Source organism: Heptranchias perlo, chromosome 5 (assembly GCF_035084215.1).
Source record: "Heptranchias perlo isolate sHepPer1 chromosome 5, sHepPer1.hap1, whole genome shotgun sequence".
Taxonomy (NCBI): domain Eukaryota; kingdom Metazoa; phylum Chordata; class Chondrichthyes; order Hexanchiformes; family Hexanchidae; genus Heptranchias; species Heptranchias perlo.
The window spans coordinates 116,469,287-116,757,644 of record NC_090329.1 but is presented as its reverse complement, the minus strand read 5'-3'; the positions used below and the strand labels follow the sequence as shown (position 1 = coordinate 116,757,644).

Here is a 288,358-nt window from a genome sequence, read left to right as displayed (position 1 = left end):
AATGAGAGGTTATGCCTATCAGGAGAGATTGAGTAGGCTGGGGCTCTTTTCTCTAGAAAAGAGAAGACTGAGGGGTGACCTGATAGAGGTCTTTAAGATTATGAAAGGGTTTGATAGGGTAGACATAGAGAAGATGTTTACACTTGTGGGGGAGTCCAAAACTAGAGGCTATAAATATAAAATAGTCACTGATAAATCCAATAGGGAATTCAGGAGAAACATCTTCAACCAGAGAATGGTAAGAATGTGGAACACGCTACCACAAAGAGTAGTTGAGGCGATTAGCATACTTGCATTTAAGGGGAATCTAGATAAACACATGAGAGAGAAGGGAATAGAAGGATATATTGATAGGGTTAGATGAAGAAGGGTGGGAGGAGGCTCACATGGAGCATAAACACTGGCATGGACCTGTTGAGCCGAATGGTCTGTTTCTGTGCTGTACATTCTTTGTAATATCTGGTGCACTGAGAAGTTATAGCGGGTTATTCTGGATGGATGAACTAAGGTGGGCTGAATGGCCCTTTTCACCCATTATTATCCTGTGATTTTCTGAAACAGAACTTTTAAAAACAATGAGATGTTTTAGAAATGGTGAAAGTCGCTCAAATAGACAGGCTTGAAGCCGTTTTTACCGAAAACAGAAGAGGCCAATTGATGACAGCAAGAATGTGTGCTACGGTCTGCAGGTAGGCCAAGCTAAGTGGTAGTGTCCTTTTAACTGCACGACAGACAAAATACCAGTAGATAGTGTCCCTTTAAATACCTGTATTATTACAAATACACAGAAAAGGGCCTGAGTTTCTCAGCACTCACGTCATTTTCTTAACTGCCTGTAATCAATAATAAAATTCCTGCAAATAGGTGTTTTTACTCATAAATACTAAAATGCTTGCTGCACAACACAGGGATTTTTTAAATCTGTTCAAGCGCAGAACAAAAGTGTTTCTTCATAAACTAAAAAAAAATCACTTTGATTTTCCAAAAATAAAAGAAATACAAGAACACTGGTGTTCCCAACCCCCTTACTTGCTAGGTTATGGAACCATCGTCACTCAAGTCATCTAGCCCCTTTTAATGCTCCACATTGGTCGGTACCTTATGTCAATCAATACACGCACAAAAATTATGCCTGGTCAGTTTTATCCTAGGGTTAATAACCCTCCAGGATTGTGCTGGAATCTCCAGGAATTAAACATTAATCTCCAGGACAGCCTGGAAAAGGGGATACAAAGTCCTCATTTAACAAGTCTCCATTTCCTTATTAAACATTATAGTATCACCAGCATCTGTCTTTAATGGGTCCACATTCCTCTCATCATACTCTCTCTCAATATATTTATAAAAAACTTTTGCTCCTAGCTTTGATATATCTTGCAAGTTTCTGTTCATACTCCCTTTTCTGCAGCTTTTATTACTTTCTTTGTATCTCTTTGTTGCTTTTTATAGCTCTCCAAGTCCATTGGATTTCCACTTTTCCTTGCGCCTGTATAAACTTTTTCTTTTAGCTTGATACCGTCTCTTACCTCATTTATTGACCATAGCTGCTTAACTGCACAATTGGAGCCTTTGCCTTTTAGGGGCATGTACTGGTTTTGTATTGTACTAAATACTTATTTGAATACTTCCCACTGTTTGTCTGTTGGTTAAACCTGTTAACAACTCAGCCCAGTTGACTGTGGTCAATTTATTTCTCATCCCTTTAAGGTTTGCCTTACTTAAATTTAAAACCTTGGTTTTTAACTCTTGCTTCTCCCTCTCAAACCCAAAATCAAATTCAATCATATTATGGTCACTATTCACAAGATGTTCCCTTACAGTCAGATTGTTGCCTTATTCTAGTTTGTTACTCATCGCTAAATCTAGGCTGGTCTTATCCCTTGTCAGTTTGAAAACATGTTATTGTTTCAGAAACCTGTCCTGAATACATTCCAGAAATTCATGGCCTTTACTACTTGAGCTATTCTGCTTCTCCCAGTCTATGTGAAAATTAAAATTAACTATTTTTTCTACTATTATTTCTATCCGAACCCTGTTGCTCCCCCTCATTGCTTTCAAGATCTTTCTGAAGCTCAATTTATCTTTACCATATCCATAACTTAACTATATGCTGATGGTGCATTTCTCACAGTTTTTGACATCACACTTTTGGTTGGTGATATAGGGAATTTAATATGTTTTTATTTTACATCACTTCTGTTTTATTTTTAACAAATATTTTTTTATCACTTTCTATATTTCCAGAATATTTATATTATCTTAATCTCCTTTTATACTTTGAACTTTGTTCTTAGCTACTCAGTTTTTTATCTTTAGGTTTTGTTTTCCACCTGGACCCCCACCCCTTTATTGATTTAAAGTCCTTTTTACAGCCCTATTTATCCTTTCCATAGAACCTTGGTCCCAGCCCACTTCAGGTGCAGCCCATCCCAACAGTACAGCTCCTTCCTGTCCGAGTAGTGGTGCCAAGGTCCCATGAAATGGAACTTCTCCTTCTCACACCAATCTTTTAGCCACGCATTTACTTTCCTGATCTGTTTGTCCCTATGCCAATTAGCATGTGGTTTGGGTAGTAATCTGGAGATTTCCACCCGCGAGGTCCTGCTTTTTAACTTAGCTCCAAGCTCCTGGCACTTCCTCAGCAGGACTTTCCAATGTTGTTGGTTCTAACATGGATCACAACAACTGGTTCTTCCACTGACTTCCAAACATCTCTTACTCCGGCCTAAATGTGGAGCCTCCACCAGTACATGCGCTGAGAGTCTCCAAAAATCCCGCTCAGGTACTTTTAACCATTCTTACATTCTGTCCACCTTTTTCAAAGTCTGTGTGCACACCAGCATATTATTGAATTTAGATGACCTGAAGCAAAGTCGAGTGTGAGAATATAAGGAACTGTGCACATGGATGCCTTCACCTTTAGCACTATAATCTGGCTGTGGTTTAATTTTAAATGAAATATATCACATAATGGTATCACTAGATATCTATTTAAACCAAGATCTGGATATTTCAGGTGAGGGAGCTCCCTCTTTGACATATTTTATATTTTCTCCCCTTTCGCTCTCCCTGTGCCACACACAAGTCCCAGACTAGACTACCCCTAAACTTCAGCATTTGGTGTTTACACAAGGTATTCATTATTTAACCACCACACTGGTCAAAGTCGGTCAAGGTGCAGTGGAATCTGTCAGTTCTGTTGAATTCCCCTCTAGCCTGTAGTGATACTGTCCCACCCTCATTTCAGTCATGTCTGCAATTCCTCAGTAAAATGATCTGTACTTGAAATGTCTGTAGGTTGGTGATGGTGCAGCTGCACAGCTACGGCTTCCACTTACAGCACCAACGCAGTCACTACCAGTCTCTGCCCACCTTCAGTGTGTTACATCGCTTTCCAAAATACTTGGAAAAGATACTCCTGAAGAAATGATCTCTGTCTTTGAACAGATCAATGACTACGGAAGAGCAGATTGACTTTGATTGTTTTCCAAGTCCAATTCTGTTACCCTCCCCTCAGGAGGCCGGCAGGGAGCAATCGATTCTGGAGGTGACAAAGGCATTTTGCAGCAGTGGGGGAGGGCAGCAGTGGGGAGGGGTGGGGGGACGGGTAGGGGCGGAGGTAGGGGTAGAGGTAAGCAATGTTATAGAGGTCGAACTTAGCACTTTTGGTGGTGGCAAGGGTGAGGTTTGAAGTTCAGCTCAGTGTCGAAAAGGACACCGAGGTTCAGCCTGAGTGAGAGGAATAGAGTCATGGGTTAAGGGGAGGAGTTTTTGGTTGGGAGCCAAACAGTACGGCTTTGACCTGGACGTTGAGTTGAAGAAAGTTCTTGCTCATCCAGAATTTAGTGTTGGGCAAGTAGTTCGACAACACTTGGTGGTAGTCAAGGAGATAAGGGTGTTGGCAGATAGTGTGGTTTTCATCAAGAAAAATATATGTAAGCAGCACCTATACCAATGAATGATGTCGCCAAAGGGCAGCTGTCGACAGCAACAACAACAACTTGTATTTTTATATAGGGCTCCTCACCTGTAGAAAAACACCTCAGAATGCTTTACAACAAAGGAGGAAAGTGCAGGAGTGGCATTTGCCTTGAGGGGGCCCCATGCAAAGGTTCGGTTTGGGGCCCCTCCATTTTACTTACAGTTTTTTTAAGAGCTGAATTTCGTCTTCTGCTTCTCCCACCCCAGCCATGACTGTGGGAGGGTGAGTGGGGTGGGTGAGAAGGTCAACGCTGAGGTCGGATCCCGCTGCAGGGTGCTGTGTGTCCCCACTCATTTTATGAGAGCTGCAAATCGTCCACTTGGTGTCGCCGTCCACTCGCCCCTGGGAATGGGATACAGTGAACAGTGAGCACGGGGAAAGGGAAGAGGCCAGGATTGGGAACCAAAGGCGCAGTTGAAGAGAATGATTTTGAGGAGGTTTTGAAAGTACAGAGCGAGATGGCAAGGAAAAAAGGACAAGGAAAAGGAAGGAATAAAAACAGAACCTTGGACACACTCCAGGTGGAATCAGAAGCCATTCCAGGAGATGGGCTGGCTTCGGTGGGACTGATGGAGTGGAGCCACATTGGGGCAGTGTCAAATGCCGTGGAGAGGTCAAGGACCAGGAGGGAGAATGCACTGTGGTTGCAGTCCCAGAGCAGTCTTATCAGTGATGGGAGAACTGGCATGGGGCTTGGGTGTTTTAGTCTGTGTTGGAGAAGGAGGGATCCTGTGGTGAAATTACTGAATTTTGTAGGGGACCCAGAACAGATCCATACACACGTTCAAAGGGGATCCAGAACAGATCCTTATACAATGCCATGAGGGGATCCAGAATAGATCCTTATACAATGCCATGAGGGGATCCAGAACAGATCCTTATACAATGCCATGAGGGGATCCAGAACAGATCCTTATACAATGCCATGAGGGGATCCAGAACAGATCCTTATACAATGCCATGAGGGGATCCAGAACAGATCCTTATACAATGCCATGAGGGGATCCAGAACAGATCCTTATACAATGCCATGAGGGGATCCAGAACAGATCCTTATACAATGCCATGAGGGGACCCAGAACAGATCCTTATACAATGTCATGAGGGGATCCAGAACAGATCCTTATACAATGTCATGAGGGGATCCAGAACAGATCCTTATACAATGTCATGAGGGGATCCAGAACAGATCCTTATACAATGCCATGAGGGGACCCAGAACAGATCCTTATACAATGCCATGAGGGGACCCAGAACAGATCCTTACACACATCTACGAGGGGATCCAGAACAGATCCTTATACACATCCATGAGGGGGATCCAGAACAGATCCTTATACAATGCCATGAGGGGATCCGGAACAGATCCTTATACAATGCCATGAGGGGATCCAGAACAGATCCTTATAATAATGCCATGAGGGGATCCAGAACAGATCCTTACACACATCTATGAGGGGGATCCAAAACAGATCCTTACACACATCTATGAGGGGATCCAGAACAGATCCTTATACAATGCCATGAGGGGATCCAGAACAGATCCTTATACAATGCCATGAGGGGATCCAGAACAGATCCTTATACAATGCCATGAGGGGACCCAGAACAGATCCTTACACATATCTATGAGGGGATCCAGAACAGATCCTTATACAATGCCATGAGGGGGATCCAGAACAGATCCTTACACACATCTATGAGGAGATCCAGAACAGATCCTTATACAATGCCATGAGGGAATCCAGAACAGATCCTTATACAATGCCATGAGGGGATCCAGAACAGATCCTTATACACATCTATGAGGGGATCCAAAACAGATCCTTACACACATATATGAGGGGATCCAAAACAGATCCTTACACACATCTATGAGGGGATCCAGAACAGATCCTTATACAATGCCATGAGGGGATCCAGAACAGATCCTTATACAATGCCATGAGGGGATCCAGAACAGATCCTTATACAATGCCATGAGGGGATCCAGAACAGATCCGTACACACATCTATGAGGGGATCCAGAACAGATCCTTATACAATGCCTTGAGGGGATCAAGAACAGATCCTTATACAATGCCATGGGGAGATCCAGAACAGATCCTTATACAATGCCATGAGGGGATGCAGAACAGATCCTTATACAATGCCATGAGGTGATGCAGAACAGATCCTATACAATGCCATGAGGGGATCCAGAACAGATCCTTATACAATGCCATGAGGAGATCCAGAACAGATCCTTACACACATCCATGAGGGGATGCCGAACAAATCCTTATACAATGCCATGAGGAGATCCAGAACAGATCCTTATACAATGCCATGAGGAGATACAGAACAGATCCTTACGCACATCCATGAGGGGGATCCAGAACAGATCCTTATACAATGCCATGAGGAGATCCAGAACAGATCCTTATACAATGCCATGAGGAGATCCAGAACAGATCCTTACACATATCCATGAGGGGGATCCAGAACAGTTCCCTGCTAAACTGCATGAGTTCCTCGCCCCATGAGAGCAGTTTCCATGTATTTTATATTTTACTTTCTATTCATAAAACAATTTTCAATCCAGCGGGTAAAATTCCTTCTGTTGATAACTACAACAAAAACATTGTTGTACTCTGAGATTTCCTGTTTGGTGCTTATGCGATTTTGCCATTAAAATTTATTGACAGGAGGAATTTCAGCCCACTTCCCCCTCCTCCCCATTAGCCAACTAGCCAATAATTCCATACTCCCCTTTAGAAGCCTCATATGTGGAAATTTATCAGATGCCTACTGTAAATGCAAATTCATTAGGGCTAATTTTCCGAATGCCCATTACCAGCAGGGAGCCTTGTTCACTGGCTGCACATATCAGGAATGGATACTATCCTTCACACTCCAGAACGGGAAGGGTATAGCACATCCTTGCAGTTCCCCTCCCCAGTGTTGTGGGGGTTCTCAGCTGAGGTCATCTCTCTTTCTTAGTACTTTTCTAAGATAATCCTGGACACCTCAGCTGGGTTAGGCAATCAAGGTGGAATGACCCATACTCCCGAAGTACCAGGGCACAATAGGGTTTGCCATATTTATACCCATAAATAAACAACTCCTAACAGACTTCCATTTACACCAGTGAATTACATGAAGCCCCACTCATCTATACTCTCAAGGTTGTGTTCCTAGCATTGGAACAAGTCTCCATAAAAGAGGGTGAGATTGTTCTTAGGGATATCACATTATCCTTGGCATGAATTAGATAGTGGTCCGTTACAAAGCACCCTTACCCTTGTTTTTCTGATTTGGTGTCATAGTTCCTCTTAAGAAAGAAAGAACTTGCATTTATGTGGGGCCTTTGATGCCCTCAGGATGATCCAAGGTGATTTACAGCCAATGAATTACTTGAAGTGTAATCACTGTTGTTTTGTAGGCAAATTCTCCATTTGCATTAGTGTTTAGTGCATTACAGGGGACATGTCCTAGCCATCTGTGTCAAAATGATGCTAATTTATTGTAATAACAGGAGCCATATTGCATTACAGAATATTTAACTTTGCTAGTAGTATATTAATTATCATAGCAAGGCTGAGGAGCCCATTATCAGTAGCTGTAATGAAGCACTATTTTTAGTTTGGCTCCATCCCAGTGAAAACGTGTGCTACCCAGGTGATCAGGATAATGTGCCCAAGTAATGTTTTATTCTGTGTCACTCAACTATAGGGAGAAAAATAAAGGAGAAAAAACATATTTCTGTTATACATTTCCATGTGACAAACAATCCTTGCTCAAATAAAGGTGGGGTGAGCATTATAGAAATAAATGGCAAGTGGGGACTATACCTACCAATGATTTGAAGCCTGTGTATTCACAATGTAGACTAGATAGAGTTTATAATATAACATATGATTGAAATAGTGTAAGAACTAACATAATCAACAGAAGGTAAACTAGTTTAGGGACAGTGGAAAAGTACTAAGAAAGAGAGATGAGCTCAGCTGAACAATACTAGGAACACAAACTTGAGAGTATAGATGAGTGGGGCTTCATATAATTCACTGGTGTAAATGGAAGGAGTTGTTTACTTATGGGTATAAATATGGCAAACCCTATTGTGCCCTGGTACTTCGGGAGTATGGGTCATTCCACCTTGATTGCCTAACCCAGCTGAGGTGTCCCGGATTATCAGTGTGGTTACGAGTAGGTTGTATATCTTCAACATCTAGCTGTATATATGGCACTTACCTGCAGCTTATGCGGACTTTGGACTTACACGTAAAGCTATTATGCGTTGAGATTCCTTGACCACATCGGGTGAACACGTGCACCCAGGCCAACAGCCACCGTCATACCTGTCTTCTGCCGGTAATCAGGAAGCACTAATCTCAGGAGGCAAGGGTTGCGAAACATCCAATGGAAGCAGTCTTTGTGGCTGTAAAAAAAAAACATCTGGCCACACCTGGTGAAGGAGACCTGCCTTCATTCCAGATTTTCTCGAGTTTGAACATAGACCGATTGGACTGACAATAAACAGTGATCTTTCAGCCCTGACGATACCTGCGGTGTGTTTTGTATTAGGGCACTGTATGAATCAACACTGTTTATTGTCAGTCTAATCCGGTCTGTGTTCAAACTGTAGAAAACCTGTAATGAAGCCTGGACTCCTTCACCAGATCAGTGGCAGTCAGGTTTTTCTTTTTCTGTCCTGGTTCACCGGACTGCTCTGGTTGGATACTTCTCAGCACTTGTCTCCTCAGAGTGGTGCTTCCTGGTCACTGGACGAGCAGGGCCACAGTATTCATCTCCACAAACCTTCTGAGCTCTCACCCGGTAAAGGTGAATTTGGCTTTTACAATCAGATGTGCACACAACCTCAAATGTCTAGTCATTTGGTCAACCAGCTTGTGAAGTTGCTCACCGAGACTCTTCAGACATTCGAGGTACCTAGACACAGGCCACCATTTGCTGGCCATGCTCCCTGCACGGAGAATCTCACAATCCATGAGGTTCAGTAAGCACCACAGGAGCCCTGGGACACCAGCTGATAAACTGGAGACTCCCAATGAGCATCAAAGGGCAGCTCTCAGTAGTTTGCTTCGAAGATTCTTAAACGTGATGCTGGATTTCCACACGTCGAAGACCTCCTCACAGTCTGATACTCCACCTCTCACAAGCTTAACAGCTAATAATGGCATTGGTTAGGTGAGCCGATGGCCTCCTTCTGTGCTGTACTTTCTATGATTCTCTGTTCCCTATTTTTATCCAGTCCATGGATGCTCATGGTAGTTAGTTTTATTAGTAATCTCTCATTTGGGACCTGATCAGAAGTGCTTTGTAAGTCCATATTAACTATAGCATAGAGAGTTCTGTTATCTATTTTATTTGGAACGACTTCAAAGAAGTCAGAGTTCCATTTATTATATCAGATTCACCTTGGTATAATGTCGGGTTTACAAGAACTGTAAAAATAGTTCATAAAGTTTCACTCTGAGTGTACATTCCACACTCCCACCCTTAGCTATAAACCTGATAGTAAGCACTAGAATGAGTAAATGTGGGACAAAATACTTTCTGGAGAAAACTGGGCGTAGGTGCCTGCAAGGGGCTTGTGGTGATGCAATAATGATGCTTTAGCAATCTGTGTGGTACAATAGGTGAGCACACTGCCACTCCTTTTGCTTTTAGGGCCTGGGATCCAGCTAAATTATAGAATCATAGAATCATAGAAGTTTACAACATGGAAACAGGCCCTTCGGCCCAACATGTCCATGTCGCCCAGTTTATACCACTAAGCTAGTCCCAATTGCCTGCACTTGGCCCATATCCCTCTATACCCATCTTACCCATGTAACTGTCCAAATGCTTTTTAAAAGACAAAATTGTACCCGCCTCTACTACTGCCTCTGGCAGCTCGTTCCAGACACTCACCACCCTTTGAGTGAAAAAATTGCCCCTCTGGACCCTTTTGTATCTCTCCCCTCTCACCTTAAATCTATGCCCCCTCATTATAGACTCCCCTACCTTTGGGAAAAGATTTTGACTATCTACCTTATCTATGCCCCTCATTATTTTATAGACTTCTATAAGATCACCCCTAAACCTCCTACTCTCCAGGGAAAAAAGTCTCAGTCTATCCAACCTCTCCCTATGAGTCAAACCATCAAGTCCCGGTAGCATCCTAGTAAATCTTTTCTGCACTCTTTCTAGTTTAATAATATCCTTTCTATAATAGGGTGACCAGAACTGTACACAGTATGGGATGAAAGTTACTTTGTTAGCTTTAAGGGTCTTACGGAAAGTACTTCGGGCAGTCGTAACCCAGCTTTTAGTGAACAGCGGCCCACATCACAATCTGCCCATAATTTGGTGTAAATTGGCAATCACATTCATAGATAAGGATGGCCAGTGTGGGGAAATGAAAATTCACACTAGTACAATAGGAGGTGCTCTTCTGAGGCTGGAGCGAAGGCAGAATGTTGGGACAAAGTACATCATCTGTGTCATGGAAGAGCTTCAGGCATTCACTGGGCACCTAAAGTGAAAAAAGTCCCCAACATTGGTGTCCCTCACCTCAATGATCACAAATACAAATCACCAAAAATATTAAATAAAAGTGTAAATTGAAAATCAGTCCGTTTATTTTCAAGTGCTGTGTATTTTGTATTCTAAATAGAAGCAGTGGGCTGATCAAACTCTAGTTGAGTGCTTCAGGCTGGGTTGGTGATCCCAAAATAAACCACCTAAAGTAAAGTTATTGAAGGTAAGGGAAAGATAGACCAAGTGAGAGCCTGTTTAATCCAAATAAGACAAATCTACAACTCCTGCCTGTTTCTGTTGATTTGGAAACGTCGGGAACAACTGAACTTGGATTGACTTCGCTCTTAGGTCTGATTATTTCCCTCACGTTTTTTTTTTATACACACTGCCCTAAAAATTCACAGGCCGGCGTGACCGCAGGGAACAATCCCTGCGCTTAAACGGGTAAGTCCAGGGCACACCCAATATTGGGCCTCAGGCCTCATTTAAATGAGACTGGCGAGCTGTGGACACCTGCTGATGTTCCAGACAGCTCGCCGGTGGAGGGGCCTTTAATTACAGGCTGCTGCGTCACCAGCAGCAGCCCTCAAGCAGATCGTTAAAGGGGTAGGGGAGGCGGTTGGGAGAGGGTGACCAGGAAAAGGAGGGCGATTGGGAGGTGGGCGACTGGGAGGGGGGAGGATGAACCGAGAGAGAGTTGAGTGGGGCATTAGGGAGGGGGCGCGAGGTAGCGGTCGGGGAGTGGGGTGGGGGGGGGTGGCCGGCAGCAGCCCACGGTTTTAATGTGGGGTCAGGAGAAGCACCTCTGCTTCTTCCAGCTCCACATTCAGGTCAGTATTTTTGACAAACTTACCTTTCTCGTGGAGGCCTGCAGTGGTCCCTTTAAGGACCGCCTGTTGGGTCTCGTGTAGACCTGGTTTTCCTGAACACAGCCGGCCCGGCGTCTGCTGCATTCAGTGCAACCTAATTTTTGCACACGGGGCCTCAAACTAGCGCGAGGCTAGTTTTCACCATTTCACTAGTTTAATGTGAAATCCTCTGTTTCAGGCACAGGTGATTCTACATTTTTGCCTGTATAAAGGTGGCAGACTAGCATTTTCGGCTCGCTATGAGCGTGTGATTCCTTCCTGCCATATTGGATGATGTGGAGATGCCGGTGATGGACTGGGGTTGACAATTGTAAACAATTTTACAACACCAAGTTATAGTCCAGCAATTTTATTTTAAATTCACAAGCTTTCGGAGGCTTCCACCTGACGAAGGGGGAAGCCTCCGAAAGCTTGTGAATTTAAAATAAAATTGCTGGGCCATATTGGAGGCAGAGCTGCCCATTTAGCGCCCCAAAAATAGGTGGGTTGCCATTGAATTTCTAGACTACTGTCTCCAATCCAGCCTTAATGGTGAACATCCCTCTTAATTGCAGAGGAACAGCTACAAATAAAGCTTGGGGAGGGGAGGAAATCAGAGGCAATTCTAGGATTCGGAGTGAGGGGGGGGCGTGGTCATAACAAAATGTCCCCCAAAATGTCCCTCTCGTTGATTGTGTTCTGCTATTAAAGTTTACAAGGGAATAAAAAACGAAAGAGTTAATAACATTGTTCACTTTAGGCCCACAGAGAAACAGGCTTCAAAAAAAGCACCGAGAATTAAATAATTCAAAGTAAATATTGTTTGTCTATAGTGTTGGAAACATTTCAGCAATATGTCGCCAGCTGTGATATCTTCCCATTGAATAAATGACTCTCGAGCCAATCCCTCACTTGTGTCTATTTCATGGGATCACTTTTCTCCTTGCCAACAATGGAAATATTGCCTTCAAGTAAAAGATATTAAGCCAAGTTGGAATTTATCCAGTGAGACAATATACCTTAATAATAAATACACAGCTACCTTTTCACCAACGGAATGCAATTGTTTGCCCGCAGTCTCAAGAGTCTCAGTAACATACATATACAATGGTCATGTTGCCTAACAAATAAATTACTGTCAATCAAGCTAACAAAGGCAGCACTTTATTTAATGGCTGTCTGAACAAATGCAGCTTTATTGCCCCCAGACCTCTGCTGATTTGTATACCTCTTTGCTCACTGTCAGATACTCAGAAATCTGATTATACACAAATAAATATTTGAATCACACGTCTGAGGAAACTGGCTTACTTATTTAGTGCACAATTGGGTTACTTATACACATAAAGGGGTAGATTTTGGTCTGGGCCTGTTTTCGGGCCTCAGGCCTCACCAGCATACTCGGCAAAATCGTGCCTCCATAGGCAGCTTGCTCGAGTGACGATATCAATATGGGGCCACATGCCCCGCCGGCAGCGATCCTTAGGTAAATCTGGGGGTCACCACTGACCAGAAACTTAACTGGATTAGTCACATAAATAGTGTTGCTACAAGAGCAGGTCAGAGGCTGGGTATTCTGTGGCGAGTGACTCACCTCCTGACTCCCCAAAGCCTTTCCACAAGGTACAAGTCAGGAGTGTGATGGAATACTCTCCACTTGCCTGGATGAGTGCAGTTCCAACAACACTCAAGAAGCTCGACACCATCCAGGTCAAAGCAGCCCGCTTGATTGGCACCCCATCCACCACCTTAAACATTCACTCCCTCCACCACTGGTGCACCATGGCTGCAGTGTGTACCATCCACAGGATGCACTGCAGCAACTCGCCAAGGCTTCTTCGACAGCACCTCTCAAACCCGCGACCTCTACCACCTAGAAGGACAAGAGCAGCAGGCATATGGGAACAACACCAACTGCACGTTCCCCTCCAAGTCACACAACATCCCGACTTGGAAATATATCGCCGTTCCTTCATCGTCGCTGGGTCAAAATCCTGGAACTCCCTTCCTAACAGCACTGTGGGAGAACCTTCACCACACGGACTGCAGCGGTTCAAGAAGACGGCTCACCACCACCTTCTCAAGGGCAATTAGGGATGGGCAATAAATGCCGGCCTTGCCAGTGATGCCCACATCCCATGAACAAATAAAAAAACAATCCAGGCAGGGTGGATTGGAGTGAGCTACGGGGGGAGGGCCCGATCTTACCTCTCGTTAGCCCCGCTCATTGGTAATTAATTTCACCAAGGGGTCCTTCAGCAGATGTTAGGTGCCTAATTTACATAGTTAAGGCGCCTAACGCCTGGGATGCCCAATAAAAGGCCCCCACACATTTAGCAGTGGGATCAACGCCTGCGCAGATTGGGCACAGGCTGAACTGTTATTCCTTGCCACTGTTCTCGACTTCTCTGATATTTTTTCTGTGGTGTGGAGTGTGTGGGGGCACTTTTACACTGGCCTCACTCTTTTTGTTTGCCCTCTTCAATTTTCTTCCCTGCTCTCTGAAGATGCTGACTCCTTGCTGAGGTCGGGGTTCCCGAAGAGCTGACAGCCCTCTTCCACATGCCCGTCGTTCATGTTTGAGTTTGGACAGGAAGTTCACTTTGATTGCGGTGGTGAGGGGGTGGCGGGTGAATCACTGTTAAGCCTTATTCAGGGCTCATCCTACATCAGTGTGGACATACAATCGAGCAGGAATCGCTAGATAGTGATAAGGAGTAGGAGCTCAGGCTGATTTTATCATGTCTCTACCCAAGGGGCATTGATGTTATTTGTAGCGGTTCCAGCTGACACCCTGGTTAAGATCAGCTAACCCAGCTCAGACCAGGGACCAATCTAGGGATCTTTCTGTTCCATATCACTCACTACCATACTGGGCAGTGCATTTACCCAGATTAGCTATTGGTTTATTTTTATATTGTTTGAGGGATTTTCTACGAATATTTTCACATTAATTTCACTTCAGTGATTGCACTGATTTTTAAAATTTTGGCAGTAGTTTCATGGTGCATAGAGATAGTCAGAGAGCTCCATACAGCTGACACAGGATAAAGTCAACAGTGAAGGATTAATGATAAAGATGCAACCACTGAAAGCCTGTTGAGTAAAAAATCTATAATTGTTTACCAGAAAATAATACAAGATTATAAGACACTATCTAATAACTGACATATCAGTGCAGATCATTCAGGGCTTGATACAAAAGGTCAATATTTATAATCTACAGCTTTAATACTGCATATTATGGGAATACAACTCCCACCTTTTATAGTTGGAGTGTTGTTGCTAACACGATTGGCCAATATACATGTCGGACAGTTTACCTGAATCTCTGTCTATGGCCTTGTAAAATACTACAGATGAATCCTTTCCTCACTTCTGCTTTTTATGTCACCTAATAAAACTGAACACTAAGCTAAGTAGTCTTACAAAATACTTACTTATTGTATGCGAAACTTGGCATGTTGCTTTCTGTGTGAGTAAATGAGGGAAACTGAAGGACTAGCTTCTGCCGCCAATAGATAAACTCTCGACATAGAATTATTTAAATCAGGAAGTACCGAACGTGAACATAGTTTTCGGATATCATGTGATATCCTATATTAGCAACTAATTAAACAAATCTAACCGAGGCTTGAAATCTGCCCCTGTTCACGCATTTGTTAATGACTGTGTTCACAATTTCTTCAACACCGTCAGTATCACCATTTAGAAGTGATTCAGTATAATAATTAATTGCATCTTAATGAGGTGTGAACTACTCACTGAACACCTGTTTCAGCCCGAAATATCCGGTGCGGTTATCATGCTGTAAGCGGGAGACTTTGTAATTTACAATAATGGCAATGGCAAATGGGTTTGCGCTATTTGCCCCATTTAAACGTGGGCAGTCTTCAAGTGTTGGGGACTGCACAAGTTACGTACTACCTACTGATATAAAAAGACAAACCTGCAGATGCTGGAAGTCTGAAATAAAATAGAAAATGAGGGAAATCGCAGAATCCATAAAGAGAAAAGATGGGTTAATGCTTCGACTAACGATGCTTCAGCAGAATTCTCTCATCGCCAGTTTTATTCAATTGGCTAGTGTTTAAGTTTACTTTATTATTTTTTTTATTCGTTCATGGGATGTGGGCATCGCTGGCGAGGCCGGCATTTATTGCCCATCCTTAATTGCCCTTGAGAAGGTGGTGGTGAGCCGCCTTCTTGAACCGCTGCAGTCCGTGTGGTGAAGGTTCTCCCACAGTGCTATTAGGAAGGGAGTTCCAGGATTTTGACCCAGCGACGATGAAGGAATGGCGATATATTTCCAAGTCGGGATGGTGTGTGACTTGGAGGGGAACGTGCAGGTGCTGTTGTTCCCATGTGCCTGCTGCTCTTGTCCTTCTAGGTGGTAGAGGTCGCGGGTTTGGGAGGTGCTGTCGAAGAAGCCTTGGCGAGATGCTGCAGTGCATCCTGTGGATGGTGCACACTGCAGCCACTGTGCGCCGGTGGTGAAGGGAGTGAATGTTTAGGGTGGTGGATGGGGTGCCAATCAAGCGGGCTGCTTTATCTTGGATGGTGTCGAGCTTCTTGAGTGTTGTTGGAGCTGCACTCATCCAAGCAAGTGGAGAGTATTCCATCACACTCCTGACTTGTGCCTTGTAGATGGTGGAAAGGCTTTGGGGAGTCAGGAGGTGAGTCACTCGCCGCAGAATACCCAGCCTCTGACCTGCTCTCGTAGCCACAGTATTTATATGGCTGGTCCAATTAAGTTTCTGGTCAATGGTGACCCCCAGGATGTTGATGGTGGGGGATTCGGCAATGGTAATGCCGTTGAATGTCAAGGGGAGGTGGTTAGACTCTCTCTTGTTGGAGATGGTCATTGCCTGGCACTTGTCTGGCGCGAATGTTAATTGCCACTTATGAGCCCAAGCCTGGATGTTGTCCAGGTCTTGCTGCATGCGGGCTCGGACTGCTTCACTATTTGAGTGATTGTGAATAGAACTGAACACTATGCAATCATCAGCGAGCATACCCATTTCTGACCTTATGATGGAGGGAAGGTCATTGATGAAGGAGCTGAAGATGGTTGGGCCTAGGACACTGCCCTGAGGAACTCCTGCAGCAATGTCCTGGGGCTGAGATGATTGGCCTCCAACAACCACTACCATCTTCCTTTGTGCTAGGTATGACTCCAGCCACTGGAGAGTTTTCCCCCTGATTCCCATTAACTTCAATTTTACTAGGGCTCCTTGGTGCTACACTCGGTCAAATGCTGCCTTGATGTCAAGGGCAATCACTCTCACCTCACCTCTGGAATTCAGCTCTTTTGTCCATGTTTGGACCAAGGCTGTAATGAGGTCTGGAGCAGAGTGGTCCTGGCGGAACCCAAACTGAGCATCGGTGAGCAGGTTATTGGTGAGTAAGTGCCGCTTGATAGCACTGTCGACGACACCTTCCATCACTTTGCTGATGATTGAGAGTAGACTGATGGGGCTGTAATTGGCCGGATTGGATTTGTCCTGCTTTTTGTGGACAGGACATACCTGGGCAATTTTCCACATTGTCGGGTAGATGCCAGTGTTGTAGCTGTACTGGAACAGCTTGGCTAGAGGCGCAGGTAGTTCTGGAGCACAAGTCTTCAGCACGACAGCTGGGATGTTGTCGGGGCCCATAGCCTTTGCTGTATCCAGTGCACTCAGCCGTTTCTTGATATCACGTGGAGTGAATCGAATTGGCTGAAGACTGGCTTCTGTGATGGTGGGGATATCGGGAGGAGGCCGAGATGGATCATCCACTCGGTACTTCTGGCTGAAGATGATTGCAAACGCTTCAGACTTGTCTTTTGCACTCACGTGCTGGACTCTGCCATCATTGAGGATGGGGATGTTTGCAGAGCCTCCTCTTCCCGTAAGTTGTTTAATTGTCAACCACCATTCATGACTGGATGTGGCAGGACTGCAGAGCTTTGATCTGATCCGTTGGTTGTGGAATCGCTTAGCTCTGTCTATAGCATGTTGCTTCCGCTGTTTAGCATGCATGTAGTCCTGAGTTGTAGCTTCACCAGGTTGGCACCTCATTTTTAGGTACGCCTGGTGCTGCTCCTGGCATGCTCTTCTACACTCCTCATTGAACCAGGGTTGATCCCCTGGCTTGTTGGTAATGGTAGAGTGAGGAATATGCCGGGCCATGACGTTACAGATTGTGCTGGAATACAATTCTGCTGCTGCTGATGGCCCACAGCGCCTCATGGATGCCCAGTTTTGAGCTGCTTTATCTGTTCTGAATCTATCCCATTTAGCACGGTGGTAGTGCCACACAACACGTTGAATGGTGTCCTCAGTGCGAAGACGGGACTTCGTCTCCACAAGGACTATGCGGTGGTCACTCCTACCAATACTGTCATGGACAGATGCATTTGCGACAGGTAGATTGGTGAGGACGAGGTCAAGTAAGTTTTTCCCTCGTGTTGGTTCGCTCACCACCTGCCACAGGCCCAGTCTGGCAGCTATGTCCTTCCGGACTCGGCCAGCTCGGTCAGTAGTGGTGCCACTGAGCCACTCTTGGTGATGGACATTGAAGTCCCCCACCCAGAGTACATTTTGTGCCCTTTCTACCCTCAGTGCTTCCTCCAAGTGGTGTTCAACATGGAGGAGGACTGATTCATCAGCTGAGGGAGGACAGTAGGTGGTAATCAGCAGGAGGTTTCCTTGCCCATGTTTGACCTGATGCCATGAGATTTCATGGGGTCCAGAGTCAATGTTGAGGACTCCCAGGGCTACTCCCTCTTGACTGTATATTACTGTACCGCCACCTCTGGTCGGCCTGTCCTGCCGGTGGGACAGGACATAACCAGGGATGGTGATGGAAGAGTCTGGGACGTTGGCTGAAAGGGTATGATTCTGTGAGTATGGCTATGTCAGGCTGTTGCTTGACTAGTCTGTGGGACAGCTCTCCCAATTTTGGCAGAAGTCCCCAGATGTTAGTGAGGAGGACTTTGCAGGGTCGACTGGCTTGGTTTGTCTTTGTCGTGTCCTGGTGCCTAGTGGTCCGTCCGGTTTTATTCTTATTATGACTTTTCGTAGCGAGATTTTACAACTGAGTGGCTTGCTAGGCCATTTCAGAGAGCAATTAAGAATCAACCACATTGCTGTAGGTCTGGAGTCACACATAGGCCAGACCGGGTAAGGACGGCAGGTTTCCTTCCCTAAAGGACATTAGTGAACCAGATGGGTTTTTACGACAATCCGGTAGTTTCATGGCCACCAATACCGATACTAGTATTTTAATTCCAGATTTTAATTTAATTAATTGAATTTAAATTCGCCAGCTGCCGTGGTGGGATTTGAACTCATGACTCCGGATTTTTAGTCCAGGCCTCTGGATTACTAGTCCAGTAACATAACCACTATGCTACCATACCCATTATAGAGGAATTTAAATAGTGAATCTCAGGCTTGGGGGCACAATGCCCTGGGGCATCTGCCTGGTACATCATGGGATGCGAGTTTCTGATGATCCACCTCACCACCAGTTATTGAAGTCAGCTGAACTTAGGCCAGACACTTTTCTGCAGGGAGGGAGGAAACACTCCTCGTGGGAGCCATCCTGAGCTGCTCTTTGGCAACTCCCTGTGACTGGTTTCAGAGTACCTTTTACAGAGGTTTGGGTGGAGAGTGCACGCCCATATTTTTGGTCTAGGATGGTGCATGGCACAATTAGCTTACGGAATCGCTCCCTTTACAGCTGGCGAACTTATACAGTAAATAGATGAGCCGTTCAGAGCAGGAAGGTTTATGGTCCAATCTCTGCTTTGTGCTGAGTTAACTGATGTCAGTTGGGATGGCTGCAAAAGTACTGCAGTGGGCCTCAACGTTCCTGAAAACTGGCTGTGGTACTTGGTCTTGATCGTTCTCCAGTGACCCCCTACTGGAAGTATAGGCACACGTGTATATATAATGTGTGCGTGTGTATGCGTGCATCTCTACGTTCTTGTGTGCGCGCGCGTGTATGTGGCGCGTGCATGTGTGTGTGAATATTAGGTGAGGACAGGATCAGGCACAACTGCAATGACTTCCATGATCAACGAGCCTACCAGCAGTCACCGTTAAAGTACACGTGGAACTGTACACCAATGAGGTGCTAACACCTTTGGGAAAAAGGTGAGAAAATGAGTGAGGAATAAAAAAAATGAGCACTTGGTAAAAGAAAAGAAAAACACCTTCAATAAACCTCTCACTCAGAACCTAACCCTGGCCAGGAGCCAAATATAGACATAAGAAATAAAGGAAAGGCCACAGGTACAGCATTGTACCTCAGTCCTTGTGGGCTCACTAATTGGCTGCTTGAGAATTACTGCCTGAAAAAAGATCAGACCCAAATATTTAGTACCCTGAGAGAAAGGAATTGCAGAGGGGTTTTACTGGACTAGTTTTTTTTTCTGTTGACCTCTGAGCACTGTCAACCCTCATTTGTGTTTGTCATCGAGTGCCAGCCTGCAGGGTTTCAGGGTGAAATGCAGACACCTGCAGGATGGCTCCCACTAGGAGTGTTTCCTCCCTCCTTGCAGGGAAGTGTGTGGCCTAAGTTCAGCTGACTTCAGTAACTGGTGGTGAGGTGCCTGAAATAGCTGGTGTGGTTAACACGCTGTGAGCGGGGACTTTGTAATTGACAATAACAAATTGGTTTGTGCTATTTGCCCGATTTTAAAATGGGCAGTTTAAGTGGTGGGGACTGTACAAGCTAAGTACTATGTATTCATACATAAAAGAAAAACCTGCAGATACTGGAAGTCTGAAATAAAACAGAAAGTGATGGAAATCACAGCAGGTCAGTCAGCATCTATAAAGAGAAAAGACGGGTGATTGTTTTGACTAACGACGCTTCGTGGATCGAACAGCAGGATTGTCGAATCATATTTTCACAGGTCTGATACAAATATCAGTTCTCAGAAATTTGGGTCACTCAGAGTCATAGAGATTACGGAAGGAGACCATTCAGCCCATTGGGCATGTGCTGGTTCTAGCACTTCAATTGGAGCTAACAAAAAGTAGAACTTTATAGCACTGAAGTAGGCCATTTGGCCTATCATGTCTGTGCCAGCTCTTTGTTAGAGCAAAACTAATCCCATTGGGCCATTATTCCCCTGTATCTTCATCTACTTTAAATATTTATCTATTTTCCTTAAAAGATGCACAGGTTTCTACCTCAAACACCCCCTGTGGCAAAGCATTCAATGTTCTCTGCATAAAGCCTATTTCTCCTAATCTCGCTCCTCACTCTCAGGCACAATTTTAATTTGAGCCCTTGTCACTGATTTCCCAACCAGAGGAAATAATCTTTCCCTATTCTCTGAATCAAAAGATCTTCATACTTTTATTAAAAAATCTCTTTTAAATCTCCTCTTAGTCTCTCTGCTCCAGTGAGATACTCCCAGCATCTCAAATCTCCCCTCTTAACTGTAGATTCCTATCCCTGGCATTCTCCTGGTGGATCTATGCTGTCCAAGACTTCAATACATTGGGGTACCTAAAACATTACACATTACGGTATCTGTGGCCCAACGCTTAGTACAAATTTACTTCTTTACTCTTGTTAAAAATGCTGTAGGCTTTTTTCTAGCTTTATCTACCTGCATTCACACTTTCAGGGAATTATGTATTTGAACATCTAGGTCTCTTCATTCATCAACACCCTTCAGCATCTTCCCATTCCTTGTTTTACCACCGAAAATGTATTACACCTCACACTCCTCCACATGAAATTGCATTTTCCACCTGTCTGCCCATTCCGCTAACCTGTCTGTCTCGCTGAGTCTTCCTCACTATTTGCGGAACCTCCTATTTTTGTGTTTTCAGCAAATTTTGAGATTGTCTTCCCTATGCCCAAGTCCAAATCATCTATATATGTTGAGAACAAAAGTGGACCCAGCACTGACCCCTGGGATACACCACTTCCAAGTCTCCTCCAATCCAATAAACACCCATTGACCCATTTACCCATACTTCTTGTTTCCTTTCCATCAACCAACTTTCTGTTCATGCTGCTACATTTCCTCTTATACACGTGCGTTTTTCTAACAGGCCTCTTGTGAGACAGTTTATTGAACACCTTCTAAAAATCCATATACACTACATTTACTACATTCCCTTTATCTATCCAATTGGTCACCTCTTCAAAAAACTCTATTACAACAATTGCATTTAAATAGTGTACTTAAATTAGAAAACTGTCCTGAGGCACTTCACAGAGGCATAACCAGCCAAAAATAGACCCCAAGGCAAAGAATGAGATATTCGGAGGGGTGGCCAACACCTTGGTAAAAGAGTTGGGTTTTAAGGAGGGTCTTAAAGGAGGAGAGAGAGAGGTGGACAGTGGAGGGGTTTAGGGAGAGAATTACCAGAGCATACGACCTAGGAGGCTGAAGGCATGGCGGCCAATGGTGGGACAAAAGGGGGGGAGGGATGTACAAGCAGCCAGAGTCGGAGGAAAGGAGAGATCTGGCTGGGGGAGTGAGTGGGTGGGTGTGTGGGTGGGAGGGAGGTTGTTGTAGAGCTGGAGAAAGTTACAGAGACAGGGAGCGGCGAGGCCTTTAAAGGATTTAATAATGATGTCAAGAATTTTACATTGCAAGTGTTGGGGAACCAGGAGAAAATGTAGGTCAGCAAGGGGTAATAGGTGAATGGAACATTGTGCGGAGTAGGATACAAGAGCAGGGTTTTGGATGAGCTGAAGTTTACACAGTGGGGGATGGCAGGAGAGTATTGGAATAGTCAAGTGCGGAGGTGACAAAGGCTCGACTAGATGATTTATCTACTCGAGTCCCATTTCTCTTCTGTTTCTTTGCAGGTTTTTATATTCTTCCTTTTTCAGTATTCCCTTTTAAATGATGTTGTTCTCTCTATCTCAATAACGAATTGTTTCAAAGCATTCCGTGTCCCAATAACCTGTGTGAAAGCATTTCTTCTAACTTTGATCGCTGTTTGAACTTTGAGTGATAATCCTCAGTCTATGCCCCTTTTATTACCAATCTGCCAACCAGTGGGAACAATCTCTCACTATCTACCCTCTCAAAGCCATCCATACATCCAAGTGCAGCTGATGGTGGGAGAACTGTGGGCCTACAGCTAGCCACACTCCCCTAAAATTTCAGGGACCCTGCAGTTTTTGCAGTGAGTGGTGATATAGTTCTGTCAGAGAAATAACTTCCCCTATAAGTCTGTACACTTTGCTATCCTGACTATGTTCTTATTGTGGCAGATTATGAGGTCTGGCAATCTTACTTGGTCAGTTCAGCTTTAAGTTAACAAATACCGGAACTCTGCTCCAACTGGGCATCCTCACATATTTCACCATTCGTTTACCGGCAGCACAGCGGATGGTTGCTAAACAGGTTGCCATAGTAACGAAGGTAATTGTTTTTATATATATGACCGATGGATTAGTGGGAGGGGGGGAATGGTACTAGATTATTAATAACCTAGAATGAGCAAGGAGCTGAATAGAAATTGCTAATAATTCAAATTAATAATTACATACCAAATTCATAGTGCTTCTAATTGAAAAGGCCGTGGATGCGAGGAACAAAGACTGGCAGTGTTATGGAGAGGATTCAGAGTGCAGAGGAAAGACCATCGGGTGAATTGTTAAATCACATGAGAAAGGGTTCAGGGGCATAGCAGGCTGAGTGGTAGCATTGTTGGGGTTGAAACCATAACAAAGCCTGGCAATCTGTATTGTGGGAGAAACAGCGTCTTTTGCAATTTGTGTGGTTATATAGCGGGCAGCGTAGTAACTAGCTGACTAGATTGTTCTTTGGGCTGGGGGTGGCAGGCCGGGAGGGTAGGAGGTCCGGCTATAGTTTCTAATAGTTAATTGGTGGATACGTGTGTAAGTGGGGTGTAAAGTATGCAAAGGTGAAGAGAAAAGAAAGAGTAGGGAGTAGGGATTAAAATGATTAGTTGAAAGGTTAAATGCAAAATGTTACTAAACAGTGACAAATACAAAGCCCCACCCACACCTGGGGGAAATGTGATGTTACCACTGAAATCTGGAACAACAGGACTAGCTGAGGAGACAGAAAAACAAATTAAAATAAAGAATGTATTCCCTCCCCCTCCCCCACTCACCTCAGTGAGTTTATCCAGTAAATTTTTTTTTTATTCGTTCACGGGATGTGGGCATCGCTGGCGAGGCCAGCATTTATTGCCCATCCCTAATTGCCCTTGAGAAGGTGGTGATGAGCCGCCTTCTTGAACCGCTGCAGTCCGTGTGGTGACGGTTCTCCCACAGTGCTGTTAGGGAGTTCCAGGATTTTGACCCAGCGACAATGAAGGAACGGCGATATATTTCCAAGTCGGGATGGTGTGTGACTTGGAGGGGAACGTGCAGGTGGTGTTGCTCCCATGTGCCTGCTGCTCTTGTCCTTCTAGGTGGTAGAGGTCGCGGGTTTGGGAGGTGCTGTCGAAGAAGCCTTGGCGAGTTGCTGCAGTGCATCTTGTGGATGGTACACACTGCAGCCACGGTGCACCGGTGGTGAAGGGAGTGAATGTTTAGGGTGGTGCCAATCAAGCGGGCTGCTTTATCTTGGATGGTGTCAAGCTTCTTGAGTGTTGTTGGAGCTGCACTCATCCAAGCAAGTGGAGAATATTCCATCACACTCCTGACTTGTGCCTTGTAGATGGTGGAAAGGCTTTGGGGAGTCAGGAGGTGAGTCACTCGCCGCAGAATACCCAGCCTCAGACCTGCTCTCATAGCCACAGTATTTATGTGGCTGGTCCAGTTAAGTTTCTGGCCAATTGCTAAGCCATATGGATCAGGACGGTCCCACCTTCCATCCCTGGTCTGTGCTGAGTTAGTTGATTTCAGCTGGTGCGATGATAGGGCCATTAAAAGCGGTCTCAGTGACCTTGGGTTTGGGAAGGGGAAATTGGGCTGATTCCTCCCTCTTCATTGCCGTTCAGCAACTCCTGCTAAAAGTCCTGTGTGTGCAAGTCAGGTGATAAGAATAGGATGCGGATTGGCTATAATTTCCAACCCCCCCACCAAAATAAATAGCCCGCACACACACACTACAAACACTCACAAATGAATAATGACCAGCAAGGAATCAGCATCTTTAGGAGAGAAGTGGATTGTTTGCTGGAATGGTATCATATGTGAATGCCTTTATGGTGTACTTTAACTGTGTGTTAATGATAAAAGGCTTATTAAGTACCTCTTACAGGACCTGACGAAGGAGAAAGCCTCCGAAAGCTTGTGATTTTCAAATAAAACTGTTGGACTATAATCTGGTGTTGTAAGATTCCTTACACTTTTACAGGAAGACAGCGACCTTTAATTGAACACTCCTGACAGTGTTGCAAGCATGACACACCTATAGCTAAATAAAACTGAAAGTATACCAATGCAGCTTGGAATTCATTTCTCACAAATTTACAACCCTTTGACCTCTCCTCCCCAAAGACAGGGATCTGTGCTGCAGTATCTCCCATGCTTATCTTGAGCTAATTACTTGGCGAGCAATCTAGTGACAATCATAGCACTCTTCTTAACCTTTGACCTTACCATACAGCTTATAGGTCAGAATCTGAAGCATGTTACAGTGAGGTACACAGGTCACGAAGATTCTTCATCACAATTGCTTGGGTAAACACTTCAAAACCTCTAACTCTGACCTGTTATCCTTAAAAATAATGATTTATATTGAGTTACATTTAACTCCAAGAAGTGAAAATACTAAGTTTTCGGAGCGGGACCACATTCCGGCTCCAACGCGCCCACTTCTGGGTTTGACCCACGTTAGGATGTGCGTGCAACAAACACCCAGAAGTCCCGCCGGCACTTAAAGCCGTCTTCTGTAGTTTCTGAAACATGCCAAAGAAACTAAGGCGAGTTGCAGTCAAAGCTCATTTGGCCTTTGAAGTGAGTGATTGAATAAAAGGTGAGTGTTTGGAGTTCTCTCAGACGAAGGTCAGGCTGGGAATTATTTGTGTTCAGACAGAGGTTTCTTTGTTGAGACTGAGAATTCTTGTGTTCAGACAAATTTACCTACATTTTGGACCCTCTCAAACTGTCGAGGTCAGGACGGGGGGACGCAATGGATTTATTCCAAAGTACATCTGAGGAGGTGGCACATCACCATCTGCGGCAGGCATGGAGTGCAGTTCTGGGATCTGCAGGTGCACAAGACAGAGGTGCGCCACAAGGACCTGGAGAAGAACAGAGAGGGGACCAATGGAGGGGCCGAGGTCACAGGAGGCATTACCCACGTGAGAGGGTCTACAGGCGGAGGCTGAGCTTCCTGGACCTCCATGAGGAGCAGTGACGACGCAGGTTCAGATTAAGTCGGCAGGTGGTCGTAGACATCTGCAGCCTCCTTCATGCAGAACTGCTCCCGGCTGGGCACTTTAACTGCAATGCATTGCCCGTCGCAGTTAAAGTCACCACTGCCCTCAATTTCTTCACCTCTGGATCCCTTTCAGAGCACCACCGGTGATGTCTCGGTATCTCAGTCGTCTGCACATAAGTATATACGACAGGCGATGGATGGCTTGTTTGCCAGGGCATCCAACTACGTCAGCTTCCCCCATGACAACATCAGCCAGACTGAGAGGGCAGTGGGTTTCCACTCTCTGGCTGGCTTCCCATGGGTGCAGGGCGCAATTGATTGCACACACGTAGCAATCCGAGGACCTCCACATGAGCCAGAACTGTTCATAAACCGAGAGGGATATCAGTCCATCAATGCACAGCTGGTTTGCGGCCACCAGTGGGGGTTTCTGCAGATGTGTGCCAGATTCCCTGGCAGCTGCCATGATTCCTTCACGAGTCCAACATCTCGGACCTCTTCCAGACATAAGACAGGCTTAAGGGCTGGCTCCTTGGAGACAAGGGATACCCCCTGCAGACGTGGCTCATGACACCTGTGAGAAACCCCACCAACGAGGCACAGCAGTGGTACAACGACAGTCGCATCACCACCAGGCCTGTCATTGAACAAGCCATAGGAATGATCAAGATGTGTTTCAGGTGCCTGGATCGATCTGAAGAAGCCCTTCAGTACTCACCAACGAGGGTGAGCAGAATAATACTCGTGTGCAGCGTCCTGCACAACATCGCTCAGCAGAGAGGGTTACAGGTGGAGGAGGTCAAATGTGCTCCTGAAGCATCCTCATCTGCCGGCAACATTGAAGAAGACAATGAGGATGAGGAGGGGGAGGAGAAGAAGGAGGACGAGGATGAGGACAATGAGGATGGGGAACCCATCGCCAGAGCAGCCGCCCAAATGGCTGCCCGGGATGTCAGGGATTCACTCATATCTAACAGGTTCTCATAATGAGAGCTGCAAATTGAAGAATGTGAACTACTCAGACCGCCTGGAACAGCCACCCTCTCCCACCCACCCGCATTTACACAAAACAGTCCTTCAACCAAGCATACACCCATTGCACACGTGCCCAGTGGGTGGCATCATGTTTTGGCATTAATTAGCACATGAAAGGGCGATTTCACAAAAGGGACTCAAGAATGGGCAAGACGTGGCAGTGATGGTGAGAGTTTTAACATTTAATGTGGAATGAACAGAAAACAAATATAAATTAACAACATGACAAACCGTCAAACATCCTTGGTGAATTACAAAACCTTCACCTTCCTCTTCCTGGTGCTTCTACGTGGTGCATCCCCTGTGGCTTCAGCAGAGGTAATGGCAGGTTCCTCAGATTCATGCCTGATGAGATGCTCTCGGCCTACAACCTCTGGGTGTTGGAGCCTGTGAGGACCCTGCCAAAGACTGCTCCACCTGCACCTGTGCAGGGGCAAACTCGGACATCGGGAGAGGAGGCAGCATTGCGGGTACTGGTTGAGAGGGGGGCAACGGGTCAAATGTGGGAGGGCTTTGAGTGGAGTACCCACTTCCATGTCCCCTTTCACCATCATCCCTCTCCCTGGCCAGCAGCATCACTCCCACCACTCTGCTGGACAGCAGGCTAGTGAGGAGATGTGTTCTAAGGCCACGGATGAAGTTTCTGTCTGTTTAAGGTAGCAGACATATTGGCTTCCAGAGTCCGCTCGGCCGCTGTCATGGCCTTCATGGACTCATTTGAGAGCCGTGCTTGGAACTCAATGGAGGCTGCCACTCTCTCCATTGAAGACATTCCCGCACTTACTTGTGCCACCAATCCACTAGTGATGGAGGTGGATTCCTCCATTCTATCCGCTATTGTGGAGACTGAGTGTGACACCTTTTCCATTACCTCGCAAAGGTGGATCATTCTCAATCTCAGTGATGCTGCCCGGGGTTCAGCATCTATGTCCAGCTGAGCAGAGCTTGGAGAGGAGTGTGCCACCGATGCGGACTCTCCACAGCTGCCCCTGGCACCAGTGTCCACTCCTGCACACTTGTGAGTGTTGAATCACCAGGTGGCGTCCCAACTATCTGCCTAACAGGACCCACCGAAGTGCGAGTATCTGTGTTGGTACATGGATGGATATCACGTGACGGTGTGCCTTCAGAGGAAATGAGCTCCTCTGAGGAATCGCCTTCCTCCAAGGCATCTGCCTCTTCATCAATCCGTGAAGGCTTTAAATACTCCAGTTCCTCGGGTGCGCAGTGTACCCGCTGCGCAGCTTGGAGACGCAAAACCCGAAGTCACATTAACGGCCTTTAATCGAGTAGTGATCGCTTGAGACAACGCACGCCAAATTTTTCCAGGGTTCCCATGAACATATTGACCCCTCCCGCCCCACACTGAGGAGGCCATTCAGCCCGTTGTGCGTGTGGTGGCTCTTTGAAAGAACTATCCAATTAGTCCCATTCCCCTGCTCTTTCCCCATAGCCCTGCAAATCTTTTCCTTTCAAATATTTATCCAATTCCCTTTTGAAAGTTACCATTGAATCTGCTTCCACCGCCCTTTCAGGCAGTGCATACGCAACTCGCTGCGTAAAGAAATGTTTCCTCATGTCGCCTCTGGCTCTTTTGCTGATCACTTTAAATCTGTGTCTTTTGGTTACTGACCCTTCTGCCACTGGAAACAGTTTCTCTTTATTTACTCTATCAAAAACGTTCATGATTTTGAACACCTCTATCAAATCTCCCCTTAACCTTCTCTGTTCTAAAAAGAACAATCCCAGCTTCTCCAGTCTCTCCACATAACTGAAGTCCCTCATCCCTGGTACCATTTTAGTAAATCTCTTCTGCACTCTCTCTAAAGCTTTTAGATCCTTCCTAAAGTGCAGTGCCCAGTATTGGACACAATACTCCAGCTGCGGCCTAACCAGCGTTTAGCATAATTTCCTTTCTTTTATACACCATGCCTCTATTAGTAAAGCCCAGGATCCCATATGCTTTTTCAACAGCCTTCTCAATTTGTCCTGCCACCTTCAAAGATTTGTGTACATACACCCCCAGGTCTCTCTGTTACTTCACTCTCTTTAAAATTGGACCCTTTAGTTTATATTGCCTCTCCTCATTCTTCCTACCAAAATGTATCACTTCACACTTCTCTGCGTTAAATTTCACCTGCCATGTGTCTGCCCATTTCACCAGTCTGTCTGTGTCGTCCTGAAGTCTGTTACTATCCTCCACATTGTTTACTACATTTTCGAGTTTCGTGTCATCTGCAATCTTTGAAATTATACCCTCTATACTCAATTCCAGGTCATTAATAAATCAAAAAGAGCAGTGGTCCTAATACTGATTCCTGGGGAACACCACTGTATACTTCCCTCCAGTCTGAAAAACATCCATTCACCACTACTCTCTGCTTTCTGTCCCTTAGCCAATTTTGTATCACTCTGCCACTGTCCCTTTAATCCCTTGGGCTTTAATTTTACTTAGACGTTTATCATGTGGTACTTTATCAATTAACTTGTGAAAGTCCATATACACATCAGCTGCACTACCCTCATCAACCCTCTCCGTTACTTCATTAAAGATCTCAATCAAGTTAGTCAAACACAATTTTACTTTAACAAATCCATGCTGACTTTCATTTATTAGCCCATACTTTTCTAATTGCCAATTAATTTTGTCCTGGATTATTGTCTCTAAAAGTTTCCCACCACCGATGTTAGGCTGACTGGCCTGTAATTGTCGGGTTTATCCCTCTCCCCTTTTTTTGAACAAAGGTGTAACATTTGCAATCCTCCAGTTCTCTGGCACTGTCCCCATATCTAAGGAGGATTGGAAGTTTGTGACCAGAGCCTCTGCAAATTCCACCCTTACTTCCCTCAGTAACCTAAGATGCATTCCACCTGCCAATCTTTTGGAGTCAAGGATCTATTTTTGGCCCCCTCCTCTTCCTCATCTACATGTTGCTCCTTGGTGAGTTCATTTGAAGATATCGTGGCACATGTATGCTGACAACACCCAACTATACGTCTCCAAGACCTCTCTCGACCCTTCCATTGCCTCTGTGTTGTCAGACTGCTTATCCGACATTCAATCTTGGATGAGCCACAGTTTCCTCCAGTTAAACATTCGGAAGATCAAAGTCTTTGGCTGGGCCACAAAGTCGTACCCTTGCCACAGATTCCATCCCACACACCAGTCACTGTCTCAGGTTGAAGCAGACTGTTGGCCAGCATGGCATCTTATTCGACCCAGAACTAAGCTTCCAATGCCATATCCTCTCCATCACAAAGACCACCTACTTTCACCTCCGTAACATTGCCTGTCTTCACTCCTGCTCTAGCCCATCTGCTGCTGAAACCCTCATCCACGCCTTTGTCTCCTCCAGATTCAACAATTCTAATGCTCTCCAGGCCAGCATCCAATCATCCACACTCTGTAATCTTCAGCGCATCCAAAACTCAGCTGCCCATATTCTATCTTGCACCAAGTCCCTCTTACCTTTCACTCCTGCGCTCACTGACCTGTTTCTGGTCTCCCGACACCTGCAATTTAAAATTTCCATCTTCATGTTTAAATCCCTTCATGACCTCACCCATTCCTATCTGTAACCTCCTCCAGCCCTACAACCCTGCCCAGAACTCTGGCCTCTTGTGCACCCCTCCCTCTTTTTTCCCCACCATAGTGCCTTCGGCTGACTAGGTCCTATGCTCTGGAATTTCCTCCCTAAATGGAATTTCCTCCGCCTCTCCATATCCCTTTCCTCCTTTAAGACTCTTTCAAATCCACCTCATTTGGTCCCCTCTCCTAATATCTTCTTCTTTAGCTCAGCATCCATTTTTGTCTGATTAGGCCTCAGTGAAGCCCCTTGGGATGTTTTTCTACATTAAAGGTGATATATAAATGTATGTTGTTATTCTAGTCACTTCTTCTAATCTTCCTTTCTAATCTTTCTCAGTCTGACACTGTACCGTGGAATGCCATGGGATGTTAAAGGTGCTGTATAATGCAAGGTTTTTTTTCATTCTTGGGATACGGGCTTTGCTGGCGAGGCCAGCATTTATTGCCCATCCCTATTTGCCCTTGAGAAGGTGGTGGTGAGCCGCCTTCTTGAACCGCTGCAGTCCGTGTGGTGAAGGTTCTCCCACAGTGCTGTTAGGAAGGGAGTTCCAGGATTTTGACCCAGTGACAATGAAGGAACGGCGATATATTTCCAAGTCAGGATGGTGTGAGACTTAGAGGAGAACGTGCAGGTGGTGGTGTTCCCATGCGCCTGCTGCTCTTGTCCTTCTAGGTACTGGAGGTCGTGGGTTTGGGAGGTATTGCCAAAGACGTCTAAGCGAGTTGCTGCAGTACATCCTGTGGATGGTGCACACTGCAGCCTCGGTGCGCCGGTGGTGAAGGGAGTGGATGTTTAAGGTGGGGGATGGGCTGCCGATCAAGCGGGTTGCTTTGTCCTGGATTGTGTCATGCTTCTTGAGCTGCACCAATTGAAACACGTGGAGAGTATTCCATCGCTCTCCTGAATTATACCTTGTAGGTGGTGGAGAGGCTTTGGGGAATCAGGCAGTGAGCCACTCACCACAAAATACCCAGCCTCTGAACTGTTTTAGTAGCCATGGTATTTATGTGGCTGGTCCAGTTGAGTTTCTGGTCAATGATGACCCCCAGGATGTTGAAGGTTGGGGATTCAGCAATGGTAATGCCACTGACTGTTACGGGATGGTGGTTAGATTCTCTCTCACTGGAGACGGTCATTGCCTGGCACTTTTGTGGCATGAATGTTACTTGCCACATATCAGCCTAAGCCTGGATGTTGTCCCAGTCTTGCTGCACGCGGGCACGGACTGCTTCATTATCTGAGGAATTGCCAATGGAACTGAACACAATCATCATCAAACTTTTATGGCATTCAGATGGAGGGGACTCCTGCAGCAGTGCTCTGGGGTTGGGATGATTAGCCTCCAACAATTGTTGCAATCGTCGTTGTTACTATGAGATACAGCTCATTTACAAGGCGTGACTGAACACAGCCAAAAGAAAGAAGTCAAAGCTCCTAAACAATCAGTTGCATGTTTGCTCATGATATTCCAACAGCTGCTTGTATTTACTTACTCTATTATTACCACGCGTTTCTAACTACCTCTGTAACCAGCAACTGCACGACAGGAGTGGCTGCCTAATGTCCGAATGTCCCCAGCCATACAGCACTTTTTTTTATATTCGTTCATGGGATGTGGGCATCTCTGGCGAGGCCGGCATTTATTGCCCATCCCTAATTGCCCTTGAGAAGGTGGTGGTGAGCCGCCTTCTTGAACCGCTGCAGTCCGTGTGGTGAAGGTTCTCCCACAGTGCTGTTAGGAAGGGAGTTCCAGGATTTTGACCCAGCGACGATGAAGGAACGGCGATATATTTCCAAGTCGGGATGGTGTGTGACTGGGAGGGGAACGTGCAGGTGGTGTTGTTCCCATGTGCCTGCTGCTCTTGTCCTTCTAGGTGGTAGAGGTCGCGGGTTTGGGAGGTGCTGTCGAAGAAGCCTTGGCGAGTTGCTGCAGTGCATCCTGTGCATGGTACACACTGCAGCCACAGTGCGCCGGTGGTGAAGGGAGTGAATGTTTAGGGTGGTGGATGGGGTGCCAATCAAGCGGGCTGCTTTGTCCTGGATGGTGTCGAGCTTCTTGAGTGTTGTTGGAGCTGCACTCATCCAGGCAAGTGGAGAGTATTCCATCACACTCCTGACTTGTGCCTTGTAGATGATGGAAAGGCTTTGGGGAGTCAGGAGGTGAGTCACTCGCCGCAGAATACCCAGCCTCTGACCTGCTCTCGTAGCCACAGTATTTATATGGCTGGTCCAGTTAAGTTTCTGGTCAATGGTGACCCCCAGGATGTTGATGGTGGGGGATTCGGCAATGGTAATGCCGTTGAATGTCAAGGGGAGGTGGTTAAACTCTCTCTTGTTGGAGATGGTCATTGCCTGGCACTTGTCTGGCGCGAATGTTACTTGCCACTTATCAGCCCAAGCCTGGATGTTGTCCAGGTCTTGCTGCATGCGGGCTCAGACTGCTTCATTATTTGAGGGGTTGCGAATGGAACTGAACACTGTGCAATCATCAGAGAACATCCCCATTTCTGACCTAATAATGGAGGGAAGGTCATTGATGAAGCAGCTGAAGATGGTTGAGCCTAGGACACTGCCCTGAGGAACTCCTGCAGCAATGCTCTGGGGCTGAGATGATTGGCCTCCAACAACCTATACCATCTTCCTTTGTGCTAGGTATGACTCCAGCCACTGGAGAGTTTTCCCCCTGATTCCCATTGACTTCAATTTTACTAGAGCTCCTTGGTGCCACACTCGGTCAAATGCTGCCTTGATGTCAAGGGCAGTCACTCTCAACACACCTCTGGAATTCAGCTCTTTTGTCCATGTTTGGACCAAGGCTGTAATGAGGTCTGGAGTCGAGCGATCCTGGCGGAACCCAGACTGAGCATCGGTGAGCAGGTTATTGGTGAGTAAGTGCCGCTTGATAGCACTGTCGACGACACCTTCCATCACTTTGCTGATGATTGAGAGTAGACTGATGGGGCGGTAATTGGCCGGATTGGATTTGTCCTGCTTTTTGTGGACAGGACATACCTGGGCAATTTTCCACATTGTCGGGTAGATGCCAGTGTTGTAGCTGTTCTGGAACAGCTTGGCTAGAGGCGCAGCTAGTTCTGGAGCACAAGACTTCAACACTATAGCTGAGATGGCTGTTCTTTTAATTTCCCACCAATTTTCAGGGTACTGATCTGTACAGACTGGTATTCACACTCTCCCAGTGGCTCAGTGAATTTAACCAGTGAATAGTAGACCAGATAACACTCCAAGTTTGATCCCTGGCCTGTGCCGAGTTGGTTATTTCAGCTGGGTGATTACAATTAGTCTCAACACCCCTGAAGTTGGATGGGGGATAATTGGCTGGGGTCCTGCTTCTGATCACAATACAGTGACCCATGTATAAAGTGTGTGTGTTTATGTGTGGGTGGAGCCATTGATTAACGATGCCATCAGGCTCAGCTGTGATGCTCTCCCCCACAAAGTCAAATAGCCAGCTCATGAAAGTTCACACAAGAAAAACAGTTTGAGTCGTTTAGCTTGGTTTTTTTTACAGCAGCCACTGAAACCCAGAACACTAACAGTTATAGCTCACATTGTGTCACTATACATTGTATTGTACACAGCTGTCAGGCTGAAAAATGTGAAAATATTTGTAGTCATGCCACAATACTATACCCTTTTGATACTACTGTATCTCATCTTTGTACCACCACACATGATATGGTCAGATTTCACCTCTTTAATTTACTTAAAGAATATTGTAAATTACAAAACATTCTATGATCTCAGCCATTTTTGTGATGAATTTTTGTGTCATCAAACTCAGTGCCGAGGTCACAGCCTCCGTCCTTGTCACTTACCTGTAAACATCGATGAACTGACTGGTTCCCACACTCACCTTAAATGTCTCTTAGAATGATCGTTCTTGAACTCTTCCTCACTAGAAAATCCAAAATGATAAAAGAAGTGTCTTTACTTTCATTTATGGGGTTAAAACCAGGCCTGCAATAGTAATAATAGTGAATTCATCAACACATTCTTCTGAAAGGTGCCCCCTTAAGGGATTAATGTCTACATTAGATCCCCTAGTTAGACTTCTGACAGCTTGGACAAATCCCCATAGATTCAGGTGCTTGAGAATATGTGTCTGAAAGAGAATAATGACTTCATTTTAATTTGTAAGGGAACCTAACGTAATTCCGTGAGAATATGGAAATCCTACTCAAACAGCTACTGAGACTCCTCTCCAATGAAACGCAAAGGAATATCACCACGAGAGATGAACAATTTTTCCTCCAAATTTTCACCCTCAATGAATATTATTTAATATCATGTGTGAAAATAGTGCTGATTGGGTTTTGTGTTCTTTTGTTTAATTCCCGGTGTAAAACAGTGCTGACTGTGAAAAAGTGCCACACATGGTTAGATACAAACTCCAGAAATGAAATCAAATGAAGCAACTTCTTTAGTTCAACATCAGCAAGACCGAAGCCAGCCTGTTTGGCTCCCTCAGAAACCTTGCTGATTCCTTGTCTCTCCCTACTTGCTCACTCAGACTCAACCAGATGGTGTGAATCGTCAGTATTCTGATGGACCTGGACTGAGCTTCGAACCCCACATGCAGTTCATCACCGAAACTGCATACTCCCACCTTCACAACATATGCCCCTACCTTGCCCTAATGCTACTATTAGCTAGAATTAGATAGAATTTCAACACAGAAACAGGCCATTTGGCCCAACTGGTCTATACCAATATTCACGCACCACATGAGCCTCCTCCCACCTACTTCATCTAACCCTATCAGCATATCCTTCTATTCCTTTCTCCCTCATGTGTTTATTTAGCTTCCCCTCAAATGCATCTATGCTATTTGCTTCAGCTACTCCATGTTGTAATGAGTTCCACATTCTAAACACTCTCTGGGTAAAGAGGTTTCTCCTGAATTCCCCATTGGATTTATTAGTGACTATCTTATATTTATGGCACCTAGTTTTGGACTCCTCAACAAGTGGAAACATCTTCTCTCTGTCTATCCTATCAAACCCCTTCATAATTTTAAAGACCTCTATTAGGTCACCCCTCATTCTTCTCTTTTCTAAAAAGAGCCCCTGCCTGTTCATTCTTTCCTGATAGTTATAACTTTTCAGTTCTGGTATCATCCTTGTAAATCATGAGACCCACCTCCTGCTCCCTTGACCCAATTCCCACCAAACTGCTGACCGCCCAACTTCCCTTCCTGGCCCCCATGTTAGTTGATATGGTTAATGGTTCCCTCTCCTCAGGTACTGTCCATCTCCCCTTCAAATATGCTGTCATCGCTCCCCTCCTCATAAAACCTACCCTTGATCATTCTGTCCTTGCAAACTACCGCCCCACCTCCACCCTCGCTTTCCTCTCTAAAGTCCTTGAACATATTGTTGCCTCCCAAATCCGTGTCCATCTTTCCCACAACTCCATGTTTGAACCCCTCCAATCAGGTTTCTACCCCTGCCACAGCATTGAAAAGGCCCTTATCAAAGTCACAAATTACATCCTATGTGACTGTGACCATGGTAAACGATCCCTCCTCATCCTTCTCGACCTGTCTGCAGCCTTTGACATAGTTGACCACACCATCCTCCTCCAATGCCTCTCCTCCGTCGTCCAGCTGGGTGGGACGGCCCATGCCTGGTTCCATTTCTATCTATCCAGTCGTAGTCAGAGAATCACCTGCAATGGCTTCTCTTCCTGTTCCCGCACCATTACCTCTGGAGTCCCCCAAGAATCTATCTTTGGCCCCCTCCTATTTCTCATCTACATGCTGCCCCTTGGCGACATCATTCGAAAACACGTCAGGTTCCACATGTATGCTCTACCTCACCACCACCTCTCTCGCCCCCTCCACTGCCTCTGATTTATCACGCTGCTTGTCCACTGGATGAGCAGAAATTTCCTCCAACTAGATATTGGGAAGACGGAAGCCATTATCTTTGGTCCCCGCCACAAACTCCGTTCCCTAGCCACTGACTCCATCCCTCTCCCTGGCCACTTTCTGAGGCTGAATCAGTCCATTCGCAACCTTGGCGCCCTATTTGACCCTGAGATGAGCTTCCGTCCCCATATCCGCTCCATCACCAAGACTGCTTACTTCCACCTCCGTAGTATCGCCCGTCTCCGCCCCTGCCTCAGCTCATCTGCTGCTGAAACCCTCATCTGTGCTTTTGTCACTGCTAGACTTGACTATTCCAATGCTCTCCTAGCTGGCCTCCCATCTTCCACCCTCCCCTTCAAAATAAACTTGAATTCATCCAAAACTCTGCTGTCTGTATCCTGATTCACACCAAGTCCCATTCTCCCATCACCTCTGTGCGCGCTGACCTACATTGGCTCCCGGTCTGGCAATGCCTCGATTTTAAAATTATCATCCTTGTTTTCAAATCCCTCCATGGCCTCGGCCCTCGCTATCTCTGTAACCTCCTTTAGCCCTGCAAACCTCCAAGATCTCTGCGCTCCTCCAATTCTGGCCTCGTGCACATCCCTGATTTTAATCTCTGCACCACTGGCGATTGTGCCTTCAGCTGCCTAGGTTCTAAGCTCTGGAATTCCCTTCCTAAACCTCTCCACCTCTCTATCCTTCTTTAAGACACTCCTTAAAGCCTACCTCTTTGACCAAGCTTTTGGTCCCCTATCCTATTATCTCCTTACTTGGCTTGGTGTCACAGTTTGTTTGATAATGCTCCTGTGAAGCACCTTAGGGTGTTTTACTACAAGTTGTTGTTGTTGTGTTTGCAAATGCAACTTGACTTTCACCGACAGCAGCCTGAAGCCTTAACACTGCCACTTCCTCTACTGTGTGAAATGTTTACTTCTCATTTCATAGGCCTTGACATTAATTGAACCACCAACTGGTCAGCAACAATTTGGTGTAAGTCTGCATCCCTCATCAGACTTTGCAACAACACACACGGGATTAATTATGTTGGTTTTGGGTTGACAGTCATACAGGCCCTGAGTTTTCTTGTATTAGCCGTTAGGGTCTTTAAAGGATAGATTACATGTATGAACCCACAAGAAGACTGCAGGTGTCTCTGAGTAATAATCCTTGCTGTTCTTGAAGTCCAGTATGCAGAGTTGCAATTAGCACTATTTGGAACCTCAATAAGCAGTAAATGAGCCTCTTACCTCCGATAAGAAACCCATTGTGCCGATCAAAAACTTCACAGCAATAGTGCAGAAATTGTTTCAATACTGAGGTATGAATTGCTCTGGAAGAGCTACTAGTCAGGAGGGCAACAGTGTTCAGGTACACTCCCCGCCCCTATCCACCTGCCCGAAGGCAAATCTGGGAGGTGTCACTAACAGGTTCAATGCCGTATCCACCATCTTTAGGGCCTGGTTGGAGGACTCAAGGTATTTCAGTGATGCATTAAAAACAATATATTAAAAACCTGACCGTCAACTCCTAGGCATGCATGGCCATGGGTCAAAGTGTTGACGCCAGCAGAAGAGTCTATGGTGGAACTGTTTGTCATGGATAGTCTGGAGGAAGCAACTGAGGCTGACAGGTCCAGATCTGCCAGTGAATTAAGTAAATGTCCTCCATTCAATGTCACGTTGTACATTGATTAGAAGCGTAGCCTGCAGCAAGAGGCCATCGCTTATGATTGCCTGTCTTATGGACATTATCTACCTTGAGCAATATTTGACCAACTCAATAGTACCCTCTACACAATGTTGTCTCCACCGTGTGACCTTGGACTACTTGGGTTAGAGGACTCTGCTGCATTACAGAGGACATTCATATTTCTACCACTAATGTACCAGGCACCAGAACAAATATGGGGGCCGATTGGGTGGGCATTGGGCAGGCAGGGGGGTACAGCGCGCTCGCCGCCCACCTGATGTCACTGGCAAGAGGCCCGACCAATTTTCACTGTTGGGCCTCATTAACATGTCATTGGTGAGCTGCTCGTGCGATTGGTGCAGAAAATCCGGCAGCTTCTCTGTGGAGCTGAGCCGGCCAAATTCCGGCAATGGCAGGGGGAACGTGGGGCGTGGGTGTGGGACAGGGGTAGGGGCATGGATGCTCCTCCTGGTCCTCCAAAGATCATTCAAGAAAATTTACCTTTCCCGTTTGGGAGTACCTTCCAGCAGTCCCTTTAAGTACCACAGGTTAGGTTGCTCTATGTTCCACTGAGAGCAGCGCACGCTCGGCCCAGTGGAGGCCCGAAGTTGCATCAGGGTCCTATGTATGTCATAGGACCCCAATTTGCATGGTCTATTGAGGTGCCTGCCTAGTTTTGGTGGGAGCCTGGGCCACCCATATGAAAGACCACATCAAAATGGCAGCAGCCCCGATGCTACTGTAAGTAAGCACCTAGTAAGTGTGGCACCGCGATTTTCAGCATGCTACTGCCTCACTCTTACCCGTAAACAGGGAAGAAACAGGCCCCATAGAGCCACCAGCAGAGCTAGTGGTCGGCATCTAGGGCAGTGGGCATGTTTTTAAATTGAGATATTAGAGCAAGAACAAGATATCCAAAACATTGTGGTATTAGCCAAATCATAGAATCATAGAAAATTTATGGTACAGAAGGGGGCCATTCGGCCCATCGTGTCCGTGCCGGCTAATCCCACTTTCCTGCATTTGATCCGTAGCCCTACAGGTCACGGCTCTTCTGGTGCACATCTAGGTATTTTTTAAATGAGTTGAAGATTTCTGCCCTTACCACCCTTTCAGGCAATGAGTTCCAGACCCCCACCACCCTCTGGGTAAAAACATTTTTCCTCAGCTCCCCTCTAATCCTTCTACCAATCACTTTAAATCTATGCCCCCTGGTTATTGACCCCTCCGCTAAGAGAAATAGGTCCTTCCTATCCACTCTATCTAGGCCCCTCATAATTTTGTACACCCCAATTAAATCACCCCTCAGCCTCCTCTGTTCCGAAGAGAACAACCCCAGCCTATCCAATCTTTCCTCATCGCTAAAATTCTCCAGTCCTGGCAACATCCTCATAAATCTCCTCTGCACCCTCTCCAGTGCAATTACATCCTTCCTGTAATGTGGTGACCAGAACTGTACGCAGTACTCAAGCTGTGGCCTAACTAGTGTTTTATACAGTTCCAGGATAACCTCCCTGCTTTTATATTCTATGCCAAATGATGTATACCATATCTCTAAATATAATTTGGGTTCAGGCCTGTTGAATCAGACATGACTTCACATGTATATTTTTAAAAATCAATTTAATCTTCATTTAATCTTCATTTATGATCGATTTCAAGTATTAGCACAGCAGCAACATGCCCGTAGCAATAAGACGACACCGTGCTACGTTCACGTTATGGGCAACCTTCTCAACAGGACACAGTGATTATCTCTGTCCCCGGGAACTACCCCCACCGTGGTCTTCTTTCTCCTGTAGACGATTCACCCTGTCTAGGTCCCTTTATATCTTTTCTTATCACTGCTGTGTGACAGATCTGCAGCAACTCACTTTTGTTTCTCAGCTTCAATGTGAGCTTTATTACACTTGTCCAGGCAGATGGCTCCCCTCTGCTGCTGATGTCCTTGCAATCAGCACTGATAAACATCAACTACCTTTCACCCAGCGTATTCTTTCCCTTTCTCATGGCGATTTGACTCATCTAACCTACATGTCCACAGACCCCTTTCATACATCCAACCTCAGCATTTCCCAAGAGCATTTTCTCAAATGTTCCAGACATTGATTAACTACTTGAAAAAGTCCTGGTTTAAAACTACATAATTATTTTTTTTTAAACGATAAGCTAACCTTTCACAAAGTTACAATAAAGAAAACAAAGCATAGCAATACTACGCTAACAAGACTCTTTGGAGAATCAATGCTGCTGCAGTAACCCTGATTTATCCTTTCCATCCTGGTCTCTGGCATTCACCCAAAACAATTATCCAACAGTTCACATTTTGATAGATAGTGCACATATGAGGGGGTTAGTCAAGCTTGGAGACGGACTGCAGCCCACCCATAAATGAAGGCTCCTCTGATCAAATGTAGTTGAGGGGTCTGTCTGCAAGTGTGGTCTCTTTGGGGTTGAGTCTGTTCAAAGATGGGGAGTTTGAACCAAGTCAATCCCTTGTCAGTATCAGAATCCAATACCTAAGCTGGGCAGGTGTGCAATACTGGAACCCAAGGATCTGTTGATGAACGACTATCCAACCTGGTTTGCTGATGGAGCCTGGAGAGGTGGATCTGTCACTATAAACTTGGATTCTTCCATATACCCTGTAAGCCAATCCCTTAATGGACAGGGCATTCCAAGCTGGACAAGCAGTGTGAGGCTTGCCACTGCTCTGTGCTGGTATCCCGCATGATTTCAGCTACTTAAACAGTATTCCTTCAAACACTCGGGAATCCCAAAGTACTTGCCAACCTTCACATAAGTTCTCTGGTCTTAGGTTAGTGGAGTGTGATCCTACAGGTAGAGTATCAGGCAAAAAGAAACTTTAATTTCAAGATTAGTTTAGTTTGAAGACTGTTAAGATGTATTTTCTTGTATGTCACTCAGCTAGTTGATTAAAAAGTGTGACAAGCTGAGCGGTGGGAAGGATGGTAAGAGTTCTCTCCGAGATAAATAACTTCACCTCTGACATCCATAATGTACTGGACTGACCATTGGTTTCTGTGGAAGGAATGGCAACCAATAGGGCAGCTGTAATAGAAACCTCAGTAACCCAGGGACTAATTAGCATAAAGGCATTGATACAAAATACTCTGTCGTACTCAGAGTGCTATGAAAAAGGCTGGACAGGCTTGGAGTGAGGTTGCAGCAAAATATGAGATAAGGTTTCTCTGACCTTACGTGGATAGTGGGGTCTGTCTGACTCGTCCTTTTTTTCTCTGTGTTATAATCGGTCTCAGCACCTCGCTGACATTATACCCTCTATTCTCTCAGTCTCCATTTTACTCTGATTTACACCACTGCCCATCATCCCACTGACAGCTTAAAAGAAAATTTGTTACATTAGTTGTCCACACAACTGAGTGGTTTCCTGCGGCACCTCAGAGGACATTGTGTGGGACTGGAGTCACATGTTGTAGGTTCCCTTCCCTGAAGGACATTAGTGACCAGTTCAATTTTTACAATAAACAGCGGGGTTTACTAGCCCACAATTTATTGCACTCAGTTTCACAGCTTAACATGGTGCGATTTTAACCCATGACCTTTACTGCACTAGTGACATAATCACTATACTGCACTACAGTACCTAGGTGTTTAAAAGTATCTCATTCTCACTCAGTGTGGGTCAAACATTTTATTAGACAAACAAAACAGTGAAGCAGCAGTTTCAGTTATGGTGCCATTTTAGTACCATGAGTACCCCACTGAGGTTGTTTGGAGGGCTCCTGCTTTAAGAGTAAGTGCTTGTCTTTGTTCTTACCTGATTCCTTTTCACACTGAATGAATAATCAGTTCCTAGTCCTTCTTTGGTGGTTGACCAACCACAGTAATTGGAGTAAACTGGAGTAAAAAGCAGACAGGTTTATTTGTGGCTTCCTCTCCCTAGTACACCAGTCAGTTTTATTTGAATAGCTTTGCCAGGACATTAGCTTTTCAGTGTGAAAATAAATCAAACACATTTAACTGTTACAGACTCAGGTATAATCTCCCCTAACAGCTGTTCCAACACAATGGCTGCATTATGTATCGCACTAATAAGAATTCTTAGGAACCTTTTCAGAGAGGGTGGAATCAAATTTTTTAATACTGCAAACATAAAGATTTTCAAGCAATCACTATTCTTAAATGGTGCACAACTTACTCCTAGATCTGGCCTGAGAGCGACCTTTTCACCTCCATGATTCCACAATTATTGCAGATGATTAAATGATTGAACTCTGCACAAGTTTTTTTTAGCAAGTTGTATTGGCTTCAGGTCGTAGGGCAGTATTCTCCCTCTCTACATACACCCACTCCTCCTCTCCAACATAAACGTAGAGATGTTTCCACTTGCAGGGGAGACCAGAACTAAGAGCCATAAATATTGGCGGGAGTAACTATGATTCTCTTGCTTCTGGTTTCCCAAGAGAGTCATAGATTTGTAGCTGCGACCCTCTTGTAAGTTCGCGGGTGCCTCCTTGTGATCCCACCGAGCACCAATATACAAACGTTGGCCAAATGGGCTGTTCAGAGAACTTACATGTAGGTGATCTGTAGAGATCACCCCCCACAGGAGGGAAGCAAAAAGAAAAACATATTGAGCGTCCTCAATTCCGGATTGGACGTACCGGGCAAAAAAAATCTCCCCGTCTGTGAACATCAGCAACCCAGGCGAAAAATGTAGAGCTGAAACACCGGACCATCTCCTGCGGTTCCTGCACCACTGCCTCTTTTAAGGTCCTAGAGGGTGACAGTACAACAAGATCTTATTTGCCCAGAAGGACTCCAACCAGGGAAGACATACGCGAGAATATTTTGTTATCTGGGGACCCTACGAGGAAGTCAATCTGGAGATGTTTATGAAAACTTCCATCTACAACATCTCTGGAGGTTCTGCCTACGTTTTAACCTCCTCGATACTGGACAATTGACTTAAAGACTCCACATTTGACTTTTTATTGTTATACCATATTGGCTAATATGGTTCGAACATTTACTCAATTGATTGTTGTACGTGTATTTACTGATTTTAACCTATGATGTTATTTCGTAAAATGCTCAACTGTGATTTTAAATTTTAATTCAATGTATGTTATCTACCATTACTATTCAATCTATAGAGTCCATACATGTGTAGTTTTCGAGTGTAAGTTGTTTTATCATGTTGTACTATTTCATTTGTCAATCTCGATATTCTCACAGTGTATTATTGTGGTTATTTACCGCATTATGTTTGTTTTTTGGTTTTAATTACAGTTTTAGAATATTTTTCATTAAATTGCTTGTTTTTTTTCTGTTATCCCCTGAGGGCCTCAACACTCGGTGAATTATGCCTATCAATGACTGTTCTTAACATCTCGGGCCCCTTTCGTCCTTCCAATCCTGTAGTTTATCGCTGAATATGACAACAAGTAGACGACCTACTTAAAAGTTCGAAATGCACACTTATTTAATGGACCATAATTTGATCCACGAGTGTATTTAAAATAGTCACTAATAAATCCAATAGGGAATTCAGGAGAAACTTCCTTAGCCAGAGAGTGGTTAGAATGTGGAATATATTACCACAAGGAGTATTGAGGTGACTAGCATAGATGCATTTAAGGGGAAGCTAGATAAACACATGAGGGAGAAAGGAATAGAAGTATATGCTGATAGGGTTAGATGAAGTAGGGAGGGAGGAGGCTCGTGTGGATTATAAACATTGGCACGGACCTGTTTTTGTGCTGTATTATCTATGTAATTCTATGTAAACGGATCCACTCCTGTGTTTTGAACCTTACCCAGTGAGAGGGATCAGACCTTCATCAGAAATGGGGCAGGGAGCATGACTGGGCCCAAGCTTCAGGGAAGAACTGGACTCCCTAATGCCTTGGACAACTTCCAAATGCAGTCTAACTGCTGATATTCAAACTGAACCAGGCTGGGTTGGAAGCAAAGATTGGAACTCAGTAGACAGTGATAGAAGATCAGGATGGGGCAGGAGCTGAGACTGGGACTGGGGTTATGGCAGGATTTGGAATGGGGACTGGGGTTGGGGTTGGGGAAAGAGCTGGAACTGGAGCTGGGGCTAGCATTGGGCAGCAACATACTACACACGTACAGATAGCACTGAGTTACACACCAAAGGACTGGAGCATGCTCAGATCACACAGTTGAGTCTTTTAACAGGCATTGCAAGAATTGAACAGCTGATTTTAAAAAAGATTGAACTCACCAGGCTCCTGTTAACCAGAGGAACTCAACCAACTGAAATTGTCTGAGGAGCTGGAAATTACACCGGATCGTTCCAGCCCACTTTCCTTACCTAAGAAAGGATAGACTTGCCATAGAGGGAGTGCAACGAAGGTTCACCAGACTGATTCCTGGGATGGGATTGGAAAGATTGAGTACACTAGGCCTGTATTCACTAGAGTTTAGAAGAATGAGAGGTGATCTCATTGAAACATACAAAATTCTTACAGGGCTCGACAGGGTAGATGCAGGGAGGATGTTTCCCCTGGCTGGGGAGTCTAGAACCAGGGGTCACAGTCTCAAAATAAGGGGTAGGCCATTTAGGACTGAGATGAGGAGAAATTTCTTCACTCAGAGGGTGGTGAATCTTTGGCCTGTGGAGGCTCAGTCATTGAGTACATTCAAAATAGAAATCAATAGATTTCTAGATATTAAAGACATCAAGGGATATGGGATGGTGTGCAGGAAAATGGTGCTGAGGTAGAAGATCAGCCATGATCTTATTGAATGGTGGAGCAGGCTCAAGGGGCCAGATGGCCTACTCCTGCTCCTATTCCTTATGTTCTTAACCACCAAAGCTCACACATGAATAATGGTCATTTGGGCTGGGTGCCATGGAACTACATCCGAGTGAGAGCCAATGCCTTCAGGAGAGGAGAGGAGAAAATGGGTGGTGGAGGGGGGTAAAACTCTTTCAGCCTGCAGTGACCCAAGCCATGGCTCAGTGTGTTAGGTATTGCAACACCAATTGATGGTACCAGATTGACAGGGCATGAGTTCCATTCCCTACTGATCTCAACTATAGTGCATTGGCAGGAGGCAAGGCACCTCTCCATGTGAGCAGGGGAAAAGATGGATGGAAGCAGTCCCTGGGCTGCTCTTGCAAACCCTCTTGCATCGTCTCAACCACCGGAGGAATGTGGGGGGTGGAGTACGAAGCTGAAAGGGGAGCTGGAGAGAAAACAGAGGGACCTCATCCCCTCAAGACAAACAAAACTAAGATGATTACTCTTTGTGTGACCTGGCCTGAGGGTAGGAGGGAGGAGGGGGGGGGCCCAGTTTTTAGCATTTCTAGATGACGACAGGTCCTCGCTGTCGCTGGCTAAAACACTTGGGAAACTAGGAGTTGTGTGCATCAAAACTTTGTGCTAGTGCGTTTCTTTCAGCAGGAGTCATTAATATTCAGAAAATACTTCTTCTATTTAACCACTGTTAAAAAAAAAGGATAGCTTTTTAGGTAATGTCCCACCAAGCCTTCTCTGTTGATGTTTTTTTCCCATGAATTTTAACCAGCACTGGCTGACATCATCATCTGATTTATGTGTTAAGTGTATAATATGGAGACTGGAGTTTTTCTTCAAGGGTCACCCTTCATGAAATTCATCTGAAATTGCTCTCTACAATTTTAAAAGAGATGCTAGCTAACTTGTTTAATAAATAGTGGATAGAGAAATTCTATTTGTCTACCAATATCGGCAAAAGTAATTTCCAGATTTTAGAGTCTTCTGTTTGGAAAGGATCCAAATAAAACTGTGGGGAAAACAGAATGAAACACATAAAAGGGAAAGGTTTGTCCGTTCAGGATTGTGGTTGATTTTTAATTGTCGTGAATGTAGGTTAGCTCGACGTGATCTAATTCAAAGTGCCAAATGTCAATCAAACTCAATGTCAGAAGCAGAGGCTAGCTCCTGCCATCGTGAAGCACTATCACTATTTAGAGAGAGCTACATCTTCAAGTCCCTACACACAAAAGCCTGTCAGATCTAACATACACGTGCAGACATAACACCAACCCATGAATGTTATCTTGCTTTGATCCAGCTATAAGAACAACTGGGTTTCAATATCCCAACAAATATATGCCAAGGAATGAGACCAATCTTTAATCCCTTTCGCCTTCACTCCTCACTAAGGAACCGCCTGGGGTTTATCTCCCAGCTTAGGTCTAGGAGTGAATGATGCCTAAGTTTGGCTCGCAGGAGTTCTGATCGAATTTGAGAATACCTTACTGACCCTCAATTCGGATACCCACAAGCCACTGAGTGGTTGAATTAATCCTTTCTTGCTAAATCATCAGGGAAGAAGTCAGACAACAAGTCGTGCACTAACAACAATTTATTGACTACAAGATTGCGATCGAGTTGATGAGCCCCTTCGATGGCGGGGTTATCTGTTCACTTGGATCCTCTGTTCTGGCTGAACGCACCTGATGCACAAGTAACTGTATTTGAACTGGCTGGCTTAACTCTCTCCTTTTTTGATCTCAGACAACTTGTACAGTCAAGTGACCCACTTATCTCTGCCTCTAACTGGCTGGTATAACCATACATTCTAACTGATACAACCTCTTACTCTCTGTCCTGAGTATACTTGGCACTTGTAAAAGGGGCCTTTCTACATCTGCAAGGTAAAGACTACTATAGAAGAAAATTAGAGAAGTCTACGTCTAATAAAGACAAAGAGGGTATGAAAGAATCCAAGAGATTCTCCAGGAATCTATCGAGAGGTATTCCAGGCACATTCATATCCCTTAAATTCAAAGAAACCAGCCCCCACCCCACCCCCATTGTTTTTATTCATTCTCTGGATACGAGTATTGTTGGCAAGGCCGGCATATATTGCCTCTCCCTTGTAGCCTTTGAGAAGATGGTGGTGGGCCTTCTTCTTGAACTGCTGCAGTTCTTTGTAGTGGTTTGATACAACTGAGCAGTTGCTAGGCAACTTCAGAGGGCAGGCGAGTCAACCACATGGGTGTGGGACTGGAGTCACATATAGGCCAGACCGGGTAAGGACGGCAGGTTTCCTTCCCTAAAGGACATTGGTAAACCAGTTGGGTTTTTGATGATATTCTGACAGCTTCATGGTCACCTCTCCTGGTACCAGCTTTTTATTTCCAGATTTTTATTTTAAACTGAATTCAAATTCTCAAAATGCCATGACGGGATTATTAGTCCAGGTCTCTGAATTACTCCTCCAATAACATAACCAAATGCCAATCTGGGTGACATATGTGGCAAGAGGGTTCCTCTTTCTGGTGTCAATTACTTCTGACAGTCAGTTAAGTGTCGAGTTAGTGAAGCATGGATAGCCAGACAGGCCCAGCTCACTTTAATTACTGCTCAGTCGCTTCTTCAACAGAGGATCCCACACAGGACCAGATATGGCATTATGTATTTATGTCACCCTTAGGAGCTATCTCTGGTCCTGTGCCTTCCAAATGGGTTTTCTATCCCTAGTAAGGCATGTTTTGTTTATATACACAAGCCTTTTTAGCTTAATTGTTTTAGAAACATTTCCCAGCATTCAGTTTAACTACTGACTCCATTTTGAATGCACACCTTTAAACTAAAACTCCATTTTGAGAACATTTCCAGGCAATTTATAGGGCATTTTCCTGCAGAGTAAAGATGTCTTACTGCAATTATACAGGGCGTTGGTGAGACCGCACCTGGAGTATTGTGTACAATTTTGGTCTCCTTACCTAAGAAAGGATATACTCACCATAGAGGGAGTGCAACAAAGGTTCACCAGACTGATTCCTGGGATGGCGGGATTGTTGTATAAGGAGAGATTGAGTAGACTAGGCCTGTATTCACTAGAGTTTAGAAGAATGAGAGGTAATCTCATTGAAACATACAAAATTCTTACAGGTCTTGACAGGGTAGATGCAGGGAGGCTGTTTCCCCTGGCTGGGAATCTAGAACCAGGGGTCACAGTCTCAGAATAAAGGATAGGCCATTTAGGACTGAGATGAGGAGAAATTTCTTCAGTCAGAGGGTGGTGAATCTTTGGAATTCTCTCCCCCAGAGGCCTGTGGAGGCTCAGTCATTGAGTACATTCAAAACAGAGATTGATAGATTTCGAGATATTAAAGGCATCAAGGGATATGGGGATGGTGCAGGAAAATGGCGCTGAGGTAGACGATCAGCAGACTCGAGGGGCCGGATGGCCCACTCCTGCTCCTATTTCTTATGTTCTTCTGTTATGTTCTTATGTTGCTCCTGTAAAGTCAACTAAGTTTAAGGTTAGATAAAATCCACAGATCCACAGGAAGTCAGCTATTTTACAATGAGGGCCGTGCTCTGCCATGTAATACACAACGTATTATTCTGATTAGGGTTGCCAACTCTCACTGGATGTACTCCTGGAGATTTGTTAACATGATATTGGATCATGAGACATCTGATCAGATGATGTTTGATCACATGACACTCGCCCACATTTTGCAAATGTTATCATAAAGGTTGAATGAGTTTGCTCATGGTTTCGTGCGAGATGTTCTGAGAACCAGAAGGCTGCCTGTGAGCAGTCAAAGAAAGTGCGCAGCTGCCAACCACAGGCATGAAGCTCCAAAGTAAGGAGGTCCTGGGCAAGATATAGTTAGAGTGGGAGACGTGGAGACAAGGCTTGTTTTCAACACAGGCAGGAGGAAGAGCATGTAAATGTATCTGGAATTCAGAAGGAACAAGAAAGTTGATACGACCATGACATTATTGATGCAATTGGAAGACAGGAAAGGACGTAATGGAGAATGGGAGGTCAGAGGTAAGATGGCGACCTTTTTGTTGGATCCAGTGTGGGAGTGTGTTAGAGGTATTGGTATTGGTACAGTCGAGAAATGTTGAGGGGAAAAGAATTGTTTGGTAAGAAGGGAAATGCCGAGTTCGAGGTGGGAGGGGGTGGTGGGTGAGGCAGCTTCAGCAACGTAGACGTCGTGGGTGATGTGCGAATGGTGGTTTATGAGTTTTGGACCATTCGGAGTTTGCCGTTGGACAAGGAGGGTGCTAAAAATAACCCTACTTCCTGGTTTTCAGTCAGAGAGAACGTTTTCATCGTGTTTTAACTGTGAGTACTGTTTCATCCCACATCCATCTGAACTTCCTCCCTGTCGCTGAAGCGCTTTCTAATACCAAAAACAGCGAGGCTCCAATGGTGGCGCCAGATAGCCACAATGCCCTGCACCGCTGAAACCGCTCTTGTGTGTGAGCAGATACACGTGCTGGCTGTGGGAGCAGATACACGTGCTGGCTGTGGGAGCAGATACACGTGCTGGCTGTGGGAGCAGCTGCACTGAGTCGGGAAGGAGCCAAGAAAGAACAAATTGCCTCATTCCATATACAGCAGCGGTGGTCATCAGGCGAGCTTCCAAATGTTTATGAGCTGCCATAAAAGATCAGGCAGAGTCAACACGGTTTTATGAAAGGGAAATCGTGATTGACAAATCTATTAGAGTTTTTTGAGAATGTAACCAGCAGGATAGATAAAGGGAAACCAGTGGATGTAGTAATAATTTTGGATCTTCAAAAGGCATTCATTAAGGTGCCACACATGAGGTTGTTACACAAGATTAGGGCTCATGAGATTGGGGGTAATATATTATGGATTAAGGATTGGTTAATAGACAGAAAACAGAGAGTAGGAATAAACGGGTCATTTTTGGGTTGGCAGGTTGTAACTAGTGGGTTGCCACAAGGATCAGTGCTTGGGCCTCAGCTGTTTACAATATATATCAATGACTGAGACGAGGGGGCCGAATGCAACGTATCCAAGTTTGCTGACGATACAAAGCTAGGTGGGAAAGTAAGCTGTGAGGAGGATGCAAGTAGGCTGCAAGGGGATAGAGACAGGTTAAGTGAGTGGGCGAGAAGGTGGCAGATGGAGTATAATGTGGGGAAATGTGAAATTATCCACTTTGGTAGGAAGAATAGAAAAGCAGAATATTTTTTAAAAGGTGAGAGACTAAGAAATGTTGGCAGTCAGAGGCATTTGGGTGTCCTTGTACACAAATCACAGAAAGTTAACATGCAGGTACAGCAAGCAATTAGGAAGGCAAATGGTATGTTAGCCTTTCTTGCAAGGGGGTTGGAGTATAAGAGTGAGGAGGTCTTGCTGCAATTATCTAGGGCTCTGGTGAGATCACACCTGCAGCAAAGAATCCTCCGACGATTGGAAAGGTTGTGCAGCCTAAAGCGTAGGATGAGCATAAATGGTTTTGATGCTGGTTTCTCCCCTTTCTTTTGCTATATTTGTAAGGGTACAGTACAATCACTGTGGGGCCTTTATACCACACTTTGTGAGCTGATGTTAAGCTGTATACCAGCCTAGGCTATGCTGCTGACTGTTTCCATTTCTTGCGGTTCCGTTTGGAGTAAATGAAATATTATTAACAAAACTCAAGTTACAGATCAGTGTGCTGGGACTATTGATAGCTGCTACATTGGGGAGAGATGATATATTGCACCTGAAGACCAGAAAAGATTGTAAATTGTACATTTATGGGTAAAATTGAAGGCAGGTGAATCGAAAATGAAAAACGTGGCTAAGGCAACCGGGAAATCCATTGCAAAGGTGAGTGTAGTTAATAATTTCAATGGACATGTTGCAGGGATGGGGCAATCTCCATAGTATTAGGTCTCACCCATGACAGCTTAATGTAAATCTTTAATTAGAGGCAAATAAAATAGAGCCGATCTGTAAACACTCTCATATAATCTAGTTGCCATGGCATCAAAGAATCATTGTGTAACCAAAGGGGTCCTTGTGGTCAGTCAGTGTAGGAGGTTAAAGGTTGTTCCTCTTACCAACCTATTTCTTCTACAATGGCTACTTGGTTAACAGCAAGTTTGACCTGTTACCTAGTCCTTGACAGTTCCTCCCTTTAACATTACATTTTGTTAAAACGTCATAAGTTGGCAATGTTGTGGAGGTGGAAATAAGCAGTCTTGGTGATGGAAAGGACATGGGGGTTGAAACTCAGCTCAGGGTTGAATACGATGCCAAGGTTTATTTACAGTGATTGTTTCAGCCTGAATGAGTGACTGGGGAGGTGGATGGAGTCAATGGTAAGGGAGCAGAGTTTATGGAGAGAATAAAGTTAGCTACAGTCTTCCCGAATGTACATTGGAGGAAGTTATGACTTAGCCACGACTTAACGTCAGCATGGAGGTGGTTGTGGGGTCAAGAGAAGTAGTAGAGAGGTAGAGTTGGGTGTTGTCAGCATACCTGATTCTGAACCCATAGCTGAAGACACTGAGGGTCAATATGGAGACGAGCATGAGGAGCAGAGCCAGACAACAGAGGAGAGGTGATAGAGGAGGATGTGTGGGCAATCTTATCAAACACTGTTGAGAGGTCAAAAGCACAAGGAGGATAATGTACCATAATTTTAATGTCCTAGGCCCAACCATCTTCAGCTCTTCATCAATGACCTTCCCTCCATCATAAGGTCAGAAATGGGGATGTTCGCTGATGATTGCACAGTGTTCAGTTCCATTCACAACCCCTCAGATAATGAAGCAGTCCGTGCCCACATGCAGCAAGACCTGGACAACATCCAGGCTTGGGCTGATAAGTGGCAAGTAACATTCGCGCCAGACAAGTGCCAGGGGATGACCATCTCCAACAAGAGAGTGTCTAACCACCTCCCCTTGACATTCAATGGCATTACCATCACCGAATCCCCCACCATCAACATCCTGGGGGTCACCATTGACCAGAAACTTAACTGGACCAGCCTCATAAATACTGTGGCTACAAGAGCAGATCAGAGGCTGGGTATTATGCGGCGAGTAACTCACCTCCTGACTCCCCAAAGCCTTTCCACCATCTACAAGGCACAAGTCAGGAGTGTGATAGAATACTCTCCACTTGCCTGGATGAGTGCAGCTCCAACAACACTCAAGAAGCTCGACACCATCCAGGACAAAGCAGCTCGCTTGATTGGCACCCCATCCACCACCCTAAACATTCACTCCCTTCACCACCGGCGCACAGTGGCTGCAGTGTGTACCATCTACAGGATGCACTGGAACAGCTCGCCAAGGCTTCTTCGACAGCACCTCCCAAACCCGCGATCTCTACCACCTAGAAGGACAAGGGCAGCAGGCACATGGGTTCAACACCACCTGCACATTCCCCTCCAAGTCACACACCACCCTGACTTGGAAATATATCGCTGTTCCTTCATCGTCGCTGAGTCAAAATCCTGGAACTCCCTTCCTAATAGCACTGTGGGAGAACCGTCACCACACGGACTGCAGTAGTTCAAGAAGGCGGCTCACCACCACCTTCTCAAGGGCAATTAGGGATGGGCAATAAATGCTGGCCTTGCCAGCGATGCCCAGATCCCATGAACAAATAATGAAAAAAAATTCAAAGAGGCAATTTTGAGAGAGAAGCTGGAAGGCAATAATATGTTTGACCAGCTTAGAGAGGGAAGGGAGGTTGGAGATGAAACAGTAGTTGGACAATAGAGATGAGTTTTGAGGAAGGGGGTACGAGGCAAGTTTTGCAGGGGAGAGGGACAGTGCCTGAGGAGTTGACTAGGGACGGGATCAAGAAAGGAGGATGTGGGTCTCGAGAAAGAAATTAGCATGGATATGGCTTTGGGGAAGATGTGGGGGGGGGGGAAATGCCGAGTGACGGGGGATCAAATGGGAGGGTGACGGGGAATGGGGGGGTGGTTGGGGGGGGGGGGTGAGAAAAAGGTAAGGAAGCAGCAGAGGCGACTTTAGAGATGTGCTCAATATCAGAGATAAAGAAATTCACACAGTCTCCAGACTTAATATTGTGGTATAAAATTGAAGGAATGAGGAAATGGAGCAGTTAGTCACGGCGGTTAGTCCTTAACATTTAAAAAAAATGAAGTCAAACTAACAAACAAAAGGAACTGTACAGTCATTCACAAATGCTTTCATAATGTAATATTTGACTATCATCCAATCTGTGGTGGCCCCTTTGGAAACATTTCTTGAACTGAAGTGGGAACTGAGCCCACAGTACCTTTAGGAGTGAATATATTAAATTAGATCAGGATGTAAAATACATTTGAAAACCCGATCATTGCTGCTTTCTCTTTGATATTGCACAATATAATATGCTCACTTGACTATGTCTGGGATGTGGGTAGTTCTGCATTTTTTCTTCTGTTTGTTAACCCTCTTGGGACTCAGCTTTAAATGCACTGTGAGACAACTCCCCAGTATGTATAATGAAGTGCCATTTGAGATATATATGGCTATTAGATGAAAATAACAGATTGGTAGCTTCTGTTTAAAATTAGTGTGGAAAGGATAAGGCAAATCATCCAAACCGACAAGGCTAAGTGCCATGGGCATGCAGAATGTAAATATGATGCAGGTCACTACTCTCTGTATTTCTATGCCACCTGCAGTTACACCTGATGAACTGCAAAATACTACATTGTCTTATTATGCTGGTGATTCATATTAGGTGGAAGAGCAACAGTTTATAGCCTGAGGCAATTGTAACAACAATAGCTGCCTCAGGAAATGATGCTGGTTTATGAGAGTACTGAAAGATTTTAGAATTGGAATACCAATGAGCAAGTTACAGATTTTCCCACCTTGATGCATTCTCCAAAAATCTGAGTCTAGCAAGTCTTAGCAACAATAATTACAGCAATATAAGCCAACAAATGCTTGATGTGTGACATTCCTCTGCCATTGTAAGGGAGGTGGTAGTCTGTTAATTTCACTAAAATAGCAGAGAGGAATATCATACGAACTCATTAAGTGTTCTTATGCTAATATCAGCAACAGTAATTTCTAAACTAACGTGTTTTAATCTCAGCATTCAGTGGATAGATTTCCAAGTGATGACACTGTAAAGGAGAGAGTTCTACACAGTGAAGTCAATACAGACCTGTCAGTTAACATCATTTGTGGGAAAGTTACTGGAATCTATTATTTGTGACAGTGACTGAGCACTTGGACAAGTATGAGCTGATCAAAGAGAGTCAGCATGAATTTGAGATGGGTAGGTCATGTCTCACTAGTCTAGTTGAATTTTTTGAGGAGGTCACTAGCATGGTGTCTATGGATGTAGACACATGGACTTCCAGAAGGTATTTGATAAGGTTTCGTACAAGAGATTATTGGCAGAAATGAAAGCACACGGAATTGGAGATAACCTTATGACATGGGTTGATAATTGGGAGTTAGGAGACAGAGAGTAGGGATAAAGGGATAATTTCCTGCCAAATCTCTCTAACTGCTGGCAACGGATTGTCCTATGTCTAATTCTCCCTCTCCTGGTGTCCTCGTCATGACGAGGGAGAGTGACGGCCTCCACCTTCTTCCTCTTTGCCTTCTGAGGTCCAATCCCGCTCTAATTGCAAATGGTGCAATATGCAGCACGCCTCTATAATTCTTGATAACATTGTTGGGCTGTATTGTAGGGATCCCCTTGAACTCTCTGGGTAAGGGAAGCCACAGTTCAGAATCCCAATAGTCTGTTCAATAATGTGTGTCGCACACAAGGCTTCATTGAACCCCTTGTCGCCTTTGGTACTTGGATGATGGAGTCATGTCATCAGCAATGGTTAAAGTAGATATCTCTGGTCTCCGAGCAACCATCCTAACACATTGCTCTGGCTGAACAATGCAGGTATCTTTGATTGTCAGAGAACAAAAGAGCCATGGCAGATTCTAGGCTACTAAGCATTCACATGCAGAGTGATGTGGTTGGCGTCATTCACAAACTGTAGCCTTCTCACACAGCCATTGGAAGAAATCCATACGTGACCTCCTTGGTCTGTAGACCCTCTTGCGTGGGTACCTATATTTTGGGTGGTGCCTACGTACATAATGTTGGATTCTCCAAGCTTCTCTCCTCTCCCTGTCCTCATCATTCTCTTTCTCTTCAATGGCGAGAAATCGGAAGAAAACCCACGGAAATTTCAAGCGATTTTTGTTTAATTTTTGACCTGTAAAACCATGGTGTAGAATTTCCACAGGAGTTCTCCTGATCTCCCACGTAACTTAGGTAGAAACTCTGTGGAAACCTCATAGAGATGGCATAAATGGTGGTCAACACTGTTTCTCTGAGGTTTCCGCCAATCTTCTGATGAAGTTATGGTAGGAGATCGGGAGAACTCTCGCAGAAGTTGCTGGCACATGAATTTTCGCCTCCGTGCCATTCATATTTGTTCACATATGATTTTACCCGAGTTTTTTTGACTGGTATTCAGAAAAAAATAAGACTGAAAATCAGAAGGCCAACTCATTAACAACACTCAGGGATTCATAGGGGAGGGCAAGGTCTATGATACGGTAGATGGTACATTGTGCAAGGAATGGACCTGATGGGTCTAATGGCCTTATTCCTGTGCACAAGACAACACAATACCGAATTATTAAGTCACAATGCTATCTTATTAAAATGAATTATTTTTAAGACTACATAAATTACAAGCAGGAAGTATATCCCTGTGAGATAAGGGAGAGAAACAGTAAGACTAAGGCTAGAGTTGCTAAATTAGAAGATTAGAAATAACCTAAAGGCTAAGGAAAAATACAGAAGAGCTTCTTACCCAAGTTGGCATCTTAAACTTTTACTACAGCTAATTGAGCCTTAAGGTAATGAAGCAAAAAGGCCCAAATATATGTGAATAAATTACCTTTAAGGCACTGACAGCTAGTGGAAGAGGTAGAATATTACCATAGAATACCAACATTATACATGTTCACATTCATTAAACTCAAATGACCCCATATTAGATTGAGACACAAATGTTCTATTGAAGAATCAAGTATGTTATTCAGAACTGCTCATACATTAGCCGCACACTCCGAACAAAAACATCAGCTTTTTTTTCTGGAAAGCATGAATAATAAGAGCGCAGTGCATTCTTCACAAAGTGCAGATGTGATTGACTATCACAGTAGTATTCAGCACTTGGCTGCACAATGAGACTTTAAAAAAGCATTTCCTTTCTAGACTTGAGATTCTACTGATCTGACAGGTCCACTGTTATAAAAGACAGAACCGTCATCCTGTGTCCCTATTGCAGTCACATGTTGTTACATCAGATTCTGTTGCCCTGCACTCGCCCTCTGCTTGAATCAATCACCTTGCCTTCAGGAGGGCTTTTTCTTTTAAGGAATAAAGCAAAATTGTAGCAACAGTTTTTAAAAATAATTCATGCAGAACTTGGAAAGATAATTGTGCACCATATAAAAGCAGACTGTGCACCATATAAAAACAGATTTTTTTTTTAAAAGTTAGATTTACAGGAAAAATACCCACTTCAGATCGAACTGCCAAATGACCCACATGACACAGATTCTGTGAGGAAAAACCATTTCCTCCTCCTCCTTCTGCTCTCCTCTTCTGAAGGTGCTTATTTGCGGATGGGGTAGAGATGCATGTTAATTACCTCACCAAAGTGACTAATCTTCAAGTGTGATCTCTGACAGAGTGTGAGCAGGGTATTTGATGGTCCAATCCTGTCCTGACCTAATGCCCACGCTCAGTTATTTGATAGTGATCAAGAAATGGAGATCTGGTTGATTTTTTTCCACCTCCCCAACACATGGATTCTGATTGGCAGAGATGAGCTAACGTAGCTAAAGTATGAAGCTCAACGGAAGTTCGAGGAACAGCACCTCATCTTTCGTTTAGGCACATTACAACCTTCTGGTCACAACACTGATTTCAATAACTTCAGATCATAACTGCTGCTCCCATTTTTTCGGTCAGCTAGTGCTGGTAATGGTTCTGCTACCGCCATATACAACTACTCCTGATCAATCTTTTGTTTCTCAACCTGTCCCATTACCGCCCTCCTTACCTTGCACCCCATCATCCCCTTTGTCATTTAATCACTCGTGCCCTATCACAGACCTTCCCTTTTGTTCTTTCCTCCCCTCCCCTCCCACCCCCCCCTTTCCCTGGCTCCGTACTTGCTTAAAAACTTTAACTCTTTTAACATCTTCCAGTTCTGACCAAAGGTCTTCCACCTGAAACGTTAGCTCTGTTACTTTCTCCACAGATGCTGCCTCACTCCAGCATTTTCTGTTTTTATTTTATAAGCTAGCTCAGTGCAGACTGAGGGTATCAAACAGATTTTCTACGGTGGGCCTGATCTGATATCCTGGCACTTGGCTTGGGTCACATTCAGCAAAAGTTATTAAAATAGAAATAGATGAAGATAAACCACATTGGTACATACTTACATTTAGATTTTATTTACTGCTACTGCTACTGCTGCCTGATACCTGGCGTCTCTTAGCTTGAACCATTGCATCAACATTTGGAGTAAATGACTGGGCTGAGGCCTGTCTTGGATTAAAAACATAAAGACCCACTTATCACTACAGAACTTTGTGCCCTAACCACGAACCCGAGAAGTGAATTCCACAGCCTCATAACTCTTTGTGTGAAGAAGTTTCTCCTGCCCTCTGTTCTAAATCTCTTACATTTAATCTTGTATCTTTGGCTCCTCGTCTTGACCTCCTCAACCACTGGAAACAGCCTGATTCTATCTACCCCAATCCATCTTTCATAATTTTAAACATCTCTGTCATATCACCCTTGAATATGTGTTGGATATGAGAAGAATGAGCCCGAACAGAAAGGGCACAAAGTCAGAATGGGCCTGAAACTGAGCCACCTGGTCAGGGATGCACCTGTCTTCATAGTATCATAGTATCACAGTAGGTACAGTAAAGGATTTTTCCCTTCAAGTATTTATCCAATTCCCTTTTGAAAGTTACTATTGAATCTGCTTCCACCGCCCTTTCAGGCAGTGCATTCCAGATCATTACAACTCACTGTGTAAAAAAATGTTTCCTCATGTCGCCTCTGGATCTTTTGTCGATCACCGTAAATCTGTGTCCTCTGGTTACCCTTCTGCCGCTGAAAACAGTTTCTCCTTATTTACTCTATCAAAACCATACATGATTTTGAACACCTCTATCAAATCTCTCCATAACCGTCTCTGTTCTAAGGAGAACAACCACAGCTTCTCCAGTCTCTCCACCACATAACTGAACTCCCTCATACCTGGTACCATTCTAGTAAATCTCTTCTGCACCCTCTCCAAGGCCTTGACATCCTTCCTAAAGTGTGGTGCTCAGAATTGAATACAATACCCTAGCTCAGGCCTAACCAGTGTTTTATAAAGGTTTGGCATAACTTCCTCGCTCTTGTACTCTGCTTCTGTTAATAAAGCCCATGATCCCATATGCTTTTTTAACAGCCTTCTCAACTTGTCCTGCCACCTTCAAAGATTTGTGTATGTGCACCCCCAGGTCTCGCTGTTCCTGCACCCCCTTTAAAATTGTACCATTTAGTTTATATTGCCTCCCCTCGTTCTTCCGTCCAAAATGTATCACTTCACACTTCTCTGTGTTAAATTTCATCTGCCATGTGTCTGCCCATTTCACCAGTCTGTCTATGTCCTCCTGAAGTCTGTTACTATCCTCCACATTGTTTTCTACATTTCCAAGTTTTGTATCATCTGCAGACTTTGAAATTATACCCTCTATACCCAAGTCCAGGTCATTAATATATATCAAAAAGAGCAATGGTCCTGATACTGATCCCTGGGGAACACCACAGTATATTTCCCGCCAGTCTGAAAAACAACCATTCACCACTACTCTCTGCTTTCAGTCCCTTAGCCAATTTCATATCCACATTGCCACTGTCCCTTTAATCCATGGGCTTTAATTTTGCTAACAAGACTATTATGTTGTCTTGTTTGACTTTTTGAACTCCTAATCTGTTATACCATCACAACTGGCTGCCTTAATAATTATTAGCTATAACCCACAAGCACACACCTTGTAAGCATTATCTCTCCACAGTGGGGAGGAAAACTGCAAGAAGAGGGGAAAAGAGAAGCCCTTCCTTCCCATAGTTACTCTGTAACCTTTTACTGTTCAATTAAAGTAACTCCCGTCTGGCTTTTCTTCAAGGTTTCTTTGATTGACCTTCTGCCTTTCTCCCCCGTTCGGAGAGACTATTGACAATGTGGCCAACCTGCATTATTGGCAACATCACAATGACTATTAGCAAAGCACGGCCCTGCATCGCGCTATTGAAACCACACAATTTAGGGTTAGTGGGTGGGGCTAGTGGTTAGGATTAGGGTTAGGGTTAGTAATTGGTGCTAGTGGTTAGGGTGTTAGGCTTAGGGGTTAGGATTAGGGTCAGTGGTCAGGGTTAGGATTAAGGGTAGTGGTTAGCGTTAGGATTAGGGTTAGTAGTTAGGAGTTAGGATTAGAGTTAGTGGTCAGGATTAGTGTTAGGATTAGTGTTAGGTTAGGGTTATTGACACCATTGTGACTAGACGTGTCTGTTTTCATTTCATGTATTTTTTTACCTCATGCAGGTGAGTCACAAAACAGGCTTACAAATTGTTCATTCAAGGAGCCTTCTTTCTGGCTTGAGTCCGATTTCCCCCCCTGCTTTCACATCTCTACATTTCCCATAGAAAAAGACATTAGGGACCTTAGATATTGGCACAAGACAGGTGGATCCAGGTGTTGTGCTGGTTTCATCCAATCATTGGCCTGCCTGCAAAGGGCTTCTGACAAGAACATATCACCAGGCCCACCAGTCGGCAACGGATTCCACCATGGTGTCTTCATCCATTACCTGCCTTTCACCTTCACCAGAGCTGGTTTCACCACCATGACCTTTCCCCATATTGAGGCACTCTGATTCACATTTTATAGTCTTTTTTTTTATTCGTTCATGGGATGGGGGCGTCGCTGGCAAGGCCGGCGTTTATTGCCCATCCCTAATTGCCCTTGAGAAGGTGGTGGTGAGCCGCCTTCTTGAACCGCTGCAGTCCGTGTGGTGAAGGTTCTCCCATAGTGCTGTTAGGAAGGGAGTTCCAGGATTTTGACCCAGCGACGATGAAGGAACAGCGATATATTTCCAAATTGGGATGGTGTGTGACTTGGAGGGGAACGTGCAGGCGGTGTTGTTCCTATGTGCCTGCTGCCCTTGTCCTTCTAGGTGGTAGAGGTCGCAGGTATGGGAGGTGCTGTCGAAGAAGCCTGGGCGATTTGCTGCAGTGCATCCTATGGATGGTGCACACTGCAGCCACGGTGCACCGGTGGTGAAGGGAGTGAATGTTTAGGGTGGTGGATGGGGTGCCAATCAAGCAGGCTGCTTTATCCTGGATGGTGTCGAGCTTCTTGAGCTTTGTTGCTGTCCATTTATAAATGGAGATATGTTCTGTAGCTAGGTTTAAGTCTGTAATCCTCATCTTTTACTGCTCCCTTTGCCATTGACCATTATTCCAGTAGGTGACTAGAAAAGAATTTGATGTGAATAGAAAACCTCCAGCAGCCTGTGATTTTTTATTGGGGTTGTCAGATGTCACATTGTAGAGATGGAGGTGCCCATGGTGCTTGTTTTTTTGGTGGTTTTTACTATAGTAACAGCATCTTTCGAAATGTGGGCTTCCCAGTAAATGTCTTTATGATATATTGATATTAATAGAATTTTTAAAACCACTTTTTGAACATGAAATTTACACGGCAAATGTGGTTTACACTATCGAACCTAGTAACACACAAACTGTAGGCTCTCAATGCTTCTATTTGTGTTCACTCCCAATGCACCTTAACTCAGATCCTTCTTGTTATGTATTTAACAGCATTCAGCTGTAATGAATTGCTCTAATCTACTTCCTGATAGCCCTGACTTCTAAATCAGTCACTCTACCACTGCTTGACTCATTTTAAATTACTCACATTGACTTCAGACTGACTGGGTAATCACTGGAAATGGGAGAGTTTCATCTTACAGGGAGTGATTTATGTCAGTGGTTCTGTATAGTCAATGAGCACATGAGTGACTAGTCACAGGATGTCTTCCCTGGATGTTAGAATCAATCTGAGATAAGCAACTGGTGGCATGGTCTTGACTTTATGTCAATCAGTCAGTTCTGCAGATTTCACAATGAAAACTTGCTGATCGTGTGTGTTAATAGTAATCCATGGTGGGGGGGGGGAAGATAATTGTTCTGGTTACTTTTTGTAGCAACATTATAAATGCATTCAAAAAGAATGTGTTTGTGAAACATAGCAACCAATTCAGCCCCTCCCTTGTAGGTAGTACATGATGTGAAAGTTTGGTGGTAATATGTTTTGTCTTTCTGAATGAAAACACATTGATGCTGGTTTACTGTGGGGATCTGGATTCAAATCCAGCCCAAACCCATGGGTCTGCTGTTGTTAATGAGAACTGGAGTGGGGAGGGTTGTCCTATGTGAGATGTGTCACAACCTAGTGGGTATGAGCCCATAATAGTAAACTGTTAATCTCATGCAAAGAGGCCTGAATTCGAAGACAGATTCCTGAGATGAAAGGACAGTTGGGGTAATTCCGCAGTCCTGTGGAGAGCATCGAAGTAGTGATGTTGCAGCCCTGCCTCTGACTTGTGTGCCCTGTGAGTGTGGCTCATTGCTGGAAGCATGGAATTGCCTGTGAGCTGATGTAGGAAGTCGGAAAATTCAAACTAGATTGTGGAGGGTGCTCTTCAGAATTATGTCGCTTTCTTGGAGGGGAAGTAGAGGGAGCTTTATTCTGCAGCCAGCTCTGCTTTAACTGAATTTTTTTAAGTATCACGCTGATTCAGTATTGCTGTACTATTTGGAGTCTGTATATCATTTAACCTGTAAATAAATCTAACTAATAGTTTTAGCCTGTACGTGTTAGTCTGTGGTTCTGGTATTATCTACCTTTTCGGAAAGACAGAAGAATATGGTAACATCTCATGTGCTCACCAGTGAAGTATACAAACTGCAACTGGAGGTTAATTGTTAATCTTAAGCATACTATCCTATACATGGCAGATATAAGCGCACTGATTTTGGATTGTAGGAGGCTGCTCATTGAAACCACCTCTTTGCCATAAACACAAAAGTGATTTGCATTCCTAAAATTAGGCCACTGCTTAATATTCTAAGTAGCTTGCTTATATGTGAAAATTAATATAAATCAAATTAGCATAATTCTTTGACACGTTATTCATAATAAAGTAATTATTTTGTTATAGATGGGGAAATCTTTTCACGACTCTTTTTTGTAACATTTATTCTCCGTTCCTCTCCTGAAGGCATTGATTTATGTTGGTGCACAGGTCTGATGGTGCCAGGCATCCTTTGATACCTTGCCCAAATGCTCATCATTCATGTGTGAGCCTAGACGGCAAGAGTTAGTATTCAACAGCAACACCTTGCATTTAAATGGTGCCCGTAACATTTTAAATGTCCCAAGTGCTTCACAGAGGAAAAATAGAAGCTTAACAGTAATAATGGAGATGACTGGAAGCATAGCTGAAGAGATAGTTTTTGATGTTTTGAGGAGGCTTTTAATGGAGAGAAATGTAGTAAGATAGAGGCTATCAGGGCTCACCATTATTTCTGTGCAAATGGTAGAGCAACTTCCGGAAACCACACAAATGCGCAGTTAAACCCGGAAATCCGGAAATTGCTGTACCAGATGAGACCCCTGTCCGTAAACTGCGCGAGAAGGACATCTCTCCGGCTGGTTCTCCGTTCAAATGAATGGAACGACATGAAGTTCCTGCACTGATCTAATGGATACGAACTAATCTCGACAAAAAAAGGTACGTCAAGTCATTTTATGTCTAAGCCCCGTGTTAACGGTGTGGTAAGTCTTAATGACTGCCAAACAACCTCTCTGGCACTGAAAATAAACCTTTACAAGTGTGGATTCTCATTCCTTCAGATTTTAATTGTTGGACATTTTTAAAAAAAGGTTCTTTTTAAAAAATGTTTCTTTCTGTCTCTTTTATCTCTGTCTTTTAATTCAATCTTTCTTACCCTCCCTTTATTTCACTTTCTGTACCTGATTTGACATTGAATTCACTCTAACTTACCCTTCCTGGTTCAGTCTCTGCGTGACTGATTAACATGTTTCAATCTGATTGGTTAAGGGGATACACAGTTGCTTGCCCCCTTCACATAGCTCCCAGATGCCCTGTAGAGGGCGCCGCGTTGGATGGAGCGCCCGATGAGAGGAAAAGCCCATGAAAAGTCTATGGGAAAGTGTAAGTCTAACAAAGGCCATTCATTCGCCGCTCACTGGAAATTCCAGCCCATCGACTCACTGATCTCTCATACAGGCCAGTCCCAGCAGCAAAGCGAGTCAGGACAGTCTGAGCACAGAAACGCTCAACGGACTGGAACCACTGACACGGGCGAGTCCGACTGCAATAGTGCGCGTGCGGAGATCAAATCCAGTGTTTCAAATAGAAAGTCGAACTTTTGCTTTCATATGGTATTGCTTTGAAATCTTGGTTAAATTAAAGCACTATTATCGTAAATTCCCAATTGAAATCGTCGTCTTAAAATCACAACATTTCTTAGTATGCTTATTCACTGCGGAGGGTTTAAACTATGCACAGTAACACTTTCAGAGAGATTTAACCTAAAAATATTTTTTTTGTTATTAAAATAAAGTGGAACATTTGCCAATGACACTTCAGTAGTGAATGGGGGTACAGTAGTTTTTTTTTTATTCGTTCACGGGATGTGGGCGTCGCTGGCAAGGCCGGCATTTTATTGCCCATCCCTAATTGCCCTTGAGAAGGTGGTGGTGAGCCGCCGCCTTGAACCGCTGCAGTCCGTGTGGTGACGGTTCTCCCACAGTGCTGTTAGGAAGGGAGTTCCAGGATTTTGACCCAGCGACAATGAAGGAACGGCGATATATTTCCAAGTCGGGATGGTGTGTGACTTGGAGGGGAACGTGCAGGTGGTGTTGTTCCCATGCGCCTGCTGCCCTTGTCCTTCTAGGTGGTAGAGGTCGCGGGTTTGGGAGGTGCTGTCGAAGAAGCCTTGGCGAGTTGCTGCAGTGCATCCTGTGGATGGTACACACTGCAGCCACAGTGCGCCGGTGGTGAAGGGAGTGAATGTTTAGGGTGGTGGATGGGGTGCCAATCAAGCGGGCTGCTTTATCTTGGATGCTGTCGAGCTTCTTGAGTGTTGTTGGAGCTGCACTCATCCAGGCAAGTGGAGAGTATTCCATCACACTCCTGACTTGTGCCTTGTAGATGGTGGAAAGGCTTTGGGGAGTCAGGAGGTGAGTCACTCGCCGCAGAATACCCAGCCTCTGACCTGCTCTCGTAGCCACAGTATTTATATGGCTGGTCCAGTTAAGTTTCTGGTCAATGGTGACCCCCAGGATGTTGATGGTGGGGGATTCGGCGATGGTAATGCCGTTGAATGTCAAGGGGAGGTGGTTGGACTCTCTCTTGTTGGAGATGGTCATTGCCTGGCACTTATCTGGCGCGAATGTTACTTGCCACTTATCAGCCCAAGCCTGGATGTTGCCCAGGTCTTGCTGCATGCGGGCTCGGACTGCTTCATTATCTGAGGGGTTGCGAATGGAACTGAACACTGTGCAGTCATCAGCGAACATCCCCATTTCTGACCTTATGATGGAGGGAAGGTCATTGATGAAGCAGCTGAAGATGGTTGGGCCTAGGACACTGCCCTGAGGAACTCCTGCAGCAATGAATGGGGGTACAATAGTGAATGGGAGTATGTTGAATAATAATACTGTAAACAAATTTGTAAGAAGCTTAGGACAAACGACAGGTTGTGTGTGTGCCCTACTTGCGTTCCATCTTTAAAAACTATTCAGGGAAGCATGACCAAATAAACAGCATTATTTTGCAAGAAAAGCTATTCGTCTGCCTCCAAAAATTCTTAAAATAAAACTTTATTGGACCCCAGGACCCCCACCGGAACCCTGGGGTGGGCCCTCGAAAGGTTTTGGAGAGGCTTAAATATTGGTATCTCTGGATAATGTGTAATTAAAACAAAAATAAACCTCTGGAATGTCTTTACTTTCAGAAGAGTTTGATTAAATGTGTAATGCATAAGAAGCTGAAAATCTCCCATTTAAATTACACTAATTAGTAGTCATGCAGTGCAGCTGTCCTGCTTTAATTATGAAACATTCATTACAAATATATAACAGTACTCTGCTACACATCCACTCAATGGGCTTTTGCTGCTTCAGCACTCATTAGCAAAACACATGGGTGTTGACACAAACAATTAACTTTGTAAAATGTATTGAACGCTTCACAAAACTACAAGCTACAGTTCCTACCAGAGACTTTTTTTTGTTCCTTTTTGCTCCCCCTTTCTGCTTTTCCTTACTGAAGCTGGTGAACTCATGCTTTTTTTAAATTTGTTCATGGGATGTGGGCGTCGCTGGCGAGGCTGGCATTTATTGCCCATCCCTAATTGCCCTTGAGAAGCTGGTGGTGAGTCGCCTTCTTGAACCGCTGCAGTCCGTGTGGTGAAGGTTCTCCCACAGTGCTGTTAGATAGGGAGTTCCAGGATTTTGACCCAGTGATGATGAAGGAACGGCGATATATTTCCAAGTCAGGATGGTGTGTGACTTGGAGGGGGTGTTGTTCCCATGTGCCTGCTGCGTTTGTCCTTCTAGGTGGTAGAGGTCGCAGGTTTGGGAGGTGCTGTCGAAGAAGCCTTGGCGAGTTGCTGCAGTGCATCCTGTGGATGGTACACACTGCAGCCACGGTGCGCCGGTGGTGAAGGGAGTGAATGTTTAGGGTGGTGGATGGGGTGCCAATCAAGTGGGCTGCTTTGTCCTGGAATATGTTGAGCTTCTTGAGTGTTGTTGGAGTTGCACTCATCCAGGCAAGTGGAGAGTATTCCTTCACTCTTCTGACTTGTGCCTTATAGATGGTGGAAAGGCTTTGGGGAGTCAGGAGGTGAGTCACTTGCCGCAGAATACCCAGCCTCTGACCGGCTTTTCTAGCCACAGTATTTATGTGGTGACTCCCAGGATGTTGATGGTGTGGGATTTGGTGATGGTAATGCCGTTGAATGTCAAGGGGAGGTGGTTAGACTCTCTCTTGTTGGAGATGGTCATTGCCTGGCACTTGTCTGGAGCGAATGTTACTTGCCACTTATCAGCCCAAGCCTGAATGTTGTCCAGGTCTTGCTGCATGCGGGCTCAGACTGCTTCATTATCTGAGGGGTTGCAAATGGAACTGAACACTGTGCAATCATCAGCAAACATCCCCTTGATTTTCCCCTGATTCCCATTGACTTCAATTTTACTAGGATTCCTTGGTGCCACACTCTGTCAAATGCTGCCTTGATGTCAAGTGCAGTTACTCTCACCTCACCTGTTGGGGTATGGTTCATGGTCACCAGCTGTGCACTGTGGTATCTTGCCCAAATGACTATCATACATGTGAGAGCCTAGATACCAAATGCTGGCAGCCTATTGAACCAGTGATAATAGGGTCTAAAAGAGTTCCTGAGCCAGACTCACTGCACACTTATTTCTAATCAATTGATATGACAGGTGGACTGATCTATAATACATTCTCCTCCTGTAACCAACACGTGAGGTCCAGGGCTCCCACCTAGTTGATGTCGACTGGTAGGAAGGGGATGTGCTGAATATGGGTTTGGTTTTTTTTGGCGGGATGGGGGTTGGTGTGAAAGGATGCCAGGTTTGCCTCTCCTTGAATCCTTCTCTCTAGATGGAATCAATGGATGTCTCAGAGGGAGGTACTCCTAATGATAATGGTGTGAATGGGAACAGGTAGAGATGGGTTCATAGAATCATAGAGGAGGCCATTCAGTCCATCGTGTCCGCGCCGGCTGAGAAATGAGCCACCCAGCCTAATCCCACTTTCCCGCATTTGGTCCGTAGCCCTGCAGGTCACGGCTCTTCAGGTGCACATCCAGATATTTTTTTAATGAGTTGAGGGTTTCTGCCTCTACCACCCTCTCAGGCAGTGAGTTCCAGACCCCCACCACCCTCTGGGTGAAAAATGTTTTCCTCATTTCTGCTCTAATCCTTCTACCAATCTCTTTAAATCTATGCCCCCTGGTTATTGACCTCTCTGCAAAGGGAAATAGGTCCTTCCTATCCACTCTATCTAGGCCCCTCATAATCAAATCACTCCTCAGCCTCCTCTGTTCCAAGGAAAACCCCAGCCTATCCAATCTTTCCTCATAGCTAAAATTCTCCAGTCCTGGCAACATCCTCGTAAATCTCCTCTGTACCCTCTTTAGTGTAACTACATCCTTCCTGTAATGTGGTGACCAGAACTGTACACAGTACTCAAGCTGTGGCCTAACCACTGTTTTATACAGTTCCAGCATAACATCCCTGCTTTTATATTCTATGCCTCGGCTAATAAAGGTAAACATTCCATGTGCCTTTTTAACGACCTTATCTACCTGTCCTGCTACTTTCAGGGATCTGTGGACATGCACTCCAAGGTCCCTCACTTTCTCTACACCTCTCAGTATTCTCCCATTTATTGTGTATTCCCTTGCCTTGTTTGCTCTCCCCAAATGCATTACCTCACACTTCTCCAGACTGAGCTCCATTTGCCACTTTTCTGCCCATCTGACCAGTCCATTGATATCTTCCTGCGGTCTACAGCTTTCCTCCTCACTATCAACCACACGGCCAATTTTTGTGTCATCCACAAATTTCTTAATCATGTCCCCTACATTTAAGTCCAAATCGTTAATGTATACCACAAAAAGCAAAGGGCGCAGTACCGAGCCCTGAGGCAACTCACTGGAAACAGCCTTCAAGTCGCAAAAACACCTGTCGACCTTTACCCTTTGCTTCCTGCCACTGAACCAATTTTGGATCCAATTTGCCACATTCCCTTGGATCCCATGGGCCTTTACTTTTTTGACCAATCTGCCATGTGGGACCTTGTCAAAAGCCTTGCTAAAATCCATGTAGACTACATCAATTATGCTACCCTTATTGATCCTCCTTGTCACCTCGAAAAATTCAATCGAGTTAATCAGACACAACCTCCCCTTAACAAATCCGTGCTGACTGTCCTTGATTAGTCCGTGCCTTTCTAAGTGACGGTTTATCCTGTCCCTCAGAATTGATTCCAATAATTTGCCCACCACCGAGGTTAGGCTGACTGGCCTGTAATTACTCCGTCTATCCTTCACTCCCTTTTTAAACAACAGTACAACGTTAGCAGTCCTCCAATCCTCCGGCACTACGCCTGTATCCAGTGAAGTTTGGAAAATGATTGTTAAAGCCTCCGCTATTTCCTCCCTGGCTTCTTTTAACAGCCTGGGATATATTTCATCCGGCCCTGGTGATTTATCCACTTTCAAAGATGCTAATCCCCTTAATACTTCCTCTCTCACTATGTTTAACCCATCCAATATTTCACACTCCTCCTCCTTAACTTCAATCCCTGTATCATCCCTCTCCTTTGTGAAGATGGGTTACCCATCTGCTATTGTGGTCATGGAGGTGGGGGTTACCAAATTAGAAAAAGCTTCTTGAGTTTCGGTTTGGGAGGCATCCCAATATGTCTCGAGGGAAACGGTCACTGTTTGCTTCGACTAAATCTAAGAGGGTACAAGGCAATATTTAACCTCCTTGGAAAGGTCAGGTGTAATCTGCTCTCGGTTTAGACAGAATTTTATACAACTTGGTGCCATCGTTCTCTCGGTACCAAGAGGTAAAAAGGGGTCCTCATCACTTTTAGTGCGGGTGTTATCTCAGTGTGGTAAATCTCAGTGTGGTAAAGTGACTGATGTCATTGAGTCCTCATTCCTGTGCTGACGTGTGTTCAGTTACCCCGCCTGAACGTGGCTGGTTTTCTTACTCTGCATGTCCGTCTTGCCTTGAACAATATGGGAAACAAGGTGCCGCCGTTCTTTATGGGTGAAATTCGTGAGCTGGAGGTAAATTTGGCAGATTGTGGCATCACGTTTGAGAGAAGAGCATTTTATACGATGATTGTGAGTGCCACTTATGGTTGTAACCATATTGGAAGGTGCATCATCAGCGGATGGTTTCCCCAGAAACAATCGAGCCAAAGTACATTGCTACAATTTGAGGAGATGCAGAATGAAGAAGTATTTGTCCTCTGTGAATAAAGTAACCTGCCCTAAAAAGGTTGTTTTATGTTATGTCAGTGAGCTGTCTCTTGCACATTGTTCCTTAAGGAGGGCGTTGGCTTTGACCCTTCTCCTGAGTGGTTGACATTCTTGTGCTGAATATAGCCCTGATTGCAGATTTACACATTCCAATCATTTTAAACTCAGCCCCACACATAGGAACACTTCCTGAGACTGATCATAATCCATCCTTTATCTGAGTTTCTCCCCTCTCCATCTCTTCCCCCCCCAATTTATCTATCTTGGGAGTGCTTTCCTGATATTTTATTCAAATTATTATGAATTTTTAATGGATTTTCTCAGGATATTTGCCCTTTCTTTTCTCTAAGTATCCACCAAATATTATCTTTCCACTTTAGCTCTTATTGTCTAAATTAGAATAGGTGCTGGGATGGGTAGGGTGGTATTCTGTACTTTTAGAAATACTGTGAAAAAGCTCTTTAATGTGCTGTTAGTTACCTCAATGTCACTCAGTGAGCTACAATATCAGATTAATTCGAGCATTGTTGCGGTCTCCTCCCTCAACGGTATTTCATTCAGTGACTAATGATGTGGACAGACCTTTTATCATTTCCTTATCAGCTCTGTGGACTCTTCACCTCGCTGCTTTATCTTCTGCTTATTCGACATTTCAAAGTGTTTCGAGATGAGAAAGAATTCCTTACATCCATTTCAGCTCCACCACATTAAACTGAATCCCGTCTGGCATTTTTTTTTGAATACAGAGACAGTGCGGGTTAAATTGGGCTGCGTAGCGCCCGTTTTTTTAGGCGCTACTTGGACACCTAAATGGGGTCCGAGATGCGTGCGCACACTTGCGACGTGAAGTGCGCAGGACGCCATCTTGGCAAAGGGGTTTGCATGCACGCGCCTAACGACTGCCGACAGCATGCAGACTAGGGGGTTATAACACGAATCAGTGTGTAAGGCTGATTTGAAGCCACTGCTGTCGCTTTGAAACTCCACATTCCAGCCAGCACGGCTGAACACGACGTCAAATGGCATGAAGGACCCCCCCACCAGTGTTATTTAAAGGGATCATGAACTACTTACTGGTTAGTTGCTGGATTATTTCTTCTGGCTGCTGGTGCAATTGTACATGTTTTTGGTGGTTTCCTTTACTTGGCTAAAGTTTAAGTGAGTGCTCTACAGGGAGTGGTCTGGCTGGTCTTGCAGTACTTTTTTGTGTCATTTAAAACATCGTGCTGAAAAAAGCTGCATCCAGACATGGGTGGCCTGGTAGGGCTTCCTCTGGGAATTGAACATGACCGGGAGAATGAAGAGCAGGACAAGATGCTAGAAGGGAGGAGGAGGAGGAGGAGCAGGGCACTCAGCAGAAGGCCATATCCGCAGAGGGACTTCAGGGACCAATTCTCTTACCTCAACTTCAGCGACGACCAGTGCATCAGACAACTTCGGTTTACAAAAGAGGTCGTGACTGAAATTTGTCAATTGCTGCAGCCACAACTGCAGCCTCAAGGCACGGCATGGACAGCATTGCCTTTGGCTGTCAAGGTAACCATGGCTCTTAATTTTTATGCCCCTGGCTCCTTTCAGGCTGCTGCTTGAGATATAACCAACATCTCACAGTTCACAGTGCATTGCATTTTAAGGGAGGTCACTGAGGCTCTCCTTACAATGAGAAGCACATCACCTCATTCCCTCTTGCCAGAGACAAGCAGGAGGAGTGAGCACAAGGTTTTTCTCACATTGCAGGCTTCCCCATGGGTGCAGGGTGCCATTGACTGCAGGCACATTGCCTTGGGTGCTCATCATCTGAACTTGGACATATTCATGAACAGAAAGGGATTCCACTCCCTCAGTGTGCTGCTGGTTTGTGACCACAGGCAGTGCATCATACAGGTCAATGACCGTATCCTGGCAGCAGTCATGATTCGTTCATTCTATGGCAGTCCTCTGTTCCAACTGTATTTAAACCAGCACAGCAAATTAAAGGCTGGCTACTGGGCGACAAGGGTTATCCCCTCATGACATGGCTCATGACTCCGGTCAGGAAGCCACGCACATATGCACAGCAGGCCTATAAGGAACATTAAAGAGCACACCAAAGCCATCCTCAAGCAACGCTTCTGCTGCCTGGACCACTCTGGAGGAGTCCTGCAGTACTCAGCTGAGTGGGTATCAGGATTTGTGGTAGTATGTTGCATGCTGCACAACCTGGCCGTTATGAGGGAACCGCCCTTGCCATTGCCTATCAGACAAGAATCTGAGGAGCATGAGCAAGAGAAGGAGGAAGTGCAAGAGGGAGAGGAGGAAGAGGAAGGGGGGGCTACACCGTAGACTGGCCCTTTCTGCCAGGGCTATGCGTGATCAGGTTGTCAATGAGCAATACCAGTAACCTCAACTACACCTCCCCATTCACCAACAGTCCCACACTCCTTACCTTTCATTTCTCAATGACCATCACATCATCCTCTTTATGATTACACATTGGTTCCTCCCTCAGCTCACCGCAGGAATAAAAACCACCACCAAATGCAAATTTAAATCCACATATATAAATTCACTCATTGAAATGAAACTATTCACCCTTGTGCATTCCCTTAGTGCCTGTCGTTGGTGTGCCTTTACCTATCCTAGTGCTCCTATGAGGTGCTTCCCCAGTGGCTGGAGCATGGGTGGTGGAAGGCTGCTGGCCTTCTATTGAGGAGGCTGCAGATGACCTTCTATTGAGGACGACCTTGAGCAACTCTGGGCCTAGAAGGCCCGGCTTCAGACTGCACCATCTCAACCTGAGCTGCAGCAGTCTGGGCCGGCTGGCTAACAGGCAACATCAAGGGCACTGGTGGAGTGGCAGGGGTAGGAGCAGGAATGCTGTCATCCTGAGAGAGGACAACAGGTTCCTCTTCCATGGAGCCACTGCCACTCTCCTGGAGCGAAGCCTCAGCAATCCTGGTGATCTGTTGGAGAACAGATTGCTGGACTGGGTTGTAGTGAGGGGAGAGCAGAAAGTAAGAAGTGTGTTCTTACATCATCTGCAGCTTGTGAGTCTGAAACGATTGTGGGATGAGGGAGAAGTGTGAAGAGAGAAGGAGGATTAGGTATACAAGAGACCCTCATCATCGATCACTCCAGCACCGCCAGTGGCCATGGCCTCAGCAATGCCCCTTCCCATGATGGCCAGCACTGTCTCCTCCACGGGGGTTAAAAGGTGTAGGCGCACTTGTCCTCCTCCAGATGTTTGATGCTGTCTCCTGTTATGCGCCACCTTCTTTTGCAAGAAAGAAGTGTGTCAGTGAGTGTCCTGCAAGATGTTTGGGTGACGTGGCTGTCATGGTTGAATAGCTGCCAGTGTTTGTGGCAGCAGTGAGTTGTGGGTGTGAGGCTTGTGAGGGTGAGGTAAAGTGTATAAATTAAAGGGCTGAGTACTGATTGATAGAGATTGTTGGTAGGTGGGTGATGGGGGTGTAGTGAATTGAGCAGTGGATGAGGCTTCAATATATTACAGCACAGATTCATTTCACAATTGACTTACACTACTTCTTCCAGCCACAATGCACCTCCCCTTTAAGAGGTGCTGGCTGCCTTTAAGTAGCGTTAGCCACTCGCGGTGTCGGGACCCCTGCTCATGTGCGCAGCCAATCAACAGCGCAAGTAGCACTGGCTGCACATGGAAATCATTTAAGGCAGGAGGCATTAACATGCTAAGTGTGTGAGGGTGAGGTAAGGCATATAAATTAAAGGGCTGAGTACTGATTGATAGGGATTGTTGGTAGGTGGGTGATGGGGGGTGTAGTGAATTGAGCAGTGGATGAGGCTAGTGGTGCAGTTGGTAGGATTTGCCATTTGAAGCTTGAACTCATTCACCTTGACAACTTGTGTTAATTTAACATGCTGCCTGCATCGCTATGAACAAGCATGGGTTAATCACATGCCACGATCCCCGGGCTCAGGGGTTATCCAGTTTAACCCCCAGTGTATTTCCCCCCACCAAATACATACATAATGATTATAAACGTCAATCCCATATATTCATAGTATATTTATGTAATTCACTGCTCTTTTACTCATCCAATACCCACTGACCTGCATTCTTGCTTCAGTTTATCTGCAAGAGACCAGCGTCGACAGCGGCGGAGGAGGAGCCTTTCTTTCTCTCTCCCACAGAGCGGTCGGCAGCGGGGAAGGAGGAGCGGACCTGGTTGGAGCGGCGGGAGCGGCGGCGAGTCGATAAAGGGAGCAGCGGAGGCCTGAGGTGAGTAATTAAACTCACCTACGTGAGTCTTTTTCCCCAGCGGGGAAGGAGCTTCGCGGGCTTTTTCAAAGGCAGGGGGCGGGGCCAATTCATTGGTACCCGTATATCGGTGGAGCGGTTGCTGAACCCGAGACACTACACTAGTAGTGACTCCCACCCTCCCGCCTCCTCTAACCTTTTGGGGGGTAGAGGGAATTTAAAGGGTAGGTTCGATTTTATATTTTGTTTTCAGGGACTTAACTCCTGGACCTAAGATAAATAAGAAGCAAAAAGTAATCCAAGTGGGACGTCACCAAGGAAGAGGTAAGTGATTGGTTGGTGAGTATTTTCCTGCTGAATTTGTCTAAGGTTAGAGTTTGTGGATTCTCGGGTCTCTGTTGTGTAGTGGGGGACTGCTGTTCAGCAAGGGCCCTTGTGTATACCTTTTAATTGAAGTGAAATTGGTGGGATTCATTTAATTTGAATTAATTAGTTAAAGGGTAAGTCATGTCAGGACAGCCCAGCCCCGTGTAATGCTCTTCCTGCTCTATGTGGGAAATCAGGGACCCTTCTGGTGTCCCTGACGACCATGTGTGCGGGAAATGTATCCAGTTGCAGCTACTGACAAACCGCATTGCGGCACTGGAGCTGCGGATGGATTCATTATGGAGCATTCGCGATGCTGAGAACGTCGTGGATAGCACGTTTAGTGAGGTGGTCACACCGCAGGTAAAGGTTGTACAGGCAGGAAGTAATTGGGTGACCACCAGGCAGAGTAAGAGGAGCAGGCAGGCAGTGCAGGGGTCCCCTGTGGCCGTCCCCCTCTCAAACAAATATACCGCTTTGGATATTGTTGAGGGGGATGACTTATCAGGGGAAGGCAGCAGCAGCCAACTTCCTGGCACCAGGGGTAGCTCTGCTGCACAGGCTGGGAGGAAAAAGAGTGGAAGAGCTATAGTGGTAGGGGATTCTATCGTAAGGGGAACAGACAGGCGTTTCTGTGGCCGTAAACGTGACTCCAGGATGGTTTGTTGCCTCCCTAGTGCCAGGGTCATGGATGTCACTGAGCGGCTACAGGGCATTCTCAAGGGGGAGGGTGAGCAGGCAGAGGTCGTGGTCCACATTGGGACCAACGACATAGGTAGGAAGGGAGATGAGGTCCTGCATCAAGAATTTAGGGAGCTAGGTAGCAGATTAAAGAGCAGGACCTCAAAGGTTGTAATCTCTGGATTACTCCCAGTGCCACAGGCTAGTGAGTATAGAAATAGGAGGATAGAACAGATGAATGCGTGGCTAAAGAGTTGGTGCAGGAGGGAGGGTTTCAGTTTCCTGGATCACTGGGCCTGCTTCTGGGGAAGGTGGGACTTGTACAAGTCGGACGGGTTGCACCTGAACCAGAGCGGGACAAATATCCTTGCGGGGAGGTTTGCTAGCACTGTTGGGGGGGGTTTAAACTAACTTGGCAGGGGGATGGGATACAGAGTGGAGCTACAATAGGGGGTGATGTGCAGCCAAATATAGAGAAAAAAACAAGTCAGCTTGGAAGACAGGGCAAATATGTAAGGGCAAGGCTGGATGGCATCTATTTTAATGCAAGGAGTCTTGCGAATAAGGTGGATGAACTGAAGGTGTTGATAAACACATGGGAGTATGATATTGTTGCTGTCACAGAGACATGGTTGAGGGAGGGGCAAGACTGGCAGCTCAATATTCCGGGGTACAGAATCTTCAGGCGAGACAGAGGGGGAGGTATAAGAGGAGGGGGGGTCGCAATATTAATTAAAGAATCAATTACTGCCATAAGGAGGGATGATATATTAGTAGGTTCCTCTAATGAGGCCATATGGGGAGAGCTTAAAAACAAAAAGGGGGCAAGCACTTTGATGGGAGTGTACTATAGGCCCCCAAACAGTCAGGGGGAGATAGAGGAACAGATATGTAGGCAAATCTCAGAAAATTGTGCAAATAATAGGGTAATAATAGTGGGGGATTTCAACTTCCCCAATATTAACTGGGATACTCAGAGTGTAAAAGATTTACCTGACGAAGGAGGAAGCCTCCGAAAGCTTGTGAATTTAAAATAAAATTGCTGGACTATAACTTGGTGTTGTAAAATTGTTTACAAGAGTGTAAAAGGCTTAGAGGGTACAAAATTCTTAACGTGCATCCAGGAGAGCTTTTTGAGCCAGCATGTAGAAAGTCCTACAAGAGAGGGGGCGGTACTGGACCTAATTCTAGGGAATGTGGCCGGCCAAGTGGAAGAAGTGCTAGTAGGTGAGCACTTTGGTGACAGTGACCATAATTCGGTGAGATTTAAGGTGGTCATGGAAAAGGATAGGGAGGGGCCGGAAATAAAGGTTCTAAATTGGGGGAAGGCCGATTTTAATAGGATAAGGCAGGATCTGGCCAAAATGGACTGGGATCAACTGCTTGTAGGAAAATCCGCATCGGAGCAATGGGAGTCTTTCAGAAGGGAGATTGAGACCATACAATGGCAACATGTTCCCGTAAAGGTCAAGGGTGGTTCCAAGAACTCCAGGGAACCTTGGATGTCAGGGGATATACGAGAATGGATCAGGAAAAAAAGGAGGGCTTTTGGCAGATACAAAAGGCTAAAGACGGAGGAAGCCCGAGAGGAGTACAAAAAGTGCAGGGGGATACTTAAAAAAGAAATTAGGAGATCAAGGAGGGGCCATGAAATAACACTGGCGAGCAAAATAAAGGAAAATCCTAAGATGTTTTATAAGTATATTAAGGGTAAGAGGATAACTAGGGAAAAAATAGGGCCCATTAGGGACAAAAATGGCAATCTGTGTGTGGAGCCGGCAGATGTAGGAGGGGTTCTAAATGAATTTTTTGCATCTGTTTTCACTATGGAGAAGGACGATGTAGACATAGAAATACGGCAGGGGGACTGTGATATACTCGAACATATTAACATCGAGCGGGAGGAGGTATTGGCGGTTTTAGCAGGCCTAAAAATGGATAAATCCCCAGGCCCGGACGAAATGTATCCCAGGCTACTGTGTGAGGCAAAGGAGGAGATTGCGGGGGCTCTAACACATATATTCAGAACCTCTCTGGCCACAGGGGATGTGCCAGAGGACTGGAGAACCGCTAATGTAGTACCATTATTCAAGAAGGGGAGTAGGGAAAAAACGGGGAACTACAGGCCAGTGAGCCTAACATCAGTGGTAGGAAAATTATTGGAAAAAATTCTGAAGGACAAAATTAGTCTCCACTTGGAGAAGCAAGGATTAATCAGGGATAGTCAACATGGCTTTGTCAAGGGAAGATCATGTCTGACTAATTTGATTGAATTTTTTGAGGGGGTGACTAGGCGTGTGGATGAGGGTAACGCAGTGGATGTGGTATACATGGATTTCAGTAAGGCCTTCGATAAAGTCCCCCACAGGAGACTGGTCAAGAAGGTACGAGCCCATGGAATCCAGGGTGCCTTGGCACTTTGGATACAAAACTGGCTTAGTGGCAGAAGGCAGAGGGTGATGGTCGAAGGTTGTTTTTGTGACTGGAAGCCTGTGGCCAGTGGGGTACCACAGGGATCGGTGCTGGGTCCCTTGCTGTTTGTGGTCTACATTAACGACTTGGATATGAATGTAAAAGGTATGATCAGCAAGTTCGCTGATGATACAAAAATTGGAAGGGTGGTAAATAGCGAGGAGGATAGCCTCAGTCTGCAGGACGATATAGATGGGTTGGTCAGATGGGCGGAACAGTGGCAAATGGAATTTAACCCGGAAAAGTGCGAGGTGATGCACTTTGGAGGGACTAACAAGGCAAGGGAATACACAATGAATGGGAGGACCCTAGGCAAGACAGAGGGTCAGAGGGATCTTGGTGTGCAAGTTCACAGATCCCTGAAGGCGGCGGAACAGGTAGATAAGGTGGTAAAGAAGGCATATGGGATACTTGCCTTTATTAGCCGAGGCATAGAATATAAGAGCAAGGAGGTTATGATGGAGCTGTATAAAACACTGGTTAGGCCACAGCTGGAGTACTGTGTGCAGTTCTGGTCGCCACACTACAGGAAGGATGTGATCGCTTTGGAGAGGGTGCAGAGTAGATTCACCAGGCTGTTACCAGGGCTGGAGCGCTTCAGCTATGAAGAGAGACTGGGAAGATTGGGTTTGTTTTCCTTGGAGCAGAGGAGGCTGAGGGGGGACCTGATTGAGGTGTACAAAATTATGAGGGGCACAGATAGGATGGATACTAAGGAGCTTTTTCCCTTCGTTGAGGGTTCTATAACAAGGGGACATAGATTCAAGATAAAAGGCGGGAGGTTTAGAGGGGATTCGAGAAAGAACTTTTTCACCCAGAGGGTGGTTGGAGTCTGGAACTCACTGCCTGAAAGGGTTGTGGAGGCAGGAACCCTCACAACATTCAAGAAGCATTTGGATGAGCACTTGAAATGCCATAGCATACAAGGCTACGGACCAAATGCTGGAATATGGGATTAGAGTAGACAGGGCTGATGGCCGGCGTGGACACGATGGGCCGAAGGGCCTCTATCCGTGCTGTATAACTCTATGACTCTATATTTTCTATCAACCATTTCCCTGCCTCACTGAATCCCTAGCCATACACTCACACATACCATTCTTATCATACCTGTAGGCTTTCACACGATAAGCATCTAAGAACAGAGAGCATAAATCGAACACATCAGATAACTGCGGCACTGCTGTCTCACAGCACCGTCACTGGACACATTCAGTATTGCAGTACTAAAGGCAACAGAAATCGGCATGATGTGGAGATGCCGGTGATGGACTGGGGTTGACAATTGTAAACAATTTTACAACACCAAGTTATAGTCCAGCAATTTTATTTTAAATTCACAAGCTTTCGGAGGCTTCCTCCTTCCTCGTTCACCTGAGGAAGGAGGAAGCCTCCGAAAGCTTGTGAATTTAAAATAAAATTGCTGGACTATAACTTGGTGTTGTAAAGTTGTTTACAACAGAAATAGGTACAGCATGCACTATCCATACCCAGTGGTCCCATGCACATCAGTGTGCCCAACGTACGACTGAGACCATTTACTTGGTAGATCATGCAATCATGCTTCCGCTAAGCATACATCACAGGCCTGTCAGCAACAATGTGCAATAAAAGGGGCCCACATTGTGAGGGAGCCATTAAGTGAACCTCCTCTGACTGGGGCATTTTCCAAAGCATACAAATCCAGACTACACATACTGGGAGCATTGTCTGCCACAACGACATAGGTAGAAAGAGGGATGAGGTCCTGCAGACAGATTTTAAGGAGTTGGGAAAGAGGTTGAGAAGCAGGACCTCAAAAGGTAGTAATCTCCGGATTACTCCCGGTGCCCCGCGCTAGTGAGTATAGAAATAGGAGGATAGAGCAGATGAATGTGTGGCTGGAGAGATGATGCAGGAGGGAGGGCTTTAGATTCCTGGGGTATTGGGACCGGTTCTGGGGAAGGTGGGACCTGTACAGGCCAGACGGGTTGCACCTGAACGGAGCTGGGACCAATGTCCTCGCGGGGAGGTTCGCTAGTGTTGTGGTGCGGGGGGGAGGGGGTTTAAACTAATTTTGCAGGGGGATGGGCACCAGGACGTAGCATTGGAAAGGAGAAACAAAGGGGCACAAAGTATTGGGAGAGAAAGATAACACTAGAGCAAGTAATAGTACAGTATTAGGTGGGGTCAGACTAAGAGAGAGTACAAGAAAGTCTAAGACTGGTTTGCAGTGCATGTGTGTAAATGCACGAAGCGTGGTAAACAAGGTTGGTGAGCTGCAGGCGCAAATAGCCAAATGGGAATAAGATATTGTGGCGATAACAGAGACCTGGCCCAAAAAAGGGCAGGATTGGGTACAAAATATTCCTGGATACAAGGTGGTCAGGAAAGATAGAGAAGGAAAGAGGGGGGGGGGGGAGGGGGGTTAGCAGCATTGATTAAGAAGAAAATTGAAGTACTGGAGAGAGAGGATGTCATGGAGGGGTTAAGGACAGAATCTATTTGGTTAGAAGTTAAGAAACAATAGAGGTGCCATTACACTACTGGGTGTATTCTATAGGCCACCAACTAGTGGGAAGGATATAGAGGAGCAAATTTGCAGGGAAATTACAGAGAGGTGCAAAAGCTATAGAGTAGTGATAACTGGGGACTTCAACTATCCTAATATAGACAGGGATAACAATAATAATAAGGGGCACAGAGGGGGAGGAATTTTAGAAATGTGGTCAGGATAACTTTCTTAACCAGTACGTTTCCGGCCCAACGAGGAAGGAGGCATTTTTGCTGCACTTGGCCCGAGGCAATGAGGCGGGCCAAATGCAGCAAGTGTCAGTGGGGGAGCATTTAGGGAGCAGCGAACATAGGTTTAGAACAGCTATGGAAAAGGACAAGGACCACTCTAAAGTAAAAATACTCAAGTGGAGGAGGGCCAATTTCAATGGGATGTGCACAGATCTGGCCCAGGTAAATTAGAATCAAAGATTGGCAAGCAAAACTGTTATTGAATAGTAGCAGCCTTTAAGGAGGAGATGGTTCGGGTACAGTGCTCCAGAACTAGCCGCGCCTCTAGCCAAATTGTTCCAGTACAGCTACAACACTGGCATCTACCCGACAATGTGGAAAATTGTCCACAAAAAGCAGGACAAATCCAATCCGGCCAATTACCGCCCCATCAGTCTACTCTCGATCATCAGCAAAGTGATGGAAGGTGTCGTCGACAGTGCTATCAAGCGGAACTTACTCACCAATAACCTGCTCAACGATGCTCAGTTTGGGTTCCGCCAGGACCACTCGGCTCCAGACTTCATTACAGCCTTAGTCCAAACATGGACAAAAGAGCTGAATTCCAGAGGTGAGGTGAGAGTGACTGCCCTTGAAATCAAGGCAGCATTTGACCGAGTGTGGCACCAAGGAGCCCTCGTAAAATTGAAGTCAATGTGAATCAGGGGGAAAACTCTCCAGTGGCTAGAGTCATACCTAGCACAAAGGAAGATGGTAGTGATTGTTGGAGGCCAATCATCTCAGCCCCAGGGCATTGTTGCAGGAGTTCCTCAGGGCAGTGTCCTAGGCCCAACCATCTTCAGCTGCTTCATCAATGACCTTCCCTCCATTATAAGGTCAGAAATGGGGATGTTCGCTGATGATTGCACAGTGTTCAGTTCCATTCACAACCCCTCTAATAATGAAGCAGTCCGAGCCCGCATGCAGCAAGACCTGGACAACATCCAAGCTTGGGCTGATAAGTGGCAAGTAACATTCGCACCAGACAAGTGCCAGGCAATGACCATCTCCAACAAGAGTCTAACCACCTCCCCTTGACATTCAACGGCATTACCATCGCCGAATCCCCCACCATCAACATCCTGGGGGTCACCATTGACCAGAAACTTAACTGGACCAGCCATATAAATACTGTGGCTACAAGAACAGGTCAGAGGCTGGGTATTCTGTGGCCAATGAATCACCTCCTGACTCCCCAAAGCCTCTCCACCATCTACAAGGCACAAGTCAGGAGTGTGATGGAATACTCTCCACTTGCCCGGATGAGTGCAGCTCCAACAACTCTCAAGAAGCTCGACACCATCCAGGACAAAGCAGCCCACTTGATTGGCACCCCATCCACCACCCTAAACATTCACTCCCTTCACCACCGGTGCACTGTGGCTGCAGTGTGTACCATCCACAGGATGCACTGCAGCAACTCGCCAAGGCTTCTTCGACAGCACCTCCCAAACCCGCGACCTCTACCACCTAGAAGGACAAGAGCAGCAGGCATATGGGAACAACACCACCTGCACGTTCCCCTCCAAGTCACACACCATCCTGACTTGGAAATATATCGCCGTTCCTTCATCGTCCATCCCATGAACGAGACAGAAAGGTAGGGCAACTAAAGCCAGAGCTCCCTGGATGACAAAAGAGATAGTGATAGTGAGTAAGATGAAACGGAAAAAAGGGGCATATGACAGATATCAGGTTGATAACACAAGTGAGAACCAGACAGAATATAGAAAGTTCAGAGGGGAAGTGAAAAAGGAAATGAGAGTAGGAGAATAGACAGGCGGCCAACATAAAAGGGAATCCAAAAGTCTTCTATAGGCATATAAATAGTAAACGGGTAGTAAGAGATGGGTTGGGGCTGATTCGGGACCATAAAGGAGATCTACTCATTGAGGCAGAAGGGAGGGCCATGGTACTAAATAAGTACTTTACCAAGTCTTTACCAAGGAAGATGCTGCCAGGGTCTCTGTAAAGGAAGATATAGTTAAGATACTGGATGGGCTAAAAATTGACAAAGAAGAGGTACTAGAAAGGCTAGCTGTACTTAAAGTAGATAAGTCATCCAGTCCTGATGGGATGCATCTTATGTTGCTGAGGGAAGTAAGGATGGAAATTGCGGAGTACTGGCCATAATCTTCTAAACATCCTTAGATAGTGCCAGAGGACTGGAGAATTGCAAATGTTACACCCTTGTTCAAAAAAGGATGTAAGAATAAACCCAACAACTATTGGCCAGTCAGTTTAACCTCAGTGGTGGGGAAACTTTTAGAAACAATAATCCAGGACAGGACGAGGGTGGATTGATTAGGGAAGCCAGCACGGATTTGTTAAAGGCAAATTGTATATAACTAACCTGATAAGAGTTTTTTGATGAGGTAACAGAGAAGGTAGCTGAGGGCAATGCAGTTGATGTATATATGGACTTTCAAAAGGCGTTTGATAAAGTGCTTCATGGTAGGCTTTCATCAAGATTGCGGCCCATGGACTAAAGGGGGCATTAGCAACATGGATATAGAACTGGCTAAGGGACAGGAAACAGAGAGTAGTGGTGAACGGTTGTTTTTCGGACTGGAGGGAGGTGTACAGTGGTGTTCCCCAGGGGTCGGTACTGGGACCACTGCTTTTCTTGATATATATTAATGACTTGGACTTGAGTGTACAGGGCACAATTTCCAAATTTGCAGATGACACAAAACTTGGAAATGTAGTGAAAAGTGAGGAGGATAGTGATAGACTTCAAGAGGATTTAGACAGGCTGGTGCATGGGTGGACACGTGGCAGATGAAATTTAACGCAGAAAAATGTGAAGTGTTACATTTCGGTAGGAAGAACGAGGAGAGGCAATATAAACTGGAGGGCACAATTCTAAAAGGGGTACATGAACAGAGAGATCTGGGGGTATATGTGCACAAATGGTTGAAGGTGGCAGGGCAGGTTGAGAAAGTGGTTAAAAAAGCATGCGGGGTCCTGGGCTTTATAAATAGAGGCATAGTGTACAAAAGTATGGAAGTCATGATGAACCTTTATAAAACACTGGTTCGGCCACAACTGGAGTATTGTGTTCAGTTCTGGGCACCGCACTTTAGGAAAGGTGTGAAGGCCTTAGAGAGGGTGCAGAAGAGATTTACTAGAATGATTCCAGGGATGAGGGAATTTAGTTACGTGGATAGACTGGAGAAGTTGGGGTTGTTCTCCTTGGTACAGAGACGGTTGTGAGGAGATTTGATAGAGGTATTCAAAATCATGAAGGGTCTAGACAGAGTAGATAGAGAGAAACTGATCATGGGATCCAAGGTGAGGTAGCCAATTGGATACAAATTTGGCTTGACGACAGAAGACAGAGGGTGGTTGTAGAGGGTTGTTTTTCAAACTGGATGCCTGTGTCCAGCGGTGTGCCTCAGGGATCGGTGCTGGGTCCGCTGTTATTTGTTATTTATATTAATGATTTGGATGAGAATTTAGGAGGCATGGTTAGTAAGTTTGCAGATGACACCAAGATTGGTGGCATTGTGGACAGTGAAGAAGGTTATCTGGGATTGCAACGGGATCTTGATAAATTGGGCCAGTGGGCCGATGAATGGCAGATGGAGTTTAATTTAGATAAATGTGAGGTGATGCATTTTGGTAGATCGAATCGGGCCAGGACCTACTCCGTTAATGGTAGGGCGTTGGGGAGAGTTATAGAACAAAGAGATCTAGGAGTACAGATTCATAGCTCCTTGAAAGTGGAGTCACAGGTGGATAGGGTGGTGAAGAAGGCATTCGGCATGCTTGGTTTCATTGGTCAGAACATTGAATGCAGGAGTTGGGATGTCTTGTTGAAGTTGTACAGGGCATTGGTGAGGCCACACTTGGAGTACTGTGTACAGTTCTGGTCACCCTATTATAGAAAGGATATTATTAAACTAGAAAGAGTGCAGAAAAGATTTACTAGGATGCTACCGGGACTTGATGGTTTGACTTACAGGGAGAGGTTAGACAGACTGGGACTTTTTTCCCTGGAGAGTAGGAGGTTAAGGGGTGATCTTATAGAAGTCTATAAAATAATGAGGGGCATAGATAAGGTAGATAGTCAAAATCTTTTCCCAAAGGTAGGGGAGTCTATAACGAGGGGGCATAGATTTAAGGTGAGAGGGGAGAGATACAAAAGGCTCCAGAGGGGCAATTTTTTCACTCAAAGGGTGGTGAGTGTCTGGAACGAGCTGCCAGAGGCAGTAGTAGAGGCGGGTACAATTTTGTCTTTTAAAAAGCATTTGGACAGTTACATGGGTAAGATGGGTATAGAGGGATATGGGCCAAGTGCAGGAAATTGGGACTAGCTTAGTGGTATAAACTGGGCGACATGGACATGTTGGGCCGAAGGGCCTGTTTCCATGTTGTAACTTCTATGATTCTATGATTCTATTGGCGGAAGGGTCAAGAACCAGAGGACATGGATTTAAAGTGACTGGCAAAAGAACCAAAGGTGACATGAGGAAAACTTTTTTTTTACACAGCGAGTGGTTAGGATCTGGAATGCACTGCCCCAGGGGGTGGTGGAGGCAGATTCAATCATGGTCTTCAAAAAGGAACTGGATAAGTACTTGAAAGGAAAAAAACTTGCAGGGCTACGGGGATAGGGCAGGGGAGTGGGACTAGCTGGATTGCTCTTACATAGAGCCGGCGTGGACTCGATGGGCCAAATGGCCTCCTTCCGTGCTGTAACCTTTCTATGATTCTAACACAAGCGACTCCTTACCAAATACTGGATAGGAGCTCAAAATCACATTGGTCTTTATTTTCAAGAGATGCATTTCCTGGGTTAATCCGAAATATCTACCAAGAGGGGGCTGAGTAGTGAAATTGGTTAGCATGCTGTCCTTTCACCTCTGACACCCAAGTTTGAACTCAACCCACACTGAAGCAATGAAAGTCAGCTATGTTTGATGAGTATGAAGATCATTAGTGAAGTTAGTTTGGTCAACTTCTGGTAAATAAAGGTTTGTAACACAAAACTGCTCATAATTTGGCATCAATTAACAGTCTGACTCAGAGAAACTGTAAGAATATGAGAGTTAGGGATGAGTAAATGTCATTTGTCCATCAAAGCTCATCCTCTAGTCAAGTGCATTAACTCTCTCATTGTGACATCTATTCTTTTTAGAGTAACCCCAATGTTTTGGCCTCCATCACCTTGCATGCCTTTGTTACCTCTAGACTCGACTACTTCAATGCTCTCCTGGCTGGCCTCCCATCTTGCACCCTCTGTAAACTTGAGCTCATCCAAAACTCTGCTGCTCGTATCCTATCTCACACGCTTGACGTGGTGCTGGCGTATTGAGTCACTGGGGGTCATGTTATTTTTGTCACTTGCAGTTTGCTAACAGGGAATAGAAAAGATTCACAAAATGGCAGGCAATAATTGTAAATTAAGGCTGTACAATACCCCAAAAAAGATCTATGTAAATTCAAGTTGTTGTTGTTAATCTAATCATTATCACATTTGTGTGTGTGGGAGCTTGCTACGTGCAAATTGTCTGCCACGTTTCCTCCATCACAACAGTGACTACTCTTCAAAAGTATTTAATTGACTGTAAAGCATTCGGGATGTCCTGGGGTCATGAAAGGTGCTATATAAATGCAAGTTCTATATTTTAAATGAAGCACAGATTTTCATTTTCAATTATTCAGTCTGTTAAATTGTTTTTAACAGTTATGCATTATTTATTTCTGTATTTTGATCAGAATCAGGAAGGAATGTTCTTTTAATGAACAATTTACCTTTAGGGGCCTAAGGGCTGTTTTAGGTGGCCGCCCCGGATGCCTAAAAATGGCCTGACTCAATTTCGGATTTTTCCTTGTAAAATGGGTGCAACGAGAACTAATTTCTACCCCTTTGTTTTGTTGAGGTTAGGGGCCTTACCTGAAATTAAACGTACAACTTGTGAAAAGAACTGCAATCCTGAAAACTCTCAGAGCAATCTGAATTTGAACTTTTTAAGAGATTGGTTCAGCACACAGGCTGGTAGTAAACCCTCTACAAATTGGAGGGCAGGTATCCATTGATCTGTGAGGTGCATTCCACTGCTCCTCACGAATGAAACAATAGAAAATGAAGGTGAAGAATTTTCACCAGAAGCTGGTAATACATTTTGCTGTAAAAGGAGCGTCAATTCCTGGTTGTCCTACATTTTGCAGACTGGAACTGCTATGATTTAGCCAAAGTCTAGTCTCCAATATTTAAAAGATTCTTTTCAAAGTGGCCAAGGTGGGTTGGGGGTGCCTTACTGCACTATAATTGCAAGATGGCTTGGGTTTCAGATCACACATCCCACAATGTATAATGCAAGAAGTTGCTTAATGCCATAATTTTGCCGAACTCTGCAATTTGAGGCAATCCATGTATGCTGCCTACACCTGACGAAGGAGAAAGCCTCCGAAAGCTTGTGATTTTCAAATAAAACAGTTGGACTATAACCTGGTGTTGTAAGATTCCTTACATTTGTCAACCCCAGTCCATCACCGGCATCTCCACATCATACATTTTTTTTGTAGGATCTGAATAACAGGCCTGAATTACAAAATCTGATTTCAATGCTATTTGGATCAGAGAACGACCTGGATTCTGGCAGGTGGGTCAGTAACCAGAGGATACAGATTTGAGGTAATTGGCAAAAGAACCAGAACAGCACTGTGGGAGAACAGTCACCACACGGACTGCTGCGGTTCAAGAAGGCGGCTCACCACCACCTTCTGAAGGGCAATTAGGGGTGGGCAATAAATGCCGGCCTTGCCAGCGACGCCCACATCCCATGAACGAATATAAAAAAAAAGATGAGAATTTATTTTACGCTGTGAATTGTTATGATCTGGAATGCACTGCCTGAAAGGGTGGTGGAAGCAGATTCAATAGTAACTTTTAAAAGAGAATTGGATGTGGAGAGGAAACATTTGCAAGGATGCGGGGGAGTGGGAGTAATTGGATAGCTCTTATAAAGAGCCGGCACAGGCACGATGGGCCGAATGACCTCCTTCTGTGCTGTAAGGTTCTATGGTCACCAGAAGTCTTTGATTATTAATTACACAGTAAGTGAATTGCAGCAACAAGATTTATTTCATTCTAATGGAGATTTACTGCAAGGAGGCTGTATTTGATAAAGTGAGTTTTTGTTTTTTAACTTTATGCTACTTGTAGGGTAATTACAGCTTTAAATGCAAACTGAAGGCAGTTAATCTTTTTAACAAACACTTTATACAAATGTATTTCTTTAGTGTTTTAATTAAAACAATCACAACATTCCATTTAGCACTGGGTAACCTTCGATTCACCCACCACACTCAACACACATCATTCACTCCTTAATGTTTACACACTGCTGAAGAGTTGGTTATAGAAGAATTGTCAGTCATTTCAGATTCTGCTAAAAAGCACACGCTGCACAAAATTTATAAAAAATGAATAAAATGCACCAGTGGCTCCTGAACAGGGCAATTATGAGCTACACATAATGGATCTCCACAGACCAGCATGTAAGCACTCTTAAAATAGAATCTGGCATTAGTCAGCAAGTGGCAGTTAAAATGTTGGCACTGCAGAATCATATCTATTCTGTCTCAAGGCTATCCTTTTGCTACTTTCTCCTATATTACCTACAGCCAAAATGAGGTTCAGCATTAAGCGCCATTTTGTGTGAACTAAGATTTCTCCCTTTCTCTCTGTACACAAACTTTGTTCTTTGGAAGTGGACTCGGTGAAGTATAATTTTGATGATATTCGGAATGCTGGTGCAAATGTGTAACTCCCCACTCCCACGACAGCTGTATCAGATACCACAAAATTAACTTTGCATTAATATTCACAAAGTCAGCATTCTATGAAATTAAATACAATGAATTTTATTTGCTTTATGGTGAAAGACAGCATAGTGTGTAACATACATTTGCAATGCTCCACTCTTCCAGATAAAGAAACCATGACACAATGGAAAATTAATTTAATTAGTAAATCTTTTCACCCATAAACTACAATCAGAGCTGATGACATTAAACATTGGTCAACTTTCTGTTGTGCCAAGATCTGCAGAAAGCTTTTGTGTTCTCAGCTGGGATTTCCAGCTTTCCTTGCAAATTCAGTAAGTAAAACTGCCTCACCAGCATCTCATCGACAAGTACCAGCTGGTCACCATATTGTACGCTTGACATTTGCCCAGACGGACCGTTTCATACCCTGTGCTGCTTTCACTTCACTCCAATCCAACTTGGTATCGGGAATTTCATCTTTGGGTTCAGGCACCTTCCTGACCGCTCCATGTGGGGAGGCAACAACCAGGGGCAAAAGCCCATGTTCACTTCGAAACTCTACTACATGTAACCCCTTCTTGTCAGCTAAGTCTTTGTGAGTCTCCTATGAGATTGTAGCAAGAAAAAACAAACAGCATGAAATATTTTGATCATACAATCTACCGTAAGTTTTTAGCCAAGTTATAGTAGCTAACGATTTTGTTGTAATTTCTTTACCTCAAAGATACAGGAATAATGAATAGTGTACATCTTAATACATATTTATATATAACAATTATTAGCAAAGGGATAATAGGGTCACCGTCGCTCATTTCATTCAAAGGCTGTTAAAGGGTTTATTTGGAAGTACTGAAACATTTCCATTTCCCAAATGGTGGAATCTTGTGTTTTGTTTTTTTGCTGAGACCAAACATTCAGACCACCACTTGAGACTGAACAGAGAATGCCTCGAGGAATACTGATGATGCCAATATTGTGCCATGATAAGCAAAAAGTGCTCTTTTCCAATATCTATGAGTCGACACGTCACTAAAATTAGACTGCTAGGCAACTCTTCAAATTTTCAGTACTGATGAAAACGGATTCTGGACTTACTGCTCCACAGCATCTCAGTCTTTCCTTCCTCCTACAATCTTTACTTTTTTGAAACCCAAACCCAGAGTTGTCCAATTCCCAGATTTACCTTGTCTTCTTTTTTTACTTTTTTCAATCTTGCTCCTGTCCTGCACTATGGACCTTAGCTCTTCATCTTGAATGAATTCAATTAATTTTTGATTGGTTTTACACTGTTGACGATCTCTGTAATTGTGGGTTCAGTACCTGTCCTTTGGTATCTTTCCAAGTTTGATGTTTTAATTGGTTGATGAAACACACTTGATTGGCAGGTAGAAGGATAAATGGACTACTGATTTCTTCACTGCTGCTTGCTGACACAAAGCAGGTCAATGGCCTGCTCCACTCTACTCAGCACTAACATTTATATAAGCAGACCTTTCACTGGTAGCTGGAGAATTTCCCTGCCTCCTTCCTTGTGAATCAGATGGTCACTCCTTGGCTAGTTTGAATGGTTCAGATTTCAAAAAAATGGTGTTCCACACCGTCTCCCCTGTTATGTCTGTCCAATCTCCTCCTACTTTAAAAACAGTACGCCATTTATAGGAGCCAGTGCAACCTGACTGAAAGCATTTAGTATCACAAAAAAAATAATTTTACAATGCGATTTGGCAGCAGGGAAAAATAATCATAATTTAATTATTTCATCTCCCCATAGTAACCCTGCAATCTTCGCACCATCATGGAGTGTGGAAGTGCAAGCTCTTGATTTTTGATACTGTTTATCGGACAAGCTTGCATGGACTGAAATAGATCACGTGTCATGTAGGAGTAAAAGGGTCCTTTTCAGGTTGGCAGACTGTGTCTAGTGGGGTACCACAGGGATCTGTGCTTTGGCCCCAGCTATTCACAATATATATCAATGATTTGGATGAGGGAACCAAATGTAATATTTCCAAGTTTGCTGATGACACAAAACTAGGTGGGAATGTGAGTTGTGAGGAGGATGCAAAGAGGCTTCAAGGGGATATAGACTGGCTAAGTGAGTGGGCAAGAACATGGCAGATGGAATATAATGTGGAAAAATGTGAAGTTATCCAATTTGGTAGGAAAAACAGAAATGCAGAGTATTTTTTAAATGGTGAGAGATTGGGAAATGTTGATGTTCAAAGAGACCTGGGTGTCCTTGTACATGAGTCACTGAAAGTTAACATGCAGGTGCAGTAAGCAATTAGGAAGGCAAATAGTATGTTGGCCTTTATTACAAGGGGATTTGAGTACAGGAGTAAAGACGTCTTACTGCAATTATATAGGGCCTTGGTGAGACCACAGCTGGAGTATTGTGTACAATTTTGGTCTCCTTACCTAAGAAAGGATATACTTGTCATAGAGGGAGTGCAATAAAGATTCACCAGACTGATCCCTGGGATAGCGGGATTGTCGTATGAGGAGAGATTGAGTAGACTAAGCCTGTATTCTCTAGAGTTTAGAAGAATGAGAGGTGATCTCATTGAAACATACAAAATTCTTACAGGGCTCGACAGGGTAGATGCAAGGAGGATGTTTCCCCTGGCTGGGGAGTTTATAACCAGGGGTCACAGTCTCAGAATAAGGGGTAGGCCATTTAGAACTGAGATGAGGAGAAATTTCTTCACTCAGAGGGTGGTGAATCTTTGGAATTCTCTACCCCAGAGGGCTGTGAGGCTCAGTCATTGAGTACATTCAAAACAGAGATCGATAGATTTTTAGATATTAAAAGACATCAAGGGATATGGGGATGGTGCGCAGGAAAATGGCATTGAGGTAGAAGATCAGCCATGATCTTGTTGAAAGGCGGAGCAGGCTCAGGGGCCGGATGGCCTCCTCCTGCTCCTATTTCTTATGTTCTTATGTTCACCCTGTCCCTGATCAGGTTAACGGAAGGTGCACAGATTACAGCAACAAATTGGCTAGTGTATCATTTTGAGATCAGCACACAGATGGAGGAGATTTTTTGTTTACTCAAGAGACACTTCTGTTATCCACAATAGTGTTGGGTGATAACCCATTCCGTCCAAGATTTTATGAACTCAAAATGGTACAGCCAGAATATGAATTCCTTGTGTCTTCTTGGTCATGAATGGAGAATATGACTTGGCTGAAAACTGACCAACTGCGCATCATCCCTGCTATTGAGTTGTACAGTGAAGCAAGTAGCTCAGCTGCTTCACCACTCAGCTGCTCTTGGAGTTATAACACCTAGGGCCTTTCTTCTTTCTGCTTTTATTACACTAACAGAACTTTTCAATTTTATTCTAGGGGTGTTGACAAAAATTGAAATATCAAATGGTAAAAGAGCATTTCATACAGCCTGAAAGGATGGTGGAAGTAGATTCAATAGTAACTTTCAAAAGGGAATTGGATATATACTTGAAAAGGAAAAATTTGTAAAGCTATAGATAAAGAACGGGGGAGTGGGACTAATTGGATAGCTCTTTCAAAGAGTCAGCACAGACACGATGGGTCGAATGACCTCCTTCTGTGCTGTATAGAATCATAGAAGGTTACAACATGGAAACAGGCCCTTCGGCCCAACATGTCCATGTCGCCCAGTTTATACCACTAAGCTAGTCCCAATTGCCTGCACTTGGCCCATATCCCTCTATACCCATCCTACCCATGTAACTGTCCAAATGCTTTTTAAAAGACAAAATTGTACCCGCCTCTACTACTGCCTCTGGCAGCTCGTTCCAGACACTCACCACCCTTTGAGTGAAAAAACTGCCCCTCTGGACCCTTTTGTATCTCTCCCCTCTCACCTTAAATCTATGCCCCCTCGTTATAGACTCCCCTTCTATGTTATAACAGAAACTCTGAAATGCATTTAATTTACAGAAGAAAAGCAGTAGAAATCATTTCTTCTAATGAAGATACACAGCACATACCGTGGCTAAGGAAGCCAACCTAAGCAGGAAAATCACAGTCACTCCTGCTGCTCAATACAAAGTGCGGAGGAGTCCTTCCATGTCTCATTTCCCTCTTAATCAGAGAGAAATTCCCCCCTCAACTTTATTCATAGCAAACATACCAAAATATATTTTAATTAAGGAAAATAAACTGCTTTCATAAATAAAACAGTACAGCCAGTAAAATTACCCTCTAAGGAAAGATGGAAGGATATACGAGACCTGGAAAAGACATCCTTCATAGAGTAAGCACCACATCTATAGATAAGTAGCTGACCGCTCTTCACTCGATTTATACCACATACCACAGAGAGCTTTCCTGCAGGAGGTAATCATGGGGGGCTGGGCCAGGCTACAGCAGAGCGAAGCACAGATCTGACAGACTGCATGCTTCTTTTAGCAGTGCAAGCAATGCAGCAGGGCTTGGTAAATGTGTGCATTGCTTTGTGAATTAGTTGATGTCAAGGTAATAATGACCGAGTGTTGAAGCAGTTTCAGTGAAGTGCTATTCTATTTTTAAACAAATTTATTTACGGTATAGAATTTATAAATGTAATATTTGATTGCTAATAGCAGCATAATTATTAGCAAGATAATAATTATCCTTGATCAACTCTTTCCCTTTGACTTTTAACGCATGATTCTATTAAATTCTGACAAGTGCATGTTGCCTATATTCTGTCTCCTAATAAAGTGCCTCCTAGACTATGAATGTATCCCTAATAGATATCAGTTCCACAGCAGCCGGTAAATGCTGCATAGAATCTTAGAATGATACAGCACAGAAGGAATCTCATGTGCAGTGCTAAAATACTTGGTCAATTCTCTATATTAGTTTCCAGCACTAGGAACTAATATTGTAAATTTACTTAAACTTTTTTTTTAAAAAAATGTCTTTTCCACTTTGGAAAATGGGCTAATTACAGTTTAGCTATCTCAAAACCAGACCAGCTAGTTAAAAACCTTTAGGTGGTCACCCTAACTGTATGAGCTGTGCTGACTTTTGTATGGGGTGGGGGAAGGTTGCAGATGAAAGGAACAGGAAGAAGTAGATTAAAGAGCTGGCCTAGATTAATTAAACTCTTCAAGGATCAATCCTGTACTCAAGTCTGCCCAGTAGGTGTCTCAAAACATTTTGAAACAAGTATCCAGGGACACCTGAAATGAGATCCCTGCAAAGCCCTGTCGTGATGAAGCACGGAGAATGCCCAATCTTGTATCTACTTTCCTGTGAGGTTCTAACGTGACTTGTTTTTCTACCTACACTCTGCCTCCTCCCACAGCAGCCAGATGAAAAGAGGTGTTGGTAGAGGCCTGGCAGCAGGAATACATAGACACCCAGACAGGCAGAAAAAGGGACAATACAGGGGTTATACCTCAATGAAAATGAGATCTGCTACTTTTTAAAAATACTTAACAAAGAAGGAAAACCTATTTAAGATGAAATTAATTTTTTTGATTTTTTTTTTCTATTTACTTCCCCTTCACTCTTCCCTCCTCTGCTGAGGGCACTGCTGCTCACCGGAGTACGGTTCTACAGGGACCAGTCACCCTCTGGCACACTGCCCAAGTGGTCATTCTTCATGTGTGAGCCCAGACAGTGAATGTCAGCAGACTATTCGACCACTGAGGATGGCAGCAGGGGGCATCCTGGCCAAGTCTGATCTTTCCTTGCCCAGTGTCCACACGTGTGTTTTTCAGGAGAGGTTCATAGAATGATACAGCATAGAAGGAGGCCATTCAGCCCAACGTGCTTGTGCCGGCTTTTTGAAAAAGCTATCCAATTAGTCCCATTCCCCTGCAAATTTTTCCACTTCAAGTATTTATCTAATTCCCTTTTGAAAGTTATTATTGAATCTGCTTCCATCACCCTTTCAGGCAGGGCATTCCAGATCATAACCACTCGCTACGTAATTTTTTTCCCCCTCATGTCGCCTCTGGCTCTTTTGCTAATTACCTTAAATCTGTGTCCTCTGGTTGCCGATCCTTCTGCCACAGGAAACAGTTTCTCCTTATTTACTCTGTCAAAACCCTTCATGATTTTGAACACCTCTATCAAATCTCCCCTCAACTTTCTCTGTTCTAAGGAGAACAACCCCAGCTTCTCCAGTCTCTCCACATAACTGAAGTCCCTCATCCCTGGCACCATTCTAGTAAATCTCCTCTGCATCCTCTCCAAGGCCTTGACATCCTTCCTAAAGTGTGGTGCCCAGAATTGAACACAGTACTCCAGCTGGGGCCTACCCAGTGTTTTTAAAGGTTCAGGAGCAGGAGCTCTTGCTGTTTTCCTCTTCCCTGGTCCAGGGTTACTGAGGCCAATTGTCACACCCCTAACTGTTGCCCCAGCCAGAATCAGCTAACTCAGGGACTGCTGTGTAAATTGCAAGCTGACTTTACCAAATGAGTTACAGGGGAACTACAAAAAGACCAGATTTAATGTGTAAAATTCAGATTAATACAATGTAAGTTACATTAATAAATAATCTGAAGCCTGGTTGACAGTTATCCAAAACCAGTTTGATGTCACTCATCAGACATATCTGATTCGGCCAAGCTGAAAACAGGCTTATAACGTGCATGTGTTTTTAGATGCAGCTTTACCTGTTTTGAAAATCCTTGGAAAAGAGCTCTGGTAATATTCAATAGATTTGTTGATCCAGAAACCTTTGCATACATGTCCTTTATTCCGATTAATTTGCATATTGTAATGATAGCTCGATGACAATGCAGTCCATACCCTGAGGCACAAAAATAATTAATATGTTTAAAAACCCAGTACATATGTGGAGTAGAACTAATGAAACTGCACTCAAGAGAGCAGGATTTATTTAGTGGTGTGTAGTATCCAAAGGCTTCAAAATGGTGTTAAAACTGAATTTAAACTTTCAGCAAAGCATGCTTACATTGCTATGCCATCCATTTTGTTCTCGGACAAGAGATTACACAATTCATTGAAATATTGATGTGTATTACAACTCATCATGCTATGTTCCAATCCTCCTTAGATACGGGGGTGGTGCCAGAGGACTGGAGAATTGCAAATGTTACTCCCTTGTTCAAAAAAGGGTGTAAGGATAAAACCAGCAACTACAGGCCAGTCAGTTTAACCTCAGTGGTGGGGAAGCTTTTAGAAACAATAATCCGGGACAAAATTAATAGTCACTTGGACAAGTGTGGATTAATAAAGGAAAGCCAGCACGGGCTTGTTAAAGGCAAATCGTGTTTGACTAACTTGATTGAGTTTTTTGATGAGATAAGAGAGGGTTGATGAGGGCAATGCGGTTGATGTGTATGTGGACTTTCAAAAGGCGTTTGATAAAGTGCCACATAATAGGCTTGTCAGCAAAATTGAAGCCCATGGAATAAAAGGGGCAGTGGCAGCATGGATACGAAATCGGCTAAGTGACAGGAACAGAGAGTAGTGGCGAACGGTTGTTTTTCGGACTGGAGGGAGGTGTACAGTGGTGTTCCCCAGAGGTCGGTACTAGGACCACTGCTTTTTTTGCTATATATTAATGACTTGGACTTGGGTGTACAGGGCACAATTTCAAAATTTGCAGATGACACAAAACTTGGAAGTGTAGTAAACAATGAGGATAGTGATAGACTTCAAGAGGACATAGCCAGGCTGGTGGAATGGGCATACAAGTGGCAGATGACATTTAATGCAGAGAAATGCGAAGTGATACATTTTGGCAGGAAGAACAAGGAGAGGCAATATAAACTAAATGGTACAATTCTAAAGGGGGTGGAGGAACAAAGCGACCTGGGGGTATATGTGCACAAATCTTTGAAGGTGGTAGGACAGGTTGAGAAAGCAGTTAAAAAAGCATACGGGATTCTGGACTTTATAAATAGAGGTATAGAGTACAAAAGCAAGGAAGTTATGTTGAAACTTTATAAAACACTGGTTTGGCCACAACTGGAGTATTGTGTCCAATTCTGGGGACCGCACTTTAGGAAAGATGTGAAGGCCTTAGAGAGGGTGCAGAAAAGATTTACCAGAATGGTGCATAGACTGGAGAAGCTGGGGTTGAGAGCAGAGAAGGTTGAGAGGAGGTCTGGTAGAGGTGTACAAAATCATGAGGAGTCTAGACAGAGTAGATAGAGAGAAACTGTTCCCATTGGCGGAAGGGTCGAGAACCAGAGAACACAGATTTAAGGTGATTGGCAAAAGAACCAAAGGCGACATGAGGAAAAACTCTTTTACGCAGCGAGTAGTTATGATCTGGAATGCGCTGCTTGAAAGGGAGGTGGATGCAGATTCAATCGTGGCTTTCAAAAAAGAATTGGATAAATATTTGAAGAGAAAAAAATTTGCAGGGCTACGGGGAAAGAGTCGGGGAATGGGACTAACTGGATTGCTCTTACAAAGAGCTGACTCAGATTCGATGGGCCGAATCGCCTCCTTCTGTGCTGTAACCATTCTATGTTAACAAATATTAATGGACCACAATTGTAAGAATGCTGTCTGTTATTTAACAGGCAAAATCAAACTATTCAGAAGTACATGGTTAAGATAGTCATTGCTATCATTTTCATTTCTACGCTTGTGAAATGGAGTCATGTTGGGCAAATGGGTCGGTGGCAATGACTTTGACCAGGGTTATGTAGATGCCGTGGACAGGGTGGAAACTAGACTGAAGGGATTTGAACATGGAATAGTGTCTGTGGAGTTGGGTGTGTTCAAGAACTTTAGAGAGGAATGGGAGATTAGATGGTAATTTGAGAGGACAGAGGTGCTGAGAGTGGATGCTTTGAGGAGGGGGGTCGATGACAGTGGTTTTGAAGGGCAGATAAGTGGCTGTGCAAAGGGCGGTGTTAACGATGCCAGCAAGCAGTAAAATTAAATCAGATCTATATTACACATTTCTCACACATTTTTATGGAATATCTTCAATTCTCATTCTATTATAAGGATGAATAAAGGAGTTTACTAGCAACACTGGAAAGACACTTTCAGTTTTTGGATTTTGACCAAAAGTTACTTCATTGCTTAATTTGGTGTGCCAAAACCCTCTTCACTGATGTGGTATAATTGGATTTCCTCCTCTAATGTGATCCAAACGGACACTTTAATTAATTAGTGCTGTACACCTAATTATGCACATCATCTTTTTTTAATTAGTCTTACCATAGTTCTGTTTCTTCATTTTGATTGTTGTTCGCTTGAACCTCGATGTTATATCCTGATAAACTGCATTAAGACAAAATACATTTTACTTGGTATATACACATAACAAACATGCTGGCTTTTTTTAATAATCTGTTTTATTCCTTGGCACACACTACTGAAACACATATAGTGATTTAAAAAAACTGCAATCACCAAGAATCTGAAATCAAAACAGAAAATGCGGAAACACACAGTTGGGTCTTTCAGCATTTGAAAAGAGAAAAGATGGTATATTTTAGGAGAGACAGTTTGTGTTCTAACAAAGGGGCACCATCCAAAAGGTCAACATATCTCACCCTTCCAGATGTTGAGGGACATGTTGGCACCTCCAGCATTTTCTGTTTTTAGACTACACACATTACTATTGCTTTCCAGTTTCTTGTGTAAAACACATTTCTATTTTTGATGCCAATATCAAGTGCTCTCAGGTAAAGAACGGGTTAGATACAGGGTAAAGATTTCTCTACTCTGCTTTAATTCCAAACCTCAGACAGACCTGTACTTAATCAGAGAATCAGAGAGGCATTTCCATTATGCACATGAACTACTTTCAGTGAGACTGACAATACAATGGCAGTTTTTTTTGGTGCTGTAGACAGCTTTCAGTTGTTAATGTATACATACGCCTGCCAATTCACCCGCTGGAAGTGCACGTCATGGCAAAAGGGGCAGAAAACTGACCCTTGCATTCTGGGAAACTAGAACTTAAACTGGGTCAGTTCTGTGAGTTTAATGGGAACATTCACAGCAGCATTACAAGTTCTCGTTTGATGTAGAATATAAATCTAGACCTTACTGGAGAAGAAATGGAGGAAGACAGAAGAATGGAAACAAAGTCATGAGTAAAGGTTCCACAACAACTAAATCGTCGCAAACAAAAATGAAGCCAGCTGCGTCAGTTGTGTAAAAGTTTACTGATTTATTGTTTTTTAAAAAAATCATTCCCCAATTTTCTTCCTTATAGTCCCCATCTCACCTGAAGATGGTGATTCCATGGGCAATGGTGGCCCACTTTATTAATTTGGGTGTGGAGGTTGAGGAAGATTATCAGCTTATGAGCGACAGTCAAATAAGGGAGTTTGACAAGGTCACTAGATTTTCCCTTTAAAGCCACACTGTCTGCTTCACCAACCTGCTCTGTTTGACACGTGCCCTGTTTACAAACCATTTTTAGCACAATAAAAATCCAACACAGCCTGTATTTGTGTAATTGTAATCGTCTCCACAGCAAACATGAGTAGATTTCACAAGACTGAAATTTACCGTTTCAAGTGGGGACAGACGCCGTTTAAAATCAAAAGACAAAAACTGCTGGTAGAGTCTTCATCATTCTTTGAAAGACAGGCATCCTTTACACATTATACAAGTGTAGTCCGAGGCGATAAGATCATGATTTTGCAGATAGGCAGTGCCACACATGGTCTCACACAATAATTATATAAGCAAGGCCATTCGGCCCATCTTAGTTCATCCATTCAGAAAGTCCTTAAAGTCCATTGTAGCATCCAATATTTTTGTATCTGATTCTCAGTTTTCACCACCATTACTCTACCCAAAAGTCCATTCCATGAATTGATCATTTCCAGTGAGAGAAAGAACTTCCTAATATCAGTCTTAAATTTGCCGTTTATTCATTTGAGACACACTTGCAATTTAATTTGAAGAAATTTTCCGGATTTACTTTTTCCTTTACTGTGACTAATATCACTGCATAGAAAAGGTTGCTGTGTACCTCATGATCACTGTAATCTCTTGGAACTTGTTTTGGTTGCCTTCTGGGTCAGAGGGGCATTTTCCAGATTTTTTTTCTCTGAATTGGCCTAGGGTTTTTCTCTCCCAGGCGATTATATGACTACAAGTGGGGAGGGTGCACTGTGAGTCTTGATGCATTGTGACCGTTTGAGACAGGCTTAACGGACCAGCTGGTCTTAGCTTGTCCATATTTTTGTATGTTCATATGTTTACTATCTTGCATGCCTCCTACTCCTGTGTTTTTTTTAAAGCTCCAGGATCTACATCATTGCAGGCAAATCTTAACAATAATAGTAAATGTGTGGTTTGCTCCATGTTGCATATGCTATAAATTGGACCCTGAAGGAGGTATGCCCCAGAAACAGCTGTGGAACGACTCAACTTCCTTTGGGTTTCCTCCCGACACTGTCATCAATTTGCTACTCTTGTCACTGGATTGCGTGGGTCCTTATGGGAAACAAATAACTATTGAAATTGCCTAAATTGCTCTTAGTAACCTTGGACTATTGCAAGTATCGACACAGTGGAAACAATGTTCCTGTCTGACTTGTGTGATGGCAGATAAAACAATTGTTCTGGTACTGGACTAGCTAACCAGAGATCCTGAGGAAAAGTAAACTGGTGCAATGCCGAAAATCCTTGGGCTTATTTTGACACGGGGTGGGACACCATGTACAGAACTATCCACCGACAACGTCACGACATTCTCACGTGTGCACGCGACATGAGGTTTCTCAGGACATTTATATGATGTTATACTCCTACGGTTGAGAAGGTTATGGAATGACGAACAAGGGATACTTACTGGTGTGGTTGTTGTACGTCTCTATGTAGTACAAGTAGTGGATGGCTCTGTTCTTTGCCTATAAATTAAAAACAAGCAACTGAAATGGAAGACTGAATGGTTTACTGAAACAGTTGGTTAAAGACAAAAATATCATTATTACATTTATTAATGAGGTAAATCATGTAAAGCTTGTGTGGTAAAGTAGTCCAGCTCAATTCTAGTCAGGTAATACTGAGTTTGAGTCCCAGGACTGCTGGTCAATCAAACCAACTTGGCTAATTTTCTTTGCCCGTTCTCAATGCAGCCACTAGATGGCGGAATGATGCACAGTAGTAACTACGTAGGGAAATGTAAAAACCAATGGAAACTGAGTTACTCTGCCCAAGGCCCATCTTAAGCGAGTTGGCCTCAGTCATAGTGTCGACAGCCTAGCCAAATCTCCTAGAACATCTTCACAACTGTTCCAGAGTTTATTCTGTCCTAGAGTCAAACATATTACAAAACAAACCACTTTTGGGCCAATAAATTAAAAATTCAAGGAAGAAAAACAAAAGCAACATAATGTGCATTTGAATTAGAGTGCTACAATTTGAGTCCTGGGTGCTTTCAATTTGCTTTATGATTTATGACATGACAAGAAAAAAATTCAGAGGAAATTAGGAGAATGCAGGGGTGAAAAATACACAAATGGTAAATTAATGGAACGTGTACTTTTTGTTAATTCACTCAGGATGTGGGTGTCGCTGGCAAGGCCGCAGTCCCTAGCTGTCCTTGAGAAGGTGGTGGGCCTTCTTCTTGAACCACCACAGTCCGTGTGGGTTTGTAGCAGTTTGATACAAACTAAGTGGTTTGCTAGGTCACTTCAGAGGGCAGTTACGACTCAACCATGCTGGTGTAATCACATACAGGCCAGACCAGGTAAGGACAGCAGGTTTCCGTCCCTATAGGACATCAGTGTACCAGTTGGGCTTTTACGACAATCAGGCTGCTTCATGGTCACTTTTACTGCTACCAGCTCTTTATTTCCAGATTTATTTTACACTGAATTCAAATTCTCAAACTGCAATGGTGGGATTCATGTTCTCTGGATTACTAGTCCAGTAACATAACCACTATGCTATTGTACCCGTAACATAATATAATAGTTTTACATTTTCCACAGAAAAATGACAATTATTTAAAAATATCGGAATGAAAAGTGACCCTTAAAGCCATATCCAGAATAAGACAACAATGTATTTATAATGTGCCTTTTATGTAGAAAAAGTCCCACGGTGCTTTATAAGGCAGAGTGGGAGAAGGAAAAAAATAAATCGAATAAACAGCAAGTCATGAGGCAAGACCTAGGAGAGGTAACCAAAATATTGGTTGAAAAAATTCCAGTTTTTTTTTTAAGGAAAAGATCCTACAACGCCATTAATCATGAGTATCGTGGACCCCACCACCCTATCTCTGGAATCTATTGTGATTTCTGTTTCCAAAAAAAACTCGTTATGGGATTGGAGGGCTCCCATGGCCACCAGCATCCTCCTGCGGTTGCGCGCGTATAAATATGTTTCTTCACTTTGCCATGGCTCCTACCTCCAACTGCCCCGCCCCCACGCTCCCTCCATTGGTGGCCCAACATGTCCATCCTCACAGTGCACCATCTTCCCACGCCAATTGGAAAGTGAAAAGACTCTTCATTACCCAAATGGATGATTCTTGACCGTCAGTCAAATAGCCTTTTTTTCCCATCTCCAAAATTTTTATAACTAACGCTCACTGCTTTCACTGGGGCAGCTGAGGGTGCTGGGAGCCGAGGCCCAGCAAAAAAATAAAATGTCACTTTTTCATGCCGAGGGAGCAAAGATGCCCAATTGTGTTGAGTGCTTGAAAATTTAACTTGTATATAAATGTGGTATTTTTCTCATCTATGCTTAAAAATGCAGCTCTAGGGAGCTTCCGACCTAAAGTATTCCATTAAACCTATAATGATTAAAAAAAAACAAATTCCTACTTTTCGGAGGGCAGTTGTTCTGTCCGGTGCTTTACCTAGTGCAAAACCTGAATAAAATAAAAAGGAAATCAGCAGTTATACCACATTAATTTAACAAATTGTAGGCACATTAAAGACTTCGTCAGGAGGACTTAGTGAGGCATAGAGACTATAAAGGGGAACAAATAGCCCACAACCAAGAGTGAAAACATCACTAGTCATTGCTTTTTACACTCATTTATAGTAGGGTTGCCAACTCTGGTTGAATGCATTCCTGGAGGTTCGTTACATGATCTCCTACCTCCAACTGCCCTGCCCCCACGCTCCCTCCATTGGTGGCCCAACATGTCCATCCTCACAGAGCACCATCTTCCCACGCCAATGGGAAAGCGAAAAGACTCTTCGTTACCCAATTGGATGATTCTTGACTGTCAGTCAAATAGTCTTTCTTCCCAGTTCCAAAATTTTTATAACTAATAAACAGAAAAGTTCAAAGAAAATGAAAAAAACAGAACGTGTTTTAATATCCCTATGATTTTTCTCCTGGGTTGCTCGCAACAGTGTCCTGGAGATTAATCTTCAATTCCTGGAGATTCCAGGCCAATCCTGGAGGATTGGCAACCCTAATTTATAGTGATTGCTTCAACAGTCATCTGCTGATATATTTTTTTCAATTCCATTATCTTTTGGGTGAAAAAGTTCTACCTGACTCCCCTTTATACTCCTAACTCGTGTCTCTAATGTTTAAGCCTTTCATTGGTCAATAATTTGCTTGGACCAGTTTTGACAATTCCTTTCATAATCTCCAAAGCAGAGAAAAGGCGAGAGGAGCTTAAGGGGAACTCTATTGGTTCCCAAAGCCTAGTCTGCAATCGCAGAATTTAAGAATTGAAAAAAAGCCTTTAAAAATACTTAAAATCTTATACACTCTCACTTAAAGCTGTTCTAAATACTTAGAATATCTTATTTTTAATTTTTTTTTAAAAACCTCTGGTCTGTCACAAGCAGGCCTCAAGGCCTCTTCCACTGAGGCATTTTTTTCTGCTGTCGGCCAATGGGTATTAAGCGAGGGAAATGTTCCCCCCCCACCCCATCACTTACATGGAGTGGGGCAAGGGTACATCAGGCAAAGATATCTTCCTCCAGCAGGAGTGGAGGAAGATGTTGTCAGGATGTTTCTGTGGCAGAGACCCAATGTTGGGCTTACACCTCAAAATGGGAGGGCCAAATCGAGGAAAATCCAGCCCCAAACATCTCCAACTCATAACCAATTCAAGTACCATAATAATTTGTATGAGCACCTTCTGTAACAATTCAGTTTACAAATAATAATGTCGTAAAATCTAAAGCCATCTAAAATATATTTAAAAAGTTACATCGGCTCACATTTCCTGTCTGCTCCATTTGTCGTCATCTTGTGACACTTTTTGTACCAACTTTTTTCATCATAAATTCCTATGTCCATATTTAATATGGGTTTTTTCTATGTAAACTTGTCACATTGTATTTATACAAACTGGTCCCTTGGTGGCTTTCAGCCCAATCTGTAAACATCTTCACCAGCTTTCACTGGAAAATTACATTTTCTTTTATCCTCAGGTAAGTTTTTCTCACCAAATTCTAGAAGTGATTTTTTTTAAATTTTCCTAATCTGAAACAGTCAGCTGAGACTGCTCCCTGCCACTGAGCACAATGACGGCCTCAATGAAGCATTAAAGATTGAGATCTCAATGCTACAAGTTTATCAACTGGTAATCCGTATATGGTCAGTACATAATCAGATAACAAGCCCCACTCCAAAAAAATACTCCTTTTACATTAGTCTAAAAGAAACACACAGATAATATAAAAAGATGATACATACATAATAGATTGCAGAAGTACATCAGTGAATATCAATTTAACTAGGGCAATGTTACCACCACCAAATCAAAGGAGTGTTCATCGCTGAAGTTACTGCTCATGTCCACTCTCTGTGTGCCCTGGACATGAATAGAAACTGAGAAAGCTTTACTTATAAAAATATTTCTGCAACTTTTTTTTGTTCTCGTTTGCAAATACTTCTATTCCCTTGCTCCAACTTACCTCTGCATCCTCCTCCCAGCTCACACTCTCTGCTCTTGTGTCTTCCACTCCACTATCCACTCCCTCCCTCCAAGGTCACCAGCACAGCTTTCAGTCATCATGGCCCTGCACTCTAGAATAGTTTCCCTCATTCTTTCCACATCTTTTCCCACTTCAAAAGGCTCCTTATAAACTCTTTCTTCAAGCACACCTTTGGCCACTTCCCCATATCTTCCCAATTCCTGCTTGGTGTCCAATCAGCCTCTTTGTAAAATGCCATGGGACATTTGGCTTTGTAAATGTAAGTTGTTCTTTCCGTATATACCGTCTATCTCCCTTTACTTCTAGAAATACTAAAAGGGTTGAACCCAAACATGCAGAGAGGAGATATTTATTTTTATAACAGCTCATGCTCAGTGGTCAATTACTGTGATAGTGCTACTAGGGTTTTACTAAAAGGTCATGTCTACTTTATTTTATCCTTGTGATATGAACAATGTTTCCAATCCATTAGAAGTCTACATTATTACAATGTTAAAGCACTTAAGCTTTAAAATATAAGCCCCACACATTATACATTCATAGGAAGTAACTCTATCCAGGGTATTTGTTTTATAAGGCAGTTCAGAGCAGAACAATCATGCAGATGTATTTCTATCATGAACACCTCATATCATATATCTGCTTATATTACAATGTTTGCAAAGCCACTACATTAGGATTTTTAGCAGTGAAGAACACCAAAAAGTTATAGGGAATTTCTCACTTGCACAAATTAAAATCTAAATTATACCGCCCATGAAGAATCAATATGGACATAGAGAGTAAAACTGCTTGCACTTCAAACAAGACCAGAGATTGAAGATTTTTTTTCCTTTTTCTGTGAATATGTGGAGCGAACATCCAGCAAAAGTTTAGAAGAATGAGAGGTGAGCTCATTGAAACATATAAGATTATTAGGGGGCTTGACAGGGTAGATGCTGAGAGATTGTTTCCCCTGGCTAGAGAGTCTAGAACTAGGGGGCATAGTCGCAGGTTACGGGGTCGGCCATTCAAGACTGAGATGAGGAGGAATTTCTTCACGCAGAGGATTGTGAATCTTTGGAATTCTCTATCCCAGGGGGCAGTGGATGCTGAGTCATTGAATATATTCAAGGCTGAGATTGACAGATTTCTGGACTCTAGGGAAATCAAGGGATATGGGGATCGGGCAGGAAAGTGGAGCTGAGGTAGAAGATCAGCCATGATCTTATTGAATGGCTGATTGAGGGGCCGTATGGCCTACTCCTGCTCCTATTTCTTATGTTCTTATGTTAAATCAAATACTCAATGAATTTCAAATACTCATTTGAAAGGCAGTCAACAGTCTCCCCATGAAAGTACTCAAACAGGACAAAAAAAGATCAATACTGGCATATTAATAAAACACCTGTACTTACTTTAAAAGTATTTTGATGAAAAGGTACTACCTTAGTTTGATCTCTACATCCTTAACACATATGAATTGAACATCAATAAAAAGTGCTTTGAAACCAGACAATTCCTTACCAAAATCGAAACAGGATATCTTCCCAATAGTAGCATATCAAAAGAATATAAACTGAATTCCAACTAGCATCAAATTCCCATCTTGTGAATAAAGACCTTTATTTAAAAAACAAAATGATGTATGGAATGTATGATAAATGTGCCCTGGTACCTGCAGAGGCAAAGTAGTGATCTTCCATTCACCAGAACCAGATTTATGTGGTGGTTTATTTTTTAAATTTGCAATTAATTTCGAACACTGCACAGCCTTTGGGATTCCTTACCATCAGTAACGTTCACCAAGCACCATAATTAATGGAGGATGCCCGTGGGACACAACTCACACATCTGGAAAAAAATCCTATTTCATAGGCCTTCGTAATATCTTCTATTTATAACATTGTCAGTAGTCTCCATTCCAGATGTGTTGTGTCTCTCTCTCCTTCAAAATCTGCTGCCATCAACCTTGCAATCTGTCCTTTCTCACTATCGTTCATCTCCAACCTCCTTTTCCTCTCCAAGATCATTGAAGGTGCCTCTTATCTTGAGACTATGCCCCCGACTACTATACTCTCCAGCCAGGAGAAACAGCCTCTCAAACCCTCTAAGAATTTTATACGTTTCAACGAGATCACCTCATTCTTCTAAACTCCTGAGAATACAAGCCCATTTTACTCAATCTCTCCTCTTAGGACAACCCTCTCATCCCAGGAATCAATCTAGTGAACCTTCTTTGCACCCCCTCTAAGGCAAGTATATCCTTCCTTAGGTAAGGAGACCAAAACTGTACACAATACTCCAGGTGTGGTCTCACCAAAGCCCTAAATAATTGCAGCAAAACCTCCTTACTCTTATACTCCAACCCCCTTGTAATAAAGGCTAACATACCATTTGCCTTCCTAATTACTTGCTGCACCTGCATGTTAACTTTCTGTGATTCTTTTCCAGGACACCCAAATCCCTCTGAATACCAACATTTCTTAGTCTCTCACCTTTTAAAAAAATATTCTGCTTTTCTATTCTTCCTACCAAAGTGGATAATTTCATATTTCCCCACATAGAAACATAAGAAATAGGAGCAGGAGTACGCTATATAGACCCTCGAGCCTGCTCTGCCATTCAATAAGATCATGGCTGATCTTTGACCTCAACTCCACTTTCCCGCCCAATCCCCATATCCCTTGATTCCCTTAGAGTCCAAAAATCTATCGATCGCAGCCTTGAATATACTCAACGACTGAGCATCCACAGCCCTCTGGGGTAGAGAATTCTAAAGATTCACAACCCTCTGAGTGAAGAAATTCCTCCTTGTCTCAGTCCTAAATGTCCGAACCCTTATCCTGAGACTATGTTCCCTAGTTCTAGACATTTCAGCCATTAGACCCTTGGTTCCCCACTATTTCTAGTATGTTTTTTGGGTCTACTACAGCGAAGACAGATACAAAATATTTGTTTAACGTTTCTGCCATTTCTTTATTCCCCCTTATAATTTCTCCTCTCTCTGCCTCTAAGGGACCCAAATTTACTTTCTCTAATCTCTTCCTTTGTAGAAGCTCTTACAGTCTGTTTTTATATTTCTTGCTAGTTTACTGTCATATTCACTTTTCTCCCTCTTATCAATTTCTTGGTCATCCTTTGCTGATTTCTTAAACCCTCCCAATCCTCAGGCTTACTACTCATTTTGGCAACATTGTAAGCCTCTTCTTTTAAGCTACATCATTAAATAAATTTAAAACAGAAATAGACAGTTTCCTAGAAGTAAAGGGAATTAGGGGTTACGGGGAGTGGGCAGGAAATTGGACATGAATTTCGATTTGAGGTTAGGATCAGATCAGCCATGATCTTATTGAATGGCGGAGCAGGCTCGAGGGGCCGATTGGCCTACTCCTGCTCCTATTTCTTATGTTCTTAATCCAATATTATCCTTAACTTCTTTAGTTAGCTACGGTTGGACACTTTTCTTGTGGAGTTTTTATTCCTCATGAGAATGTATATTCGTTGAGAATTATGAATTATTTCTTTAAATAGTCGCCATTGCTTATCTATTGTCATATCTTTTAATCTAATTTCCCAATCTACCTTGGCCAACTCGTCCCTCATATCTACACAATTGGCTTTGTTTAAATTTAAGACCCTAGTTTCGGACTTAATTACATCACTCTCAAACTCAATTTGAAATTCTATCCTATTATGATTACTATTCCTCACTGGATCCTTAACTATAAGATTATTAATTAACGCTCTCTCATTACACAATACTTGATCCAAAATAGCCTAGTCCTTAGTTGGTTACTCGACATATTGTTCTAGAAAACTGTCTCGAATGCATTCCATGAATTCATCCTTCAAACTACTTTAGCCAATTTGGTTTGCCCAGTCTATGTGAAGATTAAAGTCCCCCACGATTATTGCATTACCCTTGTTACATGCTCCTCTAATTTCCTGATTTATACTCTGTCCAATACTGTTAGGGGGCCTGTAACCTACTCCCATCAGTGTTTTCTGCCCCTTGTCATTTCTTAGCTCCACCCATACTGATTCTATATCTTGACTTTCTGAGCTAAGATCCTTTCTCTCGACTGCCTTTATCTCACCCTCCTTTTCCATTTTGCCTATCTTTTCTAAAAGTCAAGTACCCTGGAATATTTAATCCCCAACCTTGATCACCATGCAACCACGTCTCAATAATGGTTACGAGATCAAACCCATTTATCTCTATTTGTGCCATTAATTCATCTATCTTGTTCCGAATGTTCTGTGCATTCAGATATAGCACTTTTAATTTTAACTTTTTACTATTTTTCCCTGATGTGACCTTAGTCATTAATGCCCTATTACCTTTGTTAAACTCTGTGAGCGCTAAATTGGGCCATGTAGCGCCTGTTGTTTTTGTGCTACACGGCCTCTCTGACATCCAAGATGGCGTCTTGGATGCGCACGCACGTTTCCAGCGTGACGTGCGCCAGACGCCATCTTGGTATAGGAGTTAACGCAGGTGCAGATAATGAAGGCTGGAATCATGTAAAATAGGGAGAAAATGGATACAATCCGTGTGGAACGCTGATTTAAAGTGATAGACACCATTTTGGGACTTAATGCTCAACTCAACGCACAGTCTTAATCTCGACCATCTGAATATGTCTTAGAGTGCCTGGAGGACCCCCACCAGCACTATTTAAAGCGACCATGCAGGATTTAAAGGTATTGGTTGGATTATTGCTTCTGGCTGCCGAGACATTTGTAACTGTTTTTGGAGGTCTCCTAGACTTGAATACTAGGACGCGGGGACACAGTCTAACATTTAGAGCCAGGACGGGCAGGAATGAAGTTAGAAAATGCTTCTACATGCAAAGGGTGGGAGACGTTTGGAACGTTTTTCTGCAGACGGCAATTGCTGCTAGCTCACTTGTGAATGTTAAATCTGAAATTGATAGATTTCTGTGAACCAAGGGTATTAAGGGATATGGGGCTAAGGCGGGTATATGGAGTTAGGTCACAGGTCCACCATGATCTCACTGAATGGTGGAACAGGCTCGAGGGGCTAAATGCCTCTGCCACTTGCTGCCTCCTGATATGCACCACCTTCTCCTGCAAGAAAGCGAGACGTGTGTCTGGGTGATATGCCTGTCATGGTTGAATAGCTGCCAGTGTGTGTGGCCTGTGAGTTGTGGGTGGGCGGCTTGAAACAGTGGTAATGTGTAAGGGTGAGAGGAAGCATCTTGGAAGAGTTGAGTACTGATGGAAAGAGTGAGTTTGTTGGTATGTGGGTGATGGGGGGTATAGTTGGTAGGAGATGCCATTTGACCTCACTTATCTTGACAACTCATTTCAAAGCATTGAACTGCTTCCTGCACTGCATCCATGTTCACGATGATGTGCGCCTGGCATTGACTTCGTCCTCCGCTGCCTCCCACTGCCTTTTGGATATATGTCTGGAGGGCCTCTTCTCTCCCCCCGCCCCCCAACCCCCGTGGATATAGGATGTCCGTCCTTGTGTCCACCTCTTGTACCAAGGCCTCTAGTGCATCAGCAGTGAACCTTGGTGCACACACTCTCGCAGGTCTAGTACCAACTCAGATTGGCAGATTGGTGAGGTCTGGCGTACAGATTGGAGGATGTGGGATTTAGTAGTGCGCAAACTTTATTCAATGTTTTAACATAACTCATCAATGTGTAAACATAGGAACAGGAGTAGGCCATTCAGCCCCTCGTGCCTGCTCCGCCATTTGATAAGATCATGGCTGATCTGTGATCTAACTCCATATACCTGCCTTTGGCCCATATCCCTTAATACCTTTGGTTGCCAAAAAGCTATCTATCTCAGATTTAAATTTAGCAATTGAGCTATTATCAATTGCCGTTTGCAGAAGAGAGTTCCAAACTTCTACAACCCTTTGTGTGTAGAAATGTTTTCTAATCTCGCTCCTCAAAGGTCTGGCTCTAATTTTTAGACTGTGCCCCCTACTCCTAAAATCCCCAACCAGCGGAAATAGTTTCTCTCTATCCACCCTATCTGTTCCCCTTAATATCTTATAAACTTCGATCAGATCACCCCTTAGCCTTCGAAACTCTAGGGAATACAACCCCAATTTATGTAATCTCTCCTTGTAACTTAACCCTTGAAGTCCGGGTATCATTCTAGTAAACCTACGCTGCACTCCCTCCAAGGCCAATTTGTCCTTCCGAAGGTGCGGTGCCCAGAACTGCTCACAGTACTCCAGGTGCGATTTAACCAGGGTTTTGTATAGCTGCAGCACAACTTCTGCCCCCTTGTACTCTAGCCCTCGAGATATAAAGGCCAGCATTCCATTAGCCTTCTTGATTATTTTCTGCACCTGTTCATGACACTTCAATGATCTATGTACCTGAACCCCTAAGTCCCTTTGGACATCCACTGTTTTTAACTTTTTACCATTTAGAAAGTACCCTGTTCTATTCTTTTTTGATCCAAAGTGGGTGACCTCACATTTGTCTACATTGAATTCCATTTGCCACAGTTCTGCCCATTCACCTAATCTATCAATATCGCTTTGTAATTTTATGTTTTCATCTACACTGCTTACAATGCCACCATTCTTTGTGTCATCGGCAAACTTAGATATGAGACTTTTTATGCCTTCATCTAAGTTAATAAATATTGTGAATAATTGAGGCCCCAAGACAGATCCCTGCGGGACTCTACTAGTCACATCCTGCCAATGTGAGTACCTACCCATTATCCCTACTCTCTGTCGCTTTTTGCTCAGCCAACTTCCTAACCAAGTCCGTACTTTTCCCTCGATTCCATGGGCTTCTATCTTAGCTAACAGTCTCTTATGTGGGACTTTATCAAATGCCTTCTGGAAGTCCATATAAATAACATCCACTACTTTAGTCACCTCTTCAAAAAATTCAATCAGGTTTGTCAGGCACGACCTACCTTTCACAAATCCATGCTGGCTCTTTCTGATGAGACTTGCATCTGTGTTTTACGTGTGCGATGTCTGACCTCCATTCAGACTCCGTGCAGACAGTAGACTGTTATTTTCAGCAAATAACAGGTACCAGCTACCTTTAAGAGATTTCTAAGAAACAGCCTCCCTTTAAGAGAGTGGCTGGTGGTGGAAAGTGCAAATTGCATTGATTCCACGTGCAAGGCCCGGAACGGAACGCTGACTGCAGGTGAGTCCTCTGACTGGCCAAAACTTGCGTCCTGCCTGCGCAGGGGTCATTGGGTGTGGGGTAATAGTGCATCACGCTACCCGGGCCCAAAAACGGCCCTTATCCAATTCTTCCCCCCCCCCCCCCCCCACCCCGTCTCTTCCTGACACACTGCTTGTTTGTACCCAAATCGCTACTCTGCTCTACAGCCATGACTTTTCTCTTTAGACTTATAAATTTACCCTTACCTGAACCCTCCCCCCCCTTTTATTAGTTTAAAGCCCTATCTAACACCCGAGATATTCAATTCGCCAGGACATTGGTCCCAGCCCTGTTTAAGTGGAGCCCGTCCCACCGGACCAGCTCCCTCTTTCCCCAGTACTGGTGCCAGTGTCCCATGAATTGAAACCCTTGCTTCCCACACCACTCTTTAGCCACGCATTTAACCATCTAATCTGTTTGTCTCTATGCCAATTTGCATGTGGCTCAGGTAGTAATTCAGAGATTATTACCTTTAAGGTTCTGCTTTTTAATTTGGACCCTAGCTCCTCAAACTCTCTCAGCAGAACCTCATTCCAAGTTCTGCTTATGTCATTGGTTCCATGGACCACGACAACTGGATCCTCCCCCTCATGCTCCAAATTCTTTTCCAGCCACGAGTTGATGACCTTAACCCTGGCACCAGGCAGGCAAGACAGCTTTCGGGACTCCCGGTCGTGGCTGCAAAGAACAGTGTCTATCTTCCTGACTATACTATCCCTAATACTACCACATTCCTTTTCACTCCCCCCACTTGATTGGCCTCCTGTATCACAGTGCTATGGTCAATTTGCCCATCCTCCCTGCAGTCTTTGTTCTAATCCATACAGGTGGCAAGTATCTCGTACAAGTTGGACAAGGGAAAAGGCTGAGGCACCTCCACCACTGCATCTGGGGGTCCCCTTACCTGCCTGACTCGTAGGTACATCCTCCTGTTCCTGACCAGTAACCAAATCTAAACCACTATCTAACCTAAGGGGTGTGACTGCCTCCTGGGTCAAAGTGTCCAGGTAACTCTCCCCCTCCCTGATATATCGCAACATCTGCAGCTCGGACTCCAGCTCAACAACTCTGAGCCAAAGTTCCTCGAGTTGCAGACACTTACTGCAGATGTGGTTGCCTGGGATCTCGCTGGTCTCACAATCTCCCACATGCTGTAGTTACGGCACACCATCTGCACTGCCATCTCCATCTAACCCTGTTTTATTTACTTAAAGTTTTTATGTAATTAATTCACTTGGTTTATTTCTGTTCGTTTTAAACTAATTAATTTATCTAGTTTAATTTGTTAATTTAATAAGTAGTAGGAAGTTTTAAGTTCCCAGTTTAAACCACTCCCCTACAGCCACTTACACTAACCACCAACAAAAACCAAACCAATAAACGAAATACTTACACTAACTTAACACTAACCACCAACATACTTAAACAAAAAACGAAATACTTATCTGTAACTTAATCATGCCTTGTATTGTGACGTCACTTTTTGATTTCTTTTTCTGTCTGTTTCAAACTCACACTCTCCTCTGTTCCTTTATACCGGGCCGCTGGAGAGATTCCAGCGCTATCTCTGGCCTGCTCTCTCACACTCTCCTCTGCTCCTATATAACGGGCCGCTGGGGGGTTTCCAGTGCTATCTCTGGCCTGCTCTCTCTCACTCGCTGCTGTTCCTTTATAACGGGCCGCTGGGGGGATTCCAGCGCGATGTCTGGACTGCGCTCTCTCTCTCTGCTGTTCCTTTATAACGGGCCGCTGGGGGGATTCCAGCGCGATGTCTGGACTGCGCTCTCTCTCTCTGCTGTTCCTTTATAACGGGCCGCTGGGGGGATTCCAGCGCTATCTCTGGCCTGCTCTCTCATTCTCCGCTGCTCTTTTATACCAGGCCGCTGGGGGGATTCCAGTGCGCTCATGGTAAATTGTGAAATTGAATTCAATAAATCAGATATTTTGTGAGACAGTAATAGAAATTATGACCATGAAAGCTGCTGAATTATTATAAAAATCCAATTAGTTCACTAAAATCCTTCAGGGAAGGGAACCTGCCATTCCTACCCGATCTGACCTAAACATGACTCCAGTCGCACATTGCTTGGTTGGTTCTTAATGCCCTCTGAAGTGGCTTAGCAAAACAAGTGCTACTGGTAACTAGGGATGGACAATAAATGTGGCCTTGCCAGTGTTGCCCACATCCTGAGGACAAGTAATACAAAACACAATGCCCCTCCACTGCTGTAACCCTTCTACGTGCCTTTGTCATGTCCAAGTCCAATGACTGTAATGCCCTCCTTGCTGGCCTCCTATCTAACTTGCACAAAGCACTGCTGTATCCTGCTCATCACCCACATCCTTGCTAAGCTACATTGGCACCCCATTCGCCAAAGCATTAAATTCAAAATCCTTGTCCTTATCTATAAATCAATCTTTGACTTTGCCCCCTCCCTATCTCTGCCATCTCCTCCAGCTCTACATTCCCTCCTGATTGTTCAGTTGCTCTAATTCCGGCTTTCTGTGCATCCTCCACCCCTTTTGTCCTAGCGCTGATTTCAGAGCTGTCAGCCATTTTGGTCTCTCTGAACTCCAATACTCCTAAACATCTCTACCCCTAAAAACCATTTCTTTGACTAAGCTTCAGGTCACCCCTTCTAAACTCTCCATTCCTGGTTCCATGACAGATTCCTTATGCCTATTTGCAAAAACCTTTTGGGATTATAAAGATACCATATAAATGAAAGTTGGCGTTGTTACATGCTTCGATAAGATTACCTTTTAGTTGCTTGTTTTTGAACCGGAAAAGCTCAAGTTTCTCCAGTCTTTCTTGATATTTCAAACCTCTGTCACTAGGACTCAGCCTCGTGGCTCTTTGAATTGTCTCCGGTGCCTGAATGTCTCTGTCTTGGTGACCAGAAATGGGCATAATATTCAAGGAGTGATATGACCAGAGCATTATGCAGTTTAAGCACGACTTCCTCTTGACTTGTATTCTACTGTTTTGGCTATGACGTTCCGCATTCTATTTGCTTCGGTGATTGCGGATCTATAATGGCTGGACATGTTGAGTGTCAAGTCTACTCCGATCTCTTTCAACTTCTTAAGCTATTTCAACACCATTCATGAAGTATGTCTGTTGGCCATTTTTTCTTCCAATGTAGAGTACTTTGTTTGTCTGTATTAAATTTTACCCACTGTTGTTCTGCCCACTTATATTTGTGTCCAACTGTTTGCGTTTCCCAAGTTGCCTCCGCGGAATCAAATGTGCACTGAATTTCTAATTATCTAGCCATCTCCACAAAATATGAAACCATTTAACAGAAATGGTGATGAAAATAATTACATTTCTTCAGCTTCAATCTCTATAATTCTGGCTCACCATCCTCCAATGTCCATTTTTCAACCTTCTGTATAGCCTCTTTTAATCTTTACAAGGTTTATGGTTTCAATCTCCTTTTCTCTCACCTCCATCAATTTTCTATGGTCTCCATTTTCCCCTTAATAGCTGCGCATTACATTTTTCTAGCTTGTCTGCCAACATACTACCATGCTCCTGTCTGTTATCTCCTTTATGCTGAGACTCCACTGCTCTCCCACCTGTATCAGAATACTCTCACAATGCATTATTAAGTCTGCCACAGTTATGTATGCATGAACTGAATAAGAATTTTGTCAAGTTTTTGCTGGTGCTGAATTTTTGAAAGGTTTTTTCTGCAGCTTTCAACACAACTGTTAACTGATAGAGTTACAGAAAGAATAATTCATCAGTGAATCGGTGCTATATAACTCACTCACTCTCTAGTCTCGTCAATTATGTACCCAGTGACAGTGTGCACTTTTTCCAATAACCACGGAATCACATTGCGTATCTCTTTCATAAACCAAGAAAATAATTTAGGAACTAAAATTTCTATCAATGTAACAGCGAAATTATGATTTAATTAGTGACTGCTGTGGGATGGAATAATAAGGAGTATGTTACAGTGCAATTTTCTGATAGTTAGAGACAGCGATGATCCAATTTAATGCCTATCTGCATAATTAAAATCCATGAGAATTACTTTGCATTTCAAGTGGATTATTTTCATTTTAACAGTAGATTAAGTTACAGTGTGTAGTTGATGTGACCTATAGATAATGGTCTGACAGGATAGAATAGATCATTGTTGTTTTAATTTTAGCCTGAAGACACTGATGATAAAAAGTACCCAACAGGACTTAAAGTTCTTATTCAAGAACAGAATTCCAATTTGTGAAACCGCTTCCCAGTCACATGTAGTGTGCAGAATCCCTAATCCAAAAAGGCTGCTCCACCAGTAAATATAATAGACTGGTATTAGAAGGCGGCATTTAATAAAGCTCCACAGTTGAGGCTTTTAAAGAAAATTAAGGCTCATGGATTGAGAACTGGCAATGTCTTAGAATGCAGATGATGATGATGGATGAATAATGAATGATAAATTTAGAAGACACTGACTGGGACAAGTGAATCGTGGAGTGCTGCAGATAACTGATCAGGGTCACACTATGCAATAATGATTTTCGGGAAGAGTACACCTGTAATATTATAAACTGTCCTGATGACACCACGCTATGTGCCCAGGTGACAAATAAAAAATATACATAAGCACTCAAAGGAAATCCAGCCCAATTAAGTGAATCGGCTTTATAACTGTGGATGGTTTTTAATATGCACAAATATAAGGAACACATATTTAGAACAGAAACAAAATTTGTACGTGATGAAGAGGTCCAATATTAATTTTTTTCCACTAGCAAAAGTGGAAAAGATAAAGGATTTGATTAAAGGGATGCTAGATAAGTACACAAGGGACAAAGGTATAGAAGGATATGCTGATAGGGTTAGATGTAGAGGGGTGGGAGGAGGCTTGTGTGGAGCATAAACGCCCGCATAGACCAGTTGGGCCGAATGGCCTGTTTCTGTGCTGTAGACTATGTAGTTCTACGTAATTATTGACAGTTCACTGAAATCAGAAACTGTTATCAACAGGCTTAATCAAGTACTGGGTGCATCTTGTAAAGAAATGTAATCTTGTAGCGATCATAGGTCAGGCCATACTGGCAATATTGCATGAGGTTATGAGCACGCACAGGGATGACTGTGGGATTTCAGGCTCTAAGGCTGCAGTTATAATTTGGACAGTGGATTCAGTCCAGTATCTGGATAATCTGATACTCAGCTGGCATACTCGAGTTATGCTGCCAACTGCAAACTTTGAACTAAAGATACACTTTGCTCGCTAGGTGGTTCATTTTTAATATTCGGTGGTTCTCCTAACATTAAAAACAATTAATACTGAATATAAAAAGTTCCTAGGAGGCCCAGTGAAATCCAGTTGGCACAAGACTACCTACACGAGGTGATCTCACACCTCTAAGGCTTCAGTGCTTTTGGGAGATGAATCATTTCCTGCCTTCCAAGTTTTACTGCCACTTTCATGTTGATGTGCATTTGCACTAATACAAAAATGGTTATTCCTTGCACTATAAGTGTGAAGACTACTAGTGGGAACACCAACCCCTCCAAGTTCTCCTTCAAATCACATACTATCGTGACATCGATATATATGGCCGTTCCTTCATCACTGGGTCAAAATCCTGGAATTCCCTATCTAATACCATTGTGGGAGTACCATCACCACAAGGATTGCAGCAGTTCAAAGAGAAGGCCCACCACCACCTTCTCAAGGGCAACTAGGGATGGACAATAAATGTGGTCTTGACAGCATTGCAAACATCCCAAGAACAGGGAATTGAAAAGACCTGCACAGAATTGAACAAGCTTTCATTCGAGAAGGAAACATTGACATAGAACATGGTCCAGGTCGCTAAAATGTTGATAAGATATGGGCAATGTAGATATAAGCAGGCTATTCAAGTCAGACTATGAACAGATTTACAGAATGCAAGCACAAAATTAACAAACCTTAACAAGGACTAGAAATTTAGAGTTCCTTTCCTGACAGACTTGATGGTCTGCAGAACTGACTCATAACAAAAACAGTTAATGCTATTTCAATTAACCCATTTAAAAAGAGTTAGACTTCTATATGATTAGGAACTCAGGTGGTTGTTGTAAGTATAAGTGGAAATGATCAAATATTCTGAAACAAAAAATGGTCCCTAAGTTGTTGAAACTGTGGAAATATGGCCTGTAAAGGACCTAGTTAAAGATGAATAATGCAGGTTGCTAGGCTAGATATGCTGGAGCTGCCTGTGATTACCTTTAGGAGGCAGTAGGTAACTTTTCAAAATTTTCCCTTTAGATCTTAAATAGGTCAGAAAAAAATCCGTGATCCAGTGGATTATAAATGGTCTGTGGAACAAATGGCCTTGATGTGCTGACTGGGCCTTTATGTTCCTAACATTAAACCCACTCAACAATATTGAGCTTTACTCAGATACAGGAGCTCAGTCTAATTACTTCAGTGTGAAATACATCTTCAAATATTTTCTGTTGCTTTGTTTTAACTGAATGGGTGTACAAATGATTGGATAGGCTATGGTAAGAAAGATTTGGAAACCGAACAGTTTCCTGTGGAGTTTACAGAAATCCTAATTGAAGTGTAATATTTCCTGGTAAACTAGTTTTACTTTTAATCAGGCTATAACCGTTGTAATAATACGATTCGGATTATCTTTTACCATGACTCTTGTATAGCTCATGTTGGCTATCAATGGTTTACGGTCTGTTGCACTTATATTACTACCAATCTTTCACACAGTGCAGTGCAGTTGGCAATGTGCTAAAGTCAGGTCATCACACTGGCACTTACTTGGCCTGGAAACTGGGAACGTGTACTGCAGTCAAGGTTTCTGTTATGCTAGGGCCTGGTTTTCAATGAATTTGCACAAGTCATACCTACAGACCTAGAGAGAAAAGGTTGTGGACCAGTACGATCCTAGTGCGTGGGGTTTACATTTCAAGCACTGTAAAGTAATGTGGAAAAAAAGATTGATAAAAATCTAGAGTATTGCCCATGCAAACGAATGCTATTATTTCTTGTGGGATCAAAGCCCACTCCAGGATTTGAGCACAAAATCTAGGCTGACATTTCAGTGTAGAACTGAGGGAGTGCTGCATTGTCGGAGGTGCAACCTTTCGGATGTGAGGCTCTGTCTGTCTGTTCATGTGGATATAAAAGGTCCCATGGCACTTTTTTGAAGAAGAGCAGGGATTTCTCCCAGTGTCCTGAACCAACACCACCTAAAACAGATTAACTGGTCATTCATCTCATTGCTGTTTGTGGGACTTTGCTGTGTGCAAATTAGCTGCTGTGTTTGCCTACATACCAACAGAGACTACACTTCATAAAATAATTCATTGGCTGTAAAACATTTTGTGACAACAACAAATTGCATTTATATAGCACCTTAAACATAGGAAAATATCCCAAGATGCTTCACAGGAGCATAATCAGAGAAAAATTGACAAGCTCAAGTTTATGGAGGGAGGAAGATGGGAGGCCAGCCAGGACAGCATTGGAATAGTTGAGTCTGGGGATAACAAAGGCATGAATGAGGATTTCAGCAGCAGATGGGCTGAGGCAGGAGCTGAGATGGGCAATGTTACCGAGGTGGAAGTAGGCAGTATTTGTGATTGAGAAGATAGCAGGTTGGAAGTTCAGCGCAGGGTTAAATAGGACGCTGAGGTTGCGAAATCTGGTTCAGCTTGAGGCAGTGGCTGGGGAGGGTGATGGAATCGGTGGCGAGAGAACAGAGTTTGTGGCGGGAACCAAAGACAATAGCTTTGGTCTTCCCAATGTTTAATTGGAGGAAATTGTGGCTCATCCAGGACTGGATATCGGACATATTGAGGTTGTGAAAGATGCTACATAAATGCAAGTCTCTCTTCTTATCTGTGCACTGCCATGTAAATTCTAACTGTTTAAGCAAGTTATGGCCATAAAAAATTCCTGATGAGCACAGTGAATTTTCTGAATGTTGTTAGTGAGATGTTAAAGCAATGAGGAGAAACAGATGCTGTAAAATAAACCTGCTGTTCTTCACTTTTCCTTCACAGATGGCAGTGACAAAAGTCTTGGGCTTGCTCGGGTTTCCCTGAAACTGTGAATTTTTGGTACTACTGTAGTTAATAGGCGGAGCATGTCCCAATGATAAGAGATGCAAGCATCAAATATACAGCAAAAAATTATATTGACTTGGATTTCCTAATCTGGCGACAATCCTGCCCTCCCTGTCGGATCTTCTGGGTGGGGGGGGGAGGGGGGCAGGTTAATTATAATAATTGTGGCAGGCTCCTTTTGGTATCTCCATTCCTACCAAGTTGCCCGCCAGCCTTGGGATAGGACAGGGAAATTGCTATGGTACTTGCCGTAGCATTGTGTGGCCACTGGTGCTGGGACTAGTGCAATTGATTAAATGGCCCTCCTCTGCCTTAGTAATGCTGTGAAAAGCTTAGAAAATTCAGGCCATTAGCTGGAATATACTACACCTAAAAACTCTAATATACTTATGATTTCTCTAAACTCAACTTAGTTATCAACGGACACGCTGAGCGGAATCTGGACATTGACCTTGTGGAAGGGAAGTGCAGGGGTTGAAGTGAGGACAGGAAACAGGACAAGTGACCCCATGCCGCTCTTTCTCAACTGCCAGTGACAGAGTATCAGAGGCAGAGGCCTTGCAGTGGGTAATTTCAGGTACAGGGAGATCTAAGAGGAGAAAGCAATTAAATGGGGGATGAAAATTAAACTAAACAAACTCTCTGTGAGAGTTCTGATGAAAGGTCATTGACCTGATACACTGACTCTGTTTCTCTCTCCACAGATGCTGCCTGACCTGCTGAGTGTTTCCAGCATTTTCTGTTCTTATCGATGACATTTGCTGTGCAATCCTGGTTCACTAGTAAAATAAAACTTCAACAGGAAAGTTGTGTAAACCTCTCCTCCATGCCAAACAAACAGCATTTTTTTTTGAAAAAAAATATTCTCCCTTATTTCATCTCCCTATGAAGACCCTGTACCAGACATCATCATTAGACAAGAGGATGAGGAGGCAGTCAGTTCTCTTCTTTTTAGGTTTCTTTCTCTCGTTCCCCTCTTTGGTCTCTGGTCTTAACTATGAAAGGGTAGCCAGGTGACATACACCCAAGGACTACACCAACCCGTCTATGAGCAACAACTAGGAGGGGTGTGAGTGCGCTGGAATGACCACCCCTCTGATTTGCCCTTCCTCCCTGTGGCGTAGAGTCTTTAGTCTCCCCATGACCGAGAACAGTAATTCACCACGTGGGAAATCATCGGTGAAACGCTATGTCCTGCTGCTCTGAGGCACGGTATTTTGGAGCCAAATGGACTGTGCCATCCCGCTGCCTTTCTAAAACAGTGTATGTTCGGAAAACAGCAGCTACTGGGAGCAAGTTTCAGACTGTAATCCAAACTCATGGTTCAGGTGATGTTTGTACATTGCTTAAGTGTCACTGATCAAATTCAATTCATCTACAGTATTAGTGTGCTCAGGGCCCCGGAACAGTTTTCCAAGAAAAGTATATTTTCACAGATGCATGTTAGTTCAAAACCATAATCTGTGGGACATGTTAGGACGATGAGTAATTTTTATTAAGAATACTTCCCCAAATCTTCTGTTTCTTTTAACACCACATTATCAGCTCCATTCACCCTACTTCAACATTATTTAGTCTTGGTTTAAAATTACTTCTAAATAGCTTTTTCTACCATAAAACCAAGGTATTCGCAAATGCAGCAGGCTATTTTCCCTTTCCATTCAAAGGATAATAGAACGATGTGTTGTCCAGATAAAGCTGTACTGTTACCTTTCTCTTTTGATGGCCCTGATGGGTTTTTTCCCTCGGAACTCACCTGCAGCTCCATTTCGATTTCCAACCACCACCAGAGCACTGACAGATCTCTTCCTCCCTTCTTTTGCTGTCATATTGAAGACATTTTTAACCTGTCAGACACAAAATACAGCTGATTAACTCTTAAGAATTTGATAACAAAGGACTTTCCATACTAAAACCAAACTAGATTTAAATGAAATTCTGCATTATCAGAGATCACCAAATGACAGGCTTTGTCTTTGTCATGTCTTGTAAAGACAGCCTGAACCTCTATCGGAGTGAATTGCTGAACACAGTGAGGACTTTCAACTGGGAATTTGGTGAGTGTGGGAATTAGGTGTAGAGGGGGAATTAGGTGTAGAGGGGGAAGGAGGTGCTTTAGATTTAAACCAAGGGACTATAAACTAGTCTATCAACTATAAATTAAAAAAAAAAGACTAAGGGCTCAATTTTAGGGGGCAATTGCGGGTGCGTGGGGGGTAGGGGAGCTCCGAAAATCGCGGAAATCCCGTTCGGGTTCGGAAACCGGCTCCAACCCGCCGACTTCCGAGTTTCCCAGGGACCCGCCTGTGTGCGCGGGCGACCCGAAAATGGAAGTCCTGCCGGCAATTAAAGCCGGTGAGATGACAGTTAAAGAGCTAAATGTACCTCATTGAGGTACTTAAGGCATTGTACTTGTGACAGATTAAGTGATTGTAACAATTTTAACTTACCTGGGTGGCTTGTCCACCGTTTCTGATTCTCGCCTGGTGAAACCAGACATGAAGGGCCAGATCAGGGAAAAAGAAACTAAATAAATTACATAAAACACCATAAAAGGAAGTTAAAACACAAAATGAACCTACTTTTGCACCCTGCTCCGATGTACAATGTCTCTCTCTCCGATCTCCCCCTTTTCACCTCCCCGATCTTACCCACTCCCCCCCGATCTTCCCCCCTCGTCACCTCCGATCTTCCATTTCCTCCCCCCCCCAGCCCGATGTTACCCTCCCCCCTCCCTCCCACCCTGGTCTTCCATTCCAGCGTTGGATGACGTCTCGCTCTCTCCCTTTCGCTCCTCCCGCCCACACCCCACCCCCCACCCCCCCGCTCATATTGCAGCTCCTGACGGCTGCCAGCCTGTCATTCAGGCTAGCTACCGGGCACGAAACCTGGAGAGGACGTTAATCACCAGCAATCAACATGCGATTGTGTTGGAAACGGTAAGTTTTGTTCATGTGGGTTTGCCACGCGCACCTCCACTCCCCCGCTGCCAACCCGCCACCATTGCAAAATCAACCCCTAAGTAATTACTAATAACATAAAGAAATAGGAGTAGGAGCAGGAGTAGGCCATATGGCCCCTTGAGCTTGCTCCACCATTCAATAACATCATGGCTAATCTTCTACCTCGACTCCACTTTCCAGCCCTATCCCCATATTCCTTGATTCCCTTAGTGTCCAAAAATCTATCGATTTCAGTTTTGAATATACTCAATGACTGAACATCCACAGCCCTCTGGGGTAGAGAATTCCAAAGATTCACAAACCTCTGAGTGAAGAAATTTTTTCTTCATCTCGGTCCTAAATGGCCGACCCCTTGTCTTGAGACTATGACCTCAAGTTCTAGACTCTCCAGCCAAGGGATACAGCCTCTCAGCATCTACCCTGTCAAGCCCTCTAAGAATTTTATATGTTTCAATGAGATCACCTCTCATTCTTCTAAACTCCAGAGAATATAGGCCCATTCTATACAATCTCTCCTCATAGATCCCTCTCATCCCAGGAATCAATCTAGTGAACCTTCCTTGCACCCCCTCGAAGGCAAGTATATCCTTCTTTAGGTAAGGAGACCAAAACTGTACACAATACTCCAGATGTGGTCTCACCAGAGCCCTATATAATTGCAGCAAGATCTCCTTACTCTTATACTCCAACCCACTTGCAATACTATTTGCCTTCCTAATTGTTTGCTGTACCTGCATGTACAGAATTATTTTGAAATCAAGCTAAATCCATTTACTAAATAGAACCTAGATCTCAAGTGATTCTATTAGTCCTAGAAAAAAAATACTGATTAAATAAATAAAAACTAGAAATGGTAGTACAGGCTGTGTGTCGGGACTGTAATATGTGGAAGTTTGTGAACAGCACAGCTGTCCCGGATTGCCACATGTGCAGTAAATGTCTCCAGCTCGAGACACCCAGGCTCAGAGTCTTTGAGCTGGTGTGCTAGTTAGAGACACTCTGACACGTAAGGAAGTGGGAGGTAGAGAAGGAGATCCCGCAGGCACTGGCCCTTTCCAGCAGTTACGAGGTACTTGATACCTGTGAGGATAAGGGTGAAGGCTGCAGGGAAGATGTCCAGACTGCTAACCATGGTACCGTGGCACATGAGGCAGTCCAAGGAGGGGAGGATCAGAATAGAAAGGTGTAGTCGTAGGAGATTCTATAATCAGGGGGATAGATATCATCTTCTGCGGTCGCGACCGGGAATCCAGGAAGGTGTGTTGCCTACCTGGTGCAACAGTAAAGGACATCTCGGAGCAATTGGACAGGAACTTGGAAAGGGATGGGGAAGATCCATTTGCCGTGGTCCATGTTAGCACCAATGACAAAAGGAAAAACAAGGAGGAGGTCCTGCTGAGGGAATATCAGAAGTTAGGAACTAAATTAAAAAGTAGGACCTCACAGGTGGTAATCTCAGGTTTACTACCTGAGCCACATGCTAATTCGCATAGGGATAGACAGATCAGGAAGGTGAATGCGTGGCTGAAAGAATGGTGTGGGAAGTGGGGGTTCCATTTCATGGGACACTGGCCCCAGTACTGGGACGGGAAGGAGCTGTACCGCTGGAACGGGCTCCACCTGAACCAGAATAGGACCAGAGTCCCAGCGGAAAGGATAAATAGGGCGGTGCATAAGGCTTTAAACTAGCAAGATGGGGGGAGGATCTAGCAGCAATAACAAAAGCTTAAAGATAAAAGAAACAGGAGATGAGTGTAAAGGTCAGACCAGGGAAGGAATAAAGATAATATAAACAGTCAAGGAACAAATACAGTTATAAAATAAAAGTATAAAAGGATTGTTAAAAATAAAGTAAAAGGAACAACTATTAAAGATGAATTAAACTGACTGAACAGTTTTTTAGTGGGATATATTTCTCCTGGACTCTATTGATCCCCGTTTTAAATGTTTCCCACTGCTGTTCTATTTATTTGCTTATCTTTAAATTTTTCCAGTTTATTTTCCCTAGTTCCATTCCTATCCCCAGAAAATCACCTTATTATGTTGGGGGAACTGGAGGCAATAATCCGTAGCGAGGAACCAGATGTAATAGGAATAATTGAAACATGGCGACATAAAGAACAAGGCTGGCAACTAAATATAGCAGGTTATAACATAATCAGAAAGGATAGGGAAGGAAGAAAGGGGGTGGAGTAGCTGTACGATCAGAGATAACATAATGGTAATAGAAAAAGGGACATAACTAACAGAAGGATAGAAACCGAATCCATGTGAATTGAAATAAAAGATAAGGGATTGATCACGCTAATAAGGGTATACTACAGACCACCTGATAGTGGAAAGCAGGTGGAGGAAGAAATATGTAAGGAAATATGTGAAATGAGTAAAGGACATAGAATAATAATCATGGGAGATTTTAACTACCCCCCAAATAAACTGGCAAGAGGTAGGTAAAGGGGTACAGGGAATGGAGTTTATACAATGTGTGCAGGACTCCTTTCTTACCCAGTATGTAAAAGGCCAACAAGAGTGGAAGCACTACTGGATCTAGTAATGGGAAATGAACCAGAACAGATAAGAGAAGAAAGCGTAGGTGAACATCTAGGCAATAGCGATCACAACATAATAAGGTGATTTTCTGGGGATAGGAATGGAACTAGGGAAAATAAACTGGAAACATTTAAAGATAAGCAAATAAATAGAACAGCAGTGGGAAACATTTAAAATGGGGATCAATAGAGTCCAGGAGAAATATATCCCACTAAAAAGCAAGAACAAACTAGCCAGTAATGATACACCATGGATGAATAAAGAGCAAATCTGAAACTAAAAAAAAGACATACACTAAGTACATAGACAACAAAGGAGAGGAGGATAAAAAGGAATACAAAACGGTTAGGAAAGAATAGATAATTGATAAACCAATCAAACTTAGAGAGGATACGACCCCTGGTCTGGATGGATTGCATCCGCGCATATTAGAAAGGTAGGGAAGATATAGCTGAGGCATTATTACATATATATAAAAATTGATAAGAAAAGGGAATAGTGTCAGAGGACTGGCAGACAGCTAATGTGACTTCTATATTTAAAAAGGGAAATAGAACAAGTCCTGGGAACTACGGACCAATTAGTTTAACGTTGGTGGTGAGATAGACAATGGAATCCTTACTCAAAGATGTAATAGAAAAACACCTAGAAACCGAAAATATAGTAAAGAATAGTCAGCACGGATTTCAAAAGGGGAGGTCACATTTAACCAAACTTACTGAATTCTTTGAAGAAGTAACGGAAAGGGTAGACAAGGGTAACGAAGTAGATGTAATATATTTGGATTTTCAAAAGGCCTTCGATAAGGTACCACATAGTAGACTCATGACTAAGGTCAGAGCATGTGGAGTCAGGAAACAAGTAGCAGAATGGATAGCAAGCTGGCTGCAAAACAGAAAACAGAGAGTAGGAGTAAAAGGTAATTACTCAGACTGGCAAAAGGTGGGAAGAGTTGTTCCACAAGGATCGGTGCTGTGAACACTGTTGGTTCACCATTTACATCAACGATTTGGACTCAGGAATCGGAAGTACAATTTCAAAATTTGCAGACAACACCAAATTGGGTGTTATAGTTAATACCGAGGAAAACTACAAGAAAATACAAGACGACATTAAGAATGGGCATGTAATTGGCAAATGAATTTCAATACAGATAAGTGTGAGGTATTATATTTTGGTAGGAAGAATAAGAGGGCCACATACTAGATAATAAGTCTGAATGGGGTAGAGGAGCGGGGGGATCTGGGGGGACAAATACACAAATCACTAAAAGTAGTGATGCAGGTTAATAAGGCCATAAAAAAAGCAAACCAAACACTGGGGTTCATTTCTAGAGGGATAGAATTGAAAAGCAGAGAAGTTATGTTAAATTTGTATAGAACCTTGATTAGACCATACTTGGAGTACCGTGAACAGTTCTAGAATCATAGAAAGGTTACAGCATGGAAGGAGGCCATTTGGCCTATCGAGTCCATGCCGGCTCTATGCAAGAGATGTCACCTTTGGTTCTTTTGCCAATCACCTTAAATCTACGTCCGAGTTCTTGACCCTTCAGCCAATGGGAACAGTTTCTCTCTATCTACTCTGTCTAGACCCTTCATGATTTTGAATACCTCTATCAACTCTCCTCTCAACCTTCTTTGTTCCAAGGACAACAACCCCAGCTTCTCCAGTCTATCCACGTAACTAAAGTCCCTCATCCCTGGAATCATTCTAGTAAATCACTTCTGCACCCTTTCTAAGGCTTTCACATCCTTCCTAAAGTGCGGTGCCCAGAACTGGACACAATACTCCAGTTGTGGCCGAACTGGTGTTTTACAAAGGTCCATCATGACTTCCTTGCTTTTGTACTATATGCTTCTATTTATAAAGCCCAGGATTCCGTATGCTTTTATAACCGCTTTCTCAACCTGCCCTGCCACCTTCAATGATTTGTGTACATATACCCCCAGGTCTCTTTGTTCCTGTATCCCTTTTAGAATTGTGCCATTTAGTTTATATTGCCTCTCATCATTCTTCCTACCGAAATGTATCACCTCGTATTTTTCTGTGTTAAATTTCATCTGTTACGTGTCCACGCATGCCACCAGCCTGTCTATATCCTCTTGAATCCTCCTCACTGTTCACTACACATCCAGGTTTTGTGTCATCTGCAAATTTGGAAATTGTGCCCTGTACACCCAAGTCCAAGTCATTAATATATATCAAGAAAAGCAGTGGTCCCAGTACCGACCCCTGGGGAAGACCACTATACACCTTTCTCCAGTCCGAAAAACAACCATTCACCGCTACTCTCTGTTTCCTGTCACTTAGCCAATTCTGTATCCATGCTGCTACTGCCCCTTTTATTCCTTGGGCTTCAATCTTGATGACAAGCCTATTTTGTGGCACTTTATCAAACGCCTTTTGAAAGTCCAGATGCACCACATTAACTGCATTACCCTCTCTGTTACCTCATCAAAAAATTCTATCACATTGGTTAAACACAATTTGCCTTTAACAAATCCGTGCTGGCTTTCCCTAATCAATCCACACTTGTCCCAGTGACTGTTAATTCTGTCCCGGATTGTCAGTTCTAAAAGTTTCCCCACCACCGAGGTTAAACTGACTGGCCTGTAGTTGTTGGGTTTATCCTTACACTCCTTTTTGAACAAGGGTGTAACATTTACAATTCACCAGTCTTCTGCACCACCCCCATAATCTAAGGATGTTTGGAAGATTATGACCAGTACCTCCGCAATTTCTACCCTTACTTCCCTCAGCAACCTAGGATGCATCCCATTCGGACCGGGTGATTTATCTACTTTAAGTACAGCTAGCCTTTCTAGTACCTCCTCTTTATCAATTTTTAGCCCATCCAGTATCTCAACTATATCTTCCTTTACTGAGACTCTGGCCACATCCTCTTCCTTAGTAAAGGCGGATGCAAAGTACTCATTTAGTACCTCGGCCATCCCCTCTGCCTCCATGAGTAGATCTCTTTCATGGTCCCTAATCGGCCTCACCCCCTCCTCTTACTACCTGTTTACTTTTTAAATGCCTATAGAAGACTTTTGGATTCTCTTATATGTTGGCTGCCAGTCTATTCTCATACTCTCTCTCTTTTTCCCTCTTATTTCCTTTTTCACTTCCCCTCTGAACTTTCTATATTCAGCCTGGTTCTCCCTTGTGTTATCAACCTGACATCTATCATATGACCCTTTTTCTGCTTCATCTTACTCTCTATCTCTTTTGTCATCCAGGGAGCTCTGGGTTTAGTTGCCCTCTCGTGGGAACGTACCTAGACTGTACCCGAACCATCTCCTCCTTAAAGGCCGCCCATTGTTCAATTACAGTTTTGCCTGCCGATCTTTCATTCCAATTTACCCGGGCCAGATCTGTTCTCATCCCACTGAAATTGGCCCTCCTCCAATTGAGTATTTTTACTTTAGAATGGTCCATGTCCTTTTCCATAGCTATTCTAAACCTTATGATACTATGATCGCTGTTCCCTAAATGTTCCCCCACTGACATTTGATCCACTTAGAACCATAGAAAAGATACAGCACAGAAGGGGGCCATTCGGCCCATTGTGTCTGTGCCGGCTCAAAGAACAATCAGGTGCCCATTCTAATCCCAGCTTCTAGCACCCGATCCGTAGCCCTGCAGGTTACAGCACTTTAGGTGCAGGTCCAGGTACTTTTTAAAAAGAGTTAAGGGTCCCTACCTCTATCACCAATTCGGACAGCGAATTCCATACACCCACCACCCTCTGGGTAAAAAAGTTTTTTCTTATGTCCCCTCTAATCCTTCTGCCAATCAGCTCAAATCTATGTCCTCTAGTTCTTGAACTCTCCGCTAGGGGAAACAGGTATTCCCTGTCTACTCTATCTGGACCTCTCATAATTTTGTACACCTCAATCAAGTTTCCCCTCACTTGGCCGCCTCATTCCCCAGAACCAGTTCTGGTCTCTATATTATAGAAAGGATATAGAGGCACTGGAGAAAGTGCAAAAAAGATTTACTAAGATGATACCCAAACTGAGAGGTTATACCTATCAGGAAAGATTAACCTGGCTGGGCCTCTTTTTTCCAGGGGTGACATGATAGAGGTCTTTAAGATTATGAAACGGTTTGATAGGGTAGACGTAGAGAAGATGTTTCCACTTGCAGGGGAGACCAGAACCAGGGGTCATAAATATAAGATAGTCACTAATAAATCCAATAGGGAATTCAGGAGAAAGTTCTTTACCAAGAGAGTGTTTAGCATGTGGAACTCATTACAATGAGTAGTTGAGGCGACTAGCATAGATGCATTAAGGGGAAGCTAGATCAACACATGAGGGAGAAACACAGGAGGAATTGAAGGATATGCTGATCGGGTTAGATGAAGTAGGGAGGGAGGAGGCTCGTGTGGAGCATAAACATCGGCTTGGACCTGTTGGGCCGACTGGCCTGTTTCTGTGCAGTACGTCCTATGTAATCCTCTCTTAAGACTGTGACAAAGAGATAATAGAATAGCCTATATACATATGGCAGTAATATTCTAGTCTAAGGGTTGCAGAGGAGAAGCATTTGGGACAAAAGAGGAAACCAATTTTCTTGGAGGGAGCTTTAGCAAAACAGGAGATATATGAGTTCCATTTGAGGTCAGAGGAGACATGTGCCCAACATTAATAGATGATGAAGACTAAAGGTAGATTCATCAAAGGTATTAGCTATTGGTAAAGACTGGTACAGAAGAAATCAGGTCATTGTAGAACAACTTGCATTTATACAGCGCCTTTAACGTAGTAAAACGACCCCAGGCGCTTCACAGGAGCTTTATCAAACAAAATTTGACACTGAGCTACATAAGGAGCTATTAGGCCAAGTGACCTAAAGCTTGGTCAAAGAGGGAGGTTTCAAGACGCGGCTTAAAGGAGGAGAGACAGGTAGAGAGACGGAGAGGTTTAGGGAGGGAATTCCGGAGCTTAGGGACTAGGCAGCTGAAGGCACGGCCACCAATGGTGGAGCGATTAAAATCGGGGATGGGCAAGAAATCTTCTACCAGGCAGCTGATTTCTCTATCATTGCGTGCACAGTCTAGCTTGGAGAGGGGGTTATTTTGCACAGAAAATACACCCTCTCCACTTATGCTCTCCTTTAAGGTAAACTAACATATTAATCTAAAACTTATATTTAAAAAGTTATAGTTGAAAGTTCACATACCTGTACAAGCATATGAAACTGATATTTATGTAATTGATAAAAAATACCACATTCAGCTGCAATACTTGGACTACTGTTAGTTTCAGTGTTACAAGGTTATTTTTTAACATAATATTTCACGGCGCACACGTTTACAGAAACACTGCAATGAAAAAGAATTGTGACTTATTTCTGTGTGATAAGTTACATAAGTAGATTGTGGTTTCATGCAACAATCCTCTAACTGGGCAGAGGGGACCTAGTAAAAGGACAACTTACTTCCCAAAAGACCCCAGAATCCAATGTCCCTATATCTGTAACTATTATCAGGCTGTTCTACATTAAAATACAGTAGGCCAACCATCAAATTCATACCCATCAAATTTTTCCTGTGTATGAATTTCTTTCAAGACATGAAATCAGCACCAAATTCCAATAGCTTTAGATCAAACTAGTCTTGAAAGCGCATGTGTCAATTCCTTTCCCTCTATCTAACCTTTAAAGTTAGCAGTTTCTGGAAAGCTCTGATCCATTCTCAGTATACATGTTAATCAAACGAAATATACACAATCAGCAATTTTTATGTGTCAACTTTCTTTTTAGGTAGGCTAGATTAAGATTCATTAACTCCCCTGGGAGTAAATGCAAATGAAATCTCTGAGAATATATCTATTCTTGATATTGGGCTGGGAGAAATATAAACCTAGATTTTCTGCTCAAGTGAAAATCACGAATGGAAGTAGGACGGTACATGATTTGTGTCTGCCCAATGTGATCTGATTTGAATAATTGGGGCACGATCTAAACATCAGAATCACCACTGATTGGGAGCAGGAACTGGCGTGCTGCTGTAGGATTTAAAGGTCTGCAGTAGCTTAAAGGGGCAGTTATTCATCAAAATGGCTGGGAAGCAGAGCACAAAGGCTTCTTTGCAAAAATGTGAGGTTTGCAGAAGAGCAGTGAACTCTCAGGTTTTCTGATGGAGCTGTTGAAGCGGTGCTGGATGAAGGAAGGCAGAGGACGGAGGCCTTGTTTGGTGCAATGGGACAATGCAGCGCCCCATGGAGAGCTGCTCAGCAGCATAGGAATAAAGTGGTCAGGGCAGTCAGTGTCAATACCAACATCCCATGCATGACAACTCTGTGTTGGAAAAAGTTTAATGCTCTTACTAGGTCATGCAAGGTGAGAGCTAAAGCTTCCAAGAATGCATTGTGTTAAGCAAATCTGCCACTTTCAATACCATGCCTGTACACAATGTTGAAGTGCTTGAATTGCTTACTGCCAATGTTCAGGAGGCTGGGTGGTGCCCTTCATGCTCCCAGCCTTCATCTGCAAGCGTTCCTTTATTCACAGCCCTGCGTGCAATCGGCTTACTAAAAGCTTTGCATGGAATCTAATTGTGTGCAGCTGTCATTTCATCCACAAAGGGCTGTATGCTGTCATCTGGCTTTTACTGCATGTCATAGTAACCAAAGGACTTCGCACTTTTTGCCAGTCAATCTCACGACTTTGTAACTTTGTAGCCATGAGATGAGCTCAGGTCAAAGAGGCTTCTATTGGAATGCAGCAGCCAGTCACCTCACTCGCTCTAAGCCACTCAGGTAGCACCCTGGAGAAGCACAAGGCTAAGTTTAAGAGTTTACAGATCACACAGGCACCACGGGGAAGCACAGTAGCTAGAAGCAGTACAGGTTTTCATTAAAATAAGTTGCAGTGTGTGAAGACCTTGCTGTTGGCAAGGTTTTGAAATTACTTTTATCAAATGTCATGAATGGCATTTGATAAAAGTAATGAGTTGATGCAGACAGAGTAGATGATAGCATATTAATGGTGGGAAAGGGGAAGATGTATATAGGACTGTTAATACAGTGGCCAGTACAAAGTCTTTCCACCATCTACAAGGCACAAGTCAGGAGTGTGATGGAATACTCTCCACTTGCCGAGTGCAGCTCCAACAACACTCAAGAAGATCAACACCATCCAGGACAAAGCAGCCCGCTTGATTGGCACCCTATCCACCACCCTAAACATTCACTCCCTTCACCACCGGCACACAGTGGCTGCAGTGTGTACCACCTACACGATGCACTGCAGCAACTCACCAAGGCTTCTTCAACAGCACCTCCCAAACCTGCGACCTCTACCACCTAGAAGGACAAGGGCAGCAGGCACATGGCAATAACACCACCTGCACGTTGCCCTCCAAGTCACACACCATCCTGACTTGTAAATATATCGCCGTTCCTTCGTCGTCGCTGGGTCACAATCCTGGAACTCTCTATCTAACAGCACTGTGGGAGAACCTTCATCACACAGGCTGCAGCGGTTCAAGAAGGTGGCTCACTACCACCTTCTCAAGGGCAATTAGGGATGGGCAATAAATGCTGGCCTTGCCAGCGATGCCCACATCCCATGAATGAAAAAAAATTATAAGCGTTTCATGTGTATCTCTGTACAAAGCTCTCTGAAAGTCAAACCTTATCATAGTCTATCAAAAGCAAAATACTACGGATGCTGGAAATCTGAAATAAAAACAGAAATTGCTAGGGAAGCTCAGCAAGTCAGGCAGCATCTGTGGAGAATGAAACAGAGTTAATTTTTCAGGTCGATGACCTTCCGTCGGAACTTATCATCGTATACTTAGACATATTCCAATGTCTACTTCATCTTTAAAGAAGTCAAGGAGTTTTGTCAGGTGAGATCTAAATTTATGCTGGCTGTTTCTCAATAAGTTATTACTATACAGGTACTTAGAATAAATTCCACACCACACAAAAAAGGTTAACCTGCCATTCAGTTCACGCCTTGTGAGATCTTTCTGTGCACACTTGCTTACGTAATTGTGCTTGTAAGTAATTTGTTGTGTAAGGTGATTTGAGACATTTCTGACAGACACGATAAGGTACTATATAATTGCAAATCTTTCTTATTTTACGTTATTGATGTTGGGCTAAAATGGCAATCTTATCAGCGTAGAAAACTCATACATCCAGGGTTACGGTGTGCAAGTCTGTACTTGTGATATCTAAGATACACTTACATTTCATTAAATAAGCATTCAAACATCTTTAGCTTTTATCACTATTCAGTTTTATTGCTTGATATGCTCCTTTACGCATAAAACAATTTATTTGTCAGAGAGACAGACATAAATGATAATTGCACTACTCTTACACGCTTTGCATGCGATTTTATTTTACATTGCAGTATGCTGACCTTCATTACATTGTCGTGTAGCTGCTTACTAGATACTCTTAAATCTGCAGCCCGTTAAACAGTAAAGATTTAATTTGATGGATTTACTCAACAGCACACCGGACATCCACAAAGATTTCCTAACTGCTTTCAGAGGTTGGCTTTTAAGGCCAAACACTGGGGGATGGAGTGCATTGTTATGCCTGTGCAAAAGAAGTTTAAAAAAAAGTCTTCTCAGCTGAAACCTAAAAGCTGACTTCACGGCCTGCATGCAAGGATTTTGAGGAAATTCTGGCAAGTGTTCAAATTGGGCAATATACTCCCGCTGTCTCACAATTTTCTCTTTTAGACCATTGGTTATAACAAATGACCAAGAATGGAAGCTGTTTTCAATTCAATGCAACAAACTATCAATAGCTGTTTTAGCGCACGATTTTCTGCACCTTAATTTGACTCTGTAACTGGATGTTTTACACAGAGGATACAAGATTAGAAACAGTGGAATATCTAGTTTATTCCATGATCGAGGAATAACACCTGACAAAAATGTTGTAAAGGTCTTCCTTGTAATTGCAATAAACTGGTTATACACTGTTTGGCCGTATTTTGCTTATACGATATATAATACGAGTTAGCATTTTTCAAATGTTTCAACTTAATTCCTTTCTCAATGGCTAGACTGAATTTCTCCAACAATCCGTGTCTGAGTGTCCTGGAGTTTGCAGAAAAGATCCACATTCTCCCAGTGTTCGACCCAACATTAGCTTGTGGGATCTTGCTGTACGTAAAATGGTTGCCTGCATCAGTAGTTTGCAAAATATTCTGTACAGGGGACCCTCTGAAAATGCTGACACACTCCTGGGAACTATCCAAACATTGTTATCATTGTAGAAAATATACAGCAATAGAAATACCAGGCGCCAAATATTGAGAAATGTAGAAATGTGACGACATATGGACAGAAATATGACGACCTTGGGGATCCCTTTGTCACTGCCCTTCCAAGTAACTCACAGTACATTATGTGCTTTGAGATGTTTCTGAAAGGCATGACAACGCACTACATAATTGCAAGTATTTCTTTAATCTTGCTTTAATTTTCACTAACTGCAACAAGCCATCTCAAACTAGGAACAACCCTCCTCATAACCTTTCCAAGCAAGCCAGGGCATCATGTACTGATACAGAACACAAAATCAGAGACACAGTTTGAAGAAAGCTACCTAGAGCTAGCAAGGCAGACTTCTTTCGTTTTACATATATGTGAAAAGGTACATATCATAAATAACAACAAATAGCCAGAAGGGAATTGTAAGGCAGCAATCCAATCTCAGGTTTCACTCTCGTGGTTTATGACATCGTCTGAACCCAAGATTGGATTGCTGCCTTGTCATTACGTTTCAGGGGTGTATTATTCTCTATATAATAGACAGTAGCCAGTTTTACTGGATCAACAAGATGGATAAACTGGCAGATGACTGCTTTCATGATCATTAATCAACATAAATCTGAACCTTGTGCAGAAATTGAGCTCTGATGGGAATGAATCAGAGGAAGTGATAAAGTGAACTATTAAATCCATGACAATTTCCTGTAATTGCTAAGTCTTGCTTTACTGACATAAACTGAAGTTAGGTACAGCAAACGGAAGTTTACACATCTGCACCTATACTGGCACAAGTTACAATTTTTACACCAGAAACTAATAACAATGAGAAAATAATAACATGCCATTTCACTCAGTAGCAGGGGGTCTTTGGTTACTCAGCTGTCTGAGATGCACAGAAACCTATTACCATGTTTAAAGAGACTCCAAGCCAAGCTACAGAGAAATCCACATTGATAGGTTTTCTGTTAGCCCAATATGGAGTGCACATTCTTTCCAAGTAGGAATACATCCCACTTACCTAAATCCAGAAAGCCTAAGTGCAGGTTGGCAAGAACCAAAGCTTAGAGTCCTACAAGTGTGCACTGCGGTACTGAGATAAAACCGTGCAGTTTACCAGTACACGGTATTGGTAGACTTCCTGCTGTTTGTCCAGCCAGCACTATCTTACACATTAGGGTTGTCTTTCAGGATTATCTGACTTTGAGCAGAAATAATCCCAGTTTCAAGTGGTAGTTCTACCCATCTAGGTTACATTAGTTAGCCAGGTTACTTGGTCAATCATTAACAATACACTGGAGTACCACGGACCTGACTGACTCGGGTATTAAATCATGGAATGTGCATGAAGTTTGACTTGGTTTCAATTTCCCATCATTAGCCATGTCACGTTGAAGTGACCTCAACATCAGATACCCAACATCCCTTCCCTACATCCAATGAGGACAGTCACGAGTTGATCATCAGACTGTTCAACAGGAACTAGGATTCAGAAATAACGCAGACCAGGAACCAGACATATAATTTTAAAAGAGCTGACTTCAAAGATATGAGAGAATAGCTTAAGTAAAGCTACCCAGTAGTCTTTTCAGTCTCTAAAGGAGTCAACTAGGGAGTGATCTGATAGAGGTATATATAAGATAGCAAATGGAATGAAAAGGGTAGATACAGAAAATTATTTCAAACTAAATTGGAAGAGTAGTAAAAGGCAGATTTAGGTCTGCTACCAGGAAGCTGTTCCTCACACCAAGAGTGATCAACACTGGAAGATACTTCCATGTACAATGGAGGGGGTGGGGAGAAGCATGCAATTATTTGAGAAATATAATTGGATGCCACAATGGGGAGACTGTAGGGTCTTTCTGGATGGATGACTCAAGATGGAACAAATGGTCTTCCTCATCCCTATTTATCTTGCAAGGTGACAATACGCCCCCAGGAACCTCTCAAGAGTGGCATGGTGAGCAGCATAACTCACCTTAAAATTTAGGAGTGTGTTACCACCACCCTTTTGAATACAGCATGAAGACGTCGCACACCAGTTGGAGATGTGCATCTTTAGCAACAACTAACAGCAGGTATAGAGCACACTACAAGAAATATTATTTAACCATAATTAGTTAGAGCTTCAGTAACCACAATAAAAGAAAATCAGCAAAAATTATTCATCTTACAACAACTTGCATTTATATAGCATCTTTAATGTAGAAAAAACCCCAAGGCACTTTACAGAGGGGGCCGGGGGTGGGGGGAGATAGATAACAATAGATACCAAGCCATGGGGTGCGGTTAGGAGAAAATATGGATTTTCTGAAGGTTTTAAAATGCGGAGAGAAAATAAAGACAGAACTTTAGGAGCCAAGACCAACTCAAGCTCTTCCATCATGAGTGGGGTGAAGGGAAGTTCCTGAAGAATGTTAGAGGGTATTTAATGCTGAAGGACATGGATTTAAAGATGAGAACCAGAATTTTAAATGTAATGCACTGGAAAACTAGAATGCAATGTAGGTCAGCAAGGCTTGAGTTGATGGGCTAATGGGATTTATTGTAGGACAGAATATAGGCAGTTGAGTTTTGGACAAGTTGGAGGTTGCAGTTTGGGAGGCCAGCAATGAGGGTGTTGGAGAAATTATGTCTAGAAGTGATAAAAGCAATACAGGAAAAATAAAAACTAAAGATTTAGGCCTGGATTTTCCTCCACTATAACATCCCAAGTTGGGTGGTCTAGTGGCAGAAATAGAAGGAAAATCTGATGGGGAGGCCTACTATCTTCTTATGTGTAAAGTAAAACAGGGAAGTGGGACCTAGCAACTTACTTGATTTCTCTACCTTCCAATAATGCCACCATCGACCCCTGGGTAAGCCAGGAGAGGTGGGGGGGGTGGTAGTAGCCCCTAAGCCAGCTGTGGCAATCCCGCTGAGCAGTACGTTGGAGGGAGAAGGTCCAGTAGTGAGCTTGCTCTCTTTCTTAAAGTCCTGCTAACTCTTTTCAGGGTCCCGTGCCTCCTGCAGACTGTTGGCAAAATTTTTAAAATTAATTTTCAGGGCTCTTCTGCCCCTTGATTAGCTGTTCCCATCTCTTCTGGACACATTCCCCTCTTCACACTGGAGACGATTCTGCCACGAGCTTGCTCTACAGGCCCCAGGAAGGACACTGGGCCAGGGCTACGGCAGATTTTGGGCAGCGGGCGGATACACCCGCTGCTCACTGGTGCCCTCATGCTGGTGGAACTTTTATTGGTAATAAAGAGTTAACTATCCTGTGTGCTGACTGCAAGCTTTTCAAACTTTTAGCGTTAAAGCTATACTATGATTGTTGTGAAGCTGAACCAGTGTGACGCTACCTCATCACGCTAAGACTGGTTGCCCTGAACTGCAGTTACACATTAAGTTCTGTGCCATCAAATGTGAAAACTGTTGATTTGATGCAAAATCTGTAATTCCATTATGTTTCCACCTTTTAGAGCTACAAATGTGTGGGAGATTCCAGGTAGGTATCCTTAATCTCAGCTTCACTACGGTCTGGAATTTCTTTACTCTCCTGACCGCTTTAAAATAATGATCACAGTTGCACTTTTTCTAGGTTTTCTGCTGTCAGTACTGAAATGATCAGAACATAAAATTCAATGGTCACCAGATAAAGGCTTTCTTCCATTTTGCCACAACACAGTAATTTTGAGGGTTGGCTGACCTGGTAAGGCCTTAGCCACTGTTGAGTCAACTTAGCTAAAATACCTTCTTGCAACACTGAAGACAACGTGCTGTCTGTAATTTGGACTGGCAAAAGCAAGACATTAGGCAGTCATCAACAGGGGAACTTACAAATTCTGTAGACTACTTGCAGTACTGTAATCGCCGCTGTAACACTCTTAGACAGCACTCCTTATCAAAAGACTGAAGATATAACTGGGAACCAATTTATAGCCACATATGTGGTAAACACCACAATACAGGTTTGCTACACTTTGGTCGCAAAATTATGAATTTTTGATCTGGAATGTAAAACTGAATCAAACAAATTATCAACTATCAACGTACAGCATATTTTTCATTTTCCCCTATATTCATTCATGAATTGCTGCAGGAGTTCCTCAGGGCAGTGTCCTAGGCCCAACAATCTTCAGCTGCTTCATCAATGACCTTCCCTCCATCATAAGGTCAGAAATGGGGATGTTCGCTGATGACTGCACAGTGTTCAGTTCCATTCGCAACCCCTCAAATAACGAAGCAGTCCGAGCCCGCATGCAGCAAGACCTGGACAACATCCAGGCTTGGGCTCTTAAGTGGCAAGTAACATTCGCGCCAGATAAGTGCCAGGCAATGACCATCTCCAACAAGAGAGAGTCTAACCACCTCCCCATGACATTCAACGGCATTACCATCGCCGAATCCCCCACCATCAACATCCTGGGGGTCACCATTGACCAGAAACTAAACTGGACCAGCCATATAAATACTGTGGCTACGAGAGCAGGTCAGAGGCTGGGTATTCTGCGGCGAGTGACTCACCTCCTGACTCCCCAAAGCCTTTCCACCATCTACAAGGCACAAGTCAGGAGTGTGATGGAATACTCTCCACTTGCTTGGATGAGTGCAGCTCCAACAACACTCAAGAAGCTCGACACCATCCAAGATAAAGCAGCCCGCTTGATTGGCATCCCATCCACCACCCTAAACATTCACTCCCTTCACCACCGGCGCACCGTGGATGCAGTGTGTACCATCCACAGGATGCACTGCAGCAACTCGCCAAGGCTTCTTTGACAGCACCTCCCAAACCCACGACCTCTACCACCTAGAAGGACAAGAGCAGCAGGCACATGGGAACAACACCACCTGCACGTTCCCCTCCAAGTCACACACCATCCCGACTTGGAAATATATCGCCGTTCCTTCATTGTCGCTGGGTCAAAATCCTGGAACTCCCTTCCTAACAGCACTGTGGGAGAACCGTCACCACACGGACTGCAGCGGTTCAAGAAGGCGGCTCACCACCACCTTCTCGAGGGCAATTAGGGATGGGCAATAAATGCCGGCCTCGCCAGCGACGCCCACATTCCGTGAACGAATAAAAAAAAACTTAGCAAACTGTAAAACTGGTGCACAAATGGCACTGGGTGTTAACTGTATCATGTGATTTATATCAATTAATGTTAATTGTATTCAGGTGGTGTGTGTCAATTGGGGACTCTCGTATCTTTTTTATATGAGAGCTTATCGAGGGAGTGGTGTGTGTGTAAGGGGATCTCTGTGAATAAAGGCTTGGAAGTAACTGAATACCAGGCTCCAGTAGTCTATCCTTCACCACTTGGCTATCCAATTCATAATACTAGGGTCCTTACATGGTTAGCTACACAAAAAGTATATCAAAGTACAATAAATATTAAACAGGAATCAATAACATTGCAGAATTTTAAAAAGTAATTTACTCATCTGTACTGTTTCCCTGTGCTGCTGCGGCTGTGTAAATGGCACCTATGTAATGCCATCAATCAGAGTTGAATAATGCTGATTGACATGTTACACCAATATTCTGGAGCTTTACTGGATTACCATTGGGTTTTAAGGATACGCGTTATCTGGAGATTAAGCAGGATCGAATCAATGACACCGCAAACTTTACATAGTGGTTTACAACAAACTTGTTCTATGGACAGAATGGCCTTTTCTCTTTCCACACCATTAATTGAGTCTTTATAGTAAGGGTGCTCACTTTAATCAAAGGGCACAGTCTTGTGGAGTGACTTGCTCCAAGGCCACTGGTGTCACCCAATGGTGTGCGACGTTGTGAGTCGTTCCAAAATGGGATCCTTTGGAGTATTTTGCAGCCTCACTTTCAAAAGCTCAGTTACTGACATTCTTCAATTGTTGTCAGCCCAAGTCAGTTTTATTTCCTAACAGCTGCCTTCAAGCAATCACTGATAGGTGACAGCCTGTCTCACACCAGGAAGGCTGGGCATTGGCTATCGTATAAAGCCCCTAATGGAAAACCCCAACCAAAGGATAAGTTTTAAAAATTAAACCAAACTCGGATTTTAACGATTGGAAAAAACTGACTGTAGTAAGCTGGTGAGCAGCATTCCTCGAGTACGTATGTAGACTCAGTGTCCCGAACTTCTAAATGATGTGTGCAGGCAGCCAAAACATGGCTCTCACTTCAGGGCTGTGAAATAGAACATACAAAATTCTCTCTTACATTTTTCTACTTTTCTCACTTTTGTTTACTTCTTCTTACTTTCTATTTCTGGCCCTTGTCCTTTTTGCTCTTTGTCTTTTTCTTCCAATGCGTTTTCTCCTTTTATTTTCTGCTTGGGTCTTCAGAGCCCCTCTGGGAGCATGTGGAACTACCACTATTATGGTTTTCTTTTGTTCTCTTAGGCAGAGAGTACAATAAGAAAACAATTCATAGTAAATCTACAAGGCTGTTAGTTTAATAGGAGCCTTTTATATCGAAAAGCCCCACCTAGAAAGCAAAACAATATTGTGAAACTGGGATTTACTGGCATAATACAGGCAGGAGATACGAAGTGATGGTAGTCCAGTGAGTGGTGTAAAATCTTGCTGAGAGCCAAAGAAGATTTAATGAATATCCCTGGATTATAGGAACAGACACTGTTTATAGGAATGGGCACTGTTGGCAATATGAATAATGTAATTAAGAAATTATAAATGATACGGTAAATATATGAAGGCCAAGCACTGGACTCAACAGATGGATCCCATTTGTTGCCTTATACGTGTGTGAGGTCAGCAATCCTTAAAGATAGATAAATAGTCATATAGCTGAAGGGCCACAGATAGGAACATAGGAATATAGGAACAGGAGTAGGCCATTCAGCCCCTCGTGCCTGCTCCGCCATTTGATAAGATCATGGCTGATCTGTGATCTAACTCCATATTCCTGCCTTTGGCCCATATCCCTTAATACCTTTGGTTGCTAAAAAGCTATCTATCTCAGATTTAAATTTAGCAATTGAGCTAGTATCAATTGCAGTTTACGGAAGAGAGTTCCAAACTTCTACAACCCTTTGTGTTTTCTAATCTCGCTCCTGAAAGGTCTGGCTCTAATTTTTAAACTGTGCCCCCTACTCCTAAAATCCCCAACCAGCGGTCTAACCAGGGTTTTGTATAGCTGCAGCATAACTTCTGCCCCCTTGTACTCTAGTCCTCTAGATATAAAGGCCAGCATTCCATTTGCCTTCTTGATTATTTTCTGCACCTGTTCATGACACTTCAACGATCTATGTACCTGAACCCCTAAGTCCCTTTGGACATCCACTGTTTTTAACTTTTTACCATTTAGAAAATACCCTGTTCTATCCTTTTTTGATCCAAAGTGGATTCCATTTGCTACAGTTTTGCCCATTCACCTAATCTATCAATATCCCTTTGTAATTTTATGTTTTCATCTACACTGCTTACAATGCCACCAATCTTTGTGTCATCGGCAAACTTAGATCTGAGACTTTCTATGCCTTCATCTAAGTCGTTAATAAATATTGTGAATAATTGAGGCCCCAAGACAGATCCCTGCGGGACTCCACTAGTCACATCCTGCCAATGTGAGTACCTTCCCATTATCCCTACTCTCTGTCGCCTTTCGCTCAGCCAACTTCCTAACCAAGTCCGTACTTTTCCCTCGATTCCATGGGCTTCTATCTTAGCTAACAGTCTCTTATGGGGGACTTTATCAAATGCCTTATGGAAGTCCATATAAATAACATCCATTGACATGCCCCTGTCCACTACTTTAGTCACCTCTTCAAAAAATTCAATCAGGTTTGTCAGGCATGACCTACCTTTCACAAATCCATGCTGGCTCTCCCTGATTAACTGAAAATTCTCGTGGTGTTCAGTCACCCTATCCTTAATTACAGACTCCAGCAATTTCCCCACAACAGATGTTAGGCTAACTGGTCAATAATTCCCTGGTTTCCCTCTCTCTCCTTTCTTAAAAAACAGAGTGACATGTGCAATTTTCCAATCTAGAGGGACAGTTCCTGAATCTAGAGAACTTTGAAAGATTATAGTTAGGGCATCTGCAATGTGCTCACCTACTTCCTTTAAAACCCTGGGATGGAAACTATCTGGTCCTGGGGATTTGTCACTCTAGTGCCTCATGAAAATTTTTGTGGGGTGTATTTCTGGCATTTCATATAGATCCTATCCATCACCAAGGCCGCTTATCTCCAACCCGGCAATATTATCTATCTGTAATCTTGCTTCACTTCTACTTTTGCTGAAACCCTCACCCACACCTTCATCACCTCCAGGCTGAATTTAGACTTCCAGAAGGCATTCAACAAGGTGCCACATAAAAGATTATTGCTCAAGATAAAGAATCACTGGATTGGGGGTAATATTCTGGCATGGGTGGAGGATTGGTTATCTAACAGGAAGCAGAGAGTTGGGATAAATGGTTCATTCTCGGACTGGCAACCAGTAGCCAGTGGTGTTCCGCAGGGGTCGGTGCTGGGTCCCCAACTCTTTACAATCTTTATTAACGATTTGGAGGAGGGACCGAGTGTAACATATCAAAGTTTGCAGATGATACAAAGATGGGAGGGAAAGTGGAGGGTGAGGAGGACATAAAAAACCTACAGGGGGATATAGACAGGCTGGGTGAGTGGGCAGAGATTTGGCAGATGCAATACAATATTGGAAAATGTGAGGTTATGCACTTTGGCAGGAAAAATCAGAGAGCAAGTTATTATCTTAATGGAATGGGCCAAACACACTCCCATACGAATAATCTGTTGTCCGTTGGGGTTCATGAATTACATAAGAACATAAGAAATAGGAGCAGGAGTAGGCCAATCGGCCCCTCGAGCCTGCTCCGCCATTCAATAAGATCATGGCTGATCTGATCCTAACCTGAAGTCTAAATTCATGTCCAATTTCCTGCCCGCTCCCCTCAACCCCTGATTCCCTTTACTTCTAGGAAACTGTCTAATTCTGTTTTAAATTTATTTGATGATGTAGCTTCCACAGCTTCCTGGGGCAGCAAATTCCACAGACCTACTACCCTCTGAGTGAAGAAGTTTCTCCTCATCTCAGTTTTGAAAGAGCAGCCCCTTATTCTAAGATTATGCCCCCTTGTTCTAGTTTCACCCATCCTTGGGAACATCCTTACCGCATCCACCCGATCAAGCCCCTTCACAATCTTATATGTTTCAATAAGATTGCCTCTCATTTTTCTGAACTCCAATGAGTAGAGTCCCAATCTACTCAACGTCTCCTCATATGTCCGCCCCCTCATCCCCGGGATTAACCGAGTGAACCTTCTTTGTACTGCCTCGAGAGCAAGTATGTCTTTTCTTAAGTCTGGAGACCAAAACTGTATGCAGTATTCCAGGTGCGGTCTCACCAATACCGTATATAACTGCAGCAATACCTCCCTGTTTTTATATTCTATCCCCCGAGCAATAAAAGCCAACATTCTGTTGGCCTGCTGCACCTGCATACTAACTTTTTGATTTTCTTGCACTAGGACCCCCAGATCCCTTTGTACGGCAGTACTTTCCTGTTTCTCGCCATTAAGATAATAACTTGCTCTCTGATTTTTCCTGCCAAAGTGCATAACCTCACATTTTCCAATATTGTATTGCATCTGCCAAATCTCTGCCCACTCACCCAGCCTGTCTATATCCCCCTGTAGGTTTTTTATGTCCTCCTCACCCTCCACTTTCCCTCCCATCTTTCATAAGCTTGTGATATTTCCCCAAAGATACTTCATTGTAAGCAGGGTTGCAATTTCTGAAAGCACTTTAAAGATTTGGGGGAACCAAATGATTTGCATCAAAACTGTGATGTCCCACATGGTATCTTCTTTTTCTAAATAAATAAAAGCTGTAAATAATAAATGTTTGCAAAATTCCATTGCAGTAGTTTTCTGGGAAATGCAGGACTAATTTAGGATTGGCACACTATCAAGGAGAGGGAGTTGTAAAAATTGGCATGACTTGGCTGCTTTTGACAAAATGACTGAAGTATATTTTCCATTATATTATCCATCCAATTTTGCAACAAGTCGCAATTGTCCTTGCTCATTACTAAATTTTAACCAAGGTTATTTCAGAAAATGAATATTCAGCTCATCACCATAGATTTAACTAAGAGATGAGGGGATTCAGAAATCAAACAAGTCTTCTTACGGTAAAAGCTGCATGTATCAAAAAAGCTGAATCACTATATTTGCAATCATTTGCTTGTCCCTGATATGGGATGTGGCTTATTATCAGGTCATTTTTTTTTTCTTTCTCAGCTGGATCTTCAAAATTCTCCTCATGCACTTCCGAGAATGACATAAATCCATGGCTTATATCATGGCAGGTACCATATACCATCAGTCTAAATTAGGGAAAAACCTTTTAGAACATGGTTAAATTAAAATTACTGATCTTGAAAAAGTCCGAAGGGTCAGTTCTACAGCACCTCTCAGTCCCCGCAACATCTAGAAGGAAAACTGCAGCAATGTCATGGCAACACCATCACCTCCAAGCTCCCCTTAAAGTCACACAGCACCCTGACTTGGACATATATTGCTATTCCTTCCTCATCACTGAGTCAAAATGCTGGAATTCTCCAACTAACGTCATTGCGGGAGGGCAACTAGGGATGGGCAATAAGTGTAGCCCTGCCAGTACCACCTACTTTCCGAGAACAAATAATTTAAAAAAAAAGATTTAGTGAAAAAACTATATAGAATCACAGAATGGTTATAGCACAGAAGGAGGCCATTCAGCCCATCGAGCTGTGCCAGCTCTTTGTAAGAGCAATCTAGTTAGTCCCATTCCCCCGTTCTTTCCTTGTAGCCCTGCAAATTTTTTCCCTTCAAGTATTTATCCAATTCCTTTTTGAAAGCCACAATTGAATCTGCTTCCACCACCCTTTCAGGCAGCGCATTCCAGATCATAACTACTAGTTGCGTAAAAATGTTTTTCCTCATGTCGCCTTTGGTTCTTTTGCCAATCACCTTAAATCAGTGTCCTCTGGTTCTCGACCCTTCCGCCAATGGGTACAGTTTCTTTTTATTTACTTTATCTAAACCCGTCATGATTTTGAATGCTTTTATCAAATCTCCTCTTAACCTTCTCTGCTCTATAGAGAACAACCCCAGCTTTTCAATCTATCCATGTAACTGAAGTCCCTCATCCCTGGTACCATTCTAGTAAATCTTTTCTGCACCCTCTTTTCAATTTATAAATGGGCAAAGTTTTTCAATCAGCTATAGCATTTGCAAGTGTAGTATGGATGGAAGAAACATAAAAAAAATTAAAATCTGGTCAATAGACATCTTTGGTTAATATGGAACTAATCTTCACATCTTTCCTAAAGTGCAGTGCCCAGAATTGGACGCAATACTCCAGTTGTGGCCAAACCAGTGTTATATAAAGGTTCAACAACATTTCCTTGCTTTTGTACTCTATGCCTCCATTTATAAAGCCCAGGATCCCATATGCTTTTTTAACAGCTTTCTTAACCTGTCCTGCCACCTTCAAAGATTTGGGCACATATACCCCCAGGTCTCTCTGTTCTTCCACCCTCTATAGAATTGTACCATTTCGTTTATATTGCCTCTCCTCATTCTTCCTGCCAATATGTATCACTTCACACTTCTCTGCATTAAATGTCATCTGCCATGTGTCCGCCCATTCCACCAGCCTGTCTATGTCCTTTTGAAGTCTATTACTATCCTCCTCACTGTTTACTACACTTCCAAGTTTTGTGTCATCTACAAATTTTGAAACTGTGCGCTGTACACCCAAGTCCAAGTCATCAATATATATCAAAAAAAGCAGTGGCCCTAGTACTGATCGCTGAGGGACACCACTGAATACCTTCCTCCAGTCTGAAAAACAATCGTTCACCGCTGCTCTTTGTTTCCTGTCACTTAGCCAATTTCGTATCCATGCTGCCACTGCCCCTTTTATTCCATGGGCTTTAATTTTGCTGACAAGCCTATTATGTGGCATTTCATCAAAAGCCTTTTGAAAATCCATATACACAACATCAACCGCATTGCCCTCATCAACAAACTCAAGTTAGTTAAAAACGATTTGCCTTTAACAAATCCGTGCTGGCTTTCCTTTATTAATCCACACTTGTCCAAGTGACTATTAATTTTGTCCAGGATTATCGTTTCTAAAGCTTCCTCACCACCAAGGTTAAACTGACTGGCCTGTAGTTAACGGGTTTATCCTTACACCCTTTTTTAAATAAGGGTGTAACATTTGCAATTCTCCAGTCCTCTGGCACCTTTCTCCTTTTTGGTCCCTAATCGGCCCCACTCCTACTTACTACCCATTTACTATTTATTTATATTTACATATACTATTTATATACCTATAGAAGACTTTTGGATTCCCTTTTATGATAGCTGCCAGTCTATTCTCATATTCTCTCTTTGCCCCTCCTATTTCCTTTTTCACTTCTCCTCTGTACTTTATATATTGAGCATGGTTCTCACTTGTATTATCAACCTGACATCTGTCATACGCCCCCTTTTTATGCTTTTTCATACTCTCTATCTCTTTCGTCATCTAGGGAGCTCTGGCTTTGGTTGCCCTACCCTTTCCCCTAATGGGCATGTTCCTAGACTGTATCCGAACCATCTCCTCTTTAAAGGCTGCCTATTGTTCGATTACAGTTTTGCCTGCCAATCTTTGATCCCAATTTACCCGGGCCAGATCTGTTCTCAACCCACTGAAATTGGCTCTCCTCCAATTAAGTATTTTTACTCTAGATTGCTCCTTGTCCTTTTCCATAACTAATCTAAGCCTTTTGATACTATGATCACTGTTCCCTAGATGTTCCCCCACTGACACTTGGTCCACTTGACCCACTTCATTCCCCAGAACCAGATCCAGCAATGCCTCCTTCCTCATTGGCCTGGAAACATAGTGATCAAGAAAGTTCTCCTGAACACACTTCAGAAATTCCTCCCCCCTTTTGCCCTTTACACTATTACTATCCCAGTCTATGTTAGGATAGTTGAAGTTCCCCATTATCATACTCTGTAGTTCCTGCACCTCTCTGTGATTTCCCTGCAAATTTGCTCCTCGATATCCTTCCCACTGGTTGGTGGTCTATAGAATACACCCAGTGGTGTAATGGCACCTCTATTGTTTCTTAACTCTAACCAAATAGATTCTGTCCTTGACCCCCCAAGGACATCTCTCTCCAGCACTGCAATATTCTCCTTAATCAATACTGCCAACCCCCTCTGTTTCTGTCCCTATCTTTCCTAAACACCTTAATTCCAGGAATATTTAGTACCCAATCCTGCCCTTTTTTGAGCCAGGACTTTGTTATCGCCATATCATTTTCCATGCACTCTAAACCTATCTTAGACCTTCACATATTTTCTCTTAGTCTGATCCCACCTAACACGCAACTCAAACCCAGACATAATTTAGCACCTCAATGCTATTATTAAAATAAAATTACGAATGTTGGTTCACTCCTCGAAATTAATATAAAATGTATGCGTGTGTGTTGTACAGGACCATGTCTATAGAAGAGGTACTGGATTACTTTCAGCCAGTCTTTAATCCTTTCATTGTCACAACTGTAAGTGCAAGACGGGACAAAAAGTCACTCGGAATTGGTAAAGCAACATCTCACGACTGTGTGGAATTCTTGGGAAATTTGGCACTAATGCAGACCCAGTTCTGCTAAATCTTTAAAACAAGTATTTTAGAAATATAATCCAAGGTGATTTTTATTTTTAAAAAATCTGTATTTCTCAACTTAGAGTCATAGAGTTATACAGCACGGATAGAGGCCCTTCGGCCCATCGTGTCCGCGCCGGCCATCAAGCCCTGTCTACTCTAATCCCATATTCCAGCATTTGGTCCGTAGCCTTGTATGCTATGGCATTTCAAGTGCTCATCCAAATGCTTCTTGAATGTTGTGAGGGTTCCTGCCTCCACAACCCTTTCAGGCAGTGAGTTCCAGACTCCAACCACCCTCTGGGTGAAAAAGTTCTTTCTCAAATCCCCTCTAAACCTCCCGCCTTTTACCTTGAATCTATGCCCCCTTGTTATAGAACCCTCAACGAAGGGAAAAAGCTCCTTAGTATCCATCCTATCTGTGCCACTCATAATTTTGTACACCTCAATCATGTCCCCCCTCAGCCTCCTCTGCTCCAAGGAAAACAAACCCAATCTTCCCAATCTCTCTTCATAGCTGAAGCGCTCCAGCCCTGGTAACATCCTGGTGAATCTCCTCTGCACCCTCTCCAAAGCGATCACATCCTTCCTGTAGTGTGGCGATCAGAACTGCACACAGTACTCCAGCTGTGGCCTAACCAGTGTTTTATACAGCTCCATCATAACCTCCTTGCTCTTATATTCTATGCCTCGGCTAATAAAGGCAAGTATCCCATATGCCTTCTTTACCACCTTACCTACCTGTTCCGCCGCCTTCAGGGATCTGTGAACTTGCACACCAAGATCCCTCTGACCCTCTGTCTTGCCTAGGGTCCTCCCATTCATTGTGTATTCCCTTGCCTTGTTAGTCCCTCCAAAGTGCATCACCTCGCACTTTTCCGGGTTAAATTCCATTTGCCACTGTTCCGCCCATCTGACCAACCCATCTATATCGTCCTGCAGACTGAGGCTATCCTCCTCGCTATTTACCACCCTACCAATTTTTGTATCATCAGCGAACTTACTGATCATACCTTTTACATTCATATCCAAGTCGTTAATGTAGACCACAAACTTGTTGGCAATAAAATTGTTAATACTGTTACTGTATCACCAGCTGCCTGCTGATTAAATACATACAGCAAAAGAAACTTGCAGCCTGATGCCAGGGTCACCATTTTGCACGTGGGTGGTTAAAGAGACCCACAAACAGCTCATGGAACAGTAATGGGTGTGCAGGCTCATTATCATGTCTGTCAACCAGCTGTCACTTCCACACAGAAAAGAGTAAAATATACCCTTCCACACAGATGAGGGAACAATATACCCGTCACACAGTTGAGGGAACAATATACCCTTCCACAATGAGTGAACAACATAACTTTCCACAATGAGGGAACAATATACCCTCCACAATGAGTGAACAACATAATCTTCCACAGATGAAGGAACAACATACCCCTCCACAATGAGGGAACAATATACCCTTCCAACAGATGAGGGAACAATATACCCTTCAACAGATGAGGGAACAATACACCATTCCAACAGATGAGGGAACAATATACCCCTTCAACAGATGAGGGAACAATATACCCTTCCAACAGATGAGGGAACAATATACCATTCCAACAGATGAGGGAACAATATACCCCTTCAACAGATGAGGGAACAATATACCCTTCAACAGATGAGGGAACAATACACCATTCCAACAGATGAGGGAACAATATACCATTCCAACAGATGAGGGAACAATATACCCCTTCAACAGATGAGGGAACAATATATCCTTCCACAGATGAAGGAACAATATACCCTTCCAACAGATGAGGGAACAATATACCATTCCAACAGATGAGGGAACAATATACCCCTTCAACAGATGAGGGAACAATATATCCTTCCACAGATGAAGGAACAATATACCCTTCCAACAGATGAGGGAACAATATATCCTTCCACAGATGAAGGAACAATATACCCTTCAACAGATGAGGGAACAATATACCCTTCTGGCAGATGAGGGAACAATATACCATTCCAACAGACGAGGGAACAATATACCATTCCAACAGATGAGGGAACAATATACCCTTCCAGCAGATGAGGGAACAATATATCCTTCCAGCAGATGAGGGAACAATATACCATTCCAACATATGAGGGAACAATATACCATTCCAACAGATGAGGGAACAATATACCCCTTCAACAGATGAGGGAACAATATATCCTTCCACAGATGAAGGAACAATATACCCCTTCAACAGATGAGGGAACAATATATCCTTCCACAGATGAAGGAACAATATACCCCTTCAACAGATGAGGGAACAATATACCCTTCCGGCAGATGAGGGAACAATATACCATTCCAACAGACGAGGGAACAATATACCATTCCAACAGATGAGGGAACAATATACCATTCCAACAGATGAGGGAACAATATACCCTTCCAGCAGATGAGGGAACAATATATCCTTCCAGCAGATGAGGGAACAATATACCATTCCAACAGATGAGGGAACAATATACCATTCCAACAGATGAGGGAACAATATACCCCTTCAACAGATGAGGGAACAATATATCCTTCAAGCAGATGAGGGAACAATATACCATTCCAACAGATGAGGGAACAATATACCATTCCAACAGATGAGGGAACAATATACCATTCCAACAGACGAGGGAACAATATACCATTCCAACAGATGAGGGAACAATATACCATTCCAACAGACGAGGGAACAATATACCATTCCAACAGATGAGGGAACAATATACCATTCCAACAGATGAGGGAACAATATACCATTCCAACAGATGAGGGAACAATATACCATTCCAACAGACGAGGGAACAATATACCATTCCAACAGATGAGGGAACAATATACCATTCCAACAGATGAAGGAACAATATATCCTTCCACAGATGAAGGAACAATATACCCTTCCAGCAGATGAGGGAACAATATACCCTTCCAACAGATGAGGGAACAATATACCATTCCAACAGACGAGGGAACAATATACCATTCCAACAGATGAAGGAACAATATATCCTTCCACAGATGAAGGAACAATATACCCTTCCAACAGATGAGGGAACAATATACCCTTCCAACAGATGAGGGAACAATATACCCTTCCAACAGATGAGGGAACAATATACCCCTTCAACAGATGAAGGAACAATATACCCTTCCACAGATGAAGGAACAATATACCCTTCCAGCAGATGAGGGAACAATATACCATTCCAACAGATGAGGGAACAATATACCATTCCAACAGACGAGGGAACAATATACCATTCCAACAGATGAGGGAACAATATACCCTTCCACAGATGAAGGAACAATATATCCTTCCAGCAGATGAAGGAACAATATACCCTTCCAACAGATGAGGGAACAATATACCATTCCAACAGATGATGGAACAATATACCCCTTCAACAGATGAGGGAACAATATATCCTTCCACAGATGAAGGAACAATATATCCTTCCAGCAGATGAGGGAACAATATACCCTTCCAGCAGATGAGTGAACAATATACCGTTCCAACAGATGAGGGAACAATATACCCTTCCAACAGATGAGGAAACAATATACCATTCCACCATGAGGGAACAATATATCGTTTCACAATGAGGCAACAATATACCCTTTCACAATGAGGGAACAATATACCCTTCCACAATGAGAAACAATATACCCTTCCAACAGATGAGGGAACAATATACCCTTCCAACAGATGAGGGAACAATATACCCATCCACAATGAGAAACAATATACCCCTTCAACAGATGAGGGAACAATATACCATTCCAACAGATGAGGGAACAATATACCCCTTCAACAGATGAGGGAACAATATACCCCTTCAACAGATGAGGGAACAATATACCATTCCACCATGAGGGAACAATATATCGTTTCACAATGAGGGAACAATATATCGTTTCACAATGAGGGAACAATATACCCTTTCACAATGAGGGAACAATATACCCTTCCACAATGAGAAACAATATACCCCTTCAACAGATGAGGGAACAATATATCCTTCCAACAGATGAGGGAACAATATACCCCTTCAACAGATGAGGGAACAATATACCCTTCAACAGATGAGGGAACAATATACCCCTTCAACAGATGAGGGAACAATACACCCCTTCAACAGATGAGGGAACAATATACCCCTTCAACAGATGAGGGAACAATATACCCTTCCAACAGATGAGGGAACAATATACCCCTTCAACAGATGAGGGAACAATATATCCTTCCAACAGATGAGGGAACAATATACCCCTTCAACAGATGAGGGAACAATATACCCCTTCAACAGATGAGGGAACAATATACCCCTTCAACAGATGAGGCAACAATATACCATTCCAACAGACGAGGGAACAATATACCATTCCAACAGACGAGGGAACAATATACCATTCCAACAGATGAGGGAACAATATACCATTCCAACAGATGAGGGAACAATATACCATTCCAACCGATGAGGGAACAATATACCATTCCAACATATGAGGGAACAATATACCATTCCAACAGATGAGGGAACAATATACCATTCCAACAGATGAAGGAACAATATATCCTTCCACAGATGAAGGAACAATATACCCTTCCAGCAGATGAGGGAACAATATACCCCTTCAACAGATGAGGGAACAATATACCCTTCAACAGATGAGGGAACAATACACCATTCCAACAGATGAGGGAACAATATACCATTCCAACAGATGAGGGAACAATATACCCCTTCAACAGATGAAGGAACAATATACCCTTCCACAGATGAAGGAACAATATACCCTTCCAGCAGATGAGGGAACAATATACCATTCCAACAGATGAGGGAACAATATACCATTCCAACAGACGAGGGAACAATATACCATTCCAACAGATGAGGGAACAATATACCCCTTCAACAGATGAGGGAACAATATACCCTTCCAGCAGATGAAGGAACAATGTATCCTTCCAGCAGATGAGGGAACAATATACCCTTCCAACAGATGAGGGAACAATATACCATTCCAACAGATGAGGGAACAATATACCCTTCCAACAGATGAGGGAACTATATATCCTTCCAGCAGATGAGGGAACAATATACCATTCCAACAGATGAGGGAACAATATACCATTCCAACAGATGAGGGAACAATATATCCTTCCAGCAGATGAGGGAACAATATACAATTCCAACAGATGAAGGAACAATATACCATTCCAACAGATGAGGGAACAATATATCCTTCCAGCAGATGAGGGAACAATATACCCTTCCAGCAGATGAGGGAACAATATACCATTCCAACAGATGAGGGAACAATATATCCTTCCAGCAGATGAGGGAACAATATATCCTTCCAACACATGAGGGAACAATATACCCTTCCAGCAGATGAGGGAACAATATACCATTCCAACAGATGAGGGAACAATATATCCTTCCAGCAGATGAGGGAACAATATACCATTCCAACAGATGAGGGAACAATATATCCTTCCAGCAGATGAGGGAACAATATACCATTCCAACAGATGAGGGAACAATATATCCTTCCAGCAGATGAGGGAACAATATACCATTCCAACAGATGAGGGAACAATATATCCTTCCAGCAGATGAGGGAACAATATACCATTCCAACAGATGAGGGAACAATATATCCTTCCAGCAGATGAGGGAACAATATACCATTCCAACAGATGAGGGAACAATATATCCTTCCAGCAGATGAGGGAACAATATACCATTCCAACAGATGAGGGAACAATATATCCTTCCAGCAGATGAGGGAACAATATACCATTCCAACAGATGAGGGAACAATATATCCTTCCAGCAGATGAGGGAACAATATACCATTCCAACAGATGAGGGAACAATATACCCTTCCAGCAGATGAGGGAACAATATACCATTCCAACAGATGAGGGAACAATATATCCTTCCAGCAGATGAGGGAACAATATACCATTCCAACAGATGAGGGAACAATATATCCTTCCAGCAGATGAGGGAACAATATACCCCTTCAACAGATGAGGGAACAATATACCCTTCAACAGATGAGGGAACAATATATCCTTCCAACAAATGAGGGAACAATATACCATTCCAACAGATGAGGAAACAATATACCATTCCACCATGAGGGAACAATATATCGTTTCACAATGAGGGAACAATATACCCTTCCACAATGAGGGAACAATATATCGTTTCACAATGAGAAACAATATACCCTTCCAACAGATGAGGGAACAATATACCCTTCAACAGATGAGGGAACAATATACCCTTCCAACAGATGAGGAAACAATATACCCTTCCAACAGATGAGGAAACAATATACCATTCCAACAGATGAGGAAACAATATACCATTCCACCATGAGGGAACAATATATCGTTTCACAATGAGGGAACAATATACCCTTCCACAATGAGAAACAATATACCATTCCAACAGATGAGGGAACAATATACCCTTCCAACAGATGAGGAAACAATATACCATTCCAACAGATGAGGAAACAATATACCATTCCACCATGAGGGAACAATATATCGTTTCACAATGAGGGAACAATATACCCTTCCACAATGAGAAACAATATACCATTCCAACAGATGAGGGAACAATATACCCTTCCAACAGATGAGGAAACAATATACCATTCCAACAGATGAGGGAACAATATACCCCTTCAACAGATGAGGGAACAATATACCCCGTCAACAGATGAGGGAACAATATACCCTTCCAGCAGATGAGTGAACAATATACCGTTCAACAGATGAGGGAACAATATACCCCTTCAACAGATGAGGGAACAATATACCCTTCCAGCAGATGAGTGAACAATATACCGTTCCAACAGATGAGGGAACAATATACCATTCCACCATGAGGGAACAATATATCGTTTCACAATGAGGCAACAATATACCCTTTCACAATGAGGGAACAATATACCCTTCCACAATGAGAAACAATATACCCTTCCAACAGATGAGGGAACAATATACCCTTCCAACAGATGAGGGAACAATATACCCTTCCACAATGAGAAACAATATACCCCTTCAACAGATGAGGGAACAATATACCATTCCAACAGATGAGGGAACAATATACCCCTTCAACAGATGAGGGAACAATATACCCCTTCAACAGATGAGGGAACAATATACCATTCCACCATGAGGGAACAATATATCGTTTCACAATGAGGGAACAATATATCGTTTCACAATGAGGGAACAATATACCCTTTCACAATGAGGGAACAATATACCCTTCCACAATGAGAAACAATATACCCCTTCAACAGATGAGGGAACAATATATCCTTCCAACAGATGAGGGAACAATATACCCCTTCAACAGATGAGGGAACAATATACCCCTTCAACAGATGAGGGAACAATATACCCCTTCAACAGATGAGGGAACAATACACCCCTTCAACAGATGAGGGAACAATATACCCCTTCAACAGATGAGGGAACAATATACCCTTCCAACAGATGAGGGAACAATATACCCCTTCAACAGATGAGGGAACAATATATCCTTCCAACAGATGAGGGAACAATATACCCCTTCAACAGATGAGGGAACAATATACCCCTTCAACAGATGAGGGAACAATATACCCCTTCAACAGATGAGGGAACAATGTACCCTTCCAGCAGATGAGGAAACAATATACCCTTCCAACAGATGAGGGAACAATATACCCCTTCAACAGATGAGGGAACAATATACCCTTCCAGCAGATGAGGAAACAATATACCCTTCCAACAGATGAGGGAACAATATACCCTTCCAACAGATGAGGGAACAATATACCCTTCCAACAGATGAGGGAACAATATACCCTTCCAACAGATGAGGGAACAATATACCCTTCCACAATGAGAAACAATATACCCTTCCAACAGATGAGGGAACAATATACCCTTCCAATAGATGAGGGAACAATATACCCCTTCAACAGATGAGGGAACAATATACCCTTCCAACAGATGAGGGAACAATATACCCCTTCAACAGATGAGGGAACAATATACCCTTCCAACAGATGAGGGAACAATATACCCCTTCAACAGATGAGGGAACAATATACCCTTCCAACAGATGAGGGAACAATATACCCTTCCACAATGAGAAACAATATACCCCTTCCAACAGATGAGGGAACAATATACCCTTCCACAATGAGAAACAATATACCCTTCCAACAGATGAGGGAACAATATACCCCTTTAACAGATGAGGGAACAATATACCCTTCCAACAGATGAGGGAACAATATACCCTTCCAACAGATGAGGGAACAATATACCCTTCCAACAGATGAGGGAACAATATACCCTTCCAACAGATGAGGGAACAATATACCCTTCCAACAGATGAGGGAACAATATACCCTTCCAACAGATGAGGGAACAATATACCCCTTCAACAGATGAGGGAACAATATACCCCTTCAACAGATGAGGGAACAATATACCCCTTCAACAGATGAGGGAACAATATACCCTTCCAACAGATGAGGGAACAATATACCCTTCCAACAGATGAGGGAACAATATACCCCTTCAACAGATGAGGGAACAATATACCCCTTCAACAGATGAGGGAACAATATACCCTTCCAACAGATGAGGGAACAATATACCCTTCCACAATGAGAAACAATATACCCTTCCAACAGATGAGGGAACAATATACCCTTCCAACAGATGAGGGAACAATATACCCCTTCAACAGATGAGGGAACAATATACCCTTCCAACAGATGAGGGAACAATATACCCCTTCAACAGATGAGGGAACAATATACCCTTCCAACAGATGAGGGAACAATATACCCTTCCACAATGAGAAACAATATACCCTTCCAACAGATGAGGGAACAATATACCCTTCCACAATGAGAAACAATATACCCTTCCAACAGATGAGGGAACAATATACCCTTCCAACAGATGAGGGAACAATATACCCTTCCACAATGAGAAACAATATACCCTTCCAACAGATGAGGGAACAATATACCCTTCCACAATGAGAAACAATATACCCTTCCAACAGATGAGGGAACAATATACCCTTCCAACAGATGAGGGAACAATATACCCTTCCACAATGAGGAAACAATATACCCCTTCAACAGATGAGGGAACAATATACCCTTCCACAATGAGAAACAATATACCCTTCCAACAGATGAGGGAACAATATACCCTTCCACAATGAGAAACAATATACCCTTCCAACAGATGAGGGAACAATATACCCTTCCACAATGAGAAACAATATACCCTTCCAACAGATGAGGGAACAATATACCCTTCCAACAGATGAGGGAACAATATACCCCTTCAACAGATGAGGGAACAATATATCCTTCCAGCAGATGAGGAAACAATATACCCTTCCAACAGATGAGGGAACAATATACCCCTTCAACAGATGAGGGAACAATATACCCTTTCAGCAGATGAGGAAACAATATACCCTTCCAACAGATGAGGGAACAATATACCCTTCCAACAGATGAGGGAACAATATACCCTTCCAACAGATGAGGGAACAATATATCCTTCCAACAGATGAGGGAACAATATACCCTTCCAACAGATGAGGGAATAATATACCCTTCCAACAGATGAGGGAACAATATACCCTTCCAACAGATGAGGGAACAATATACCCTTCCAACAGATGAGGGAACAATATACCCTTCCAACAGATGAGGGAACAATATACCCTTCCAACAGATGAGGGAACAATATACCCCTTCAACAGATGAGGGAACAATATACCCCTTCAACAGATGGGGGAACAATATACCCCTTCAACAGATGAGGGAACAATATACCCTTCCAACAGATGAGGGAACAATACACCCCTTCAACAGATGAGGGAACAATATACCCTTCCAACAGATGAGGGAACAATATACCCCTTCAACAGATGAGGGAACAATATACCCTTCCAACAGATGAGGGAACAATACACCCCTTCAACAGATGAGGGAACAATATACCCTTCCAACAGATGAGGGAACAATACACCCCTTCAACAGATGAGGGAACAATATACCCTTCCAACAGATGAGGGAACAATATACCCCTTCAACAGATGAGGGAACAATATACCCTTCCAACAGATGAGGGAACAATATACCCCTTCAACAGATGAGGGAACAATATACCCTTCCAACAGATGAGGGAACAATATACCCCTTCAACAGATGAGGGAACAATATACCCTTCCAACAGATGAGGGAACAATATACCCCTTCAACAGATGAGGGAACAATATACCCTTCCAACAGATGAGGGAACAATATACCCTTCCAACAGATGAGGGAACAATATACCCCTTCAACAGATGAGGGAACAATATACCCTTCCAACAGATGAGGGAACAATATACCCTTCCAACAGATGAGGGAACAATATACCCTTCCAACAGATGAGGGAACAATATACCCTTCCAACAGATGAGGGAACAATATACCCCTTCAACAGATGAGGGAACAATATACCCTTCCAACAGATGAGGGAACAATATACCCCTTCAACAGATGAGGGAACAATATACCCTTCCAACAGATGAGGGAACAATACACCCCTCCACAATGTGGGAAGAATATACCCTTCCAACAGATGAGGGAACTATATACTGCTCACTTCTTTATAATAATAGTTAAAATTCTTAGCAGAGGAGGAATTCTGGAAACGAGGTGGGTAACAGAGCTGACTATAACAAGGGAACTGGTAGAGTGTCACATAATTCAATTGAAGTAAAATGAAATTTGTTTGGCTGCAATATATAAAGTAGGTAGAATTATATATTGGAGGTGGAATTTCAGTTTCAACTAGCACTTACATGGGTTACCCCTAGGGGGCAATCTTGATCAACTCAGCTCGATCATGTCGGAGGAGGAAGAAAGCTGATCAGGTACATCTATGATTCTTGAGAGATACTCCTTTTCATGCTACTCAACCATAACCTGACAAGTCAACCAAGCAGAGGCATTGATGTGGCTATGGTTGAACCATTGAATGCTCTCAGCTTATACTTTGGAAGGGGGTGGCGGAGGGGCAGAGAAAATAATGCATGCATATAAATTGCTGACTGAGGAAAAGAAACAACTGGGCAGACTCTGCACGTGACGGTGCAAGAGATCGTTCATGAAACTTCAACAGGTATATATATATATATATATATATATATATATCTAACAACTTTCTTTGAGAATGAATATAAGGAGCAGAACTTGTTTGCATCAGACTATATTTATCAAAAGGGTCTTGAGTTCAGTATAATAGACAATTCAGTTGTATATTCCCAAAGTGCCTTGATTTTGTAAAGGCTGCGGCCTGTGGTGCTGTTTGCAATTGCTCATTGCCTGTTCAGAATGTGCACTATTGCTCATGCTTTCTTATTTCCAAGGGTAAGATTGTTAAAATTAAATCTTACCCAGTCTTTTACCTCGCAGTCTATTAATTTGCTTTAAGCACTGAAGAATTCAAGCATGTTTATCAATTTAGTGGAATATTCAAATAATATAGAACATGATTTATCAAAGTGTTTATGAGAAAAGTTTGAGGAGTTTTGAATGAACTGTGTGTACCTATCTAGATAAATGTTAGTTGTCTCAATGGTGCTGCATCAGTGCACTTCATTTTTTAAAACTCTTTTAGAATCACTGATGTAGTATGAGAGTAATTATCCATTTTTCCCATTACTGCAAAACTCGTGAATCACCAAAAAATATCTAAGAGCAGCAGATTGCACCACCAGTATAGGTAAACCTTTTTCTATTACATTGCACTGCAAGTGAAATAAATACTAACTACTGGATTTTGTACAAATAAGTATTGATTGATCAATTACTGAGATGGGTCCAAAGTAAATTTTATCACTGCTGTGCAGCGCAGATCCACAGAACATAATCTGTGCATTAATGCCATACAATTTACTTTTAACCTGAGTCCAAATGCCACATGGAGATGTTTAGATACGAATACATTGACAATTCACTGACAGGCACATTTACTTTTCCAGTTTAATTTGCGCAGGTGATTATCGGTATAAACATGTTTCGGATTATACTGCTCTGCAGATATATATGTACAAGATGATCCTCTTAGGCTGCTTTAATATAAACCTATATTTTCCTATCATAGTTTAAAAAAAACATAGCAGTTAGTCTATTTACAGCCAGCTGTTTTGAATCCTCATCCAACAGTATTTGCAAAGGCAATATATTAGATTAAAAAATCCCTCATCCCAATACATGCTGTTCCTCCTTAAGAGGATATGACCAAGCACTTTACAATTGAATTGTGCTAAATTGTGTTATGTTATAGATGTGATCTGTTACTGCTATGTAAATACATTAATGACAATATAAAAAACAAACAGGTAAGATTCTTTTCATCTTTGTATATGCAATATAGGTATGGTAGCGAAGTGGTTATGTACTGGACTAGTAATCCAGAGAATGAGAGTTCAAATCCAAACATGGCAATTTGAGAATTTGAATTCAGTTTTTAAAAAAAAAATCAGGAAAAGTGACCATGAAATTGCCATAAAAACCCAAGTGATTCACTGACTTCCTTACCCGGTCTGGCCTATATGTGACACCAGTCCCACACCACCTGTGGTTGTCTCTTAACTGCCTTCTGAAGTGGCCTAAAATCTCAAGGGCAACTAGGGATGGGCAACAAATGCTGACCTAGTGTGATGCCAAAATCCAGAGAATACATTTTTTTTGAAATAATAAAGAGTGGGCAGAGTAAACTCTAGGCAAGTACATAACCCCAAATTGGCTTGGGATCAATATGTGCATGAGTGTTTCCATCAGAACAACTAGATTCCCAGACTACATCTCTAATCTAATTCCTGGATGAATTATACATACAGTATAATTTTCCTCCATCATTGCTATCAAGAAAAGTGAAAAAAATCACATAGGGTTATTTTTTATTCTGTTTAGTACTTTTAAGAAAAAGTAGATGTGAATATAAAGTAGGGTTTCCCTGCTTTATACTCAAATTCATTTTTTTTTTGCTAACAGAATAACTTGCATTCAGACAGCGTCTTTAATGTAAAAAAAACATCCCAAGGCACTTCACATCTTGGAGGCTCAACAAGAAACAAGATTTGTAGTAAAGTTTAAAATAATGAACGCTTGGTACAAAGTTACAGAAGTGTACACTTTCGGAAATAATAGAGCTGTTTTCAGAAAATTCATGAGAATGAAAGCACAGCAGATCCAAGTCATTATACTGGTGAAATTATAACAGTGATATAATATTATCTTTCTCATTGCTGGGATCCAGGAACATGTACACTTTATTGGTGGTGGACTTAGCAGTGCATCAGTGCTGAGCACTTTCATGTCCCAAACCAACACATCCATCAGAATTATCATGGGCCCAGGACTTAATTAATGCCAAACAGGTGTGGTAAATGCCGGGGCTTGCAGTGCATCCCAGACAGTGTAATGCCGGGGAAAGGGGTGATTCCGCGGAGATCGCAGGATAAAATCTTTTAGTCCTGCATACCAAAGCCCTTTGCTTTTTATCCTCGACCAACAGGCCATCACTGTAAACATCTGAATCTGTAATGTTGTAATACAAGGTATGGAATTTCCAAGTATCAAACAGCCACAGCTCCAATAACTGTTCAGCGACCCCCTCCTGGAAGAGAACATCTGTGAACGTCGACACTTGGTCAAGACTCCCGTATGAGTACCAGCCCTTTGGGTAAGGCACCAAAGGGAACTTATGATCTTGAAGCAAGTTAATGTCTTCAGGACAGGGGAGGGCCCCACCTTCCTCCAAGCAGGAGATAAAGCATACCAGAAGATGAGCACCACCTACCATTTTATACTTCAATTCTATGCCAGTAGGAGCTTGGCATTGCACCAAATGCCATCTGGATTATTTACATGCAGCTTATGAAGTACCTATAATCTGACATTTCATATACGTAAAACTGCTTAAGAACTGGAATTCAAAATAGCATTATATTGTATTAAACACCATCATATTTTATTGAAGAATGCAGATGATTATGATTCAATTGGAAGGAAATGCTCTGGAAACATCTCCCGACCTTGAAGCCAACATGAATGTCACAAGTCCCCATTATATCATGGTTAGCAATGAACATGCCTGATTTCTCTGCTCCTTAAAGATGCACCATATCATTAGAGTACTAAACAAAAGATGGATAAATGCAATGTGGAATTATTCCATCTAAATAAAACAATAAAATTGCATTTTATGTACCAGCAGTGCCTTTTTTGTGCCAAATACAAAATAATCACAGAAAAAGCCCCTGAAGTAATCGATGAATGTTTAATCATCATAACCATGTAAATCACTGTTTACCTTTGGGGAACCTCAACCAATCTAGCACAACAGAGGAATGATTTGGGTCATTTACAGTTGTACCTCCCATTAAACACTTCTTGCATGTAACAGCGCACTGTGCATATTCTCTGTAAATGTAATGTTAATAAAGTTGCTGGACTGTTTTTCCTCAAGCAATTATTAAAATCTTTCTTTAGAGCTGCTCTCAAAAATTACAAAATGTTCAGGTGGAATATTGTTGATAAATGAAATTCTGATGCAGATATAAAGTGCCCCACAGGAATGTACCAGCAACTGATTCATTTGGTCGGCCCTAAAGTTTAACAATGCAGCTTATTAAAAAATCTTATATCTCTCGATTACTTTTTTTTGCTTAAACAAAAGTATTACTGCATGTTGCCATTGTCTACCACTCCTGCATATTGCTGATCTTTATTACACTGTTTCAGCAGCATCAAGCTGATCAATTTTGCATATGTTACCTAAAATGTGCACGAGACCTTCAAATGCATTAGAATAATAGAAGGCAGGGTTAGCCATGGCTCAGTGGTGGCACTCTCGCCTTCGTGTCAGAAGGTTGTCCGTTCAAACCCCACTCCAGAGGCTTGAGCGCATAATCAAGGCTGACACTTCAGGAATTGAGTAAGTGCTGCACTGTCAGAGGTACATTCGGATGAGACATTAAACAGAGGCCCATGACCTTCTGACTAAGAGGCGAGAGGGCTACCACTGAGCCAAAATTGACACCTCAGGAGGCTAACGATGTTTTGGACTGTGAGAAACGCTAACATTCTGAACTACGTTTTAAATTGGTAACATTTTCTACCTTGTTTGGCCAGAGGCTGTTCTGATCTGAGAGTTCCCAGTATCTCTCAGGAAGTCAGAGAAGCCTTCACCACAAAATGCAAACAGGATGGATAAAAAGTGCAACATTTGACAGCATGCAGTTTTTAAATCTTTAATCCTCATACCTGAAGATACTGAGAATATTAAAATATGATCCAAATACTTTCTTTTCCCAGGACTTAAAAAAATGTATTTAACTCTAAAATACAGTTAAAATCCATGTACAGTGACAGGAGATACAAAATGGCAAGGAGCCAATAGCTGGTTGGAAATCTAAAGTATTTACTTTATCTGACTGACCTTTTGAAACCCTTTACAAAAATGCTTACATGCAACAAATACTCACTACGGGCGTCATATTATCTGTGCTCCAGAGCGACCAACTTGGAAAGTCACTTTTACCAACATTCCTTCCACACCCTGACACTAATTGCACTGTTTCAGCATTCATGACAGTTTTGAAGTATTTAAATTGTGTTTTTGCCCAGAGAAGTATTTACACCCATTAAGAGTATTTAGCATTATGGAGTACTGTTTTGAATGACCCAATATATTAATTTTAGGATTAAAAACTTTAGTCTACTTCACAGCAAGTACCAACAAACAACCAAATAATTTTTATTTCATTTAATTCTCGGAATGTGGACGTCGCTGGCGATGTCACCTGGTTGCCCTTGATAAGGTGGTGGTGAGCTGCCTTCTTCAACCGCTGCTGTCTGTGTAGTGAAGGTGTTCCCACAGTGTGGTTTGGTAGGGAGTCCCAGGATTTTGACCCAGCGACAATGAAGAAACGGTGATATATGTCCAAGTCAGGATGATGTGTGACTTGGAGGTGGTGGTGTCCCCATGCACCTGCTGCCCTTGTCCTTCTAGATGGTGGAGGTTGTGGGTTTGGGATGTGCTGCCAAAGAAGCCTTGTGAGTTACTGCAGTGCATCCTGCAGATAGTACACACGGCACGGTACATAGGTGGTAGAGGGGGTGGATGTTTAGTCTAGTGGATTAGGTGCCGATCAAACAGACTGCTTTGTCCTGGATGGTGTCGAGCTTCTTGAGTGTTGTTGGAGCTGCACTCATCCAGGCAAGTGGAGAGTATTCCATCACACTCCTGACTAGTGCCTTGTAGATGGTGGAAAGGGACTCAGGAGGTGAGTCACTCACCGCAGAATACCCAGCCTCTGACCTACTCTTGTAGCCACAGTATTTATGTGGCTGGTCCAGTTAAATTTATGGTCAATGGTGACCCCCAGGATGTTGATGGTGGGGGAAATCAGCGATGGTAATGCTGTTGAATGTCAAGGGGAGGTGGTTAGACTCTCTCTTGTTGGAGATGGTCATTACCTGGCACTTGTCTGGCACAAATGTTACTTGCCACTTATCAGCCCAAGCCTGGATGTCATCCCGGTCTTCCTGCATGCGGGCACGGACTGCTTCATTATCTGAGGGGTTGCGAATGGAGCTGAACACTGTGCAATCATCAGCAAACATCCCCATTTCTGACCTTATGATGGAGGGAAGGTCATTAATGAAGCAGCTGAAGATGGTTGGGCGTAGGACATTGCCCTGAGAACTCCTGCAGCAATGTCCTGGGGCTGTGATGATTCGCCTCCAACAACCACTGCCATCTTCCTTTATGCTAGGTATGACTGCAACGGTTCAAGGGGGCTCACCACCACCTTCTCAAGGGCAATTAGGGATGGGCAATAAATGCTGGCCTTGCCAGTAATGCCCACATCCCATGAATTAATAAAAAAAACAAGCCTGCTCTAGTAGCCATGGCATTTAGAGATGGTCATTGTGTGGTGGGAATGTTACTAGCCACTTATCAGCCCAAGCCTGGATGTTGTCCAGGTCTTGAAGCATGCGTCCAGAGACTGCTTCATTATCGGAGGGTAAAAATTGTGCCCCTCTGATTCATTATTTCATGATTCAATAGTCATCCCTGAGCCATGTGACAGCTAACGTTTTATCATGCGGTTAGCAGTGACTAATCCCCATGCTGCAGCCAAACTCTCTGCTTCCTCCCTTCCAGTGCCTGGGCCCCACTCTCTGTCAGCCATAGGCTCCAATTATCTCTGCGGTGATCAACCCTTTTCAAAGGATTGAGGATTGATGCAGTGGCTTTATATCGTGGGGGAGGGGGATGCGAAGAAAAGGAGTGAATGCAGAAAGAGACCAAGGGTAAATGTGTGAGAAAGACAGCAGGAGAGGGAGAGAGAAGAAAGAGAACAGGATATGGCAGGCAAAAAGACAAGAAGAGGGAGACAGAAAGAATCAGAATAAGAGACAAGCAGAGCAAAAGTTAAGGGAGACTCAATTGCTTACATTTTAGTCAAGGAGCCTAACTAACATTTATTAAAAGAGAATGATGAAATAGTGAACATCATAGAAACAAGTGATTTTTATTGAAAATGCTACATATTTCATATGAACTTTACAAGTCACCATCACAGTCGGTCTATTGAACAGAATGCTCTATTTTGGTGGACTAACAGTCAATGAACCAAGGAATAGGTAGCACTTGCAACTCCTGACTGGACTACTAGGTTTACCTGGCCTCGCATTTATGAACTACTTTTCTGATTTTGATTGCATTAAGGATTCCATTTACCCATACATTTAAATTAAATGTATCACCATTTTCTAGTTTTTATGGATTTTTCTTTTATAATCACCAAAGTTTTAAGAGCTACTGTTGTTTTTCAGTTCCAGCTGGTGAGCTCTCAGAATGGCAAAATGTCTCAGAGATGCCGTTTCAGAACAGGGCAATGATGCAGCAACATCACAGCGCAAGTTGGTGATTTCTGCCTCCCCACCTACATTACCAACGTTGGTTGTTTGCTTTAATATTTACTTGTGGGAAGCACAATAGAGTGAAGTATGGGCTATGTAAAATTTTATTATTCAGCCTTCTCTAAATTATTACCATTCTGCAGAATGAAAGCATAAATCTTGGACACTAATCTTCCCCTTTTGCCAATCATGTGGAACATTTTTAATTTTACTTGTCTGTGTTTTCAGTTCCTGCCTCTATAGTTCTTTCAGGGTTGTGTGAGATTGCAGGAAATGATAAAGATTGATTATCCAAATTAAATCTCTGATTCAGTTCTTCAAAGGACGTGGTATCCTTTTTAACTCAGGGGGTTCTGAATTGTAGTAATACCTGCCAAGCTTCATTCTGTAGTCTCAGCTGGTGTAAAATCAATTTTAGTCATGGACGAACCCTTCATAACGGAGCAAATAATTGGGTCCTTCTCACTTTACTTCTACTATTAACTGTAGTTACGTTGTTATCCAAGAACGGCAATAGATTATGGTCCCCATCAGCAATTCATTTATTTTGATTTGTAGGCTCAAGCAACGATGTATATCAAAAAAATTAAGTAAAGCCAGACCTTTTATGTCTGCAGGTCTTAAATTTTTCCATGTTCATGAGGTCCACCTATTTTCCCAGCACAATCCAAACTCTGCCAGGCTCACTACTTTTTAGGAGGCTTCAGTGAGCAATGGGAGATTGCACAAAATAATGTTCTTTTTGATTACAATGACAAGGTTAAAAGTAGAGTCTTCTCTCATACATCAAATAACTTTTCCTCTATGGCTGCATTACAGCTCCTATAGCACTTCATATAGTCAGCAGCGCAGTGAAAGAAGGAACAAATGGGACAGTAACCATCTGGTAAGAAACAATTCAATAGAGGTCCCTGGTTTTGCTGTTCATTTTGCAGATGCTTCTGAGTAATCTCCAATAACTTCCAGTCTAGTTGTACATCATCCTGAAACTATTACAGCACTAGCAGATTGTTTCTGGAAAAAAGACAGATTTTGTTCTACACTTTGCCCCCAATCAACCATTATGGTTTGTACCCATACATTAATTGTCAGGACAAAGACAAGTGATGATAACAATCAGCCTGTGTTGTTTCCTTTCCTAAATGGAGAAGTTTCAACAGCAAAGTATTCAAAAGAATTTATGCCGTTGGTGCATCGCAAAGGATCTGACTTCTGCAATAAAATTATCTCCAGACTTTCTAGCTTTCCAGGAGCTAACGAAGACTGAATCACCCAGTTCACGCTATTGTTAAAAAATTAAGGAGATATCACATACTTTGGATAAAATTGACACGGGATTTTTTTTAAAATATAAAAATATCTGCTTGCCCTCTGCGCATCCTCTGCTAGAATGGACTGGCGGGGAAGCCATATCAGCTTTCCCATGCAGCCATCAGAGCCTGATCTGCATATTTAAATAAGGACCACGGCTGCTTTCCAGTGGGTGCTGCTCTTGCCTGCACAAAATTGCAGGTTGAGATCACAGCTCGTGGGATCGGAGTGGTTAAGTTGTACAGGCCAATCTTAACTCCCCACCCATCTTGTTTCTGCGGGTGGGCAGGATTAAAATTGTCCCTTTAGTGTCTCTAAAGCTCTAAAGAATTAACAGGTGTTTAGAGAGATGTCCATGATGAAATAATCATTCGTGGGTTCTGGATGGAGCGACCTTGATGAGCCGAATGACCTTTCCTTGCTCTGGATTTTCTTAGTTCATGCGTAGCTCTTCAAGTATCAATGTTACAATCAACATTTGTTGAGGGATGAAACTAATCTTTATCCTGTTTTATGCAAAATAATGTGTGTTAACCCACCTTGTATTTTTTCAAATTCTATCCATTTGTTTAATTTAATATTAGCTACCATAGGTGTTATCTCACTGGCGTTAGCTTCTTCAGCAGTCAACGTTTACAGAAGTTCCATGCTTGAAAAAAGTATATATATGGGTATGATAGTGTAGTGGTTATGTTACTGCACTAGTAATCCTGGAGACCTAGACTAATAATCCAGAGGCTGAGTTCAAATCCCAACATTGCAGTTTGAGAATCTGAATATGGAAATAAAAAGGTGGTATCAGTAAAAGTGACCATGTCAAATCTGTCAAATTGTCATAAAAACCAAAATGGTTTACTCATGTCCTTTAGGGAAAGAAACCTGTTGTCCTTACCCGATGACCCCAGTCCCACACTAATGTGGTTCACTCTTAACTGCCCCTCTGAGTGGCCTTTAAGTTGTATCAATCCACTACAAAAAATATAGAAGGCTCACCACCACCTTCTCGGCAACTGGGGATGGGCAATAAATGCTGGCGTTGCCAGCGATGCCCATATCACAAGAATAAATAAATATATATCTTATAGCGCATGAAAAATTCTAAAATAATACATCTTGATACAACAGGATTTACACAAAGATTCAACACAAATTGATAGCAATTTAATATAGAATAGCACTAATTATATGCAAATGTATTTATTTCTCCACCCTCTAAATGATCACTCACATGCACCACATACCATAGGAATTGTTCGGCAAACGCACAATAAACAGTTGAATTGTTAATCATGTAATTATAACATAAAAAATTTGTAAAGACAAAAATTCCCAACTTGCCTCAGTTTTGAAAAATAAAATTTACAGGCCAACACTGGAAGTTGTCCAGGTCTTGCTGCATGTGTGCATCGACTGCTTCATTATCTGAGGAACTGTGAATAGAGCTAAACACTGTGCAATCATCTGACCTTATGATGGAGGGAAGGTCAATGAAGCAGCTAAAGATAGTTGAGACTAAGACGCTGCCCTGAGGAACTCCTGCAGCGATGTCCTGGGGCTGAGATGATTGGCCTCCAACAACCACAACCATCTTCCTTTGTGCTAGATATGACTACAGCCACCGGAGAGTTTTCCCCTGATCCCCATTGACTGCAGTTTTGATAGATCTACTTGGTACCACACTTGGGCGAATGCTGCCTTGATGTCAAGGGCAGTCGTTATCACTTCACCTCTGGAATTCAGCTCGTGTCCATGCTTGGATCAAAGCTGTGATGAGGTCTCGAGCCAAGTGGTTCTGGTGGAACCCAAACTGAGCATTGGTGAGCAGGTTATTGGTGAGTAAGTGCCGCTTGATAGCACTATTGATAATTCCTTCCATAACTTTGCTGATGATTGAGAGTAGGCTGTTAGGGCAGTAATTGGCTGGGTTGGATTTATCCTGCTTTTTATGGACAGGACATACCTGGGCAATTTTCCACACTGTCAAGTACATTTCAGTGTGGTAGCTGTATTGGAACAGCTTGGCTAGAGGCCAAAGATGGATGTGATCATGGTGTAGAGGATAGATATCATTCAAAGAATGACAAATGGTTAATTACTTTTTTCTTCATTTGACATCCTCTACACACCCCAACAGAATAGCAAAGTAGTAGGGCAGATTTTAGAAAGGATGAATGAGCTAGCTGAGGTGGAAGGAGAAATTGACAGGACTGTAGAACAACCGTGAATTTTTTTTTTAAAAAGAGATTGAAAAGGTACAGAATAAGTACAGTATATTATTAAAAAGGAAATTACCAGTAATTTTAAGATGCCATGGATAAATAAAGAGGTTAGGAACCAATTAAAATTTAAGACGACCATGTGGACCATAAGAATAATAATGACAAAACTAAAGGAGACTATCAGACTAAGAGTGGGATAAGGAAAGCTAAAGCTAAGTGCGAGGGCGGGGGGAAATCACAAAACATTAAAAGGAGCAGTGAAATATTTTACAAGTACATTAGTAAAAAGAGAATTAATAAAAGTGAGGTGGGACCCGAGAGGAGAGGATTGTCAAATTTTAGATGATGATCAAATAAGTACTTTGCATCGGTTTTTACTAAAGAGGATATGAGAGAGAGGTGAATCCTGAAGTAGTTAAGAATGAGATGAGCAATATTAAGATAAATAAAATGGATATTTTAGATAAGCTAGTTAAGCGAAGGGACGTCAAAGCGCCAGGACATGAAGCTGAGTAAGAACATAAGAAATAGGAGCAGCAGGCCAATCGGCCCCTCGAGCCTGCTCCGCCATTCAATAAGATCATGGCTGATCTGATCCTAACCTCAAATCTAAAGAACACAAGAAGTAGGAGCAGGACCCGGCCACTCAGCCCCTGGGCCCGCTCCGCCACCCACAGGGCCTTGACCGGTCCGAACTCAGCTTCATGTCCAATTTCCTGCCCGCTCCCTGTAACCCCTAATTCCCTTTACTTCTAGGAAACTGTCTATTTCTGTTTTAGATTTATTTAATGATGTAGCTTCCACAGCTTCCTGGGGCAGCAAATTCCACAGACCTACTACCCTCTGAGTGAAGAAGTTTCTCCTCATCTCAGTTTTGAAAGAGCAGCAATTTTATTCTAAGATTATGCCCCCTAGTTCTAGTTTCACCCATCCTTGGGAACATCCTTACCGCATCCACCCGATCAAGCCCCTTCACAATCTTATATGTTTCAATAAGATCGCCTCTCATTCTTCTGAACTCCAATGAGTACAGTCCCAATCTACTCAACCTCTCCTCATATGTCCGCCCCCTCATCCCCGGGATTAACCGAGTGAACCTTCTTTGTACTGCCTCGAGAGCAAGTACGTCTTTTCTTAAGAATGGACACCAAAACTGTATGCAGTATTCCAGGTGCGGTCTCACCAATACCTTATATAACTGCAGCAATACCTCCCTGTTTTTATATTCTATCCCCCTAGCAATAAAAGCCAACATTCCGTTGGCCTTCTTGATCACCAGGCTCTATGGAGTGTGAATGTGTGCCATAGGGTTGGAAAATGACCAATGTAGTGCCCATTTAAAAAAGGTGGAACTATTTGAGTAATTACATCTGTAGTAGGGAAAATTTTTAGAGTCTTTAATCAAGGATGAAATCATATATCTAGATAAAGAGAAAAAAGAAGTGGCCAGCACAGATTGCAAAAGGGATGATCGTGCTCAACAAACCTCAGAATACTTTGAGGAGGTAGATGGGAAGTGGATGTAGTGTACAAGTGTGAGATGATACATTTTGGTAAAAGAAATAACAATATTTATACTTTGAATGGAAGTAGGCTCGATGCTGTGGAAGAACTGAGGGATTTGGGGGGACAGGTTCACAGGACAGTAAAGGCAGCTCCTCAGGTTGACGTGACCATTAGAAAAAGCTAATGGAATTCTAAGTTTTATCACAGGAGGTATAGAATATAAAAGCCAAAGTAATGATGAGCCTATATAAAACCTTAATAAGACCTCAGTTAGAGTATAGAGTATAGTGTGCAGTATTGAGCTCCACATTATAGGAAGGAGATTGAGACTTTAGACAGGGTACAACACAGATTCACTAGGATATTGCCTGGTATGAGGAAATACAAATACGAAAAAAGACTTGAAAATTTGGGGCTTTTTTGATAGAATAACATAGATTGTGGGGTGATATGATAGAAGTGTTTCAAATTATGAAAGGATGGGACACAGTAGATATAAGCAGACTGTTTCCAGTAATTGAGGAGTCTAAAATTAAATGCAACAGTTAGAACAAACAGCAGGAGAAAGAGAGTTCTGAAGCTGTGGAATTCATTTACAGGGTAAGTCTGCAAGATGAAACTATTAACTACTGTGCAGTTTTCCATGTAAGAAACTAAAAATTGCATTTTTAAATTAAATTTACATTAGCTTGTGAAGAACTAAAAAAATGTCCCAATTGGGAACCAGTGAATGCCTCCAGCACTGCTGGTCATTCTGCTGTTCCTTGCAAAAGAGACCTACCGTTTTGTTGTCTCCAGGGCTTTGTGCCTGCCCACTTCTCAGACCTTTGATCCGAGAGGCTGAGTACAAGCAGTAAAGCCCACTTGCTGTGCATGGACCCTACTTTTGGGCCTCTGCCAAGCAGAGATCCAGGAGATTTAGATGGGCAGGCCGGTGAATTCACTCCCATCTCATCATTATATCATTACATTGCTTGCGGCTGCTTTATGCACAAATGCTTTGTCTCCTCCTTGGGGGATCCCAAGGAGGTACATGGGCAATGCAAAGGGGACAGGGACCTAGCAAAGCACCTTTTTCCTCTGCTTTGCACCTTATGATTATGTGTACCCTGGGCACAAATCAGAAACAATCATCCCCTATATTTCCTAATAGTATTGAAAATAAAGAGCCATTTTACTTAAATGCATAGAATACTTTATAGCTACAGCAAAGTACAATTGGAAGACTGGGCTGTGCATTTGTTACTGTTCTTTCTCGAATTCTCCCTTGTTTCAGACGAGTAATTGATTTGTTGACACTCACACTCACTCTAGTTGGCTATAGTACATTGTCCTAAAAAGCACAAATGTAACAGTATCCCTCAAGTCTACCAAGGCACACTCCCATTCTAGTAGTACCTTATTATAATCTAGAAATGACCAACTAGGAAGTCATGCAACACGCTTCAGAGCGGAAATAAATTTCTATTACAAGCCCATCTCTTGCCAACCGACATCCACAAGAGAGTGATAAACTAAATAAAATAACGACACTCTTAAATTCCAGGCCAGATGACAAGCTTAAACAGAAATAACAATGAAGATTTGCTTTGGACTGAAGTGTGGGGAGACCCTTAACAAGACTGCACGTGCTCAATTTTTGGAGGTCATCTCTCTGAACCTGCATGTTTATATAGGATACGTATTATCTAGGGCATCCTCAGAGTCTCAAACTGCTTTAACAGAACATAAGAACATAAGAAATAGGAGCAGGAGTAGGCCAATCGGCCCCTCGAGCCTGCTCCGCCATTCAATAAGATCATGGCTGATCTGATCCTAACCTCAAATCTAAATTCATGTCCAATTTCCTGCCCGCTCCCCGAACAGAAGCTGTTGATAGCAATTGATTTTGCACATGTAAATAAGTACCATTAATATTATAAGTGTGACAAGGGTAAGAGCAACAGTTGGGATAGTCACAATAGTACTGTTGTGCTACTCATCACTTCTATAAGTAACACTACATTGTTGTAGAAGATGTACATTCTCCATTATTTCCTCTAATGGGCTAAACACTTTAAATTAATTTTCACATGTCTGTGAAACACAGATATTAAATATAGATCGGTTGTGCAAAGGGGCAATATACAGGATTGGTAAATCTTGCTGCAACAAGGTTTTTCCAAATCTAGGTATTGCTGTGTAGACAGCAGTAAGTGTGGGCTGCAATTTAAGACCAAATTATACAACTAATAACAGATAGGTTACAATAGCAATCACCACTTAAAATAGCAATACAGGTAGTGGCTGAGAGGCTAAGTCAAAAAATAGATGTTACTTTTATGGGTACATTGGTAGAGCCTATGGGCATTTACACGAGTGAAATGTTGCACTCACATGTAATGGTGTCTGTCAGTAATTAGGAAGTGGTTCCCATAATACTAGGGGCTGAGATTTGATTTGATTTGCACCAAGACAACATTGAGGAAATGGAAGTTGTAACACCCTGGGGCATTGAATGATCAAGTCCAACATGATCCAGGAGTCAGATATACCCAAGACCAGAAGTCAGGTTTATCATTTTAAAAGGGTTAAATTAGGAGAAATGAGGGAACAATTAAAGCCAATGGATTGAGGCAGGTTGCTCAAAAACACATTCTTAAAACCAACAGGATCAGACTAAACAAATATGACTCTAAATGGTTTAATAGACAAATTAAAAGAGAAATAAAGAATGGCATCTACAAATCATGCAGGAAAAAAAGTGAAAGAGGTTGATTGGAATGAACATAAGGTACAGATTTATGTTAAAAGGGTGATCAGGAAAGCAAAGAGACCTGGAAAAAGGCATAGCAGATGATTCTAAGCATAACAGTAAAAACATTCTTTCAGAACTACAGTGAGAAAGCAGTCAATGAAAAAGTAAAAACCCTAAAAAATACAAACTGGCTTGAAACTGAGAGCACAAGATAGTAAATATTCTGAATAATTACTTCCTTAAAGTATTCACAAGGGGAAAAAAAAGAGAGGAACATGCCCTCTTCAAACAGAGAGAACCTAAGGAAAATCAATAACATCAATATAAAATGAGATGGTAGTTTTAGACAGGCTAATCATGGTATTCAGCCCAGAGTGCTGAGAGAGATTAGGAAGGAGATTTATGAGGCACTGAGAATCATTACGAGGGAATCACTGGACATTTGTGAGGTACTAGTAGATTGGAAACAGGCTAAAATGGTGCCTATATTCAAAAAGGAACACAAGCAACTACAGACCCATTAGTCTTACTTTTATTCCATGTGAAATGATGGAATTTATTATGAGGAGTAAACTTGAGGATTATCTGTACAATAATAACTTAGTAAACAGGTATAGAAGATAGTTAAGAGAATGGTAGAGGTAAATACGAATTTTACTTTAAGTTAAACAGCAAGAGTGGGACAAGGGGACACAGATTCAAATTAGTAAAAGGTAAATTAGGACTGATATCTAGAATTTCTTTACAAAAAAAGTGAGCAAAAGTATGGAACAGACTTCTGGGAAGATCAATGGAGCCAAAAACATTTTAAGAAACAACAGGATGCTGAAATGAGGGGCCTTTAGGATTTTTTGAGGGTAGAGAAACAAAAATGGGCTAAATAGCCTTCCTCATCTGTACTAGCTTGTCAACACAAGAGCATTACCACTAGAATCTGTTATAAATGCCATTTTGACATACCCAAACACGTTCCCCCACTCCCAATTAGTACTGGACTATTGCTAAGTGAGTGGGCAAAACTGTGGCAGATGGCAGATTAAGTAAGTGGGCAAAACTGTAGCAGATGGAGTTCAATGTGGGGAAAGTGTGAGGTAATCCACTTTGGATCCAAGAAAGACAAATCAGAATATTTTCTAAATGGCATGAGACTAGAAACTGGAGGAGCAAAGGCATTTGGATGTCCAGAAACACAAATCAATAAAAGCTAGGGCACAGGTACAAATAGTAAACAAAAAGGCTAATGGAATGTTAGCCTTTATCTCAAGGGGATTGGAATACAAAGGGGTAGAAGTTATGTTACAGTTATATAAAGCGCTGGTCTGACCCCATCTGGAGTACTGCCGTCAATTCTGGGCACCGCACCTCAGGAAGGATACATTGGCCCTATAGGGGATACAGCTTGATTCACCAAAATGATACCAGGGCTAAAAGGGTTAAATTATAAGGGCATGTTGCATAAACGTGGGTTACAGTCCCTTGAGTTTAGAAAGATGAGGAGCGATCTAAATAAAGTGTTTAAAATGATAAAAGGATTCCCTAGAGTAGATAAGAGAGATGCTATTTCCTCTGGTGGGGGAATCCAAAACAAGGGGGCATAATCTTAAAATTAGCACTAGGCCATTCAGGTGTGAAATCAGGAAGCACTTTTTCACCCAAAGGATAGTGGAAACGTGGAACTCCCCCTCGCCCCCCCAAAAAAGGCTGTGGATGCTGGGTCAATTGAAATTTTCAAGATCAAGATCGACAAATTTTTATTAGGTAAAGGTATCAAGGGATATGGATCAAAGGCGGGTTAATGGAGTTGACCTAATTCAATGGCAGAACAGGCTTGAGGGACTGAATGGCCTACTCCTGTTCCTATGTTCCTATGACTATGAGGCTTGATGTCATTGAATATTAATACAGCAGTCAGCACCTGAGGCACCAGTAACTCAATCTTATCGAGTTTTAAGGCAGATACTTGGCTCCGTGGCATGCGTTCTGCCATGGAGGAATAGTAGCCATTTAGTACAATCATTTCAAAAAAGAAATTAGTTCATTAGCCTTCACTGCTTCAAAGATCGCTCAAAGCCGTGGAGCTATTTTATTTTTCCTGTTCATTTACTTTCAGCTTGGTGACTAGGGAGGAAATGGTCTGTTTACAACTTCTTACATTTTTTCCCTGATGCACAGATCGAATTCTGAAACCATTCCTCAGACTCATTAAAATTAGCCCATTAAGATTCAGCAAAGCATAAGTGTATTCTCTGCTGCTGAGTACAGCGGATAGACTATTGGCCAATGCTGACAGGAAAGTAAACTCTTTTCATACCATTCATGAAGTAACAAATAAATTCTGAAATGTGCAAAGACATATACAATTATATATTTAATGTTTTGAGATAAGCTCCACCCTCTGCTGTATAAGGAACTGAAAACAAACCTATTTTGCACAGGAAAATGCCTAATGTGATTGTTTATTTTTAATATTATTGAGAAATTTGGATAAAGAGACAAGTCCCAGAGTGCAAACACCATTAAGCATGCTAGAGTAGAAGAACAGATGAGGTTAATCAGGAAGTAGTTGTTAGGTGATGCCAAGCTTGGGTTTTAAAAGTCTGTAATTTGTTCAGGAAGGGATAAACAAAGACATTAATTAAAAACTACTTGTGGATAACTGACGTATTTGTACCTCAAATTAATTATTATTATACAATCAGGTCTCAAGAGGTCTTTGACAATCATATGTGAAAAAAAATGGCTGCATTGAGGGGATGGGGCAGGAGGGAAAAGGAAAGACGGTCAAGAATCTTGAACTGTGTACAGGTCGTTAAATTCTCAGTTTAGCTTTTTGACCGACTGAGAATGCTGCAGTTCCTAGAGATGTTTCAGCAAAGGTTATACGGGACAAACTAGACAGCCTGTTTGAGTAGAACTATCATAAATACTTGTTGATAAAATGGTTACAGGCCACCCGCCAAACTGGTACTGGATTAAAAAGAACATTAAAATGGGATCGGACAAAGTGGAGTGGGGAACCATTGTTGGATGAAGTGGAGTGGGATACAGTGGTGCTGCAGACAGTGCAGGTTGAGTACTGTACTTGACGACTATACTTGTGATGTTGTGACCAGTCTCCTGTTCCCCTTTATCCAACGCTGTTCTTGCTTTGCACTTTATATTTGTGTACAAGGTGATTTACCCACTTTAACCCCAAACAGTGGTATACATTTCTTAATTTATAGGAGAGGATATTTGGTTTGAAATGGGAGGAAATATGAAGCTGTGTTCTACTGCTTATTAAAGAAGATACTTGTATCTCGCTATGTTTTTTAAGTTTCAGCTTTTGAATCATGTATTATATACATTCAGTTTAATTCAGTTTTCTTATTCACTAACTGGAGTAGGGTACTGAGTGTGCACGATATGCTCAGAGTCATCAGAGGCTGCATTTATGATATCTTTGGAGTCAGACTGCAAGTCCGCCGTTTTTTTTTAAGGCTGTGCCAAGGACTTAACATGTGCCACCAATTCTCTTCCATCATAAATTTTTACACACATTATCAGTGCTGTTCTTTCGTTGACCCACCAAGATAAATGCTTGAGAAGTGCACTTTCATTTACCCATTAAGCCATCAGGGATTACTCTGATTCCTTTTGCTGGGGATATGTAACAGCCACCTGTGGAATGCAACCGATTAAGTTTGAATGGTGTAAGCTGTAGTGTTAGACTCATGAAGAAATGTCAGAGCTTTATCTGTGGTCAGTCATCTCCCTCAGCTGATTAAATTAGCTGGGTAAAGGCCATGAAGGCTGCAAATTGTACATGATCTGTTGGGAGAAATGGACTAAATGTCCTTTTCTCATTCCACACTTTATACTTTACTTATCAATGATGCATCAACAAAAGCACTTTTTAAGATAATGTTTCTTAGCTGATCTTATTTACTTAGAATTACATAGAATGTACAGCACAGAAACAGGCTATTCGGCCCAACAGGTCTATGCTGCTATCAGTGCTCCACATGAGCCTCTTCCCTCCCTACTTCATCTAACCCCATCAACATACCTTTCTATTCTTTCTCCCTCATGTACTTATCTAGCTTCCCCCTAAATGCATCTATGCTATTTGCCTCAACTACTCCTTATATGTTTCACATTCTTACCACTCTTTGGGTAAAAAAGTTTCTCCTAAATTCCCTATTGGATTTATTAGCGACTGTTTTATATTTATGACCTCTAGTTTTGGACTCCCGCACAAGTGGAAACATTTTCTCTACGTCTACCCTATCAAACCCTTTCATTATCTTAAAGGCCTCTATCAGGTCACCCCTTAGCCTTCTCTTTTCTAGAAAAAAGAGCCCCCATCTGTTCAGCCTTTCCTAATAAGTAAAACCTCTCATTTCTGGTATCATCTTTGTGAATCTTTTATGCATCTTCTCCAATGCCTCTATAGCCCTTCTATAATATGGAGACTAGAACTGTGCACACTACTCCAAACACCCTTCTATTCCTTTCTCCCTCATGTGTTTATCTAGCTTCTCCTTAAATGCATCTATGCTAGTCGCCTCAACTATTCTCTGTGACAGCAGATTCCACATTCTAGCCACTCTCCAGGTAAAGAAGTTTCTCCTGAATTCCCTATTGGATTTATTAGTGATTATCTTATATTTATGGCCCCTAGTTCTGGTCTTCCCTGCAAGTGGAATTAGCTTCTCTACGTCTAACCTATCAAACCTTTTCATAATCTTAAAGACCTTTATCAGGTCACCCCTCATTCTTCTCTTTTCTAGAGAAAACAGCCCCTGCCTTTTCCAATCATTCCTGATAGGTATAACCTCTCAGTTCTGGTATCATCCTAATAAATCTTTTTTGCACCATCTCCAATGCCTCTATATCCCTTTTATCATATGGAGACCAGAACTGTTGACAGTACTCCAAGTGTGGTCTAACCAGGGTTCCATACAAGTTTAACATAATCTCTCTCCTTTCAATTCTATCCCTCTGAAAATGAACTCAAGTGCTTGGTTTGCTTTTTTTAAAAAAAAAATGGCCTTATTCACCTGCGTTGCTACTTTTAGTGATTTGTTTATCTGTATCCCCAGATCTTTCTGCTCCTCTACCCCATTTAGAGATTGCCGGAGTAGAGTTAAGAGAGAAATCAGGAGGGCAAAAAGGGGATATGAGATTGCTTTGGCAGATCAGGCAAAGGTGAATCCAAAGAGCTTCTACAAATACATAAAGGGCAAAAGGGTAACTAGGGAGAGAGTAGGGCCTCTTAAGGATCAACAAGGTCATCTATGTGCGGAACCACAAGAGATGGGTGAGATCCTGAATAAATATTTCACATCGGTATTTACGGTTGAGAAAGGCATGGATGTTAGGGAACTTGGGGAAATAAATAGTGATGTCTTGAGGAGTGTACATATTACAGAGAGGGAGGTGCTGGAAGTCTTAACGCGCATCAAGGTAGATAAATCTCCGGGACCTGATGAAATGTATCCCAGGACGTTATGGGAGGTTAGGGAGGAAATTGCGGGTCCCCTAGCAGAGATATTTGAATCATCCACCGCTACAGGTGAGGTGCCTGAAGATTGGAGGGTAGCAAATGTTGTGCCTTTGTTTAAGAAGGGCGGCAGGGAAAAGCCTGGGAACTACAGACCAGTGAGCCTGACATCTGTAGTGGGTAAGTTGTTAGAGGGTATTCTGAGGGACAGAATCTACAGGCATTTGGAGAGGCAGGGACTAATTAGGAACAGTCAGCATGGTTTTGTGAGAGGAAAATCATGTCTCACGAATTTGATTGAGTTTTTTGAAGGGGTAACCAAGAAGATAGATGAGGGCTGTGCAGTAGACGTGGTCTACATGGACTTCAGCAAAGCATTTGACAAGGTACCGCATGGTAGGTTGTTACATAAGGTTAAATCTCATGGGATCCAAGGTGAGGTAGCCAATTGGATACAAAATTGGCTTGACGACAGAAGACAGAGGGTGGTTGTCGAGGGTTGTTTTTCAAACTGGATGCCTGTGTCCAGCGGTGTGCCTCAGGGATCGGTGCTGGGTCCGCTGTTATTTGTTATTTATATTAATGATTTGGATGAGAATTTAGGAGGCATGGTTAGTAAGTTTGCAGATGACACCAAGATTGGTGGCATTGTGGACAGTGAAGAAGGTTATCTAGGATTGCAACGGGATCTTGATAAATTGGGCCAGTGGGCCGATGAATGGCAGATGGAGTTTAATTTAGATAAATGTGAGGTGATGCATTTTGGTAGATCGAATCGGGCCAGGACCTACTCCGTTAATGGTAGGGCGTTGGGGAGAGTTATAGAACAAAGAGATCTGGGAGTACAGATTCATAGCTCCTTGAAAGTGGAGTCACAGGTGGATAGGGTGGTGAAGAAGGCATTCAGCATGCTTGGTTTCATTGGTCAGAACATTGAATGCAGGAGTTGGGATGTCTTGTTGAAGTTGTACAGGGCATTGGTGAGGCCACACTTGGAGTACTGTGTACAGTTCTGGTCACCCTATTATAGAAAGGATATTATGAAACTAGAAAGAGTGCAGAAAAGATTTACTAGGATGCTACCGGGACTTGATGGTTTGACTTACAGGGAGAGGTTAGACAGACTGGGACTTTATTCCCTGGAGAGTAGGAGGTTAAGGGGTGATCTTATAGAAGTCTATAAAATAATGAGGGGCATAGATAAGGTCGATAGTCAAAATCTTTTCCCAAAGGTAGGGGAGTCTATAACGAGGGGGCACAGATTTAAGGTGAGAGGGGAGAGATACAAAAGGATCCAGAGGGGCAATTTTTTCACTCAAAGGGTGGTGAGTGTCTGGAACGAGCTGCCAGAGGCAGTAGTAGAGGCGGGTACAATTTTGTCTTTTAAAAAGCATTTGGACAGTTACATGGGGAAGATGGGTATCGAGGGATATGGGCCAAGTGCAGGCAATTGGGACTAGCTTAGTGGTATAAACTGGGCGACATGGACATGTTGGGCCGAAGGGCCTGTTTCCATGTTGTAACTTCTATGATTCTATGATTCTATGATTTAGACTCTTATTTTCCAAGGAGTATGTGGCCTCCTTATTTTTCCTGCCAAAATATATGACCTCACTCTTGTCTATAACCACTCTAAAGTAAAAATACTCAATTGGAGGAGGGCCAATTTCAGTGATATGAGAACAGATCTGGCCCAGGTAAATTGGAATCAAAGATTGGCAGGTAAAACTGTAATTGAACAGTGGGCGGCCTTTAAAGAGGAGATGGTACGTGTACAGTTTAGGTACATTCCCACGAGGGAGAAAGGTAGGGCAACTAAAGCCAGAGTTCCCTGGATGAGAAAAGAGATAGAGAGTAAAATGAAGCAGAAAAAAGGGGCGTATGACAGATGTCAGGTTAATAACACAAGTGAGAACCAGGCTGAATATAGAAAGTTCGGAGGGGAAGTGAAAAAGGAAATAAGAGGGGTAAAGAGAGAGAATGAGAATAGACTGGCGGCCAACATAAAAAGGGAATCCAAAAGTCTTCTATAGGCATGTAAACAGTAAACAGGTAGTAAGAGGAGAGGTGGGGCCGATTAGGGACCAAAAATGAGATCTACTAATGGAGGCAGAGGGGATGGCCGAGGTACTAAATGAGTGCTTTGCATCTGTCTTTACCAAGGAAGAAGATGCTGCCAGAATAGTAAAGGAAGATGTAGTTGAGATACTGGATGGGCTAAAAATTGATAAAGAAGAGGTACTAGAAAGGCTAGCTGTTGTTGGCCAGGGACTGCAGAAACTACTGAGTTTATTCCAAACTGCTGACACACAGGCAAAAGCAACTTTTGAACTGAAGTAACCTGAGTTCAGTTGCTGGCCTGAGCTGGCTGGAACCGGTTTGATTTAGCTAAGTTTTGTGAAAGACAAAGGAGATGTGATAAGACACAAGTCCTTATTTAGAAAAGGAGTAATGAGGTAATGCTACCTAAGTCCTTGGGACAGAGCCAATGAGGAGAAGACACAGACTAGGCGAGCAAGCCTAAACCAACGGGAGAGAGAGAGAGACAGCACAGCTTGAAGAGATAAGATTCGGAATAAGAATGAAGAATCTGGGGCGTGGAGGCAGAGCGAAGACTTCGGAGACCAACCATCGCGGAAGTGGAAGAACCTACGTCAGATACCTACGTAGAGACGACGTCGAGAGAGAGAGAGAACGGAACGCCTGGCCAGCGTTAGCTCTCCTTTTCGGGTATTATCCTTTATATTCTGTGACCACTCAGGGAATGTCAGAGAAACCTAGTGGGTGTGCGTTTAGATCCTAGTTTGGGTATAAAACTGTATAACCTGGTGCAAACTGCATGTCTATATCTAACCAGACATACAAGCTATATGTATACGATCTAACAACGTGAATAAAGCGAATTGAGAGTTAAGAGAGAATTGACTCTTCTCCTCTTTGTACTAAGCCAATAACCGTAACTGGTCACTGTACTTAAAGTAGATAAGTCACCCCATCCGGGTGGAATGCATCCTAGGTTGCTGAGGGAAGTAAGTGTGGAAATTGCAGAGGTACTGGCCATAATCTTCCAAACATTCTTAGATACAGGGGTGGTGCCAAAGGACTGGAGAATTGCAAATGTTATACCCTTGTTCAAAAAAGATTGTAAGGATAAACCCACCAACTATAGGCCAGTCAGTTTAAGCTCGGTGGTGGGGAAACTTTTAGAAAATGATAATCCGGGACAGAATTAGCAGTCACTTGGACAACTGTGGATTGATTAGAGAAAGCCAGCACGGATTTGTTAAAGGCAAATCATGTTTAACTAACCTGATGATATTTTTGATGAAAATTTGCATATGACACAAACCTTGGAAGGGTAGTGAACAGTGAGGAGGATAGTGATAGATTTCAAGAGGATATAGACAGGCTGGTGGCATGCGCGGACACGTGGCAAATGAAATTTAACGCAGAAAAATGAGAGGTGATGCATTTCGGTAGGAACAATGAGGAGAGGCAATATAAACTAAATGGTACAATTCTAAAAGGGGTAAAGGAACAAAGAGATCTGGGGGTATATGTACACAAGTCATTGAAGGTGGCAAGGCAGATTGATAAAGCAGTTAAAAAAGCATACGGGATCCTGGGCTTTATAAATAAAAGCCATGATGTGGAGATGCCGGTGATGGACTGGGGTGGACAAATGTAAGGAATCTTACAACACCAGGTTATAGTCCAACAGTTTTATTTGAAAATCACAAGCTTTCGGAGCTTACCTCCTTCGTCAGGTGAGTGACGTCAGGTGAGTCACTCACCTGACGAAGGAGGTAAGCTCCGAAAGCTTGTGATTTTCAAATAAAACTGTTGGACTATAACCTGGTGTTGTAAGATTCCTTACATTTTTAAATAAAGGCATGGAGTACAAAAGTAAAGAAGTCATGATGAACCTTTATAAAACACTGGTTCGGCCACAGCTGGAGTATTGTGTCCAATTCTGGGCACTGCACTTTAAGAAAGATGTCAAGGCCTTAGAGGGCGCAGAAGAGATTTACTAGAATCATTCCAGGGATGAGGGACTTTAGTTACGTGGATAGACTGGAGAAGCTGGGGTGGTTCTTCTTAGAACAGAGAAGGCTGCGAGGAGATTTGATAGAGGTATTCAAATTCATGAAGGGTCTAGACAGAGTAGATAGAGAGAAACTGTTCCCATTGGCAGAAGGGTCAAGAACCAGAGGACATAGGTTTAAGATGATTGGCAAAAGAACCAAAGGTGACATGAGGAAAAACTTTTTTACACAGCAGGTGGTTAGGATCTGGAATGCACTGCCCGAGGGGGTGGTGGAGGCAGATTCAATCATGGCCTTCAAAAGGGAACTGGATAAGTACTTGAAAGGAAAAGATTTGCAGGGCAACGGGGATAGGGCGGGGGAGTAGGACTAGCTGGATTGCTGCTGCATAGAGCCGAAGCGGACTCGATGAACTTACTCTAAATGCTGCAAAAGAAAAAAAAATACGAAGGCCTTTCCTCCTTTAAATGCTCCAACATCTTTGGAGATTCCAGGGCTCCCATTACAATGGGCGCTGAAGGAAATAAAGAGCAAACTCAGCATATATCTTGCAGAATGGCGCTGGGTGTTCATTTACATATTCTTGCAATAAATCTGGGGCCTTACTAATAAAGCACAAAATGGAAACATGTTCTCTAGCACATAAAATGCAGTAGAGTGCTGAATTGCAGTCCAGTAGGAAATTAATGCATTGACGACTCTCGCAATTTGTGGCATCCCTCCCCCATCGGCTGTACCTTTGGCAAACTGCTCTCCTACACAAAATTGGCCCCAGTGCTAATCAAGTGTATGGTAAAGGATTAACAGAACATTATGTAAAACTGTTCAGTAGTATAAAAGGTACACATCACACTGCCATACAGAAGAGTATAAAGAATACACTTCTCATATCACCATTTGACTACAGTGAAAATTTTGCTGTGTGAGTGCTAAAATCACTTCATGCCTGGCTTCTATCTCATGTGCCATGTCCTTTTCAATGTCACTAAAAATGGTCTTGCAGAGAGGACACTTGTGCAACTGATAAGGTTCCTATTAAAATAGAAGTGGCCCCATTTTGCAGCATAGAATTTACAGTATTCTCTATGCTATTTGAATCTGCACTTGATCACTTAGAAGAATACATGCAGCACATTTCTGAAAGGCAAAGAATTCCCTTCCACATTCTCCCCCACCCCCCCAACTTTGTTCAGTTAATAAAGGAAGTATGACATTTCTAAATGAGTGACTTCAACAATTTTTGTTAAACACACCTAAAACTTCTGTTGAGTTCGGATCTGGCCAAGAAGGGGAGAGAATCCTCTCTCAGTTCCATGATATAATGATCCAGGATGACTATGGCTCTTTGTGACAAACCTTGGGGCCTTCCCAAAAATGGGAGATACGTACAGCCCTTCTCACACCAAGAACTTGTCCTGCATAAGCACACAAACATCTAGGCTGGACTGAAACCTAGCTCATGATGGCAACTCTATCCCTTTCATTGAGGTTGCCATGCCAACCTACATGTGCCACCACATCCCTCGCCCAAATTGCCATGGAGGGGAGCCGACGTTCATTTTGAGGTTTCTACTTGGTTCAACTGTACACTCCTCTAGCACCACTTTCCCTACTACACTTCCCCTTCAAGATCCTCATCAATGTACTGTCCTTCCCCCACCCATGGCACCTTCCTTGCTGAAACCTCCCCACTTATGTCATCACTCAGCAATTTTAGCCTTAACCTCTACATAAACTTTTCTACCTACATCTATGGCGAACCCTTCAATGTTACTATCACAAGGCCTCATCACCTCCAAGGTCATGATCGCTGTCAGGGCCATCCCTTCTTCATCTCTTTCACCACACACATTATCCTGCCATCCTCTAATCTATGCAGGTTATCCTTCTGCATCTGGAAAAAAAAACTATCTCCTGATTCCCTTACTATCTCCCAATTGTCTCTCCTCTGGCCCGCCAGCCACACTGATATTGGTTATTGGTACCTCTAACAATCTACTCAGTAACTGCGTTGCTTAGCATTGGTGGTAGTAAAGAAAACGGAATCATTACTCAAAGATGTAATAGAAAAACATCTAGAAACTGAAAATATAATAAAGAATAGTCAGCATGGATTTCAAAAGGGAAGGTCATGCTTGACCAACCTTATTGGATTAAAGTAACAGAAAATGTAAACAAGGGTAATGCAGTAGATGTAATATATTTGGATTTTCAAAAGGCCTTCGATAAGGTACCACATAGTGAATTCATGACTAAGGTCAAAGCATGTGGAGTTAGGAGACAAATAGCAGAATGGATAGTAAGCTGGCTACAAAACAAAAAAGAGAGAGTAGGGGTTAAAGGTAGTTATTCAGACTGGCAAAAGGTGGGAAGTGGTGTTCCACATGGATCGGTGCTGGTACAACTTTTGTTCACCATTTACATCAATGATTTGGACTTGGGAATTGGAAGTACAATTTCAAAATTTGTGGACAACACCAAAGTGGGAGTTATAGTTAATACCGAGGAGGACTGCGACAAAATAAGGAAGACATTAATAAACTTGCAGAATGGGTGTGTAATTGGCAAATGAATTTCAATATAGATAAGTGTGAGGTATTAAATTTTGATAGAAGGATAAGGGGGCCACATACTGCTTGGATAATAAGAGTCAAAATGGGACTGGGTATCTGGGGGTACCGGTACACAAATCACTGAAAGTAGCGACGAAGGTTAATAAGGCCATAACAACAGAAAACCAAGCACTGGGGTTCATTTTTAGAGGGAATAGAATTGAAAAGCAGAGAAATTAAGTAAATTTGTATAGCACCTTGGTTAGACCAAACTTGGCGTACTGTTAACACTTCTGGTCTCCATATTATAAAACTGATATAGAGGCGCTGGAGGAGGTGCCAAGAAGATTTACTAGGATGATACCAGAACTGATCATACAATCATACCCATCAGGAAAGATTGAGCAGGATGAGGCTCTTTACTCTAGAAAAGAGAAGACTGAGGGATGACCCGAGAGGTCTTTAAGATTGTGAAAGGGTTGATGGGGCAGACGTGGAGAAGATGTTTCCACTTGCAGGGGAGACCAGAATTAGGGACCATAAATATAAGATAGTCACTAATAAATCCAATAGGGAATTTAAGAGAAAACCCAGACAGCGGTTAGAATGTGGAACTCACTACCACAAGGAGTAGTTGAGGTGACTAGAATAGATAAACACATGTGGGGGAAAGGAATAGAAGGATATGTTGATTGGGTTAGATGAAGTAGGGAGGAAGGAGGCTCGTGTGGAGCATAAACACCGGCATGGACCTGTTGAGCTGAATGGCCTGTTTCAGTGCTGTACATTCTAAGTAATTGCCTCCACATTGTAGGTTATAGCTACCTCCAAATTCAGAACACCTTACTGTTTTCTATTTCCAGCTATCCTTGTGTCCTCTTTGAGTAAGACTGTCAACTTAATATCAATCATTCCTGAATTTTGGGCAGTTTCACACTCTGAACACGCTCCAACTAGAAACTGAATTAGACTGCCCAAACTCATTTCAATTAAATTTCTTGTACTGTTCAAAAACAAACATCCCTTATGGTTGTGGGACATAAAACTCCCATCTTAGATGTGACATGACCGCTTCTTGCTGCAAAGGGTATTACTACTAATATCTCTGTTCCTGCCCCAATCACCCTTGATCCTTAGAATGTACAGCACTGAAACAGGCCATTCAGCTCAACAGGTGTTTATGCTCCACACGAGCCTCCTTCCTCCCTACTTCATCTAACCCAATCAACATATCCTTCTATTCCTTTCTCCCACATGTGTTTATCTATTCTAGTCACCTCAACTACTCCTTGTGGTAGTGAGTTCCACATTCTAACCGCTCTCTGGGTTTTGTCTTGAATTCCCTATTGGATTTATTAGTGACTATCTTATATTTATGGTCCCTAATTCTGGTCTCCCCTGCAAGTGGAAACATCTTCTCCACGTCTGCCCCATCAAACCCTTTCATAATCTTAAAGACCTCTCGGGTCATCCCTCAGTCATATTACTTTATCTTAAGATGAATTGGCTGTTCATTTTGATTTTGGCTGTTATTCACATGTACACATACTTAGACAATATATCAATCCACCCTGTGAAGATGCAAATTTTGTTTCAATCTCCTTTTTATCAGGCTATTTTTATATGGTTACAAATAAAATGGATGCACATTGCATATTTTACCTCCCTTGGTGTAACATTTTTTTGGCACTTTATATACATACAAAAAAAATTCAGTTAAATTTTAAAAAACCTTACCTCAATCACCCTGGAGTCAAAGTCTTCATAAGTTTCTGTAAATAAAAAGAAATGAGAACTTTCACTTCCATGAACTCCTTGATAATGCAATCAAAATACAGGACTTTTGATTAATACCAAATTAAAACCCCTGGACTGCTGGCAGCTCTAAGAAGTCCCAGTCTGCCTGCACTGACCATTTCTAAAAAAGTTTTCAGCTTACACTGCAAATGATGAAACAAACCAGATTACAAAATTACAATCTACTCCTGTTAACTCAAGTCATTTTTTCTACTCTAAAAGAACTTGACTTATTTTAGGTTCCCTTGTACTGCTGGTATTTTGTGCTTTTCCTCCACTCTGAAAACGAATACAAAGTACTCAAGTCTGCCATTTCCTTATTTTCCATTATCGTCTCGCCTGCATCTGTCTTTAATGGGCCGACATTCCCCTTTACTGCTCTCTTTCTCTTAATACATTTATAAAAACGTTTGCTGTTAACTTTGATATCCCTTGCAAGTTTTTCTCTTTATTCCCTTTTGGCACCTCTTATTACTTTCTTTGTATCCCTTTGTTGTTTTTATAGCTCTCCCAGTCCAATGGATTTCCACTTTTCCTTGCATTTTTGTAAGCCTTTTCTTATAGCGTGACACTGTCTCTTACCTCATTTGTTGACCATGGTTGCTTAACTATATGAGTGGAGCCTTTGCCTTTTAGGGGTATATACTGGTTTTGTACCATACCAAATACTTCCCACTTTACCCATTTACAGTTCAGGCCAGTTTACTGCGGCTAATTCATTTCTCATCCCTTCGAAGTTTGCTGCACTTAAATTCAAAACCTTGGTTTGTGATCCTCCTTTCTCCCTCTCAAACCTAAAATCCATAGTCTTTCTAGATTCACTGTCACATCTTTTTCAGCAGTTCATATATTATAAGTCGAATCCTTTGTTCAATATTATGTTGGGAATTTTCTTTGAAATATAACTGTATCAGATCATTCAAAGTTGATTAATGCAAGACTGTGTCAAAATAATAGGCAGATTGCTAGGTCATCGATCAAAAGTTTTCAAGTATCTCTCTTCCTTAGTGTGCCAGTCCTTAAGTATCCAACATCATGATGAAACTTTAACGCAATATTGATCCAGGGAAGAAATATCATAAATTGTGAGTTAATATTTACAGCAGTGTAAAGAATATAATGCAACAAATAAGATGTACGTATTGATGTGCTCTTTGCTTTCCTGATTCTGTAGCAAATTTATATTAACAAATTTCTTGTAGAATTTAGGTCCAGCATTGTTTTTCAAAGGCATTTAGCATTTTCCCTACTCAAATTTTTCTATACATTTTCACTCTTTTTATTTGTTCTTTTCTTGCTTCGTATTTCTGCTACTGTGTGGATGTCACACTGCAGTTTCTGCCATAGAAACATTAACATGAGCTGCACTTTAAATTGCCGAACAGGAGGTACAGTCTTGCTGATTAGTGCACATAAGTGAATAGTCATTTTTTCCTTTTGTGATACCGTTACTGGAAACTAAATTACGTTGTGTTCCTAGCATTTGCCAGTTGAGGCACTTCCACATTGCAACATAAAAGGAAGTGATTCGGCCCAGTGTGTCTGTCCTGGAGCAATCCATTGTGCATCCCACTGTCCTTCTCTCGTCCCATTGCCTCGTGGTGTCCTCTGCTTCCATTTATCAGTTAAAAAATCCAACCACTTCCTGTGGCAGGGCATTCCAAGCTCCCAACAATGCTTTGGGTAAAGAAATTTCACCTAACTTCCCTCCTCACTCTCTTAGTCTCGGGCAGGGGTTAGTTTGGATCATAAGGGACCAACACCCATACACTGGCTCTCTGCATTTACATTACTGTGGCTCCCTTATCTCGATGTCAGAATCGTAGACCCATTTTTTCAGGGATAAGGGAACCAGAGTGAGCAATAGCCAGTCTCCTCTGATCTGAACTAAAGAAGTGACAATGTAAGATTGCCATTAGAGTGTACATTAAGTCTGCACCAAGACTTATGTCCACAGCAATAGAGAGTGAAAACAATCATATTCACTATGCACAAACATGGAAAGAACTATATTCAAATTAACTACAGAAAGTCATTTGTTAAAAAATAAGGTTAGGACATCAAGTTACATTGTACTGATTTAAAACAAATCCAAAAAAAAAGTGTAAATTAAAATGTCTTTTCTCTAAAATACCAAGCAATGGCTCATTTTAAAGTCCATTTTGAGATCTTTTTACAGCCTAGATTTTCTGACTGGCATTATTGGTGGTAATAATTTAGATGGGTTATGCTAAAATAATGCTGATTGGGAAATCTAGGCTTTAAATCTCTTTTAACAAGAGCATTAGGTTAACAAGCAAAATTTCTTGTTGCTCTTCTCCTTTATGCTCCCTAAATTTTTTGTTTATTCCCCTCCCAAAAGCATACTATAAGAGGACAGCATTTAATACAATATGCATGGGGGTTGGTACGCCGACAAGAGCAGGGCTCTGCAGGATTTTCCACCCATTACAGATGCAAAACTCTGCAAGTCGTACTGACATCTGCACTCAATTTTCCGATGTATAGACATGCTCCTGGTGCTCGAAGCTCTGCATCAGAGGCGCTATTTCAAAAAATCTACCCTTTATTACAAAGTACTTCCCCCATTAATTTGTGGCGAATTTCTTCTTCCTATAAGAAGGAATTGCAAAATTTCGCAATCTCAAGGCAGCCTTGGAAGACTGGAGGACTGCTAACGTTGTACTATTGTTTAAAAAGGTAGCGAGGGGTAGACCGAGTAATTACAGGCCAGTCAGTGGTGGGCAAATTATTGGAATCAATTCTGAGGGACAGGATAAACCCTCACTGAGAAAGGCACAAAGTAATTAAGGACAGTCAGCATGGATTTGTTAAGGGAAGATTAGTGTCCAACTAACTTGATTGAATTTTTTGAGGAGGTAACAAGGAGGGTCGATGAGGGTACTGCATTTGGTGATGGATTTTAGCAAGGCTTTTGACAAGGTCCCACATGGTCAAAAAAGTAAAAGCCCACGGGATCCAAGGGAGAGTGGCAAATTGGATCCAAAATTGGCTCAGTGGCAGGAAGCAAAGAGTAATGGTTGATGGGTGTTTTTGTGATGAGAAGGCTGTTTTCAGTGGGGTTACGCAGGGCTCAGTACTAGGGTACTAGGTCCCTTGCTTTTTGTGATATATATTAATGATTTGGACTTAAATGTAGGGGGCATGATTAAGAAGTTTGCAGATGACTCAAAAATTGGCCATGTGGTTGATAGTGAGGAGGAAAGCTGTAGACTGCAGGAAGATATCAATGGACTGGTCTGGTGGGCAGAAAAGTGGCAAATGGAATTCAATCCGGAGAAGTGCAAAGTAATGCATTTGGGAAGGGCAAACAAGGCAAAAGAGTACACAATAAATGGGAGGATACTGAAAGGTGCAGAGGAAGTGAGGGGCCTTGGAGTACATGTCCACAGATCCCTCAAGGTAGCAGGACAGGCAGATAAGATGGTTAAGAAGGCATATGGAATACTTTCCTTTATTAGCCGAGGCACAGAATATAAGAGCAGGGAGGTTATGCTGGAACTGTACAAAACAGTGGTTAGGTCACAGCTTGAGTACTGTATACAGTTCTGGTCACCACATTACAGGAAGGATGTAATTGCACTAGAAAGGGTACAGAAGAGATTTACGAGGATGTTGCCAGACTGGAGAATTTTAGCTATGAGGAAAGATTGGATAGGCTGGGGTTGTTCTCTTTGGAACTGAGGAAGCTGAGGGGAGATTTAATTGAGGCATACAAAATTATGTGGGGCCTAGATAGAGTGGATAGGAAGGACCTATTTCCCTTAGCAGAGAAGTCAATAACCAGGAGGCATAGATTTAAAGTAATTAGCAGAAGGATTAGAGGGGAGTTGAGAAAAAATATTTTCATCCCAGAGTGTGGTAGGGGTCTGGAACTCACTGCTTGAAAAGGTGGTAGAGGCAAAAACCCTCAACTCATTTAAAAAGTAACTGGATGTGCACCTGAAGTGCCGTAACCTACAAGGTTACGGACCAAGTGCTGGAAAATGGGATTAGGTGGGTGGCTCATTTTCGGCTGTCGCGGAGATGACGGGCCGAATGTCCTTCTTCTGTGCCGTAAATTTTCTATGATTCCTACTGGAGACTTGGTATAATGGGGTTGCCCATGCCTTTGTTACCTCTAGACTTGACTATTCCAATGCTCTACTGGCCAGCCTCCCATCTTCTACCCTCCATGAACTTGAGCTCATCCAAAACTCTGCTGTCTGTATCCTAATTCGCACCAAGTCCCGTTCACTCATCACCCGTGCTCGCTGACCTACATTGGCTCCCAGTCCGACAACGCCTCAATTTTTAAAATTCTCATCCTTGCTTTCAAATCCCTCCATGGCCTCGCCCCTCCCTATCTCTGTAACCTCCTCCAGCTCTACAACCTTCCGAGATCTCAGCGCTCCTCCAATTTTAGCCTCTTGCGCATCCCCAATTTTAATAGTCCCATCAATGGCGGCTGTACCTTCAGCTGCCTAGGCCCTAAGCTTTGGAATTCACTCCCTAAACCTCTCTATCACTCTCTCCTCCTTTAAGAATCTCCTTAAACCCTGCCTCTTTGATCCTGTCCAAATACCTCCATACGTGGTTCAAAGTCAAATTTTGGTTGATGACACTCCTGCGAAGCATCTTGGGGCGTTTTACTACATTAAAGACACTATATAAATGCAAGTTGTTATTGTTGAAATATATGTGTTGTCATACAAGGCATCGCTCATTGTTTCGAATAAGGATCAGCGTCTAGCCCCAGATACTGATCTTGACATTTGAACAACATTAAGAAGTTCAGCATCATCTGAATGCCCCATGGCCAAATATTTGGGGCTTCCCCTGGCAGGTAACTATGGTTCCCAGCTCACCTCATATCAATAGTCAATAACAACCTCTTCAAGTTTAGTGAAAATCCAGCAAAGTATTCAAATTCTTGAGATGATGAAGTGCTCAAGTACAGAATAATTAATCATGATGGGCCTAAAGCACTGACAATTTCTACAGCATGGCAAATTAGAATGAAACCCAGAGGATAATGAGAGGAAATCAGTTGTCAAATTTGATAAAAATCTTTAAATTAGTTTTCACGTTAATAAAGGGATACATTACTTAAGAACGCTAGAAAAATTAAAGATAAAAGGCCATACAGCCTATTGAAGTTGATCCTTTTGATACACTAACTATCTCTTTAGCATCCAACTGCATTTTGAATATCCCTAATGTTTTTCTTACCTTGCCTGGCAGATTAACTGAAACATTTATCACTTTTTGAGTGAAGAAATTTTTCCTTGAATCTGTTCTAAATTCACTTTACATTAATCTAAACATACATCTTCTGATTTCCTGGGTTAATTTGAAATAATACTTTGGATCTACTTTATCTAAATCATAATATTCTAAATGCAGTCTACTCTGAATTCCAAGTCGTTTAATGTTGTCAGAATCAGTATCTGAGCTGGATGCTGATCCTCAATCAAAACAATGAGAGATGCTCACTGACAGACCTGCCATGTATGTCAACACAGTGGCTATATTTTAGATGGAGAACCTCATCATGGCAAGTCTCAAGGAAGCTGGCCTGTGATTGTGAAATGCTGTAATTTGTAATTTTACAATTTCTTCTTGTAGGATAGAAGAAATTCACAACAAATTAAGGGGGGGGGGGAAGTACTTTATATTAAAAAGGTAGATTTTATGAATTACTCCCTCTGGCGCAAAGCTTCATGCACCTGCAGTGTGTATATTGGGAAATTAAATTTGATTTTTTTTTAGTGCAAAAATAGACTTTGAATTATCAGTGGTAGTCTGTATCTTGAGGAGGTCCACCTTAATTGTCTTCTTCTGCTTGAACTTCCCAAATAGTTCCTCACAGCTTAGTCCCTTTAGAGTGCTTGTTGCTCTTTTGTGTACCATCTCCAAATTATTTTTTTATGTGATTGTAATTGAACACAATATCCCAAATACTTGAAGGGGAAAAATTTGCAGGGCTATGGAGGAAGGGCAGGGGAATGGCACTAATTGGATAGCTCTAAGAGTCGGCACAGGCACGATGGGCCAAATGGCCTCCTTCTGTGCTGTATCATTCTATGATTCTATCCATGCACTGTAAATTTCATTTCTTGGGACTCTGGCACCAGTACCGGGACAGGAAGGAACTGTACCATTGGGACGGGCTCCACCTGAACTGGGCTGGGACCAGGGCCCTGGCGGAAAAGATAAATGGGGGAGGTCACGAGGATTTTAAACTAGTAAATGAGAGGGGGGGGCCTCAGGTGGAAAAGGTGGTATAAATTCTAATTATAAAATGAACAAAAAGGAAGAGATAGAGTAATAGTCAGAAATTATGCTTTAGGCACTACAGGTAAAGGGAAAACTAAAAGGTGTAAAGTAATTAAATCAGGGGAGAGAAATAAGAAATGTGTGAGATGTGTGCTATTACAGCAGAAGGACAGGTTGGGGTGTGAGGCCTAAATAAGCGTTCTTTATACAGACTCACGGAGTAGAAAGAACAAACTGAACGAATTGCAGGCGCAAATTCAACTTAGAGGGTACGTAGTTGCCGAGACATGGCAGCAAGACGGTCAGGACTAAGAACTGAATATACCAGGTTATAAAGTGTACAGGAAGGATAGGGAAACTGGTAGAGGGGGAGGAGTAGCCTTAGTGAATAAGGATGAAATTACTTCAATGATAAGAGAGAATATAACGAAAGGTAAACAGCTAGTGGAGACTTTGTGGGTAGAATTGAGAAATAGAAAAGGATTTAAGACTGTAGTGGGAGTTGTGTATAGGCCCCCTGGTAGCGGCTGTGAAGTGGCAGAATGTATAAATGCAGAGATTAGACAAGCATGTAGCAAAGGCAGAGTGGTTTTAATGGGGGATTTTAACTTTCATATTGATTGGGATAAGCAGACGAGCTCATGTCAGAAAGGTAGCGAATTTCTTGAGTGTGTTCAGGACAGATTTCTGCAACAATATGTCCTAGAACCAACAAGGGGGCAGGCCATAATAGATTTAATAATGAGTAATGAGCCAAATTTAATTAACAACCTAACGGTGTGTGAACATTTATCTAATAGTGATCATAATAGATTGAGTTCAACGTTGTGTTTGAAAGGAAGAAACCCGTAACTATTGAGTAGAATGGGTCTATACCGTCTGGAGTTTAGAAGAATGAGAGGTGATCTCATTGAAACATATAAGATTTTGAGAGGGCTTGACAGGGTAGATGTTTAGCGGTTGTTTCCCCTAGCTGGAGAGTTTAGAACTAGGGGGCATAGTCGCAGGATAAAGGGTCGGCTATTTAACACTGAGAGGAGGAGGAATTTCTTCAGAGGGTTGTGAATCTATGGAATTGTCTACCCAGAGGGCTGTGGATGCTCAGTCGTTGAGTATATTCAAGGCTGAGATAGATAGATTTATGGACTCCAGGGGAATCAAGGGGTATGGGGATCAGGTGGGAAAGTGGAGTTGAGGTCGAAGTTTAGCCATGATCTTATTGAATGGCGGAGAAGGCTCGAGGGGCGACATGGCCTACTCCTACTCCTGCTCCTATTTCTTACGTTCTTATGTAACAGCGACTAAGATTCTAAATTTAGGTAAGGCCGACTTCAACGGAATGAGACAGAGACTGTCTACAGTAAACTGGGCAAATCTGTTAATGGGTACAACGACAGAAGATCAGTGGGAGGTGTTCAAAAAAGAATTTAACGTGATACAGAACCAGTTTATACCCCTAATGGGCAAGAGCTCTATATGCCAAAAAAAAGCATCCATGGATGACAAAAGAGGTAAGAGACAACATAAAACTAAAAGAAAAAGCATATAAAAATGCAAAAAAAAAGCACAGATCCTAGCGACTGGGAGAGATACAAAGATTAGCAAAGGGTGACAAAACAGATAGTAAGAGCGACAAAAAGGGAGTATGAAAAGAAACTTGGAAAGGATATCAAAATCAACACAAAAAAAAATTTACAATTATATTCGGAAAAAGAGGGTGGTCAAGAGCAATGTGGGCGCCTTAAAGACTGATAATGGTGATATTGTAAATTAAAATAAGGAAATGGCGGACATGTTAAATAATTACCATGTGTCAGTATTTACAGTAGAGGACACCAAAGGAAACTAATTTTGAATCAGGATGGGGCTCACCATAATTAACGTAAGCAAATTGACAGTAATGAAGAAAATAATGGCACTAAAGAGTGACAAATCGCCAGGACCAGATGGTTTCCATCATAGGGTATTAAAGGAATTAGGTGAGAGCACTGCAGAAGCCCTAACTATAATTTTCCAAAGTTCTCTCAATTCAGGAACCGTTCCTTTAGATTGGAAAATTGCACGTCACTCTGCTATTTAAGAAAGGGGAGAGAGGGAAACTCTGGAATTATAGACCAGTTAGCCTAACATCTGTTATCGGGAAATCACTAGAGTCTATAATTAAGGATATAGAGCGACTGAACACCTTAAAAATTTTCATATGATCAGAGAGCACCAGCATGGACAGCGTGGATTTGTAAAGGGTAGGTCATGCCTGACGAAACTGATAGAATTTTTTGAAGAGGTGACTGAAGTAGTGGACAGGGGAATGTCTATGGATGTTATTTATATGGATTTCCAGAAGGCATTCGATAAAGACTGGATGACGAAAGAGATAGAGAGTAAGATGAAGCAGTAAAGGGGGTGTATGACACATCAGGTTGATAATACAAGTGAGAACCAGGCTGAATATAGAAAGTTCAGAGGGGAAATGGAAAAGGAAATAAGGGGGGCAAAGAGAGAGTATGAGAATAGACTGGTAACTAACATAAAAGGGAATCCAAAAGTCTTCAATAGGCATATAAATAGTAAACGGGTAGCAAGAAGAGGGGTGTGGCTAATTAAGGATCAAAAAGGAGATCTATGCATGGAGGCAGAAGGCATCGCTGAGGTACTAAATGAGTACTTTGCATCTGTTCTTACCAAGGAAGATGATGCTGCCAAAGTCACAATAAAAGAGGAGGTAGTTGAGATACTGGATGGGCTAAAAATTAATAAGGAGGAGGTACTAGAAAGGATGGCTGTACAAAGTAGATAAGTCACCCAATCTGGATGGGATGCATTCTAGGTTGCCAAGGGAAGTAAGGGTGGAAATTGCAGAGGTACTGGCCATAATCTTCCAATCATTCTTAGATACGGGGGTGGTGCCAGAGGAGAATTGCAAATGTTACACCCTTGTTCAAAAAAGGATGTAAGGATAAACCCAGCAACTACAGGCCAGTCAGATTTGGCATTGAAATTTAACGCAGACAAGTGCAAAGTGATACATTTTGGTAGGAAGAACGAGGAGAGGCAATATAAACTAAAGGGTACAATTCTAAAGGGGGTGCAGGAACAGAGACCTGGGGGTATATGTGGAGGTGGCAGGGTAGGTTGAGAAAGCAGTTAAAAAAGCAAACGGGATCCTGGGCTTTATAAATAGAGGCATAGCGTACAAAAGCAAGAAAGTTACGATAAACCTTTATAAAACTGGTTCGGTCACAACTGGAGTATTGTGTCCAATTCTGGGCACCGCACTTTAGGCCTTAGAGGGTGCAGAAAAGATTTACTAGAATAGTTCCAGGGATGAGGGACTTCAGTTACATGGATAGACTGGAGAAGCTGGAGTTGTTCTCCTTAGAGCAGTGAAGGTTAAAAGGAGATTTGATAGAGGTAGTCAAAATCATCAGGGGTCTAGACAGAGTAGATAGAAAGAAACTGTTCCCACTGGTGGAAGGCTTGAGAACAAGAGGACACAGATTTAAGGTGATTGGCAAAAGAACCAAAGGCGACATGAGGAAAAACCTTTTTACGCAGCAAGTGGTTATGATCTGGAATGTACTGCCTGAAAGGGTGGTGGAGGCAGATTCAATCGTGGCTTTCAAAAGGGAATTGGATAAGTACTCGAAGGGAAAAAAATTGCAGGGCTACGGGGAAAGGGTGGGGGAGTGGGACTAGCTGGATTGCTCTTGCAGAGAGCCAACACAGGCTTGATGGGACAAATGGCCTCCTTCTGTGCTGTAACCATTTTATGATTCTATGTTAGCTAAAGTTGAAGCTCATGGAATTGAGGGCAAATTATTGACCTGGTTAGGAAATTGGCTGAGCGGCAGGAGACAGAGAGTAGGGATAATGGGCAGATACTCAAATTGGCAGGATGTGACTAGTGATGTCCCACAGGGATCGGTGTTGGGGCCTCAACTATTCATGTATTTATTAATGACGTAGATGACAGGATAAAGAACCACATATCCAAATTTGCCGATGACACAAAGATAGGCAGCATAGTCCACACAAGAAATACTGTAACAAAGTGACTTCTACAGTGCTGGTTAATAAGTCACTGTTGATTTGTCCAATTTCTTTTGAAAAATCTGATATGTTCCAGTTTTTCTGTTTTTAAAAAAAAATTAAAGCACCTTTATTCAAAATTGGATGAATCTTGTGATGGGATATATTTGGGGGATGAGCTGTCATGTCACATGACAAATTATAGTAATAACTACCAAAAATTCAGTAATTTTATTTATAAAATTATAGAGAGATATTAATAGATTAAGTGAATAGGCAAAACTGTGGCTAATAGATCTCAATGTAGCCAAATGTGAGGTCATTCACCTTGGACCTAAAAAGGATAGATCAGAGTACTTTCTAAAAGGTGGAGGTTCAAAGAGACTTAGGGGTTCATGTACATAGATCATTAAAATGTCATGGACAGGTACAGAAAATAATCAAAAAGGCTAATGGAATGCTGACCTTTATATCTAGAGGACTAGACTACAAGGGGTTGGAAGTTATGATACAGCTGCACAAAGCCCTGGTTAGACCACACCTGGGGTATTTTGTTCAGTTCTGGGCACTGCACCTTAGGAAGGATATACTGGCCTTGGAGGGAGTGCAGCGTAGATTTACTAGAATGATACCTGGACTCCAAGGGTTAAATTACGAGGTGAGATTATACAAAGTAAGGTTGTATTCCCTGGAATTTAGAAGATTGAGGGTTGATTTGATCAAAGTTTTCAAGATATTAAGGGGAAATGATAGGGTAGATAGAGAAAAACTACTTCCGCTGTTTGGGGAGTCTAAGAGTAGGGGGTGTAGCCTAAAAATTAGAGCCACGACTTTCAGGAGTGAAGTTAGGAAACACTTCTACATGCAAAGGGTGGTAGAAGTTTGGAACTCTCTTCCGTAAATGGCAGTTGATGCTAGGAATATGGGGCCACGGCGGATAAATGGCCCTGATTTTTTAAAGGAAATTGCTGGTGCATTGGCGGTGGTGGTGGGGGGGGGGGGGGGGGGCTGCGAAAATCGGGGAGATCCCGAGCGGGTAAGGAAGCCGGCTCCAACCCGCCAACTTCCGGGTTCCCCACAGATGCGTCTGTGTGCGCGCCCGCCTCACAATGCGGAAGTCCCCCCGGCAATTAAAGCCGGTGGGATGATAGTTAAAGAAATAAATGTAAGATACTTTATTTCTGACGTCGTAGATAGTTAAAACTATTTTAAACTTACCTGGGTGGCTTTCCCACAGCTTCCGATTCACGCCTGGTCAAACCAGGCATGAAGGGCCAGATCAGGCAAAAATAAACAAAATAAATTAAATAAAAAACCATTACACAGAGTCAAAAAACAAAATAAACCTACCTTTCCACCCTGCTCCGACGTCCGATTGCCACGCGCACCTTCACCCCCACCACCACCACCACCACCATCCCCCCCCCCCCCCCCCCCGCCCCTGCTGCCAGCCCACCACCATTTCAAAATTGAGCCCATGGAGTTAGGTCACAGATCAGCCATGATCTCACTGAATGGTGGAACAGGCTCGAGGGGCTAAATGGCCTGCTACCATTCCTAAATGCCTCGGCACATCTCTGCACATTTGTACCCCATAGTTCTGGCTATATATTCAATTCAGTTTTTAAATGTTGCACTGCAATGTTCAGGCATTGAAAGTGATGTGTCTACTGCTACTGCCAGGTTACCTTTCTAGGCTTCTCGGTGCTTTTCAATTCAATGCATATTTATGATAACTGTTTTATTGACCAATGCGCAATAGTTATATATATATCAGTGTTAGATTTCATTTGCCATTCATCTGCCCAGTTGCAACAATCTAAATCCTTCTGCAAATCTCCTGTCTCAAATGCTCTCCCTATGTTAGTGTTACCAGCATGAGTTTAAATTTAGATTCAGTATTAACTATTGACTATCAAGGTCTTTTATGTAGATTAGAAACAACAGGGATCCATTCATTGATCCCTGTGGAACATCAATTAACATCTCTGCCCTTCTACCCTCATGGGGTTTTTCAAAAGCTTTTTGAACCTCCAAATAAACTATGCGAGAGTTTGATGACCTACTTTATCTATAATGGCATCAAAGAAGTTTGTCAGATGGGACCTTTCCCTTCTAAATCCACGTTAGCTGTTTCTTGTTAAGCTATTGCTATATAAGTAATCCTCCAGCCTACAACTTAGAATGGGTTCCATTCTTTCACCTACTGGCGGTGGGCTAATAGGCCTGTAGTTATCTGGGTCGAATTTAACAACCTTTTTAGATATTGGCACAATGTTTGGTTAGTTCCAGTCCTGTAGAACCTCACTGGTGCCCAATAAATCCTTCATGATGATAACTAATGCCCTTCAGAATTCCTCCCTAGTCTCCTTCAGCATCCTATCATTTGGCCCAGGTAATTTATTCATCTTAAGTTCCTTTCATTTACAAACACTACTACCACACTGACTTCAAAATCTGAATCCTTCTGGAAAATATTCATTTAGCATTCTAACTATTTTATTTCATTCTGTTTCAGTGACATTTATATTTTGAAATTCAATCTTTTAATAAAAGTGTGAATAGGACATGTGGGACAATTTCTGATTGTGTCTATTTCTCAAAGCAATGCAGTGTCTTACAAAAAAGCAACACTGGTCTAACAGAGACCAGTAAGGGAAACAAATAAGGGAATAAGAGGGGCAAAGAGAGAGTATGAGAATAGATTAGCGGCTAACATAAAAGGGAACCCAAAAGTCTTTTATAAACATATAAATAGTAAATGGGTAGTCAAAGGAAGCTTGGGACCAATTAGGGACAAAAAAAAGGGGAGAGGGACATTTTGTGGAGGCAGAGGGCATGGCGAAGTTCTAAATGAATACTTTGCTACTCTACGTCTTCACTCGAGAAGAGGATGCTGCCATTGTAGCAGTAAAGGAGGAGGTAGTAGCAATCTAGGTTAGGATAAAAATAAAGAGGAGGTACTTAAAAGATTGGCAGTGCTCAAAGTAGAAAGGTCACCCAGTCCAGATGCAATGCATCCTAGGTTACTGAGGGAAGTACGGGTGGAAATTGCAGAGACTCTGGTCATACTCTTCTAATCCTCCTTAGATAGGGGGACAGTGCCAGAGAACTGGAGGATTGCAAATGTTACACATCTGTTCAAAAAAAGGGGCGAGGGATAAACCCAGCACGGATTTGTTAAAAATTGTGTTTGACCAACTTGATTGAGCTCTTTGAAGAAGTAACGGAGAGGATTGATGAGGGTTGTGCAGTTAATGTTGTGTATATGGAGTTGTTGGCAAAATTAAAGCCCATGGGATTAAAGGGACAATGGCAGCATGGATACAAAATTGGCTAGAGGACAGAAAGCAGAGAGTAGTGGTGAACGGTTGTTTTTCAGACTTGAGGGAAGTATACGGTGGTGTTCCCCAGGGGTCAGTATTAAGACCACTGCTCTTTTTGATATATATTAATGACCTGGACTTGGGTATAATTTCAAAGTTTGCAGATGACACGAAACTCGGAAATGTAGTAAACAATGTGGAGGATAGTAACAGACTTCAGGAGGATATAGACAGACTGGTGAAATGGGCAGACACATGGCAGATGAAATTTAACACAGAAATGCTAAGTAATATATTTTAATAGGAAAAATGAGAAGAGGCAATATAAACGAAATGGTACAATTTTAAAAGGGGGTACAGGAAAAGAGAAACCTGGGGGTGTCTGTACACAAATCTTTGAAGGTGGCAGGACAAGTTGAGAAGGCTGTTAAAAAAGAAAAGCATATGGGATCCTGGGCTTTATTAATAGAGGCATAGAGTATAAAAGTAAGGAAGTTAAGCTTAACCTTTATAAAACACTGGTTAGGCCTCAGCTGGAGAACTATGTTCAATTCTGGGCACCACACTTTAGGAAAGATGTTAAGGCCTTACAGAGGGTGTAGAAGAGATTTCGAGAATAGTGCCAGGGATGAGGGACTTCAGTTGCGTGGAGAGACTTGAGAAGCTGGGGTTGTTCTCCATAGAACAGAGAAGGTTAAGGGGAGATTTGATGGAGGTGTTCAAAATCACAAACGGTTTTGACAGAGTAAATAAGGAGAAACTGTTTCCAGTGGAAGAAGGGTTGGTAACCAGAGGGCACAGATTTAAGGTGATCAGCAAAAAAGCCAGAGGCGACATGAGGAAACATTTTTTTTTTAAACGCAGAGTTGTAATGATCTGGAATGCACTGCATGAAAGGGTGGTGGAAGCAGAGTCAATAGTATCTTTCAAAAGGGAATTGGATAAATACTTGAAGGGAAAAAATGTACAGGGCTATGGGGAAAGAGCAGGTGAATGGCACTAGTTGGATAGCTCTTTCAAAGAGCCGGCACAGGCACGATGGGCCGAATGGCCTTCTCCTGTGCTGTACCTGCTATGATACTATGATAAAGATTGAGTAAAACCCAATGGAGTCTTTGTTTAAAATGGCAGAGGTGACAAGTGTTCAGAATCAGACTTTGAAACTGTAGAGATTAGAAGGGATTGAGCTAAAGGAATTTGAACTTTTGGGGAAAAAGTTGCAACAGTGTGAACGGCAACCAGTAAATTACATCCAAAGTTTTGCATTTCTGGAGACTGAAGAGATTATATAACCTAATGTTCATTTTTCCACGCTGCTGAATAGAACATGTCAGTTAGAGCACAGGTAATGAGATATTTTTGTACAGCCAGATTCCATTTCCAAGGTCAGATGCAGCTAATGAAAATGTCATCATTATGACTGTAATAAGTGTGCAATTTTCAGATACTGAGCTGTCTTAAAAATACCAGCCTACTGAAAGTTAGATCAATATTTACCAAATTTGCATTCAATAGAATGAAAAACAAAACACTGAATGACAACTTACTTCCAAATCTGCATCTATTGAACTGAGACAGAAATGTGAATGCCAATTTTGCAACTGCAGCTTACTTACCTGAATGTAAAAAAAAACTTGTCTTCTACATAATTGACAATCAATCCATTCATACTATTAAGATATTGGTAAGTCTCTAATGCAACAAATGGGAGGAAAAGCTCTGCAATCACTGAGCTGGAATAAGCTGCCTGACGCTAATCTAACTACTCAGCAGATAGCACTGGTTAACAAGGTAATCACTGTGTACTTAGCCATCACAACTGTGCAGCAACTGGCTGTTTTTTGTCTCAAAATTGCACTGGACAATCCACTTGCTACAAAGGCATTTGAACAAAACCAAAAGTGACAACTAAACACAGAACAAGGAGTCACAGCGGTATTCACATAGTTCAGTGCCTCATCAGTACTTCTGAATCAATTTAATCACACACAATAGTTCCCCTTCCCCAACTGTTTTTGTAACTGCTCCAATTCATAATCACTGGCTGAATGTCAGTTATAGAACAGTGTGTTGGTTGGAATAAAAATTAATGTAATAAACTGATAATAATTTGAGTTACAACTAGTTGAGCGCCCAATGGCATTCCTCATGCGTAGCCTGGGATCTGTGACGACTCTGTTCCTTTAATACTGTTGCTCAGGTACTTTCTGTGGGGAAGTAATCTAAGTAGGCCCTGACATAAATCAGAGTTTAATTACTGTCTGGTCATCACCAGGTACTTGTAAATTTTCCAGCTCAAGGTAAAAAAAAAATGCCTATCTTTCCATTTTCTTTTTATACTTTTGACTTTGTAGTCTGCCATCTGATGAACTCTGAAAACTTTTATATAGAAAGACAAGGCTCTAGAAAACAAAGAGAGAATCTGATGTCATGCATTCCGAGGATATCAATCAAAAATTTCACCAGTTCAACTAGAACTTTTACAGGTTGAGGACCAGCACAGTCATCTGAAATGATCCAGGTGTAACTAGATGGCCTTCCACCACCATGGTTCAATGAGTCTCTCAGTGCCTCTCTGGATGCAAACACTGCTATTGAGGTGTTATTGCTGGCCATAAGCTCTCTGCAGGTCGATCCGGCATTGGCCTTGATAGCTTCCAGTTGACAAAATTGTTATCCTCTCAATTGCCCCTGCTGGGTATTCTTCAGGTAAGGATTGGAGGACTGCTAACCTTGTACCATTGTTTAAATAGGGACCGAGGGATAGACCGAGTAATTACAATCCAGTCAGTCTAACCTCGGTGGTGGGCAAATTATTGGAATCAATTCTGAGGGACAGGATAAGGCACGGAGTAATCAAGGACAGTCAGCACGGATTTGTTAAGGGAAGGTCGTGTCTGACTAACTTGACTGAATTTTTTAAGGAAGTAACAAGGAGGGTAGATGAGGGTAGTGCATTTGATATAGTCTGCATGGATTTTAGCAAGGCTTTTGACATGGTCCCACATGGCAGACTGGTCAAAAAAGTACAAGGATCTAAGGGAAAGTGGCAAGTTGGATCCAAAGTTGGCTCAGTGGCAGGATGTTTTTGTGACTGGAAGGCTATTTCCAGTGGGGTTCCACAGGGCTCAGTACTAGGTCCCTTGTTTTTTTGATATATGTTAATGATTTGGACTTAAATGCAGGGGGCATGATTAAGAAGTTTGCAGATGATACAAAAATTGGCCATGTGGTTGACAGTGAGGAGGAAAGCTGTAGACTGCAGGAAGATATCAATGGACTCAATAAATGGGAGGAAACAGAAAAGTGTAGAGGAAGTGAGGGACCTTGGAGTACTTGTCCACAGATCCCTGAAGTTAGCAGGACAGGTAGATAAGGTGGTTAAGAAGGCATATGGAATACTTTCCTTTATTAGCCGAGGCATAGAATATAGGAGCAGGGAGGTTATCCTGGAACTGTATAAAACAGTGGTTAGGCCACAGCTTGAGTACTGTGTACAGTTCTGGTCACCACATTACATGAAGGATGTAATTGCACTGGAGAGGGTGCAGGGGAGATTTATGAGGATGTTGCCAGGACTGGAGAATTTTAGCTGTAAGGAGAGATTGGATAGGCTGGGGTTGTTCTCTTTGGAACAGAGGAGACTGAGGGGAGATTTAATTGAGATGTACAAAATTATGAGGGGCTTAGATAGAGTGGATAGGAAGGACCTATTTCCCTTAGCAAAGAGGTCAGTGACCAGGGGGCATAGATTTAAAGTGATTGGTAGAAGGATTAGAGGGAAGCTGAGAAGATTTTTTTTCACCCAGAGGGTGGTGGGGTCTGGAACTCACTGCCTGAAGGGTTGGTAGGGGCAGAAACCCTCAACTCATTTAAAAAATACCTGGATGTGCACCTGAAGTGCCGTTACCTACAAGGCTACGGACCAAGTGCTGGAAAGTGGGATTAGGCTGGGTGGCTCATTTTTGGCCGGTGCGGACACGATGCACCGAATGGTCTCCTTCAGTGCCGTAAATGGTCTATGATTCTAGGACAAAGTTCAAGTGCTTTTATGCTTACCATGTTATTTTATGGTCTGAGAAAAATGGCTCTCCTGAGCTGCTCTCCCACAACGTGCTGTTCTCTCGTGTTCATGCTGTGTCAGAGAATCATAGAAATTTACGGCACAGAAGGAGGCCGTTCAGCCAATCGTGTCTGTGTCGGCCAAAAAAGAGCTTTCCAGCCTAATCCCACTTTCCAGCTCTTGGTCCGTAGCCTTGTAGGTCACGGCACTTCAAGTGCATATCTAAGTACTTTTAAATGCGATGAGGGTTTCTGCCTCTACCTTTCAGGCAGTGAGTTCCAGACCCCACCACCCTCTGGGTGAAAAAAAATTTCCTCAGCTCCGCTCTAATCCTACTACCAATCACTTTAAATCTATACCCCCTGGTTATTGACCTCTCTGCTAAGGGAAATAGATCCTTCCTATCCATTCCATCTGGGCCCCTCATAATTTTATATACTTCAATTAAATCTCCCCTCAGACTCCTCTGTTCCAAAGAAAACAACCCCAGCCTATCCAGTCTTTCCTTATAGCTAAAATTCTCCAGTCCTGGCAACATCCTCATAAATCTCCTCTGCACCCTCTCTAGTGCAATCACATCTTTCCAGTAATGTGGTGACCAGAACTGTACGCAGTACTCTAGCTGTGGCCTAACTAGTGTTTTATACAGTTCTAGCATAACCTCTGTGCTCTTATATTCTGTGCCTCGGCTATTAAAGGAAAGTATCCTGTATGCCTTCTTAACCACCTTATCTGTCTGTCCTGCTACCTTCAGGGATCTGTGGACATGTACTCCAAGGTCCCTCAGTTCCTCTACACCTCTCTGTATCCTCCCATTTATTGTGTATTCCCTTGACTTGTTTGCCCTCCCCAAATGCATTACCTCACACTTCTCTGGATTGAATTCCATTTGCCACTTTTCTTCCCACCTGCCCAGTCCATTGATATCTTCCTGTAGTCTACAGCTTTCTTCCTCACTATCAACCACATGGCCAATTTTTGTATCGTCTGCAAACTTCTTAATCATGCCCCCTACATTTAAGTCTAAATCATTGATATATACCACAAAAAGCAAGGGACCTAGTACTGAGACCCCACTGGAAACAGCCTTCCAGTTGCAGAGACACCTGTCGACCATTACCCTTTACTTCCTGCCACTGAGCCAATTTTGGATCCAACTTGCCACTTTCCCTTGGATCCCATGGGCTTTTACTTTCCTGACCAGTCTGCCAATGTGGGACCTTGTCTATTCATTCGGAGACCAGCTCAGCAAACAGGCCTGGGAACATCATGTTATGACACAGTTTCACAGAGTGGGCAGGCCGGGAAATCTGCCATTGAGCCAGTCCCATGTTTCAACATGCTCATTTTATGACAAAAGCTTGACCAACGCACTGAACTATCTCAGCCCACTAAACAGGCCACTTGAGGAGGAGATCATTGATCTGATGGTAAATTGGGCGTTCATTTATTCCTGTGAATGCTGTCGGTGGCGCAAGAGTTGACACACTCCTGTAAAGTAAAAGGGCCTTCAGTGGTATATATCTGTGATTCCTCGGCCTGCATTTACTATACTGTCTCTATAATTTACACTTTAGGCGTAACAGGCTCAAGGGCCAGAATGGATTACTCCTGTTCCTATATTCCTATGTAAACTTGTTAAACCATGACTGGAATTTCACTCCAGCTATTCTACTCAGCTTCTTCTGGTAAGGTTCTCTGCACTGCGTTTTTGTTTGTGAAGCTTTAAATGTACAGCTTTAAAAATAGGCTTTAATTTTGAACAAATAATCCATTAAAGAAGGTAACTGAGTGGGGGAAGGGATGGGGAAAATCACAAGGATAAGAACGGGGGAAAAAAGACAAGAGATCCATAATAATAAATCGTCAATGCAAATTAAGAACCAAACCCAAATTGTATTGGTTATGCAATGGCATTTAAAGGCTCAGAAGGGAAGCCAATGGCAAGTATTTTCAGTACAAAGTAGATACCTATGGTATAGCTTAAAGAAAAACAAGGGGCATATGTAGTGGGGAAAATGCTGGAGTCTATGATAAAAGATGTGATAACAGAACACTTGGAAGGCATTAACGGGATTGGACAAAGTCAGCATGGGTTTATGAAAGGGAAAGCAGCTTAACAAATCTACTGGAGTTTTTTGAGGATGTAACTAGTAGGATAGGGGAGAACCAGTGGATGTGGTGTACTTGGATTTTCAGAAGGCTTTTGATAAGGTCCCACACAAGAGGTTAGTGTGCAAAATTAAAGCACGTGGGATTGGGGGGAATATACTGACATGGATTGAGAATTGGTTGACAGACAGGAAACAGAGAGTAGGAATGAATGGGTCTTTTTCCAGGTGGCAGGCAGTGACTAGTGGGGTACTGCAGGGATCAGTGCTTGGGCCCCAGCTATTCACAATATATATCAATGATTTGGATGAGGGAACTAAATGTAACATTTCCAAGTTTGCAGATGTCACAAAGCTGGGGTGGAATGTGAGCTGTGAGGAAGATGCAAAGAGGCTCCAATGTGATTTAGACAAGTTGGGTGAGTGGGCAAGAACATGGCAGATGCAGTATAAAGTGGATAAATGTGAGGTTATCCACTTTGGTTGTAAAAACAGAAAGGCAAATTATTATCTGAATGGTGATAGATTGGGAAAAGGGGAGGTGCAACGAGACCTGGGTGTCCTTGTACACCAGTCGCTGAAAGCGAGCATTCAGGTGCAGCAAGCAGTTAGGAAGGCGAACGGTATGTTGGCCTTCATTGCAAGAGGATTTGAGTACAGGAGCAGGGATGTCTTACTGCAGTTATACAGGGCCTTGGTGAGACCACATCTGGAGTATTGTGTGCAGTTTTGGTCTCCTTATCTGAGGAAGGATGTCCTTGCCATGGAGGGAGTGCAACGAAAGTTTACCAGACTGATTCCTGGGATGGCAGGATTGACGTATGAGGAGAGATTGGGTCGACTAGGCGTATATTCACTCGAGTTTAGAAGAATGAGAGGTGATCTCATCGAAACGTATAAAATTCTAACAGGACTAGACAGACTAGATGCAGAGAGGATGTTCCCGATGGCTGGGGAGTCCAGAACCAGGGGTCACAGTCTCAGGATACAGGGTATGCCATTTAGACACGAGATGAGGAGAAATTTCTTCACTCAGAGGGTGGTGAACCTGTGGAATTCTCTACCACAGAAGGCAGTGGAGGCCAAGTCATTAGATGTATTCAAGGAGGCGATAGGTATATTTCTTAATGCTAAAGGGATCAAGGGATATGGGGAAAATGCAGGAACAGGGTACTGAGTTAGACGATCAGCCATGATCATTTTGAATAGCAGAGCAGGCCTGAAGGGCTGAATGGCCTACTCTTGCTCCTATTTTCTATGTTTTTATGTTCTATATCTTCAATTTAATTACACATTTTCTATGTACCTGCTCCTACGGCCATTCTGATGTAGATTAAGAGCACAACCTGTGTGCGCGCCCTGGCACAGCTTCATTCACTAATGTAGAACGCAGCACATCACACTAGCCTGGGTGATCAACGAGAGGCCCCCAAGCTAATCATTTCCTAGCTTGGGTGAATCTCTATGGATGAGAAACTGTTAATAAATTGAGCTTTGTTTTTTTTCAATTATACAGATGGGGAGTACTTTGTACTGAAATTATTCCCCCTAGGTTTTCTTTCTCGTTTGATCATTGTATAATTAAGTTCAGTTTGTACAAGACAAAATATTTGGGATTGGCGTGATGTATGAGGTGCCTGAAGCTATATAATTTGAAAATTTGAAAAACAAGGACAAAGCTGACTCTAGGATTTTTTTTAAGCTAATAATCTATTTAGATTCCCATGTTCTGGAACTACTAGAAATCCAACATTAGAGTAATGAACCAAAGTTGAAAAAAAGTTGAATAATGATGCTGTGGCCCCAGATTCTAAATATAACAAAAGGCAGTATCTATTATACTTGCTAGTAACATCAGCAAAATAAATAATGCATAAACTTTATTTGTATCACACTGACAAGATGTCCAGTTATACAACTGAATCTGTTCTATCCTTTCCAATTGGAATGTTGACTAATAAAGAAAGCTAGGACATTAAGCCAGATCAAGTACAACAACTTCCATTTATATAGCGCCTTTAATGTAGTAAAACATCCCAAGACGCTTCATGGGACAAAAATTGACACCGAGTCAAAGGAGGAGACGTTAGGACAGGTGACCAAAAGCTCGCTCAAAGAGTTAGCTGTTAAGGAATGTCTTAAAAGGAGGAGAGAGAGATTACTACTAAGATTACTACACCTACAGAATGGCAATCCAGCACATCATGGGTGCTAAATTCAAGAACATAATCTATGCATGAGTGGGATATCTTTCAACAATGCTCTTGGGAATTGTTAAAAGATTCAATTATTTTTAAAAAAATACAAGTCATTAATTTTTCAGTTGTGTGATCAATAAAGAATATGGAGGTATGAAGAGATTTTACTCACTTTCAAATGCTTTGTGCAAATAATATAAAAATTAACTTACACATAAAATGCCTGCAAAGCTGGGAACCTACACAATGTCAGCACATCTCTGTAGATAGAGGTGAATAGCTTCTAACCTCTTACGACCAATTAGAAAAAAGCTGACCAGTACAATCCCAACAATGAAACAAATGAATCCACAGAGACTGTTTAATAAAACTTGGATCATAATTTGATGATCTAGCTTCTTAACCATCCAGGTTCCACCAACACAACTTTCAATAAGTCTAGATCAGAAACTGGGAGGATCATATTTATTAGGCTGACTAGAACTTCAACAACCTTAAATAGTCTCACAGTATCACTACATTCATTTTACAGGGTGTGAAATTCAGCTTCAGCGGTAGCGCAAAACAGACGATAGTGAATCGGCAGCCCGATTTACACCTGGCCCGATTTTCTTTTAGATTAGTCAGTCGCTGTTGCCCATTTTGAGCCGCCACCGAAATCGAATTTCACCCCCTATTTTTGAAAACAAATGCACAAGGGACAATTTAGCTACAAAGCTGCCACATCACTACTGGCAGTATTACCTTGGTTAATTGGCAGCAGTGGCACCAATGTGGTACTCCTGCTGCCAACGACACCTGATAGTGTAAAAGAGGCAAATCCTGTGCCTCTGACCACGTCCAGCACCTAGATTTCCTGCGTGTTTTCAGCTCCTGAAGGCAGCACAAGATGCGTGCCTCCACTTGACCCAATAAGGAACCACCGGGGGGGAAGAGCGGCATTCCTATGTTGTGGGTGTCGGTTTTACTAACACTCTCCTGACATCCTAAAAATATGAGACCTGAAATTGAACCCAGTGTCAACAGAGAGTGAGCTTCTCAAGTATTAGTCTGAATCATGTGGGTAAGGCTGGGGAAAGGAATATGGATTTACCTAGGAGTAAAACTGATGGTTTCATACCAAGTAGAGTCACTCAGCGACAAGCGGCTGAAGATTAGAGAACCTTATGTTTACTCCAGACCTCCATCCCAGAAATCAGGGCAAACATTTCATTGGGATTGGGTTTCAGGTTCCACATCTCTTCAAACATGCATTCCTGATTGAGCCTGTACCATTTCAAACTTGATACAGTCACTATAACGACAACATAGTTACTATTGGCCCTGACTACCTACAAATTTATACTAGCAGCAAAAGTTCAAGTCAAAGTCTAAATATATATACAGTAATATTTCAAATGGGGTGATCTGATCGAAGTTTATAAGATATTAAGGGGAACAGATAGGGTGGATAGAGAGAAACTATTTCCGCTGGTTGGGGATTCTAGGAATAGGGGGCACAGTCTAAAAATTAAAGCCAGACCTTTCAGGAGCGAGATTAGAAAACATTTCTACACACAAAAGGGTGGTAGAAGTTTGGAACTCTCTTCCACAAACGGCAATTGATACTAGCTCAATTGCTAAATTTAAATCTGAGATAGATAGTTTTTTGGCAACCATAGGTATTAAGGGATATGGGCCAAAGGCAGGTATATGGAGTTAGATCACAGGTCAGCCATGATCTTATCAAATGGCGGAGCAGGCACGAGGGGCTGAATGGCCTACTCCTGTTCCTATGTTCCTAAATATTATTTTTATTTTTAGTCAGGCAAAAACTACTTCACAACAAAAGAAACTTACTTTCTATAGCGTTTGACTGGAAACCCGAAATGGCTCAGCAGCTGTAGCAGTAGAGTATAGTACTCTGAACCATTCAACCAGAGATAAAAACCCGGCCCTGACTAACACTAGAACCCCACCAATACAGGCCACATTTTGGTAGTTCCTGAGCAGGCTGCCAAATAGGTTAATTTATTAAACCAAAGCGCTTCACCTCTGGGTTGGGGATGACTGGAAGAACCAACTCGACCGTGAAGTAATAATATACCTTGTGTCATTCTATTACAATGGTCCAGCAGCAGTGGAGAAGTCTGTGGTACAGACCATATTTCTTTATTTAGGCAATGTTTGTTCCTGCTACAATTTTTAAAAAAACTTCGACATCTTTCTTTTACCTCCACTGGGTCCAGGGTCAGGGGGACCCAGGCTGATGCCACCCCAGGAGCTGCCGGTCCAGCCTCTTTCTCTTTTAATTTTCATTTTCTTTTTCCTGTCCCATTCCTCCCGTTGTCGAATGACTTCAGCCTGCAACTCTTCCTGCCGTGTTTGGTCACGCTTTCCAATTGATTGAATGGTTCCACTTTTCACAACAGGAGCATTTAAACCAGGCCAGAGGAACCCAGCTCTTCCTAAAAAAAAAATCAAAAGAGCTGCTTATTTTGCAATCAGCCAAGGACACTAACTCCTATAGATTAACAGGAACAGTGTGAACATAAGAACTTCAAGAAGTGTACTTTCATACCATATTCCTTCCGGAAATTGCATTCTCTAGAATGTAAGGAGTACAAATCATTCGAAGTGCAAAAACTATCAGTACTACATAACTCCAATTTCTATCTCTCTCAAATCTGCTCTTCCTTCACTTTTACAAATGACTAACTGACTAATCTTCCTTTTCCTCAGTTTTATCTTCTTTTCCTCATTCCTAATTTATGTTCTTTTTTTAGGTTCAATTTATTGCTTATTGAAGTAAGTTTAGATAACAATATAAAGAGATATTATTTTAATCACTACTGGCCATTCCGTGACCACCATCTTCTAAAAGCATATTGCATCGTCAAAGCTCTTCAAAATTTATCGTCTATGCAAATATTGTTCATCTGCAATTAATGGGAATGACTTTGCCAAAGTTACTTTTAGACATATTTAAAACAAAGGCTCGATGCCACCTGCTAAAACAACGTGCACATGTAACTCCGCTTTTTAAGAAAGGAGAGAGAGGGAAACCAGGGAATTATAGACCAGTTAGCCTAACATCTGTTGAGGGGAAAATGCTGGAGTCTATAATAAAGCATAAGGTGACTGAACACCTCGAGAATTTTCAGTTAATCAGAGAGAGCCAGCATAGATTTGTGAAAGGTAGGTCGTGCCTGACAAACCTGATTGAATTTTTTGAAGAGGTGACTAAAGTAGTGGACAGGGGAATGTCAATGGATGTTATTTAAATGGACTTCCAGAAGGCATTTGATAAGGTCCCACATAAGAGACTGTTAGCTAAGATAGAAGCCCATGGAATCGAGGGAAAAGTACGGACTTGGTTAGGAAGTTGGCTGAGCGAAAGGCGACAGAGAGTCGGGATAACGGGTAGGTACTCACATTGGCAGGATGTGACTAGTGGAGTCCCGCAGGGATCTGTCTTGGGGCCTCAATTATTCACAATATTTATTAACGACTTAGATGAAGGCATAGAAAGTCTCATATCTAAGTTTGCCGATGACACAAAGATTGGTGGCATTGTAAGCAGTGTAGATGAAAACATAAAATTACAAAGCGATATTGATAGATTAGGTGAATGGGCAAAACTGTGGCAAATGGAATTCAATGTAGACAAATGTGAGGTCATCCACTTTGGATCAAAAAAGGATAGAACAGGGTACTTTCTAAATGGTAAAAAGTTAAAAATAGTGGATGTCCAAAGGGACTTAGGGGTTCAGGTACATAGATCATTGAAGTGTCATGAACAGGTGCAGAAAATAATCAAGAAGACTAATGGAATGCTGGCCTTTATATCTAGAGGGCTAGAGCACAAGGGGGCAGAAGTTATGCTGCAGCTATACAAAATCCTGGTTAGACCGCACCTGGAGTACTGTGAGCAGCTCTGGGCACCGCACCTTCGGAAGGACATATTGGCCTTGGAGGGAGTGCAGCGTAGGTTTACTAGAATGATACCCGGACTTCAAGGGTTAAGTTACGAGGAGAGATTACACAAATTTGGGTTGTATTCTCTAGAGTTTCGAAGGTTAAGGGGTGATCTGATCGAAGTTTATAAGATATTAAGGGGAACAGATAGGGTGGATAGAGAGAAACTATTTCCGCTGGTTGGGGATTTTAGGAGTAGGGGGCACAGTCTAAAAATTAGAGCCAGACCTTTGAGGAGCGAGATTAGAAAACATTTCTACACACAAAGGGCTGTAGAAGTTTGGAACTCTCTTCTGCAAACAGCAATTGATACTAGCTCAATTGCTAAATTTAAATCTGAGATAGACAGCTTTTTGGCAACCAAAGGTATTAAGGGATATGGGCCAAAGGCAGGTATATGGAGTTAGATCACAGATCAGCCATGATCTTATCAGGCACGAGGGGCTGAATGGCCTACTCCTGTTCCTATAACATGCCAGTAGTCCCAGAATCATAGAAAATTTACAGCACAGAAGGAGGCCATTCGGCCCACCGTGTCCGCGCCGACAATGTGGAGCTGCATCTCTGATTATCAGCACAAGTTCCTGAACCTTGCCATTGTACTGTGCTGTTGAGGTACTACTGCAGTCAGACACTGCCAGAGGACTGGAGGATTGCAAATGTTGCACCCCCTGTTCAAAAAAGGGAAGAGGGATAAAACCCGGCAATTACAGGCCAGTCAGTCTAACATCGGTGGTGGGGAAACTTTGAGACACAATAATCTGGGACAAAATTTACTGGTACTTGGAAAAGTATGGGCCAATAAATGAAAGTCAGCAGGATTTGTTAAAGGAAAATCGTGTTTGATTAACTTGATTCAGTTCTTTGATGACATAACGGAGAGTGTTGATGAGGGTAATGCAATTGATGTTGTGTATATTGACTTTCAACAGGCATTTGATAAAGTACCACATAATAGAATTGTTAGCAAAATTAAAGTCAATGGGATTAAAGGGACAGTGCCAGCGTGGATATAAAATTGGCTAAGGGACAGAAAACAGAGTAGTGGTGAACGGTTGTTTTTCAGATTGGAGGCAAGTATACAGTGATGTTCCCCAGGGGTTAGTTTTAGGACCACTGCTTTTTTTGATATATATTAATGACCTGGACTTGAGTATAAGGGTATAATTTCAAAGTTTGCAGATGACACAAAATTCTGAAATGTAATAAACAATGTGGAGGATAGTAACAGACTTCAGGAGGACATAGACAGACTGGTGAAATGGGCAGACACATGGCAGATGAGATTTAGTGCAGAGAAGTGTGAATTGATACATTTTGGTAGGAAGAATGAGGAGGCACAATATAAACTAAACAGTACAATTTTAAACTGAGTGCAGGAACAGAGAGACCTGGGGATGTATATACACAAATCCCTGAAGGTGGCAGGATAAGTTGAGAAGGCTGTTAAAAAAGCATATGGGATCCTGGGCTTTATTAATAGAGGCATTGTGTACAAAAGCAAAGAAATTATGCTAGACCTTTATAAAACACTGGTTGGGCTTCATCTGGAGTATTGTGTTCAATTCTGGACACCATATTTTAGGAAGGATATCAAGGCCTTAGAGAGGGTGCAGAAGAGATTTACTAGAATGATACCAGGGATGAGGGACTTCAGTTATGTAGAGAGACTGGAGAAGCTGGGTTGTTCGCTTTAGAACAGAGGTTAAGGGAAGATTTGATGGAGATCATGAACGGTTTTGATAAGAGTTAATAAGGAAAAACTGTTTCCAGTGGCACAAGGGTCGGTAATCAGTGGACACAGATTTAAGGTATTTGCAAAAGAGCCACTGGCGACATGAGGAAACAATTTTATTTTACGCAGCGAGTTGTAATGATCTGGAATGCACTGCCTGAAATAGTGGTGGAAGCAGATTCAATATAACTTTGAAAAAGGGAATCGGATAGAATCATAGAAAATTTACAGCACAGAAGGCGGCTATTCAGACCATCGTGTCTGCGCAGGCTGAGAAATGAGCCACCAGCCTAATCCCACTTTCCCGCATTTGGTCCATAGCCCTGCAGGTCACGGCTCTTCAGGTGCATATCCAGGCACTTTTTAAATGAGTTGAGGGTTTCTGCCTCTATCACCCTCTCAGGCAGTGAGTTCCAGACCCCCACCACCTTCTGGGTGAAAAAATGTTTTCTCATTTCCACTCTAATCCTTCTACCAATCACTTTAAATCTATGCCCCCTGGTTATTGACCCCTCCGCTAAGGGAAATAGGACCTTCCTATCCACTCTATCTAGGCCCCTCATAATTTTGTACACCTTAATCAAATCACCCCTCAGCCTCCTCTGTTCCAAGGAAAACAACCCCAACCTATCCAATCTGTCATCATAGCTAAAATTCTCCAGTCCTGGCAACATCCTCGTAAATCTCCTCTGCACCCTCTCTAGTGCAATTACATCCTTCCTGTAATATGGTGAGCAGAACTGTGTGCAGTACTCAAGCTGCGGCCTAACTAGTGTTTCATACAGTTCCAGCATAACATCCCTGCTTTTATATTCTATGCCTCGGCTAATAAAGGAAAGCATTCCTTATGCCTTCTTAATCACCTATCTACCTGTCCTGCTGCCTTCAGGGATCTGTGGACATGCACTCAAGGTCCCTCACTTCCTCTACACCTCTCAGTATCCTCCCATTTATTGTGTATTCCCTTGCCTTGTTTGCTCTCCCCAAATGCATTACCTCACATTACTTGTAGGGAAAAAATTTACAGGCCTATGAGGAAACAGTAGGGGACTAACTGGATAACTCAGAACCGACACAGGCACGATGGGCCAAATGGCTTCCTCCCATGCTGTACTGTATCGTACTAAGATACTTCCTTACAGAGAGGCAGGAGAGCAAACGTCAGACAACAAATCATCCAAACAGCCAAATCACCAACTCAGCTGTGTCACTGGCAGAGACCCGGCAGCAGCTTGGCTACTGGCCCTCTTAGCGCAAAAATGTGTGCCAGGAGTGCTGTTGATGACACGGGCATTCGCATCTAATAGTCAAATGACATTGTCCCTGGGAACCGGGATGAAGTCAAGGCAAGGGCAAACGGATGGGCAGAAGTCCAGTTGCATTGCACTTCCTATAACCGACTGGGGCTTTGTGAATTTCAACCCCAGCTTCTCAGGGTATTTTGAAAGTTCTGAGCAGGGTGAAATGTTGCAGTTACTTACCTTCACCAACCATCTGTCCTCTATTCAAATCTTTCTTTATCTTCCTCTTAGTTCGTTTACCCCTGCCCTTTCGTGCTCCGGCACCAAATTCTGCCATTACACCCCGCCATAATTCATCTGCTGTCACTGTTGAGAAATGCACAATTTCCAAGTGAACAAAGCCACAAAATCAGTGTTTGAGATTGGCATACTCTACTGCTAGCAGTTCTAGGTTAGAATCTTATAAGTAAAATTCTGCCATCACTTCTTCTTTGAAGTCCTACTCTTACTTTATGCAGAAATTTATATGCAGCAACAGCGAGTATGTAAAATGGTGCTGCAGGCACTAAAGAGCTTAGGACGTAAATAGCTCAATTTCTGTTTTGACAGGTGAAAGGATAATGACAGACCAAGTGCCTAGGAATGCGTAGTCGGTATAAAGGGAAATAAAATGAATGGAGCCTTTACGTAGTATCATATATTTTTCATTGTCTCACTCCAAAGTAGCAATGTTCAACATAAAGTAGTCAGTACCATATTTTACAAAATGGGTTTATTTTGTAACAGTTCTATTCATGTTTCAAAAACTACCCAATTGTATTCTAATAACTGAAAGCATGACCTCCAAAGCACAGGTGTAATGCTGCATACCATAAAGTGGGGTACCCAAACCATGGCTTGTGTGCCACATGTTTACAAATTTAATGTGGCCCACTGGACAAATTGCTCTAACCCAGAAATGATCCCTTCTGCTCCTCAGCAGAGTGAAGCAAATGCTACAAACAAAAAGCATGTTTACCTTTGAAAGACCTGCTAGCTGGAACAGCCAATCTGCTGATGAGGAATGACAATCAGGCAGGTAAAACTGCCAGTTCTACACGGGGTTTAGGTTCCCATTCTCAGTAGCGCTCCTCTCCGCCACCAATTGGGATCTGCAGTACTGTGGATTCTTGAGACAGATCCTGACAAGAGGGGGCGGGAGTTGTGTTACTATGAGTGGAGGATGGTATCAGACTTATCACTCCTAACGGGACAGCCACCAGCACTACTCGAAATACCAGAAATTCGACTTGAGCCCAAATTCGGCTTCGAGATTAATTTAAATGCCACTGGAAAAGTAGGGTGCCAAACCCCACAGCTCGTCACTCGGGGAGAGTGGGAAATCGGCCAGCTCCTAAACTGCGACAGCTGGTAGATTAAATCTGTAAACAATTTTACAACACCAAGTTATAGTCCAGCAATTTTATTTGAAATTCACAAGCTTTTGGAGGCTTCCTCCTTCCTCAGGTGAATGTGGAAGGAGGAAGCCTCCGAAAGCTTGTGAATTTCAAATAAAATTGCTGGACTATAACTTGGTGTTGTAAAATTGTTTACAATTGTCAACCCCAGTCCATCACCGGCATCTCCACATCAAGATTAAATCTGGGTGGCGACGAAGTGATCCTGGAGGGGTGTGGGCAGCCTCGAACGCAACGGTAGAGGGCTTGAGTTTTTAAAAATAAAAATTTTCTGGGCCTTTTTTTGAGCAGCTTCCAGTATCCCTTTAAGAATTGCTGGTTAGCCTGGTTAACGCCCTGGAACAACTTGGCGGAGAATGGTCGGAGTAAGCTCCACCCTTTTGTACCTGAATTTCACAACTGGTGTAGAACCCCGATTTGCATATTTTAGTCTATTTCAGATGGATGCCCTGGACGACCAAAAGTCACCTGAGCCAATATGGCGTTCAGTGGACTTCCAGCGCAGTTTGAGCACAGCAGATCACAGCATAAAATTAGGAGGTCTATTGCCAGTTTTACAGCAGAAAAGCGGGCAGCCACGAGTTGAATTTCCCCCCCATATGTCAGATTGTTTTGTTCCCTACTGGGAGATCAGTTGTTTCTGCCAGCAGCTTTTTGAGAGACGAGCACTTTTCATTAAAGTAGTGCTCACCCCACTCATATGTGGGTCTGTGTCTGAAGTGAGAAAGCTCAGCGAGCCCATTTTGAAGCAACCGACATTCATCCAAACCAACCGTGAAGTGGCTTGCATTGGATTGCTGTACCTGTGTGTGCCAGCAATCCTGCCACCTCCAGCAGTTCGTCAGAGCCCAATTATTGTCTGTTGTTGGAATTGTTATCTGTTGTTGGAGGTTGTGCAAATAATAGGGTAATAATAGGGTAATAATAGTGGGGGATTTCAACTTCCCCAATATTAACTGGGATACTCAGAGTGTAAAAGGCTTAGAGGGTACAAAAGGCTTAGAGGGTACAAAATTCTTAACGTGCATCCAGGAGAGCTTTTTGAGCCAGCATGTAGAAAGTCCTACAAGAGAGGGGGCGGTACTGGACCTAATTCTCGGGAATGTGGCCGGCCAAGTGGAAGAAGTGCGAGTAGGTGAGCACTTTGGTGACAGTGACCATAATTCGGTGAGATTTAAGGTGGTCATGGAAAAGGATAGGGAGGGGCCGGAAATAAAGGTTCTAAATTGGGGGAAGGCCGATTTTAATAGGATAAGGCAGGATCTGGCCAAAATGGACTGGGATCAGCTGCTTGTAGGAAAATCCGCATCGGAGCAATGGGAGTCTTTCAGAAGGGAGATTGAGACCATACAATGGCAACGTGTTCCCGTAAAGGTCAAGGGTGGTTCCAAGAACTCCAGGGAACCTTGGATGTCAGGGGATATACGAGAATGGATTCGGAAAAAAAAGGAGGGCTTTTGGCAGATACAAAAGGCTAAAGACGGAGGAAGCCCGAGAGGAGTACAAAAAGTGCAGGGGGATACTTAAAAAAGAAATTAGGAGATCAAGGAGGGGCCATGAAATAACACTGGCGAGCAAAATAAAGGAAAATCCTAAGATGTTTTATAAGTATATTAAGGGTAAGAGGATGACTAGGGAAAAAATAGGGCCCATTAAGGACAAAAATGGCAATCTGTGTGTGGAGCCGGCAGATGTAGGAGGGGTTCTAAATGAATTTTTTGCATCTGTTTTCACTATGGAGAAGGACGATGTAGACATAGAAATACGGCAGGGGGACTGTGATATACTCGAACATATTGACATCGAGCGGGAGGAGGTATTGGCGGTTTTAGCAGGCCTAAAAATGTATAAATCCCCAGGCCCGGACGAAATGTATCCCAGGCTACTGTGTGAGGCAAAGGAGGTGATTGCGGGGGCTCTAACACATATATTCAGAACCTCTCTGGCCACAGGGGATGTGCCAGAGGACTGGAGAACCGCTAATGTAGTACCATTATTCAAGAAGGGGAGTAGGGAAAAACCGGGGAACTACAGGCCAGTGAGCCTAACATCAGTGGTAGGAAAATTATTGGAAAAAATTCAGATGGACAAAATTAGTCTCCACTTGGAGAAGCAAGGATTAATCAGGGATAGTCAACATAGCTTTGTCAAGGGAAGATCATGTCTGACTAATTTGATTGAATTTTTTAAGGGGGTGACTAGGCGTGTGGATGAGGGTAACGCAGTGGATGTGGTATACATGGATTTCAGTAAGGCCTTCGATAAAGTCCCCCACAGGAGACTGGTCAAGAAGGTACGAGCCCATGGAATCCAGGGTGCCTTGGCACTTTGGATACAAAACTGGCTTAGTGGCAGAAGGCAGAGGGTGATGGTCGAAGGTTGTTTTTGTGACTGGAAGCCTGTGGCCAGTGGGGTACCACAGGGATCGGTGCTGGGTCCCTTGCTGTTTGTGGTCGACATTAACGACTTGGATATGAATGTAAAAGGTATGATCAGTAAGTTCGCTGATGATACAAAAATTGGTAGGGTGGTAAATAGCGAGGAGGATAGCCTCAGTCTGCAGGACGATATAGATGGGTTGGTCAGATGGGCGGAACAGTGGCAAATGGAATTTAACCCGGAAAAGTGCGAGGTGATGCACTTTGGAGGGACTAACAAGGCAAGGGAATACACAATGAATGGGAGGACCCTAGGCAAGACAGAGGGTCAGAGGGATCTTGGTGTGCAAGTTCACAGATCCCTGAAGGCGGCGGAACAGGTAGATAAGGTGGTAAAGTAGGCATATGGGATACTTGCCTTTATTAGCCGAGGCATAGAATATAAGAGCAAGGAGGTTATGATGGAGCTGTATAAAACACTGGTTAGGCCACAGCTGGAGTACTGTGTGCAGTTCTGGTCGCCACACTACAGGAAGGATGTGATCGCTTTGGAGAGGGTGCAGAGGAGATTCACCAGGATGTTACCAGGGCTGGAGCGCTTCAGCTCTGAAGAGAGACTGGGAAGATTGGGTTTGTTTTCCTTGGAGCAGAGGAGGCTGAGGGGGGACATGATTGAGGTGTACAAAATTATGAGGGGCACAGATAGGATGGATACTAAGGAGCTTTTTCCCTTCGTTGAGGGTTCTATAACAAGGGGGCATAGATTCAAGGTAAAAGGCGGGAGGTTTAGAGGGGATTTGAGAAAGAACTTTTTCACCCAGAGGGTGGTTGGAGTCTGGAACTCACTGCCTGAAAGGGTTGTGGAGGCAGGAACCCTCACAACATTCAAGAAGCATTTGGATGAACACTTGAAATGCCATAGCATACAAGGCTACGGACCAAATGCTGGAATATGGGATTAGAGTAGACAGGGCTTGATGGCCGGCGCGGACACGATGGGCCGAAGGGCCTCTATCCGTGCTGTATAACTCTGTGACTCTACGTTTCTATGGATTAGCAGCTACTTGGCTCCTCTCTTTGTTACCTCAACAGCCTTTCCAGATTATAGCAAGATCAGAAAATCCATTAAGAAATAATTGGGTATCTTTCTCTTTATGTATACTCCTTTTAAAAAAAACTGTTCAGTTGGGATTTGTTGGTGTTTTATACTAAGTGTGACGCCTACACTGTGAAGTCTGGAATGTAATGGATTTTTTTCAAAACTTTTATGGATATAGATATAGTTGATCCCCTGTGGCATTAATCATGGAAAAGCACAAAAAAAATGTACCTCTCTTTTCCTGTAACTAACTCTCTGCTTCTCTTTCACTCTTTAATTCTTTCAGCTTCTTTTTCTCCTTTCTGTATGGCTCTCACATAAGGTTGCTAATCCTCCAGGATTGCCTTGGAGTCTCCAGTAATTAAAGATTAATCTCCTGGACACTGCCGCCAGCAACCCGGGAGAAATATCACAGGGGCATTAAAAGAAAAGTGGGCTTTTCTTCATTTTCCTTGAAAATTTTTGTTAATTAGTTATAAAATTATTGGAGATGGGAAAAAAGGCTGTTGATATAATAGCATCCCTCTATGTGGGTCTGGGATATGATTTAAGGGTCAGTGCTCTCTAGTTCTGGGATCTTACTGGTAAAAATCATACCTTCCTCCAGACACAAAACCTGGAATAATAGATATTTTTGTACATTGCTACACTGGATAGAAAATGTGCTTATATAGAAAGCTGACAAATTAAAAATAAATTTAGTACTCAATGGGTTAATACCTCCACGGCTGTATTTTGTTCAGATCCAACCAAATTCAAATACCAGTTTGTGTCATGAAGAGTTTAACATCCTGAAGTGCATCCTTTAGAATACTGTATCAATTAGGTGTCAGTATTAGAATATTTCTGAATTCAGATGAAGTCTTTCAGAAAAGATGGAGGATCAGGCAAGACGTAGAATATGAGACCTGAGTTGCAGATGTAAATCAAATCCCTCCCAGGATAACAATAGTTTTTCATAAAGAGAATTAACATTTTTCACGCCAGAATCCATTTTCTCAATATAGCAATCTCTGATAATTCATTTAATCTGCCCAAAAAAAAACCTCATATCTTAAGAGTTTAGAAATATAGTTCATGTATATTTTAACAAACTAGAGCAGATATCTTTGGGAAAAAAATTCCTGCAGGCTATGGGTTCACAGTTTATAAGTCAGGATAGGCTACCAAGAATAAAAGGGGCAAAAAATAAATAATTCAGTTTATATTGAAACTACAGCTGTGTAAGAATATTCTGGGATGTTCAACAAATAAACGTTTTTTTAAAAAAACACAATTGATTTCCACTAGGAGAAACACAACTAGGAAAAAAGACAGTGAATCAGTTCGACCAAATGGCACAGATTTGCACTTATTCCTCTCCTTCCCCCATCAAAGGCCCATGCACTTAATTTCTGATCTACACAACAAATGTTATTCTCAAAACTCACTGATTGTGTGAATCTCCCCGGTGAAGGCAAGACTATACCACACGGTGTGAAAGCGGGCCCTGATTTAATATAAGACTAGAGCCAACAGCATCTCCTCCCAGTTGGCTACAAACCTCAGTCTTTTCAGGACAGAAGGATCTGCTGAAATGCTGCTTTGGCTGGCACCCATGAAGGTGCTCTGCCAGTCAAATGCCTGTTTCAGCAGGAAGGACGACCATCTTGAACTTATTCAAGACAAAGGAGTTTAGCACCATGAGGAAAAAGATCTGTCAAATTCCCTGCCCCTCTCCAAATTCGGTAAGCGGAGGGAGAGGGTTTCAAATAATAAGGAATACATAAGCCAAATAAAAAGGAATTTGGATCAATTGGGAAGAAGGACTGATGAGTGGGAATTTTTTTTTAAACTCATTTGTGGGTGTCACTGACAAGGCTAGCATTTATTGTCCATCTCTAGTTATCCGTTTCTTTGTAGTGGTTTGATACTACACAGTGGCTTGCTAGGGCAGTTAAAAGTCAACTATGTTGGTGTGGGACTGGAGTCACATAGAGGAGAGATTAGGTAAGGATAGCAGGTTTCCTTCACTAAAGGACACTGGTTATGACAATCCGGCAGCTTCATGGTCACTTTTCTGATACTAGCTTTTCACTTCCAGATTTAAAAAAAAATTTAAACCTGAATTCAAATTCTCAAACTACCATGGTGGGATTTGAATTCACATTCACTGGATTACTGGTTCAGGCCTCAGCATTACTAATCCAGTAACAAACACTACATTACGGTATTCATGACATTTAATATAGACAAATAAAGGGTAATGAGACTAGGGAAGGGAAATAAACATTGAAAATATTAATTAACTGGCTGTAATAAGATAAATGACCAGATAATTTATTTTAATAGCATTGGTGGAAAGCTAAATGTTGGCCAGGTACTGGGAGGACTTCCCTGCTGTTCTTCAAATAGTACCGTGGGATCTTTTATATCTACAGAATCTTTTATACACGGCAGATAGGACTTCAGTTTAACATCTCATCCAAAAGATGGCACCTCCCTCCGTACTGCACTAAAGTGTCATCCTAAATTATGTGCTCAAGTCTCTGGAGTGGGGCTCAAACCCATGACCTTCTGACTCAGAGGAGAGAGTGCTACCACTCAGTCAAAGCTGACAGAACAATTTAGATATAACTACTTCGCTCAGAGGGTGGTGAACATGTGGAAAAGAGCTCCTAGGGAAGCAGACAGTGTGTTAAAATTTAAAGGAGAATTGGATGAATATTTGGGGGGAGGGGGAGCGGCAATTGAAAAGTTATTCGTTACTCAGACTGGCCAGATGGACTGAAGTCATTTCTGATCCTGCACTTTCCTACATTCCCCAGAGCTTTGAGGGAATTCAAAGTGATGGGGGTAAAACGGTGTATTTTTCTAGCCCAACAGAATCGTTTATATCAAGTGAGCAGCAGCTTTTGCACCTCGTTGTTCAAAAGGTCCTGGGATGACAAATTAGAAACCTGTCTTGATAAAGGGCTCTGAAAGGTTACATATTAAAAGCTGAAAGTATTAACCAATGGTATCAGTGATCTTTCTATGCTCACTCAGGCCAGGAGATTGACATTGTTTGGGGAGCTGCTTACAAAGGCAGCGAGAAGAGACACAGCTAACTATCAACCCACCAAAGAATAGAGGAGGGGAGGCAGGTTTGTTGTGATTGGCATATTAGTCAGGCTGTTTTGATGGCGCTGATTGAAAGCTCCATTTCCAGACAGAGAGAGATATTTGGCAGCTTTTGGTCAGCTTAGCGGTTCTTTCTGTTCTAGTGTATTTCAGTCCGTCTTGTGCTGAGCATGTGAACGTTACAAGGCGTGGATTCAACCTCATGTACAAGTCTTGTGTTATAGATGCTGTTCCAGGTTCAGTGTTGCGAGGAGAGTTATCAAAGCGTCTGTCTCAATATTTTGTGGACCGAGGAGTTGTAAGTTAAATGTTGTAATCTAGTATGATTTTCTGTGCTGATCATTTACTACTGTTTAATTCTTACTTTTAATAAACCGGGTTCACAGATTATAGCCGAAGCCACACAGTCTGGTAGAGCGATTGTATTTTTGTTATCCGAGGACCAGAAGGACACAAGAGGGTGCCTGTCATTTCCTAAAAGCTAACAGTAACAAGCATATTTTGTTTGATTCTAGGCAATGCTACAGTAGCATCATCGTACATATGGGTTCACACTTTGGTTCATTGGGACGGCTCAGTTATGGGAGTAGTCCTTATTGCTAAGCAAGAGAGAAATATCTGGCGTACCCTGAAAATTGTAAGACCTGATTTTCATATCCTCCATTCTCTCCTAAAGTAAGCACTCTTCAGAATTTTGTCGTTTCTACTGGAGGGATACATACCCCAAGCTGAAACTTTTGAGTGACAACTAGTTTAAAGCATGCACTTCAACTGTACACATACCAAAACAAATTCCACGAATAATATTGGGAGTTCCCTTAACTCTGAAGGTGAGTATCTCCTCACTTCCAGGATTTCTATATCAGTGACTGAAGAGATTGCTGAGATAATTTTGGAGCCCTGAACATATTGGCTAATCTTACAATATATGTTCTTGCATCATGTTCCTCAAAACCGCAATGCTAAACACACAATTCAATCACCAAAGCTTAGATAGAGACATTGTCACATTTCAGGATATTTTCACCATTTTTCCATGGGTAAGAGTTATTTTTAAAATATGCTAAATTAGAATCATAGAAAAGTTACAGCATGAAAGGAGGCCATTCGGCCCATCGAGTCTACACCGGTTCTATGCAAGAGCAATCCAGCTAGTCCCACTCCCCCGCCCTATCCCCGTAGCCCTTCAAATTTTTTCCTTTCAAGTACTTATCCAGTTTGCAATTTGAAGGCCATGAATGAATCTGCCTCCACCATCCCCTCGGGCAGTGCATTCCAGATCCTAACTGCTCGCTGTGTAAAAAAGTTTTTTCTCATGTCACCTTTGATTCTTTTGCCAATCACCTTAAATCTATTTCCTCTGGTCCTTGATCCTTCCGCCAATGGGAACAGTTTCTCTCTATCTACTCTGTCCAGACCCTTCATGATTCTGAATACCTCTAGCAAACCTCCTCACAACCGTCTCTGTTCCAAGGAGAACAACCCCAGCTTCTCCAGTCTATCCATGTAACTGAAGTCCCTCATCCCTCGAATCAATCCAGTAAATCACTTCTCACCCTCTATAAAGCCTCCACATCTTTCCTGAAGTGCAGTGCCCAGAACTGGACACAATACTTCAGTTATGGCTGAACCAATGTTTTATAAAGGTTCATCATGACTTCCATACTTTTGTACTCTGCCTCTATTTATAAAGCCCAGGATCCCATAAACTTTTTTAACCACTTTCTCAACCTGCCTTGCCACCTTCAACAATTTGTGCACATATACCCCCAGATCTCTCTGTTCCTGTACCCGTTTTAGAATTGTGCCTTCTAGTTTATATTGCCTCTCCTTGTTCTTCCTACCGAAATGTATCACTTCGCATTTTTCTGCATTAAATTTCATCTGCCATGTGTCCGCCCATGCCACTAGCTTGTCTATATCCTCTTGAAGTCTATCACTATCCTCCTCACTGTTTAATACCCTTCCAAGTTTTATGTCATCTGCAAATTTGGACATTGTGCCCTGTACACCCAAGTCCAAGTCATTAATATATATCAAAAAAAGCAGTGGTCCCAGCACTGGCCTCTGGGGAACACCAATGTATATCTTCCTCCAGTCCGAAAAACAACCGTTCACCACTACTCTGTTTCCTGTCCCTTAGCCAATTCTGTATCCATGTTGTTACTGCCCCCTTTATTCCATGGGCCACAATCTTGATGATAAGCCTACGGCACTTTATCAAAAGCCTTTTGAAAGTCCATATACACATCAACTGCATCGCCCTCATCTACCTTCTCTGTTACCTCATCAAAAAACTCTTATCAGGTTAATTAAACACGGTTTGTCTTTAACAAATCCGTGCTGGCTTTCTCTAATCAATCCACACTCATCCAAGTGACTGTTAATTCTGTCCCGGATTATCGTTTCTAAAAGTTTCCCCAGCACTGAGGTTAAACTGACTGGCCTATAGTTGGTGGGTTTATCTTTACACCCTTTTTTGAACAAAGGTGTAACATTTGCAATTCTCCAGTCCTCTGGCACCACCCCTGTATCTACGGATGTTTGGAAGATTATGGCCAGTACCTCCACAATTTCCACCCTTACTTCCTTCAGCAACCTAGGATGCATCCCATCCGGACCGGGTGACTTATCTACTTTAATTACAGCCAGCCTTTCAATTACCTCTTCTTTATCATTTTTTAACCCATCCAGTATTTTAACTATACTCTCCTTTACCGAGACTTTGGCAGCATCTTCTTCCTTGGTAAAGACAGATGCAAAATACTCATTTAGTACCTCGGCCATCCCCACTGCCTCCATTAGTAGATCTCCTTTATGGTCCCTAAACGGTCTCACCCCTTCTCTTACAACCCGTTTACATGCATGTAGAAGACTTTTGGATTCCCTTTTATGTTGGCCACCAGTTTATTCTCATACTCTCTCTTTGCCCCTCTTATTTCCTTTTTCACTTCCCCTCTGAACTTTCTATATTCTGTCTGGTTCTCACTTGTGTTATCAACCTGACATCTGTCATACGCCCATTTTTTTTCCATTTCATCTTACTCACTATCTCTTTTGTCATCCAGGGAGCTCTGGCTTTAGTTGCCCTACCTTTCTGTCTTGTGGGAATGTGCCTAGACTGTACCCGAACCATCTCCTCCTTAAAGGCCGTCCACTGTTCAATTACAGTTTTGCCTGCCAATCTTTGGTTCCAATTTACCTGGGCCTGATCTGTTCTCATCCCATTGAAATTGGCCCTCCTCCAATTGAGTATTTTTATTTTAGAATGGTCCATGTCCTTTTCCATAGCTGTTCTAAACCGTATAATACTATGATCGCTGCTCCCTAAATGCTCCCCCCACTGACACTTGCTCCACTTGGCCGACCTCATTCCCTAGAACCAATCCAGCAATGCCTCCTTCCTCGTTGGGCTGGAAACTTATTAAGAAATAACCGGTTAAGAAAGTTATCCTGAACACATTTCAAAAATTCCTCCCCCTCTGTGCCCCTTATATTATTATTGTTATTCCAGTCTATATCAGGATAGTTGAAGTCCCCAGTTATCACTACTCTATAGCTTTTGCACCTCTCTGTAATTTCCCTGCAAATTTGCTCCTCTATATCCTTCCCACTAGTTGGTGGCCTATAGAATACACCCAGTAGTGTAATGGCACCTCTTATTTCTTAACTCTAACCAAATAGATTCTGTGTTTGACCCCTCCAGGACATCCTCTCTCTCCAGTACTGCAATATTCTCCTTCATCAATTCTGCCAGCCCCTCCTCCTTTCTTTCCTTCTCTATCTTTCCTGAACACCTTGTATCCAGGAATATTTGGTACCCAATCTTGCCCTTTTTTGAGCCAGGTCTCCGTTATCACCACAACATCATATTCCCACGTGGCTATTTGCGCCTGCAGCTCACCAACCTTATTTGCCACACTTTGTGTGTTTACACACATGCACTGCAAACCAGTCTTAGACTTTCTTGTACTCTCTCTTAGTCTGATCCCACCTAATACTGTACTATTACTTGCTCCAGTCCTATCTTTCTCCCCCGATCCTTTGTGTCCCTTGTTTCTCCTTTCCAATGCTACATCCTGGTGCCCATCCCCCTGCAAAATTAGTTTAAACCTCCCCCACAGCACCAGCGAACCTCCCCGCGAAGACATTGGTCCCAGCTCCGATGAGGTGTAACCCATCCGGCCTGTACAGGTCCCACCTTCCTCAGAACTGGTCCCAATGCCCCAGGAATCTAAAGCCCTCCCTCCTGCACCATCTCTCCAGCCACACATTCATCCACTCTATCCTCCTATTTTTATACTCACTAGCGCGTGGCACCAGGAGTAATCCGGAGATTACTACTTTGAGGTCCCGCTTCTTAATCTCTTTCCTAACTCCTTAAAATCTGCCTGCAGGACCTCATCCCTCTTTCTACCTATGTTGTTGGTATCGATATGGACCACGACCTCTGGCTGTTCACTGCACCCCCCCCCCACCCCTCACCCCCCCCCCCCCCACCCACCACACCTCACCATCCCCCACACTCACCCCACCCCCACCCACCATCCCACCCACCATCCCATCCCCACCCACCCCCCCCCACCCACCCCCCCACCACCCCCCACCCACCCCCCACCCCCACCCCCCCCCACCCACCCCCCCCCACCCACCCCCCACCCCCACCCCCCCCCCACCCCCCCCACCCCCACCCCAGTAGATTCTGATCACTGAGTATTCTAAGACAGAAAAAGGAAATGTTGAACGCTGCAGAAATTAAAATGCTTTGGGCCACTTTTAGTGTCACCCAAACAAACTTACATTTGTTGAAGAAGCTGCTGTACCTATACTGATGGAACACAAATGGGGGTGGTGTAGATATGGACAACCCAGTCTGCGCAACCCAGGTACAGTGAAGAAAAGGGCAGCCAGTCCACTTCCCAGCAGTGGGCACAGATATACTACCTACAAAAAAAGAGGGGAAAAAGGCAGGTTTTATAAAGACAAAAAAGTAACACCAACAAAACGACAGACTAACAGTGAATATAAAGAGGGTAAGTAATGAGAAGCCATGCGACAGGATTTATACCCCACCTATAAACTTAAACAAATCCCCAAAGGACAATTAGACAACTGGTCATTTTGCACAAATGCGAACATATTAAATGTAGTTTCTTTAGAAAGTATTCATCCACATTTCTTTCTTGAAGTAAACCATTCCAGTTTATAATGTCGGTGGCTTTACAAAGCTGGCACGAGGCTGAAAATGGCTCCTGCTGCCTCCTGGCTGTTTTCAGAAGTCGTGGTCCAATGATGTAATTTGGACTGCAACGTAATTTTAACTCCAGGCCACTCGAGTCATGGAATGCTGTTGCCAAATGGATCCATTTCCAGAACGGGCCCAGCAAGGGACAAGAGGAGTCCACAAGGGCTATTTACTTGATAAATAACTGTGTACGGTGATGATGTTGGATTTAAGAGCATTCCCCCAACCCGTTTCCTGGTAACTTCTCTTCTGGGTGCTGATACTGCACATACGCAAAGAACTTGACATAGCATTCAATACAAGAAACATTCAGTTACATTCATATTCAGTTACATTCTGCATAAATTACTGGCAGTGTCTGATTATTGAGATCTACTGTGTGTACCATTGATTTTAAATGGACTCACTTTGGCCTATTATCTGAATACTGGATTTGTTCATGTTTGTTTTATTTCGCTTTTTTAGGTTTGGTTCTCACTATTATAACATCTCAAAATATTTATATAAAAAGGCAGAAAATAGTTGGCGTAGGAAGCAAAATTAGCAACACATTAGCAAGGTTTACGTATCAATGACCTAAAATGTACGCTCAACAGAGCTCAATAAATAAATATCAAGTAATGTCTACAAGAAAATAATTGCGTCCGATGTTGAATACTGAGTTGTGTATGTTGGGCAGCTTCCAAATTTATACAAGTTCAGCATTAACTGTGACAGTTGCTAGTAAGCAACAGTTATATTGAGGGAAGCTGAAAAACACTAATACTATTTAACACCACTGCTTGTACAGAAGTGGATCCAGTTCAGAATGAAGGAAGAATCAGGAGGCCAGACACCGTTGGTAAAACAATGTTTTGATTCAGAATATGCAAGAAATTGGCCACCAACAAATCTAAGGTTTATTTACAAAAGGACTTTTAGGTCTAAACATTTTCTTTTTACTGATATTTGAAAGAAATTCAAGTAATGGCAAAGTTAACACTAGCATTATCTTAATTTAATTTAATGCATGTAACAATAAATTAAATTCTATTTTTGGAATAACACCTTTAGGGTTTTCAAATAAAGATTTTTTATAATCATATCCCATTAGACGTTTCTACTGAGAATCTAATTTCTCACTGGCCATAAGTGGATTTTTTTTTAATAGGGTTGTTTGAGTAATTGGTACTTGAGAATGATTGAGATGACTAATCAGAGATCTAAACAGTTTACAGTATTATAAAAACATTTCATTTATTTATGAACTTTCTACTCCACTTTTAAGCTATGCTTTTCCTGCTACTGGCTGATTTCATACATTTTATCCCTGATACTTTATCAACAGCCCAGTCTTCTGTTACTTGTGTAGTTTGGGGCATGGGCCACAGTGTTCTGTATACATTAATTGGAACGAGCTCACGTTGCTGTTTTGCTTAGAATCATAGAATCATAGAAGTTACAACATGGAAACAGGCCCTTCGGCCCAACATGTCCATGTCGCCCAGTTTATACCACTAAGCTAGTCCCAATTGCCTGCACTTGGCCCATATCCCTCCATACCCATCTTACCCATGTAACTGTCCAAATGCTTTTTAAAAGACAAAATTGTACCCGCCTCTACTACTGCCTCTGGCAGCTCGTTCCAGACACTCACCACCCTTTGAGTGAAAAAATTGCCCCTCTGGACCCTTTTGTATCTCTCCCCTCTCACCTTAAATCTATGCCCCCTCGTTATAGACTCCCCTACCTTTGGGAAAAGATTTTGACTATCGACCTTATCTATGCCCCTCATTATTTTATAGACTTCGATAAGATCACCCCTTAACCTCCTGCTCTCCAGGGAAAAGAGTCCCAGTCTGTCTAACCTCTCCCTGTAAGTCAAACCATCAAGTCCCGGTAGCATCCTAGTAAATCTTTTCTGCACTCTTTCTAGTTTAATAATATCCTTTCTATAATAGGGTGACCAGAACTGTACACAGTACTCCAAGTGTGGCCTCACCAATGCCCTGTACAACTTCAACAAGACATCCCAACTCCTGCATTCAATGTTCTGACCAATGAAACCAAGCATGCTGAATGCCTTCTTCACTACCCTATCCACCTGTGACTCCACTTTCAAGGAGCTATGAATCTGTACTCCCAGATCTCTTTGTTCTATAACTCTCCCCAACGCCCTACCATTAACGGAGTAGGTCCTGGCCCGATTCGATCTACCAAAATGCATCACCTCACATTTATCTAAATTAAACTCCATCTGCCATTCATCGGCCCACTGGCCCAATTTATAAAGATCCCGTTGCAATCCTAGATAACCTTCTTCACTGTCCACAATGCCACCAATCTTGGTGTCATCTGCAAACTTACTAACCATGCCTCCTAAATTCTCATCCAAATCATTAATATAAATAACAAATAACAGCGGACCCAGCACCGATCCCTGAGGCACACCGCTGGACACAGGCATCCAGTTTGAAAAACAACCCTCTACAACCACCCTCTGTCTTCTGTCGTCAAGCCAATTTTGTATCCAATTGGCTACCTCACCTTGGATCCCATGAGATTTAACCTTATGTAACAACCTACCATGCGGTACCTTGTCAAATGCTTTGCTGAAGTCCATGTAGACCACGTCTACTGCACAGCCCTCATCTATCTTCTTGGTTACCCCTTCAAAAAACTCAATCAAATTTGTGAGACATGATTTTCCTCTCACAAAACCATGCTGACTGTTCCTAATTAGTCCCTGCCTCTCCAAATGCCTGTAGATCCTGTCCCTCAGAATACCCTCTAACAACTTACCCACTACAGATGTCAGGCTCACTGGTCTGTAGTTCCCAGGCTTTTCCCTGCCGCCCTTCTTAAACAAAGGCACAACATTTGCTACCCTCCAATCTTCAGGCACCTCACCTGTAGCTGTCGATGATTCAAATATCTCTGCTAGGGGACCCGCAATTTCCTCCCTAACCTCCCATAACGTCCTGGGATACATTTCATCAGGTCCCGGAGATTTATCTACCTTGATGCGCGTTAAGACTTCCAGCACCTCCCTCTCTGTAATATGTACACTCCTCAAGACATCACTATTTATTTCCCCAAGTTCCCTAACATCCATGCCTTTCTCAACCGTAAATACCGATGTGAAATATTCATTCAGGATCTCACCCATCTCTTGTGGTTCCGCACATAGATGACCTTGTTGATCCTTAAGAGGCCCTACTCTCTCCCTAGTTACCCTTTTGACCTTTATGTATTTGTAGAAGCTCTTTGGATTCACCTTTGCCTGATCTGCCAAAGCAATCTCATATCCCCTTTTTGCCCTCCTGATTTCTCTCTTAACTCTACTCCGGCAATCTCTATACTCTTCAAGGGATCCACTTGATCCCAGCTGCCTATGCATGTCATATGCCTCCTTCTTCTTTTTGACTAGTGCCTCAATCTCCCGAGTCATCCAAGGTTCCCTACTTCTACCAGCCTTGCCCTTCACTTTATAAGGAATGTGCTTACCCTGAACCCTGGTTAACACACTTTTGAAAGCCTCCCACTTACCAGACGTCCCTTTGCCTGCCAACAGACTCTCCCAATCAACTTCTGAAAGTTCCTGTCTAATACCATCAAAATTGGCCTTTCCCCAATTTAGAATTTTAACTTTTGGGCCAGACCTATCCTTCTCCATAGCTATCTTAAAACTAATGCAATTATGATCACTGGTCCCAAAGTGATCCCTCACTAACACTTCTGTCACCTGCCCTTCCTTATTTCCCAAGAGGAGGTCAAGTTTTGCCCCCTCTCTAGTCGGGCCATCCACATACTGAATGAGAAATTCCTCCTGAATACACTCAACAAATTTCTCTCCATCCAAGCCCCTAATGCTATGGCTGTCCCAGTCAATGTTGGGAAAGTTAAAGTCCCCTACTATTACCACCCTATTTTTCTTGCAGCTGTCTGTAATCTCCTTACATATTTGCTCCTCAATTTCCCGTTGACTATTTGGGGGTCTGTATCAAAGTGATCTCTCCCTTCTTATTTTTCAGTTCTACCCATATAGACTCAGTGGGCGAACCCTCGGATATATCCCCTCTCACTACTGCCGTGATGTTCTCCCTAATCAAGAACGCAACTCCCCCTCCTCTCTTACCTCCTGCTCTATCTTTCCTATAGCATCTGTACCCTGGAACATTGAGCTGCCAGTCCTGCCCCTCCCTTAGCCATGTTTCAGTAATAGCTATAACATCCCAGTCCCATGTACCCATCCATGCCCTGAGTTCATCTGCCTTGCCCATCAGACTTCTTGCATTGAAATAAATGCAGTTTAATCTAGACTTCCCTTGGTCTTTGCCCTGCTTTCTCAGACCATCTGTCCGGTCATGTTCTGTACACTCTCCCTTACTGCCTTTTGTTTCTGTCACCACTTTATTTCCCACTGACTTCCTGCATCGGTTCCCATCCCCCTGCCACATTAGTTTAAACCCTCCCCAACAGCAGCTATCCCTCGAATGTTTTATCTGCCGGGCCACATTCGGGGACGGAGAACTCTTGGACATATACTTCGTGCCTGCAAGACCGAGATTGGGCTGGTCCCACCGGTGCTGCTTGTGGCGCACTTTGTGCTTTGTAGATGGTGAACATCTGGATATCAAAAGAGCCTTTAATGCCAGAGTGGCTAGTTTATCCATCTCAGTTCAGGTCTTCTCAAGAGGTTTGGGCCTGCTGCAAGAACGATCTATGGTTTTCCCCTCTCCTGTATCAATTATTTTCTTTTTGTGTGTGTTCTTCTCTCTGTTACTCTATTCCGGTGTCTGTTACTCTCCTACTTTCTCTCCCCGTCTGTTAGTCTCTCCCTTTCTAGCTGTTAATCTATCCTTGAGTTTGTTAATCTCTGTTACTTAGCTTCTTTTTCCATTTTACGCTTTGTCACTTCACTCTCTTTTCAATCGCAGTTGCAGAAGGCAGTAAATGCGAGAGCAGGGAACAATTGGAACCGGCACCAAAGAACAGGACTGCGTCATCAGCATGCAGGTTCCTTTGATCTGCAGTGCGTGCAAGTTTCACGTTGGGCCTGAACACACCTGAGCACTGGAGTACAGGGGTGTGGGTGGGTGCAGTTGTCTCTGCTAGCAAGGGAGGGTATACCTAGGGCCAAACCTATTGATTTTACATGGGGCAGGAAAGGAGACATCAGAGTGATTAGAAAGTAGAACGGGGAAGTTTGTGATTATTTTTAAAAATGAAATAGTGAACTATTTGTCAATTATGTTATCAAAATTATTTTGGGGGTACATAGTAAGGAACAGTCTTGCAGTTGCACCTCATTTTTACTGCAGTGTGATTGAGTAGAAAGGTTTCTAAAATGTAAGTGATGGATGACTAAAGTTGAAAATGACCAATCAGCGAGAAGAAAAAGACAGCGACTTAAACCAATAATGGATGTTTTGTATAGCAGTTATGATACTGGACTAGCAGAGGCCATGAGTTAAAAATTCTGGCACTTTATGGGCTAGCAGCAGAAAAATGATCATAACAGCTACCAGACTGTTATAAAAACCCAACTGGTTCCTTCAGAGAAGGGAACACACCACCCCTACCCAGTCTGGCTAATGCACTACTGCAGTCCCACGCTATGGGGTTGACTCTTAATGTCCTATGAAGGGCCCTAGAAAGCCACTCAGTTGTGCAATCACTATTCAGGACAACTAGAGATGGGCAAAAAGATGCGGCTTTGCCAACATCGAGAACAGATTAGGAAAAAAAAGATATTGTTCATAGAATTTGCTAACAATCAGCTAATTATCTCTTGATAAACTCACAGCAACACGGTCATAGTAACTCCTTTGGTATGATCATTATCATACAAATACACAGAGTGCAATGGCAGTTAATGTCAGCACTGGCAATAGCTGTCAGCATTAGAACAGGCCAAAAGGCAAATAAAAATCACCTGTTAAAGGTCATGCTTATTGTTATCAAAAATAACTGATACCTTGAAGTAAGAATCTTGTCTTATGACTCGGATAAGAATTATAAATTGCTTGAGCTGCACTCTTGTGTTTTATTTCATCTGAACCCCTGTCCAGAATCAATCTCAGATATGCAGTATTCCCTTTATAACATGAACAGAACGCAATATCCATTTTAAATCTACTGTTGCTTATCAGGATTTACCATGGTCAGTAGATATTTACTGTGCTGCATACTGGGCAAAGATTTTATTTAAAAAAGGTATTAAAAATATAATAACTTTTCTGCGACTGCCTTAAATGTGATGGATGCTGTATTTGACTAACAGCTTTTTTAGCAGGTGCTTGGCAAATGTATAAAATCAATACAGATGACATCTCAACTCCAAACAACACAAAAATAAGCAAAAACTCATTCAATGCATCATGCTCTGCACTGGATATCATCCACACAACATGGGAAACAGCAGCAGTCTTGACGTTGGAGGGCCAGGATGTAATTTTAACCACGGTTAGATTAAGGCATCCGCACAGATTCTTACATACTGAATGATTACATTATTCCACATCCTTTTCATGGAGCCACATACTTCATCACATTTATTTTTCAGATAAAATAGGTCAGTGATGCCAAAAGAGAACTGTATTTCTGGAAAAATTAATACAGACAGATAAGGGGGTTTATCTGCAAGGGTGGGCAGCTCTGCCTCAACAGGACCCAGTACTTTTTATTAAGATCATTTTATCTATTATTGCATTGGAATGCCTGAAACATACTTAATGCTCTTTACTTCAACATCAGTGTTTTTTGGTACTTGAGCACAGAGGTTGGGAAAGACAGAAAGTGAACCTTTAATGGAGTGAAGTGCTAACAAGAGTGAGGACATTCAACTGGGAATTTGGTGAGTGTGGGAATTAGGTGCAGAGGTGGAAGGGGGTGCTAAGTGATTTAAACCAAAGAGCTATAGACTAAGACTTAGCAGAGCATAAATGGAGCTGCACGAGAAATCAAAACCAGACAAGGAGGAGCGCTGAGGGTAAGTCAGTATTTAGTTCATTGGTTAGTGTTTTTTAGTGTAGGATAAACAGTAAAGTGCAGAAGAGATTTGCTAGAATGGTACCAGGGATGAGGGACTTCAATTATGTAGAGAGACTGGAGAAACTGGCGTTGTTCTCCCTAGAACAGAGAAGGTTAAGGGGGGTTTTGATAGAAGTATTCAAAACCATGAACGGTTTTGATAGAATAAATAAAGAAAAACTGTTTCCAGTGGCAGAAGGGTTGGCAAGCAGAGGACACAGATTTAAGGTGATCGGCAAGAGACAGAGGCCACATTAGCAAACATTTTTTTTTAACCTACCGAGTTGTGATTATCTGGAATGCACTGCCTGAAAGGGTGGTGGAAGCAGATTCAATAGTAACTTTCAAAAGAGAACTGGATAAATAAGTGGAGAAACATTTACAGATCTATGGGGAAAAGAGCAGGGGAATGGGCCAAATGGCCTCCGCCTGTGCTGTACCTACTAGGTTAAAATAGAATCATAGAATCCTAAAATGGTTACAGCACAGAAGGAGGCCATTCGACCCGTCGTGCCCGTGCAGGCTCTCTGCAAGACAAACCAGTTAGTTCCACAGCCCTGCCCTTTCCCCGTAGCCCTGCAGATTTTTCCCTTCAAGTACTCATCCAATTCCCTTTTGAAAGCCACGATTGAATCTGCCTCCACCACCCTTTCAGGCAGTGCATTCCAGATCATAACCACTAGCTGCTTAAAAAAGTTTTTCCTCATGTCGCCTTGGTTCTTTTGCCAACCATCTCAAATCTGTGTCCTCTGGTTCTCGACCCTTCCGCCAATGGGAACAGTTTCTCTCTATCTACTCTGTCTAGACCCCTCACGATTTTGTACACCTCTATCAGATCTCCTCTCAACCTTCTCTGCTCTCAGCCCCAGCTTCTCCAGTCTATCCACGTAACTAAAGTCCCTCATCCCTGGAACTGCTTTAGTAAATCTTTTCTGCACCCTCTCTAAGGCCTTCACATCCTTCCTAAAGTGCGGTGCCCAGAATTGGACACAATGCTCCAGTTGTGGCCGAATGAGTGTTTTATAAAGGTTCATCAAAACCTCCTTGCTTTTGTACTCAATGTCTTTGTTTATAAAGCCCAAGATCCCGTATTTTTTTAAATCACTTTCTCAACCTGCCCTGCCACCTTTAACAACCTGTGCACATATATCCCCAGGTGTCTCTGTTCCTGCACCCCCTTTAGAATTGTACCCTTTAGTTTACATTGCCTGTCCTCATTCTTCCTACCAAAATGTATCACTTCACACTTCTCTGCATTAAATTTCATCTGCCACGTGTCCGCCCATTCCACCAGCCTCTCCATGTCCTCTTGAAGTCTATCACTATCCTCCTCACTGTTCATTACACTTCTAAGTTTTGTGTCACCTGCAAATTTTGATATTGTGCCTTGTACACCCAAGTCCAAGTCATTAATATATATCTAGAAAAGCAGTGGTCCTAGTACCAACACATGGGGAACACACTGTACACCTCCCTTCAGTCTGAAAAACAACTGTTCACCACTGCTCTCTGTTTCCTGTCTCTTAGCCAATTTCATATCCATGTTGCTGCTGCCCCTTTTATTCAACGGGCTTCAACTTTGCTGACAAGCCGATTATGTGGCACTTTATCAAACGCCTTTTGGAAGTCCACATACACCACATCAACCGCATTGCCCTCATCAACCCTCTCTGTTACCTCATCAAAACACTCAATCAAGTTGGTTAAACAGGATTTGCCTTTAACAAATCCATGCTGGCTTTTCTTTATTAATCCACACTTGTCCAAGTGACTGTTAATTTTGTCACGGATTATCATTTCTAAAAGATTCCCCACCATCGAGGTTAAACTGATACCATGATAAAAGTAGATGAAGCATAGGCTCTGTGAAATGAATTCAAAAAGATAGATAGGGAAGTTTTCTCCTTTTAACCTTTGTTTCTATTTGTTAAGGTGGGTGGTGTAGTTCTTATCTTTGATATAATACAGTTAGAGAGGGAAAGAGCAGTGGTACGAGTTACACATCCACGTAGCAAAGACAGCATTTGTATCAAAGGTGTGAAATTTTCCTGTAACATGCTCACCAGGCCTAGTTTTATTTATTAAGTGTAACCACAAGCATTACCGAATGGACGTTCACAAAACATACTGTCACTATAGCAACAATAGAGCTGTCATTTGAAAATCAGCTGGCCATCTTAATGGGAGACATCTCCAAGCAGAAAAAATCTTTACACTGGAAAAAGGGTTAGCCTAGGCCGCAATACCTACAAAAATAATAGCTGTGTGACGTTAGGTGCAGGGTGCGTTTTAATTTTAAAGAAATTAGATGTATTGTATTGTTCCATCTCTGGTACTTAGAATTTTTTTTTAAAAAGAACTGAATGAATCCAATCTATAGTATTCTGTGAAATTATGATGTTATTTTAAGGCTCATTTAGTATTTTTTAAAAATCTTTTGAGCAAGGCTAAGCTCCTGGTGTGCCCATTGGGATAAAGGCTTCACCATAAATCCACATTGAAGGATGCTTTCTGCTTTTGTTCAATACCAACAATGGCAGAGGCGGGGTGGCAACTGAGAGATAAGCTGAAACTGCATTTTCCATCTAAAAAAGGAGTGTTATTCATTGTTTGAAGACTTATTAAGTGAGCTTTTAGAAGAAAACACAGCAGATTTTTGCCTAGGCAAATTAAAACAATCAGGTAAGAATTAGCTCAACTACTCAACATGAATTAATTTAATGGTGGAGCAGCTAAACACTTTAGCAGACTAGCTGTTCAATTTGGCTTTTCCAGAAATTGTCACATTGGAACTCGAATGGTGTTCTTGGCTGTTACTTGACCAGTTAAGTTAGGTGTCAGCCTTGGCTCAGTGGTAGGAATCTCGCCTGTGAGTCAGAAGGTTGTGGGTTCAAGTCTCACTCCAGAGACTTGAACACATAGTCTAGGCTGACACTTCAGTGCAATACTGAGGGAGTGATACACTGTTGGAGGTGCCGTCTTTTGGGCCCCATCTGCCCTCTCAGATGGATGTAAAAGATCATCTGGCACTATTCGAAGAAGAGATGGGGAATTCACCTGGCCAATATTTATCTCTCAACCAACATCACTAAAATAGATCTCATTGCTATATACAATTTGGCTACGGTTTTGTTACACTAGAGAAGGGAAGACTGCAAGGAGATCTTAGAGATCCTTAAGGGTATCCACAAGTTGGACCCTGAGAAACTGTTTACCATGGCCCCCAAGAACAACAAGGGTCATGGGATGAAGTTTAGAAGAGGATAGTGAATGTATAGCTCAGATATAACTACTTCGCACAGAGGGTGGTGAATATTTGGAATAGACTGTCCAGACACGCGATCAAGGTTAAGATGTGGATAGACTGGAGAAGCTGGGGTTGCTCTCCTTAGAGCAGAGAAGGTTGAGAGGAAATTTGATAGAGGCGTTCAAAATCATGAAAGGTCTCGACAGAGTTGATAGAGAGAAACCGCTCCCATTGGCGGAAGGGTCAAGAACCAGAGCGGGAGAAGCGGCTGAGAGGAGCACATAAAGAGCGGGAGAAGCGGCTGAGAGGAGCACATAAAGCGCGGGAGAAGCGGCTGAGAGGAGCACATAAAGCGCGGGAGAAGCGGCTGAGAGGAGCACATAAAGCGCGGGAGAAGCGGCTGAGAGGAGCACATAAAGCGCGGGAGAAGCGGCTGAGAGGAGCAGATAAAGCGCGGGAGAAGCGGCTGAGAGGAGCAGATAAAGCGCGGGAGAAGCGGCTGAGAGGAGCAGATAAAGAGCGGGAGAAGCGGCTGAGAGGAGCACATAAAGAGCGGGAGAAGCGGCTGAGAGGAGCACATAAAGCGCGGGAGAAGCGGCTGAGAGGAGCACATAAAGCGCGGGAGAAGCGGCTGAGAGGAGCAGATAAAGCGCGGGAGAAGCGGCTGAGAGGAGCAGATAAAGAGCGGGAGAAGCGGCTGAGAGGAGCACATAAAGAGCGGGAGAAGCGGCTGAGAGGAGCACATAAAGAGCGGGAGAAGCGGCTGAGAGGAGCACATAAAGAGCGGGAGAAGCGGCTGAGAGGAGCACATAAAGAGCGGGAGAAGCGGCTGAGAGGAGCAGATAAAGAGCGGGAGAAGCGGCTGAGAGGAGCAGATAAAGAGCGGGAGAAGCGGCTGAGAGGAGCAGATAAAGAGCGGGAGAAGCGGCTGAGAGGAGCACATAAAGAGCGGGAGAAGCGGCTGAGAGGAGCACATAAAGAGCGGGAGAAGCGGCTGAGAGGAGCACATAAAGCGCGGGAGAAGCGGCTGAGAGGAGCAGATAAAGCGCGGGAGAAGCGGCTGAGAGGAGCAGATAAAGCGCGGGAGAAGCGGCTGAGAGGAGCAGATAAAGCGCGGGAGAAGCGGCTGAGAGGAGCACATAAAGAGCGGGAGAAGCGGCTGAGAGGAGCACATAAAGCGCGGGAGAAGCGGCTGAGAGGAGCACATAAAGCGCGGGAGAAGCGGCTGAGAGGAGCACATAAAGCGCGGGAGAAGCGGCTGAGAGGAGCAGATAAAGCGCGGGAGAAGCGGCTGAGAGGAGCAGATAAAGAGCGGGAGAAGCGGCTGAGAGGAGCACATAAAGAGCGGGAGAAGCGGCTGAGAGGAGCACATAAAGAGCGGGAGAAGCGGCTGAGAGGAGCACATAAAGAGCGGGAGAAGCGGCTGAGAGGAGCACATAAAGAGCGGGAGAAGCGGCTGAGAGGAGCAGATAAAGAGCGGGAGAAGCGGCTGAGAGGAGCACACAAAGAGCGGGAGAAGCGGCTGAGAGGAGCAGATAAAGAGCGGGAAGAAGCGGCTGAGAGGAGCAGATAAAGAGCGGGAGAAGCGGCTGAGAGGAGCAGATAAAGAGCGGGAGAAGCGGCTGAGAGGAGCAGATAAAGAGCGGGAGAAGCGGCTGAGAGGAGCAGATAAAGAGCGGGAGAAGCGGCTGAGAGGAGCAGATAAAGAGCGGGAGAAGCGGCTGAGAGGAGCACATAAAGAGCGGGAGAAGCGGCTGAGAGGAGCACATAAAGAGCGGGAGAAGCGGCTGAGAGGAGCACATAAAGAGCGGGAGAAGCGGCTGAGAGGAGCACATAAAGAGCGGGAGAAGCGGCTGAGAGGAGCACATAAAGAGCGGGAGAAGCGGCTGAGAGGAGCACATAAAGAGCGGGAGAAGCGGCTGAGAGGAGCACATAAAGCGCGGGAGAAGCGGCTGAGAGGAGCACATAAAGCGCGGGAGAAGCGGCTGAGAGGAGCAGATAAAGCGCGGGAGAAGCGGCTGAGAGGAGCAGATAAAGAGCGGGAGAAGCGGCTGAGAGGAGCACATAAAGAGCGGGAGAAGCGGCTGAGAGGAGCAGATAAAGAGCGGGAGAAGCGGCTGAGAGGAGCAGATAAAGAGCGGGAGAAGCGGCTGAGAGGAGCACATAAAGAGCGGGACCGACACTCTGAGACCAGCAGCAGAGTTCGGGGTGACGTCACCAGTCAGAAAGTGACGCGGCACAGGGGAGGCAGCTGATTGGTGAGTAGGTTCAGGTGAGTATTTCTACCATTTTACTGTAAATAAAGTAATAAGAAAGGGAAGGTCTGCAGGTTTTATAGCTGGTAGTGTTTTTTTTTTCAGTGAACCTAGGTCCCGAGTATAGTTAACATTTTCTAATTTCAACGTAATTTAAAAGGGGTAACTAAGCTAAGGCAAGTCATGGCAGCAGACCTCGCACCCGTGATATGCCCCTCCTGCAAGATGTGGGAAGTCATGGATACTACCAGTGTCCCTGCCGACCATGTGTGCAGGAAGTGTGTCCACCTGCAGCTACTGACCGATCGTATCTCGGAGCTGGAGCTGCGGGTGGATTCACTGTGGAGCATCCGCGATGCAGAGAAACTCGTGGATAGCACGTTTAGCGAGTTGGTCACACCGCAGGTAAAGGGTGTACAGGCAGGAAGTGAATGGGTGACCACCAGGCAGAGTAAGAGGTGCAGGCAGGTAGTGCAGGGGTCCCCTGTGGCCATCCCCCTCTCAAACAGGTATACCGTTTTGAATACTGTTCGGGGAGATGGCTGACCAGGGGAAGGTGACAGCGGCCAGGTTCATGGCACCGTGGCTGGCTCTGCTGCACAGGAGGGCAGGAAAAAGAGTGGCAGAGCTATAGTGATCGGGGACTCGATTGTAAGGGGAATAGACAGGCGTTTCTGCGGACGCAACCAAGACTCCAGGATGGTATGTTGCCTCCCTGGTGCAAGGGTCAGGGATGTCTCGGAGCGGCTGCAGGACATTCTGGAGGGGGAGGGTGAACAGCCAGTTGTCGTGGTGCATATCGGTACCAACGATATAGGTAAAAAACGGGATGAGGTCCTACAAGCTGAATTTAGGGAGTTAGGAGTTAAACTAAAAAGTAGGACCTCAAAGGTAGTAATCTCAGGATTGCTACCAGTGCCACGGGCTAGTCAGAGTAGGAATGACAGGATAGCTAGGATGAATACGTGGCTTGAGAGATGGTGCAAGAGGGAGGGATTCAAATTCCTGGGCCATTGGAACCGGTTCTGGGGGAGGTGGGACCAGTACAAATTGGACGGTCTGCATCTGGGCAGGACTGGAACCAATGTCCCAGGGGGAGTGTTTGCTAGTGCTGTTGGGGAGGGTTTAAACTAATGTGGCAGGGGGATGGGAACCGATGCAGGAAGTCAGTGGGAAATAAAGTGGTGACAGAAACAAAAGGCAGTAAGGGAGAGTGTACAGAACATGACCGGACAGATGGTCTGAGAAAGCAGGGCAAAGACCAAGGGAAGTCTAGATTAAACTGCATTTATTTCAATGCAAGAAGTCTGATGGGCAAGGCAGATGAACTCAGGGCATGGATGGGTACATGGGACTGGGATGTTATAGCTATTACTGAAACATGGCTAAGGGAGGGGCAGGACTGGCAGCTCAATGTTCCAGGGTACAGATGCTACAGGAAAGATAGAGCAGGAGGTAAGAGAGGAGGGGGAGTTGCGTTCTTGATTAGGGAGAACATCACGGCAGTAGTGAGAGGGGATATATCCGAGGGTTCGCCCACTGAGTCTATATGGGTAGAACTGAAGAATAAGAAGGAAGAGATCACTTTGATAGGATTGTACTACAGACCCCCAAATAGTCAACGGGAAATTGAAGAGCAAATATGTAAGGAGATTACAGACAGCTGCAAGAAAAATAGGGTGGTAATAGTAGGGGACTTTAACTTTCCCAACATTGACTGGGACAGTCATAGCATTAGGGGCTTGGATGGAAAGAAATTTGTTGAGTGTATTCAGGAGGAATTTCTCATTCAGTATGTGGACGGCCCGACTAGAGAGGGGGCAAAACTTGACCTCCTCTTGGGAAATAAGGACGGGCAGGTGACAGAAGTGTTAGTGAGGGATCACTTTGGGACCAGTGATCATAATTCCATTAGTTTTAAGATAGCTATGGAGAATGATAGGTCTGGCCCAAAAGTTAAAATTCTAAATTGGGGAAAGGCCAATTTTGATGGTATTAGACAGGAAATTTCAGAAGTTGATTGGGAGAGTCTGTTGGCAGGCAAAGGGACATCTGGTAAGTGGGAGGCTTTCAAAAGTGTGTTAACCAGGGTTCAGGGTAAGCACATTCCTTATAAAGTGAAGGGCAAGGCTGGTAGAAGTAGGGGACCTTGGATGACTCGGGGGATTGAGGCCCTAGTCAGAAAGAAGGAGGCATATGACATGCATAGGCAGCTGGGATCAAGTGAATCCCTTGAAGAGTATAGAGATTGCCGGAGTAGAGTTAAGAGAGAAATCAGGAGGGCAAAAAGGGGACATGAGATTGCTTTGGCAGATAAGGCAAAGGAGAATCCAAAGAGCTTCTACAAATACATAAAGGGCAAAAGAGTAACTAGGGAGAGAGTAGGGCCTCTTAAGGATCAACAAGGTCATCTATGTGCGGAACCACAAGAGATGGGTGAGATCCTAAATGAATATTTCACATCGGTATTTACGGTTGAGAAAGGCATGGATGTTAGGGAACTTGGGGAAATAAATAGTGATGTCTTGAGGAGTGTACATATTACAGAGAGGGAGGTGCTGGAAGTCTTAACGCGCATCAAGGTAGATAAATCTCCGGGACCTGATGAAATGTATCCCAGGACGTCATGGGAGGTTAGGGAGGAAATTGCGGGTCCCCTAGCAGAGATATTTGAATCATCGACAGCTACAGGTGAGGTGCCTGAAGATTGGAGGGTAGCAAATGTTGTGCCTTTGTTTAAGAAGGGCGGCAGGGAAAAGCCTGGGAACTACAGACCAGTGAGCCTGACATCTGTAGTGGGTAAGTTGTTAGCGGGTATTCTGAGAGACAGGATCTACAGGCATTTGGAGAGGCAGGGACTGATTAGGAACAGTCAGCATGGTTTTGTGAGAGGAAAATCATGTCTCACAAATTTGATTGAGTTTTTTGAAGGGGTAACCAAGAAGATAGATGAGGGCTGTGCAGTAGACGTGGTCTACATGGATTTTAGCAAAGCCTTTGACAAGGTACCGCATGGTAGGTTGTTACATAAGGTTAGATCTCACGGGATCCAAGGTGAGGTAGCCAATTGGATATAAAATTGGATTGACGGCAGAAGACAGAGGGTGGTTGTAGAGGGTTGTTTTTCAAACTGGAGGCATGTGACCAGCGGTGTGCCTCAGGGATCGGTGCTGGGTCCGCTGTTATTTGTTATTTATATTAATGATTTGGATGAGAACTTAGGAGGCATGGTTAGTAAGTTTGCAGATGACACCAAGATTGGTGGCATTGTGGACAGTGAAGAAGGTTATCTAGGATTGCAACGGGATCTTGATAAATTGGGCCAGTGGGCCGATGAATGGCAGACGGAGTTTAATTTAGATAAATGTGAGGTGATGCATTTTGGTAGATCGAATCGGGCCAAGACCTACTCCGTTAATGGTAGGGCGTTGGGGAGAGTTATAGAACAAAGAGATCTAGGAGTACAGGTTCATAGCTCCTTGAAAGTGGAGTCACAGTTGGATTGGGTGGTGAAGAAGGCATTCAGCATGCTTGGTTTCATTGGTCAGAACATTGAATACAGGAGTTCGGATGTCTTGTTGAAGTTGTACAAGACATTAGTAAGGCCACACTTGGAATACTGTGTACAGTTCTGGTCACCCTATTATAGAAAGGATATTATTAAACTAGAAAGAGTGCAGAAAAGATTTACTAGGATGCTACCGGGACTTGATGGTTTGACTTATAGGGAGAGGTTGGATAGACTGAGACTTTTTTCCCTGGAGAGTAGGAGGTTTAGGGGTGATCTTATAGAAGTCTATAAAATAATGAGGGGCATAGATAAGGTAGATAGTCAAAATCTTTTCCCAAAGGTAGGGGAGTCTATAACGAGGGGGCATAGATTTAAGGTGAGAGGGGAGAGATACAAAAGGGTCCAGAGGGGCAATTTTTTCACTCAAAGGGTGGTGAGTGTCTGGAACGAGCTGCCAGAGGCAGTAGTGGAGGCGGGTACAATTTTGTCTTTTAAAAAGCATTTGGACAGTTACATGGGTAAGATGGGTATAGAGGGATATGGGCCAAGTGCAGGCAATTGGGACTAGCTTAGTGGTATAAACTGGGTGACATGGACATGTTGGGCCGAAGGGCCTGTTTCCATGTTGTAAACTTCTATGATTCTATAATGTATCACTTCAATCTTCTCTATGATTCAGAGGACTCAGATTTAAGGTGATTGGCAAAAGAACCAAAAGGCGACATGAAGAAAAACTTTTTTTTAAACACAGCGAGTGGCTATGATTTGGAATGCATTGCCTGAGGGGGTGGTGGAGGCAGATTCAATCGTGGCTTTCAAAAGGGAATTGGTTAAGTACTTGAAGGGAAAAAATTTGCAGGGCTACACGGAAAGGGCAGGGGAATGGGACTAACTGGATTGCTCTTGCAGAGAGCCGGCATGGGCTCGACGGGCCAAATGGCCTCCTTCTGTGCTGTAACCATTCTATGATTCTACGGTTGATAACAGCAGTAATTTGAAGAGTCAGTGGGACAGACATTTTGTGAAAAAACCATAGATAGTGAATTCTAGGGCCAGCCAGAGCAAAATGGTATTTTCCGGTCCTGTACATTCCAAAGTTTTATAACGCAACATGGCCAGTTGCTTTGCACAGGGGGCATTTCCACGGTCCCAGCAGCATATGGAATATTTGATCTTCTCATATCTATAACCTAATATCTATCTAGATCTTTTTTGGAAAGTTGTTCAACAATATATTAACTGCTTTTGCTAGGAGTCTGTTCCACATATTCACTAATCTGGAGAGGAAAAAAATTCTACGCCCAATTTTCGCTTGAGGAAGTTTGTTAATTTTATGGTTGCGTGCTCTAATTCTGTACGCAGTTGAAATCAAACAGCCTGATTACATCTGCATCGTCTATCCCTCTCAGCATTTTAAAAGATCTAGATCATGTTCTGACTCTATTTTTCTAATGAAACCAAGTTCAGTTTTGTCTTTCTTCGTAACTCAAACCCTTATGTCCTAGAATCATAAGAAATAGGAGGAGTAGGCCATACGGCCCCTCAAGCCTGCTCCGCATTCAATAAGATCATGGCTGATCTTCGACCTCAACTCCACCTTCCCGCCCGATCCCCATATCCCTTGATGTCCTTAGAATCCAAAAATCTATCGATCTCAGTCTTGAATATACTCAATAACTGAGCATTCACAGCCCTCTGGGGTAGAGAATTCCGAAGCTTCACAACCCACCGAGTGAAGAAAATAACAACATAAAAATGCGGATGGTTGGCGAAGAGGCAGCAACACAAATTCTGGCAGTGTGGGATCATCTTGTTCCTTTTCTTTGAACCCTCTCTAACACGCTTGTATACTGTTGAAGGTAATGTTCCAAAGCTGCATATAATGCTCCGCCTGATTGTTTCAATAAATCGGGATACCTTGTTTTGACTTCCAATCAAATATTGAAATGCATTCCAGTTAGCCTTGCTGAATAAAAATTTTCAGTGAATAGTCAATAGACACACCTAAATCTTTTAAACAAAAAGCCAAAAGCTGCAGATGCTGGAAATCTAAAACAAAAACAATAAATGCTGCATACACTCAGCAGGTCAGTCAGCACTGTGGAGAGAACAGATGAGAACAGGTCTACATCTGAAATGTTAACTCATCTGTGCTCTCCACAGATGCCAAATAACCTGTGAAGTGTTTCCAGTATTTTCTGTTTCATTTCACCTAAATCCTTTTCCTGGTTCACCATTGTTAGGTGTAGGTCAAAAGCGTTAATCTAAATTGTAAATAAATGTACATTACCTTAGTAGTGTCACAGGCACTTAAAGCAAATTGGGTCTGATACAGTATAGTGAAGGTAGCAGGTAACACGATGTGCTTCAAATGCAACTTAAACAAAGCCCTAAATCTTCACTACAATTTGGTGCTGCTAGGTATGTGCGGAACTGGAGTCACTTGCAGTATTAGTTAAATCAATGACAATGTGCACTGAAATAATCATAATAACACTTTGATCTGGAGAATAGAGATATACACACAGAGGAATTTTAACCCTTCATACAGCTGTTACACCTTTAGTCAGATAAGATCATTGTTAGCCTTGGCTCAGTGGTTGCAGTCTTGACTCTTGAGTCAGTAGGTTGTGGGTTCAAATCCCACTTCAGAGACTTGAGTACATACTCTAGATGACACTTTTACTGTAGTACCGAGGAAGATGCCATCTTTCAGATGAGACGTTAAACTGAAAGCCCTGTTTTCCCTCCCAGGTGGATCCTATTCAAGGAGCAGGGCACCTTTTTGATTGCTTTTTGTGCCTGTCTACTGGCTTTTAGTGATTTTTGTACTTAGACTCCAAAATCTTTGTTTTTCTACAGTTCCTAGTTTCTCAACATTTATAAAATACTTTTGATTTATCTTCCTTTAGTCCAAAGTGGATGATCTCACACTTGTCCACACTGAACTCCATATACCATAGTTTTGCCCACTCACTTAATCTGTCTATGTCCCTTTACAACTTCCTTTTCCCATCTGCACTACTTACTGTTCCTCCTAATATAGTGCCATCTACAAACTTGGATATACGACTCTCTATTCCTTCATACAAGGCATTAATATATATGGTAAAAAGTTCAGGCACCAGAACAGATCCCTGGGGAACACCACTTGTCACATTCTGCCAATCAAATTACCTACCCCTTATCCCCACTCAGTCTCCTACCTCCCAACCAATTTCCAACTCAAATCAAAAGGCTACCTCCAATTCCATGTGCTCTCATTTTTGCTAATAATAATTAGCTGAACAGAAAACAGGTAGAAGTGCTTAAATTATGTTTATCAGGAAGCACTGAATAGGCTGGTGCTCTTTTCTCTAGGAAAGAGAAGTCTGAAAGGTGACCTGATAGAGGTGTTTAAAATTATGAAGGGGTTCAACAGGGTGCCATGGAGAAGCTGTTAACACTTGTGGGGGGAGTCCAAAACAAGTGGCCTTAAATATAAGATAGTCACTAATAAATCCAATAAGGAATTCAGAAGAAACTTCTTTATTCAGAGAGTGGTGAGAATGTGGAACTTGCTACCACATGGAGTAATTGAGGCGAGTAGCATAGATGCATTTAAGGGGAAGCTAGATAAGTACATGAGGGAGAAAGAAATAGGGTATGTTGATAGGGTTAGATGAAGCAAGGTGGGAGGGTCGTGTAGAGCATAAATACTGGCATAGACTTGTTGGGCCAAATGGTGTAAATATATCTAAATAATATGGACTCAGGTAAGGGGGCCCTATCAAAATTTGAAGATGCCACAAAAATAGGGTTTGCGGTTAAGTGTGAAAAGGACTGGAAGGGACAGATTAGTAAACTGGGCAGATAGATGTCAGATAAAATTTAATATAGAGAAATGTGTGTAGATGCATTTTGAGAGGAGGCATAAGGAGAGAAAATATAGTCAAAATGCTAAAACTTTAAAAAGCAGAGACTTCGAGATTCAGATAGACAATTTTTTTTGAAGTGGGAAAACAAGGTGATAAAATTTTTAAAAAATGAATGTTTGCTTTTATATTCTACGTCTCTTATTATAAAACTTAACAGGTAATACTAAACTTGTACAAATCATTGGTTAAGCTACAGATAGAACAGTGTGTCCTGTTCTGGATGCCTTACTTTAGGAAAGATTAAAGGCCATAGAGGGTGCAGAAGATACTCACTATGGTGATACTCACTATGATGAGAGGCTTTAGTTATGAGGAGAGACTAGGAAAACTGGGGCTCTTTTCACTCAAAGAAAAAAATTAAGAGATCTGATAGGGGCATTCAAAATTACAAGGGGTTTCGATTAAAATAAACAGGGAAAAACTATTTCCGATGATTGATGATTCAGTAACTAGGGGACATACATTTATCACCAGAAGAATGGAAGAGGTCGGGGGTTGTTAGGATATGGAATATTCTACCAGAAACAGCGGTGGCAGCAGAATCTTTAATAGCTTTCAATAGTCACAAGTGAGTCTCCATACAACAACGTACATTTATAGAAAACTTCCCAAAGCACTTCACAGAAGCATAATCAATAAATGAACGCTGAACTAAAGGAGAAGATATTAGGAGGCACGACCACAAGCTTGGTCAGAGATGGGTTTTAAGGAGGGTCTTAACGGACTGGAGGGAGGTGGAGTGGCGGAGTGAATTCCAGAGCATAGGGCCAAGAGGCTAAAGGCACAGCCGCCACTGCTGGAGCAAAGGAGGGGGGGGTGCACAAGCGACCAAAGTAAGAGGAATGGAGAGTTTGGGGAGGGGGTGGAGGTTGTAGAGCTGGAGAAGGTTATATAGAGAGGGGCAAGGCTATGAAATGATTTGAACGCGAGGATGAGATTTAAATTGAGGCGTAGGGGGACCGGAAGCCAACAAGTAGGTTAGCGAGGACAGGTATAATGGCACTTAGTGTGGGATAGGATATGGATAATAGGGCATCGGACGGGCTTAAATTTATGGAGGGTGAAGGATGTGTGGCTGGCCAGGAAAACAGTGGAATAATCAAGTCTGGAGGTGACAAAAGCATTGATGAGTGTTCCAGTAGCAAAGAGCAGCATTAGAGAAAAAGGGAGAGGCCAAAGATGGATCCTTGGAGGACTCTGTAGGTGACGGTGTGGGTGGGGGTGCTGAATATGCTCTGGCTACAATCGAATAAGTAATAGTGAAACCAAGCAAGGGCAGTCAAACCAAGTAGAACAACAGACAAGAGTTGTTGGAGAAGGACGGCATGGTTGACCTTGTCAAAGGGTGCAGAGATCGAGAAGGATACGCAGGGATAATGCATTATGGTCAATCACAGAAAATGTTGTTTGTGATTTTGGTTACTGTGGCAGGGCTGGAAATCTGACTGGAGAGAATCAAACATCTCAGTTGTACACTCACACCTCTTGAGTCAGAAGATCTTGAGCACGTAATCCAGGCTGACATTCAGTGCAGGACTGAGAAAGAGTTGCACTGTTAGATGTTGTCTTTCAAATGAGGCATTAAACTGAGGCTTTTCAAATAAGAGCAGAGTTCTCCTGATGTCCTGACTGACATTTACACCCTCAAATAACAGAGTCACAAAAGGATTATCTGGTCATTGTCTCATTGCTGTTTCCGACATCTTGCTGTGCGCAAATTGGCTGCCATGTTTCTCAACGTTACAACCGTGACTATACTTCAAAAGTACTTTGTTGGCTACAAAATGGCTTTGGACATTCTGAGGACATGAAAAGCGTTATATCAATGCAAGTTCTTTCATTATATATCTCTCACACACATATATATACACACAAACACACACTGGGGGGGGGGCGCAATTTTGGTGAAAGAAACAATTATAGCAGTGAGGAGGGATGATATGTTAGGAAGATCATCAAATGAGGCCATATGAGTTGAGCTAAGGAACAAAAAAAGGGGTAGTCACACTGCTGGGAGTGTACTATAGACCCCCAAACAGTCAGAGGGAGATAGAAGAGCAAATATGTAGGCAAATTTCTGAGAAGTGCAAAAACAGTAGGACAGTAATAGTAGGGAATTTCAACTACCCTAATATTAACTGGGACACAAACAGTGTGAAGGGTATAGAGGGCCCAAAATTCTTAAATTGCATTCAAGAGAACTTTTTTAGCCAGTACATAGCAAACCCAACAAGGGAGGGGGCAGTTCTGGATTTAGTTTTATGAAATGAGGCTGGGCAGGTGGAAGGAGTATCAGTGAGAGTGCATTTTGGTGGTAGTCATCATAATTCAGTTAGTTTTAGCATAGTTATGGAAAAGGACAAAGATAGAACAGGAATTAAAGTTCTCAACTGGGGAAAGGCTAATTTTACTAAGCTAAACATAGAAACATAGAAAATAAGAGTAGGCCATTCGGCCCTTCGAGCCAGCTCCACCATTCAGTATGATCATGGCTGATCCTCTATCTCAATACCATATTCCCGCTCTCTCCCCATACCCCTTGATGTCATGTGTCCAGAAATCTATCTCGCTCCTTCTTAAATATATTCAGTGACTTGGCCTCCACAGCCTTCTGTGGTAGAGAATTCCACAGGTTCACCACCCTCGAAGTGAAGAAATTTCTCATCTCAGTCCTAAATGTCCTACCCCGTATCCTGAGACTGTGACCCCTCGTTCTGGATCCCCCAGCCAGGGGAAACATCCTCCCTTCATCCAGTCTGTCTAGCCGTGTCAGAATTTTATATGTTTCAATGAGATCCCCTCTCATTCTTCTAAACTCGAGTGAATACAGGCCTAGTCGATCCAATCTCTCCTCATACAACAGTCCTGTTTTCCCAGGAATCAGTCTGGTGAACCTTCGTTGCACTCCCTCTATGGCAAGTATATCCCATCATAGGTAAGCAGACCAAAACTGCACACAATACTCCAGGTGTGGTCTCACCAAGGCCCTGTATAACTGCAGTAAGACATCCTTGCTCCTGTACTCAAATCCTCTTGCAATGAAGGCCAACATACCATTTGCCTTACTAACTGCTTGCTGCACCTCCATGTTTGCTTTCAGTGACTGGTGTACAAGGACACCCAGGTCCCTTTGTACATCAACATTCCCCAATCTATCACCATTTAAATAATACTCTGCATTTCTGTTTTTCCTTCCAAAGTGGATAACTTCACATTTATCCACATTATACTGCATCTGCCATGTATTTGCCCACTCACGCAACTTGTCTAAATCGCCTTGAAGCCTCTTTGCATCCTCCTCACAACTCACGATCCCACCTAGTTTTGAGTCGTCAGCAAACTTGGAAATATTACATTTGGTTCCCTCATCCAAATCATTGATATATATTGTGAATAGCTGGGGCCCAAGCACTGAACCCTGCGGTACCCCACTAGTCACTGCCTGCCACCCCGAAAAAGACCCATCTATTCCTACTCTCTGTTTCCTGTCTGTTAACCAATTTTCAATCCATGCCAGTATATTACCCCCAATCCCATGTGCTGTAATTTTGCAAACTAACCTCTTATGTGGGACCTTATCAAAGGCCTTCTGAAAATCCAAATATACCTCATCCACTGGTTCTCCCTTAACTATTCTACCAGTTACATCCTCAAAAGCTCCAGTAGGTTTGTCAAAAATGACTTCCCTTTCATAAATCCATGTTGACTTTGTCTAATCCTGTTGATATTTTCTAAGTGTTCTGTTATCACATCCTTTATGATAGACTCTAGCATTTTCCCTACTACTGATGTTAGTCTAACTGGTCTGTAGTGCCCTGTTTTCTCTCTCCCTCCTTTTTTAAATAGTGGGGTTACATTTGCCACCCTCCAATCTGCAGGAACTGTTCCATAATCTATAGAATTTTGGAAGATGACAACTAATGCATCCACTATTTCCATGGCTACCTCTTTTAGTACTCTGGGATGCAGATTATCAGGCCCTGGGGATTTATCAGCGTTCAGTCCCATTAATTTCTCCAGCACTATTTTTTTTACTAATACTAATTTCCTTTAATTCCTCCTTCTCACTAGTCCCTTGGTTCCCTAGCATTTCTGGGAAGTTATTTGTCTCCTCTTCCGTGAAGTCAGAACCAAGGTATTTGTTTAATTGCTCTGCCATTTCCCTGTTCCCCATTATAAATTCTCCCGTTTCTGACTGTAAGGGACCTACATTTGTCTTCACTAATCTTTTTCTTTTTACATACTTGTAGAAGCTTTTACAGTCTGCTTTTATGTTCCTTGCAAGTTTACTCTTATACTCTATTTTTCCCCTCTTAATCAATCTCTTGGTCCTTTTTTGCTGAATTCTAAACTCCCAATCCTCAGGCTTTCTACTTTTTCTGGCAACTTTATATGACTCCTCTTTGGATCTAATACTATCCTTAATTTCTTTTGTTAGCCATGGTTGGGCCACATTTCCTTTTGTGCTTTTGCGCCAGAAAGAAATGTATAATTGTTGCAATTCATGCATTCGTTCCTTAAATGTTAACCATTGCCTATCCACCGTCATGTGTTTTAATGAAGCTTCCCAATCTATCATAGCCAACTTCACTCCTCATATCTTCGTAGTTTCCTTTGTCTAGATTTAGGACCCTAGTTTCGGATTGGACTACTTCACTTTTCATCTTAATGAAGAATTCTATCATGTTATGGTCACTCTTCCCTAAAGGACCCCGCAGAACAAGATTATTAATTAACCCCTTCTCATTGCACAATACCCAATCTAGGATAGCCTGTTCCCTGGTTGGCTCCTCAACGTACTGGTCTAAAAAACCATCTCGTACACACTCCAGGAATTCATTCTCCACAGTATTATTGCTAATTTGGTTTGGCCAGTCTATATGTTGATTAAAGTCACCCATGATTACTGTAGTACCCTTGTTACATGAATTTATAATTTGCTGTTTGATGCCATCCTCTACATTACCACTACTGTTTGGAGGCCTATAGACAACTCCCACCAGTGTTTTCTGCCCCTTGGTGCTCCTTAACTCCACCCAGACTGATTCCACATCTTGATTTTCTGAGCCAATATCCTTTCTCACTACTGCTCTGATTTCATCCTTTACTAACAACGTCACCCCACCCCCTTTTCCTTTTTGCCTGTCCTTCCTAAATATCGAATACCCTTGGACACCCTGCAGCCATGTCTCCATAATTGGAATGAAATCGCATTTATAATTCACAGAACAATGCTTGGTGCTTACAGACAGTTTTTTCAACTGCCCGTTGCCAAGGCAATCAGTGTGCAGACAGACAGGTGTCACCTGCAAGGTCTCAGAATATAACCTGACGAAGGAGGAAGCCTCCGAAAGCTTGTGATTTCAAATAAAGCTGTTGGACTATAACCTGGTGTTGTAAGACTCCTTAGAGAAGTATAGAAAGTGCAGGGGTGAAATTAAAAAGGAAATTAGGAAAGCAAAGAGACGACATGAAAAAATATTGGCAAGTAAAATCAAGGAACACCCAAAGATGTTTTATAAATACTTTAACAGCAAGAGGATAACTAAGGAAAGAATAGGGCCTATTAGAGAACAAAAAGGCAACCTATGAATGGAGGTGGAAGATGTTGATATGTTTCTGAATGAATACTTTGCATCTGTCTTCACAAAAGAGACAGACGATGCAGACATTGTAGTTAAGGAGGAGGGGTGTGAAATATTGGATGGGATAAACTTAGTGAGAGAGGAAGTATTATTGGGATTAGCATCTTTGAAAATCGATAAATCACCAAGGCCAGATGAAATGTAGCCCAGGCTGTTAAAAGAAGCAAGGGAGGAAATAGTCGAAGCTCTGACCATCATTTTCCAATCCTCACTGGATGCAGGCATGGTGCCGAAGGATTGGAAGACTGCTAACATTCTACCATGGTTTAAAAAGGGAGCGAGGGATAGACCGAGTAATTACAGGTCAATCAGTCTAACCTTGGTGGTGGGCAAATTATTGGAATCAATTCTGAGGGACAGGATAAACCATCACTTAGAAAGGCACTGAGTAATCAAGGACAGTCAGCATGGATTTGTTAAGGGAAGGTCACGTCTGACTAACTTGATTGAATTTTTTGAGGAGGTAACAATGAGGGTAGTGCATTTGATGTAGTCTGCAAGGATTTTAGCAAGACTTTTGACAAGGAACCACATGGCAGACTGGTCAAAAAAGTACAAGCCCATGGGATCCAAGGGAGAGTGGCAAGTTGGATCCAAAATTGGCTCAGTGGCAGGAAGCAAATGGTAATGGTTGATGGGTGTTTTTGTGATGAGAAGGCTGTTTCCAGTGGGGTTCCACAGGGCTCAGTACTACAGTACTAGGTCCCTTGCTTTTTGTGATATACACTAATGATTTGGACTTAAATGTAGGGGGTATGATTAAGAAGTTTGCAGGTGACTCAAAAATTGGCGTGGTTGATAGTGAGGAGGAAAGCTGTAGACTGCAGGAAGATATCAATGGACTGGTTAGGTGGGCAGAAAAGTGGCAAATGGAATTCAATCCAGAGAAAAGTGTGAGGTAATGCATTTGGGAAGGGCAAACAAGGCAAGGGAATACACAATAAATGGGAGGATATTGAGAGGTGTAGAGGAGCAGAGGGAATTTGGAGTGCATGTCCACAGATTCCTGAAGGTAGCAGGACAGGTGGTTAAGAAGGCATATGGAATACTTTCCTTTATTAGCCGAGGCATAGAATATAATAGCAGGGAGGTTATGCTGGAACTGTAGAACATACTGATTAGGCCACAGCTTGAGTACTGTGTACAGTTCTGTTCACCACATTGCAGGAAGGATGTAATTGCATTTGAGAGCATACAGAGGAGATTTACGAGGATGTTGCCAGGACTGGAGAATTTTAGCTATGAGGAAAGCTGGGGTTGTTCTGAAAGAAAACTTATAGAAGTTACAACATGGAAACAGGCCCTTCGGCCCAACATGTCCATGTCGCCCAGTTTATACCACTAAGCTAGTCCCAATTGCCTGCACTTGGCCCATATCCCTCTATACCCATCTTACCCATGTAACTGTCCAAATGCTTTTTAAAAGACAAAATTGTACCCGCCTCTACTACTGCCTCTGGCAGCTCGTTCCAGACACTCACCACCCTTTGAGTGAAAAAATTGCCCCTCTGGACCCTTTTGTATCTCTCCCCTCTCACCTTAAATCTGTGCCCCCTCGTTATAGACTCCCCTACCTTTGGGAAAAGATTTTGACTATCGACCTTATCTATGCCCCTCATTATTTTATAGACTTCTATAAGATCACTCCTTAACCTCCTACTCTCCAGGGAAAAAAGTCCCAGTCTGTCTAACCTCTCCCTGTAAGTCAAACCATCAAGTCCCGGTAGCATCCGAGTAAATCTTTTCTGCACTCTTTCTAGTTTAATAATATCCTTTCTATAATAGGGTGACCAGAACTGTACACAGTATTCCAAGTGTGGCCTAACTAATGTCTTGTACAACTTCAACAAGACATCCCAACTCCTGTATTCAATGTTCTGACCAATGAAACCAAGCATGCTGAATGCCTTCTTCACCACCCTATCCACCTGTGACTCCACTTTCAAGGAGCTATGAATCTGTACTCCCAGATCTCTTTGTTCTATAACTCTCCCCAACGCCCTACCATTAACAGAGTAGGTCCTGGCCCGATTCGATCTACCAAAATGCATCACCTCACATTTATCTAAATTAAACTCCATCTGCCATTCATCGGCCCACTGGCCCAATTTATCAAGATCCCGTTGCAATCCTAGATAACCTTCTTCACTGTCCACAATGCCACCAATCTTGGTGTCATCTGCAAACTTACTAACCATGCCTCCTAAATTCTCATCCAAATCATTAATATAAATTACAAATAACAGCGGACCCAGCACCGATCCCTGAGGCACACCGCTGGACACAGGCATCCAGTTTGAAAAACAACCCTCTACAACCACCCTCTGTCTTCTGTCGTCAAGCCAATTTTGTATCCAATTGGCTACCTCACCTTGGATCCCATGAGATTTAACCTTATGTAACAACCTACCATGCGGTACCTTGTCAAATGCTTTGCTGAAGTCCATGTAGACCACGTCTACTGCACAGCCCTCATCTATCTTCTTGGTTACCCCTTCAAAAAACTCAATCAAATTTGTGAGACATGATTTTCCTCTCACAAAACCATGCTGACTGTTCCTAATTATGATGTGGAGATGCCGGTGATGGACTGGGGTTGACAATTGTAAACAATTTTACAACACCAAGTTATAGTCCAGCAATTTTATTTTAAATTCACAAGCTTTCGGAGATTTTCTCCTTCCTCAGGCAAATGTTTCAAGAGCTCCTTGAAGCCTACGCATTTATACATATTGAACAATACATGGTGTTTACAGACTGCCCCTGCAACTGCCCGTTGCCAAGGCAATCACCGTGTTCAGACAGAGAGGTGTCACCTGCAGAACCCCCGAATACACATTCAACAAAAAAACAAACAGGGAAAAAAAACAGAGAAAAAAAAACACAGAGAGAGGCAGAAACATCCGGAAGGCAGAGAGAGCCAGCAAATGACCCATTATATTAAAAACAGATAACATTTGTTCGCTGGTGGGGTAACGTGTAGCGTGACATGAACCCAAGATCCCGGTTGAGGCCGTCCTCATGGGTGCGGAACTTGGCTATCAATTTCTGCTCGACGATTTTGCGTTGTCGTGTGTCTCGAAGGCCGCCTTGGAGTACGCTTACCCGAAGGTCGGTGGATGAATGTCCATGACTGCTGAAGTGTTCCCCGACTGGGAGGGAACCCTCCTGTTTGGCGATTGTTGCGCGGTGTCCGTTCATCCGTTGTCGCAGCGTCTGCATGGTCTCGCCAATGTACCATGCTCTGGGGCATCCTTTCCTGCAACGTATGAGGTAGACAACGTTGGCCGAGTCACAGGAGTATGAACCATGCACCTGGTGGGTGGTGTCATCTCGTGTGATGGTGGTATCTGTGTCGATGATCTGGCATGTCTTGCAGAGGTTACCGTGGCAGGGTTGTGTGGCGTCGTGGACGCTGTTCTCTTGAAAGCTAGGTAGTTTGCTGCGAACGATGGTCTGTTTGAGGTTGGGTGGCTGTTTAAAGGCGAGTAGTGGAGGTGTGGGGATGGCCATAGCGAGGTGTTTGTCCTCATTGATGACATGTTGAAGGCTGCGGAGAACATGGCGTAGTTTCTCCGCTCCGGGGAAGTACTGGACGACAAAGGGTACTCTGTTGGTTGCGTCCCGTGTTAGTCTCCTGAGGAGGTCTATGCGATTTTTTGCTGTGGCCCGTCGGAACTGTCGATCGATGAGTCGAGCGTCATATCCCGTTCTTACTAGGGCGTCTTTCAGCGTCTGTAGGTGTCCATCGCGTTCCTCCTCGTCTGAGCAGACCCTGTGTATTCGCAGGGCCTGTCCATAGGGGATGGCCTCTTTGACGTGGTTAGGGTGGAAGCTGGAAAAGTGGAGCATCGTGAGGTTGTCCGTGGGCTTGCGGTAGAGTGAGGTGCTGAGGTGCCCGTCTTTGATGGAGATTCGTGTGTCCAAGAAAGAAACTGATTCTGAGGAGTAGTCCATGGTGAGCTTGATGGTGGGATGGAACTTGTTGATGTTATCGTGTAGTCTCTTTAGTGATTCCTTGCCGTGGGTCCATAGAAAGAAAATGTCGTCGATGTATCTGGTGTATAGTGTTGGTTGGAGGTCTTGTGCAGTGAAGAAGTCCTGCTCGAACTTGTGCATGAAAATGTTGGCGTATTGGGGTGCGAATTTGGTCCCCATGGCTGTTCCGTGTGTTTGGGTAAAGAACTGGTTATCGAAGGTGAAGACATTGTGATCCAGGATGAAGCGGATGAGTTGTAGGATGGCTTCCGGAGATTGGCTGTTGTTGGTGTTGAGTATTGATGCTGTCGCAGCGATGCCGTCATCGTGGGGGATACTGGTGTATAGTGCCGAGACGTCCATCGTGGTGAGAAGTGTTTCTGGTTCAACTGGTCCGTGGGTACTGAGTTTTTGTAGCAAGTCTGTAGTGTCACGACAGAAGCTGGGGGTTCCCTGTACGATGGGTTTCAGGATGCCCTCGATGTATCCAGAGAGGTTCTCACGTCAAAGAGGTTCCACGTCAAAGAGGCCATCCCCTATGGACAGGCCCTGCGAATACACAGGGTCTGCTCAGACGAGGAGGAACGCGATGGACACCTACAGACGCTGAAAGACGCCCTAGTAAGAACGGGATATGACGCTCGACTCATCGATCGACAGTTCCGACGGGCCACAGCAAAAAATCGCATAGACCTCCTCAGGAGACTAACACGGGACGCAACCAACAGAGTACCCTTTGTCGTCCAGTACTTCCCCGGAGCGGAGAAACTACGCCATGTTCTCCGCAGCCTTCAACATGTCATCAATGAGGACAAACACCTCGCTATGGCCATCCCCACACCTCCACTACTCGCCTTTAAACAGCCACCCAACCTCAAACAGACCATCGTTCGCAGCAAACTACCTAGCTTTCAAGAGAACAGCGTCCACGACGCCACGGTAACCTCTGCAAGACATGCCAGATCATCGACACAGATACCACCATCACACGAGATGACACCACCCACCAGGTGCATGGTTCATACTCCTGTGACTCGGCCAACGTTGTCTACCTCATACGTTGCAGGAAAGGATGCCCCAGAGCATGGTACATTGGTGAGACCATGCAGACGCTGCGACAACGGATGAACGGACACCGCGCAACAATCGCCAAACAGGAGGGTTCCCTCCCAGTCGGGGAACACTTCAGCAGTCATGGACATTCATCCACCGACCTTCGGGTAAGCGTACTCCAAGGCGGCCTTCGAGACACACGACAACGCAAAATCGTCGAGCAGAAATTGATAGCCAAGTTCCGCACCCATGAGGACGGCCTCAACCGGGATCTTGGGTTCATGTCACGCTACACGTTACCCCACCAGCGAACAAATGTTATCTGTTTTTAATATAATGGGTCATTTGCTGGCTCTCTCTGCCTTCCGGATGTTTCTGCCTCTCTCTGTGTTTTTTTTTCTCTGTTTTTTTTCCCTGTTTGTTTTTTTGTTGAATGTGTATTCGGGGGTTCTGCAGGTGACACCTCTCTGTCTGAACACGGTGATTGCCTTGGCAACGGGCAGTTGCAGGGGCAGTCTGTAAACACCATGTATTGTTCAATATGTATAAATGCGTAGGCTTCAAGGAGCTCTTGAAACATTTGCCTGAGGAAGGAGAAAATCTCCGAAAGCTTGTGAATTTAAAATAAAATTGCTGGACTATAACTTGGTGTTGTAAAATTGTTTACAATTGTTCCTAATTAGTCCCTGCCTCTCCAAATGCCTGTAGATCCTGTCCCTCAGAATACCCTCTAACAACTTACCCACTACAGATGTCAGGCTCACTGGTCTGTAGTTCCCAGGCTTTTCCCTGCCGCCCTTCTTAAACAAAGGCACAACATTTGCTACCCTCCAATCTTCAGGCACCTCACCTGTAGCTGTCGATGATTCAAATATCTCTGCTAGGGGACCCGCAATTTCCTCCCTAACCTCCCATAACGTCCTGGGATACATTTCATCAGGTCCCAGAGATTTATCTACCTTGATGCGCGTTAAGACTTCCAGCACCTCCCTCTCTGTAATATGTACACTCCTCAAGACATCACTATTTATTTCCCCAAGTTCCCTAACATCCATGCCTTTCTCAACCGTAAATACCGATGTGAAATATTCATTCAGGATCTCACCCATCTCTTGTGGTTCCGCACATAGATGACCTTGTTGATCCTTAAGAGGCCCTACTCTCTCCCTAGTTACCCTTTTGCCCTTTATGTATTTGTAGAAGCTCTTTGGATTCACCTTTGCCTGATCTGCCAAAGCAATCTCATATCCCCTTTTTGCCCTCCTGATTTCTCTCTTAACTCTACTCCGGCAATCTCTATACTCTTCAAGGGATCCACTTGATCCCAGCTGCCTATGCATGTCATATGCCTCCTTCTTCTTTTTGACTAGTGCCTCAATCTCCCGAGTCATCCAAGGTTCCCTACTTCTACCAGCCTTGCCCTTCCCTTTATAAGGAATGTGCTTACCCTCTTTTGAAAGCCTCCCACTTACCAGACGTCCCTTTGCCTGCCAACAGACTCTCCCAATCAACTTCTGAAAGTTCCTGTCTAATACCATCAAAATTGGCCTTTCCCCAATTTAGAATTTTAACTTTTGGGCCAGACCTATCATTCTCCATAGCTATCTTAAAACTAATGGAATTATGATCACTGGTCCCAAAGTGATCCCTCACTAACACTTCTGTCACCTGCCCTTCCTTATTTCCCAAGAGGAGGTCAAGTTTTGCCCCCTCTCTAGTCGGGCCATCCACATACTGAATGAGAAATTCCTCCTGAATACACTCAACAAATTTCTCTCCATCCAAGCCCCTAATGCTATGGCTGTCCCAGTCAATGTTGGGAAAGTTAAAGTCCCCTACTATTACCACCCTATTTTTCTTGCAGCTGTCTGTAATCTCCTTACATATTTGCTCCTCAATTTCCCGTTGACTATTTGGGGGTCTGTATCAAAGTGATCTCTCCCTTCTTATTTTTCAGTTCTACCCATATAGACTCAGTGGGCGAACCCTCGGATATATCCCCTCTCACTACTGCCGTGATGTTCTCCCTAATCAAGAACGCAACTCCCCCTCCTCTCTTACCTCCTGCTCTATCTTTCCTATAGCATCTGTACCCTGGAACATTGAGCTGCCAGTCCTGCCCCTCCCTTAGCCATGTTTCAGTAATAGCTATAACATCCCAGTCCCATGTACCCATCCATGCCCTGAGTTCATCTGCCTTGCCCATCAGACTTCTTGCATTGAAATAAATGCAGTTTAATCTAGACTTCCCTTGGTCTTTGCCCTGCTTTCTCAGACCATCTGTCCGGTCATGTTCTGTACACTCTCCCTTACTGCCTTTTGTTTCTGTCACCACTTTATTTCCCACTGACTTCCTGCATCGGTTCCCATCCCCCTGCCACATTAGTTTAAACCCTCCCCAACAGCACTAGCAAACACTCCCCCTGGGACATTGGTTCCAGTCCTGTCCAGATGCAGACCGTCCAATTTGTACTGGTCCCACCTCCCCCAGAACCGGTTCCAATGGCCCAGGAATTTGAATCCCTCCCTCTTGCACCATCTCTCAAGCCACGTATTCATCTTAGCTATCCTGTCATTCCTACTCTGACTAGCCCGTGGCACTGGTAGCAATCCTGAGATTACTACCTTTGGAAGAGGAGGCTGAGGGGTGATTTAATTGGGGTGTACAAAATTATGAGGGATAGAGTGGGTCGGAAGGACCTATTTCCCTTAGCAGAGCGGTCAATAACCAGGGGGCATAGATTTAAAGTGATTGTTAGAAGGATTAGAGGGGAGCTGAGGAAAAATGTTTTCACCCAGAGGGTGGTGGGGTTCTGGAGCTCACTGCTTGAGAAAGTGGTAGAGGCAGAAACCCTAAACTCATTTAAAAAGTACTTGGACGTGCACCTGAAGTGCCGTAATCTACAGGGCTACGGACCAAGTGCTGGGAAGTTGGATCAGGCTGGGAGGCTCGTTATCGGCCGGCATGGACATGATGGGCCGAATGGCCTCCTCCTGTGTCGCAAATTCTCTCTCTCTCACACACTCTCTCTCTCACACTCCCTCCCTCCCTCTCACTCTCTCTCTCTCACACACACACTCCTCTCACTCTCTCTCTCTCACACACACACTCCTCTCACTCTCTCACACACACACTCCTCTCACTCTCTCTCTCTCACACACACACTCCTCTCACTCTCTCACACACACACTCCTCTCACTCTCTCTCTCTCACACACACACTCCTCTCACTCTCTCTCTCTCACACACACACTCCTCTCACTCTCTCTCACTCTCTCTCTCTCTCTCACACTCTCCCCCTCCCTCCCTCTCCCCCTCTCCCTCTCCCCCTCCCCCTCTCCCTCTCCCCCTCCCCCTCTCCCTCCCTCCCTCCCTCTCTCCCCCTCTCTCCCTCCCTCTCTCCCTCACTCCCTCTCTCTCCCTCACTCACTGACCTCTCCTCAGACTCAGGATCCGCACAGCGACCGCCGCCATCTCCCCTCCGCTCAGGACCCGACCCGCAGGCGCCGCCTGACAGGCCGCACAACCCGACCGTGGGGTCCGCGCTCCATCTGACCATCTCTGCCTTCCCTTTTTCGTTTCTTTACTTATTAAAAATTATATCGAATGAAATTTGTTGAGTTAATCTCCTCATACAAAATAAAAAAAACAATTCGACTCCGGCAGTGGTGGAGCTACCTTTAGTGGGTCTTGCTGGTGAAGCCGACTGTTAGTTAAAGGCGCACTGTCAATGAATTAATGTGGGCCAATTTTTATTTTACATAAAATTACAGCATGGGAACAGATTCGGCCCAACAAGTCCATGTTGGCGTTTACCCTCCACATCATCTATATTTCTATTCCCACTCTAGTCCCATCCTCATTTAACTACCTATCTAATCTACTCTTAAATGTTGACATGACCTCTGCTTCAGTCACTAACTTTGGCAGCTCATTCCACAAACTCACAACCTCAATCTCCTACATTTAATCTGATTCGAGGTTATTGTGGACCGGAATTGACCAGACTTTTGTGACACCGGTGCTATTTTTCTGGGAAGACACCCGTTATAGTTAACATGCTTAAAAATTACCTTGTTAAATATCCTAATTAAACTCAGTCACCAAGAAAAGAATTGTGGTCGTGACATGGAAATAAATAACGGTGCCATTTAAATAGTTACCCAATGTTTACTGTTGACTGACCCCCACAATTAGAGAGGGCTGAGGAAAATGGCCCTACTCACAATAGAGTCAAATAAGACAGGCAACTGGTTTTCTCTGTCTGACATTCATCTGAGCAACTTCCTTCCTGCCCCTAAAACTGGTGGATTACATTACTTCTTGTGATGTGGGTGACACTGGTGAGCCAACATTTACTGCTCATCCCTAGTTGCCCTGAGGGCATTAATGGTCAACCACATAGTGTAGGATTGGATTCACCTATAGGCCAGATCGGGTAGAGGTGGCAGCTTCCGTCCCTGAAAGACTTTAGTGAACTTGTTGGGTTTTTACAACAATCCAGTCGCATTCATGGTTATTTTCTAATGCTAGTGCATAAATGACCAGATTTATTGGACTCAGTTTTACAATTTGCCATGGTGGGATTCGAATTCACAACCTCTGGGTGAATTTTTTTTTACATGATAACCCCTGTCTGCCTGCTGCTGGCTCTGTACTCTTCAGCTCATCTTTTTTTCCATAGGGGAGATGGCCACACTATGTGGGCTTGGGTGGAGAGCTGGCAGCTTCAGGGTCTGGTTGGGTTGGGCCTGGTGGGAAACTGTCTGCTGCAGGGTCAGATAGGTGGCCTCTTCAGGGCCAAGTGAGAAAGAATCATACCTTTCAGCCAATGTCCCAGACTCTTCCATCACCATCCCTGGGTATGACCTGTCCTACCAGCAGGACAGATCCACCAGAGGTGGCAGTACAGCGGTATACAGTCAGTCAGGAGTGGCCCTGGGAGTCCTCAACATTGACTCCGGAACCCATGAAGTATTGGTAGGAGTGACCACCGCACAGTCCTCGTGGAGATGAAATCCCATCTTCGCACTGAGGACACCATCCAACGTGTTGTGTGGCACTACCACCGTGCTAAATGGGATAGATTCAGAACAGATCTAGCAGCTCAAAACTGGGCATCCATGAGGCGCTGTGGGCCATCAGCAGCAGCAGAATTGTATTCCAGCAATTTCTGTAAACTCATGGCCTGGCATATTCCTCACTCTACCATTACCAACAAGCCAGGGGATCAACCCTGGTTCAATGAGGAGTGTAGAAGAGCATGCCAGGAGCAGCACCAGGCGTACCTAAAAATGAGGTGCCAACCTGGTGAAGCTACAATTCAGGACTACATGCATGCCAAACAGCGGAAGCAACATGCTATATAGAGAGCTAAGCGATTCCACAACCAATGGATCAGATCAAAGCTCTGCAGTCCTGCCACATCCAGTCGTGAATGGTGGTGGACAATTAAACAACTAACGGGAGGAGGAGGCTCTGCAAACATCCCCATTCTCAATGATGGCGGAGTCCAGCACGTGAGTGCAAAAGACAAGGCTGAAGCGTTTGCAACCATCTTCAGCCAGAAGTGCCGAGTGGATAATCCATCTCAGCCTCCTCCCGATATCCCCACCATCACGGAAGCCAGTCTCCGGCCAATTCGATTCACTCCACGTGATATCAAGAAACGGCTGAGTGCACTGGATACAGCAAAGGCTATGGGCCCCGACAACATCCCAGCTGTAGTGCTGAAGACTTGTGCTCCAGAACTAGCTGCGCCTCTAGCCAAGTTGTTCCAGTACAGCTACAACACTGGCATCCACCCGACAATGTGGAAAATTGCCCAGGTATGTCCTGTCCACAAAAAGCAGGACAAATCCAATCCGGCCAATTACCGCCCCATCAGTCTACTCTCAATCATCAGCAAAGTGATGGAAGGTGTCGTCGACAGTGCTATCAAGCGGCACTTACTCACCAATAACCTGCTCACCGATGCTCAGTTTGGGTTCCGCCAGGACCACTCGGCTCCAGACCTCATTACAGCCTTGGTCCAAACATGGACAAAAGAGCTGAATTCCAGAGGTGAGGTGAGAGTGACTGCCCTTGACATCAAGGCAGCATTTGACCGAGTGTGGCACCAAGGAGCCCCAGTAAAATTGAAGTCAATGGGAATCAGGAGGAAAACTCTCCAGTGGCTGGAGTCATACCTGGCACAAAGGAAGATGGTAGTGGTTGTTGGAGGCCAGTCATCTCAGCCCCAGGGCATTGCTGCAGGAGTTCCTCAGGGCAGTGTCCTTGGCCCAACCATCTTCAGCTGCTTCATCAATGACCTTCCCTCCATCATAAGGTCAGAAATGGGGATGTTCGCTGATGACTGCACAGTGTTCAGTTCCATTCGCAACCCCTCAGATAATGAAGCAGTCCGAGCCTGCATGCAGCAAGACCTGGACAACATCCAGGCTTGGGCTCATAAGTGGCAAGTAACATTCGCGCCAGATAAGTGCCAGGCAATGACCATCTCCAACAAGAGAGAGTCTAACCACCTCCCCTTGACATTCAACGGCATTACCATCGCTGAATCCCCCACCATCAACATCCTGGGGGTCACCATTGACCAGAAACTTAACTGGACCAGCCATATAAATACTGTGGCTACGAGAGCAGGTCAGAGGCTGGGTATTCTGCGGCGAGTGACTCACCTCCTGACTCCCCAAAGCCTTTCCACTATCTACAAGGCACAAGTCAGGAGTGTGATGGAATACTCTCCACTTGCCTGGATGAGTGCAGCTCCAACAACACTCAAGAAGCTCGACACCATCCAAGATAAAGCAGCCCGCTTGATTGGCACCCCATCCACCACCCTAAACATTCACTCCCTTCACCACCGGCGCACTGTGGCTGCAGTGTGCACCATCTGCAGGATGCACTGCAGCAACTCGCCAAGGCTTCTTCGACAGCACCTCCCAAACCCGCGACCTCTACCACCTAGAAGGACAAGGGCAGCAGGCGCATGGGAACAACACCACCTGCACGTTCCCCTCCAAGTCACACACCATCCCGACTTGGAAATATATCGCCGTTCCTTCATTGTCGCTGGGTCAAAATCCTGGAACTCCCTTCCTAACAGCATTGTGGGAGAACCGTCACCACACGGACTGCAGCGGTTCGAGAAGGCGGCTCACCACCACCTTCTCAAGGGCAATTAGGGATGGGCAATAAATGCCGGCCTTGCCAGCGACGCCCACATCCCGTGAACGAATAAAAAAAAAGTCTCATGGCATCAGGTCAAACATGGGCAAGGAAACCTCCTACTGATTACCATCTACCGCCCTCCTGCAGCTGATGAATCAGTCCTCCTCCATGTTGAGCACCACTTGGAGGAAGCACTGAGGGTAGCAAGGGCACAGAATGTACTCTGGGTGGGGGACTTCAATGTCCAACACCAAGATTGGCTCAGTCGCAGCACTACTGACCGAGCTGGCTGAGTCCTGAAGGACATTGCTGCCAGACTGGGCCTGCGGCAGGTGGTGAGCGAACCAACACGAGGGAAAAGCCTACTTGACCTCATCCTCACCAATCTACCTGTCTCAGATGCATCTGTCCATTACAGTATTGGTAGAAGTGACCACCTCACAGTCCTCGTGGAGACAAAAAGCCGTTTTCACACTGAGGACACCATCCAACGTGTTGTGTGGCATTACCACTGTACTAAATGGGATCGATTCAGAACAGATCTAGCAGCTCAAAACTGGGCATCCATGAGGTACAGTGGGCCATCAGCAGCAGCAGAATTGTATTCCAGCACAATCTGTAACCTCATGGCCCGGCATATTCCTCACTCTACCATTACCAACAAGCCAGAGGATCAACCCTGGTTCAATGAGGAGTGTAGAAGAACATGCCAGGAGCAGCTAAAAATGTACCTAAAAATGAGGTGCCAACCTGGTGAAGCTACAACACAGGACTATACGCATGTTAAACAGCAGAAGCAACATGCTATACTCAGAGCTAAGTGATTCCACAACCAACTGATCAGATCAAAGCTCTGCAGTCCTGCCACATCCAGTCGTGAATGGTGGTGGACAATTATAGAACTAACAGGAGGAGGAGGCTTTGTGAACATCCCCATTCTCAATGATGGTAGAGTCCAGCACGTGAGTGCAAAAGACAAGGCTGAAGCATTTGCAACCATCTTCAGCCAAAAGTGCAGAGCGGATGATCCATCTTGGCCTCCTCCTGATATCCTCAACATCACAGAAGCCACTCTTCTGCCAATTCGATTCACTCCACGTGATATCAAGAAACAGCTAAGTTCACTGGATACAGCAAGGATATGGGCCCCGACAACATCCTGGCTGTAGTGCTGAAGACTTGTGCTCCAGAACTAGCTGCGCCTCTAGCCAAGCTGTTCCAGTGCAGCTATAACACTGGCATCTACCCGACAATGTGGAAAATTACCCAGGTATGTCCTGTCCACAAAAAGTATGACAAATCCAATCCGGCCAATTACCACCCCATCAGTCTACTCTCAATCATCAGCAAAGTGATGGAAGGTGTCATCGGACTGGACTGCAGCGGTTCAAAAAGGCGGCTCACCACCACCTTCTCAAGGGCAATTAGGGATGGGCAATAAATGCTGGTCTTGCCAGCGATGCCCATATCCCATGAACGAATAAAAAAAAAGTTGGCATGTTGAAAACTTCCTCCTTTGCAGAACCTTTCTGGTCAAAATCTCAGCTAACGGTTGGAGAGTCTATGGTTGCTTAAAAACTCAAGAATCTTTGTACCAAATATGGAAAGTTGGCATCTGTGCAATAGGATAGGTGAGAGTTTTGGCGGCAGCACAAACAGCGTGGAGTCCTGAGGCAGGAACGACATTTTTCAGGTGGGGGAACCACGGAGGCAGCAGTATCTAATAGCATGGTTGCTCGAGCTGGAAGTTCTGAAAGTCAGCACTTGTGTTGAACGTGCGGTAGATCTTTCTGGAAAAATGATGCCTTTGAAAAACTATTTCTACACATGTGTAGGGCAGTGATGTAAACAAGTGGACCCTTGGGTGAACCTCCAAGCTACTGGCTGGGCATCGCACTTTACAGATACCAAAGTCAGATAGGTGTCAGTGGTATAATTGCAGACTAAAGGACTTAAAATGAATGTTTCAAATTGTTCCAAGCACTACTACATCCTGGGATTGACCATTCGCTCCAGTCATTAACACTGCAAGATATTTCCCTTTGATTTCATTTTTGGATTTAAAAATAAAATCAGAATCATTATGGTTAGTGCTATTGACAAAGTTAATTTAAAAAAAGTTTTGATGAGTTTTTGTTCTCATCTAGTTGAAGGATTCCAGTGCTTAGGAATGGAATAAGGATGTCAGACTGTGGAAGAGGGTAGGCTGCTTTGGCTGAGCAATAGTCCAAGTGCCTTCTTCTTAAGAGTGGTGAGAGCAACAATTACAAGAGGCCACAATTTGACCGACCACCGCCTTTCATTTTCACCAGGAACCATAAAGGGCACTAGCCCAGATCTGGGGTAATGATTAAAAAAAGAGGGCGGTGGGTAATTTCTTAGCATATTGGAGTTCCTTTCTTTCATGGCTCATATTGGTGCTTCACTGCCAGGCTCCCAGAACACGGTCAGACTATATACTATTCATTTCTCTCTGTATTTTTCTGATGATTATTTTTCTATAAGTAAACAATGAAAGACTCAGCGAGAAAACCAAAAAGAGCAAAGCAATTTAATGGCTCAATGGGTGAAAAGACTGAGTGGTGTGGTGTGAGTCAAACGGATCAGGAAGGCCACAATTTCAGTCACTGCTCAGTGCTGAGTTAACTAATCTTAGTCAAGGTGGCAATGAAGAGGGAAGCTATGACTATATTTGACAGCGGCGGTGAAAAATCAGCTACTTGACGACTACCCGCTGACTGCTGTAGGAAATGCAAGTGTGAGCATCTCTTTGCCTCCATCTACGGTTTTCTCTTCATTCCGAGTCTATCGGACTCCTTTGTTGACCCTCCAAGTCTGTGTAATTCTAAATTGAGACAACTAATCCACCACCTTTATCAAAAGTTGTTCCCTTGGTGCATGTTTACCCATGTATTTCCTGTAATGCCTGGATTACTGTTTGCCCTCTTCCTTTATCTGTTTGTCCAGCTTTATTTATATCTCACTCGCTGTGCCTGCCTTTCCTTGACAGCCTTCTTCTTTTAGGTGAATTGTAGCCTCCTGACTGCACGCTGATGGTTTGCATTTTCGATCAGTAATTGTTTTCTGATGGGAATTGTACACATGTCCATTCAGGCAGCCACCACGTTGCATCTGAGAGAGATATAGAAGCAAACAGAAGAAATGATGACAGATCAAGAAGTGCAGGACAAGCATTCATATTCTCTGAAAAGCCTGCATGACCTTGATAGTAACCCCTCCCCCCCTCCCCACAACGGGCGGGAGAGGGTGAGATTAAAAATGAAAAAACGGGGAACCCAATCCCAACCCTCCTGTGGAGAGGTGGGGCACTTCATTAACATATTTAAATCACGCTCTCACAGTGCAATTGGACGCCTGATTTAAATTTAATTGCTGCCGGCCAGGTTTCCCAGGGCTCGGGAAACCTGCCAGTGAAAGGGAGGCAGGAGCTGTCGGCTCCACAAGGTAGGTGCCTTTTACAGCATTGCTTGTGGACCAGGAGGAGCAGGAGTGCTCCCCCACAACCCCATGGCCCCTCAAGGAAGCCTCGGCCGCCCCTTTTTCCAAACGCGGCCTCTCTCTCCCCTCCCACTGCAATCACAGACCTCCCTCCCCTAAGCACCGATGTCCGGCCTCACCCCCCCCACCCCCCCCCCGCGATGTCCTCTCTTCCCCCCCCAAGCCCAGATCTCCAGCCTTCCCCCCCTCCTACGTTGTCCTCTCTCCCCCCCTCCCCAAGCCCCGATCTCCAGCCTTCCCCTACCCCCCTGCGATGTCCTCTCTTTCCCTCCACAAGCCCCGATCTCCAGCCTTCCCCCACTCCCCCGCGATGTCCTCTCTTCCCGCCCCCCCCAAGCCCCGATCTCCAGCCTTTCCCCCCTCCTACGTTGTCCTCTCTCCCCCCCTCCCCAAGCCCCGATCTCTAGCCTTCCCCTACCCTCCCCGCGATGTCCTCTCTTCCCGCCCCCCCCCCAAGCCCTGATCTCCGGCCTTTCCCCCCTCCTACATTGTCCTCTCTCCCCTCCTCCCCAAGCCCCGATCTCCAGCCTTCCCCCCCTCCTACATTGTCCTCTCTCCCCCCCCCTCCCCAAGCCCTGATCTCCGGCTTTCCCCTTTCCTGATTGCCGGGGACCGTGCCCAAGGGTCCCTACCCGACAGTCGGCCAGCCCATCGATTTGGCTGGCTGCCGGGTGGGAAACAGAAGAAACAAATTATAATGAGGTCCTGCCGTTAAATTCGGCAGGACTTCCGCGTCCCCGGCCTTGCTGGATTTTCCTTGCACTACCACGTTCCCCCGCACCCTCCCTATCTCCCCGTAAATATCTGGGCCTATGTGTGCCAGACTGCTACAAAGGAATACATATTCTTCCTGCACTAAAAAACTCAAAAAGTAAGCACCAAGGTAATCTGAAAGAATCCCTGTGGCTACTTCATGAGCTTCCAGCCTGACCGAATCATATATTCTCTCAGTGGTCATTTTGATATTGTCAGAAAACAACTGTGCAAAACCATGGAATAGCATTGGGTGACCCAATTCTTCCATTAAATAAGACAATTCCCATACACAGAGGACCACTGCAGTTGGATTGTTCTGTGAAGATTGTTCTCTGTGATTCTTGTCCTCCTGACACCCTAATGTTCAAGTGGTAAATTAAGAGCGTGCATGTGGATGGTGGGACTATATAGGAGCTTCAAACTTTTTGCTACTTTACATAGAATTACATGGAATGTACAGCACAGAAATAGGCCATTTGGCCCAACAGGTCCATACCATTGTTTATGCTGCACACGAGCCTCCTCCATCCCTACTTCATCTTACCCTATCAACATATCCTTCTATTCCCCTCTCCCTCGTGTGTTTATCTGGATTCCCCTTAAATGCATCTATGCTAGTTGCCTCAACTATTCCTTGTGGATGCGAGTTCCACATTCTTATCACTCTCTGGGTGAAGAAATTTCTCCTGAATTCCATATTGGATTTATTAGTGATGATCTTACATTTATGGTCCCTAGTTCTGGTCTCTCCCTCACAAGTGGAAACATCTTCTCTATGTCTACCCTATCAAACCCTTTCATTAACTTAAAGACCTCTATCAGGTCACCCCTCAGTCTTCGCTTTTCTAGAGAAAAGAGCCCCAGACTGCTTAATCTTTCCTGATCGGTATAACCTCTCATTTCTGGAATCATCCCAGGAAATCTTTTTTGTTTCTCGGTTCTCATGGATGAACTTGTTCTTACCTCAGGTCAAGTGGTTCCATGTTTTATATTTTAACTTCAGAGTTACAACCACCTTTTTTAATCCTATTTTTTAACTGATGTGCTCATATTATTTTTCAGAAGTTCCTGTCAAATTTTTAAGATTTGAAATTATATTATTTTTCTATTTGCTGATATAGTGTTGTGATTAGTAAAGAGTAGAGATGATATATGAAATTTTTCTGTTACATCCACTGGAACATTTATAAACATCTAACACAACAATTTGCATTTATATAGCACCTTTGACATAGAAAAATGTCCCAAGGCGCTACATAGAGGCGCAATCAGACAAAATTGGATGCTGAGTCAAAGAAGGAGACATTAGGAGGGGTGACAAGCTTGGTCTAAGATGTGGGTTTTAAAGGAAGAGAGGGAGGTAGAGAGGCAGAGGGATTCAGGGAGGGAATTCCAGATCATGGGGCCTAGATAGTTGAAGGCAGAGCTGCCAATGATAGGGCGAAGAAAGGAGGAATGGACAAGAGGTCAGGGGAACGGAGAGTTCTGGGGGGTTGTACGGCTGGAGGAGGTTACAGAGATAGGGATGGGCCAGGCAATGAAGGGATTTAAACACAATAATGAGAATTTTAAATTGGAGATGTTGGGGTACCAGGAGCCAATGGACATCTTCTGTCACTAAGATTGAGACGGTCTGTCTTCTACACCCCACCCCACACCCCACCTCTTGCCCATGAAGCCAAACCTTCCCTCCCATGCTGCTCCCAGTCCTGGTCCAGACCATATGGCCAGGATTTTATCCCGGAGCTGGGAAGGAAGCAGGGAGGTCGAATTGCGGATGGGAAACCCGGAAGTACGGGTTTCCCGGATGTCCTTACAATTTTGACGTAAGGACGTCTTTTATTTTTTTTTGTCGGTTTCCCGTCTGACTGGCCGACTTGATTGACAGGCTGGTCTCAGTCAGATGGGAGCAGAGCAAGGGAGAGGACGTCTTCAGGTAAGTGTTCAGGTAAGTCTTAGATTGTATGGATGGGGGCGGGGGGTCATGGGTGGGCATGGGTGGGCACAGGGGCATCGGGGGGCATGGGGGTCACCGGGGTGGGGGGGAGGAGGAAGGCAGTCATGGAGGGGGTGCAGTCATTGGAGGTCAGTCACCGGGGGGGTCTGTCATGGGGGGGGGGAGGGGGAATTGGGGGTCATGGGGGGGCCAATCATCGGGGGGGGGGGCGATCGGGTGTCAGTCACTGGGTGTCAGTCACCAAGGGAGGGGGGAGGTTGGGATCAGGGGTCATCATGGGGGTCTGCGATCGTTTGGGGGGGGTATCCGCGATTGTTGGGGGGTGGTCTGTGATCGTTGGGGGGGGGCGCCATCTTTGGGGGGTCCGCGATCGTTGGGGGTGGATGTTCGCGATCATTGGAGGGGAGGGGTCCACAATCGCTGGGGTGGGCGATCATTGGGGTGGGGATCATGATCGTTATGGGGGTCGTTGCAGGTAGGCTTGTTGGGCCTGGGGGAAGCACTCCTGCTCCTCCGGGCCCACAAGCTATGCTATAAAGGCACTTACCTGCAGTTTCAGGCCTTCTCACCTCCTCACATGTGGCGTGAAGAAGAAGGCCCGGGAATCCCAGCTCCCAGAGGTTGAAATCGCAAACCCTTTCAAAATGGAGGCCCGCAGCTTCCTTGAAAGGTTTTCGTGACTAATCCGCCTGAGAGCAGATTGGTCGCCCGCTCCGCGTCCCAGTGAAAACTGGAAATGGGTGGGTTGGAGAAGGGTTGAGGGCGGGTCTGAAATGGTTGCAATTTTCATTGCCCCCGCCCCCAACCCACCCATTTAAAATCCTGCCCCATGTCTTTCTCTTGTTTCTAGTTTCTGGACTGATGGTTGAGCAGGACTTGATGTGGGGTAGGGTTCACGCAGCAGAGTTTTGGATGAGTTGAAGTTTACAGTGAGTGAAGAATGGGAGACCGACCAAGACAGCATTGGGACACTCGAGTCTGGAGGTGACAAAAACACAGATAAGAGTTTCAGCAGCAGACGGGCTGAGGCAGAGGTGGAGGTAGGAGATGTTAGAGTTATTGTGATGGAGAGAACGTGGAGTCAGAAGAAAAGCACAGGGTAAAATAGGACACTGAGTTTGTGATCAGTCTGGTTCAACCAGAGAGAGTGGCCGGGAGGAGGATGGAATCAGTGGCGAGGGTACGGAGTTTGCGGTGGGTGCCGAAGTCGATGGCTTTGGTCTTCCTCATGTTTAATTGGAATAAATTGCAGCTCATTCAAGACTGGATGTTGAACAAGTAATCTCCTCTTTTAACAATCTTCTTAAAACCCACATCTTTGACCGTCTTTGGTCACCCATCCTAATCTCCTTCTTTGGTTCGGCATCCATTTGGTTTTACTTGTGCCTCTGTGAAATGCCTTGGGATGTTTTTATATGTTAAGGGCACTATATAAATGCAAGTTGTTGTTGTTATTTTTGGTCATCATTTTATTCATCATTTAGGCAATGTATAAGAATAACATTTATAGCATAAAAAGAAAATCATTACATAATTCTGAAAATAAATCACTATTCTAAGCCATACAGTGTAAATAACAAAGAATAAGGGGTCTGGGAGGGAAGAACAAAGTTATTTGGATCTTAAGGAAGTTTTGTAAAATGGTAGATAAGTAGTATTTTCAGTATCAGTAAAATGTTTCATTTTTTGACCTTATGTCCGTCGTGCAGCGGTTCAAGAAGAAGGCTCACCACTACCTTCTCAAAGGCAACTAGCAATGGGTAATAAATGCTGGCCTTGCCAGTGACATCCATATCCAGAGAATGATTTTTTTTAAATGCAACATATTGTTTCAGTAAGTTTGCTGGTCATGTTTAGGTTGCAGTGGGACTTTGGGTAGATGTCAGAAATCACACTGCAGGTGTTCACCTGATCATCAGCAATGTCACAGGAGACCTAGAACGGCTTAGAGCTGTTGAACTCATGTCCATTAGGGAGCAGGTTGAGGTCCCACAGATGAAAGCAAAAATGCACTAACCCACATTGGCACCCACTACCCTCGGTTTGGTTCCTTACGCAAAGCATGATGTTCTGCTCACTGAGGAAATAGTCTGGAACTGATGAAAACAGTGAAACTGAGCCAAGATTTTATATATATGAGTTCAACAATTCCCCTGGGTCAGATCTGGTATTCAGCTCAGATGCGAATTGGTCACCAGAAACTAAAGTCCTCTCTATCATTGACTGTTACTGCCAGTAAGTCTGACTGACCGTCATATGGGAACGATATGGATTAACAACGTGCACATTGCTTTCTGATTTCCAAACTTGCAGACCAAAAGTACTAAAAAGCAAACAAAAATCACAAATGCAAATTCCACACATTTTATCGAGCCCGCTAAATTAAAGTAAAAATGTTGAGTTAAAAAGTAAAAGCAGGAAATGTACAGCAAAGATAAAGAGAGGCTCACGTTTTGGATGTCCTCAGGACTAGTGCATGGAAAACGCATTAATCAGCAACAAAGCTCATTCTGCTTTATCATCCTCGTGAAGTAGTCCTACAGTTTTAGGTTCGCTGCTGAAGAGGTTTGAAGGCAGCCTCAGTCCGGTGGTAAAAATGGCCTCAACCATCCTCTCTGAGGGTAGTATGCAGTTTTAGAAGAATCACTGTGCTTCTTATATTTTTTTTTAGAAGTACCGTTTTTCGCCAAAAATCCCTCTTACTTTTTCAGTGCGATACCAAAGAAAATAAGAACAACATTTATCTTCTGATAGAGGCAGGTGAGAAAGGCAATGCGATTTTGGTGTAATGTTAAAAAAAAATCAGACAAACTCCTACAAAATGTAGCACTGCACTGTGGTGTCAATGTTGATTTGCATGTGATTTAATTGAGATTTTTACTACCAGCTAGAAGAGATATAAATCAAATCAGTTATGAAGGTTTTTCTAATTAGCTTGGTAAATTCATATTTATAGAAAATGTTTTCCTTTTTCTTGTGTAGACGATGCAATCACGTTTCATGATGTGGTAAAACCCTCAAGTTATAATTTGTAGCATATTACAGTTTAATGATCTCACATGAATCATGTAAAAATCCTTGCTGGAATTCCTTTGAACAGCAATGGTCTTGTTTACCCTTAAGGCACTCCAATCCTAGAGCCCTGTAGCAATTTCATTTAAAAAAACAAACTTATTTGGAAGTAGTACCTTTTCATTACAAGTGAAAAAAGTTTCAATGTTTGGTAAATTATTCAGATTTTGAAATATTAACACTCTAAAATACAACTAGTAAACACTATACTTAATACCTACTACCTCAGGTTCTGTGAAATATCCATGGCAACACAAGGCCCATTACACAGGGGAGTGTGCTAGCCTGTGGCTGGAATATTAAGTCACTCTTAAAGGGCTGCTGATTGCAGTTAAAGCAGAACTGCGCATTGGAAGATTTGCTGCTAGCAATTGGGTACGGAAGCTGCTCTAGATGCTAACTCTTACTCCAAGAGATGCTAACAAGGAGGCCTGCCCTTCTTGAAGCTCAGGTACACGCTCTGATCAGGAGAATTTGTTAGAAATATCTGGGTGGAGATTGCCGAGTGAGTAAGTCTCTCTCATCCATGGGCTGTAGGAGCAGATATGAATTCAATAAATCTGGTCATTTGTGGGCTGACAACAGGAAAAATGACCCTGAAAAAGAAAGACTTGCATTTACATAGCACCTTTCACGATCTCAGGTCGTCCCAATGTGCTTTCCAGCCAATGAAGTACTTTTCTGAAGCGTAATCACTGTTTTAATGTAGGAAACGTGGCAGCCAATTAGTGCACAGCAAGGTCCCAGAAACAGCAATGTGATAATGGCCAGATAATCTGTTTTAATGATGTTGGTTGAGGGATAAATGTTGGACAGAACACCGGGGAGAACTCCCCTGCTCTTCTTCGAAATAGTGTTGTGAGATCTAACATGTTCACCTAAGAGAGCAGAAAGGACCTCGGTTTAACGTCTCATCCAAAAGACAGCACCTCCGACAGTGCAGCAATCCCCCAGTACTGCACTGAAGTGTCAGCCTAAATTTTGTGCTCAAGTTTCTGGTGTGGGACTTGAACCCACAACCTTCTGACTCAGAGGTGAGAGTGCTATCAACTGAGCCAGGATTGTTGTAAAAACCCATTAATGTCCTTCATTGAAGGGAACCTGCCGCCCCTACCTGCTCTGCCTTTCATGTGACTTTTTTAGATGTATATTAATGACTTGGACTTGGATGTATAGGGCTCAATTTCAAAATTTGCACATGACACAAAAATGGAAGTTTGGTAAACAGTGAGGAGGATAGTAATAGACTTCAAGAGGACATGGACAGGCTGGTGGAACGGGCGGACACATACAGATGAAATTTAACGCAGAAAAGTGCGAAGTGATACATTTTGGCAGGAAGAATGAAGAGAGGCAATATAAACTAGAGGGTACAATTCTAAAGGGGGTGCAGGAACAGAGCAACCTAGGGGTATATGTGCACAAATCTTTGAAGGTGGCAGGACAGGTTGAGAAAGCGGTTAAAAAAGCATACTGGATCCTGGGCTTTATATATAGAGGCATCGATACAAAAACAAGGAAGTTATGTTGAACCTTTATAAAACACTGGTTCAGCCACAACTGAAGTATTGTGTCCAATTCTGGGCACCACACTTTAGGAAGGATGTAAAGGCCTTAGAGAGGGTGCAGAAAATATTTACTAGAATGATTCCAGGGATGAAGAACTTCAGTTACGTGGATAGACTGGAGAAGCTGGGGTTGTTGTCCTTGGAACAGAGAAGGTTGAGAGGAGATCTGATAGAGGTGTACAAAATCGTGAGGGGTCTAGACAGTGTAGATAAAGAGAAACTGTTCCCATTGGCGGAAGGGTCAAGAACCAGAGGTGATTGGCAAAAGAACCAAAGGCGACATGAGGAAAAACCTTTTTTTTAAACACAGTGAGTGGTTAGGATCTGGCACTGCCTGAAAGGGTGGTGGAGGCAGATTCAATCATGGCTTTCCAAAAGGAATTGGATAAATACTTGAAGGGAAAATATGTCCAGGGCTACGGGGAAAAAGCGGGGGAATGGCACTAACTGGATTGCTCTTACAAACAGCCGGCACGGGCTCAACGGGCCGAAAGGCCTCCTTCCGTGCTGTAAACATTCAATAATTCTATGATTTTAAGGCCCACACTGTGTGGTTGACTTTTAATGACACTTGCTTAAAAAAGAACAATTCCTATGGCAACTAAGGATGGGAAATAATGTGGCCCTGCCTGTGTTGCTCAGCTCCTGAGACCAAATTTAAAAGTTGCACCTCATCATTCTATTGTATAAGGTATCAAAGCTCCAACACACACGAGAAAAATTCTTGAAAAACTGAGGATGTCCCACTATTCTCTTCTGGTACATGGGTGGAGGGGTGGGGGCAATAATTTATTATAAAATAAAAGTACTGAGTGGGTTGCAAAATACATTAAAAACTCCTAGATCCGGCTTTATCCTAATTCACAACAAGTCCCGTTCACCCATCGCCCCTGTGCTTGCTGATCTTCATTGGCTCCCGGTGCGGGAACCCCTCAATTTTAAAATTCTCATCTTTGTTTTCAAATCTCTCCATGGCCTCACCCCTCCCTATCTCTGTCCCTCCTCCAGTCCTACACCCTCTGAGATCTCTGCGCTCCTCTAATTCTGGCCTCTTGCGCATCCCCAATTATAATCACTCCACTATTGGCGGCCATGCTTTCAGCTGCCTAGGCCCCAAGCTCTGGAATTCCCTCCCTAAACCTCTCCGCCTCTCCACCTATCAATCTATATCAATGATTTGGATGAGGGAACCAAATGTAATATTTCCAAGTTTGCTGATGAGAAAAAACTAGGTGGGAATGTGAGTTGTGAGGAGGATGCAAAGAGGTTTCAAGGGGATATAGACAGGCTAAGTAAATGGGCAAGAACATGGCAGATGGAATATAATGTGGAAAAATGTGAAGTTATCCACTTTGGTAGGAAAAACAGAAACGCAGAGTATTTTTTAAATGGTGAGAGATTGGGAATTGTTGATGTTCAAAGGGACCTGGGTGTCCTTGTACATGAGTCACTGAAAGCTAACATGCAGGTGCAGCAAGCAATTAGGAAGGCAAATGGTATGTCGGCCTTTATTACAAGAGGATTTGAGTACAGGAGTAAAGATGTCTTACTGCAATTATATAGGGCCTTGGTGAGACCACACCTGGAGTATTGTGTACAATTTTGATCTCCTTACCTAAGAAAGGATATACTTGCCATAGAGGGAGTGCAACGAAGGTTCACCAGACTGATTCCTGGGATGGCGGGATTGTGGTATGAGGAGAGATTGAGTAGACTAGGCCTGTATTGTCTAGAGCTTAGAAGAATGAGAGGTGATCTCATTGAAACATACAAAATTCTTACAGGGCTCGACAGGGTAGATGCACGGAGGATGTTTCCCCTGGCTGGGGAATCTAGAACCAGGTGTCACAGTCTCAGAATAAGGGATAGGCCATTTAGGACTGAGATGAGGAGAAATTTCTTCACTCAGAGGGTGGTGAATCTTTGGAATTCTCTCCCCCAGAGGGCTGTGGAGGCTCAGTCATTGAGTATATTCAAAACAGAGATCGATAGATTTCGAGATATTAAAGGCATCAAGGGATATGGGGATGGTGCAGGAAAATGTTGTTGAGGTAGAAGATCAGCCATGATCTTATTGAATGGCGGAGCAGGGTCAAGGGGCCGGATGGCCTACTCCTGCTCCTATTTCTTATGTCCTTATGTACTTATGTTTATCAATGGGGAAATCCATTAAAAAAATGTTAACATTTATCTGTAGTGCCTGTAACATCTGTAGGCTACACTATAATTGTGGTTTTTAATTTTAAATCTCACATTTAGGAGATTGGGATTAATTGGATAGCTCTGTGAAAGAGCTGGCACAGGCACAATGGGCTCCTAATACAATGCACTGGGAGTTCACTGTTTTTGAGTTCCAATGTGTAAGTCATCAGCCATGTTGACACAGGTAAGTAAAGGAGATAATCAGGGATGTTTCACGTGTAAATTTAAAACTATTTCAAAAAAAGTGTTTTACCCCCTTACAGGTTTCTTGGACATCCCCCCCTGCCCCACGGCCGCCTTTCTTTACAGTCCTTGCTACTCATCACGGGCCTGTCAGTGTCCTGGCTCCCGCCCCCACTGGGTCCTCTAGTTCACGGTACACTCTCCACCTTCCATCCAAATCCTCTCCCCCTGCTGGATCCCATCGCAGCCAATGCCGATATCTTGCACCCTGCTCTCTATTCGTCCACACTTTCTCCATTTGTGCTCACTGCTGCCAATATCTCAGGCCTGCTCCAACCCTGCTGGCAGAAATTCCCTGAGCACGGTCTAGTTCATCACAACCGCGCCCCCCCACCTCACCCTCCACTGAGAAGAAACTTGGGAGCAGGAGGGCCTGCCACCCGCTTAGATGAAATTGTGGGCCAGGTTTCCCTGCTATGTTAGTTTCCCTGTCTATGATCTCTCTGTCCCCATGCCCCTCCTGCATCCCCCCCTCTCCTCCACCCCCTTTTCCCCTGTCTCCATCCCTCTTCCCCATCCCCCTCCCCACTCGCCACTCTCCAAAGTTGTCCTCTCCATCTTCCCTCCTTTCCCCCTCGCCTGGTGCAATGACGCCTGAGACACTTGTCGCCAAACCTGCCCGGGAGCTGGATCGAGAGCCAGAAGGGGTCCAGCAAGGTAAGTTAAACTTTTTTAGGCTTCTTTGTGGCCCAAGAGGGGCAGGAGTGCTCCACCAGGCCCCCAAAGGAAACATTGGGCCTCCCATTCCCCAGGCTTCCCCACCCCCCCAACTCCCCAATCGCGATTGTGTCCGTAGCCCCCCACCCCCATCACTGATCCACTTACCTGACTGCCTGGAACCTGCCCTCAAATTCCCGCTCCCGCCCGCCAGTCAGGAAGTGATTTCTGCCGGGTTCGGGTGGGAGTCGGAACCTGGATATTAAAACGAGGCCCGGGAGTTAAAATCTCTCCGGGCCTTGACATGTGAGCTTGTTGCTCACCCAGGGCCCTCGCACAGACTGATCCCGTCCTGACGTAAAATCAGGGTGGTTGTTTCTGATGCCAGCATACTTTGCCCTTATTTGTAGCCAGGCATGAGGGAGCCTAGGTGACCGCATTGCCTCTGTTGGCACCCTCCCTCCATTCAGCTTGTGCCTGTACCTTCACTGGAGGGTGGCCTTCAGCCCCAAATAGAGCCTTTGGCATATCTCCTGCATCGGGACCTCCAAATTATTACAGCATCAAAGGCAGCAGTGTGGTCCAAATGTCTCTGCTGTACCATTGCAAACAACTGGTTCATTTCTCCGCCTTTGCCACACCTTCCCCTTTAATGGCGAGCTGCAGTCCTTTAAGAGGTGCGGTCCCTCAGAAGACTTTCCGCTCCAAGAGTGCTACAGATCTCTGGGCAGGCTTTTCCTGTGCCTGGAGCCTATTTAAATTCGAAGGAGGGTCGACACAAAATCCGGCATGGCTCTCTCCCCGAGCTGCTGCCGCAGGTGAGTCTGTGCCTTGGGCCAACGCAACTCCGCCTTAGCTGGACTCACAAAATCGTAAGTTTAGAGTTTGCTCTGATTTATGCTTTTTATCTTAAGATTTTGAAATAACGAGGTGCAGCTTGAGACAGCTACAACAAGGGTATCACTGAATTGGCTGCTGGCAGTACAGAAAGATTTACAGATGTTTTGTGGTACCAATAGGCAAGACAGGATTATTGGTTTATCAAATGATGACTAGCTCTCTGGCTTCGATATTAAACCACCCACCCCCGCCCCCACCAAGGGCTTCCGAGTGTCCTGCTGTGGAGAGAGCTCCTACAGTGCAATTGGGAGCCCGATTTAAAATTCACTGCTGCTGTGTGAGTTTCCCAGGCGTCGGGAAACCTGGCAGTGAGGCCGACCTTCACCTCTCTCAAGCCGCGAAGGCCGATCTCTCCTCCCTCCCGATTGCTGGGGACCGACCCCCCAAGGATCCCCAGCTGCGGCCTCCTGCCGCTGGCTTCCTCTAGTGCCCGTCGGCCAGGCTGTCAATTTGGCCGGCTGTCGGGCGGGAAACAAATCCAAAACAAAATGATAAAGATGTCCTGCCGTTAGTTTCGGCAGGACCTCCGCGTCCCCAGCCTTGCCGGATTCTTCGGCCGTTTTCAGCTTCCCCCACACTCTCCCCGCCTCCTTGTAAATACTGGGGCCTACGTTTCAGCTTCTGAGTTCAAGGGACAGAGTTCCAGACAGCTACATTGTGCAGGAGAGAATTTACTAGGTAGGAGAATTGAAGTGCTAAGGCTGGCTGCTGGAATTCTGTGTAATCTTTTTGATTGATGCGAAACATTGATTTGTAACTGCTACGATCCTGGTCTCAACATGAATGTCTGGCTTAAGCAGTGACTGTTGTGGTACTGAAGGGCTGGCGATCTGGCCACATTGCCCCACTGTTGTAGAGGTCACCTTCGTCAACTGCACTAACTTGTATGGCACTTGGCTGTGATGAATGTAGAAGATTTGGGATTATGATGCTACCTGTCAAATAGGGTTACGACATTGCCTTGCTAAGCAAATGTAGACTTTGCAAAACATTGATACATGGTAACAATGACAAGTAGGGAGGTTATGCTTCCTCAAAGATGTAAAGCTTTGATGCTGGTGGATAGCAGAGTTTTGCCTCTCTCCTGCATGTTTTGCAATTGTAGAGCGTGGAACAAGCTCTCGAGGAGGCAGTTTCAATAATTTACCATATAATGAGGGTTAAATTGGTTAACCCCCGAAAACGGGCGCTGGGATCACAGTGTACGATTACTCTGCACCCGGTTGTTGAGATGCAAGTAGCATGTAACATTCGTGCTGCCTGGTGATTGCAGTGATTGCTGCGTGCAGCCAGCGCTACCTGCGCCGTTGATTGGCAGCATGCACCAGCAGGGGGCCCCGATATCATGAGTGGCTCGCACCACTTAAAGGCAGCCTGCACCTCTTAAAGGGGAGGTGCACTATGGCTGCAGGAAGTGGTGAAAGTCAATTGTGAAGTGAATCTGTGCTGCAATATAGTGAAGAATGGTGATGAGGGGAACTCTGGAATTTTTAATGAGCAACAACTTGGCAGCTCAAAGTTTGCAGGACTCCGATATTTCCAAAATATAAGATAAGGATCTGAACAGAGATCAGAAATCGCATAAGTAAAACACAGATGCATGTCCTGTCCTTATTTTTAAAAACTGTTGTTTTATTTTAAAACATTGAATAAAGTTTGCTCAAAACTATATCCCACATCCTCCAATCTTCACGCCAGACCCGGCCAATCTGCCGATCTGGGCCTGCGAGAGAGCGTGCACCAAGGTTCTCTGAGGATGCACTCGAGGCCTTGGTACAAGAGGTGGACAGAAGGAGGGGCATCCTATATCCGCAGCGGGGCAAGAGGCCCTCCAGACATATGCTCCTAAGGTAGTAGGGGACGAGGTCAATGCCAGGTGCACAGCACCAAGAGCATAGATGCAGTGCAGGAAGAAGTGCAATGATCTGACCCAAATGGTCAAGGTGAGTGAGTTCAAGTATCAAGTGGCATCTCCTACCAACTGCACCACCAGCCGCATCCACTGCTCCACGTACTACATCCCCGTCACCCACCTACCAACAAACTCTTTCCATCAGTACTCAACTCTTCCAATCAGATGCTTCATCTCACCCTTACACATTACCACCTTTGCAAGCCGCACACCTACAATTCACAAGTCACTTACGCTATTCAATCATGACAGCCACATCACCCAAGCATCTTGCAGGACACTCACCGACACATGTCCCACTTTCTTGCAGGAGAAGGTGGCGCATAACAAAAGGCAGCAAACGGCAGTGGCTCCATGGAACATGAACCTGCTGTCCTCTCTCAGGATGACAGCATTCCTGTCCCATCCCTGCCACTCCGCCAGTGCCCTTGCTATTGCCTGTCAGCTAGCCAGCCCACTCCCTGTGGAGTATTGAAACTTTATTATTGGAACATAGGGACAGGAGTAGGCCATTCGGCCCCTCATGTTTTTCCTCTATTCAATGAGATCATGGCTGATCTGTGACCTAACTCCATATACCCCACTTAGCCCCATATCCCTAAATACCTTTGGTTAACAAGAATCTTTCAATCTCAGATTTAAAATTAACAATTCAGCTATCACAACTGCCATTTGCGGAAGAGAATTCCAAACTTTTACTACCCGTTGTGCGTAGAAGCGTTTCCTAACTTCACTCCTAAAAATCCTGGCTCAAATTTTCAGGCTATGTCCCTTACTCCTACTATTCAAGTATAGGAGACCTCCAAACACAGGTACAAAAGCATCAGCAGCCAGAAGTAATAATCCAGCCACTAACCTGTAACTCCTGCATGATCCCTTTAAATAGCGCTGGTGGAGGTTCCTCATTTTCAGACCTGCTCAGCTGGAGCTGGGGCTGGAGCGTGGAGTTCCAAAATAGCAGCGGTCCCTTTAAATCAGATTTACACACTGATTTCCATCATAATCTCGGTACTGATTAGGTGCGCGTGCGCAACCACCTTTACCAAGATGGCGTCTTGCGCATGTCATGCTGGAAGTGTGCGTGCGCATTTCGGACGCCATTTTCGGGGCTTGGGTGTCCGCATAGCGCCTACAGAACAGACGCTACACAGCCCAATTTAGCCTCCGTTTAGTCTAAGTGACCTTAAACTTAAGAAATTTTATCGCTTAATAAATTATTGCAGATGTTTGGACAGCAGAACTCTTAAGCAGTATATTTAGCGACTTTTATTTCGGAAACTATGAGGTTGAGTCCCTTTGGCGCTAATAGTATTCAGGTGCCAATGGCAATAATATAGCAGTGATAAGTGAACGAAGGCATAAACTAGATAATATTTGTCTTTAATATGAGTGCTCAAGTCTTTCTCATCCAAGTTATTAAGAAGGGCTGGTGGCTACTGAAGAGTCATTGTTAAAGGAAGAGATTTTAATTTACTTTCAGTCAAATTTACATGATTTACATGATCCGCAAGTCTAACAATTCTGAATTGACAAAAATCCTTTCCTTGATTATCTGGGAAGTCAATAAAACCTGTTTCATTAATTCTTTAACAGGACATATGAATTACATGAGGAACAAATCCTTACAGAGGTATTGACAAATTTCATATGTGGGAAATGATTACAACTTGACCTATTAGTTTCTTCGAACCTATTCTTCTCTGCTATGTTTTTACATTTAGCTGAAAGATCTGGAACAGAAGATATTGCATGATCTTATCTTGGCTTTGATATACACATGACACAGAACAGCTAAAGGATATTTACACATCACTGGAATTTCTCATTTAATCCCGATTGCTTATCCCTTAAAGCGCATTGCTTTAGACAGATTATCGCAAGAGATTAACAGCAATGTTCCAAAAGTAATTATTGAGAAATAGTACAAATAAATAAGTGAATAAATGAAAAAGTAAATCCTTTAGAATTGACTTTCGTACTCATTAGTAATATTTATTTCAGAAATGTATGCACAACAACCCAAAATTATTAGAAAGACTAGCAGATGTCTCAAGGTGTTGTTCGTAGTAATTCATATGAAAAGCTGTTTTCTAACAGCAGAACTGCTATGTTATACCATGTAACATACAAAGTATTATTCTATTATATTAAACCTGTCCTGTACCTTTAAGGCCATAAAGTCTAATTGTTGGAAACCTTAAAGCCAATTAGAGGTTAATTGTTGGTGAGGGAAATTTGCAGATTGGTGCTTATAAATTTTTGGCTCCAGGCCAGAAGAAATCAGTATGCCATAACTGGCTTCCTTCCTTTCTTTCTTTTAAAGGGACCCCACTGGAATCCCAGTCTCCACAATTACCTGAGTTTTGGAGGAAGGCGGAAGGTAGCCTGAATTTTCGTATGTTGGCAGCTGCTTCCTGCCCACTTCCTACCCGGCCTCATTCTGCCACAGGCGGGTGGGAATCTAACTGAAACCAATGGGTTACTTCCAGCAACTCCACTGGCAGTTAAAATCCACCTCCGCCCCGCCTGCTCTTGATGTCTGAAGTGTGATGGATTACACATACCAGCAGATCTCCTGTGACATTGGTTGAGGCAGAGATAATGACCCAGAATTTGCTGTCAAAATAACGGTGAGGCTAACAGTGCTCACCGTTATTTATGCACAAATCGCACAGCAACTTCAGGCAAGGGCAGATGCGCGGTTAAGCGCGAAAATCTGGAAGCTGCTGTCCGAGATGCGCCGCTCGGCCGTTAGCTTTGCGAAAACGGCATCTTGCTGTCTGATTCACCATTGAAATGCACTGAACGGCTTGCAGTTCCTGTACTTGCATGGCAGATATGAACTAAACTCGCCACAGAAAGTTAGGGCTTGGCCATTTCAGTCTAAGTACCCTTTTTAATGGAGTGATAAGTGTTAATTACTGCCAAACAACCTCTCTGGCACTGAAAATTAACTATTACAGGCGTGAGGTCTCATTCCTTCAGGTTTTAATTGTTGGAAATTTTTTACAAAATGTCTTTCTATCTCTTTTTTCTCTCTCTCTTAATCCAATCTTAACAATATAAGAAAATAAGAAATAGGAGCAGGAGTAGGCCATACTGCCCCTCGAGCCTGCTCCGCCATTCAATCAAATCATGGCTGATCTTTGACCTCAACTCCACATTCCTGCCCAATTCCCATATCCCTTGATTCCCCTAGAGTCCAAAAATCTATCAATCTCAGCCTTGAATATATTCAATGACTCAGCATCCTCAGCCCTCTGGGGTAGAGAATTCCAAAGATTCACAACCCTCTGAGTGAAGAAATTCCTCCTCATCTCAGTCTTAAATGGCCGACCCCATATCTTGCGACTATGCCCTCTAGTTCTAGATTCTCCAGCCAGGGGAAACAGCCTCTCAGCATCTACCCTGTCAAGGCCCCTCAGAATCTTATATGTTTCAATGAGATCACCTCTCATTCTTCTAAACTCCAGAGAGTATAGGCCCATTCTATTCAATCACTCCTCAATCAACCCTCTCACCCCAGTAATCAATCTAGAATCAATCTTTCTTTCCCTCTCTTTGTTTTGCTTTCTGTACCTGATTTGACATTGAGTTCACTATTCTAACTTACACTTCCTGGTTCAGACTCTGTGCTGTTCATTTCACAACCCTTCAATCTGATTGGTTAAGGAGACACACAGTTGCTTGCCCTGTTCACACGGATCCCAGATGCCCTGTAGAGGGCACTGCACTGTTTCCATCTCACAGATCCAGCAACTTGCAGTGTAAAGTCTCATGAAAATTAAACGGGCAAAGGGTGAGTCTAACTGAAGGTGGAAGCCGTTCGTTCAGTGGCAACAGTAAAATCTGGCTCATTGCTTTTGTAATGCACAATGGGTCATTTGGAGGGGGGGAGGGTGAAGGTTGGGGGGTTGTGGAGGGGAAGTGAGTATCTCCAGTGAAAGAATTTGAAAAGAAGTTAGCAAGACATAATCCCAGAGAAGTAAGCATTTTCTGATGGGTTCCTGGAAAATAAATACGGAATGTTTTTCCTACCCACTGCAGCTAGATAAATAAATAGATGCCACAGCTGCATAAATAAATATCATTGTTTTTGAATTCTCAGTATAAACAAAAATGACAGTTTCTGCAGCTATTATGTAGCTGAATAGTATAAAATGTGAAGATTCCACCGTATGTGTGTTTCTGTATCTCTCCCTCAGTCTTTCGCCTTGTTTCTTTTACTGTCTGTTTTTCTCTCTGTCTGCCTTCTTTCTACGTCCATCTCACTCACACATTCGTCTGCCCCACTCATACACTGAATCTTTGTCCAGCTCTCTTTCTCTGCCTGTCCGTCTCTCAGCCTCTTTGTCATAAGTAAAAAATAGGCAGTGGAGAAGACAGTTTCCTTATGAATCCTTCGCTCAGAAAAAGGTTTGAAAGTTCACGCTAATCTTGTTTGGAAGTCACTTGGAGAAGCAAACTCATAATTACTGTTAAAGCCTGAGGGAAGACATGTTTCTAGTTGTTTTGCATAATTAGCTGAAAGAATTAAATTGATGCATGTTGGAGATTGCCCCACAGTGCTCACGCTCAGACATTAGCATGCCAGGAATTATAGTTGTTAAGTCTTTTCAGCTAACTGAAGAATATCAAGACAAACGCTCTGCTTTTCAGAGAGGCTAAAGCCTCTGAGTACAAATATTCACCAAGGCACTCAAAGACACAAAAGACAATATTATAGATAAGTTTTAATCATGTTAATGTAAAATATGTTTTTTAATGTCTTTATTGTGTTACAAATCTTATTTTTAACATTAGAAATTTGTTATTGAGAACAAAAGATGGCAGCTCAGAGAATGTTCAAAAAAAATCAGAATATTTTGATTGGTAGCTGTTAATTTTTGATGTGTAGATTTTTAAATTTCATGATTGATAGTTTTCATTCCTGTTTGCTATTTGCTGACAGCTACACGGCCTACCTGTTAAGATGTGATACTTTGCTGTTTTATGAATATGAAATTTGACCTAATCAGGTAAAAGTGTGACACAGAAATTAGCATTTATATAGTGCGGTGCCAGAAATGTAATGGAGATGTATATTAAATATAAATATGAATCATATCTCTCGTGGCGTTGCTCATGGTCAGTTGGAGGTTATGTTGTTCTGTTGGGGGGGGGTGGAAATGGAGGAGGG

The 288,358-nt window shown here is 43.4% G+C and overlaps 1 protein-coding gene and 1 long non-coding RNA gene across 2 annotated transcripts; one reads left to right on the top strand and one right to left on the bottom strand.

The window, feature by feature from the left end:
• Positions 1-48,451: 48,451 nt before the first annotated feature.
• On the top strand, positions 48,452-73,467 carry LOC137321505 (uncharacterized). The gene is made up of 3 exons (XR_010962840.1): positions 48,452-48,697; positions 72,953-73,104; positions 73,337-73,467. It is a non-coding gene; the product is annotated as an uncharacterized lncRNA (long non-coding RNA).
• A 13,747-nt stretch (positions 73,468-87,214) lies between these two features.
• mrps5 (mitochondrial ribosomal protein S5) lies at positions 87,215-262,755 on the bottom strand. The gene is made up of 11 exons (XM_067985077.1): positions 262,655-262,755; positions 228,156-228,299; positions 215,560-215,685; positions 210,600-210,833; positions 186,321-186,355; positions 119,957-120,047; positions 100,857-100,903; positions 98,876-98,933; positions 96,277-96,339; positions 93,744-93,880; positions 87,215-87,748 (listed from the first exon to the last, which is right to left on the bottom strand). Exons 1-11 carry the CDS (start codon positions 262,692-262,694, stop codon positions 87,524-87,526), a joined length of 1,200 nt encoding a protein of 399 aa, XP_067841178.1. The 5' UTR covers positions 262,695-262,755; the 3' UTR covers positions 87,215-87,523.
• Positions 262,756-288,358: the final 25,603 nt, after the last annotated feature.

Excerpts from the sequence above, each read along its gene's own strand:
- mrps5 (XM_067985077.1), bottom strand. The coding sequence starts at position 262,694 with ATGGCGGCGGTCGCTGTGCGGATCCTGAGTCTGAGGAGAG. Across the intron at positions 215,686-228,155 it reads CAGCAGCTTCTTCAACAAAT|TGACAGCAGATGAATTATGG; the intron begins GTAAGTTTGTTT and ends ATTTCTCAACAG. Across the intron at positions 186,356-210,599 it reads TGACCCTGGACCCAGTGGAG|AAACTTATGAAGACTTTGAC; the intron begins GTAAAAGAAAGA and ends TTTTATTTACAG.